This window comes from Corythoichthys intestinalis, chromosome 7 (genome assembly GCF_030265065.1).
Source record: "Corythoichthys intestinalis isolate RoL2023-P3 chromosome 7, ASM3026506v1, whole genome shotgun sequence".
NCBI classification, from domain to species: Eukaryota; Metazoa; Chordata; class Actinopteri; order Syngnathiformes; family Syngnathidae; genus Corythoichthys; species Corythoichthys intestinalis.
The window spans coordinates 43,952,989-44,233,636 of NC_080401.1; the positions used below are offsets into that span (position 1 = coordinate 43,952,989).

A 280,648-nucleotide genomic window follows, 5' to 3' on the forward strand; every position below is an offset into this window, starting at 1 on the left:
GCCCAAATATGCTAAAAAAGTTGACTTTTGAGAAAAGTCCATTTTTGACTTTTTCGTAAGGGGGGGTGCTTAGGCATTTTTTCAAAATTTCAAAAATGGTCGAAAAACACTTTTGGGCCTCGGAACACCTGGAAACCTTCCAAAGACATGTCAGGACTCTCAGCAGAGCCCAAATATGCTAAAAAAGTTGACTTTTGAGAAAAGTCCATTTTTGACTTTTTCGTAAGGGAGGGGGTGCTTACGCATTTTTTCAAAATTTCAAAAACGGTCAAAAAACACTTTTGGTTCTAGGAACGCCTGGAAACGTTCCAAAAACATGTCAAGACTCTCAGCAGAGCCCAAATATGCCAAAAAAGTTGACTTTTGAGAAAAGTCCATTTTTGACTTTTTCGTAAGGCATAGGCTTAGGCATTTTTTCAAAATTTCAAAAATGGTCGAAAAACACTTTTGGAACATGGAGTGCCTGGAAACGTTCCAAAAACATGTCAGGACTCTCGGCAGAGCCCAAATATGCTAAACAAGTTGACTTTTGAGAAAACTCAATTTTTGACTTTTTCGTAAGGGGGGTGCTTACGCATTTTTTCAAAATTTCAAAAACGGTCAAAAAACACTTTTGGAATAAAGAGTGCCTGGGAACGTTCCAAAAACATGTCAGGACTCTCGGCAGAGCCCAAATATGCCAAAAAAGTTGACTTTTGAGAAAAGTCCATTTTTGACTTTTTCGTAAGGGGGGGTGCTTACGCATTTTTTCAAAATTTCAAAAACGGTCAAAAAACACTTTTGGAACATGGAGCGCCTGGAAACGTTCCAAAAACAAGTCAGGACTCTCGGCAGAGCCCAAATATGCTTAAAAAGTTGACTTTTAAGAAAAGTCAATTTTTGACTTTTTCGTAAGAGGGGGTGCTTACGCATTTTTTCAAAATTTCAAAAACGGTCAAAAAACACTTTTGGGCCTAGGAACACCTGGAAACCTTCCAAAATCATGTCAGGACTCTCGGCAGAGCCCAAATATGCTAAAAAAGTTGACTTTTAAGAAAAGTCAATTTTTGACTTTTTCGTAAGAGGGGGTGCTTACGCATTTTTTCAAAATTTCAAAAACGGTCAAAAAACACTTTTGGGCCTAGGAACACCTGGAAACCTTCCAAAATCATGTCAGGACTCTCGGCAGAGCCCAAATATGCTAAAAAAGTTGACTTTTGAGAAAAGTCTATTTTTGACTTTTTCGTAAGGGGGGGTGCTTACGCATTTTTTCAAAATTTCAAAAACGGTCAAAAAACACTTTTGGAACATGGAGCGCCTGGAAACGTTCCAAAAACAAGTCAGGACTCTCGGCAGAGCCCAAATATGCTAAAAAAGTTGACTTTTAAGAAAAGTCAATTTTTGACTTTTTCGTAAGAGGGGGTGCTTACGCATTTTTTCAAAATTTCAAAAACGGTCAAAAAACACTTTTGGGCCTAGGAACACCTGGAAACCTTCCAAAATCATGTCAGGACTCTCGGCAGAGCCCAAATATGCTAAAAAAGTTGACTTTTAAGAAAAGTCAATTTTTGACTTTTTCGTAAGAGGGGGTGCTTACGCATTTTTTCAAAATTTCAAAAACGGTCAAAAAATACTTTTGGGCCTAGGAACACCTGGAAACCTTCCAAAATCATGTCAGGACTCTCGGCAGAGCCCAAATATGCTAAAAAAGTTGACTTTTGAGAAAAGTCAATTTTTGACTTTTTCGTAAGGGGGGGTGCTTACGCATTTTTTCAAAATTTCAAAAACGGTCAAAAAACACTTTTGGAACATGGTGCGCCTGGAAACGTTCCAAAAACATGTCAGGACTCTCGGCAGAGCCCAAATATGCTAAAAAAGTTGACTTTTAAGAAAAGTCCATTTTTGACTTTTTCGTAAGGGGGGTTGCTTAGGCATTTTTTCAAAATTTTAAAAACGGTCAAAAAACACTTTGGGAACAAGGAGCGCCTGAGAAAAGTCAATTTTTGACTTTTTCGTAAGGGGGGGTGCTTACGCATTTTTTCAAAATTTCAAAAACGGTCAAAAAACACTTTTGGAACATGGTGCGCCTGGAAACGTTCCAAAAACATGTCAGGACTCTCGGCAGAGCCCAAATATGCTAAAAAAGTTGACTTTTAAGAAAAGTCCATTTTTGACTTTTTCGTAAGAGGGGGTGCTTACGCATTTTTTCAAAATTTTAAAAACGGTCAAAAAACACTTTGGGAACAAGGAGCGCCTGGAAATGTTCCAAAAACATGTCAGGACTCTCGGAAGAGCCCAAATATGCTAAAAAAGTTGACTTTTGAGAAAAGTCAATTTTGGACTTTTTCGTAAGGGGGGGGTGCTTACGCATTTTTTCAAAATTTCAAAAACGGTCAAAAAACACTTTTGGGCCTCGGAACACCTGGAAACCTTCCAAAAACATGTCAGGACTCTCGGCAGAGCCCAAATATGCTAAAAAAGTTGACTTTTAAGAAAAGTCAATTTTTGACTTTTTCGTAAGGGGGGGTGCTTACGCATTTTTTCAAAATTTTAAAAACGGTCAAAAAACACTTTGGGAACAAGGAGCGCCTGGAAACGTTCCAAAAACATGTCAGGACTCTCTGCAGAGCCCAAACATGCCCAAAAAGTTGACTTTTCAGAAAAGTCAGTTTTTGACTTTTCGTAAGGGGGGGATGCTTACGCATTTTTTCAAAATTTCAAAAACGGTCAAAAAACACTTTTGGGCCTCGGAACACCTGGAAACCTTCCAAAAACATGTCAGGACTCTCGGCAGAGCCCAAATATGCTAAAAAAGTTGACTTTTAAGAAAAGTCCATTTTTGACTTTTTCGTAAGGGGGGGTGCTTACGCATTTTTCCAAAATTTCAAAAACGGTCAAAAAACACTTTTGGAACAAGGAGCGCCTGGAAACGTTCCAAAAACATGTCAGGACTCTCGGCAGAGCCCAAATATGCTAAACAAGTTGACTTTTGAGAAAAGTCAATTTTTGACTTTTTCGTAAGGGGGGGGTGCTTACGCATTTTTTCAAAATTTCAAAAACGGTCAAAAAACACTTTTGGAACAAGGAGCGCCCGGAAACGTTCCAAAAACATGTCAGGACTCTCGGAGGACCCCAAATATGCTAAAAAAATTCACTTTTGAGAAAAGTCATTTTTTGACTTTTTCGTAAGGGGGGGTGCTTACGCATTTTTCCAAAATTTCAAAAACGGTCAAAAAACACTTTTGGAACAAGGAGCGCCTGGAAACGTTCCAAAAACATGTCAGGACTCTCGGCAGAGCCCAAATATGCCAAAAAAGTTGACTTTTGAGAAAAGTCCATTTTTGACGTTTCGTAAGGGGGGATGCTTATGCATTTTTTCAAAATTTCAAAAACGGTCAAAAAACACTTTTGGGCCTCGGAACACCTGGAAACCTTCCAAAAACATGTCAGGACTCTCGGCAGAGCCCAAATATGCTAAACAAGTTGACTTTTGAGAAAAGTCCATTTTTGACTTTTTCGTAAGGGGGGGTGCTTACGCATTTTTCCAAAATTTCAAAAACGGTCAAAAAACACTTTTGGAACAAGGAGCGCCTGGAAACGTTCCAAAAACATGTCAGGACTCTCGGCAGAGCCCAAATATGCCAAAAAAGTTGACTTTTGAGAAAAGTCCATTTTTGACGTTTCGTAAGGGGGGATGCTTATGCATTTTTTCAAAATTTCAAAAACGGTCAAAAAACACTTTTGGGCCTCGGAACACCTGGAAACCTTCCAAAAACATGTCAGGACTCTCGGCAGAGCCCAAATATGCTAAACAAGTTGACTTTTGAGAAAAGTCCATTTTTGACTTTTTCGTAAGGGGGGGTGCTTACGCATTTTTTCAAAATTTCAAAAACGGTCAAAAAACACTTTTGGAACAAGGAGCGCCTGGAAACGTTCCAAAAACATGTCAGGACTCTCGGAGGAGCCCAAATATGCTAAAAAATTTGACTTTTGAGAAAAGTCAATTTTTGACTTTTTCGTAAGGAGGGGTGCTTACCAGGCCCGGATATAGGTTTACCCACCGGAGTGGGCACTAAGAAAACTTGAGGGGGCACCCCCAATGCAGGCTTTTTTTACCCTTTGCATTTCTCCGGGCTTGGGACCGGCGCAAGTAGGACACTGGTTCAAGTAGGACCTAATTTTTTCGGGGGTTGTTTGTTTTTTTTATTCATCTATCTTCTTTTTCTCACAGTCGGCCTGATGTGACGATGACGTCATCTCGCATAGCAACGAGTCGTCATTTTGAGATGGGGGCACACACAGGTAAACATCCGTAGACAAACCTTGTCTGAAATTCATATATTTCAGCTGTGTTTGGCGTCTTTTTTTCATAAAAACGTGTTAAACATGACTTATTATTATCACGTGTCACTGCTGACAGACGCGAGGAGGCGATAAAACTTAAAATTAGCGTGTATTGGCCTGCAAATCTGCCCATACAAAGTCGCAGCTGATAGCTGGATAAACAATCCAAAAGGAATTGCCTGCAGTGGAGTTCGGAAACATCTACAACTACGTCATAGTCACCCAGTAAGTTGACCTTAATCAGTTACGTGGAATATGTACTGTTTGGAACTAAGAACACTGGTAGTATGTACGGAGTGACTATTTCTGCCGTAACCGGTAATTCGCCTCCAAGCGTTATTTAGCCGTGAACACGTCACGGCAAAATAAACAATTCCCACCAGGCCAATCATATACTGATTGACCGATCAGAGCAGTTCATGCAAAAGAAAAATAACGCTTTGCGAGTTGTCGGTTACGGTAATAATAACCACTGCCTAGTCTATTGAATCCTAGCAGCTAATTGGGGCAAAAAAAATTGATTAAAGTTTACTCACCAGTAATAAAATGTCGGCTGCAAACATAAATGTGCCTGGATTTAGGTTCCCACTGGCGAGAATGGTCCACGGAAGTCTTCTTTTACTGTTCCTCGATTGATTGCTTTCAGCCATTTGCTTGTCCTTTTCTTCTCACGAGGAAGAATGAAGAACTTCAAATGCGGCTCCGAACTCTTCCTTGTGTTACAACCCGCAACACGGCAACTTTTAGTCATTCCGACGGAAAAAAAGACCGCAAATAAGACAAAAGTTCAACGCGTTTGTACTACAATGCACGACAGAGCAACTGCTTGTGACTCGTGTTTTGCCCCCATTTCAATATGGCGACGCTTTGTTGTGGCTGGTGACCTCATTAATGCCCGGATGTCCGACTGCGACAATGTGTCTGGACGAGAGGGAGGAAGCGCGCGAATAACAAGTTAGGTTGGAAAAACAGCTTGTTTTGGTTATTGCTTGTTCGGCGTGGTTGTGGCCAACAGTAACCGTTAATTCTGCAATTAAAAAGTAGGTGAGATCAACTCTCCGTGCGTTCTCTATATCCAGTGCGACGCTACAATAGATATTCCCGACTGTGCCGTCACGATAGTCGTGGCTATGACACCTTTCTCGTATCAAGGACTCTGCAGACGTGGCTTTGTCTAAGCTAGGGTGACCAAACGTCCTCTTTTGCCCGGACAAGTCCTACTTTCACATAGTATCCTCGTCGTCCGGGAGGGTTTTATAAATTCATAAAAATGTCCGTTTTTTATGATTTTTCACGGGACCAATTTGAAGAGAATCCCTCCGGCCGCTGGGTGGCAGCAGTGGACATGGCTCTTACTAGAAGGGAGGGAAGGAGTAGTTCTTGTTTTTGTTGGCAGTTTACCCCAATCATGAGGCATTACCGCCATCTACTGGGTAGTCGATTTGGCCACAACGCCTGCCCAGTTGTTAAGTTTTTTTTACGATAAATACGTATATAATGGCAACTGTTGACTTCTGTCGGAGCTTTGACTGTAAAATCCCGTTTGGTGTCGCATCGTTACGCTGCCGATGATTGTAAACCTTTATAGCAAAGTTTGATTTTTGCCTCAGGTAACTATTAGTAATCAAAACCACGCTAGGCATTATGGGAAACGTAGTTTTGAACTGCTGCGTTTGGAAACATGCTCAGTGTTTCCCACAGGATTTTAGGAGACTGTGGTGGGAGGGTCTCTGACCCTCGGGGTAGGGTGTGTGTGTACATTTTCAAGCCTGGTGTATCTCTTTAGGGCATTTTGAGACCACTGAATGTAATATAAATTGCTGAATGCGGTGTCGCCGGATCGCGCCAAATGCAGCAGAATGCAGCAGACAGTAGTCCCGTAGCCTGGTACACCAGACTAAGCGGCAATTTGTTCCAATCCGCGGTAAATTCGATTTTACATGACCAAAAACACAGTCGCTAAAACCAACAGTCTGTCTCGCGCTAGCCATGTTGAATATGTTGAAATGTCTCTTGCTAGTTTCTTGTCACTTAACCGACGTCACGTCAGCCCGTCGCTGATTGGCCCGCTCCGCTGTCTATTTGCTGTGGCTGGCTCCGCCCTGGAAATTTTTTTCTGCTTAATGGTGGTCAGACTCATACTCTCATAGCCAGGCATGAAAATGGGTCAGGGGTTAAAAAGGTGAGAAGGGTGTGGAGGAAATATGTTCCAGTACACTGTACACCCCAACAAAATATTGAGCTCTGTCGACCCACACTGTGTTTCAGCAGGGCCGTGCAGAGACCGGTGGAGGGGCGGGTGCTCGTAGATCAAAAGGGGCACATGAAAAAGTATTTAATACACCTTAAAACAACATAACTTCAATTTTAACCAGCTTTAGATAATAATTGGCTGCGACTGTGACATACTTTAATTGGGAGGGGGCAACAGTGAATAGAAATCAAAACTGTCATCAACACTTTCTGGCTGTGACTCAGTCAGTCTGCCTATTTTCTTAATTCAACCTCTGCATCAAAACTTCCTTCCTCAATTTGTTCATCTGAGAACAAACCACATAAGATGGTCACTGAGCCACCAACAGCAGTTTTCTTAAAACTATTATTTCATTATTATCCATACTTAACAACTCTAGCACCTAATGATTAATAAAGCAATGACATAAAATCTTATACAAAAATAACATTGTAATTGTGTTTATAATTGTATTTAATACCCGATTATCCTTGCAAACTTGTTCTTACCAGGTCTGCTATTCACCCAGCTGATGAGGTATCCCCTTTAGCAGCCTCATCTAACTCCTTTTTTTATCCCTCAATCTCCTTTCCCTACGAGGCATGTCTATGTAATGAAATATAAATATAAAAAAAAACAAAAAAACAGACTCCCCGGTGGCTTTTAGTTTTAGAGCTTTCTTAATTTCTTTCTCTCTCAATAACGATGGAGGTAGATTTGTGTTTTTATTATTCAATCAAAAAACAAAGTTACTTCTATCAAAAACAAAGTTGCTTAAATCAAAATACATTATATACTTTTAATCCCCAAAAAGTCACTTCAATAAAAAAAAATTGTTTTTGATTGCAAAAATAAATTTGAGACAAGAAAAGCATTTGAAAACTATTTTTCTTGATTGAAACAAATTTTTCCATTGAAGTAATGTTGTTTTGCGTTTCGGCCACATTTTGGCTAGGACATTTGTGTCTTTATTATTCAATCAAATAAGTTGCTTCAAACAAAAAATATATATATAAAAAGAAAAACTTTGCACATGTGTCAATCATCGTTTACCAAAGCCTGAGAGGGTTTGAGTAGACTCACTATGAAGCATTTAATAAAGCCAAGCATTTTCTTACTACTTTATTCTTGTTTAAAAATAATTCGGTGGGGCAGTAACATGTTTAAAACTTATCATAGGTAATTCTTACATTTTGAAGTGCTTGAAAACCATTTATAAATGATACTTTGGTGAAAAAAGTGAAAAAAACATGTCTTATATATGTATCTTTTTTCCAATGTAAAATCTGAATAAATGCATTGAACACGCACAAAAAAATGGGGGGGGGGGGGGGGCGCTACTTCGCGGTTTTCACTTATTGCGGCGGGTTCTGGTCCCCATTAACAGCGAAAAACGAGGGATCCCTGTATTTCTGAAAAGCTTTAAGAGGCAGGACTCATTCCCACCACTCATCAGCTCAAGTCTCAGCTGAAAATAACGCGTCTCAGGCGGACGACGGGAGCGATGCGAGGCGCCCCCTCCATCCGAGAGCATGCCGCTTAATTTGACTCAACAGTGTGTTTCTTCGTTTATATTACCGCTAAATACACAAGCTTGACGCCAATTTAACGGGAGCTATTTTTTTTTCATGGGGGATTTGGCTAGCTCTGGCAGTGTTCAACGCAAGCTGCAACGAATGGCAGTAACTTTTTTATATCGCAAAATGTGAAAACGATTGAAACCATTACTCACCAAATTCAATCTGCTGGCAAATACAGGCAAGTGTGTATGCTGCGCTCTGGTCTGCCCCGGTGTGGATAAGGCCTGCTTTTTGTTTTCGCAGCTTTGCAATGCAACCAAAGGCTCTCCGCGCACTCCATGTTCACGTATGGAGTGCGCGCGTTTGGAATAATGGAACGCAGCTTGGGCCGATGATTGGTTCTCGTCAGCGAAGCATCTAGAAGGATTTGCTGACTGTCCAAGTGTCATTTTTTCAAATAACCGATTTCTTAAGTGCTCAGTTTACGTACTAAGTTAATCACATGATGATAATAATAATGTAACGTTGATAATAGTCAAGCGTTGAATCAGATTGCAATTTTTTATTTGTGGAAACTTATTGAACAACACGACTGCTGTCTGCCGCAGCCAACGCACATATCTACCCCGCCAGAACAAACGTAAAAGCACGTCCCTCGCTCTCCCGCACCTCCCTCACCTCTCTACGCCATGCGGTGCATTCAGGAACACATGCTAACACCCCCGCCACATTATAACTCTATTCGTTACAATAGTAATAATTAAATAAAACCTCCCGACCCCCCCCCTCCTCCCAAAAAGAATTTCTCCTCGTATCTACGCAATTCACGTAGGTCACCCTTTTTGACTTCAAAACGGCGAATTTCGCCAAAAGGTGAGAGATTTTCATGCCTGCATAGCACAGCTATGAGTCTGGTGTACCAGGCTAGTAGTCCCGTCTGTGAGCGCGACCTGTTGGCGCGTGTGTCTGTGTGTGTGCTCGCACGCAAACGCGAGCGAGAGTAGTAGAGTGGAGTGGGCTACAGCTGTGTAATCGGCTGACTGACGCATCTGATTTTTTTTTTTTTTCGGCGGGGGGCAAACGAGACTGTGGCGGGCCCAAACTAGACTGTGGCGGGTCGCCACAGTCTCGTTCATTGGTGGGAAACACTGCATGCTGGTTGAATAGTTTGTCAGTTTTTTTCGGTTATTGTTGGTGTGCAATGTAGAACATTGAATGATATGATCAATTGAATGGGAATAACAATTTTTCAAGCACAATCGTCGCTATAGTAATTTATAAAAATGTTTAGTTGGCACATAGCCTACTGTGTCTAAGTGTATTGACTGGACTACATTTCCATGGGTCTGCATTACATATACACATATACACATATATATATATATATATATATATATGTCATTATTATTATTTTTTCAATCCAGAGTGAGGGGGCACACTTTAAATATATTAAAGTCATATAGGCATCTTTGAGTGAACTTCGAGTAATATTCAAGTATCTTGAGGCCGGGCTGAGTGTCCTCTTTTTTGGAAATCAAAATACAGTGATACCTCGGCTCACGAACGCTTAAGCTCACGAACTTTTCGCCTCAAGAACATTAAATTCGCGAGCATATAGTCTCTGCTGGCGAACTAGTTTTCGGCGGACGAACCAAGCCACGCGGTCGGACAGCGCCACGAGAAGCTGACGCACGCTCACGGCGTCCCAGTTCGTCCCCTCCCTTTCGTTGAGTGCGGACGTGGTTTGTGTTTGATAGACATTTTGGACCATATTGAGTGTACTTTTGCTATTATGGGACCGAAAAAGAGTTACATACAGTCCTTATGGAAGGTGACTCGTGTTACCAATTCGCCCTCGACTGGTAATTGGCGGTGCTTTCAGCTTCCCACCGTCGTGAGAAGTGGACCGGCGAGTCACGTTGGCTCGTTGTCGTCGGTTGTCTTCGGTGCGCCCGATGGCGGCTTGCATACAAACACCCAGAGGTGTCGGATGGCTTTTTGTGGGCACTTTTATTAACAACCAAAAGCATGCGGGGGGCACAGCAGTGGAGTCTACGCTAACTGCGCACTTTGCCGGTAACACTCTCCTTCCAAACAGTAACTCCCTCCCTCCTCCTCCCACTCCTCCCACTCCCATACCATCGCAAAGGTAAATAAAACAACTTTATTATACAGTACAGTTTATTTCTTTAATTATAATACAATAGCACACTTATTATACATAAAATAAGGTATATTTTTGTGTAGTTTTAAGGCTTATTTAGTAGAAAATTATGTTTTATGGGGACCTGGGAACGGATTATTCTCATTTTAATGGTTTCTTATGGGAAATAAATGTTCGGAAGACGAACTTTTCGCCTCACGCACACTTTCTGGGAACCAATTATGTTCGTGAGCTGAGGTATCACTGTATGGTCACCCTACTCTAAGCAGGTTTATTAACACTCAAAAGGGTGAAACCAAAGAAAACAGACAAAACAACACAATCAAAATATGCACAATATATGAAATTGCATACGTACTGCCCTATCTGTAGCAGCTGCATATGAAAATATGAATAAACAATCAGCAGAGCGCCCTAGACGCCATTTTGCCAACCCTGTAACTCGTGGGTAATTAGCATATCACAAGTTTCATGCTAAGTGAATCTGTCTCACTTTTTTGCACTGACGTACACACAGTTCACAAATTTACGTTTTTAAACACATTTAAACGATACAAAAGTGGTCACAGAGACGGCGCGAACTGACTGCGGCCGTCGTCGGGTGATTCTCTACTGAAGAATGTCACTTCCGTGTTGCAGTTTCTTTCAAATAAAGTGCGCATGAGATGCAGTAAATTAAGGCGTCCACTAGGTGATGCTAATAAGACGTAAAAGCAATGAAAGGTATTCAATCACAAACCCATCAATCTTTTATGCATAACAGAACACCGTCATTTTGATTGGGGGGGCACGACTCACGTCTGGGTGGGCCGTGCCCACCTCGGCCCCCCCATACATCCGGCCCCGGTTAGACTCGTCATGTGTCGATATACTCGAGAGTGTCCTTTCTATATTATCCATATGTGACGGCCGTCAATCTTCCCCCTGTGTTATATTTAGGGCTGTCAAACGATTAAAATTTTTAATCGAGTTAATTACAGCTTAAAAATTAATTAATCGTAATTAATCGCAATTAATCGCAATTCAAACCATCTATAAAATATGCCATATTTTTCGGTAAATTATTGTTGGAATGGAAAGATAAGACAAGATGGATATATACATTCAACATACGGTACATAAGGACTGTATTTGTTTATTATAACAATAAATCAACAAGATGGCATTAACATTATTAACATTCTGTTAAAGTGATCCATGGATAGAAAGGCTTGTAGTTCTTAAAAGATGAATATTAGTACAAGTTGACAAGAATTACAAGAAATGTTATATTAAAACGCCTCAATGTTTTCGTTTTAATAAAATTTGTAAAATTTTCAATCAAAAAATAAACTAGTAGCCCTATTCTGTCCTCAATGTGTGTGAGTACACAAATTGACAGATAGCGAACATAAGTTCCAAAAAGAAATCAGACGGTGTGGCAAAGTTGCATGGGCTTTACTGACGTCATCTCTTTTTGACAGGAGCACGTTTCTTGTATTTTTGTAAAACTGAAAATAACAAGGCAATGTGTCAATAACTTGCATAAATCACAAAATAACAAAATGTACACACAAGTGTCCATTTGAGCAGTAGCACTAGCCAATTAGCTCACAAGCATCTAACAATGTAACTGCATTTCACCATATATGTGAACAAATTCAAATACACATCATCAATAACTATCTAATGCTCATGAATATAAACAAAGGAGGAATATAACTCACAAGCGATGCATGTATTAGACACAAACAGTGTGATGGGGCTATGAGAACTGCCACTGAATACTGGATGCGGACGTTAGCTGGTCTAAATAGCACTGTCTATTAGTATGAGTTCGCGTCGATATATAATCACGTCAGAAAAGCGCGCCGAAACCCAAAATCAGCTGCACTGAATCGCCAGCAGAGGGCGACATTACGCCACATAACATATGCAAGTCACACCCAAGCGCCAGCAGAGGGCGGAAAAACTCCATAAAACACAATTAACAAGTTGGCCTTTCACTGTACTGACATTTAAATCTGTCTGAGCGGGCCTAGTGCGTTAATTGCGTCAAATATTTTAACGTGATTAATTTAAAAAATTAATTAACACCCGTTAACGCGATAATTTTGACAGCCCTACTATATTACAACACATTGTTGACAATAGCAAGGTGGCTAATGTCTAAAAATCCAAGCAGTTCTTGAACGCGACCCGAGCAGCACAGCGCCATGGTGCCAAGCAAGTTTAAACGTCATCTCCAAACGAAACATCCGTCCCTTCAAAACAAGTCGATGGACTATTTTGTTCGCCTTCGTGAAAACACAGAGAAACAGGCAACTTTTTTTGTAATATAAAACCTACGAAGGAAAATGAGAAAGCCCTAAAAGCCAGTTTCCTTGTTGCTAAATCCAAAAAGTCAGACACCGTGACAGAGACATTATTACTACCTGCCTACAAAGCCATTGTCAGCGAGATGCTCGGCCCTGATGTGGTTAAAGACATTGCTCAAGTCCCCCTGTCTGATCATTCTGTGCTTTTTCAAGCCTAACTGCTATTTAAAAAAAATAAATACATAAATAAAAACAAAGACTGAGAGCTGTTGAAGAATAAGGATATCGACTTTGTATTCATCTAAACAGGCTCAAGTTTCACACCGAGTAAGTATACATACTGTGAAATTATTTTATAATTGAATATACTGTACAGAAAATAATTTTGGAACATTTTTGGTTTGTGGTGTGCCGCGAGATTTTTTCCAATGTAAAAACGTGCCGTGAGTCAAAAAAGGTTGAAAAACACTGCCCTAAAAGGTCGTCAGCTAGTCCAGAACACAGCAGCAAGACTTTTAACAGGAACTAATAGAAGAGAGCACATCACCCCTGTGCTCCAAGTCCTTCACTGGCTTCCAGTCGAGTTTAGAATTAAATTTAAAATCCTCCTTCTTACATTTAAGACTTATCTTATCTTACAGATGCTCTGCTTCCATACCACCCCAACAGAACACTTCGTTCTCAGAATGCAGGTCTACTGGTAGTTCTCTGGGTCTCTAAAAGTACAGTAGGAGCTAGATCCTTTAGTTATCAAGCTCCTGTCTTATGGAATCAGCTAATATTAAAGACGCCTACACAGTCTGCACATTTAAGATTAGACTAAAAACTGACTATTTGACAGAGCTTATGGTCAGGCTAGTTAAAAACAGACTGGACTCACAGTTCAGTCTAAGCTGCCCTAGGAGCTATAATGCTGGGGGAAGTACAGCCACTGAGTCCTATCCCCTGTTTTTCACTCTCTGTGCCACTTGTCTTTACTTTGTTTCTCTTTTCTAATTCTAATATCTAGTTGACTAGTGTCTTCATCACTAGTCACCCGGTGTCCCCTTTCCCCCCTTTTTCAGCCGCAGCCGCAGGACTATCCTGACCCCTGGCTGGATGGACGTCCTCGTTGACCCCCCCGTCTCATCTTGCTAGATGGACCCGCTCATGTTCCCAAACCCCATTGCATCTCTACAAGCTGGAACTCCTTCTGATTATACCCATCATCAGTCCTGGTGCATCTATAGCCTGCCGTCCTGGGAGTGGATCTCTCCTGACTGTGGTTCCCCCCAAGGTTTCTCTTTTCCCACTGGGTTTTTGGAGTTCTTACTTGCCGCCATGGAGGGTCTAAGGATGGGGGATGCCAAGGACATGAACTCATCTCACTCACCTACTCCATCTGACTGTGTATCAAATTGACTCTGTAAAGCCCTCGGAGACACCCTTGTTGTGATGTAGGGCAATACCAGGGGTCTCCAACCCGGTCCTCGAGGGCCGCTGTGGGTCCTGGTTTTTGTTCATACCAATCAAGCACAGACCTTTTAACCAATGTGGTTTGTACTAAAACAAGCAACACCTGACTGCAATCAACTGATTACACTTATAAAACACCAGACTGGTGAAAGGTTGTGGTCTTGTTTTGTTGGAGTGAAATCCTGCACCCACTATGGCCCTATGTGGAATAGTTTGGAGACCACTGGGCTATACAAATAAAATTTAATTGAACTGATTTGCTTGATTATATTGTCAGAATGTAGCTTGCTGTGTCCTATAATATCACTTCCCATACTGGAAATTAATAAATTAAGTACTGTGCACGTGCAATGTTTTCATCTGGGTAAACCCCGGCTTTACTTAGGAAGATGTGAAATACGAACATGAACGTATTACTAATCGTGCTTTTTGACCCTTTTGAGCCACCGTACCTCTCACACAAATGGAGTAATGTGTAAATGAGTTGTAACAAGTCTGTGGTTCCAAAAATCGGTCCATTTATGATATGCTGCATGTTGTACACATTAATTATAACCACTAATACTTATAAAATACTATACTACTACTGTACTTTATTCCTACGGAGATTGTGACCCGTTTTTTCGATCACACACGGCTAAAAATGTTTGGATACAGCAACATGTATAATAAGTAGGGCTGTCAAACGATTAAAATTTTTAATCGAGTTAATTACAGTTTAAAAATTAATTAGTCGTAATTAATCGCAATTAATCACAATTCAAACCATCTATATAATATGCCATATTTTTCTGTAAATTATATATATACTGTATTGGCGTTTTAGCAAACTCAAAATCAAGCCAATACTGAGTACACCTTCGGAACCTGAATGTACGCATAGGCTATACCGGCAATTAACTGCCCACATGGATGGTTTTGGTTTGGTGATTTATTCCAGTCATTCAGCAAACAGTCCACTTTCCAATGCAGCTAATGCTACAGCGTGCTATGGTCCTATGGTAAAAACCGTGTGTCCACCAGGTGCACTAATTAACAGTGGCTCTCTAGGCGCACCTTTATAGTAAAATACCTGATGGTGGTGCCCCCTGGTGGCAAAAACAATAACAGTTTCAAAATAAACGCATTGATGCACTGAATTGTGACAGTGAATATGGCTTCTACACTCCGGCCCCTAATTGTGCGTTACACTCCACAATTACCCGAAATTTTTAAAGAAGCCATTTAAACTCAAAATAATATATTCAATGAAACCTAACACCCCTATTTTTTTTCTTTTAATTTTTTTTTTCTTTTAGCTAAATTGAGTTTTCTTAATTTTTGATCAACTCCTCTGCTCTTGCATTCTTAATCAATCCTTTTCATCTGTTGCCTCTTGACGTTGATTGGACCAAAGTAGTCCACCCCCTCGTTGGTGAATGGCGCTACGACTCTTTCCTTTGGCAGATCAGCCATTTTTTGGTCACAGATCTTTCCTCGTTGACGTTTGCATGTGACACACTCAGAAATGACCTTCCTTATTGCAAAATTGGCGTTTGTGATCCAGTATTTCTTCCTAAGGTGGCTCAACACATGATTCCTCCCTCCATGTGCCAATTGCTGATGGATGTGGCGAAGAATGAGTGTAGATACATAAAGATCTTTGGTCAGGATAACCGGGTGCTTGGTTTCCTCCGGCATTGAGGATCTCTTAACACGGCCACCAACTCGCAGGAGTCCATCGTCGAGCACAGGATCCAACTCGTAAAGCTGGGTGTCCTTCTTGACAGTGATACCGCTCTTCAGGGTGGCAATTTCCCTCTCAAATTTCAGTCCTTGTACAAAGCACAATATTGCCTTTTCTGCCTTGGCGAGGTCTTCAGGGCGCAGGTATTGCCCACCGAGTGTCCTCTTGAAGACTTGAATTCTCTTTGTGACTTCTTCTGTTTGTTTTTGAAGATCCTTTTCAACTTCACAGACAGTAGCATTGATTCCAGTCCTCTTCAGGCTCATGAGGCGCTGTTCTGCAATGCTGCGATTGTTTGGCATGATGGGGTTTGCCTTTCTGAAAGGTAGGTCCAAGTGGTAGTGACCATTCTTAAACACTGAGGAGCTGTGCATTATGTCCATGAACTTTGTGTCTTCTCTAGACATTTCAGGTTGTTCCCATAAAGTCTCATTAAAATCATGGTTATACTGCTGAATCATCATTTCCCCAAATATGTACCAGGGATATTCGATTTGCAGTAATTGTGGAATTAACATGGCTCCTCCTGCTGTCGTTGCCAGCTCGAAGTGGGCCATTGAGCACCCATCCAACTTTGGTCCTTACAGCATAGGGACCATCTCCTTGACTGTTTATGATTTCCCATGGTTCCATTACTTTTGATGCATTAGTACCGATGAGAAGGTCGATATTTGAATCAATTTGTTGGAGCTTGACATCGCTGAGATATGGCCATTTATCCACATCATCTTGCCTGGGAATATTGTGGTGGGACACAGGCACACGTGTCTGGGTAACAACATCAGGCAAGTCAATTAAATCATTGTCGTCCAATCCTGACACCTCCAGGCCGGATACGACATGACTGGCAATTATTTTTTCCTGTCCCAAGGTACGCAGCAACAAATTAGTTCTTCGTTTCCTCATGTTCAACCGCTGAATGAGGCTTTCTGTACAAAATGTTCCTGAACTACCAGGATCCAAAAAGGCATATGTTTGTAGCACAACATCACTCTTTTTGGCTTTAACTTGGACTGGTACAATAGAAAAGATGCAATCATCCTCAAAACCGGCCCCAATATGACCACATGTCTGAGATGCAACAGTTTCAACGGTGATTGCTGGTTCCTTGGGGTCATCCTGTTGTGGCTGCGTGTCTTTTACTTGTTGAGCTGTTCTTTTAACTTGCTGCTTGATGTGCAGAACTCCAGGATGCTTTTGACGGCACACATCACACTCCAATCGATTATTGCAGTCTTTGCTAACATGTCCCACCTTGAGGCAGCCAAAACAGATCGCTTTCTCCTTGATGAAGCTGATCTTGTCACTGTGCAATTTTCCTTTAAAATGAGTGCACTTGTCCAATGAGTGACCACTCTTTTTACAAAACATGCAGCATTGTAAAGTACGAGGGGAGGTTTGTGATGCAGACAAATTTGTGGCGAAACTGCTTTGTTTGCGCTCATTCAAATTCTTTATCTGATTTGGAGTTGAGCTTTTACTCATGGCAGCAGTGTGGGTATCCTGGATGTTGCCAAAAAGTGGATCTGTGGCTGTCCTAACTTGCTTTTCAATAAATGCCACCAAATCACTGAACATAGCCCTTCGCCCAGAGTGCTCCATCAGTTCACACGCAGCGTTTCTCCACCTTTCCCGCATATTGTAGGGCAACTTCAGCACTATGGTCCTCATATTTGACGGCATATCCAAGTCTTTCATGTGCTGGACCTGCTCCGTCACATTACAACACCCACGAAGAAATAAGGCAAAAGCCTGTAGAGCCTTGATATCCTCCCGTTTGATAGGTGTCCAGCTGAAAGCTTTGTTCATGTAGGCAGAGCTGATTTTATACTCATTGCCAAAGTGCTCCATAAGAAGATTTTTTGCCCTTTGGTACCCCTGGTCAGGAGGTAAATGCTGGCAACTTTGCACAATTTCCCTCGGCAAGCCTCTTGTGTATTGCTCGAGAAAATGTAAACAGTCACTGTAATTGTTGGACTTGTACGCGACTCCATTCTCAAATGCTCGCATGAACGCATGATATTGAAGGGGGTCTCCATCAAAAATGGGAATTTGTCGTGGTGGGAGAGCAGAAGCTAGACTTTGTTGTATCATTAAGGTAGTAATGTCATTTTGCCTTTGCATAATGTTGAAAATGTCATTTTGATTGACAGCTTGAGGAGAAGAAGATTGATTAAAGGTTCCCTGTGATTGGGTATGAACCATGTGCTTCAGCTGAGTGTCATGCCCCATAGAATTACAACTTGCATGTGTTTGAACTGTGGGCATTTTCTGCCTGTGCCCCCCTGACTGGGCTGGAAATGCAGGTAGACCAATCAGCTGTGAGGCATTTCCCATATTGTATACATTATGCGGCTTTTGATCAATGAATGGCCCATTATAATTTGGTTGTGAGAGCTCGATCTGGTCATTTATGCTGACAGCCAATGGGGGCGCTGCAGCACAATCATCAATCATGGCTGTCCTCCTTTCCTTTGGACGAACGACCAACAGGGACGTTACAGCGCTATCATCAGGCACAACTGTTCTCTTTTCCTTTGGACGAACTACCAACGGGGGCGCTGCTGCGCAATCAATAACTGACTTCCTTTCCTTTGGACAAAATTCAGCCGCGCCGGGATTTAAAATGTTTGCGTTGGCGTGGGCCTTCAGAACTTAGGAGCTCCTTCCATACGAACTTCGGGAGCTCAGTGATGCGTTCTCCTCAAAAACATTGATTTTAGCATTAAATGCTGCCAATTCAGTCTCCAGTGCCAATTGTTCCTTTTGTCTCCTCAAATTTTGTTCCTCCACTTCCAATTGATGCATCCTCTTCAAAGCAGCAACACGTTCAATGAGAGCTGCCTTCTCAGCTTCAACTTTGATGCGCTCCTTTTGTGAAGATGTTGTGGATGAAGATTTGGACTTTTGACTTTGTTTTGAAGATGTAATTGAAGCCTTTTGTGAAGATGTTGTGGATGAAGATTTGGAATTTTGACTTTGGTTTGAAGATAGTACTGAAGCACTCTCCTAGCTTGAGAGAATCTTGGACTCTGGCTCCTTCCTCTTGATCTGTAATTCCGCCATCTTTAATTGGGTCGTTATGAAATACTTCCTCACGTGGTTGCCCAACGTCGCAAATCCAAGCTTTCACTTTTTCTATGAATCCAAAATAAAGTGTTCTTTTTTTCTCAAACCATTGATTTTGTAAAGCAGCTTGATCAGGAGGAATATTTAATTTCAGTAGTGAGTCATGGTTTTCCTGAGCATCTTTTAAGCACTTCATCATAATGTCCAACTGCGTTTGAACTTCAGAAACATTCTCAACTGCGTCCATTAGCACTTTGAGATTTTCCATTGAAGCAGTTGCCTTTTTGCATTGTGACTGCCTTTCTACCTGACATTTTTCAATAAAATTAATAAGAGCCTTTTCTGTCATTTTAGGAACCCATTTTTCATGCTGTGGAGCGTGTTCATTTTGTGTTTTAGAGCCCTCAGACATTTTGTGCACTTTCCCTTTAACACACAATCATGCATGAAAATGTACCATCAATAAATATTGGATGACATTTCCTATAAACCACATAGCAAATGCAATGAAAAATGGTACAGCGAATGAACAAAACCACACTTAAATGCATTAAATAATCGCCCAGCACTAACACGCATTAATTAATGACTCAACAATCAATATGAATGAACACCGGAACAACTCCGTTAGCTGTCATTAAAACGCTCATTTCGCGATCTGCGCCTAAATGTCCAGCTATTGTCCTTGTGAGCAGCCCGCGCGATGATATTAACGCGGAAGGAAGGCCATCCTAGACGAGCGGAATGTCAACGCCAAAAAAGTTCGAAGCAACACAAAGCACCGTAGAATGTCAATCAAACGGGCGCATCGCCACACGTCAAAGTCAACTCCAATAGTTGTAAGCCGTTTTCCAATACAGCCGTATTTAATCTCGGTGTACTTTACCCCGTCTTGGCACTTTGTTGCCAGTGTTGCGCTGATAGTTGGTGGGTTCGATGTCCGCGAATCCTCCTTCAAACAATTGTGACGTCAGCAACGCGAATCCCCTTCGAAGACTTGATTTCCGGGATTCCCTCCGTCACAATGTATGGCGATCAAAAGCGATCTTTGTGCACAATGAAGTTTCTTGCTTCTCTCCTCAATCTTAGAGGTTCGCAGGACGTGGGTTTACTTATTTCCTTAATCTTGGATGTTCACAGGACACGGTTTTTACTTAATGTATTGGCGTTTTAGCAAACTCAAAATCAAGCCAATACTGAGTACACCTTCGGAACCTGAATGTACGCATAGGCTATACCGGCAATGAACTGCCCACATTAATGGTTTGGTTTGGTGATTTATTCCAGTCATTCAGCAAACAGTCCACTTTCCAATGCAGCTCATGCTACGGCGTGCTATGGTCCTATGGTCCTATGGTAAAAACCGTGTGTCCACCAGGTGCACTAATTAACAGTGGCTCTCTAGGCGCACCTTTATAGTAAAATACCTAATGACATTGGTGGTGCCCCCTGGGGGCAAAAACAATAACACAGTTTCAAAATAAACGCATTGATGCACTGAATTGTGACAGTGAATATGGCTTCTACATATACTCTGTAAAATAAATTGTTGAAATGGAAAGATAAGACCCAAGATGGATATATATACATTCAACATACGGTACATAAGGACTGTAGTGGGCATTTCACTCTACTGTCATTTAAATCTGTCTATGCTGTCCTCACTCCGAAGCAGGGGTCGCGTTAACAGAATATTTTCCGTCGTTGACCGATTTTTTAAAACGGTGAGGGAAAAAACTGAAGTCCATCCGTCATTTTGACCGGTTGCAATTCACACCCCAGACCACAGGGTGGCAAGTGAGCATATTAATTAGCTATTGTCTCTCTTGATGCATGACATCGTTGGCCTTACTCGGAAAAATGTCAAGGCAACTGAGTGTCCGAAATTTCTTCAAAAAGCCCCAAAACGACGATGGTGTTGATAAAAGAGGTGAAAAAACAGGGACTGCACAAGCGGGCACACAATTCAAGTCCATGCGCACCAGGAGGAAAGTGTGAGACTACGTTCAAGCCACAGCAGGTGAACTGTTAATTTCATTGTTCCATATGCTACATATGGTAGGCTACCTACCTACCGGTGTTCTAGAACACACCGGGGCCACAGTCAGCTGTTTTTGTCACTGTGGAGAAAAAGTTACCTATTCAATTGCTTGATGTGTGATGGCACGGTGTGGATTCTCTGTTAAGCTTGTTCGGATGGAATATTAATTCAAAATGAATGAAAACTAAATACTATGAATGTGTTGAAGTGGTATGCAATGTTAGGAGTCTTGTTAGCTGTAGGCGCACTATCCTATTCCCCTCACTATCCACTCGCGGGGGCCTGCGCTTGTCAGTGACGTTCCTTATTCTCGCTATATGATTATACAACTTTAACATTTGTTAATAATACGCTCTGTGTGTAGTATCATTCATCGCTTTTCCTTTTTAAATGGGCACTTATAAGCGAACGCAAGAAGTAACAACGGGAGCATTTTTAAACAGGCATTTCACGGGAGAGCATTTTGACTCTTCGGCCAATCATATAGCGACAGCGAGTGGATAGTGAGGGGACCGGGCGCGGCTCTTAAAGGCTCAAACACACTAGAAACGTCAACGTCGCGTCAACTATCCCGCCGCGATAACGCACCAGTGACGCTCGGCGTCAATTTCCATAGGACGCGTTTCACGAGCAGCGCGTCTGTGGAGCGGCTCGATCGGTTCAACGAGGATTGCAAGATCACGCGAGAATAGCGGGTATTAAAAGGTAATAAAACAACAACACTTTGCCTTTCAGACCCCGTGTATTGGCCAGCTTTCTTTTTGAAAGAAAGAAGAAAAAAGAAGTCATGTGCTACAGCAAAAAGCAATCCCAATGACAAAGATTTTAACATTTTTTTTCTTATGAACATTTTTGTAAGCTTTATTGATGTTTTTTTCTCAAGTTAAAGCACCACGCAAGAATTAATTTAATTGTGCAGCAGGATTTGTGTATTATTCGTATTAATTGCAGGTGTTTTAGCTCATTTCAGTTTATTTTATTTATGTGGTAAATTACGATTGCATATTATTTTGACAATCGACCGGATCCACCGTATTTTTACACGAGTGACTTCCGGCTTGCCCGATCCTACCTAGTAGTATTGACGCAGTGGGGCCGCGTCTCGCGTCAAAAAACAAACTCTGCTGTTCTTTTCGCGTGCGTCGCGTTTAGCGCTTCTGGGACGCGTCTAACACGCGGACGCACTGCGACTCGTGTGCATTAGCTAATTGACTTTAACGGCCGCGTTTCGAAGCGTAATCGCGGCGAGATCGTTGACGCGACGTTCATGTTGCTGGTGTGTTTGAGCCTTAAGTGTCTGTCACGTGACTGTCGTAGCCGGTAACGCGCTCGGCCAAATGGACACACAAGTACGGAAGGTGAATTATGCCAAACAAAGGGTCACCACAATGTCATTATCATCATTTCAAAAATTTAAGTGACGGGTAAAAATAGATAATGACCGGATTTTTATGACCCTATCAGTCAAAATGACAGACAACGAAAAAGTCTAGCGCAACCTCTGCTCCGAAGCGTCTACTTTTTCCAAAGCTAGACAGCTAGTGAACGACGCCTTAATAATTAGACTTCTTCCTTTTTCATCTGATTTATTAATAAAATGGCCTCAAACCATCGTCCTCTTTAGACCGCCGTAAAACTACAAAAAAAAAGTACACAAGCATTGCATTAGCAACGTTAGCTTAGCACGCTATACAGGTTCACTAAACATAAACAAAAAGCGTCTCATACAAAAAATATAACATTTCGCTTACTAACATTATATGTACATTCTTTACAACAACCATACTTACGGACAAATCTTGTCCAAGGATCATATAAGCACAACATTATCAGCCCGAGACGTCGTGCAGCCATAATGAACTGGCAAGAAAACGATAAACCATGTCGCAAAGCGACCACATGAGTTCGCTGTTGGACAGCACAAAAAGCCTTGCTTTAAAACTTACCAAAAGGCAGAATACTTTCTGAGCGGGACATGTGCGTTAATTGCGTCAAATATTTTAACGTGATTAATTAAAAAAAATCAATTACCGCGCGTTAACGCGACAATTTTGACAGCCCTAATAATAAGTAATATAATAATTAACTTTTACCTGTTGGCTCCCGTCACCAAAACAACCTTATTCATCCTTTCACCACTTCGCCAACTAAACTAAATGAATAAATACATTTAGCCCGAGTATTTCTCTCGGGCAAGAAAATTCCGGGCTTTTGAACTCACCATGGAGTCATACATGACCCACCCTCGCCATGATGTGATTGGATGAAGCAGTCCAACCCCAGCCAATAGGTTCAGCAGAAAAAAATCACATCAGGAGTAAGCTCCGCCTATTTACCAGAGCCCCGTTAATAATGCAAGAAACTGTCCAGGATAGATTTCCCCGTTTTATATTGGGATTTCATTTGTACGACATTTGTTTACACATACAATATAAAACATTTTTACTTACAATGATGTACAAAAACACTGCGTGTTTGATTCAGGGACATAGATTTGCACCCACTCAACCCATTTTACACACATGCTTGACCCTTTTGAGCACCTTGAACCACACCTGTTTTCATGACAACTTGTTCATGTTAACAGCTACTTCCTAACACATCTTGCATCCATCTGTACACAAACCGTTATCTTAATTACTAATCCAATTATCACTTTAATGCACGAATCATGAATTAAAAAACAACAAAAAGAAAACACTTGTTGAATTCCCGCGCTAGAAAGGGTTAATGGTCTTAAGTGCCAACTTTTGAATAACTGTCCACTGTAGTAGCCATTGTCCCTGAAAGGATTAAATACTTCAAATATGAAGAGAAGGCGCCTTTTTCTACAAACAGAAACATTCAAATATCAAAATGTATAAATATGAGGACAAATTACAGGTAATTGAAACATATAAACACAGTCATTTACACGGGAAAGAACAACATAACAGAGTTGACGTTTCCTTCTTATTCAACAATGAGACTGAGATGAAACACTTGAAATCTGCTGCACTAAATCCCCGCTACATTCAAGCAGTCTTCGGAACAATGACACAAGCAAAAATAGAGTCCTTGGTCATCTTAAAATGTGACCGCTCGGGATATTTCAACTTCATATTTCAACGTACAACATGAAAAGTGCAGAATGTCACTTGCTACAGTTAAACTGGAATAACACAACCATACACTGTGTTGTGTTTTGTTGTAAATATATTTGGAAGCTTCTGTGGTCGGTTCGTCGCATTGACATCCGCCACGCAGTGTTTTCCAAATGCGAACACAGGTGACACAAAAGTAGCTTAAGCCTGGATTGTGTCAGACAAACAGTTTTTAACTCCCTAAATCGCAATGGACCTAAAGTTGTATTTCCAGGAGGGCTCGGTGTATTTCCTGGAAGGAAGGCCTTTCCTTGGTGTTTCTCCTCCAACAGCCCAGCATGACTTTGTAGAGTGTGTCCGGGCACAGTACAGGTTGTGGCAGGTAGATCTGCAAGAAAATGAGGTATTAGAAAAATGTCTTGCTATTGTTTCCATCGGTGGTCACCTGTCGTTTCTGATCTCTGAAGAACTCCCCCGTGTTTTCGATGACTTGCTCATCCGTGAGCTGCGAGTAGGGCTGCTCTTTGCAGAAGTTCAGTATCTCCCACAGGGTGACGGCGAAAGCCCACACGTCACTCGCTGTGGTGAATTTACCCTGTGTGAGGAAAACACGTTTTTATTGTTGTTATAACAACTGAAATGTTGCAAACAAATTCTCCTGGAAGTTATGCAGACAAAAATCGTAATGTTCCTAATTCAATACTTCTTTGATAGTTAAGGGGATTGTGTTCTATTCTTAACGTGACTGTTGATAAAAGCATTTTAAAATGATATTGGATAATATCAACTAGGGCTGCAGCTATCGAATATTTTAGTAATCGAGTAATCGACTGAAAATTCTATCGATTAATCGAGTAATCGGATAAAACAAATATATTTTTAGGTGAAGAGCAATTATAAATATACATGAGAAAACAAGACATTTCATCTAATCTTGAACCATTTTCAGTCAATCAATGTCTTTATTTTCGATGTATATTGTAGCTAGAATTAAAAAAAAAAAGACTAATTCACTGCTTTCACTCAAAAAACTTTTAGATCTTATTTAAAAAAAAATATATATATATATATATAACCTAAAAATGCCGTTACGCTTGATAACACACATCACTTAAAAGTTAGGATTTTTTTCCCACGTGTTTCAATTGAATTTCTCTTTGTGTCAAGCCATTTTTAAGTTCTAGTTAAGTTTTAAGTTAGTCTAAACTGTAAGTCCTGATAGGATTTTGAGTTTTTGCAGTGTTCAAAATAAATGTATGATACAGGCTGTACTGGAGCACATTAGGGACCAGTGCTACTTGGTGTTTTATCCAGCAATGACTACTGAGCTAAAATTGATAGTTAGCATGATTAAGTTTTTATTTTACACTCTCATCACTCCACAATGCTATGTTATGTTAAAGCCTGTATGTAAGACACGTTAGCCACGCAACGACAGTGGTCATAATTAATTGAAACCTAGTCCTCCGCATGGCTAACTTTACGTGAGCTAGTAGCGAAAGGAACGTTAATCTTATTTATTAGCGCTTAGCGCTCTTTATTAGCGCTTAGCGCTGTACTGCTTTAAGATGGCGGCTGTTTAATAACGCTGCCCAGACGCGGTCGAGTCTGTCATTGCGCATCTAGTTCAACATACATGTGATCTTTATGAGACGCATCAGACGCTAGCTGTTACCAACGTAGCATCGTGCGGGCTAGTATTTGGCAACGTCGGCGTCGTTTGTGGCGGCCGTCAGCTGCAGTAAGTTCCCCCCCCCCCCCCCCTTCTTCCTCTCCGCACGTGACAGCGCGTTGTCCCGCATTAAAAGTAGTCTGAGCAAAACGTGATGCTTAGCGCTGTCAAAATAAACGATTACTCGAGGTGAATAAAATTACTCGGATCAGTTTTTAAACTCGAGTTACTCGAGTTGCTCGAGTACTCGTTTCAGCTCTAATATCAACATCAGTTTTTCATTATCGGGTTTGGGCCAATAAGCATTTTGCCTTCAAAGTTAATGTAGAAACTCGGGGTGTGACAAAATATCGAAATGGTGATCAATCGTGATACTTTGTATCCCAAAAGGTTATCGATATGCTCCTGCCAAGAATCGAGATATCGTTTTAAAAAGGTGTCAATGTCTTAAAAAAAAAAAAAAAAATCTTCCGCCATAATAGTGTCTCAGTAACTCGAAGGCTGCATTTACAATGCATGACGCCCAATCCATTTTGACTGGGAATGGTCGTTCATTCGAAACCAGAGCGTTCACAGTCATTCTGTCCGATTTTCAGGGCATTTACAGGTCACTTGCAGTCCATTTTAGGGCATATGCAAGTCATTTCCTGTTGAGTTTGAGTCACTGCCTATTCGTTTGGGTGATTCCCAGATCACTTCCTGTTCTGTAACTCAAAATAAACACGAAGTGACCCATAAAATACCTCAAAATCAACAGGAAGTAACTGAACATCAACAGGTAAATGACCTTAAATGGCCCAAAATTACCTCATTGCCTGGCAATGGCTGCCACTGAAGGCCAAAGACATTCAAATGGATTGGATGTCTACTAGTGATAAACTCATTCCAATTCACAGCAGAAGCTTGTTTTTCTGTTTATTAGTTGTTTGTAGAATATCCTAGAATGATTTCCTGACCAATGTATCAATATTCGTTGTATCGCCATATCGTCAGATCATCGTTAACGTGAGCTTTGTATCGCAAATCGTATTGCATCGTGAGTTACCAAGAGGTTCCCACTCCTAGTAGAAACCTTTGCCTTTTTACAAGGGCTAGTCACATTTTAGTACAGCAGTTATGCTTATTGACCATTAGATGTCTCGAAAGCGAGATGCTTGGGATTAAAATCCAAGCATTTTCAAGGATTTCAAGGACCTGTACAAACCCTGTGCATATACAAAATTGCATTGGTGCTGTAAAACTGCAGATTTGCGTGATCGAGGGCATGCACTACTTTTTTTTTTTTTTTTACCGGTCCTGTTCAGCTGATTGACAAGCAGAATGGAAATCTGAGTGTCCGATTGGTCTGAACATTTTTAATGTATCACATGGGGGTATGGATACTCCCATTTTGATCGTTCAACGTGCCTCGTTCATTAGGAGAAAGAAGCGAACAGGAAGGAGTTCTTGGGGGAATGAAGAAAAGAAGAAAAGAGACAAGGACAGAAAGACAGAAGAAGCACAAACAACAACAAGAAATACATTGAACGCCTACACTAACTATGAATATGATAGTGTTATCGTTAGCTAGTTGTATTTCCAGTTGACACCATGTGAGGGGCCTGATGACCAAATAGAAAGGGGGGGGGGGGGTTCAGAAAGATAAGTGATAGGGAGGGGTGGAGTGTACACAAATCAGCCATGTGGGGTGTGAATCCCTTGTGAGTGAGCATGTTGGTATCCTATTCTATGCAGGTGATCGCTAATCCTGACATTGAGTTTTTCTGCTTTAGTGTGTTTAATTGCACCTAGTCATGTGTGAATCCAATCAGACATTTAATAGTCCTGCAGACGAGTGGAAATACCGCGCGGGAGCCACTACAGGGACGCGGCCCTCTCCAGCCAATCGGGTTGTTGGGGCCAGGGCAGCCCATCCCTCCTCCCGCAGCAAGGGGGCCGCTGTCATCCCCCAGGATCCAGGGTGGTCCCCCGGGCCATCCACACCCCAATCAACCGGCCTTCAGGGATGGGATGAGGGTACGCGTCATCACCCCAGCTGCCCACCCAGCCCACAAGCCACCACCGCAGCCCCCCAACTGACACGGAACACCGTGGGACCCCCACAGCCCACAAAGCCTAGGACAGGATCCCCACCCAGAGCAAGCGATACCCAGGCGACCCACTGGCACCCAGCCAGTGACCTGCGCCCGGGCACAAGGAGGATACCCAGGCAGAAATGAGAGGGGAAGGCGGAAGTAGGAGTGCGCTGTGAAGCCACAGCGGGGCAGCTTAGGATCGGAGCATCCGACTCCCCCAGCCCCCGCGGTTGGCATCCCAGGCAGAGAGGAAAACCATGCCCGAGGAGCCACGCCATAGAGAAAAAGTGTGGGACCCACCTACCGCCCCATTACTCTGGCTGCCAGGTCCCTGCAGTGGGACAGCAACTTAGGGCCAGTGGCGCCTCCAGAAATTTTTCATCGGGGTGGCCAGATGGGGCCACTTAAAATCTTGGTGTGGCACACCAAAATTAAGGTGCCGTTTACATGGTGACTCTCCGAGAATACGAAAAATTTCAAAATCGCATTTGCGTCTCCATTTGAACAATGTCGCAATTCCGCATGAAAACGATGTAGTACTCATGTCAGACCCTAGGGGGCAGTGCAGATTTACAGGGCGACAGAGAATGATGCACTTTGACCCCACCAAGCTCCCTCAGCCCGGAAAAAAATATGCCCGCCCACTCGAAGCAATGTCATTTTTCTTTTGTTCAAAAAGGCAAAAAAATTGAAACGTTCAACATATTTAATTTAAGAATATTATTAAAACAGTAAATTAAAGCCGACATTCCGCCATATTTGCTGTTTTTAATGTTTAGTAGCACCACTGCGCATGCCCAATGTGACGTGTACGAGTGCTGACGTTACGGCGCGGTGTCGCGCCGCAAGAGCCTTTGATATGCATGCCGAGGAAGCCCCCCACAACCGGATTCTTCCACTTTGGAGGCGGGATTCAGAATTTTTCGTCTTCGCCTTCCATCTTCGCCGACACCATATGCACGCGAGGCGAGTCCGCTACTCAGTCATTGCGTCTTTGTGTCGCAGAGTCGCCATGTAAACTCCTTCTAAAACCCATAATTTCAGGTTTTCATTATATTATTGCAGTAAAAAGGTCAGGGGAAAACTATCAGAAAGACTTAAGGACACGGCTACTGATATACTTTGGTGTATTGTGTAATATTTGATATTACTAATGATTTAATGTGCATAGTCCATAACTGTCCAGTCAACATTTTGAGTTCTACAACAATTCTGTTTTATTGTGTTATGTATATATTAGGCATAAGGTGTACATTTAACAAAACAAAATAATTACTGGGGAAAAGCAGATGCTGGCAGATTTGCATTTTGGATGAAATGCATAACTGATGCTACAACAATCTATATTGGCAAGCGGGGTGGCCAGTGGGGTGGCCAACAAATGTATAGGGGTGGCCTCGGCCACCCCTGGCCACCCCCTGGGGGCGCCATTGCTTAGGGCAGTGGGACCGCCGCATGGAAGTTCTTCCCAGCCACCCGTCCCACCGCCCCTGCTGTGGAGTATGATGTATGTGGTGCGTTACAAAAGTTAAAAGAATGGCGGGGCCTGCCGTGAGGTTCCATCCCACAACCTTGGTGTGCGATGCATCAAAATCAAAATCATGGGGAGCCGGCTGTACGGCCCGTTCCGACTCTACCCGGAGGCATGCATGAGTATGTAGGTACCAAGATGAAAGATATTTACAGTGCAAAGTGTAAAGTGTGTGAGTTAAGAGACAGGCTTCCGCAGCCTGCGGCCGGTGGTCCTACAGTTTTATAAGAAAGACAATTCCTTCTATTTTTCTTGCACCCCTTTTATAAAACAGTGATGAATACGTTTTCCGGCCACAGGGTGCACTAGGCTCACTTATATGACCGCAGTTACATTCGTTCATTCGTCGTCTTCCATTCAAAATGGATTGTATGTCTAGCACCGTCAATGGCGGCCACTATGTTAACAAGGAAGTGACTAAAACCAACAGGACATAGCCCGGAAATGCCCAAAAGAGCAATAGTAACTGATCCAAAATTTACAGAAAATGTGCATGTAAGTATCTTAAAATGATATAGAAGTGACCCAACATTAACTCATAGCCTACCATTGATAACAATAGACGTCCAATTCACTTATATTGGAAGGACTGGCTGTGAACTCGCCCCTCCCAGTCAAAAAGGGTTGGATGTTGAGCACCATCAATGGCAGCCAGTGAGTTTAGTTATTTAACCAAAAATGAAGTAGTCCAGCCCACATCAGATCTAATTGCCATAAATGTGGCCCGCAAACCAAAATGAGTTTGACATCCCTGATCTACATTGTGCAAAGTGCAATCGTCATAATGAAGGTATTGCTAGGTGGTTAACACATCAGTTGAGGAAGTAATTGGATTGCTCCTCACCAGAAGGATGCTCTCCCAGGACATCCAACGGATGGGCAGCACCGCTCGGCCTTGGATGCGGTAGTAGTCGCTGCTGTATAGATTCCTGCTCATGCCGAAGTCGGCTATCTTGATGGTGAAGCTCTTGCCCACCAGGCAGTTACGTGTGGCCAAGTCTCGGTGTACAAAATTAAGTGAGGAGAGGTACTTCATGCCTGACGCTATCTGGGCAGCCATGTAGCACAGGTTACTAAAACTAAAAATGAGAATATGAGTAGAATGTGAAGTTAAAAAAAAAAATCAAGTCACTCATCAGAATTTAGATACAGCGTGAGTACTTTAGCTCGCTCTGCGCTTACCTGACAGTAGGCGCATTGCTGAGCACTGCCAGCTGTCCCTCTGGCTCGTGGCGGGACAAAAACTGGTTGAGGTCCCCGTTTTCCATGTACTCTGTGATCATGCACAAGGGGTCGCTGTAGATGCACACGGCCAGCAGGCGAACAATGTTGGGGTCCTTCAGGCGAGACATGATCTTGATCTCTTTTAGGAAGTCATTCCTAAGGATGCCCAGAAACATACAGTGTAAGTGAAGTTTCATGGTGGTCGTGTCACTAATGTTAGAGAACCACTGGAGTAGTGTTTTTCTATGCAACGGCAAACATTTGAACTCCATACCTTGCATTTTTGCTCGCATCTGCCCGCAGCATCTTCACCGCCACTAAAACCATTGCTTCTTCTGGCACGTCAAATAAAAACTCTTTATTCATAAACTCCTGCATTCCTTCTGCCTCACAAAGATGCACCTAAAAATAAGAAAAGAAAAGCATATGATACGGTCTGACCATTCTCTACTCTCAAATTCAAGGTGTAGCATGCCAACCTCTCCGAACTGGCCCTCTCCTAGCTTCTCTTTAAATGTGAGGAGCTTCCTTGGAAACTCCTCGACCGCCACGTCTTTTCCGGAGAGAAGGTCCATGGCGAGCGCAGGGATGGCGTACGTGTTGCCTCCGGTCACTCCCTGCAGGGTTACAATGTCCGCTTCGGCATAGTGTGGGACACCATCCTGGGTTGACGTACTGCTGGAGGCTGGAGAATAGTGATACGAAGGGAATAGTATCATTTTCCATCTATACTGTACTATGTTTTAGTCTAACCTAGTGCTGCAACGATTAATCGATTAACTCGAGTATTCCATTAGAAAAAAAGATTCAAATTAAATTTTGCTGCCTCGAGTATTCTTTTAATTAAAGCGGGGTTGTAATGGTTTATTTTGAAAGTGTTTGCAGTGAGTTTTATTGATTTGGGTGGCTACACTGCCCTCTAGTCTCATTTCACATGGCTGAATCCAGCTGGTCCATGTTAAGACCAACATAAGCTAAGTTTTTGTTTGAGCTAATGTTTTCTAATGCATTCGTAATTTAGTTTACAGGTATATTTAGCCATTTTCTGTAGGATTATGTGTCCAAACCATTTGTTAAGAGCATTGTTGGAAAAAAAAAAAAAAGTTTGCGTTTTATAGCATTTAAGCTTGCAGACTTTTGCTGTGTAAGTTAGCCAATTGTTCTTTTGTTGTACATAAATCCTTATTATAATTTTTTTTTTAATAACGTTTGAGGCTCAGCTCGGTTATTTTAATTTTTCATGTTCCTTATCCGATTACTCGGTTATTCGAATAACTAGTTCATAGATTCATCGACTACTAAAATAATCGATAGCTGCAGCCCTACTCTAACCCATACAATATAAAATAAATAACAATTAAATTGAGGTTTAAAAAAACAAGTAGAAAATATTTGAAGTATGAGTAGTTGGACATGGAGTGATTGGACTTTGTAGTGCCAAGACAACAGGCAGATAAGGGCAATAACAACTACAGGATGCCCGCTGACTACAGAAGCCGAAGGCGCATATCATGCAGCTGAGTGAGCAAGATTGATGTTGACGGAGCGAGAAAAGCAGGTGATAGCCAAGACATCTAACAGCCCATATCTGGACCACCAAATCCCACCATCAACTCTTCTGGAAACCAACAATGGACAGTCCTGAACAATGATAGGACATCCTCTTTTCCTACAAGGAGCATCTGATAACAGAGGAACCCGCGACAGAGGAGTTGACACTCAGCACTCATTTGGCGCTGAGGCTGGCAAAATCCTCAACTCTCGCTGCCCTGACAACAGTAACGCCCGAACCCTCCTACCCAATCCACAACAGACAATAATCCTACACAACGCCCAAACACACCCTTCTTTCGGCCCACAGCCTGCCCCACAAAAGCCTTCAAAAGACTGAATTCTTTAGCTAGAGCTGTCTTTTATCAGAAATCTTTTGTTGGCCTGTAATATGGTGACCCTTAATCCAGTCTTCCTCTTCATGTGGGTCTGTTTGCCATTTTTGCCTTGCTGTCTGATTGTTGTCGACTTAATAATAAATTGTCAAAATGTGTTTCAAAGCCTTCTTCCAGATTTTAAAATGGAGTCAGTACAAAGGGTTAAAACTAAGGTGAACACGTGGAGTTTGGCCTTTCGACCGGGTTGTTGGGGGATGTGCCGCCCAAGGTTGTTGGAATTGTGCTAGCGCAGTTCCAGCGGTTTGGCTGCCGTTATTCCGGCATTCTGACTAAAAGGTCAAATTCTAATAAATGTACCGGTATATAAAAAATATAGATAATAAAAATGCTCTTGTCAGGGATTGTGACATTAACAGCGATTCTACAGGTATCATCAGATCTCATGTAAAGCTCTTTAATGCCACTAATGCAGGTAGTCGACTTTACAAATCCGGAATCTCGACCACCATTTTGTCTCCAGTCATTTTTTTTTGTCACGTAACAGTGTACAGTGTGTGTTTGAGGTCCGTATTTTTCTCAGTCTAACAGCTGTCAAGTTCCCCTGCAAATATTGGTTTCTCCAATAAGGGGGAGCTGTTGTCTCACAAAGGCCATGTTTACACCTAGCAGGGATTTTTAAAACAAAGATCCTGCCCTCGTACGTCCTGAAAAAATATAAATATGTCTGCAACAGCATGCTTGTAGAAAAAAAAGCTTCCACAGCCAACCGCATTGTTTTGCTTTCAAGTACATTCATAACTATGCACGAGAAGTAATTGTCCATAATACCCCCATCCTTCACTTTGTTCTTCAATATGAAGCACTGCAAGAGTTTGTAAATACATAGAAGCAAAAAGCACCTGTCTAATAATGAGATCTAAACACAAACGATGTAAAAATTGGTCTCAAGTGTGACGTAGGAAGTTTGAGAAGTTTGTCACAGTCAGTGACGTTTCCACCGTTAAATCTTCAGTTATCAGTGTCCACATGATGGCGCCACAGATGCAGAATCTGCACATCTTCACTTTGGACGGAGTTTAAAAAAAACAACAACAAAAAAACTTGTTTTCAATGCCCAAAATCTGCATGTGCGTGTGGATGATAGGCCAAACTGTAGAAAAAGTTCTTCTTTTATGTAGATATGTTGATATTATTTTAAAATGCTTTAATTGGCTGATATTATTGGCTGATTTATTGATATTTTTTTAACTCCAAAAAATTTTTGTAATTTTTTTTTTTTTTTAATCCATCAAACCTATATAATTTTTAATGCCTAGAACATTTAGTTTAGTGCTTTTTAAGGCCTGGATTTCGACAAAATCTATTTAATGACTTTTAATGCTTTTTAATGACCTGCATAAACCCTGCTTAAAATAAGTGTTTCAGCATACCAGGTTCCTCTGAGCTCTGTGCGAACTCGGGAAGCTTGCTTATAAGCCGCGATGGCTCCTGGTAGTCCGGACCCAGCGGGAAGATGCGTTCGTAAGTGGAGCTGGATTCTTGTTCACTGGTGGTGCTGCTTGGCTGGTTGTGACTGTAGGCGAAGGTCTCGCTCTGTTAATAAAGGGAATCAGCGTTATTTGACATGCGTTTGAAGGCTGTGTCCTTTGAGATCCAGCAGTTGGTAGCAGAAGACTTTCTAATAATTATTGTAAAAGTTTTACTTTAAACTAGTTTGTTTCTATATTTAGTTCTGCCTCTTGATTATTTTAATGGTAATTCCACTGTCGAACACTAGATGGAAGCACACTGATTGTGTTTTATACTAAACTTGACTAACTGAAAACTATGGAGTCACAGGAGTGCCAAAATTAAAAAATAAATAAATGAATGAATAAATAAATAACTGAATGAATAAATATAAAGAGAAATAAATATATAAATGAATAGGTAAATAAATGAACGAATAAATAAATATAAAGAGAAATAAATATATAAATAAATAAATGAATATGTAAATAAATGAACGAATAAATAAATATAAAGAGAAATAAATATATAAATAAATAAAAATATAACGGTATATTTTGTCATTGACATATAACATAGGGGAAACTATGTAAAATTTGGTCTGGAACATAACCGCCGCGATGAAAATTTTACATGAAGTAGCATATGAAAATAATTAACTCCTCACCGTACGACCATGGATAACATGACAATAAAGTACTGTGGTAGTTCTGCAAATGTATCGAATTTATAAGTTAAACACATTTGCAGGTCAAAGTACCATTGTATTAACACTATCAGGTGTCGTCAAGTTTTGTGGGGAATCAAAATTTTAAAAGTATGAATTAGAGCTGTCCCGACTAGTCGACGTTGTCGACGTCATCGATGACGTAAATGCGTCGACGGGCAAAACATACCGTCGACGGGTAATGACGGGTTAAAAAAAAATTACATGGGGATAAAATTTAGAATGGGGGGCGCTCGCGATACAAGCGGTTGTTACTGGCACCCCCAAGGGGGCCGCTGTTATTTCAATGTGACCGGCGTTGTCAGATTGAGCAAAGAGCAAGAAAGTGGGCGAGCGAGAGAGAGGGAGCGAGATCGGTGAGTTGGAAAAGTGCACGGGTAGCGCCGAATTGAGTGGCTGCATCCCCCACGTTTTTTTTTTTTTTGGTCAATAAAAGTATCCATAAAGAGCCATCCGACGCCTCTTGGGGGTTTTATGCACACCGGCGCCTTCCTTAGGAGGAAATCGGACGAACCCAGACGAACCGACGACAACGAGCTAAGAGAATCGCCGGTTCACTCCTCACTACGGCAAGGAGTTGAAAACATTGCCAATTTCCAAAAAGGGCAGAATTGGTAACACGTGAAAGCGACATAAAGCCAAAAAAGCGGACCAGAATAGCCAGAGCCTGGAATTATTTCAAGGAAAATATGGAAGGGGCCACTTTGTGTACTCTTTGCTAAGCTGAGCTCGCATACCACGGTAGCACGTTGGCTATTAACAAACACTTGAAGCGCCGTCACCCAAGTGTAATTTTCGAAGACAACAAGAAACAACAAGCTAGCGGATTGTAAGTTTTTACAACTTTCTAACGATTTTCTAAATGGAAGTTGCCTTTATGTGCGTCGTATCAACGTGCATTTTTATTTAATAAAATAATTAATATAATTTTTTTTTTTTTAATTATTATTAGATTTATTAGGATCATGGAAGCTCCCACTTGGGGAAAATATATACATATATCCTTTATATACATAATATAATAAACATATATATGGAAACAGCACTGGCCTGCTTAATGTAATCCATGACTGCACTAATGTTAGTTACTTAATATTATAAAGTATTACATATAGTAGTATACTATAAAATTAATACTATATATTTAATTTTTGTTACTGTGGGTATGTGTGCCTTTCATTCAAAATAATTGTGGTAATATTTCAGTGTGCCCTCTACTTTATCTATTTTCAAGTTAAAACAAACAAAAGTTGAACAGTTTTTCCCATCCCCCAAAAATGCGGAATGCACACCAGAAAAAGCATCTGAACTCACACAAAGTATTCTGAAAATGGTTGTCCGGGACATTGCAATTCATTTTAACATTTAGAAATATATAGACCAGGGGTCCCCAAACTTTTTCCTATGAGGGCCACATAACTCTTCCCTTCTCTGATGAGGGGCCGGGGTCAGTTTGTAACAGAAAAAGTGTGACGATTGCAGGAGTGCCTAAATGTAAAAAATTTGTTGTTTTTCAGAAAGCTACAATCAAATAACCCTTTCTGAATTCTTCACAGAACAAAAGTAAATAAAATAAATATAATATAATATAATATAATAACACTATTAATTCAATAGATAATAACCAAATAACCCTTTCTTGGTTCTTTACAGAAAAAGCCAGGAAATAAATAACACAAGTAAAAAAAGAAATTGTTCAGGGGGCCGGACCAAATGTGGAGGCGGGCCGTATCCGGACCGCGGGCCGTAGTTTGGGACCCCTGATATAGACAATGAAATACCACAAAAAGAGTAAGAATTGTTTTGACTCCTGTTAAAGAGGTGAAGTCACAGTGTTTCCGTTTACATTTTTTTGCACTAGTTAATGCCAGCAGCGTTTGACCTCACTGTTTGTGATTTATTATTGGTATTTATGTTATTTATTTATACGTTAATAAAGAATTTCGGTGTTCCAAAATGTTTTTTGTGAATTAATAAACTTGAACAAAAATTTCATCATTAAAGTAGTAAAAAAAATAAAATAAAAAAATATATATTAGATTAGTCGACTAATCATAAAAATAGTCGACTGACTTATCGGGAGGAAATGAGTCGTTTGGGACAGCCCTAGTATGAATATTATATATTGTCAAGCCCGCCGCCTCTGTAAAAGCCGAGTTCAAGCTAGGTGCTAACGCAAATGCACAGCTACATCACTGCTGTCTTGCCTGCCGCTTTTGCTCTTTGCTGACGTAATTGCTGCATGAATTCCAATTTGGGAGACTTGACAGTTCAGACCGCCGCCACATTCTGGAAAAATGTGGCCCAGATCGGATTTAAACCACATACAAAAGTGACTCAGATCGGATTTGAAATGGTCCACTTCTATGCGAATTGTCACGTTCAGACCGTCAAATTAATGCCTCATTCAAGTCGGAAAAACATGAAAAAATCGTATTCGTGCATTAAGATCTGTTGGTACGAACCAACCCTTGGTTAAGTTAGATGACTCACCTTCTCTAGCATCTTCTGCCACACCTGCCTCCACAGGATGATGACAATGATGGCCACCAGGATGAAGATGATGGCCACCAGACAGCCAATCAGAATGCGGGTAGTGCTGTCATCCACTTTGTGGGTGGGGTCATCCTCTGAAAACAGAAAAGTGTTTAAAGTATTGTAATAATGAACAATAACAAGCAGGCCTGCTTTTTTGGCTCCATGTGTATGCTCGTTAATAAAAGAATTGTTTGTTCAGTGCCAAAAACACAAACAGCCTGTTTGGAAAATGTTTAAAGTGGATTTCTTCACTTCCTCATTCGATTGGAATCTCTTGGGAAATGAAGCGTTGTTTGTTTGCGTGAAAAGAGTGTGAGGCGTCATATTAAATGTGAGGAAATAAATCCCGGCTTTAAGACATGCTGTTAAAAACGATTAACGACGCCAGTGGTTGCCCACAGCTGGCTATGTGAGACCTTAATGGATCACATATGTGCGCACACATATGCATAAAAAGAAAATGTGATTTTCGCTGACCTGGCTGGATGACAGGCGGAAGTCCTGTTTTGGGAGGAGACAGTGTTGTGTTATACATGGCTGTATCTGAAAATGAATATTGATACATTTATCAGTCTTTCTTTCGGAACAAGAAGTGTTTTACATAATATGGGTACCGTTTGAGGAGATATGGCATTGTAATGTCGTTTTACCTGACTGGAAGGTTATCTCGCTGAACAATAGCCAGACGTCTGCAAAGTAGAACTGGCATTTAATGGCGCTGGCCATGTGATTGGCCAGCGGGACGGCGACAAAACGTGCACCGGGGTCCTCGTCGTCTATCTCGGGGGTGAAGACGAGGGGCGTGGGTTCCCAATCCAACTCTGAGCGAAAGTAGCAGACCACCTGTTGGAAGGTCTTCACGTTGTGCGTGAACATGTTGTTGCAGTGAACCTGGAATGGGAAGACGACAAATGTGACATTGTCCAGGAGGTGTTACCATTGGTCGAGGGGGCTCACCATCATTGTGGTGAAGTTTCTTATGCGATCAAACTCAAACATGATTTCTACGTAGCGTTCAGGGAAGCTGTGATTGTTCCAGCCCACGTAGTCATAGCCGGGCCACACGTTGTACACGTGGCTGTCTGCGAAATCGTCCAATCCGCACACGCCGTCCGTCAGCTGGCCTAAGCCCTCGGTCATACTGTGACAGAGACAACACGTGGAAAATGGAGTCATTAGGCAGTAGGGGTGTAATGGTACACAAAACTCTCGGTTCGGTACGTACCTCGGTTTTGAGGTCACGGTTCGGTTCATTATCGGTACAGCAATAAAACAAAATGCAAAATATAAATGTGCTAGTTGTTTATTACACACTTTTGTGCTTTCAACAATAGGAACATTAGCCTATACAAAGCTAGAATTCTGCTCAAAAAGTAGCTGGTATTTAAAGATAATAATCCAACAACAATTTGCCTTTCAGACCCCGCATATTGGTCAGCTTTCTTTCAGGAAGAAAGAAGAAAAAAGAAGTCCTGTGCTAAAGAGAAAAGCAATCCCAATGACAAAAGATTTTAACATGTATTTTACAAATGAAATGCCTCAATGATTATTTTTTTGTTATGAACGGTTTTCAAAAGCTTTATTGGTGGAATTTCTGAAGTTAAAGCGCCACACAGAAATTAATAAATTTAATTGTGTAAGCAGGATCTGTCTATTATTATTTATTATTATTTAATTACAGGTGTTTTAGCTCATTTCAATTTTTTTTTATTTAAATGGGCTATTATTTATTTTATTATGTGTTTGTATTTTACAATTGGGATGTAGTATTCATTTATATTGTATATTTTATGTTGTATAACTTTAGTTCCTATGTGAATATTAGTTCCCACTTGTTTTGTTGTGGTAGGTGGGCTTTGTATTGAACACGGGGCCATGTTGGTTATTATTATAGCAGAGAAGACAACTGTAAATCAATGAAGACAAGTCAACTGTGCCCCGATCTACCACTCATGAAATCTGATGGACTCAAAAAGTAAGTTACGATTGCATACTAGTTTGAAAATCGACCGGATCCACCGTATTTTTACATGAGTGACTTCCGGTCTGCTAGCTAGTAGTATTGACGCAGGATGGTTGCGTCTCGCGTCAAATAATAAACTCTTTTCGCGTGCATCGCGTTGAGCCGCTTCTAGGACGCGTCTAACACGCGGCCGCACTGCGACTGGTGTGCATTGGCTGATTGACTTTAACGCCTGCGTTTGACTGCGTTCTCGCCGTTGACGTTTCTGAGTTATACTGTCCTACCGTGTTGGTCCTCATTATAGTAGAGAAGACGGAGTGTATATAATCTACACAAAGAAACTGTAACCCGATCGACTCGCAGCCTCGAAAAGTAAGAGTTAAATTATGTCAGAAACTTGTTCGGTACGCCTCCGTTCCGAACCGACCACCAAGTACTGAAACGGTTCAATACGAATACATGTACCATTACACCCTTAGTAGGCAGTGAAAAGGAACCCTTTTTTACCATAATAAACAATATTTAACCATTTGGTGTATGTACGTAAAGGGTACCGCGGATAGAAAGATGTACCGTAATTTTCGGACTATAAGCCGGACCTGAGTATAAACCGCCACCCACCAAATTTGACACGAAAATGGCATTTGTTCATAAATAAGCCACACTTGACGATAAGCCGCAGATGTCCTCGCTGTATAATGGGATATTTTCACCAAAAGGTATTAACCGGTAACACTTTATTTGACAGCGGCATTGTAAGACTGTCATAAGACCAAATGAACCACCATGAAGCTTTGAACCAATTGACTGCAAGGCTTCATTGCTTCAAGAAGCTTCATTTGGCCATCACTGCTCCACCTGCTGCCAACATTGTTCGCCTTCAACATGCCTCCGAGCATGCATTGCAGCGCTACAGATGTAAATAACAGGCAAAATTCCTGTTCATGTGCATTGGGCGGCCGTGGCGCAATTGGTAGCTCGAGGTGTCCTGGGACCGAAGGGTCAGCAGCAGTGACGCCTCCAGAAATTGCTCATCGGGGTGGCCAGACGGGCCACTTAAAATCTTGGGGTGGCACACCAAAACTAAAAGCCATAATTTCAGGTTTTTATTATGTTGTTGCAGTAGAAGGCCAGAAGAAAACTATCAGAAAGACTTAAGGACACACCTACTGATATACTTTGGTGTATTGTGCTATGTTTAAAGTTACTAATGATTTAATGTGCATAGTCCATCACAGTACAGTCAACATTTTGAGTTCCACTGCTACTACAATCTGACATTATACTGCAGCGGCGCTGGAAGTCACTCCCAGCTTTTTTAGTTTTTCCCATCCAAGAAGAGCCGTTTTGGTCCAAATTTGTCATGATTGCGCATTTTCTCCATACATGCTGGATAGTTTACGTACTACTACTAGGCTACTACAAAGGCAGCGTTCTATTACAGTGTGTGTTGGAGTTTTTGTATAGGAAATAAAAGCGCCCGTGTAGTAGGCCTGAACGATATTGGAAAAAACTATTGCTGCGATTTTGGGGGGGTTTGCGATATTAATTTTTTTTTTTTTTTTTTAAAGAAATGTTCACTAGATGACATGAATAGCTGTTTGGAAAGACTTTGGATGACTCACAATGACCAGTGTACAGTGTTCCCTCGTTTTTCGCGGTTAATGGGGACCAGAACCTGCGGCGATAAGTGAAAAACTGCGAAGTTGCGCACCCCACCCCCCAAATTTTTATTTTTTTGTGTGTGTGTTCAATGTATTTATTCAGATTTAGCATTGGAAAGAGATACATATAAGGCATGTTTTTTTCTCACCTTTTCCCCAAAGTATGATTTTAAAAAAAATATATATATATATATATATACATAATGTATCATATATTAATAAATGGTTTTAAGCACTTCAAATGTAATAATTATGATCCGTTTTAAACATAACTGTCCAACCAAATCATTTTTGAACAAGAATAAAGTACTGTAGTAGAAAAATGCTTGGGTTTATTAAATACTTCTGTTTATCTACCTTAGCTGTGACTCTTGGTGGACATGTAGAAATTACAAGCTAAACAATGATTGACAGCTGCTGCGCTCGGTAACAAAAAAATCTGACCAGCAGCAGAATGTTACAAAATCATGCCAGCCATTATACTAGCTTCGCTTGCTAGCTAGCACAGCTATTCTCCCACTCCAGCCCAACACCGTCATCATTCCCTATGTTAATTGCGCGCATAAAACATGGCACCCTCTGTAGGTCAAAACCTTTAATAAATATTTTAAATCAATGGAAATAATATATGTGTTTCTAATAACATATTTTAGTTAAAGAGAACAATTGTGGCTTATTAGAGCCTACGAGTCTTTAAGACAGAGGTTCCCTTTAACATATAGTGTTGCATGTAAATAGCAGCGTGACACAAATTTGCTTCTCTTCTGTTATTCATGGTCATATCACAATGAAATTTGCTGAGGGCTGATTAACTATATACAGTGCCTTGCAAAAGTATTCGGCCCCTTTGAATCTGTCAACCTTTCGCCACATTTCAGGCTTCAAACATAAAGATATGAAATTTAATGTTTTTTGTCAAGAATCAACAACAAGTGGGACACAATCGTGAAGTGGAACAACATTTATTGGATAATTTAAACTTTTTTAACAAATAAAAAACTGAAAAGTGGGGCATGCAATATTATTTGGCCCCTTTACTTTCAGTGCAGCAAACTCACTCCAGAAGTTCAGTGAGGATCTCTGAATGATCCAATGTTGTCCTAAATGACCGATGATGATAAATAGAATCCACCTGTGTGTAATCAAGTCTCCGTATAAATGCACCTGCTCTGTGATAGTCTCAGGGTTCGGTTTAAAGTGCAGAGAGCATTATGAAACCCAAGGAACACACCAGGCAGGTCCGAGATACTGTTGTGGAGAAGTTTAAAGCCGGATTTGGATACAAAAAGATTTCCCAAGCTTTAAACATCTCAAGGAGCACTGTGCAAGCCATCATATTGAAATGGAAGGAGCATCAGACCACTGCAAATCTACCAAGACCCGGCCGTCCTTCCAAACTTTCTTCTCAAACAAGGAGAAAACTGATCAGAGATGCAGCCAAGAGGCCCATGATCACTCTGGATGAACTGCAGAGATCTACAGCTGAGGTGGGAGAGTCTGTCCATAGGACAACAATCAGTCGTACACTGCACAAATCTGGCCTTTATGGAAGCGTGGCAAGAAGAAAGCCATTTCTCAAAGATATCCATAAAAAGTCTCGTTTAAAGTTTGCCAAAAGCCACCTGGGAGACACACCAAACATGTGGAAGAAGGTGCTCTGGTCAGATGAAACCAAAATTGAACTTTTTGGCCACAATGCAAAACGATATGTTTGGCGTAAAAGCAACACAGCTCATCACCCTGAACACACCATCCCCACTGTCAAACCTGGTGGTGGCAGCATCATGGTTTGGGCCTGCTTTTCTTCAGCAGGGACAGGGAAGATGGTTAAAATTGACGGGAAGATGGATGCAGCCAAATACAGGAACATTCTGGAACAAAACCTGTTGGTATCTGCACAAGACCTGAGACTGGGACGGAGATTTATCTTCCAACAGGACAATGATCCAAAACATAAAGCCAAATCTACAATGGAATGGTTCAAAAATAATCGTATCCAGGTGTTAGAATGGCCAAGTCAAAGTCCAGACCTGAATCCAATCGAGAATCTGTGGAAAGAGCTGAAGACTGCTGTTCAAAAACACTCTCAATCCAACCTCACTGAGCTCGAGCTGTTTTGCAAGGAAGAATGGGCAAGAATGTCAGTCTCTCGATGTGCAAAACCGATAGAAACATACCCCAAGCGACTTGCAGCTGTAATTGGAGCAAAAGGTGGTGCTACAAAGTATTAACGCAAGGGGGCCGAATAATATTGCACGCCCCACTTTTCAGTTTTTTATTTGTTAAAAAAGTTTAAATTATCCAATAAATTTTGTTCCACTTCACGATTGTGTCCCACTTGTTGTTGATTCTTGACAAAAAATTAAAATTTTATATCTTTATGTTTGAAGCCTGAAATGTGGCGAAAGGTTGCAAGGTTCAAGGGGGCCGAATACTTTTGCAAGGCACTGTAATTACTAGCAAACTTATTGTTGCCTGCAATTTTCGAGTTAGTCAGTAGAAGACATGTGCGCTCTTTGGTTGTACATTTAATTTCTGAGGGCTAAGGAGACGTTTAGGGACCTAGCCAGGCGGTCATAGTACATTTTGAACATGTTTAGTAGTTTGTTGTTAATTGTTAATAGCACATTAGATTGCAATTTTAGTTTTATACATTGACTATTAGCAGTTCCCTTGATGTTCTGTGTTGTGAAGTCTTACTTTTTGTAAATGCTGTATGTCCTTCGCAGAACTGAAATGGCTCCTAATTGAAGGTTATTTGAACAGAAGTGATAGCTAGCACCGCTAGATAGAGCCATTGGGCAAACAGTTGTATCAAGGCTCAACAATGTGAAACTTGACTCACTCAATGGACTCTGCCTATGTCATGGAGTACATTATTCATTCACAATGCCATCTTCCAAACACTAATATTGTCACTCCTACGTGGGCTGACTCAGTCATTCCCATGAGAAGGGTTTGCCACCTGGACACACTCACCACTGACTCTTTCCCGTCCCCATGGTGACAACAATAACATGAGGCTGACAAGGAAATCGGTGGAACACACACACACGTACTGACCTGTGGATGACGGCTCCGTCGTAGACCGAGTCGTTGAGGTAGACGGTGTGCTCGGGTAAGTTCATCTGCTGGCCCACCGGAGCGTTGTACGAAACCAGACCATCTGTCAATCACGTGATTAGGACCACCATTGTCTGTCAGTCAGAAGGCCAAATGTATATTTGGGTGTAATAACCTTCTTACCAAGCCATTCGCAGCCGTACAGCTCCACCCTCATGCAGACATTCATGGAGTGATCAGTGACGGGCATGAAGCGCACAAACCGAGCGATCACAGGCGGCTCCAGGTCTTTCAGCACGATGTCATAAGCATTCCTGTTGCCCTCGATCACCTACGTATGACAAAAAAAATTATGCTTTGGGTAATTGTCCATTTGGAAGACCCATTTGCACCTAAGGTTTGAATTCCTGACTGATGCTATTTAGCTGTTGCTTTAACACAGGGGTTCCCAACCTATTCCACTAAGGCACACTATGGGTGCAGGATTTCATTCTTACCAAACAAGATGACAACACTTTTTCCCCAATCTGGTGTTTTACAAGTGCAATCAGTTGATTGCAGTCAGGTGTGGCTTGTTTTAGCAGAAGCCTCATTGGTTCAACTGTCTCTGCTGGATCGGCTGGAACAAAAACCAGGACCCACAGTGTGCCTTGAGGACTGGGTTGAAAACCCCTGCAGAGTGATTGAAAAGTAACTCCGTATTTCATAATAGTTATAATTTATTCAAATGTTGTAATATTTTTCTCAATTTCTTTGTGTATATTCTAGGGCTGTCCCAAACGACTATTTTTACGATTAGTCAACTAATGTAATTTTTTTAATTTTTATTTATTTATTTATTTTTTTACTAATTTAGCTGTGAAATTTTTGTTGACGCTTTATAATTCACATAAACATTTTGGAAGACTTAAATTCTTTATTAAAGTACAAAAAAACACGTAAATAACAATAATAAACACAAATAAACAATGAGGTCAAATGTTGATAGCATTAACTAGTGCAAAAGAATGGAATGTAAACAGATTCAGAACACTTGACTTCGCCTTTCCAACATGATTCAATTCTTAAAAAAAAAAAAAATCTAGCATTAATATTATGGTATACTAATATATACAATAGTAATATAATAATTATTCATTGCCAATCAAATTTTTCATATAGGGTGTCATTTTAAAGCTATTCTTAGTGTAGAATCTGAATTCTGAAGTATGTGGGATTAACTCCAGAAATCGTTATTTACATGACATGCTTTTATTTTGAAATGTTCATCGGAAGTACGTTCGCTAAACCGCTAACCGTAAGCTTTACACTACGTAAAAAAAGCTATTTTCGTCATTGCATGTGGTGTCATTAATAGATTTTTTTTTTAGGGCTGTCAAAATTATTGCATTAAGGGGCGGTAATTAATTTCTTAAATGAATCACGTTAAAATATTTGACGCAATTAACGCACATGCCCCGCTCAAACAGATTAAAATGACAGCAGAGTGTAATGTCTGCTAGTTACTTGTTTTTTTGGTGTTTGGCGCCCTCTGCTGGCGCTTGGGTCCAACTGATTTTATGGCTTTCAGCACCATAAGTGAGCATGGTGTAATTATTGACATCAACAATGGTGAGCTATTAGTTTATTTTTTGATAGAAAATTTTACAAATTTTAATAAAACGAAAACATTAAGAGGGGTTTTAATATAAAATTTCTTTAACTTGTACTAACATTTATCTTTTCAGAACTACAAGTCTTTCTATCCATGGATCGCTAAAAGAGAATGTTAATAATTTTAATGCCATCTTGTTGATTTATTGTTATAATAAACTAATACAGTACTTATGTAGCGTATGTTGAATGTATATATCCGTCTTGTGTCTTATCTTTACATTCCAACAATAATTTACAGAAAAATATGGCATATTTTGTAGATGGTTCGAATTGCGATTAATTACGATTAATTAATTTTTAAGTTGTAATTATTTTTTTTATTTTATTTTTTTCGTTTGCAAATGCTGTTAACCAGCGATTTTTTTTAGTGTGTCACCTTTTGACCGCAAGACTGCCAATGTTTTATAGCAGGCTAAAGTAGGTTGTCTTTTTTCCCCATTAGCCTCAATGTAGCAATCCTAACGTTTACAGTGTTTAATATAGATGTGTTTCCTTATTTAGTACATCTGAACTTTAATTCTACGGTGTGTTGATGACCAATAAATATATGTGAAAGGAACTGGAGTCTCATATGCCATCAACACGCACGCACAAATGTGTGCACGCACGCAAGCCCTCATTTTTATTTACCGTGCGATAAATGGACTCATTGCATATCGCGACAGGCTTAGCAACTTCAATAAAACATGTAGTTAGTTAGTTAGATGGACTTACGATCTGCCAGCTTGTTGTCTCCTGTCGTCTTCCAAAATTACAACTGGGTGACAGCGCATTAGGTGTTCATTCACAGCCCACGTACAGCCTGGTAAGCAAGCTTGGCATTGAAGAGACAGGACACAACAATGTACCCTCCTTTGTATCGTTGAAATAAGTCAACGGTCTGGTGCGCTTTTTTGGCTTTGTGCCGCTCTCCCCGCTTGCATACCAAGCATCCGACATTCTCAACTTTGTACATATATATTTTTTTAACCCTTATTTAACCGTCAACGGGATGTTGTGCTCATCGACGCATTCACGCCATCAATAATGTCGACTACATTGACTAGTCACGACAGCTCTAGTATATCCTCAGATTTATGGCAATTAAATCTGTTAATTTGTTTGAGATTTCAGAGCCATACAGAAATGGCTGGAAGTAGTTTGGCGATCCATTCAAGTGAAAAGATGGTGGAGAACCTTTAAAAGAAGACATGCTTAGGTTGAGGCTAAAACAATAAGGACCTGTCATGAAAACTCATAACCACAGGATCTGTGGCGGATACCTGAAGAAGCAGCCACCCTTCAACTTCCAGACTTCCGAGGTTAGTGCAAGTTGTTTAAGAAATGTTTTTTTTTTTTTTTTAAAAAGTAATTTTGTTGAGCTCTGAAATCTTGAACAAATTAACAGATCTGGAAAGAAAATGAGAACATAGATTTATTCCTCTGGTGCACAATAGTCACTGCAGTGGACTGCAACTCAAACATACCTTTCTCTTTAATGCATTGGTTTCTATGGTTTAACTGCATAGCAACCACAATATTTGATGTCGATTGCCGTTAATAGAACCGAAAAATGAAAAATATCAAGCAACTCACCTGCTTGCCTTGCCGATTCCTCCACGAGATCCAACGGCTGCCGTCGCGGCTGTACTTGATCTTGTACATTTGGGCGAACTCGTTACCAATGCCGCCGGCGTGGCGACCCTGCGTCCCCACAAGGGTGATGAAGTGGAGTGAGCGCAAATCAATCTGCAGGAACTCCTTCAGGTGGTCCGGCTCCACCGTGATCTCTGGACACCAGGCGCCGTCACCCTCTTCAAAGTCCAACCTAAAAGGCGGATGCTGGGGTTAGACCTAACAAAGACTGAACAACCGTACATATTGCTAAGTGGAAGAAGGCCAGCGGTAATGGTGAGTATGATGGATTTCAAGGGTGAAACAAACGCTGATATTGTAAGCATTTTACCCCAATAAAATGTAATATTATTTAATGATTTAAAAAAATAAATTCATTAATTCTTACTAATTTTTGCAAAATTAACAATTTTGCATATCTCACAATGCATTTATTTAACTAAATTGATGCAGATATTAGAATTCACTTAATTACAAATAATAAGACAATAATATAAGACAAACAATGTATATTACTAAATTAAATATTGCACATATATTTAATATATTTTCTTATTTGACTAAATATTGGTTAATCACAAATAATAACAATAATAAGCCAGTCAAATTTATTAATGCCAAAATAAACGATTGAATTTATTTGATGACACATTTTAAATGACTGAATAACAATGCACAAAATTAAACTTGTATGCATGATAAATTATTTGATTTAATAATAGTTCAATTAATTTGAGTTAAAGTATGAATGAACGCATTACAACTAGGAAATTATTATGTGTACTATATTACTAAAATAATCATACACAAATTACTTTTATAAATAACTAAATACTAAATAAATAGCTATTTATTTAAACGCAAATGCAGAATTCATAACCATTTTATTGAAATCTTCGCATGATAGGCATGATAGTGTGAAATGTCTACACCCTATCATGCGAAGATTTGCGTCCTTTGGTTTACTGGGGACGGGATTAAATAAACCCAGCCTTCTCCTGTCAGCCCTTGTCTTTTCTTCGGGTTAATTAATCTTATCACAATGCTATCTTGTATCTGTCAATGATACCGATGATGATGACAATAAACAACAAATACATTAATCCCGCGTTTTTCGTTGTTAACGGGGACCAGAACCCGCCGCGATAAGTGAAAAACCGTGAAGTAGCGCCCCCCCATTGTGTGTTCAATGAATTTATTCAAGTTGAGCATTGGAAAGAGATAAGGAGATACATACTGTATAAGACATGTTTTTCACCTTTTTTCCCCAAAGTATAATTTAAAAAAAAAAACTTAAATCAACTGTTTTTTAATGAATGGTTTTTAAGCACTTCAAATCATGTTACTGTCCCACCAAATTATTTTTAAACAAGTATGAAGTATAAAAATGCCTGTCTTTATCAAATGTTTCATTGAGTGAGTCCACTCAAATCCACTCAAGCTGCTCACTTACACACAATGAGTTGCCACAGCAACTGTTTAACAAGTTAAATGATGATTGATGCATGCAGCGCTTTGAAGGTTAGGGTTCCAGGCATCCGTGGTAAGATGAAACATTAAACATCTGTCAATCATCGTTAACTTTAATGAGCAACTCCAGAGTACTGCCTGACCAACAAAGAGCAGGGAGAGTGAGTGAGTGAGTGAGTGAGTGAGTGAGTGAGTGAGTGAGTGAGTGAGTGAGTGAGTGAGTGAGTGAGTGAGTGAGTGAGTGAGTGAGTGAGTGAGTGAGTGAGTGAGTGAGTGAGTGAGTGAGTGAGTGAGTGAGTGAGTGAGTGAGTGAGTGAGTGAGTGGCTTGGGACAGCTCATCTGTATTTTATTTTTAATTGAAAAAAAATCTGCAATGGACTGAGAGCGCAAAGTTTGAAGAGCAAAGCAGCTAAGGATCAGCATAATATGAATCACTTTATTTGATGGCAGAAAAAAAATTGTGATTTTTTTTTTTTATGTTCATACATTAATAAAAAAATAATGCTACTAAAAAACTGTCCATATTTTGCACATAAATTTGAACTTTGAACATCACTTACTTGCCCTATATGTGTTTTACATCCAAACCTTAAAAATTGTTACGGATTAAGGAAAAAAAAAAAAAAAACACAAAATAAATATCATCATCCTGATAGTAACGAAAGACCCTCCTTGTTGTGTGGTAAATGCATACAAAACACACACACACCATCTTAACGGTGCAGCTGGTGAGCGGTTTCGATATGACCGTTTGCGGTTTCCTGTAAATAAACACGATAAACCGCGCACAAACCAACCCTTTATCTAGGTACACAAACCATCAAGGGGGGTTGCAAGAAAACCTACCTGCCGTATCGAGCAGCGGTGGATTCGGACCACTGGCTTGAGGCCGAGATGTCCTCATCCTGAATCTGCCCTCCGGACATTCCCAGGGGGTACCGACACACACCTAAAACACAACACACACGTGTTTAACTGAATACAGCTTACAGAAAGTTAATGAGAAATATAGAAATTGCCACTCATTGGCCCTGCTGTTTGCTTAGGCCTCATAATCACTCATCCGGTGTTTACACAAGGGGTTGCTGGGGTTGGGGAATCACCAGATATGAGTGTGGTTTTAAACTCAAATTTCCCCACTGGAAAATATTCCAAGGTTGCTCCCTGTTGCTGAAAGGTGGCAGCTGTGGCCTGAGGGCAACACATAGGCGGAGTTTGACTTTTGGGGCAGGGGGGGCACAACATGTTGATGACCCCGAAACGCAGTGTCAGCAAAAAAATTAACTTACAAGAATATTTATAATATTAAGTTGAAAAAGAGTGTTTTTTGTCCCCCATCATTCTTAAGGGGAATTCCAAATCAGGCTTCTTAGGCTATACTTTTCGCTAAGAATATGGAATATGGTACGGCCACCGGTGTCTTGCCAATGTAGTTACCCCAGTCAAAAATTGTATCCCCTGGCTATAGCCACTACGCTGCACCGATTTGCTCGATTTCCGTGTTTTGGTGATGTAGTTATCCATGAGGTTTGAAAACATGGGACATCCATTAAAAAAAAAAAAAAAAACTTTTTTTTAAAAAACTTTTTTTTTTTCTGTCGTATAACATAACATACGTGCTAAGGGTGTAACTGTACATGTATTTGTATTGAACCGTTTCGGTACGTGGTGCTCAGTTCGGAACGGAAGCGTACCGAATGTGTTTCCGACATAATGTAACCCTTACTTTTCGAGGCTGTGAGTCGATCGGGTTACAGTTTCTTTGTGTAGATTATATTTACTTCTCTACTGTAATGAGGACCAACACGGTAGGACAGTATAACCCAGAAACGTCAACGGCACGACAACGTGGCCGCCGCGAGAAACGCGGACGTTAAAGTCAATCAGCCAATCCACACCAGTCGCAGTGCGGCCACGTGTTAGACGCGTCCCAGAAGCACGCGAAAAGAACGGCATAGTTTATTATTTGACGCAAGACGCGACCCCCCTGCGTCAATACTACTACCGGTAGCTAGGATCGGGCAGACCGGAAGTCACTCGTGTAAAAATACGGTGGATCCGGTCGATTTTCAAACTAATATGTAATCGTAACCCACTTTTTGAGTCCATCAGATCTCTTGAGTGGTAGATCGGGGCACAGCTGACTTGTCTTTGTTGATTTACTGCTGTCTTCTCTGCTATAATAATAACCAACACGGCCCCGTGTTCAATACAAAACCCTCCTACCACAACAAAACAAGTAGGAACTAATATTCACATAGGAACTAAAATTATACAACATAAAATATACAATATAAATGAATACTACATCACATTTGTAAAATATAAACACATAATAAAATAAATAATAGCCCATTTAAATAAAATAAATTGAAATGAGCTAAAACACCTGTAATTTAATAATAAGAATAATACACAGATCCTGCTTACATAATTTATTAATTTCTGTGTGGCGCTTTAACTTGAGAAAATCACCAATAAAGCTTTTGAAAACCGTTCATAAGAAAAAATGATTCATTGAGGCATTTCATTTGTAAAATACATGTTAAAATATTTGTCATTGGGATTGCTTTTCTCTTTAGCACAGGACTTATTTTTTTCTTCTTTCTTTCAGAAAGAAAACTGACCAATACGTAGGGTCTGAAAGGCAAATTGTTCTTGGATTATCTTTAAATACCCGCTACTTTTTGAGCAGAATTCTAGCTTTGTATAGGCTAATGTTCCTATTGTTGAAAGCATAAATGTGTGTAACAAACAACTAGCACATTTATATTTTGCATTTTGTTTTCTTACTGTACCGAAAATGAACCGAACCGTGACCTCAAAACCGAGGTACGTACCGAACCGAGATTTTTGTGTACCGTTACACCCTTAATACGTACTGAATGTAAAAAAGGCAATGTTTCACTGTTTTACTCATAGGATGACCTATAACTGTTATTACTGTAATTCAAGTCCTGTATGGAGTTTCTCCAGTTTAATAAATGTCGATGTCCAAAATATATAACTGTGGTTCTTTTCTGCCTTCAATTCATTGTTTAAGTCGACATAACTCATAACTAATGTGTGTGTGTGTGCGCTCCCGCGGTCAGTGGACACAATTTTTGACAGGGGTAACTACATTGGCAAGACACCGGCGGTGGCTCTGTTGTACAACTAGCGTCTTTAGTGGGGCAAATTGAAATGACGCTCACTATTTTGACGGTGGTCTCTAGCATTTCATGATCCACTTTTTCAATCCTTGGTTCTTGCTCAGCAGTTGTTGTCGCTTTTGAAAGCTTAGGTTTGAAAAAAATTACGTATATCCATCTTGCCTCTTCGGTCCTCGGGTGGTTTTGGCTAGGCAAAGCAAATGACAGTCTAAGGTGATAGTCACATGATCTGTTCGAGAAATCATTTTGATTGTCGTTTGTTTTATTGCTTTACAACTTCTATGGACAATATTTTCCCGGAAAATTCTTAATTTTAAAATCATATACTGTATAGGAAAGTCAATTACATGCAATGACACTTTTCGGCCACCAGGGGGGGCCTAGCCCCCTGGCCCCCCTGAAAATCCGCTTATGGGGCAACGGTCAAGGGGTTGGAGTCCAAGGATGCTCAATCTACAACATGAACCAGTATATTTGCATTCCAACCACTGCCAACTTTATAAAACATGACTTTGTTGCAAGGTTGATACAGTAAACAAAAAACAAACAAACAAAAAAAAAAACAACAGTTGATTTCATATGGCTCTCAGATTGAGTTTATATTAATCTATTACCGTTTTATGACAGCTGTGCTGCAGGCAGTACGCAAGGAGGGTTGAGAATCGTATTACTCTGATTTACCATAATTTTCGGACTATAAGCAGCTACTTCCTCCTCATTTAGAATCCTGTGGCTTATAGTCCAGTGATGCTTATTTGTTGATTTATTTGGGTTAAAAGGTAACACTTTATTTGACAGCGGCGTCATAAGACTGCCATAAGACCGTCATAATTATGACATGACATTATCAAGGGCATTAATGAATGCTTATGACAGATGTCATTAAGTGTCATCCGGCGCAAAATGATGTCACTAACTCCATTTATGTCCAGCTCGTATCTTTTACATCCATTCAAAAGGGAGATAATTTGCTGGATGACACAAAATGACATCTGTCATAAGCATTCATTAATGCTCATGGCAGTGTCATGTCATAATTATGATGGTCTTATGACGGTCTGATGGTGCCACTGTCAGATAAAGTGTTACCAAAGCCATAACTAGCAATTAATGAAACAACCAGAACATTAACTGAAGGAATTATTAGCACATAACATGAAATTTGATTTGTTATTTACATCTGTAGCACTGCAATGCATGCTAGGAGGCATGTTGGATGACAGCCAAAAAAGTGCTAACAGTTATTTTTTTTTTCCCCCCATAATACAGTGAGGAAAGCTGTGGCTTATAGTCCAGTGCGGCTTATCTATGAACAAATGCCGTTTTCGTGTCAAATTTGGTGGGTGGCACCTTATAGTGGGAAAATTACGGTATTCTCTACATAAAGCTTTTTTTCTTGCTCACCAGAAACATCCTACGTTCAAAGAAAAAGTTTCAGTGTTGTATTTGGCAGCCCTTTTTAATTTTCATCTTGAACGTTTTGGACAAAAATACTTATCCATCTTAGTCATATTAGTCATTTCAAAATTTGTGTTCGTCTTTATCTAGTTTTAGGTGACAAGTTCTACAAATGTTTTCGTCTCTAAAATTCAAAAGTTTTAGTCTGAGAATAAATGAATCAAGGTTTCCAACAATTTCGAATGAACATTGACAGACGAGCATATATTGTAGCGTCTACATTACAAGGACAACGGCAACTTCGTGATGATAATACGCACTCTGCATGAAAACAGTACATTATTTTCAATTATTTAAATTTACCTGGACCCCATGAACCATACGTAAAGGAGAAAAAAAAAGGTGTCCGAGAATTTAAGACTAACTGGTGACGCGAATGCTATGCTAACGCTACGTGTTGCATTTAGTGTGTGACGATCACTCAGCACAGACCTTTAAAGGCTAAAGCAACAATGCATATTCTCTTGCCAAGATAAGAAAACAATTCTTACGGTTTTTAAAAAAAAAAAAAAAAAGCAAGTCAGGTGCGCAGTTTGAAGTGCAAGTATAACACCATAACACCATAACGTGCAATATATAAATGTCACACATATGACAGAAACTGTCACATTTTCATTTTGTTGTCGTCTCTTCAGACGTGAATTGGCATTTGTCTCGTTCTTTTATCATCCCAAGACATGTTTTTAGCTTTTCATCGTCACAAAAAATTCTTCGTTGACCAAACACTTTGGTTATCGTCATCGATGCCTAAAACAACATTGACGAAAACTAAAAAACAAATAAAATAGAGCCATTTGAAAAAAATTAACCCTACCATACATGCACTAAAAACTACCAATTAATAATTAAAATAAAAGGAAAAAAATAGACAACAAACATGAAAATTAAATGGAAAAATATAAAGAAAAAATCGAAGATTGTAAGTAACCGTGCATTGATGTGATAAGGTGCGTATTTTTAGACAATAAAATGGCAATCAAATGTTTAGACATTTATCGATAAAATCTTCTCATTACAATTTATTATTTATCATTGTTTCATTCATATATAGGTATCTTATCAAATAATTGCAGGTTTGTGCTAACCCCACATTAACTCCAATTGGCAGAAAACATGAAGACGTTTATTATTATTACCAATATTTTAAAATCAAATTCAGTTCTACAACCAATACGTCCCAAAACATCAATAGTGGAGAAAAAGTTTTTTTTTTATTTTTTTTTTTTTTTTTTAAATCTCCTTTTTATTCCACAAAAACTTAGCAGTTGAATAGGGGTGTGTGTACTTTTTATACAAGAAACCCTGTGTGAGAATACAAACTTGGAAGACATCATAAATCTCTACATGCAACTCTTGATACTGTTGAATGGAAGGCATTAGTGCCTTTTCTTCTCGTCCTCATCGAAATGCGTTATTGAAATAATAAGTTGGCTTCACCTTGCATGTGTATGCCAGTTCAAACAGGAATGACAGGATGGCGTGTGCATAGCTGCATGAGATCAAGCTGGCAGCTCGGAGCCCATTACGCCCCCATATTGTGGTCAGGTAAAAGCAATATGCTCTCGGTTTCCTGCACGCCCCCTCATCTATTCTTGTGTGGTCTCTTCTGGTAAAGCACCAACACTCTTAAGTACGGTACAATAAGGGTCCAATGGAGTGTTTCCTACTTTAAACAGTCACAATAAAAGTTGACGCCATTTCTTCTTGGAACTCGCACCGTCTTACAAGGTTAACGGTTGTGTTCAGTAACCATTGCTTTCATCTTGACACTTCTGCCCATAACCCTGACAGTATGTAAAGACAGGAGATCGCGGTCATATGACTAGAACTTTGAGGCAATTGTGCTAACCATAATTCCACAGTGCTGTCAGGACAGAAGTCACTTGATAGAACGTGAATGACAAACGATTTTCCCGCATGCCGCATAAACACTGGCTCCAGTCACCCTGGGACTTAACTGATTGATTTGTGGCCGGGGAACGTTTCCCCTCGGTGCTTGTTGACCGACGCCACACGACAGGATGTGACCGCCAGGTAACCTCAGTTGCGATATAATCTCTCTGTGTGTGTTTGTGTGGGCGTGTCTGCATTTACGTATGTGTGAATGTATGTGAGTGAGGTCACGTTTGTAATGAGAACAGTCTGTGTGATTTTGTATGCACCATGTCAATCAGTGAGTGACAGTGAGTAAATGTCCATGAGGTCAAAATTTGCAATTAAATTGTGAGTAAGTAAATAAGTGCGTGAGTAAGGTGCCGTTTTCATGGTGAGACTCAGAGAATACGACACATTTCATGTTTGCATTTACATGGTTCCGTCTCCATTCGAACGATGTCGTAATTCCGCGTGAAAACGGCGCAGTATTCGTGCAATGTCCTAGAGGGCAGTGCAGTTTTACAAGACGACAGCCAATGATGCACTTCCTTGACGACAACCTCCTCAACCCGGAAGGCAACATACCCGCCCACTCCAAGCAATAGCGTCCACACTGTTTTTTATTTCGCTTCAAAAGCCACCAAAACGCGGACACAAATATGACTAAAATAAAAAATATTATGAAAACAGTCATTTAAAGCCAACATTCCGCCATGTTTGCTGATGTTTAGTAGCAACGACTGCGCATGCCCAAAGTGACGTGCGCAAGTGCTGACATCATCAGAGCGAGAGCGTTCCATTCTTATGATTGTGGAGTAACCCCCGCAATCGAATCGTTTATACAGTATCTTTTACATCTATTCAAAAGTGTGATAATTTGCCGGATGATGAGACTGAATGAGTGAAGGAAAGTTTGCAATGAGTCTGTGTGTGTGAGTGTAAACGCGACTGACCGTAGGTGTCTGTGCGAGTGTGTGAATGAGTGAATGAGTTGGTGATTGGGTGATCTGTCACCTGTGTGCAATGACAGCAAGCAAGTGTGTGTGCATGTAGTAGTCTGCGCGACTAAGAAAATCTACGTGAGTAAGCGAGCATGTGCTTCATGAAATGAAACCGCCAGTGGGTCACGACCGGCTCCGGAACGTCAAGCGGAAGTTGTGTGGCGACTGCCAGTGCCAGCATGGAAGAAGTACTCCTTTGAGAAGACGCCAGCAACAGCAGAGCTCAAGGTCTCCTCTGTCTCACCGCGCTGATCTCATGATCTCATGCAAATATTTTCTCACCGAAGAAATTTGAGAGGTTTTTCGGAGCGGTCACCGATGAAGCGATAGTAGATGATAAACGCCTTTTCTACCCACAAAAGTCTTCGGTAACCCAATTTTTAGTGCATCGCTAACATATACTGTATATACAGAACAAAACCACTCCCAGATGTCTTTCATCTACTTGATAATCTTCATCCTGCATCCTTGTTTGCACCCTTCCCTTTGCCCCAACATTCTCTGGTTAGAAAACGCCCACATTACACCAAACCATTACACTCTTCTAAAATTCTCCTCCTATTAGTGGTCTGCAGGCTAAATAATTACAATTCACTGAAGGGTGTGGTAATCAAACAGTGCAAACAAAATCCTGCGGTGACAGAAAATACAGAGATGAACAACCAGTACGTTTTGGAAGGAAGACGTCTCAAACTAAGAGTTGTAACTTTTAGTCCCCTAAATAACGTTGTTAATGTAAGCAGGACATGTTAGCTGCGGATTATGGATTATAAGAATGTTTTATTCAGTAGTATTAATTATTTCATGCAATGAATTATGTTTATATCTGTAAATGTTATTACATTCATGAAGGTCATGGGTGTCAAACTTGTGGCTCAGGGTCCAATTGCGGCAATAACAAAATTTTTCGGCCCTCCATTTGACATGCAATTGTAGTATCGGTGTTACCTGTGCACTTTGCGATGGTTAATTCAAAATTTGTGTGTGTATGTATAATTAGAAATAAAATTTATGAATTAATTGAAGGATACTTTTTGGAAAACCAAACCAATTATTTAAATAGTAGTAAATATAAAAATGAACTTTAAAAAAAAAAAAAAAAAAAAAAAAAGTGCGATTTAAAATAAGTCATGAGTGATATAAATTATTCTAAATATAATAAAAGGATTTTTTATTTAAATAAATAAATAAATAAATAAAAATTGTAATAAATTGAAAAAAAAGACAAATAAAAACATACATTCAAATAAATGTGGCCTGTGGAATTACAGTGTATACATACATACATACATACATACATACATACATACATACACTTTATATACAGTATCTTAGAGCTGAAACGATTACTCGAATAATTCGAGTAGCTCAGTTTTAAAAATTGATCGAGGCATTTTCTCCGCCTCGAGGAATCATTTAATTTTGCCAGCTCTAAGCATGATGCTTTGCCCGGACTACTTTTAATGCGGTACAACGTGCTGACGTCACGTGCGTAGAGGAAGAGGCAATAATACCTGACTGCAGCCGACAGCCGCTACAAACTGCACTCACGTGAAGCTATGGTGGTCGCGTCTGACGCGTCTCATAGATATCACATGTATATAGAACGAGATTCGAAATGACAGACTCAGTGGCGTTAGCACATGTATATACAGTAGAACAACATTCGAAATGTTTGACTCGCTGGCGTTATTAAACAACCGCCAACTTAAAGCAGTAGACTTCTCAGCGCTAATAAATAAGATTACGTTACGGTACCTTGTTAACGTAACATTGGCCCTGCAGAGGGGCTAGGTTTCTATTAATTATGAGCACTGTCGATGCAGTAGTCATTGCTGGATAAAACACCAAGTAGCACTGGTGCTTAATGTGCTCCAATACAGTACGTATCATACATTTATTTTGAACACTGCAAAAACTCAAAATCCTATCAGGACATACAATTTAGACACAAATGGAAATTCAATTGAAACACGTGGAAAAACACCTAACTTTTATTTATCAAGCATAATGACAATTTTAGGTAAGAGTAAGAAATAAGATTTTTTAAAATTCATACATAAGACCTTAAGTTTTTTGAGTGAAAGCAGTGAATTTTTTGTTTTATTTTTCTAGTCACATCTGAGATGCAATTGTTGGCCGTTTTCAACAATTTACATCTAAAATAAAGACAATGGTTGTCTAAAAATGGTTAAATTTTAGGCGAATTGTCTTGTTCTCTCCTGTAATTTCCCGAATATAACGCACACTTTTTTTCCCCAAAATCAACTTGTAAAATCATGGTGCGCATTATAAACGGGTACATGGATGGAGACAGAAATATATATATACTACTAGAGGTGTGCAAAATTTCCGATTCTTAGATTATTCGCGATTCGGCCGTGGAAGATTCGAGAACGATTCACAAACATCCAAATTCCGATTATTGAAATATGCCAAGTAAAGCACAACACACTCAGCGCGCCGCGCGGTCTTCGGGACGGAACGGAGCGAGAGTAGCTAAACATCATGCTTCTCATTACCCGGCCCCTCAGGTAATGCCAATGCTCAACTCACGGCTCTAGCTCAACTCATGCCACGAGATAAAAAAACACAACAACATACCTGACTGCTGCCGAAAAGCTGCTACAAAGTACAGCCACATAATGTTACGGTAGATATCATTTATATAGGACTAGATGCATTATAGATTCAGTAGCGTAAGCAGCATATCTACAAAGAGCTAGATGCGGGCGTTAGTAAACGGCCGCCATCTTAAAGCAGTACACTTCCCTGCAAGGCTGTTGTAGCGAACCTTCCAAGCAAACCTAATTAACTTTTTATCTAAAATACTCCTAAATCGGTAAAATATTGACTTCAAGCTATCTTTAAAATAGTTTTAAAACTTTCACATGTCGAAAGTAGACAAAAGGGAAATTATGGAATAACGGGAGCAATTTTAACAACTTTAACGGTTGATTCACAACATTAAATTAATTGCAGGAATTTCTTCTTTGTTTACACATGGAGGCGTCTAATTTTTGTAACTGACTAGGCTCATAGATGGCTATATTTACACGAAATGAATGCTGCACGGTTTTTAAAAACAATTTTAACCAAGAATCAAGACTGTTTTACGTCCATCTCTATAAAGAATTCAGGGACTTAAGCGTTTATTCACAAGAAATTTCGCCAGAAAAGCTCTGCTAACGCCCGGCGCCCGCTAGCCTCATTCGCTAACAGAGTAGCATTGTACTTGAACAATATACGTAAAATAAACGCTAACTGCACGGTTTCTTTGCTTTTAACCAAGAAAGGAGACTGTTTTACGTCCATATCTATGAAGAATTCGGGGATTTAAGCATTTATTCACACAAATTTTTGCCGGAAAAGCTCTGTTTACGTCAGGGGGCCGCTAGCCTCATTCGCTAACAGAATATAGTCAATAATGATATAATTATTATAAGGGACAATTCTTTTCTATAATGAGTTGTGATTGTATGTGGAATTTTTGAAAAATCCATTTACATGTTATTTTTATTTGATTCTGCATGTTTTCCTCAAGTATTAAGTTTCTTATGTTAAATTGAGTGATTTGTTAGCTGTTGAAAACTTGCAGTTAATTGAAAAAATTAAGTTGTTATTTTGGTCAAAAACTTATATGTTAAATATTGCTATTGATCCTGAAAATATAGGTGATTATCTCTGCATTTGGTGATTTTTGTGCGTCTAGTGTAAAATCTGAGACTTTTATAGCCATTTTAAGTTGTGTTATACTATATAAAAAATAATTAATCGAGATTTTATAAGGGAACGACTTTGAATTTTTTTATGCCGCTGCTCATGGAGACTCATATATGGCTAAGGTAGGTGCCGGTTTTGGTTTTAGGTCGGTAGTGGCTTTGGTTTTGAAAATATTATAATTTGAAGTTTTTGAAAATAGGCCCCCTACGAATCGGCCCCCTTTCCCGTGTCATGTCAATAGGTTATGAAGTCTATGAATCGATTACTAAAATATTTGCAGTCCTACAGTATAATATATATTTGTTTTGTTACGTTATACATCTTAAAATCCAAGACATCCAAATTCAATCCATTTTAACTAGGAAGGCCTGGAATACATTTTATTTATAAAACACTTTATATCACAGACGGATCTCAAAGTGCTACAACATAATGGCACAAAAATTTTTTTTTAAATAGTTAAAACAGACAAACAAGCTCAACAAAGCATGAAAAGATACATAATTAAAATATACTGTAGTTTGAAGATAGAATTTCCCTGTTTTTCCAAAATACCACAACACATACAAGACAATTAGGTTGAAACATTAAAAAAGGAAATATTTCCCATGGCATTTAAGGGTGCATACTGTAGCTATGTTAAATCAACATTAGGATTATTCTCACAAAAATGTTTTGTTTGTGAACCCTTGGACCAGAGCCATAAGATTTTAAGAAACTTGGAAACGGCCAACAAAGAACAGAGTTGGATTTAATCTATGCTGTAGATTTGACTCAACTTCAAAGGCATGTGACATTATTTGGATGCATCCTAAAAGATTACAGATGTAACTTGGACAGGAGTTCAAAAGACTTGACAAGGAATCCAAGTTACAACACTCGTGACTTTGACGAAACCTTGAAGCCTCAGGGCTAGACTTGATCTTGTCCCGCTAACAGATTTGAGATGACACTTGTCTTGCACATCAATGATTTGAGGTGAAATCTGGTCTCTTTCCCTGGAAAATTTGAGAGTAGACTTGGTTTTGCCCCCAAAGACATTTGAAGATTAGACGTCTGATATAATAAACAGGCTTCGAATGGTTTTACTTTTAGAAGACTGAAACCAGAGATTTTAAAACAAACTTGATATGGGGGTGCTAAAGAATTTGAAGGTCTTGCTCCTTGAAATATGGAGACTAGTCTTGGTCCGTTTCCTCAGAAACTTTAGTCTTGCACTTGGAGGATTTAAGACGTATTGCCACGAGGGATGGGAACCTCTGGGTACCACACGATATGATGCGATACAAGGCTCACGATAACAACGATCTCACGATATGGCAATACAACATTTATCAGTACATGGGTCAAGAAATCATTCTCTGATAGTCTACAAAACAACTTATAAACCATCATCACGAGGAGACGTCCATTTGAAATGGGAGGGTGGCAGCGAATGAACGGATGTTCATTCGCTGCCACCCTCCCACTTCAAATGGTTTGGACATCTATGCTGTCAGTGTCAGTGCCAGGCAATGAGTTAACTTCCTGGTTTGGGGGCATTTACGGGTCACTTCCTGTTGATTTTAGGGCATTTTGCAGGTCCTGTTATTTTATGGATTACTGGAAAGTAAGTGACTCAAGAATAGGGTTGGGCTTCAAGCATCGATGGGATCTGGGACTAACACTCCGGTTCTCCCGGAACCATTCGAATTTTCAAATTTCGATTCCAAGTTTCGATGCTCTGACCGCCGACTGGAAAAAATAGTTGCCAAACACCACGAAGAAGAAGCCACATGAAGACTGGCACAGTTATGAGCAAATCATATGAAGTGGCTAATTTAGCTTCGTACTAAAACGTGTTGCTTCTTCCCGAATCAACAGAACGAGCGGCCGGGCCGCACGGCTGGGGCACCGGCTGAAGACGGACGTCCAGGATGCCAAGCAGCGGACGACCGAGCAGAACAACCGGGAGGACGCCCGGGATGCCAGGCGCTGGACGACCGAGCAGAACGACCGGGACCACCAGTGCAGCGGACAATGCCGTTGAGTTCGTACTGCTCACCGAGCAGAGCCGCGCCGCCGTGCTGGACCGCTCGCGTCCCGTCCAGTGTCCCGCGACTCAGCCAGAAACGCGCACGGCCAAACCAGTTCCCCCCAGGACCACAAGTTCCCCAGGCGAACTCCGCCACGAGGCAATGGTTACCACAAAAGAAAGACTAAAAAAAATTCATCTTGATGAGACAGACGGCGATGAGAGAAAAGTTTACCCCGGCTGTCGCGGCCATAACAGATGTGTAAATAAATTGTTACTTTGCTATCAAAAGCTCTATTTGTCTTGTTGTTTGTTATTTTGTTGTTTGTTATTTTGTAGAAGGAAAACATTATTCAGATGTTTGGGATGTCACAAAAGCTAAAAATAGCTGTGTTAAAGTCAAAGTTATGTTTGAAATGTATGTTTTTACAAAAAGCTCCGTTTCTCTGTTTTTTCATCAGAAATTGGAAAATTGCTCAAACTAAGCTATTTTCTAATGCTGACATCTAAAGAATGGAAAAAATATGAACTTACTTTTTTTCCTGCTGAAAGAAGAGTCTAATCTTTTGGTGGGTTTATATAGCAATAGAACAGAATTTTCTGTGGGCCTTGCAAAATCAGTCAAAATCCAGTAAAACATCCGGGAGCGAAGGGGTTGCTCCGGTGAAAATGGCTGGGAGTGAATTAGTTAACGGCAGAGATCTTAAATATTGAGAAACATAATTCTATTTTCCCTTGACATACATCAAATGTGTTTGCTACAACTACTGGTGCACGATCATTATCGGTCCGATAATAGGAATTATGACGTCATCCCGATAAATTCAATAACATTATCAATAGGACTGATAATATATACTGCGCTGGCTTTACAGTTTACACACTAGTATGGGAAATCAGTTGACCATTTGCAGGGCATTGCTGCCATCTGCTGGTCAGAATAATTCACTGCATCTATTTTTTGTTCCAGTAGTTTGGTTCATTCACTTACACATTGCGGTGTCTAGCGGTAGCATTGACAATCGTGAATGTTTTCTGTTATGTTTCCGCCTCGGAAATATATGTCTGTAAGTATTTTATGTTTACTATAACATATTTATGTGCAATATAAGTTTACTTCTGTGGTGAAGGGTCATATGTACAGAACTTCATAAGTTGTTGTGTTATAGAAGCCAGCCAATGCTTTAGTAGCTCAAGCTAATGTGCTATGCTGTACATGTAATGGTTGTGTAAATAAGTGTATTGTGCAGTTTGTTGTATATTGAGTATTGAATATGTGTATTTTTCTGTTGTACTTTCACAATATTAAGACGAATGTCTTCCCATAAAAGCAAGAAGTTGTGGTTTATGGAAGTGCATTCATTTTTAGCTGGCTGTCAGGCAGTGCAGAAGTGAAACGCACTGTTTTGTTCATGTCATTATGAAAAATCCGGTGAGATCAAAGGCAAATCTATGTTGAATCCACCACTATTTTTTAAAATTTTATTTTTAAACCTCCAGGTGTTCAAAAACTCAGGTTATACATTTAAAAAATCATATATTTGTTATCGGTTATCAGTATCGGCTTTGAGGAGCAGGAAGTTATCCATAACGGTATCGGTTTCAAAAAATGGATATCGTGCACCCCTAGCTACAACATTTGAGAAAAACCGTGACTAGACTTGGTTTTGCCTTGAGGGGTTTGGTCTTGTGCCTGCAAGATTGGAGGTAAGACTTAGTTTTGACTGAGATTAGTCTGTCAAGTCTGAAGGTCGTTTGGCACATGCAAGATACAGAGGGAGACATTTGAGAATGTTAACGGATGTCAAGACGGCCCATCCAAATGTTGGTTTTTGCAGTGTTTATTTATCTATCCGACCCACTCAGAGGTGACCCCTGAGGTGAGCAGCGTGGCCAGTCATTTACATGCTTACGCACATCAAACCCCCCACCCTAAACTCACATACTACCCATCAGGTTTCACGTTAAGGCCACAGCATCTAAAAATATCAGGCCAGAAGGTGGAAAAACACCAGCTTTGTGTTACAGAGCCCAAGAGAGCAAACTTTCTCCTCATCATTTGGTTTTCTGAAAGGCAGACTTGTTCACTGACTTTACCGTTTAAATTATTGTGCCAAATAAATTCAGAAAAAACCACAACATGTCTGCAAAATATAAGTATACACTAGGAGTTGGAACCTCTTGGTACCTCACGATACGATACGATTTGCGATACAAAGCTCACGATAACGATGATCTGACGATATGGCGGTATTACGATGATCGATACATTTGTAGAATATCCTAGAATGATTTTCTGACCATCAACTAATAAGCAAACAACCTTCTGCTGTGAATTGGAATGAGTTCATCACTAGTAGACGTCCAATCCATTTGAACTGGGAGGGTGGCAGCGTTCGTTCATGCGCTGCCATCCCTCCCACTTCAAACGGATTGAACGTCTATGGACGTCAGTGGCAGCCAATGCCAGGCAATGGGGTAATTTTGGGCCATTTAAGGTCATTTACCTTTTGATTTTCAGTTACTTGCTGTTGATTTTGGGGTATTTTTTGGGTCACTTCCTGTTTATTTTGAGTTACAGAACAGGAAGTGACCTGGGAATCACCCAAATGAATAGGCAGTGACTCAAACTTGACAGGAAATGACCTGTAAATGCCCTAAAATGAAGAGCAACTGATCTGTAAATGCCCCAAAAATCGGACCGAAAGATTGTGAAAGCTCTGGTTTTGAATGAACGAACCTTCCCAGTCTAAATGATTGGGCTTCGAGCAGCGTCAATGGCAGCCTTAGAGTTAACTGAGACACTATTATGGTGGAATATTTTGGTAGCCAGTTGTCAATTCCTTTTTAAAAAAAAAATGTTTAAACATTGACACCTTTTTAAAACGATATCTAAACGAAAATCTTTTGGGCTACAAACTATCACGATATATCACCATTTCGATATTTTGTCACACACCTAATATACACTGTATGAATTTTCAATTTAATGCGTAATACATGGGGTTGCGTTCAGAAAAATCGAAGGATACTAGAGCCAACTTGAAAATTTTCCACAAACATGACATGATACAGTATCTGTTGTTTTCGTCAATAATGACCATAACGAAAATATTTGGTAGACAAATCATTTTTTCATGACGATGACAAGCTAAAAATATGGCTTGAGAGACTAGAACATAACGTTGCGAATGCCAGTTTTCATCTGACGAGACAACTACAAGATGAAAATACGACATTGTTTCTGTATGTTATATATGTTCACAATGCGTGACATTTTCCTATTGGACGTGGAGTACATCCACTTGCATCGTTGCAGTGTCACTCGTGAGATGCACTGCGCCTTTCCCTCCTCATGGGAGTTTAGGATGTGTCTCAAGCTAGGCTGCGCTCCATCTTGCTTGTTTGGAAACACGGTAAGATTTGTTTTCTCATATTGGCAAGAGAGAGTATGCAAATTTGCTTGAGCCTTTAAAGCTCTTTGCTTAGTGATTACAAGACGGCAAATGTAAATCCTAGAGTTAGCGTTGCATTCACGTTAGCGTTAGCATTTGCATTAACTTCCGAATGGCGAGCGTCCTCTTAAAACCCTGACCAGTCACCAGCTCGTCTGTCTAAGTTCATTTGAAATTGTTGCAAACCTTGATTTATTTCTTATCTCTATATCAATTTTACAGACGAAAACATTTTGAGTAACTGTCGACTAAAACTAGACGAAATTTGTATAAGATTTCTTCGACTAAAACTAGACGATGACAAAAACATTTTGAAATGACTAAAATATGACCAAAACTAGTAAGTATTTTCGTCCAAAAGACTAAGACAAAAATTAAAAGGGCTGCTAAAAACAAAGTATATCGTCATAGTCGTACAGCCGTAATATGTATGTCTATGTACGGTATATACAGATATACCGTAATTTTCGCACTATAAGGCGCACCTGACTATAAACTGCCACCCCACAAATTTGGCACGAAGACGGCATTTGTTTATATATAAGCCACACTGGACTATAAGCAACAGCTGTCCTCACTGTATTATGGGATATTTGCACCAAAATATTTTAACCGGTAACACTTTATTTGAAGTGGCATCATATGACTGTCATAAAACCAAATGAACCACCATGAATCTTTGAACCAATTGGCTGCAAAGCTTCATTGCTTCAAGAAGCTTCATTTGGCCATTACTGCTCCCTTGGGGGAGACGGTCAACTTCTGCTGTCAACTGCTGTCAACACTGTTGTTGTCCCGCATGCCTCCTACCATGCATTGCAGTGCTACAGATGCAAATAACAATCAAAATTCATGTTCGGTTCCAACTATTTCTTCAGTTACTGTTCCAGTTGTTTCATTAATATGGTATTTGGTAACACTATTTGACAGTGGCGCCATAAAACTGTCATTAAACAATCATAATTATGACATGACACAGTCATGAACATTAATGAATGCTTATAACGGATGTGATTTAGTGTTATCTGGCAAATAATGTCGCTTTTGAATGGATATAAAAGATCCAAGCAGTACATAAATACAGTTAGTGACATAATTTGCCGAATGACACTTAATGACATCTGTCATAAGCATTCAGTAATGCCCATAATAGTGTCATGTCGGTCTTATGACAGTCTTATGATGCCGCTGTCAAATAAAGTGTCACCTATTAACCCAAATAAATCAACAAATAAGCCGCACTGGACTACAAGCCGCAGGATTCATAATGAAGGAAAAAAGTATAGGCTTATCGTCCGAAAATTACGGTACACAAACACACTTATATACATATACACACATACATATATATGTATATGTATATATATATATATATATATATATATTAGGGCTGTCAAAACGCGTTAACGGGCGTTAATTAATTTTTTTAATTAATCACGTTAAAATATTTGACGCAATTAACGCAGATGTCCCGCTCAGACAGATTTAAATGACAGTACAGTGAAACGCTCCCTTGTTGTTATGGAGTTTTGCCGCCCTCTGCTGGCGCTTGGGTAAATGACCATCTCCCATATTGCCTCAAAAAGATTACAATGAGGCCGTTTATGGACATTAAGAGTGAAGAGAATGCCACCGGCCGCTTGGGGGCAGCGCCGTTCCATACTCATGTTATTTCTTCTCAACGTGGGAGAATAAGTAGTTGTGAGACGTTTATGCTGTATTCACGATGCAATGCAAATTGCTATTTGTGCTCCACACATATTTCGGTAAGTTTTCTTTCTTTTAGTGGCAATTATGTGTCTCTTGTTGTATTTTGGGTAAGATATGTACAGATATATGGTATACAGTAAAGGCGAGTGGACACAGGCGTTCTTTGGACCGCGCCGTTTATTGGCAACTCCTTCACAACAAACATACAGTGGGGAGAACAAGTATTTGATACACTGCCAATGGGAAAACCCATTGGCAGTGTATCAAATACTTGTTCTCCTCACTGTAAGTATCGTTTAGTGAAAGCACAACAAAAATAATATTCCTATTTCTCCCCCCAAAAAAATAATGTTCACAAAAAGAGAAGCACTTCAGTCAATAGTAATGAGGCCCTATTCTGACATAGTTTAACAACAACGCAAAATGAACTGGCATTCCATATCAAAATAGCTATGCAAAATACACGTAAAACTTAGACTTTGGTCACTCTATTTTTATTATTGTTATTTTTATTCTTCTTATTATTATATTAACTCTACTTTTGATTGAAAATTTTACAAATTTTATTAAAACGAAAACATGAAGAGGGGTTTTAATTTAAAATTACTATAACTTGCAACTGTAACATTTATCGTTTAAGAACTACAAGTCTTTCTATCCGTGGATCACTTTAACAGAAAGAATGTTAATGCCATTTGTGGATTTATTGTTACAATAAACAAATACAGTACTTATGTACAGTATGTTGTATGTATATATCCGTCGTGTGTCTTTCCATTCCAACAATAATTTACAGAAAAATATGGCATATTTTAGAGATGGTTTGAATTGCGATTAATTACGATTAATTAATTTTTAAGCTGTAATTAACTCGATTAAAAATTTTAATCGTTTGACAGCCCTAATATAGATATACACATATACATATATATGTATGTATGTATGTATGTATGTATGTATATATATGTGTGTGTATATACATATATATGTATATATATACATATACATATATGTATATATACACATATACATATACACACATATATATACACACACACATATATATATATATATATATATATATATATTTTTTTTTTTTTTTTTTTTTTTTTTTAACGTGATCAGGAACCGGGCCCGGTCATGTCATTTTTACAAAATAAAATAACAAAATAAAATTCCTGAGTGTTTTTTTGCACTTTCATTTCATTTTACAAGCGCAATAAATGCATTAAAAACCACAATACCTGAGCTTAGTCTCAAACGGTATCAAAAAAATAATAAATGAGGATCGAAGTAAAACAAAAGAACAGTTGGCTAACTTACATAGCAAAAATTTGCTAGCTTAAATGCTATAAAATGCTAAGGGTTTTTTTTTTATTTTTACAATGCTTTTAACAATTTCTTCGAACACATATTCCTACAAAAACTGCTAAATATATATCTAATCTAAATTACGAATTCATAAACAATCATATTAGCTCAAACAAAAACTTACAATCTTATGTAGTCTTAACAGGGAGCATCTGGATCCAGCCATGTTATATGAGTTATGTCATTTTCACTCTTACCACCAGAGAGCAGTGAATCCACCCAATTCAATAAAACTAAATGCAAACACTTTCAAAACAAACCATTGCAACGCCACATTAATAAAATCCAAATCCTCATCTTTCATGGTCAACGACAGTGAATGAGTAAAATACTCTGTCTACAAAGTGAAACACGGTGCCATACGTTTACGTACTAAAAGTGATCCCAGTTATGATACTGTACTACCTCAATTTCTCTATTTAGTACCTCCGTAAAACTGCCTCCTTGCCCCAAAAGTCATTCCCCGAACTTTGCTTCTTTCACAAAAGTCAAATAACGCTTGCCCACTCAGGCTAAGGATGGAAAAGACACTCATGGCATAAACTCCATTGCTAGGGAATTTAAACAGAGGAAAGTTGGCTTTGCCCGCCATCTTGGCTGGATTAAATTCAACCGTAACTATTTCCTCGCTGTGGGAAAAAAAAAAAACTCTTCAAGGTGGAAACAGCCTGCTTCCATACATTAGCGCAGGTTGAGAGGCTACTTGTAACAGTGCACACACACATGCTGGAGAGAAATCCTCAGGGTCGGAAATGCTCTTATTATTTTTTTCATGAATTGTGGACTTGCTGAACTTTGACCACAATCTGATGCGCAAACAGTCCTTTCCATACACACACACATGCTCGCATGGAGGAAGACTATTTGAATGGACTTTCCTGCTGTCAGAATGTCTGGTATGCATTAGCCACAGACTCCAATAGAATAACTAGATCCAAAGCGAGGGTGTTTTCAGGCAGATATTTGCATGAGAGCCTGTACACACACACACACACAGAATAACAGCAATGCACAGTGAAATAGACACACCCTTTACCCGCGAAATGGCTCGGAATAACCAATTTGGTCGATTGATTAGTATCATGTGTGAGGAGGTACAACACACGCGAGTCATTTCAGAATACAGATAGTTCCTGGGTTATGACGTACCAAGTAAAAGCACATGTACACACACAGAAGAACGTTTTTGCACACACAAAGAAGAGCGAATTTGCCCCCTGCGCACACATACAGTAGGGAGAACAAGTATTTGATACACTGCCAATGGGTTTTCCCATTGACTGTGTATCAAATACTTGTTCTCCCCATTGTATGTTGCGTGTTAACCATCCTCAGAGGTAACACCTATATATGGCGGAAAAGACTCAGGTGACTTGAAGTTCTGCTCTGAGATCCCCAATTTGGCCAAATTTCAAAATTGTCCTATATGCATGTATGATACAGCATTGGAAAGCTTAAAATCTCAATTTTCTGGGGGAAGAAAAAATTTTAAACAGGAGGGCATTTAAAAAAAAATTTTTTTTTTTAATTAAACAGCAAAATCCTATTTGGAGGTGAGAGCGCGCGAGAGCAGAATTACAGACGCCATGACTTTAAGGAGACATTATCGTATACTTACCTTGTTTCGATCCAAAAACTCAATTTAGCATGTATCACTGAGCGTCAAGACACAGCTGTGAATGGCCACAGCTGGATTTTTGGGGGGATTTTATGGGTGAAACATGTTAATATAACACGGGTCGCGATGCAAAAATCGCAGACATCAAGGAGTGGTCAAGATTTATTTTTTCATATATTTACCCTTTTAAACTTTTTTTTTCTATTTTTTTTTTGTTTGGATTGATTATTTCTCATCTAAAATATTGGGGAAAATACGACAGGAACGAAAAAAATGCAATTAAGCGATAGTTATGAGGTAGATATACGTGACTTTTTTACAGACGCCATTTTTTCATTGTGACGTAATTTGCTTAAAAGTTTCAAATATGAGAGTGAATAATTTTTCAAAGTAGTTTTTTTTTTTTTTTTTTAAAACTAAATGAGACACCAATGAATGATTCTAAGCTAAAAACGACAGCCATTTTGAATATTACAGTAACTATAATTAATTACCTTCGTTTTATGGCTGTGTTGAAACAACGCGACGGGGGTTTTCAGGGTAAAACGGACAAATTAAAAATAGTTTGGGGGCTTAATGCGCCATGAATCTGCTATGGCAGCATATAGACATATAGTTCCATCAAAAACAACAGTTGTTTTGTCTTAAAATACAGCAGTTTGTTTTAAAGAGCAGAAACTGCTTTTTCAGTCTTGACTGTGTTTTCCGCCATATACAGTTTTGGCCAAAAGTATTGGCATCCCGCAATTCTGTCAGATAATGCTCAATTTCTCCCAGAAAATGACTGCAATTGCAAATGCTTTGGTAGTAATATCTTCATTGACGTTGCTTGCAATGAAAAAAGAACACAAAAGAGAATAGGGGGGAAAAAATATTATCATTATACACAAAACTCGACAAATGGGCCAGACAATAGTATCGGCACCCTTTGAAAAATCATGTGATTCTTCTCAAATTATCTAATTTGTGTAATTAACAGCCCGTTACATACCTGTGGCATATAACAGGTGCATGCAATAGCTAAATCACACTTGCAACCAGTTAAAATGGATTAAAGTTAACTCAACCTCCGTTACGTGTCCTTGTGTGTACCACATTGAGCATGGAGAAAAGAAAGAAGACCAAAGAACTGTCTGAGGACCTGAGAAGCAAAATTGTGTGGAAGCATGGGCAATCTCAAGGCTACAAGCGCTGTATTTCTAGTAGTCCCGTACCGAGGTATGTACGGAACCGTGACTTGTGTGGACTGTTACACACCTACTGGATATGTGAGCTTTATCTGTTCTGGCCCCTTATTTTGTATTTATTTATTTATTTTAAACCTGTCCTGTTCAGCTGTTTGACAAGGAGAATGGAAGTCTAAGTGCCCGGTGGGCTGAACAGTTTTAATGTTTCACATTGAGAGTATGACATACTCCCATTGTGATCATTCAACATACCTCATTTATTATGACAAAGCAGCGAACAGGACGGGGTTATGGGGGAACAGAAGAAAAGGAACACAAGAGAAGAAAGAAAAGAAACACAAACAACAACAAGAAATACATTGAATGTCTACACTAACTACTAATATGTTGGTGCTATCGTCAGCTAGATGTATTTCCTGTTGACACCATGTGGGGGGGCCTGTTGACCAGGGAATGAGGGGGACGGGGGTGGGGGAGTCTATAAGCTAAGTGATTGAAAGGCGTAGAGCAGGGGTGTCCAAACTTTTTGCAAAGGGGGCCAGATTTGGTGTGGTAAAAATGTGGGGGGCCGACCTTGGCTGACGTCCTTTACGTAGAACAATATATTTAAGCAAATTTTAGCAAGCCATTCTGTGTGTCACATTTGCTTTATTAATTAATTTTTTTAATTAATAATTTTAACAATCTCGCAACTAGTCTTTGTGGCGTTCTCTTTCGACTTTCGGGATCTTGCGAAATACTGCTGCTGTGAAATTAAACTAGCTTCAAGTTGCTTCAATTTCTCGCTGCGTATCGTCCCTGTAATCTTGTCGTACATGTCAGCGTGTCTTGTTTGGTAATATCGACTCACATTGAACTCTTTGAAAACAGTGGCTGTCTCTTTGCAAATGAGGCAGACACAGTTGTTGCGTATTTTAGTGAAGAAATAGTCCAATTTCTACCTATCCTTGAAGCGTCGGCCGTCGCAGTCAACTTTGTTTTTTGTTGTTGATTGTTGCCATTTTAGAAAATTGGAAGTCAAGGGTCACACGGGGTAATGTTGCTTAGAGGGCTGCTGCCTTTTAGTGGGTAAATGAGGAGAAGCATTTAATGTGTAAGCAGTACTGCTGACCAATTTTATAAATCTGTGTGCGGGCCAGACATTATTGATCTTATGACAGAGGCTGGGGGCCGGATGAAATTTGACCAGGGGCCGCATTTGGCCCCCGAGCCGCACTTTGGACATGCCTGGCGTAGAGGGTACACAAATCAGCTCTGTGATCTAGAACCCAGTAATCGTGTGAATCCCTTGTGAGTGTAAGCCCGTTGGCGACCGACCCTACGCCGCCCCATCGCTAATCCTGGCACCGGGTCCCCCCACCCGAGCGCGCCCTATCACATCCAGTGCACGCGAGCCCCACCAAGCGCGTGACAGCCATGCAAATGAGCGGGGACATGAGACCGGAGCCCCAACCTCCCCCCACTCCCGTGGCCGGCAGCCCAGGCAGAGGGGAGGCCACACCCCGGGAGCCACGCCATAGAGAAAAAGTGTGGGACCCACCTACAACTCTATTACTGTGGCTACCAGGTTCCCGACTGGCGGCCATTTCCCAGCACCGTGATTGGATTGTGAGGGGAGGGTAGTGCAATGTATGCATTAAAATAGGAGAGCTTGGCTTGGCTTATTTTGTATTTATGAAAATGTCGACACCAAGACAGCACTCATTCATCCATCTTCCGCTTACCCTCCCGAGGTTCATGGGGGTGCTAGAGCCTACCCAGGTGACTATGGGCAATGAATGTCAAAACCCTGAAAAAACAGACGCAAAAGCTTAGGCGCGGTGCGCCTGCTTGATCAAAAACAGCGATATTGGCGTTGTTGTTGTCAAAATTGGACTTTCGTAACACACTGGCTATTTTGCCAAAGTGTGGAAGAAGGGGAGTTACAAAGCAGGATGTGGAAGGGATCAGGCATTTTTAGCTTTTTTTTCTCCAAACTGAGTTCACTGTGACCTTCTGACACAATTGTAATGAATTGCTACGAAGTTTTCGGAATACGTCCAACCCTTTAAAACGAAACAGGTTTGTACTGGCTCGTGCTACCTTTCTAGAGTTTCATCCGTGACCCTGAATCTTCCCTTTGGATCCTTTTACCTCTGCCCACTAAACAAATGCCTTCCTTGTGAAAGGAAACAAAATATTGCTTTTATTTCATGACATCACAAAAACCACCCGGGCAGCAGAGAACGCCGGGGCGAGGCGGCATCAAAGAAGCCAAAAGAAAGAGAGAGTGAACCACATGCTTCCCGCTAAAGACAACTTAGCCCAAATCTTGGGAGTTTCTGCCCCAAAAGCCAAAACTAACAAAAGTTCCTGATTTTGAGTATTCAAGAAAGACGGTGCAGCACTTAAGCAAGAACGAACCTGGGTTGACTTGTGAGCTGACGGATGCGAGAGATGACACGAGTAGCAGCAGCCACAAGTGGACATCGCGCGGGCGCTTCATCACAAACACCTGGATGGAATAGATCCTGACCTGGATGGGAAAAAAAAAAAGAAATGTGAATAGATGCATCGTTTTTGTTGTTGTTGTGGTGGTGGTGGGAATGTTTTGAACACACATACCGTATTGGCACGAATATAAGACGTTTTTTTTTTTTTTTTTTGCATTTTTTTGCGTCTTATTTTCGCGATCTAGACATTATACGCATTTATGACGCTAGATGGCGCCAGATATCATTGAAGCCATGTTCTGTCATGACAGACCTCAGCTACTCTTTTTAGTTTAACCAGGTTTCATTATTTTATTGCAATGTTTTTCCTTATATTCAGATTTGTTTCAAGACGACAGTTACAGTTAGACTTCAATTTGATGTTTAATGCAGTTATTGCAATTTTGTTGTTTAATCACAATAGATTGGTTTATTTACATTTCAAAAACCAGAAGCCTTTCATTTACGAATGTGAATGCACTTTAGTTTACATATTTAAATGTTCAGATATTAAGATTTGAATAAGGCAAAATAACATGCTTTTTCTCTCAAATATATTGTCAAAATCATTTGTTTCGGATGTACTGTAATTATTTTCTGTATAAAAATTAATTTGGTGTTCAAAAAGTCTTTTTTCAAAGTTGAGTCTTGAAAAAGAGGGGGTCGTCTTAGAATCAGGGCTGTCTTATATTCGAGCGAATACGATAATATTCGGATTTTTGTTCCGTCCACTTTTTCCACACACTTTAACCATACGCAGAGATGGGGGAGGAAGCCGGGGCTTCCTGTAAGCCCAAAACCTACAGGAAGTGATAAAGGAATAGGAAGTAACCTAGAAATGCCCTAAAATCAATGCAAACCTCACCTCGCGAAACCACGAAAGTACTTTAAAAAAAAAAAAAAAAAAACACACACACACAAAATATACGAATAAAAGGTTTTTTAAAAATCCTTCAAAAAATACAAACTGCAAAAACTGAGGGGGGAAAATTGCAACACCACGAAAAACTGCAAAAAAAAAAAAAAAAAACTGCCAAAACTACAAAAAAACATGAAAAAAAATGAAAAACAATGCAAAACTTTTAGTTTTAGTCTTTATACGGCTTTATAAATTGGGATTTGTAAACCTGTTATCTGCAACACCGTGACTGCGATTATGACAAATACTGTATATAAAAAAACAAAACAGTTAAATAAAAAAGCTACGCTAATCCAGCCTTTGATAATCTATTACCTACAACTAACGGGTCCGATCACGTCATTTTCAAAGTATCGGAATTGGCAAAAAAATATCGGACATGCCTTTTTAAAATATATATATATTTATTATTTAAATCGTTTTCTAATTGTATTTAACGTTACAGACAAAATGTCTTACACTCATCCAGTCTGGCCACCATTAAGCGGATAAAATTTCCAGGGCGGAGCAAGCCGCAGCAAACAGACAGGCGGGACGAGGGGCTTGCACGCGGAAGTAAACATACGAGAAGAGCGGAGTTTATTCAACATGGCTAGCGCGAGACAGACTGTTGTCAATAACTTGTGTCGATGTGTTTTTGGTCATTTAAAACTGATTTTACCGTGGATTGGAACATATTCTTGGCTCTCCTGTTCGCCATCTGTGTTGTTGTGGAGACTACTTCCGACGCGGAAGAGTGACGTTGCTCGTTAAGAACACGTCACGCAAATAAACGAATCTGATTTGTCGATTGATTTTGTACTTGCTCGAGAGGCCGTTAATGGGCTGGGTCCCAGACTATTCTCTCAGTGTTTGAAAAACACAGGGCGAACAGTCTGGCCGTGCTAGGCAAGCTTAAAGTAGGGCTATCAAATTTATTGCGTTACCGGCGGTGATTATTTTTTTTTAATTAATCACATTAAATAATTAACACATGCGCTGCACGACCCACTCACGCATTGTCGCGTTCAATCTATAAAGACGCCGTTTTACCTATAGATACAGCTCAAAGGTAGCGTATAATGAGTAGAGAGAATTTTGACAGCCTTTGGAGCCATTTTTTATGTGGCTAAAGCCTTACAATACCTTTCTCAGCAATTAAAAATAACGTGGGAGGCAATGTGGGGAAGAAAGGTAGCAGTTGATCATTTTCTTAACACCCTATGTTCTTTCCCAACGCAGGGAAGATATATCAATTGGTGCCCCTACGCACAGTCATGGTTGTACTTCCCATCATGCATTTGGGCAGAAGTTAAATGGCTGCAGTATCATTTACTGAAAGCTCAACAAATACACTACATGGCAATATTTAGTCACAATATACAAAGTCACATTTATCCTTTAAGAATTACAAGTCTTTCTATCCGTGGATCCCTCTCACAGAAAGAATGTTAATAATGTAAATGCCATCTTGAGGATTTATTGTCATAATAAACAAATACAGTACTTATGTACTGTATGTTGAATGTACTATATAGTCGTCCGAGTTTCATTCATTTTTTTCTTAATGCATTGCCAAAATGTATATGATCGGGAAAAATTATCGGGAATGATTGGAATTAAATCGGGAGCAAAAAAACAGCAATCGGATCGGGAAATATTGGGATTGGCAGATACTCAAACTAAAACGATCGGATCGGGAGAAAAAAAACATGATCGGAACAACCCTACCTACAACTGTCATTGAAAATTAGAAAAGTGAAGGATTGCTTTTCAATAACTACAAGCCAAAGCGTCATTCAATTCTGCAATGACTCAGAGACAAATTTTGGGCTCACTTAAAGGTCAATAGTTTTGAAGGGGGAAAAAAAGTCCGGTTTTTCAGCAAAGCCCATGAATGCATCAAAGAAGTCCCTTAAACAGATCATGTGCAAGCAGTGTTGACGAAGACTTTAGCCACTGACTGACCGGCTTGTGTCACTTCAGCCCAACGTTTTTCTTCGCTAATCCATCCAGGCGGCTGTTAAGGTTAAGGCCACTTCCTCTCGTCCAGGCTAAACTTGCCTTCCTCTCCGAGCTAATGAAAACCAAACACCTGACGGATTGCGTGAATTTGGACGTCCACGGGGGAAAAAAAAAAAAAAAAAAAGATATATGCTTTTCTGTTAAAGCCCCAGTGTACGTTGGCCAAGAGAACTGTGGTTAAGTTCTACTTGAAGATGACTTGTTTTGATAGTATGTGTCTGACGCATGAGAGTTTTGCCACATCATGTCACATTGTGTGGATTTATAACCTTATTACATGAAATTTGTCATGTTAAACTGTGAAATTTGTCGCCTTCAAATTCTAAATTTATCAGCTCATAAGGTGGAATTTATACCATCAAAAGATGATACAGAGCTTGTTTTATAGCGTATTATTAATTTAACATAACACAGGTTTTAGGAGGAAAATTTTATTGTCATCAAAGTATAACTTTACTTTTCCTCTCTAAATATGTACAAAACTTTATTCCATCTGTATATTTTTTTCCCTCAATAATAACCTACTTTTGAAATCCTGTAGGATTTAGTTATCAAATTTCACGGTAGTTACAGTGGGACAAATAAGTATTTAGTCAACCACCAATTTTGCAAGTTCTCCTACTTGAAAAGATTAGAGAGACCTGTAATTGTCAACATGGGTAAACCTCAACCATGACAGAATGACAGAATGTGGGGAAAAAAAACAGAAAATCACATCGTTTGATTTTTAAAGGGTTATTTCCAAATTACAGTGGAAAATAAGTATTTGGTCACCTACAAACGAGCAAGATTTCTGGCTGTCAAAGAGGTCCAACTTCTTCTAAAGAGGTCTAACGAGGCTCCAATCGTTACCTGTATTAATGGCACCTGTTTTAACTCATTATCGGTATAAAAGACACCTGTCCACAAGCTCAGTCAGTCACACTCCAAACTCCACTATGGCCAAGACCAAGGAGCTGTCGATGGGACACCAGAGACAAAATTGTAGACCTGCACCAGGCTGGGAAGACTGAATCTGCAATAGGTAAAACGCTTGGTGTAAAGAAATCAACTGTGGGAGCAATTATTAGAAAATGGAAGACATACAAGACCACTGATAATCTCCCTCGATCTGGAGCTCCATGCAAGATCTCTCCCTTGGCGTCAAAATGATAACAAGAACGGTGAGCAAAAATCCCAGAACCACAGGACCTACTGAATGACCTACAGAGAGCAGGGACCACAGTAAAAAAAGGCTTCTATCAGTAACACCATGCGCCGCCATGGACTCAAATCCTGCACTGCCAGACGTGTCCCCCTGCTGAAGAAAGTACACGTCCAGGCCCGTCTGCGGTTCGCTAGAGAGCATTTGGATGATCCAGAAGAGGACTGGGAGAATGTGTTATGGTCAGATGAAACCAAAATAGAACTTTTTGGTAGAAACACAGGTTCTCGTGTTTGGAGGAGAAAGAATACTGAATTGCATCCGAAGAACACCATACCGACTGTGAAGCATGGGGGTGCAAACATTATGCTTTGGGCTGTTTTTCTGCAAAGGGACCAGGACGACTGATCTGTGTAAAGGAAAGAATGAATGGATGAATGGAGATTTTACGCGAAAATCTCCTTCCATCAGCAAGGGCATTAAAGATGAGACGTGGCTGGGTCTTTCAACATGACAATGATCCCAAACACACAGCCAGGGCAACAAAGGAGTGGCAGTAAGAAGCATTTCAAGGTCCTGGAGTGGGCTAGCCAGTCTCCAGATCTCAACCCCATAGAAAATCAGTGGAGGGAGTTGAAAGTCCGTGTTGCCCAACGACAGCTCCAAAACATCACTGCTCTAGAGGAGATCTGCATGGAGGAATGGGCCGAAATACCAGCAACAGTGTGTGAAAAGCTTGTAAGAGTTACAGAAAACGTTTGGCCTCCATTATTGCCAAGAAACGATACATAACAAAGTATTGAGATGAACTTTTGGTATTGACCAAATACTTATTTTCCAACATGATTTGCAAATAAATCCTTTAAAAATCAAACAATGTGAGTTTCTGTTTTTTTTCCCCACATTCTGTCTCTCATGGTTGAGGTTTACCCATGTTGACAGTTACAAGCCTCTTTAATGTTTTCAATTGGGAGAAATTGCACAATTAGTGGTTGACTAAATACTTATTTGCCCCACTGTATGTTGAATTGGTGCTAGAATTATGAAGATGACCAAGAAAAATACACAAAATCTCCTTTGACGCAAGCTGTTTAATGCTGATCGGGTGGAAAATTTGACAGCACACCGGGAACATGAAGAGGGCAACAAGCCGAGTATAGTGCTCTCCCGGCAAGGGGATGTGCGACAAGCCGCCGGTGTTATCGGCCGAGTCGACAAGGAGCATGTAAGCCACAAAATGCAAGCCACCTACGTATTAAAATGATCCCAGTATTTGACATAATACAAAACACGATGATTACTTCCTTCCTCGTAAGTCCAATGGTACCACAGTAGTAGGGCTTGTTTTGGCCAATACCGACCAGTGAAAGGGAGCCTTTTGAAACCCCAAAAAAGCTCACACGCCTCTACCTGGTGCAGAAAAAGTTTTCTGCAACCGTTTGGCTGGCGTGATGAGAAAAATAAACGAATTAATCCGCAAAATCAGCTGAATCCTTAGTCCTTCTCATTCAACAATACGGCTGGACAGTGAAATGGACTCCTTCTACCGTACACGTCACAGCGCCCTCTTTCTCAACTCGAGACTGTAGCCACTCATAGTGTAGTGACTTTAGTCACTCATTTTCATAGCGCGAGATTCAAAAAACGGAATAAATATAGCGATCGCTTCCACACACATCCAAGCGGTCCATTTCATTCAGGAGCATAAAATACCGTGGAAAACATGAAGAAACATGTTTTTTGCTGTCATAGGCACTTTAACTTAAAGGGTATGACAACACCTGGGGAAATGCTAATATTCCATCATTTATCCATAAACGCATGCCTTTTGGATTCATATCATGCCACTTCGTGTAATTACACACATCTTAACACCAAGAAAATGATACAAGTTTGGATCGACTGTCAAGCTAAAAGGACCCGCCCACAAGATCCCGGAAATCTAGCATATTGTGTGCGTGACGTCACTACAAGGAAACAACCGGCTCACTGCTTAGTACTGAATGGCGGCGATGATAGCGGACAATTTTGTTTCTAGTTGCAGCAACGAATCCAACGTAACGAACATTCTTCTAATGGTGACGAGGCGAGTTATGAACCTTTCTTTGGTGTTTTGGGTTATCAATTTGAGCCCAAACGAAAGCCAATGCAGCCTAATGAAAGGATAATTGAGAGGAGCAATCACACTGATGAAACACCGGCAACATCGTGTGGGAAACACCGAATGGTTTGTTTTGCATTTCTTTTTGTGAAGCTGATACACCGTGACCGCAAAATAATGTAATGTATAGAATAATTATCATTTATAGTGCTATCATAGGTTTTCGCTCTGCCAACAGACACAAATATGAATGGGATTCGAGGATTTGTTCTATATATTTTACGAGCGATAATTTATACATGTGTCCAGTCCTATATCCAATGCGTGATATGCTTTTATTATAAAAGAGTACTCACTCTGGCCATTTCGAGCTTGGCTGCTCCGCTCCTTTGGTTAGCCTGGGGTGGTCTCATCAGAGCCAGTCGTCCTCTTTCTTGATATCGCGGGACATTTAGGTGGCTGCGCGTGTATGGTGGCTGCTTTCATCAGCAATTTCTTAGCAAAACCTGATTTCATTTGTCCATAGTTCGAATAGCTTTCAGGTGTAAAATGCGCACCACACAAAACCGTGCCGGAGGCTGGGTCTGCAAAATTAGCCCTCTTAGCACGGACGAACTTTACTCATTGTCTGCGTAGTCCAGCTATTTTTCTCGCGTTCAGGAACTCATGGGTACTACATTGCGACAAATGGCTATTTGTAGACCACATAGCATGACAGGTTTGAACCATTCTAGCGATTTTTTGATAAAACACGAACGCAACTCTCTCGTCGATAAACAACGATTGCACCTGCATCTTTCGTTTCCTTGTTATGACGTCTCCGCCCCATTCGGCTGTTTCCGGAATACTTTCGGAATTGTTCGTAATTTTCAATCTATTTTCGATAATTGCTCATGAATGCGATTTATATTTTTGTTAACTTTATTAATATTTGTTATCTTGCCACATAACGGTTCTATTGATATCTCACAGCCCCTTAGTGTTTTAATACCCTTTAACATTATAGTTATATGTTCCAATTTGCCTATATGTTTTGAAAAATAAAAATCCCATTCAATGGAAAAAAAGTTTTTCTTCAACCCAGATATCTCAAAGTAACAAATTTAAGAGCTGTAATTGCAATACCGTGATATTTTGGTTTAAGGTTATCATACCGTCAGAATATCATACCGGTACATGCCTACTAAGGGTGCAGCATCACGTGATGCCCAATAATATATAAATACACAAACGCGTATATTCTTTAACCTCTGTGGGGGGGAAGAAAAAACTAAATTCACAGGTTATCATCACACTTTCTTTTGTTCCCTCTTTTCGTTATTTGGAAAAACAATGAAGTGCTCTGTGACCTGGATTAAGAAACTTGCCTTGGAAACATTTAGAATGTTCAAATTTTTTAGTTGTTTACGCCACAAAGATCCAATTTTTCAAGTGAACTTGCGTTCCGGCTCCACAACCACACATGAACAAGAACTGGAAAGGACCGGGGCTTCGTTTTCAGGGCCAGCCTCACAAATCTAACGGGGGGATTTTACAATCTCATGACTTTTGGGAGGGTGGAGCCAAGTTCAAACAACTAGGGCCAGAACAAACCAGTTCATCATTTGCCTTTCACATGCTCGGCAATAACAATAACAATTTATGACACATTACATAACCAATGAGGAGCAGTAAGGCCATTCAGAAATTAGAAAAAAAAAGACAACTGCTAGAAGTTATTATTTTTATTCAGGGGATGTAATATTACCATATGCACTTTATTTCTCTGTCTGTAGAAGGATACAGTGTGTATCAATGTTCTTACTTCTTGATTAATATCCACTAGGGCTGTCAAATTTATCGATTTAACAGGTGGTAATTAATTTGTTTTTATTAATCACTTTAAAATATTTGACGCAATTAACACATGAACGGAATGATCCGTTCATGCGTTGCCTCAAACGGTTTACAATGACACCGTTTAAGCACATTGAGACCGAAAAGGCAGAGAAATGCGAATAGACGCAGGTTCATTGGACCGAGCCTTTTATTGGCTTAAGCAGCCACTACTAACAGTCATGGTTGCCCAACTTCCCATCATGCATTTGGGCGGAGCAGGAGACGATCTTTTTCCTAACACGTTTAATTAAACACAACGCAGAACATACTGTATACCATTTGCAGCTACCACTGATAGTCATGGTTGCCCAACTTCCCATTATGCATTTGGGAGGAGCAGGAGATTTTCTTTTTCTTAACATGCATTACTGAACACAACGCAGAACATACTGTATACCAGGGTTCACTGAATCCGGACCTCGGTGCCACTTTTCCTGTCGTGTTTTCCATGTCTCCCTCCTCCAACACAACTGAATCAAAAGGATCATTATCAGGCTGCTGGAGAGGTTGCTGATGACATAATCATTTGATTCAGGTGTGTTAGGGGAGAGAGACGTGGAAAACACGACAGGAAAAGTGGCACCGAGGTCCGGATTTAGTAAACCCTGCTGTATACCATTTGCAGCCACCACTGACAGTCATGGTTGCCAAACTTCCCATCATGCATTTGGGCCGAACAGTTAAATTGCTATAGTATAATTTAGTGAAAGCATAACAAAAATAATATTCCTATCGCTCAAGAAAATAATGGTCAAAAAAAGAAAAGCGCTCAATGCAAAGAGAGCTGGCATTCCCAATCAAATAGCTATGCAAAATACATATAAATGTTAATAAAGTTAATGTCATCTTGTAGATTTATTGTTATAATAAACAAATACAGTACTTATGTACAGTATGTTGAATGTTTATGTCCGTCTTGTGTCTTAACTTTCCATTCAAACAATAATTTTCAGAAAAATATGGCATATTTTAGAAATGGTTTGAATTGCGATTAATTAATTTTTAAGCTGTGATTAACTCGATTAAAAATTTTAATCGTTTGACAGCCCTAAAATCGACAATTCTAGTTCATTTACTTGCATTGCTGGAGAGATCTCTTTGGGGGGAATGATGAATGTTATGTCTGAATTATTGCCATTCCGTGTATAAAGTTTTTTCGAAAACTCCCTGTTCAAAAAAGTCAAACGTTGAAAGCTCATTAAAGTACATAGTGATGCCAGATTCTTGTGTTTTTTTAGTTGTTGCAAGCATTTATTATGCTCTTTTCAACAGTACAAATCTATATTTAGTCCATGTTTATTGCATCAGAATTTACTTAAATATTTTACTGGGGCGAAAACGAACACGATCCCATATAAACAAATGTCAACCAGCCAGTACAGGATGTGGAAGAGCACACACACACACACACTCACAGATCAGACAGATGAATCAGCTGCAAAAAAGCACACACGCTGGTGACTTTCCGATAAACTGACCACATGTCATTACATAAGTTACTGCAGCTAGAGGTGACTCAACACTTCGAAGTACAGCGAGTATACAGGAGCGCACCCAATTCACTCAACAAATTGTGCTGATGTTATAGTAAATGTTTAACCCATTATAAACCTTCTGCGGGGCGGTACAAGTTCATACTGGTGCAGGTCATGACGATGATATTTGGAAAGTAAAGTACACTGTGTATATATAGTATATACACTCACCGGCCACTTTATTAGGTACACCATGCTAGTAACGGGTTGGACCCCCTTTTGCCTTCAGAACTGCCTCAATTCTTCGTGGCATAGATTCAACAAGGTGCTTGAAGTTTGGTCCATATTGACATGATGGCATCACACAGTTGGTGCAGATTTGTCGGCTGCACATCCATGATGCGAATCTCCCGTTCCACCACATCCCAAAGATGCTCTATTGGATTGAGATCTGGTGACTGTGGAGGCCATTTGAGTACAGTGAACTCATTGTCATGTTCAAGAAACCAGTCTGAGATGATTCCAGCTTTATGACATGGCGCATTATCCTGCTGAAAGTAGCCATCAGAAGTTGGGTACATTGTGGTCATAAAGGGATGGACATGGTCAGCAACAATACTCAGGTAGGCTGTGGCGTACCAACAATGCTCAATTGGTACCAAGGGGCCCAAAGAGTGCCAAAATGAGTTTGGAGCAGGGGTCACGTTAACCGAATATTTTCCGTCGTTGACCGGTTTTTTACAACGGTGACGGAAAAAACTGAAGTCCATCTGTCATTTTGACAGGTTGCAATCAACACCCCAGACCACAGGGTGGTGAGTAAGCATATTAATTAGCTATTGTCTCTCTTGATGTATGACGTCGTTGGCTTTACTCGGAAAAATGTCAAGGCAACTGAGTGTCCAAAGTTTCTTCAAAAAGCCCCAAAACGACGATGGTGTTGATAAAAGAGGTGAAAAAAGAGGGACTGATGCAGTGAAGGATGACAACGAATCAAGTGAATCGCCGGTTCACTCCTCACTGCGGCGAGCAGTTGAAAACGCCGCCAATCACCAAGAAGGGCAGAATTGGTAACATGGTGAAAGCGGCATAAAGCCAAAAAAGCGGACCAGACTAGGCAGAGCCCGAAATTATTTCAAGGAAAATATGGAGGGTGCCACCACTGTGTGTACTCTTTTTGCTGAGCTGAGCTCGCATACCACGGTAGCACGTCGGCTATGAACGAACACTTGACGCGCCGTCACCCAGGTGTATTTCGGAAAACAACAGGAAACAACAAACTAGCGGATTGTAAGTCCATACAACTTTCTAACGATGTTTTAAAAAATTGGAAGTTGCCTTTATGTGCGTTGTATCGACGTGCATTTTTATTTAATTATAATAATAATAAATTAAAATATATATATATATATATATATATATATATATATATTAGGGCTGTCAAAATTATCGCGTTAACCCGCAGTAATTAATTTTTTTAAATTAATCACATTAAAATACTTGACGCAATTAACGCACATGTCCCGCTCAGAAAGTATTCTGCCTTTTGGTAAGTTTTATAGCAAGGCTTTTTATGCTATCCAACAGCGAACTCTTGTGGTCGCTTTGCGACATAGTTTTTTGTTTTCTTACCAGTTCATTATGGCTGCACGACGTCTCGGGCTGATAATGTTGTGCTTATATGATCCTTGGACAAGATTTGTCCGTAAGTATGGTTGTTGTAAAGCAGTATTTCTCAAATAGTGGGGCGCGCCCCCCTGGGGGGGCACAGAACGATGCCAGGGGGGGGCGCATGTGACCTCGGGGAACATGCTTTTTTTTTTTTTTTTTTTTTTTTGCCGTACTGAAATAAAGTGTACTTGCACATCCACTCAGTGGGTGGCAGTGGCGCTCTCATTTTCAGAGTGCGCGCAGTATTTTTGAACTAAGGAAGAGCACTCAGCACAAAACCAATATGAGGAGCAGTGGGCCGCAGCCGTTTACGAAAGCCGTTTTCCAACCGAACTCACTCACGCAGCGACCCACTGTCTTCTCCGATTCTCATGTCTCCGCCCGAGAAGTGCCATTTTCGGCTTGGGATCGTCACGACGACCGCCCTCACCTACTCAGCCGCCAAGAATGCGCTTTTTTTCGGGCCGTTTGCCTTTTAATATAGTGGGAAATGAGGAACGACCACTGTTTACTGAGTCTAAAAATTATTATAGCGGAGAGTCTGAAGCCAAATCAATTAAGACGCCACTTAAAGACCTCAGTCTCATTGATAAGCCGCTTGATTGTTTTTCAGCGAAAGCGTGCCGAATATTGCCAATTGCCACAATCGTTCCGCTTTGTCAGTGTTATATCAGTAAACCAGTGAGCACTGTGGTGAATCGCCACATTATCACCACTGTGAGCAGCGAAAATAAAAACGTTCCTTCTGTCCAAAGACACTTTTTTTCTTCTTCTATTCAGTTTTGTTTTTTTTGTCACATTTTTTGGCATATTGTCCTCATGAGTGAATGTTTCTAATCAATTTGAATTTGTTATTATTGACTGATTTTATTTAATTTTATTTTTCTGTATCAAATGGTCAAAATGTACCTTGAGTGTATTTTTATAGTTCTGATGTGACTTTTTTTTTTTTAAATTCAGGCAAATTGATGCGCGTCAAGTCTTCTCTGTTACAAACAAAACAATGTTAATAAAGTTATACTTTATTAAACGTTGATCTATGTTACTTTTTTTCTTTATTAGAAAAAAAGGACACAATGTTAGGCAGATGCGTATTTATATTAGTAATTTTATAGACAAATGATACTATTTACAGTGGCGGCAGAGAGTTTTGGGGGGGCGCGAAACATTTACTTCCTTGGGGGGGCGCAACAGAAAATAATTGAGAAGCACTGTTGTAAAGAATGTACATATTATATTAGTAAGCGAAATGTTATATTTTTTGTATGAGACACTTTTTGTTTATGTTTAGTGAACCTGTATAGCGTGCTAAGCTAACGTTGTTGCTAATGCAATGCTTGTGTACTTTTATTTTGTAGTTTTACGATGGTCTAAAGAGGACAATGGTTTGAGGCCATTTTATTAATAAATCAGATGAAAAAGGAAGAAGAATTATTAAGGCGTCGTTCACTAGCTGTCTAGCTTTGGAAAAAGTAGACGCTTCGGAGTGAGGACAGCATAGACAGATTTAAATGACAGTGGAGTGAAATGCCCACTACAGTCCTTATGTACCGTATGTTGAATGTATATATCCATCTTGTGTCTTATCTTTCCATTCCAACAATTTATTTTACAGAATATATTTATAATTTACAGAAAAATATGGCATATTTTATAGACGGTTTGAATTGCGATTAATTACGATTAATTAATTTTTAAGCAGTAATTAACTCGATTAAAAATTTTAATCATTTGACAGCCCTAATATATATATATATATATATATATATATATATATATATATATATATATATATATATATTTTTTATATTTTTTTATTTATTTATTTATTATTATTAAATGTATTAGGATCATGCAAGGTCCCCATGGAATTATATAATATTTTATTATTATTAAATGTATTAGGATCATGGAAGGTCCCACTTGGGGGAAGAAAAAAAAAATATATATATATATATATCCTGTATATACATAATATAATAAAAATATATATGGAAACACAGCACTGGCCTGCTTACTGTAATCCATGACTGCACTAATGTTAGTTACTTTATATTATAAAGTATTATTGTATTATTGTTTATATACATATAGTGACTGCATCAAGATATAGTCATTTTAAAAATTTAAGTGACGGGTAAAAATAGATTATGACCGGATTTTTATGACCCTGTCAGTCAAAATGACAGACAACGAAAAAGTCTAGCGCGACCTCTGGTTTGGAGTGAACCTTACGGGATCCGAAGCGGTGACAGCACAACTGTGGGGCTGGAAAAACAGGAGCTGAGGCCAAAAAATGAATATAAGAGAGCCATCCTTAAGACACACGTACATACGCACACATAGAGGCAATACAATTAATGAAAAATCAAATGTGCGCAAGTGAATGGAAGAAACAAATCAACAAAGGAAGGAAATGTAGGTCAGATAGAAAAAGATGACACGGGCCTCAAAAAGAGGTCAACCTATCAAGTACACACCACATGCAAACACCTGCATGTGACACCTACTTGACACTCACGCAACAGTGACGGACAGGATGACCACTGCCATAATACCAAACGTCTACTTTGGATTCTGGTTTGTGCTTGCACTTGAATTAGTGATTACATGTGCAGGTTTGGAACAAAAATGCATCTGAACGCACAATGGAATCTTACCCACTTATGCCTTTCTAGGGCAATCATTTAACTCATTGGATGCCATTGACGGTTGAATGGATTGGATGCGTAGCACCATCAATGGCACTAAAATTTGAGCATTCATAGTCAGTCCTCCCAGTTCAAATGAATTGGATGTCTATCATTGTCAATGGCAAGTAGTGAGTTAAATACTATGAAATCTCAAATAATTAAAAGTTGTCCGATAATGAGTTTTTAACCGATAACACATATCCCAATACTGTCCAACTCCAAAAATACGATACCGATGTCAAACCAATATTGATATATGCAGTCGTGGACTTAACATATTACGGCTAATTACTGTATTTTTAGGACTATAAGTCGCACCAGAGTATAAGTCGCACCAGCTCAAAAATGCGCAATGAAGAGGAAAAAAAAACATGTAAGTCGCACCGGAGTATAAGTCCCATTTTGGGGGGAAATTTAATTGATAAAATCCAACACATAGAACAGATATGGCTTTTTGAAAGGCAATTTTTAAAAAATTACAAAAGAGAACAACATGCTGAATAAGTGTACAGTATGATAATGTTGGTTGGTTGGTTGGTGTTACACTTATATAGCGCTTTTCCACCTTTCAAGGCGCTCAAAGTTACATGATGCATGAACAACTAAATGCGAACGTGGCGGGTATGTTAACGTAACATAGCTATTAAGAGTTATTCAGATAACAATAGCATAAAGAACATGCTAACAAGTTTACAAAACCATCAGTGTCACTCCAAAACACCAAAATAACATGTGAAATGATGTAATAATGTGTTAATAATTTCAAATCTAAGTTATTTTTGACCAAATCGCATCATTTACATGGAAAAAATTCCAGGACGGTAAGGGGCATAAAAGTTTTATGCAGGATTTGGCAAAACTACAGTTCATCCAGGATTTGCCCAAAACTGTCCCATTCATTTCTAAAGGGATGCCATTGACAGCCTGTACGTCCAAATTTTCCATTCTTTTTAAATGGCAGGAAAATATAGGTCATTGTGATTTTGTTACCATTTACCATGACAGCCCATTGACAAGAAACTGACGCCAAAGTAAGTGGATGCCATTGACACCAATGTACGTCCAAATTTCCCATTCATTTTCAATGTCAGAAAAACCTTTGTGGTTGTGATTTTGGACCGTAAACTTACCATTAAAGCCCACTGACATTCAACTGGTGCCTAAGTAAGTCGATGGCAATGACAGCCATGCAACAGGACATGTCCCCGAAATGTCCCCAAATCAAAAGCAAGTGACCTGATATTAGATCTGTATCTACCACAGCAAATCATAATTTCTCCAGAAATTGCCGTTTCTAGTTGTATTGTGATGCCCCACAAGATGCTTTAATAATGATAACGCTCACATAACAAATCCCACACATTTTATTTTGGCGATATCTAATGGTCTAGATGTGACCAGCCCTTGTACAAAGGCAAAATGGTTCTGCATTTACTTTAAAGGCAATATGCATATTGGCCCAAAACCGATAATGAAAAACTGATGTCGAAATTATCCGAGATAATTTTAAAATTCCTTTATCGGCCGATATTATCAGCAACCGATACTATCTGTATAGTAATATTTAAATCAACATTTAAATGTTATTGGAGGACAGAACCAGTTTGTACACGTTTCATTAATTGTAATTCAATTAATTTAGTTTTCATGACTTTATAACTTTATTTAGTAATAAAATTAAAAAAAAAAAAAAAAAGGATGTCGAACCCTAATTGTGGCCTACAATGACCCAAAATGTGATGGAAATGTGGACACCAGGCCATCATTGTTGTTTTTCTAATTACCAAAAATAGACACTTGCCTTATAAAGTGTTTTAAGGTAGAAAAATTGAAGAAAACAAGGAGGATGCAACAGAGTGTTGGATGAAGGAGAGATAAAGAGGTGGAAAGGAATAAAAATAAACTGAAGAAGAAAGAAAAAAGGGAAGATGGAGAGATTAAAACAGAAAAATAATTAAAGTAATGAAGGTAGGAAGGAATGCTGAAAGAATAATTGGAGGGTGGAATGAATAAAGGGAGGGATGATGGAAATGAAGAATGAGCATATTTAGGATCTCCTGCACCAGGTCAAAAACGACTTTGAAACTCATATTTTAACCCAAACTATGGTTTGAAACAGTTTTGAATTTGAAAACTACATCTTAAAGTCTTTAACAAAGGTAACTGTAACTAAATGTAATAAAAATAATGACAAATAAAAGCGCATACCTTCATTTTAATCACTCTGTACTGAACCGTCCTCTTCCAAGCACGTCTATTTGGAAAGCAGTGTGCTATATTTTTCTATGATACTACAAGCCCCAGAATGCACTGTAATAATAATAATAACCGGCAAGATTTTCATGACGCCTCAACCTTCCCCTTGTTATCCGCTTTCGAATTACTCATTCAAAACAAATTTTAAAAGTCCTTTAAAGAAAAAAAAAAAGTGGTTTAATACACAATTAGTGGTTTAATAGAGATTTTCGGCCTTGCTAAACAGCTAAAAGTTAGCATGCTAGTTAGCATGCTCCGTACTACGGCGGGCTTTAAGGGTCAAAAGTGTCGTAAAATGTGTCAATTGCATTATACAGTATATTTATAAATAATGGAGGTTATAAAACACTTCCTTATAAATAATGGAGGTTATAAAACACTTCCTTAATTACGCGCAGGCGTCCATATAACTCAATGTATGAATAAAGATTTTTTTTTTTTTTTTTTTTGTTAAAGTTTAAATGAGGTGATAAAGCTGCCAGTTGCTAAGACAGCAGTTTTGGTAAAGGAGCATGTTCTGTATTTATGGAACTGATAACAGCAATAAGTTTTTTATATTTTAAAAGGTCCAACTTCACTTAATATTCTCATGTCACACTTGCTTTTTCCAATTATGCACTGATTGGTAAAGTTTCAGTCTTATCTAATATGGTTTAATGCATCTTCAGTCAGTCAAAATAGCAGTACTTTTATTTTTAGTTGATAATATATTGTAAGATGCTGTATAAATAATGTTCCTAATTGGGGGGCGGAGAGATTTCTAGCACCCCTTCACCTCCAATATTCCCTCCTATGTGCAACCTGGGTGATGGACTGGAAATTAGCAGTATTTGTAAAATAGTATTTACACTTCCAGTTTATTTTTGTTGTTTGAACTGAATGCAGTATCTGAAGCACGCCGATCAAAAATGTTCACTTCAGTAAATCAAGCCTTCTTTTGAAGTTTGTTTCTGTATTCAATCCCTGCAAAAGCAACTACTTGACCTCAAAAACTAATATGATCAGCTCAATTCTTCATAGCAACAACCTGAATTAACTAAACAAATTAGAACAAGTTTGACTTACCTTTATCCTTTCAGACCATTTGTCCAAAAGAAGAGTATTCCAGTGAGGGGATCAGGCTTGCGTGAATGTCTCGCTGGCTCAGTTCAGCGGCGCCTTCGCTGGGCTGATGTAAGACAACCCCGCACACATAGGAGGAGGGATAAGAGGGGGGGAAATAGAGGGAGAAAGAGGCAGAAAGAAGGGGGAAAAAATCCCTTGCATTCTGTGGATTCTTGGGAGCAGGCCAAAGTCCCAGAATTCCACATGCCACACATAAGGTTTCAATTTAGGCCTGATCCAAATGGCTCCATCAGAAAGCTTTCTTTCCGGCTCTGAAAAGAGTCTTTCTTTTTGACAGCTGCTGGAGCTTCAAGGTAACGCTTGTGCTGCTGTACGAGATGTTCAAAACAAGCATCTAAGCATTTTCGAGTTGATTTTAAGAAGCTCTAGCAGTTTATTTTTCAGTAGTATGACTCATAATTCAATTTTTTAGAATGGTCCAAGCAGATGCACAAAGGAGAGTCATATTACAGCACCATCATAAAAAACATAAATTGGTTTTCACCAATATTTCTTGGCGAGTGTTGTTATGCATGTTAGCTTCCCTGACTGGGTTCATTCAAGACTCTAAAAGAGCCGCAGGTGTAAAATGAAGGTGACTGCTTCTTTGTCCGCATTCGCTCAGCGATTGGTTCGAGAACAATCCAAGGTCATAGACTTCATAATACATTGTCAGGACACGGGGCTGATTAATAGGGGGCCTATCTCCGTCAAAGCTGACCGAGTGGAAACAAAGACAAAGAGCTTTTTATGTTGAAAATTCTTGTGAATAAATGCTTAAATCCTTGAATTCTTTATAGATATGGACATAAAACAGTCTCGATTCTTGTTTAAAAGCAAAAAAACAGGCAGTTAGGAATTTTTTACGTAAATATGTCACATGTGCTGCTAGTCTTTAAGCCGCTGTGGCGCCGCCTTATTACCACAGAGTTTTTTACGTTGAAAATTCTTGTGAATAAATGCTTAAATCCCTGAATTCTTTATAGATATGGGTGTGAAACAGTCTCTATTCTTGGTTAAAAGCAAAGAAACCAGGCAGTTAGCATTTATTTTACGTAAATATGTCAAATGTGCTGCTCGTCTTTTAGCCACTGTGGCGCCGGCTTATCACCACAAAGAGCTTTTTACGTTGAAAATTCTTGTGAATAAATGCTTAAATCCCTGAATTCTTTATACATATGGATGTGAAACAGTCTTGATTCTTGGTTAAAAGCAAAAAAACAAAAAAACAGGCAGTTAGCATTTATTTTACGTAAATATGTCGAATGTGCTGCTAGCCTTTAAGCCACTGGGGCGCCGCCTTATTACCACAAAGAGCTTTTTTATGTTGAAAATTCTTGTGAATAAATGCTTAAATCCCTGAATTCTTTATAGATATGGACATAAAACAGTCTCAATTCTTGTTTAAAAGCAAAAAAAAACGGGCAGTTAGGAATTTTTTACGTAAATATGTCAAATGTGCTGCTAGTCTTTAAGCCGCTGTGGCGCCGCCTTATTACCACAGAGTTTTTTACGTTGAAAATTCTTGTGAATAAATGCTTAAATCCGAATTCTTTATAGATATGGGTGTGAAACAGTCTCTATTCTTGGTTAAAAGCAAAGAAACCAGGCAGTTAGCATTTATTTTACGTAAATATGTCAAATGTGCTGCTCGTCTTTTAGCCACTGTGGCACCGGCTTATCACCACAAAGAGCTTTTTACGTTGAAAATTCTTGTGAATAAATGCTTAAATCCCTGAATTCTTTATACATATGGATGTGAAACAGTCTTGATTCTTGGTTAAAAGCAAAAAAACAAAAAAACAGGCAGTTAGCATTTATTTTACGTAAATATGTCGAATGTGCTGCTAGCCTTTAAGCCACTGGGGCGCCGCCTTATTACCACAAAGAGCTTTTTTATGTTGAAAATTCTTGTGAATAAATGCTTAAATCCCTGAATTCTTTATAGATATGGACATAAAACAGTCTCAATTCTTGTTTAAAAGCAAAAAAAAAACGGGCAGTTAGGAATTTTTTACGTAAATATGTCAAATGTGCTGCTAGTCTTTAAGCCGCTGTGGCGCCGCCTTATTACCACAGAGTTTTTTACGTTGAAAATTCTTGTGAATAAATGCTTAAATCCGAATTCTTTATAGATATGGGTGTGAAACAGTCTCTATTCTTGGTTAAAAGCAAAGAAACCAGGCAGTTAGCATTTATTTTACGTAAATATGTCAAATGTGCTGCTCGTCTTTTAGCCACTGTGGCGCCGGCTATCACCACAAAGAGCTTTTTACGTTGAAAATTCTTGTGAATAAATGCTTAAATCCCTGAATTCTTTATACATATGGATGTGAAACAGTCTTGATTCTTGGTTAAAAGCAAAAAAACAAAAAAACAGGCAGTTAGCATTTATTTTACGTAAATATGTCGAATGTGCTGCTAGCCTTTAAGCCACTGGGGCGCCGCCTTATTACCACAAAGAGCTTTTTTATGTTGAAAATTCTTGTGAATAAATGCTTAAATCCCTGAATTCTTTATAGATATGGACATAAAACAGTCTCAATTCTTGTTTAAAAGCAAAAAAAAAACGGGCAGTTAGGAATTTTTTACGTAAATATGTCAAATGTGCTGCTAGTCTTTAAGCCGCTGTGGCGCCGCCTTATTACCACAGAGTTTTTTACGTTGAAAATTCTTGTGAATAAATGCTTAAATCCGAATTCTTTATAGATATGGGTGTGAAACAGTCTCTATTCTTGGTTAAAAGCAAAGAAACCAGGCAGTTAGCATTTATTTTACGTAAATATGTCAAATGTGCTGCTCGTCTTTTAGCCACTGTGGCGCCGGCTATCACCACAAAGAGCTTTTTACGTTGAAAATTCTTGTGAATAAATGCTTAAATCCCTGAATTCTTTATACATATGGATGTGAAACAGTCTCGATTCTTGGTTAAAAGCACACACAAAAAAACTAGGCAGTTAGCATTTATTTTACGTAAATATGTCAAATGTGCTGCTAGTCTTTAAGCCACTGGGGCGCCCCCTTATTACCACAAAGAGCTTTTTTATGTTGAAAATTCTTGTGAATTAATGCTTAAATCCCTGAATTCTTTATAGGTATGGACATAAAACAGTCTCAATTCTTGTTTAAAAGCAAAAAAAAAAAGGGCAGTTAGCATTTTTTTACGTAAATATGTCGAATGTGCTGCTAGTCTTTAAGCCGCTGTGGCGCCGCCTTATTACCACAAAGAGCTTTTTACGTTGAAAATTCTTGTGAATAAATGCTTAAATCCCTGAATTCTTTATAGATATGGTGGAAAACACTCAGGTGACTTGAAGTTCCGCTCTGAGACCTCCAATTTGGCCAAATTTCAAAATTGTCCTATATGCATGTGTGATACATCATTGGAAAGCTTAAAATCTTAATTTTCTGGGGGGAGAAAAATTTTGAACAGGAGGGCAATTTAAAAAAAATAAATACATTTTTAAACAGCAAAACCCTAACTGGAAGTGAGAGCACGCGAGAGCGTAATTAAAGACGCCATGATTTTAACGAGATATCGCGTACTTACATCTTTTCGAGCCAAAAACTCCGTGTAGCATGTACCACAGAGTGTCGAAACACAGCTGTGAATGGGCACAGCCAGATTTTGGAGGTAGTTTAAGGGTGAAACATGGTATAACAAAGGTCACGATGCAGAAATCGCAGACATCAAGGAGTGGTCGAGATTTTCATTTTCATATATGTACCCTTTTAAACGTTTTTTTTTTCTCCAATTTTTGTTTGGATCGATTATTTATCATCTAAAATATTGGGGAAAATGAGACTGTAACGAAAAAAATACAATTAAGCGATAGTTATGAGGTACATATCCGTGATTTCTTTGACAGACGCCAATTTTTTCAGTGTGAAGTAATTTGTTTAAAAGTTTAAAATATGCGAGTGAATAATTTTTTAAAGTCGTTCTTTTTTTTTTTTTAAACGAAATTAGACATCAATTAATAATTCTAAGCTAAAAAGGACATACATTTCGAATAATAAATATGCTTACCTTCTTTTGATGGCAAGGTTGAAACAAAAGTGGTTGTGCGACATCTGTAAATGGGGGTTTCCAGGGTAAAACGGACAAATTAAAAATAGTTCGGAGACTTAATGTGCCATGAATCTGCTATGGCAGCATATAGACATATTGTTCTATCAAACACAACAGTTCTTTTGCTTAAAATACAGCAGTTTATTTTAAAGAGGGGTGCAAGAGCAGAAACTGCTTTTTCAGTCTTGTCTGTGTTTTCCGCCTTATGGCTGTAAAACAGTCTCGATTCTTGGTTAAAAGCAAAAAAAAAGTTTATTCAAGAGTTTATTTTACGTAAATATTGCGAATTATGACGCCATTACCGTAGCGGTTAATTTATCCCATTGATTTTTTTTTCACGTTTCAAAATGCATGCATGGGACGAAAAATATAATAATTACCTTGAATCCTCGAACAAATCACTCCTGAGACAATCCTTCCTGTATGCGGTACAGCTTTCGTACTTTTTCAACCTAAATCCGGCGTTGTGTTGGTTTTAAGAATTACTGCGTCCGACTGCGAAGCATTACTTGAGCTTAACTGAAGCCAAGTGTGGGCAGGCCCCCTACTGTAGGCGTGGCACAGGGTCTGGCGGAAGTGTCACGTCAATATATAATGAAGTCTATGCCAAGGTGTATACTACTATTGCCCAAACTCAGCTGGCAAGTATAAGCACTACACAAAATGGATGGATGGATGGATGACTTGATTCCAGTTTGTCAGAAGCAAATGGTTAAAACAGATGTACAAAATTGAGTCGTCTCACAATGCCGTCATACAAGGACATTAATTATGCATTATAAAATCATCAAAATTGACTCATCCAAACAGTCCAGGGTGTATTCTTCATCTTGGCCAAAGACAGCTTGGATAAACTCTTGCACAATATAATATGGATGCATGAATATGGACAGTCGGCGGTCCGTCCGGTTGTTATAATGTTATTAACAGAGCAAGAGGCCATGCCAAGAGCAACAGAGCAGCAGCGTAGGGTTGCTTTGTCTCATCCTAAACATAACCCACGTGCTGGAAACTCTGATTCTCGGGACACAGTAATGCAAAAAACACAGCGTGTATTAGTCAGAAATAAAGTGAAGGTTCCAAAACACAATGCAACACACGGTAGCTGGTACTTAAGTGGAAACTAGAAAGGGGACCACCTCAAAAGTGGTACAATTTGGGGTGTGGATGGTCCGGGGGATCGCCCTGGGCTGCGGTGCGATGGCCCCTTTGCTGGAGCTGCGGGAGGAGAGGTAGGCCGTGCTCGCTCCCCTGGGCCCTGGAGCAGCCCCCGCGCAGCATTTCCACTTTTCTATAGTACTATCACATGTTAGGAGTGGGTTCACACATGACTGGGTGCAATTAGACAAACTCAGGTAGAGAGATTGTCAGTGCCAGGATTAGCAATCAGGTAACACAGAATAGGATGTCAAAATATTCACACTTGTGATTTACACAATACATAATACTGGATTCCCCACCTCACATTGCTGAATTGTGTACGCTTCACCCTGCCTAATCACGTCTCCTTTTGACTCACCTCCCCTCCTCTTTCTCCACGGTGATCAGGCCCCCTACATGGTGTCCATGGGTAAATACAATTGGCTAACGATAGCACCACTATATTCATAGATAGTATAGGCATGTACAGTGGGGAAAATAAGTATTTAGTCAACCACCAGTTGTGCAAGTTCTCCTACTTGAAAAGATTAGAGAGGCCTGTAATTGTCAACATGGGTAAACCTCAACCATGAGAGATAGAATGTGGAAAAAAAAACAGAAAATCACATTGTTTGATTTTTAAAGAATTTATTTCCAAATTAGAGTGGAAAATAAGTATTTGGACACCTACAAACAAGCAAGATTTCTGGCTGTCAAATAGTTCTAACTTCTTCTAACGAGGTCTAACGAGGCTCCACTCGTTACCTGTATTAATGGCACCTGTTTTAACTCATTATTGGTATAAAAGACACCTGTCCACAATCTCAGTCAGTCACACTCCAAACTCCACTATGGCCAAGACCAAAAAGCTGTCGAAGGACATCAGAGACAAAATTGTAGAACTGCACCAGGCTGGGAAGACTGAATCTGCAAGGTAGGTAAAACGCTTGGTGTAAAGAAATCAACTGTGGGAGCAATTATTAGAAAATGGAAGACATACAAGACCACTGATAATTTCCCTCGATCTGGGGCTCCATGCAAGATCTCACCCCGTGGCGTCAAAATGATAAAAAGAACGGTGAGCAAAAATCCCAGAACCACACAGGGGACCAAGTGAATGACCTACAGAGAGCTGGGACCACAGTAACAAAGGCTACTATCAGTAACACAATGCGCCGCCAGGGACTCAAATCCTGCACTGCCAGACGTGTCCCCCTGCTGAAGAAAGTACACGTCCAGGCCCGTCTGCAGTTCGCTTGAGAGCATTTGAATGATCCAGAAGAGGACAGGGAGAAGAACTTTTTGGTAGGAACACAGGTTCTCGTGTTTGGAGGCGAAAGAATACTGAATTGCATCCGAAGAACACCATACCCACTGTGAAGCATGGGGGTGAAAACATCATGCTGGGGGCTGTTTTTCTGCCAAGGGACCAGGCCGACTGATCTGTGCAAAGGAAAGAATGAACGGGGCCATGTATTGAGAGATTTTGAGTTAAAATCTCCTTCCATCTGCAAAGGCATTGAAGATGAGACGTGGCTGGGTCTTTCAGCATGACAATGATCCCAAACACACAGCCAGGGCAACAAAGGAGTGGCTTTGTAAGAAGCATTTCAAGGTCCTGGAGTGGCCTTGCCACTCTCCAGATCTCAACCCCATAGAAAATCTGTGGAGGGAGTTGAAAGTCCGTGTTGTCCAACGACAGCCCCAAAACATCACTGCTCTAGAGATCTGCATGGAGGAATGGGCCAAAATACCAGCAACAGTGTGTGAAAAGCTTGTGAAGCGTTACAGAAAATGTTTGGCCTCGTTATTGCCAACAAAGGGTACATAACAAAGTATTGAGATTAACTTTTGGTATTGACCAAATACTTATTTTCCACCATGATTTGCAAATAAATTCTTTAAAAATCAAACAATGTGATTTTGTTTTTGTTTTTTTCCACGTTCTGTCTCTCATGGTTGAGGTTTACCCATGTTGACAATTACAGGCCTCTGTAATATTTTCAAGTGGGAGAACTTGCACAATTACTGGTTGACTAAATACTTATTTGCCCCACTATAAAAATATATTTCTTGTTGCCATTTGTTCTTCTCTTTTTACTGCTTCCTTCCTTTGTGTCCCCTCATAAGCCATTCCTGTTTGCTTTCTCTTAAGAAATAAAACACTGATATACTCCCATTGTGGTTGTTCAAACTCCTATGTGATACCATAGACATCATAATTATTGACGGGTCAGCTCGGCCATGCACTGCCCAACTCCTTCAAGCAGGGGGCCGCCTACATCAAGAAGAGCTATTCACAAACACAAACACGCAGCAAACTAACGGTGGATTTCGGTTCAAAAAGTACGAAAGTTGTACCACATACAAACAGGAACGATTGTCTCAGGAGTGATTTGTTCGAGGATTCAAGGTAATTATTATATTTTTCGTACCATGCATGAATTTTGAAACGTTGTGAATAAAAATTAAGAAATTAGCTTTGGCATCAAAGTTCGCAATATTTACGTAAAAAAAATACTACCTGCACGTTTTTTTGCTTTTAAACAAGAATCGAGACTGTTTAACGTTCATATCTATAAAGAATTCAGGGATTTAAGCATTTGTTCACAAGAATTTCAACGTAAAAAGCTCTTTGTTGTGGTAAGACGGCGCCACAGTGAATTTAAAGACGAGCCGCACATTCAACATATTTACGTAAAATAAATGCTACCTGCACTTTTTTTTTTTGCTTTCTACCAAGAATCGAGACTGTTTTACGTCCATATCTATAAAGAATTCAGCTTCAGGGGTTTAGATATTAATGGCTATATTTTGAGTTATTTTGAGGGGAAAATAAGTTTAACTCTATTATATGAGATGCACACAGACTACTTTTCAATGTGTCAAAGTGTCATTTTGTCAGTGTTGTCCCATGAAAAGATATACTTAAATATTTGCAGAAATGCGAGGGGTGTACTCACTTTTGTGATACACTGTAAGTCAATCTCCATCAATGGCAGCCAACAAGTAAATATTGTGAAAAGCAAACTCCAAAACAGTGTTAAAAGTTTTTTCCCTCCTCCTTCTTTAATAGGCATCATTTGAACTGAGTAATGTTCCATCATCAACTAATAGAAGAAAGCTCCCACATCCTGTTGTCTACATGATTCATTATCCGGATCATTCCAATGTGCTATAAAAATCACTATGCCAACTTGAGCGAATGAGGATTCTCATGTCAGTGTACATAATAGATATAAAAAAATAAGTCTCATCAGCAAAATAAATAGATGCACCAGACCCGCAAGCTCTCTTCCTGTCTTCACACATACAAAGAGAGCTCACTTCATCTCGCTTGTTGGTTCATTCAGTCGCTTTGACACCGTTATTGCACATGGATGACATCACAGCTTCGACCCGAGGGACGAAGGGGTTGGTGTTTTTTGGATTGGTCGTCTAAACGCCGTTCTTGACCAGCTCGTGAACGCCGCTCTCGTCGATGATTAGAGTCGGGTGGAAGTCTCGATCCTTCACCAGTGCTTCCAGACCCTAGCAATTGCAACCAGTTAGTTAATATTATCCTAAAAGGTCATCTGTACTAACTTAAGTTTAATAAACAAGCCCTATAAACATCAATATAATTGCTAAAAATGTTTTCTTTCATGTGTCTTTTGATGAAAATTATCGTTCCAGTATACTCTGATGTGGTTATTTCCCAAAGTCGTGCACGCTAATGTTGACACAACTCATTCATTCCACCCAGCCCAGTCCAAATAAAGGCCTCGCCCATCTGTGGTTCAGTAAATAAACCGTCTTAATCATTAAAATCGCAATAAAATATTTTGTCGTTCCATTGCACTCTGAAGTGGTCGCTCAAGAAAATATTTATTAGTTTTGCAAATGGGTCAATTTTACGTCCTATTTTACGCCATATTTTAAATAATCCAACCAGAAATTTAAGGTCCTGAGACCAAAAAAAAAAAAAAAAACCTAGGACAAAAACATGCTTGAAAATACCATAGACTTCACTATCAGTTGACGAGACAGCTCCTGCAGACATTGCGCCATAGCTTCCGATAGGGGACCGGGCAAGGCAGAGTGTCGTGGCGGCTTTCACTGCGATAAACTCAAACACACGCTGCGTTCTAACACCGGATTTAGGTGGAAAAAGAAACAGGACGAAGGTTTTAGTGCATACAAGCAGGCAGGAGTGTCTCAAGAGTGATTTGGTTCAGGATTCAAAGTAATCATTATATAAAATAGCCCCATGCATGAACTTTGAAACGTGAAAACAATGAAATGAATGGAAAAAATTGGCGTAACTTTAGCTTGAAATATTTACGTATAATGAATGATAACTGCCCTGTTTTTGCTTTTGACCAAGAATATAGACTGTTTTACATTAATCTCTATAGAAATTCAGGGATTTACGCATTTATTTAGAAGAGTTTTCAACTTAAAAATTTGTTTTATGATTGTCGCCATGTTGGATTTTGTATCCATACACAATAGCGTAACTGTACATTCAAATAATCAGGTAATATTCGGCCAACTGCCCGTTTTTGGCAAGAAACCAGTAATTTAGACATTTCTGCTTCCATACAAAAAATCAGCTTTTACATGTTTAATTTTATGTAACATTTCAATCTAAAAATGATGAGGGCCAGACGGCAAGACGTGCTGAGATAATAGTGACATCGGAATTCAACTTAAATAAGTTGAAATGCTAAATTTGCTTTTGTTTAGGAAAATTAAGATTATTCTGCATGCTTTCCTCAAGTATCAAGTTCTGATGTGGAAAATTGAGTGATTTATTAGCTGTTGAAAATTTATGTCAAAATTGCACTAAGTTAAAAAAAAAAAAAAAGTCGCTATTTCGGGCAAAAACTTATATGATGATAAATATTTCTATTGATCCTGAAAATATGATGATTATCTCTGCATTTTGTAATTTTTTTTGCATCTAGCGTAAAATCCATGAATTTTATGGCCATTTTAAGTTTTGGTATACTTATATAACAAAATAACTAATCGGGATTTTATTAGGGAATGACTTTGAATTTTTTGACGCCGCTGCTCATGGAGACTCATATTTGCCTAAGGGTGCCTGTTTTGGTTTTAGGTCGCTAGCAGCTTTGGTTTTGAAAATATTTGAATTTTTTTTTTTTTTTTTTTTAAATAGGCCCCCCTACGGAGCTGCTCCGTGCCCAGTTTCCCGTCAACTGATAGTGAAGTCTATGAAAACACTTTTAAAATAACCAAATAAGTCTAGAGTACCCATTACAATTATTATTTTGTTTTGCTGTTGCTGTTGAATGACCAAATGCAATCTCAAATACAAAGTTAAAATTCAAAAGTCATTTTTGGGATATTAGTTGTTTCAATTGCTGTCTCGTATAAGTGTGGGAACTTTATTATTTTAATAGACATTAACTATAATTTCTGGAATGGGTGTCCCACAACATGTACGCAACCCTGTTACAATAACTTTATCATGGTGGAAGAAGAAAGCAGTGAATTACATGATACGCTAGATTAGGGTTACAGATATTAGTATTGGATGGGGCCATGATAAGGCATTAAATTGTAGGCATCGGTATTGGCTAGTACTAAGTAATACTCTTCGTACTCTTCGATATTTTGTTTCCAACTGCTAGAAGAAGAGGAAAAATAATGTGGTTTTTTTTTAGCCGAGGAGAAATGTTTATTCTGGTAAGTGTTGCTGAATGTGCTCATGTAGCAGTCATATTTTTAATATATCTCCCTATACTTTAAATGGTGGATAATGCACATGTTAAACGGTAATACTAGGCAGGATTTTAAGTTTTATGAACAGTGACAATAACTTGAGCTCTATAAAGATGTTAGCTTTGTTAGAAAGAGGATAAACTGAAGAAAGTATGCTAGGGAAGTTGTCCTCTGCTAGTAAAAGTGTTAGCATATAAGGTAACCTATTGTGGTATAATATTAGACTTAATACAAGTATCTGGACTAATACCGAATTAAATATTAAAAAAAAAAAAAAAAAAAAACATTTTGGCCGTTTGGCCGAGCATTTTAAGTCTCAAGTTTTTTAGGTCTTAATTCATTTTTTGTCACCCATACCAGGTTTTACATTCAAGTGACTATACAATATTTTAGTGTTAAAATGAAAAATTATTTTGTATACGTTTTCAACAACCATGTAGTACTAGCATTGCCCGATACCACACAGCCAGGGAGCGGAACTGCTTGCCCAAAAATGGAATTGGTGCAACACTACATTTGACATCATCAGACAGTTTTGAAAAAGAATGGTTAAAGCAATTTTATGTCCACGCTTCTATTTTTCATATTTTCATGAAATAATTAACCTCGATTAAATGTCTCTTGGTCAACAGTCACAGACAGCTAAACAGCTAGCTTCTACTCCTGAGAAAAAGCCAAGACTAGTATGGATTTGCAACCCCGTTACTGTGACTATGTATTATATATATATATATGATATACACTCACCGGCCACTTTATTAGGTACACCATGCTAGTAACTGGTTGGACCCCCTTTTGCCTTCAGAACTGCCTCAATTCTTCGTGGCATAGATTCAACAAGGTGCTGGAGGCATTCCTCAGAGAGTTTGGTCCATATTGACAAGATGGCATCACACAGTTGGTGCAGATTTGTCGGCTGCACATCCATGATGCGAATCTCCCGTTCCACCACATCCCAAAGATGCTCTATTGGATTGAGATCTGGTGACTGTGGAGGCCATTTGAGTACAGAGAACTCATTGTCATGTTCAAGAAACCAGTCTGAGATGATTCCAGCTTTATGACATGGCGCATTATCCTGCTGAAAGTAGCCATCAGAAGTTGGGTACATTGTGGTCATAAAGGGATGGACATGGTCAGCAACAATACTCAGGTAGACTGTGGCGTTCCACCGATGCTCAATTGGTACCAAGGGGCCCAAAGAGTGCCAAGAAAATATTTCCCACACCATTACACCACCACCAGTCTGAACCGTTGATACAAGGCAGGATGGATCCATGCTTTCATGTTGATGACGCCAAATTCTGACCCTACCATCCGAATGTCGCAGCAGAAATCGAGACTCATCAGACCTGGCAACGTTTTTCCAATCTTCTATTGTCCAATTTCGATGAGCTTGTGCAAATTGTAGCCTCAGTTTCCTGTTCTTAGCTGAAAGGAGTGGCACCCGGCGTGGTCTTCCTCTGCTGTAGCCCATCTGCCTCAAAGTTTGACGTACTGTGCGTTCAGAGATGCTCTTCCGCCTACCTTGGTTGTAACGGGTGGTTATTTAGTCATTTGCCACGTTTACATGGAGCCAAATATTCCAATTACAATCGGAATATTTGTTCAAACCGAATAAATGTGTTCCATATAAACACCTCATTTGGAATGAACAGGCCCAAACCGAATGGAATTTCATTCCGATTCACAGGGGTGGAATATTCCTTTTCCCAAACCGATTAGAAGTAAAATTATATCATGTAAACAGGGAAGCGGAATGGTGTCTGGTTGCGTTCTTTCTGCACATGCTCCGTACTGACGTGGTGACGTCACTTGGTGACGTAAGTAACGTCACTTGCAACATGGCTTCCAAGCACAGCGCACCTAATTGGAGTCCGGCGGAAAGATTGTATTTAATTCAAACTTTAAAAGAATTGAATATAATTGCTCGCTTAGACGGGCGTAAAACGAGGAACAGTGAACTATTTAAAAAAGTTCACGAGAGGTTACACAAAGCCGGAATAGACCGGAGCGTTGACCAGATTAGAAACCGGTGGAAAACCGGCTACTACAAGGCAAAAGAGCAAAACAGCAGAAGCGGATACGACCCCACAAACACAACAAGTGGGTTAAAGTTAAAACAGCAGCACTCCGGCGATCTATCTCCATGTTTTGCAACGTGACGCTTTGTTTTGATTAATCTGCGCATGTCAGACGGCAGTTGTCAAACGTCCTTTCGGAATAAAGGCAGTCACATGTAAACTCTGGATCGGAATAGATGAAGTGACATGTAAACAGCTGATCTGAAATTTCCATTCGGAATGATTTGAATCGGTATGAATAAAAGTCAGCATGTAAACGTGGCTACTGTTGCCTTTCTATCAGCTCGAACCAGTCTGGCCGTTCTCCTCTGACCTCTAGCATCAACAAGGCATTTCCGCCCACAGATCTGCCGCTCACTGGATATTTTTTCTTTTTCGGACCATTCTCTGTAAACCCTAGAGATGGTTGTGCATGAAAATCCCAGAAGATCAGCAGTTTCTGAAATACTCAGACCAGCCCTTCTGGCACCAACAACCATGCCACGTTCAAAGTCACTCAAATCACCTTTCTTCCCCATACTGATGCTCGATTTGAACTGCAGGAGATTGTCTTAAACCATGTCTACATGCCTAAATGCACAGAGTTGCTGCCATGTGATTGGCTGATTAGAAATTAAGTGTTAATGAGGAGTTGGACAGGTGTACCTAATAAAGTGGCCGGTGCGTGTATATATATGTCCAGTCCCTGACAAAAGATAATGTAAGTGGCAGCTAAGATTTGTTGATAGTTCACCCTGCAGATCTCTCAAGGTGCACACAGTCGCCAAAAAATATTGCAGGAGACCTACTGGAGCCTGCATGGATCAGAGATTCACTCAGAAAACAGTGAAGTTTGGTGGTTACATCATTACCAAAATCATGGTCTGGGGTTACATCCAGTATGGGGGTGTGCGAGAGATGCAGGGTGGAAGGCAACATAAATAGTCTGAAATATCAACAAATATTTACAAATTAGCTGCCTCTTACATTCCTAACCATAAAAAGGGACAAATTCTGCAGCAGGATGGTGCTCCATCGCATACTTCAATCTCTACCTCAAAGTTCCTCGAGGCAAAGAAGATCAAGATCCTCCAGGACTGGCCGGCCCAGTCACAAGACATGAACATCATTGAGCATGTCTGGGGTAGGATGAAAGAGGAAGCATGGAAGACGAAACCCAAGAATGTTGATGAACTCTGGGAGGCATGCAAGAATGCTTTTTTGATGTTCCTGATGACTTCATCAATAAAATGTATGAATCCTTGCCGAAGCCCATGGAAGTTATACAAAATATTAAATTTGGATCTCACAGCACCACTACTTAATTCGCTTATGTTATGTAACATATTTTTGTATTTGAAGTACATATTTTGTTCAATTCTCACACTACTTTCGGTAGACGACAAAAGTTTTGTCTTGCCAAAATTGGACCTTTAAGTCTTCATTAAATGATCAATCTTTTTTCAGTGAAACAAATATATTTTTGTACATTCAACATAATTTGGGAGGGTCTTAGCTTTCATATGAGCCATTTCTGAAACCAATTGAATTATTAAAAGTCAGGTTATTAGCAATTGAGTATAAAAAAAAATGGATAAGCGACAAGACTTTTGTCAGGGACTGTATATATGTGATTATTATTGTAAATATCAACCAAATCATGTAATCGACAGCTAATCAAGCCGTTGATAGTTTACTTCCTATTATTGAAGATTAAGTCGCATAAAATGAGAAACGTGAAAAATTCTGAAGCCAAAATTACCCATTTGTTTTCAATCAACAGGTCTTACCTCTCCTCCGTAGGACACCAACGGGGAAATCTCACATTTGATCGGCAGGTCCGTTCCGTCCTTTAGACTGGATCAAGAGGAAGGAATGAAAAGAAATTAAACAGGAGCATGACAGAATTGTACGCAAGAGGCTGGAAATCCTCAGCGGTCCTTTGTGTTTGTCTTTTTTGAGAGTTCATTTCCAAAAGGGAGGAAGTTGAAATGATTACAGACATTGAGAGACGAATGACAGCTCACGCACTCGCATGTTACCATCTGTGTGAGTGGGCATGCGGCTGTCATTCAATTTGTTGGAATAGGAGATAGATGACAAGGGGGAAGAAATAGTATCAGTCTGGAGCATTAAAGAGAGCAAAAAGACATTTCAGAAGGACGTTGGCGAAGATTTTCACTGTAGAAAAATTCAAATTAGGCTCATTCAAGTCGACACGAGTTGAGATTAGCATGCACTACATGCCAATATCATGCTCCGATGACACTGATTTGGAGGTCATTTCCTTGATTTCAAAAGCGGCAATAAGCAAAAGGTTGGAAGTAATGTCAAAATAGTTAACTCTTTCAGTGCCATTGCCGATGACGGACATCGGTTCTTTTCATCCTTCTGTAAATTTAGTTTGTCACCAGTAAAAGTCAATAGCAGTCAATGAGTTAACCTGATAGAGTACAAAGTTTCCACTAGACGGTACAGTTCAGTTCACTTTTGTGTTCTCCTTTGCTTTTTTAGTTTTACGTTTTACAAATACTCTCAGTATTTTTTTTTCTCCATTTAATGTACAGGTTTTACATCACATGAATTGAGGGCGAAAAAAATGTACCGCAATTTTGGACTATAGACCCTACCCACCGACGTCACAAAATCACGTGTCGCTGTATCCGGCCGCCATATTGTCCGTATTTTTTAGACCTATTCTCATTGTTTTCAATTAGTCGTGCAAGTTATAGAGCAATTCATGGAAGCCCCGGTGTTATCTGACGCTGTAAACTCATTGGATGCGTTGCATAAAAGGCGTTATGTGGAAAAGCTTCAGTTTATCCATTCGCATGATCCATATTTGATGCCTAAATCGATGTTTTTCCACCCGCTGTCTTCGCCATCTTTGCCTGACATCTGCTACCCTGAGATTTACAACTATCTTGTCCACACAAAATCAGCCTATTCTCACGAAAGTTTGAAAAACTTTAAGAGCTTGGAGGCTTATAAATACTTCGTTGCTGGTTGAGTGAAACAGGTCCTCATCCACGAAAATTCGGCAGGAATCTATCTTGTGCTTGGAAAGGTGAGTTACGAAATTTTCAAATCAAAATCTTTTGTTATTGCTAACATCCACTGTCAAGTCTAATGTATTTCATGTCATTTGTCAATGGAGCTAGGGCTTTTAATGTTTATATGGTTTAGCGATAGCACTCTCACTACATACATACGTGTATGTTGTCGGCGATTAGCCTAGCAATGATCTTAGTTGTGGTTGTCAGCCCAAAACCCTCTAAATATATATTAAATGCATCTTACCAGATATAAAATGACTACTACATAATCTGTGGTAATCGTTTGGAGCCCAGTTTTCTCGTCGAATTGCAGCAGCACATCTCGCTCTCTCCTCTCCGGGTCTTTCGGAATCCGGTAGAACTTCAAGTCTCTCCGTCTATCTTCTCTGTTATTGCAACCGACCGCCACACACGCCTTCACCATTTTGATTATTAATGTTAACGAGCAGAAAAACACGCCGTAAATAGGAGGAATGTACGTAGCCGTAACAGGTAAACACGATGTGTTGACGGACAATTGGGCGGTACCAGTCAGGAGGACGGAGTTGTGACGTCACGTGGGTAGGGTCTATAAGACGCACCTGAATATAAACCGCACCCACTAAATTTGACACGAAAACAGCATTTGCTCATAGTTAAGTCGCAGCTGTCCCCACTGTATTATGGGATATTTACACCAAAAGATATTAACCTATAACACTTTATTTGACGGCGGTGTCATAAGACTGTCATGAAACCGTCATAATTTTGACATGACCTGGACATTTCTAAAAACGACGTTCAACATCATTTGGGAGGGTCTTAGCTTTCATATGAGCCATTTCTGAAACCAATTGAATAATTAAAAGTCAGGTTATTAGCAATTGTTTCTACAAAATGAATAAGCGACGAGACTTTTGTCAGGGACTGTAGATTAGACATCTATCACCATCAGTGGTACAGATACTGTACATGAGCACTCACTGCCAGCTCCCCGGAATTTAATGGATTTTTATTACCAGTTACTAAGATTGTACGCATTTTTTCAGTACTTTCTTATTCACGTAATTATTTGGTGTACTACTTCTCACTCTTAAAAATTCTGATTACTTTATCTACTGGGCGTCTGGTTCCTCAGAATTGCCCATGCTTGCCCAAGTGAAGAGAACTGTACGTACTTGGAGGAAAGAAAACCCAAAACATCTGCATGCACTCAAAACTGCCGGGGGGCCAGGGGGTGGGGCAAATAATTACTTTCTGTTGCCATCATCTGTGACACGGCCTTCTTCTCCAGCTCTGGAAACATTTGTCAGGGAGGTGTGGGGATGGAACATGGGGAGCAAGACCAAGCATGAGCAAATGGCACAGCAAGGATGTGATGGTAAACACACAAAAAAAACACAAAAATCCAGGAACAAGCGATACATACAAGTGGGTGTCTCACGTACTCACCTGGGTATGGCGGGCACACGCGCGCCACTCTCATCGATGAAGTGACCGCCGGCGTTCAGCACCCAGCGGTGATGGAGGGACATGAGGGCGTGTCTCGCGGTGGTGGGGGTGTCCTTCCCATCTTGGCGGTCAGCGTTCTTTAGAGGAGAGAACTCATCCTCCCTCAGCACCTCGTACACTACAAACGTCCTGTCAGGAGACATAGAGAAACATAAGTGGTTGTATTATGTTAACTGCCACCATACTGTGAGAGAATTTTATTCATGCTTAAAACACAACCATTATACATGATATTTTGTATGCTTTTGTTATGCTTGCATGAGAACATTGTAGCATAAAGCATCATTGTTATATCAACCTGTTTGAGTGTGCCTTCCCATAGACTGTATCACAATATACCCAAATATGGGCTGTTATGTTCCTGTTTTCCAATATGCCCTGAATGAATACAATGTGGCAACTGTCGCTTATCAGACTTCGTTCTAGCCACAGCCGGTGTTCAAGGTCTCAGCTCAAATATGTTTTTGTATGGAAAAATACCCAGGTTTGTGAGATGATGAGTTTCGTTTCTGAGTAAGTTTCGTTTCACGGTAGGCTTCGGCACCGCCATTTGAACAGTATAAATGTCCAGCCGCTATTGTAGTTCTTTGTACTTTCTGGGTGATCACAGCTCCTGGCTGGGTGACATCTGTTTGTACCCGAGAGCTCTTGTTCATAAAGCCTTCGATGAAAAGCAATCCATGGTTGGGGTCATATTCATTTCTCTAATCGAGCTATCGAGTTCAAAGTTGAATTTCCCTGACACATACAACACTCATATCTTAACAAATTTTTAAAATCTTTAAAATCCTCCTTCTTACATTTAAGACCATTAATGGGTTGGGGCCATCTTATCTCTCCGATTCTCTGGTTCCATAAAGCCCCAACAGAATACTCCGCTCTCAGAATGCAGGTCTACTGGTAGTTCCCAGGGTTTCTAAAAGTACTGTAGGAGCTAGAGCCTTTGGCCACCAAGCCCCTATTTTATGGAATCGGCTTCCAGCTAATATAAAAGAAGCCGAGACAGTCTGCACATTTAAGATTAGATTGAAAACGTTCCTATTCAACAAAGCTTATGGTCAGGCTAGTTGAAGTCTGAGTAGACTCAAAGTTTAGTCTAAGCTGCACTAGAAGCTATAAAGCTGGGGGAAGTACAGCCACTGAGTTCTATCTCCTTTTTCTCACTCTACCTACCACTTATCTTACTTGATTTCTGTTTTCCAATGTTAATATCTAGTTGTCTAGTCTCTTCATCACTAGTCACCCGGTGTCCCCTTTCCCCCCTCCCCACTGGGGAGGGGCTATTTTTCAGCTGCAGCCTCCTGACTTTCCGGACCCCACGCTGGATGGACGTCCTCGTTGCTACCCCCGTCTCATTTGGCTAGATGGACCGCTTCTTGTTCCTTTACTCCACTGCATCTTTACAGACTGTAACTTAACCTGCTAATTCCTATTAGCGGTACTGGGGCTTCCTGTCTATCCGTCCTGGGAGTGGATCTCTCCTGACTGTGGTACTCCCCAAGGTTTCTCATTTTTCTCCCGAAGATTCTGGAGTTTTTGGAGTTTTTCCTTGCGGACATGGAGGGTCTAAAGATGGGGGAAACCCAGGACTTGAATTTATTTATTCATCTTTGTTGCTTCATTTGCTGTTTCTGATTGTGTATTATATTGCCTCTGCAAAGCCCTTTGAGACATTGTTGTTGTGATCTAGGGCTATACAAATAAAATTGAATTGAATTGAATTAACGGGACATACCAACACTGTTGTTAATCTTACTTTTCAATAAGTACGCATAAGGCGCACCTGACTACAAGCCGCCACCCACCAAATGTGACAAGAAAACGGCATTTGTTCATAGATAAGCTGCACTGGACTATAAGCCGCAGCTGTTCTCACTGTATTATGGGATACTGACACCAAAAGATATTAAACGGTAACACTTCATTAAACAGCGGCATCATATGACGGTCAGAAGACCAAATAAACCACTATGAAGCTTTTAACCAATTGGCTGCAAAGCTTCATTGCATCAAGAAGCTTCATTTGGCCATCACTGCTCCCTTGGGGGAGACAGTCAACCTTTTATGCCACCTGCTGTCAACACTGTTGTTGTCCAACATGCCTCCTAGCATGCATTGCAGCTCAACAGATGTATATAACAATCAAAATTCATGTTTTGTGCTAATTCTTTATTCAGTTACTGTTCCTGTTGTTTAATTAATTGCTAGTTACGGTATTTGGTAACACTTTATTTGACAGTGGTGCCATAAGACTGTCATTAAACAATTAGACATAATTATGACATAACACTGTCATGAGCATTAACGAATGCTTTTAACAGTTATCATTCAGTTTTATTCGGCATATGATGTCCCTTTTGAATGGATGTAAAAGATCCGAGCTGGACATAAGTTGGTAACATAATTTGCTGGATGACACTTAATGACATCTGTCATAAGCATTCAGTAATGCCCATGATAGTGTCATGTCATAATTATGATGGTCTTATGACAGTCTTATGACGCCGCTGTCAAATAAAGTGTTACCAAATACCATAACAAGCAATTAATGAAAGAACTGGAACAGTAAATGAATAAATAATTAGCACAGAACATGTTTATTGTTACTTACAACTGTAGTGCTGCAATGCATGCTGAATTTTGATTGTTACTTACATCTGTAGTGCTGCAATGCATGCTAAGAGGCATGTGTTGCTATTAACACAAATAAATCAACAAATAAGCCGCACTGGACTATAAGCCGCAGGATTCAAAATGAACGAAAAAAGTAGCGGCTTATGGTCCGGAAATTATGGTAATTAGTTACCGTTACAAAGTACTTCTCCCAAAAAGTAATTGAGTTAGTAACCCGGTTACCTCATTGTAAGAATAATTAGTTACTCCGCAAAGAGTAACTGATGTTACTTTTCATGTTCTACATGTTGTTACATTATACATTTTATAACAATCTTTCACATAAAAGATGTTTATGTTCACTGATTGAACTAAGCTGATTTTTTTTTTCATTCCAAAAAAAAAAAAAAAAAAAAAAACATAGGTGTTTTTGTTTTTCCTGTTGTGCTGAACCCGCACCTAACCGTGACCACCTTGTGCATCGTCACACCTCTAATAAATATATAGATATATTTTTCAATAAGCAGGTGAGGGTCTGAATCTCCTGCCTTTGCTCTAGTTTTGATTTTAAAAAAAAACATCACAAAAGGTTCAAGGATATGTCATTCAAGAAAAGTTGCGTGCAAGTGACTATTTTTGGTAATTTAAAGAATACATGTTATTATATTGTAGCGTATACAAGTAAAATGCCAATTTGGTGGTGATAATGCACACTCAGTAGGAAAACAGTACAATATTTTCAATGAATTTATGAATGAATATGAATAATGAGAATGCGAATGTTATGCTAACACTCAAAGCCACCTAGCCAAACAACATTACGTTTGCAACGGCGTCCCCACCACCATTCCTGCTCCCCCCTCCCGCTCTGCACTTCCCACTGTAGGCAGCCGGTGAGACAAAATCAGACAACTTGCGCTTCATTCAACCAAATTGTTGTAACGCACTCATGCGCCCCTTCACATTCTCAGTAACAGTAACGACGTTGCAAAGATGGGAAAAGTTATTAATTAGATTACTCTCTACTGAAAAAAATAACGGCATTATTAACAACACTGCATAACACACATACACTGTAAAAAAACAAAACAAAAAACGTCATATTAGTCATGCTACCTTAAGATTTTACGTACACATAACTCAAACTCTAATATGTCATTTGTTATTTAGAGTAATGCCAACTCATTTTGTTGACATTGTTTAAAAAAAAATTACAGTTCACAAGCATGTACAGTAATTTTCGGACTACAAGCCGCTACTTTTTTCCCCTCACTTTGAAACCTGCGGCTTATAGTCCAGTGCGGCTTATTTGTTGATTTATTTGGGTTAATAGGTAGCACTTTATTTGACAGAGGCATCATAAGATTGCCATAAGACCGTCATAATTGTGACATGACACTGTCATGAGCATTAATGAACGCTTATGACAGATATCATTACGTATCATCCGGCATATTATGTCACAAACTCCATTTATGTCCAGCTCGGATCTTTTACATCTATTCAAAAGTGAGATAATTTTCCGGATGACACAAAATGGCATCTGTCATGAGTATTCATTAATGCTTATAGCAGTGTCATGTCATAAATATGATGGTATTATGACAGCTTTATGGCGCCACTGTCAGACAGAGCTGGTGATTAATGAAACAACTGGATGAGTAACTGAAGAAATAATTAGCACAGAACATGAATTTTGATTGCTATTTACGTCTACAGAGCTGCAATGCATGCTAGGAGGCATGTTGGATGACAACAGCGTTGACAGCAGGTGGCAGCAGAGAGTGACCGTCTCCTCCAAGGGAGCAGTGACGGTCAAATGAAGCTTCTTGAAGAATTGAAGCTTTGCAGCCATTTGGTTCAAAGCTTCATGGTGGTTCATTTGGTCTTAAGACAGTCGTATGATGCCACTGTCAAATAAAGTGTTACCAGTTAATATCTTTTGGTGTAAATATCCATAATACAGTGCGGACAGCTGCGGCTTTTAGTCCAATGCAGCTTATCTATGAACAAATACCGTTTTTGTGTCAAATTTGGCGGGTGGCGGCTTATAGTTAGGTGTGCCCTGTAGTCAAAAAATTATGGTAGTCATTTCGTGACGTCAGTTACACTCATACACAAACACACAATCAAGGATGCTCGCATTTGATTGGCTAAAATATTATCTAAAAAATATAAAATCTCTGCCCCATGTCAGACGGCTACTTCCTAGAAATACTGGCTTACATTTTTCTCTGCTCGTACATCAGAAAACTAAATACTTGACTATTTCACTGGCTTGCATGACGGTGTTGTCCATCCTTTTTAAGTCCATCATCGTCATGACGCCTCGTGTCTTAAAAGAATTGTAATTTAAATCACTCACATATTAAACTCTATACTTTGAGATGTTTTTGTTTAATGGCATACCATTAAATTCCTAATGGAAAACGTGCTTTGGCTTGATAAAAAGGGGTGTCATTAGATTGTGCAGGTGTACACGTGAGGTTAACAGCATTCTCTCAGGCCAAGAAAAGAAAACACAAGCACTATTGGCTGCAGAGTGAAGAACGGGGGGGACGCCCATATGGAGTCTGCTAAAGCCACCAGTCTTGGTATAGCTGTCAAGATTCCAAGTCAAAGCAAATAGAATTTCCCAGCCCCTTTACTTTGAATGCAGCAAATCATCCTCAAAAGGGAACTGGACACGTTCCCTCATATATCATTACTGGAAATGTAAAGCTCTATTAGTAGTGGCGTGGCTGTGGGCTTATGTCATGCACCATTAGTGGAGGGTTGAGTCTTCCTACTCCTGTGTGCTGACTGGGTTTTGGGAAGACGGCATGGCTAAAGGATTAGTGTTTTTTGTGCACCATGCATTTTTTGTGCACCATGCATCAAGTGACAATTTGGACATAGTTTATTAAATCAGTTTAAAAAAGGACATCTATCGGCAGATTGGTAATGGCGAGTGAGACAATGTATACACGTTTGTGTCATGTGTCTGGCCCTTCTCCACTAATTGTCAGCATATTCCATCACACTAATGCATCGCAAAGACAGTGTGCTCCTTAATCTGTCACAAAGAACAACTGAGAACACAAACATGTCACAAAGAACAACCGAGAACAAGAACATGACAGTTCCCAGCTGCGTATACAAGACATGGACTCATAGCATTCAGTCAGCACACTCCTGCATGTCGACTGTCTATTACCGCTTGACCCACTATGCCTATAACTAATTATAATTGTGTAATAATTATTATAATCGTGGCAAAAAATGATCATGATTATGAGTATTTTCACAATATTGCAAAGTCAAAAATGTATGTACACTTGCATTATCCATGGTTTCAATCATTTTCGACAAATTATTTCAAATGTTATGGTGTACTAGTATTATTAAAAGTCTTAATTTGATCTGATTATGAACAAGATTTTAAAAATTTGATGCAAAAAAACTACTGCAGAGGGGATTTGAATAAATGTAACATTTTGTTATTAGTAATTATTAGTATTAAAAGTAGTACTCATAAAAGTGGCAAAAGTATTAGTAATTTTGTCATTAGTAATGTTCCTTAATTTTTTTTAGTACCACCACCATGACCAATATAAAAGTACCGTATTGGCCCGAATCTAAGACTGCCCTGATTATAAGACGACCCCCTCTTTTTCAAGACTCAAATTTGAAAAAAGACTCTTTGGACACCAAATTAATTTTTATACAGAAAATAATTACAGTACATCCGAAACAAATGATTATAACAACACATTTGAGGGGAAAAAGCATGTTATTTTGCCTCATTCAAATCTTAATATCCTAACATTTAAATATGTAAACTAAAGTGCAATCACATTGGTAAATGAATGGCTTCTGGTTTTTGAAATGTAAATAAACCTATGTATTGTGATAAAACAACAAAATTGCAATAACTGAATTAACCATCAAAGGGAAGTCTAACTGTAACTGCAGTCTTGAAACAAATCTGAATAAGGAAAAACATTGCAATAAAATAATGCAAACTGGTTAAACTTGAGAGTAGCTGAGATCTGTCATGACAGAACATCGCTTCAATGATATCTGGCTCCATCTAGCGTCGTGAATGGGCATAATGTCTATACCGCGAATATAAGACGACCCCCCCCTTTTTCAGTCTTATTGCAATGCAAAAAACACCGTCTTATATTCGGGCCAATACGGTAATACAGCATAATTAGTATATTTAATATCATTGTAAACCACTAACAATATGCACACTATGCACTATGTTAATTGACAATGTTTTAACTTAACACGATATGCTTCTGTCAAAAATTGATATATCGTTTTAAAAAGGAGTCTCTGTATAAAAACAAAACACAAGTTGCTACTAAATTTTGACTGCCATTGACTGCACTAGACGCCCAACCAATTTGGACTGGGACGGGGGAAAGTTCATTCATTCAAAACCAGAGCATTCGCAGCCTGGCTTTCCGATTTTTGGGGCATTTACAGGTCGCTTTATGATCATTTTATGGCATTTACAGGTCACTTCCAGATGAGTTTAAGTCACTGCCCTTTCATTTGGGGAGATTTGCAGATGACTTACTGTTTTGTAACCAAAAAACAACAGGAAGTGACTGAAAATCAACGATAAATGAAATCAAATGCCCAAAATTAAACATATTGGTTGCCATAGACGTCCAATCCGTTTGAAGTGGGAGGGATGGCAGCGGATGGACGAATGTTCATCTGCTGCCACTCTCCCAGTTCAAATGAGTTGCACGTCTACTAGTGATAAACTCAATTCAATTCACAGCAGAAGACTAAAAAGAGCTTGTTTTTGTTTATTCTATTGTAAAATATTGTTGAATTATTTCCTGACCCATGAAACGATAAACGTTATATCGCCATATTGTGAGATCCTCATTATTGTAAGCCTAATTTTGCAACAGTATCGCATCACGAGATACTCAGAGGTTCCCACCCCTATTGTACATATATCTGAATTGTCATTCTGTATCGATTCTTTGCATACCACAAGAGAGAGCCCATGATAAGAGGAAAAGCAAATGGATGTAAACGGAGATCCCAATTTGGTACACAAAATCCACCCTTGGATTCCAGTAAAAATCATTTCATAGCATAATTCAAAAGGAACTTACTTGGCAAACTGGAAAATGTCAAAAACAAATTTTTCCATCTTAATCCCATTGGGTTTGTCCGGAGAGATGAGTTGACCCTGGGCATCCACATATGGGATCTTCTTCCGAGCTACATGGTGCTCAAGCTTTGGTTCGTACTTCCTGATGAGAGAGAGCAACAATTAGACTTCACCACCACCACAAGTGTATAAAGATTGAAGAGTTCCTTTATGGGCTTACTCCACTATATCTTTGAGGAATGAGAAGCTAAAGAAGTGATTGGCCACGTTGCCTGCATTGAACATGAGGCGGCCGTCAGGGCTGCGCTTCTCAGCCGTCGCCAGGGTGATCTCACTGTACTCCACTACCTGGTATAGACCGTCTACCTTGCACACCACGCCGACGGCCTCTGTGGGGTTGCTTTTCTCCACCACCTGAAAAGAGGATGAGAACCTTTATTGTCAACAGCATACAATTGCCTCCAACGGCAGTGATTGAGTTAAAAACTGCATTTTATATTTACTCGGGTTATCGTTGTAATGTCTGTTTGATGCCTATAGCTGTCAGTGACAGCAAATTAAATGTGTAAATTTAGAATATGAAGCAGTCATAATTAGTGCTGCAACGATTAATCAATTAATTCGAGTAATAGCATACCGCACGAATGCTATTTTTAGACCGTGACGTCGCCATCAAAACGCGGAAGTGGGTCATTATAGACACGCCTTCACTTACAATCCATGTTGTTTCTGCTTGCTTTCCCCGGTAATCTTTCGAAAAAGAACATGCCGATCGAACACTGCTGGTATGGAACTTGTAGAAACGACTGTAGACATTATGACATATGAAGGATGTTTTCTTCTTACGTTTTCCAAAACCAAAAACTCGGAGGAAAAAATGTGAAGAATGGATCAACTTGCGCGGACGTCCAACAGACCAGTTTAACGCCAGCAAGGTGAAGCCATTCACATTTCATATGCAGTAAATATTTTGTTGGGGGTCATGGTCCTACAGAGGACGAAAAGGTAAGCCATTTTGATATTTTTATTAGGGCTGTCAAAACTATCGTGTTAACGGGCGTTAATTAATTTTTTTAATTAATCACGTTAAAATATTTGACGCAATTAACGCAGATGCCCCGCTCAGACAGATTTAAATGACAGTACAGTGAAACGCTCACTTGTTGTGTTTTATGGAGTTTTGCCGCCCTCTGCTGCCGCTTGGGTGCGACTGATTTTATAGGCTTCAGCACCCATGAGCATTGTGTAAGTAATTACTGACATCAACAATGGCAGGCTACTAGTTTAATTTTTATTGAAAATTTTACAAATTTTATTTAAACGAAAACATTAAGAGGGGTTTTAATATACAATTTCTATAACTTGTACTAACATTTTTCTTTTAAGAACTACAAGTCTTTCTATCCATGGATCGCTTTAACAGAATGTTAATAATGTTAATGCCATCTTGTTGATTTATTGTTATAATACACAAATACAGTCCTTATGTACCGTATGTTGAATGTATATATCCATCTTGTGTCTTATCTTTCCATTCCAACAGTAATTTACAGAAAAATATGGCCTATTTTATAATGGTTTAAATTGCGATTAATTGCGATTACGATTAATTAATCTTTAAGCTGTAATTAACTCGATTAAAAATTTTAATCGTTTGACAGCCCTAATTTTTATTTATTTTTTAGAGTGGCGTTTTGCCGTGCTGCTTGTCTGACAATGAATGACCTGAAAAAAATTAAAATGGTATTTGACTGCCACTGTTACCTTTTCTGTTGTAAAAAAAAAAAAAAAAAACACTTTAGTAATGGGGAAGTGTAAATAAATTACAGACTTAAGATATGTTATTAACAGGGGTGCACATAATTTTTTTGCCCAGGTTCTCAGAGGAGGACCTGGAGATGTGACTTGGTCCTCATTGAGCTTGAGAGCCAACCCGCCTGATGCGATAAATTTATGACAAGCTTTACTTAGAGCCAATTAACTTTAATTAATTATATTAACAATTAATGCTTGATTAACATCAACTGGCACAACAAAATTGCCATTACTTTGAAATGTAAAGAAATAAAAAGCACCAATTCAAAATAAAGGGCATTATGCGGCTCCCACATTAACTCCAACCCTTTTTAAAAGTGGGATGTCCTCCTCATAAGACCTTATTGAACGTGCATGTTTAGCTTTGTAAAATGCTAGCAAAAACACGTTTGTCAGTGCATGTCGCTGTTCATTACCTTTATTCCGCCACTTGTCTATAGGGCGAGCGTGGTCCTGTTTGACATCGATAGTTTGCTTAATTGCCACATGCTCTCTGTTTTTTTCGTGCTTTTCAAAGTCTGGATGGCTGAAATTCTTTGACCCTACATAAAATGCGCTGCTCTTATCGGCGACATTGGGATTCTCACAGCACATTTTGTACCGCATTTCCGTGCGAGCATCATTTGCTTCTAGCCATGGTACCTCCTACTTTTCAGCAAAAGTCCATTTTTTCGGTAGCTCCGGTGACGTCTCTGTCGTCTGTCTGTCTTTTGACGGGGGTGGGGGAACACGGAAGTAATTACTCAATGTGGCCTGCCTCTTTGACATTTTGAGAAGTTATTTTCTCGTGTCCGCCGCAAATACGGTGGTCAGCCATCGGTACGCAAAAGCGTATGGAAGTCGTTGAGGGCCAGCGCGTTTGTCTACGTCCGGTACGCATGCGCGCATGCGGACCACTTATGTGCACCCCTGGTTATTAATGAAAAAAATTTAAAGTGTTCGTTGGCTGTCACTTAGTAGCATTTGCGATCGCTACACAAAAATAGCAAAGTACATTGCACCCAAGAACGGTCAGAGACGTAAGACAACCAGAGGATATATTATATAAGAAAGACAGGGCATATGGTGGTAAAGGATAGATTGTTGAAACAGGAGAATGTCATTGTCAGTGGCGTAAGGCAATGCACACAAGAAAAAGGTGTAGATAAAAAAGCTAACTCTGGATCAGGTCGGCGCTTTTTCCCCATCTTTTTCAGCCCTTGGCACTCAAGCCATCTCTTTAACTGAACATTTGTATCTTCTTAGGTTTAGCTCAGTAAACGTCTCGTTCGTACACTAGTTCCATGCATTTACTATTAGGAACAAACAAGAGGTTGACCTGCCTAGCAACAACTGCTAACGTCATGAATATTAATGAGCAAAAGTGATGTGTTGCTTGCAGTACGCCATTTAATGAGAAAAAAAGCTTCGAATCAAATTTTGATGCTTCGAGTAATCGTTTAATTAGAGTGGCGTTGTAATGGTTTGTTTTCAAAGTATTTACATTTAGTTTTATTCATTTGGGTGGATACACTGCCCTCTTGTGGCTACAGTGAATACATTTAACATGGCTGAATCTAGCTGCTCCCTGTTAGGACCAAATAAGGTAAGTTTTTTTTGAGGTAGTGTTTTTTTGTGCATTTGTAATTTAGTTTATAGGTATATTTAGCCGTTTTTTTTGTGGGAATACGTGTTTGAATAATTTGTTAGGAGCATTGTAAAAAAAAAAAAAAAAGTTTGCGTTTTATAGTATTTAAGCTAGCTGTTCTTTCATACCATTTGAAGCTCAGATATTTTAATTTATTTTGAAATGAAAGTGCAATTCTGCATACTGTAGTTTGAAGAAAAAATTTTTAGAAAGAATTTTGTTTTGTACTCGCATTTAATGCTTTTGAAAGTGCAATCTTAGCAAGCCTTTGTTTTACATCTCCTAAAATTTATTCTGCAACGCATTACATGTTCCTAATCCGATAACTCAATTATTGAAACTAAATAGTTGATAGAATAATCGACTACTAAAATAATCCATAGCTGCAGTCCTAGTCATAATGTAAAGAAAATGAAGCACTATACCGTACACTGAAAAATCTGATTACGTTATACAAAAGATACAGTAGTTCTTAGTGTTACTGAAGGTTATTATGAGTGCAAAAATTCAGATCTCTTCCAATTATAACTAAACGGTCCATTTTTTGTGACAGGCAAAGTATAAAGATTATGACTCCACGATAAGGCTATGACATTGAAAAATATTAAAACCACTTAAGAGACCGAGAAGTGGCCGAAAACATCTTCTATATGAAGTTAAAATCGCCACAGAAAGATCATATTTCCACTCTGTGTGAGAAGAGAGAGAGAGAGAGAGAAAAAAAAAACTTCACTGATGTATAATGACAGAGTACAGATGAGGGGGTTTGTGAGCGGGCTTGGTCAACGCTCGCTGGGAAGCCACATGAACTGCCGAGGAAACTTAATAGAGGAGCAGTGTACTGATCTCAAAACCTCCAAGCTGCAGCTGCACGTGCATCATTTTCATGATATGCAATATTACATTTTGTACTACGTGTACATTAAGAAAGTGTGGTAGCAGCTTGTGAAGAAATGGGATGAGGGGAAAAATCAATAGAATCATGGTCATGTGTTGATAAACTGTCATATCAATCACACATGACGGGTGTCCAAGTATAAAAAAAATAAAGCCAGTGTGAATTCAGGAAAATTACACTGTGTCTTTAGCTGGAAAAAAAGTATTTGGAATCCCCCTGGCCTGGAAAATTATTTTGTCGTTAGGCACTTGCATAACAAATATTTATTTGTGCGTGCGTGTAGATCCCCAAAGTCTCTGGCGCATACATCATCATGTCTGTGTGGTGTTGTGAGCCAAAACAGTCCTAAATGATTATGAAAAGAAGGTCTCGCCGTCATTGTTAGGCAACGATGACTCACAATGGATCGGACGATATCCAGAGTAGACATGATTTTCTACCCTTAAATTATGAATCATTGTAGGCTGAACTACAATGTGGCAAAAACATCCCTCCATCCAAATGTACTGAAAATGAGTTAAAGTACAAATCATGGAAACACTTCAAAGATTTGCTTTTATAGGGAAACAGGAGAATTTGCATTTATTGCCATCTGCTGCCAGGATTGGGAAGGTGCAGTTCTTCCCTATTTGAAATAAAGGTCATGAATTTGGGATCTGGTTACAAACTCAAAGTGCTTCCTAAATTGCATATGCAATGTCTTACGACTTCAAAATTCTTGAATGTCATAGAAATGTGTTAACTACAGTATAAAGATTGACGGATAAAGTACTATAAAGCACAGTAAAAGGGCTGATCTGTCAAAGGGAACGACAACACTGTTATAATGTGAATCCCAGTGGAAAGAATCTTGTCTAATACTTAGAAAAAAAGAAAAAAAAACAGAATTCAATTTTCCTGATGTGTAATAGTGGCGAAAACCATGAACAAAACTCCAGGAAGCGGCTTTAAGCGACTTATTATCAACTAAATGGAAACCAATGGGATGGAGGTTTCAGCAGAGGTGGGTAGAGTAGCCAAAAATTTTACTCAAGTAAGAGTAGCATTACTTCAAAATAATATTACTCAAGTAAAAGTAGTCATCCCAAAAATGTACTCAAGGAAAAAAGTATTTGGTGAAAAGTATACGAAAGTAATTAGTAACATTGTGAGTAACTTCTCACGATGTTAAATTTATTTTTTTCTTTTTATACAGTGGTATTTTTTTCCAGCAGTTATCTGTATGAACTGATATTAATATACAGTAGTATAACCTATTACATAACCACATTTAGCACACAAAAAAAAATAAATACAAAAAATTGTTTTGCATTCCAATAGAAAAAAAATCTACAGAAATGAAGCATCATTCGTCCAAAGAGCATGATTGCCCTCTAGTGGAGATTTTCTGTTTTTTTGTATTAGATTCCGTCCCTCACAGTTGAAGAGAACTTATGATACAAATTAAAGACCTCTACATGCTTTGCAAGTGGGAAAACCAGCAAAATCGGCAGTGTATCAAATACTTGTTCTCCCCACTGTAGCTCAAAGTAGTGGAGTAAGAGTAGTGTTTGTTCTTCACAAATCTACTCAAGTAAAAGTAAAAGATATGGCTTACTAAAACTATTCTTAGAAGTACATGTTTTCTCAAAAAGTTACTCAAGTACATGTAACGGAGTAAATATTACGCGTTACTACCCATCTCTGTGTTGAAGATGTCAAAAGAGCACTTATAATTGGTCAACATGTCTCAAATCCTCCAAAGTACAAATCTATTTTGAAATATTTTTAGTCACAAATTTGGTTAAAAAATCCTGTGTGTCCAAATTCTACGACTACATAGTCAAAGTCAAAAATATTTACAGCCCTTAATCATCAAAATCAACATAAAGAAAAACAGCACTGAGCTTCACAAATAAATACTGTACCTATTAGCGAATAGTAACCATGAAAACAAAATAAAATGTAAAAATAAATTAGGGAAAAATAAGAAACGAAGAAAAGAGTACAAATGTATTTTCTACACCTACAAGTTACCTTTTTACTGAATTTAACTCTATTAAGTAATTCTTATTTGTTTGGGCTTACCAGAAGCCCACGATAAAGGGTTCTAGGTTGACATTAGCATGTCACCTGTAATTATGAGACGCAGAATTATTCAGCTCAAAATGAGTAGCAAGATGCTTCATAGAATTCAACAGCCAATCAATGAGTTTACCGCAACCTGGAAAGCTAAACCGCAATGTAGTGTGTATATACTGGATGTGTGCCCTACGATTGCTGTTGACACCTCAAGACAGCTGAGATAGCCTCCACCTCGGTCGTGATCCAAATAGGAAAAGGCACATTTTGATTGCACTCCAAATTGTACTTTGACCCTCTGAGCAGCCAGGACAGTGGAAATATATGCGATATACACAGTAAAAGCAACTAATGACTAAGGGTTCAGGAAAAGAAGTCCCTATTTTAAAAACAACAGGAAGTAGCAGCGTGTGCGAAACTGACCTTAGCCCCACAGTCTGCATCCTTCTCCACACAGAAACCGACAAATGCTGGGTCAGCTACTTTGACAAGGATGTTATCCACACAGTAGACATGTATGAACTCAATCCCCCTCCGTTGCATGTCGTCCAGGATGCCCTGGTTACCCAAGGCTCTGTATAGACCCCCATTTCCATCTGAAACACAGGCAAGACACCTTTGAATTTTTTCGCTCAAGATGTACAAGCGCAGACTCTTAAACGAGACGCGTGCAAATTACCAGGAGCCATGGACAGCTTGCATTTACTCTCAAGGACGATCTTGCCATCATAGTCCATGGCTGGAAGCATGCCCTGCTGGAAGAAGATTATATTCTTCTTATCCAAGCCGAAGTAGTTAAACCGTGAGAAGAAGTCCTTGGTGGATTCCATTGTCCTGCCGCTGGTCATTATGTACCTGAAGGCAAACAACACCAAGACCAGAAAAAAATGCTCATCATTTGTGCGTACTGGCAGATACTTTTGCCATTGTAGTTATCAAATCCAGTGATTCCGAAACTGTGATACGAGCACCAGCAATGTTACGTGAGAGATTGACTGGATTAAATGTTAAAAGAACATTTTTTTGAATCCACTACGGTGTATTTGTGAAGTAAAGATCAGTTGTATTCAACGAAAATACAAAAGATTCAAATTGTTGTTTTGCAGTGGTATGAAAAAGTGTCTGAACCTTTTGGAATGTCTCACATTTCTGCATAAAATCACCTTTATATGTGATCTGATCTTTGTCAAAATCCCACAGATGTAAAAACAGTGTCTGCTTTAACTAAAACCACCTAAACATTCATAGGTTTTCATGTTTTAATGCAAACAATGACAGAAGGGGGAAAAATAAGTGAGTGAACCCTCTGCCTAAGAAGACTTAAAGGGCAGTTGAAACCAATTTTTACCAAACCATTTAAATCAGGTGTGTGCCCAATCACTGATGAGTAGTTTAATGCTGCCCTGCCCACTATAAAACACACACTTGGTAAGAATTGTCTTGATGAGAAGCATTGTCTGATGTGCATCATAGCTCGGTCAAAAGAGCAGTCTGAGGACCTGCATTCAAGGATTGTTGATTTGTAAAAAGCTGGGAAAGGATACAAAACCATCTCTAAAAGTCTGGATGTTCGTCAATCGACAGTCAGAGAAGTTGTCTACAAATGGAGGGAGTTTGGCACTGTTGCTTCGCTCCAAAGGAGTGGCCGTCCACCAAAGATGACACCAAGAGTTTAGCGCAGAATACTCAGAGAGGTAAAAAAAAAGAACCCGAGAGTGTCTGCTAAAAACTTACAGAAATCACTGGCACAGTCCATATCTCTGTGCACACATCAAATATATGTAAAACTATGACCAAGAATTGTGTTCATGGGAGGACCCCACAGAGGAAGCCACTGCTGTCTTAAAAAAACATTGTTGCTCGTTTAATGTTCGCAAAAAGCCCCTTGGACAAAAAATATTTTGTGGACGGAAGGAACCAAAGTTGAATTGTTTGGGAGTAACACACAACGTCATGTGTGGAGGAAAAATGGAACAGCTCACCAACATCAACACCTCATCCCCACTGTGAAGCATGGTGGAGGGAGCATCATGATTTGGGGCTGTTTTGCTGCCTCAGGGCCTAGACAACTTGCAATCATTAATGGAAGAATGAATTCAAAAGTTTTTCCGGATGTTTTGCAGGAATATCTGAGGCTGTCTATCAGACAGTTGAAGCTAAAAAGAGGATGGATGCTGCAACAAGACAATGATCCAAAACACAGAGCTAAATCAACTTCAGAATGGTTTCAGTAGAACAAAATGCACACTCTGGAGTGGCCAAGTGAAATTCCAGACTTGAACCCCACTGAGATGCTGTGTCATGACCTAAAGACATCAATTCATGCCAAACATCCAAGGAATCTGACTGAACTACAGTAGTTTTGTAGAGAAGAATAAGCCAAGATTAGTCCTGATCGATGTGCCAGACTGATCTGCAGCTACAAGAAGCGTCTGGTTGAAGTTATTGGAGCCAAAGCCGTAGCCAGAAAATATTAAATGTGATGGTTCACTTACTTATTTTTTCCCCCTTCTGTAATTGTTTGCATACTATCCTCATTAAGATATGATAACCTATAAATGTGTGTGGGGTTGTAGTTAAAGAAGACACAGTTTTTTCATCTCTGTGATTTTGACAAAGATCAGATCACATTTGATGGGGACTTTATGCAGAAATGTGAGAAATTCCAAAAGGTTCAGATACGTTTTCATACCACTGCAGAACAGTTATTTTTCAAATATTTAGGAATTTCTTGAGGTAATACCATTTAACTAAATCCTAAACTGCAAACATTTGGGCCTACTACTCTACTGTATTTGAATATTGGACATGATGGCGGTGGTACTCAAAGAGCTAAGTACATTTTGATGTTGTACTTGCTGTATAATGTTCAAGAACCACTGATCTAAACCAAATCTCCATGTGACACGCTGGTTCTAAAGTATTAGAATTTCTTCAAACAGCGGCAACGACTCAAAAACGGGAGGAAAAACAGGTAGCTATGATTACCTTGACTATGACATCAAGGGTGTAGAGTCCACTTGAAAAAAATAAATAAATATCACACACGAGGAAGTGTGGGTATTCTCTATGACTGGCAGTCATAACTCTTTATTGCATCCGTGGCATTGTCCTTCACTCCACAATAAACTTGCTTGATGTCAATTACGATATTGGCATGAGCCATTAAAAAGGAAGCTAAAGCAAATGGTTAGTCTTCCAGTTAAATCAAACCACTGAACTTCAGTCTTACCAAGGAATGATGCACTTGCTTTTGTTTTTCTCCTCGACCAGATGCTGAAGCTTCAAAATGCGCTCGGCCTGGATTTGAAAGAGGGTCTTATGGGATGGTAGCCCCACGTCGTACATGCCTTTGGGGTAGGAGACCCCCAGTCTGGTTCCCTGACCGCCAGCCAGAAGCAGCACCGCCACTTTACTCTGGGAGATACATTCCAGACCTGAAACAATGGAGGACTTTTTAGGCCTGCACAATTATCGTTTGAATATCGCCATCGCAATGTTCGCATACGCAATAATCCTATCGCAGGATGTTCAATTATTATTTTTTATTTTTTTGAACACGTAAACTTTTGGTTTGCTTCATAAAAGCAGCAAGTTTACCGAGACATGGCGTCTTGTATCCCTTTAATACTCAGCAGTCTTCATCATTCACAGATAAACCCCCTTAGTTGGAAGGCCGGTGGGGGAATACGGTACAAAATCAAATGTTTCTTATTTTTCAACATCGTCATATGCTATTGTTTAGCCACAGCTGGATTCATTACCTCATTACTATTCATCCTTCACATAGCCGCTGGCAACAGAAATATCGTTCAATCCATCTGTAGGCGACTGGGAGATTAGGATTTTAGGACACTGTGCGCTGGTCCTCATGGGAAACTCAGTCTACCTTAAGGCAAAACACTACCGCTTTTTTCCACCTGAGTCGCTAAAATTGACCAAAACTGAAAGGTTACCTAGTGATGCTTTAAATGTATAATGCAACAATAAAAGAATTACAGAAAGTGAGATGCCATTTTTATATTGTAGAATATGATAAATTGTTTAAAGAATATAAAATAAAGAAATTAAGAATACAAGGATAAATCAGAAAAACAAGGGGGAAACCCAGGAAAAACAATATAATAAAATACTGAATGCAATACACTAATAGAAAAACATGGTGAGTCAATCAAAGTCTTCCAAAACAGCAACTCGAGTCATCTGGTGAAAATTCTTCTAGTTTTAATATTGCCATATATATATATCGCAAATCCCCAAAAAGTTGCAATGTAAGTTTTTTTCAATATCATTCAGCCCGAGGACTTTTAAAACTTCTACATTAAGATTAGATTGTTAATCAAGTCTATCTAAATTGACAAGTTTATGTTTACAAAGCACAACATCTAATCGGTAAGAATGGTCATAGTGCATTCATATTACCTTCATTAATAATTACAATCAGAACAATAAATCCCGCACTATTCATGAGAATGAGTTTGATTTTAAATGGGAGTTTATCGATAAGGTTGGAATACACTACACCTATTTCCTGTTAAATGGCGTTTTTATTATAAATGTTCATCTTATCAAAGTAACTACCACAACACATAACTTTTAACTACTATACATAAACCTGGCCTGGCAATTAATTACTTTAAAAGCTGTTCATCTTGTCAGTTTCTTTCCAGAAAATCCAAATTCAACTCATTGACTTTTACTACGTGCATCATAGTCAAAATGAGTCAAACCAGTTGGGTGGGGGTCACCAAATAAGAATGAAGTTATTTTTTATGGCGCCTGAATGCTTTATGGATTCATAAAGTTTATGACTGTTCTGCTTTATCGTACCTAAACGGCTGCTATGTGACCCGATTAGCAATGCTACTTTGTCTTAAAGTGAAAAACAGTAACCTGGGCGGACCCGCTAGACTTTGACTAGCCACCTAAACATAAAACACAACTTTTTTTCTTATGCGATTTGCTCCTGACAAAGCCCAGTGACTTCATCACCAGGGGAATGAGAGACACACAGTCTACATCAGAGAGGTCAAATCAAAACCAGATGATTACCACAACAGCCTTACTCGCCCCCTTTGCTGTCATTTTTCTGCCGGGAGGAAAACCATAACAGACCTCCACAGGCGGGATTGCGCAAAGTAAATTATTCTTGCCACATTGTATGGGACGGGAAAAAGGATTTTCCTTCAACATTATGATTTTTTTTTTCTCGGAAAAATGAAAATAAGCATTCATTTTGGAGCAATCTTTAAATAATGACTCGACCCCAAACGCCCACTTTTCATCAGGAAAATCGTCACACCCTTCTGACTTGTGGTCTAGTGGTGTGATGTCAGCACAGTAACGTGAGACAATTTCTACATCAGAAGTTTTGGATTTTGGACATTAGGCTTAATATTCAAGTTCGTAGGGGTTTAATTAGTTGGTGGAGTCGATTTCAAAAAATTCTGTGCAGTTTGTAAGTTATTTGATAGTTTCAGGGCTACGGAGTGGCTAAGCTAGCGCAAGTCGATGGCACCTTTCTAGCATGCCAACAAAAAAATGATGCAGATCTACAAACAGATCCAACATAGTCAAATAAATTCAAAATGCAGATCATTGTTCCAAAACACCCATGCGGCCAAAACAATGTGACAAAAAAAATAAAAATAAAAAAATAAAAAATGTAATTCATTTCATTCTGCAGCACTATTTTTTTTAGATGCGTAATAAGACCACAATAGAGAGGAGTACTTCAGCCACTCGTGCTCACGCCGCATTCGAGGAAGGTTGGAAGTCCGACTTATTCCGCTCGCAGGGTACAAGTTGCGACCTCAAAGCGTTCCAAGCTAATGTAAACAGCCAAGATGGCCGATCGCGACAAGTTGTTTGAACTTTATTTATTCATCTTTGTTGCTTCATTTGCTGTTTCTGATTGTGTATCATATTGCCTCTGCAAAGCCCTTTGAGACAACCTTGTTGTGATTTAGGGCTATACAAATAAAATTGAATTGAATTGTTTTTTTATTTTGGCCATCAAAAGACATTTTGACCTCCAGCGAACCTGCTTTCTCATAAGCGATCAAATAGTGGAGGTATTCCAATGATATTTTCCCCACATCGGGGTTGGAAACTCTGACTTCCCACCTTCCTCGAATGCACATCAGTCTGCTGAGTTTACTGACGGCCGGCAACATGGTGACATGTTCATTTAGAGGCTGTGGAAACAGAAGAAATGGGCAAAGGAAAGCTTCCAAAATTCTCTATGAAGAACGAGGAATGATATAAAATGGTTACTTGCTGTTGGCTACAACATAAAAAATCAGCGGTGAAAAACACTGATGTGTTATCTCTCCGCCCTGCTCCTTCGCAGAGCTTCTAGATTACAAATATTGCTGTTCATACTGCAAATATTGGCATGCAATGGTAAGTTTTAATATATCTTGAAAACATAACCAACACTATTAATTGCATGGGTCATTGATCATTTTCATGTGTGCATATGTGCATGCTAAGTCGGACTAATTGACACGCACTAGCTTAGCCACTCTGGAGCCCCGAAACTAACAAATAACTAACAAACTACACGGAATTCGTTGGACTCAACTTCGCCGACTAATTAAACCCTCTCTAACTCGAAGATTAAGCCTGATGTCCAAAATTCTGAACTTCCCCTTAAAGTCGATTAAAATGTGTGAGAACTGCGATTGATAGCCACCAAAATCTTATGTGCAGTCCTTTACTAATGAAAAATTCCAACCTTGGAAAATATCTAAAAAATAAGCCTCTTCATGCATTGCTTATAATAGTTTTAGAATAGATGAAGCTCTAATGGCAGCTGGCCATCACTTCTAATGTCCTAAATCTCTGAAAAAACCCATCATATCTCTACTTTATACACAATTCAACCTTCAATGCGGAGATATTTTTTTGGGGTGTCGTCATTAGGCTAATGTGTCAAAAAAGCAATAACTGCCCAGAAAATGGGGAAAATCCCAGAATTTGCTGAATGCTCTCACAAAACCTCACTTAAATCACAACTGTGTAGCAATCGACGTCTTCATTGATGGACACTTGATCTTTTTAAGCTTTTCTAAAAATTTCTGTAATACCAACACTTAGAGTAATAATATTATCACTTTTGTTTGGGTGCATGTTGGGAAGAGTACTTCGCATGTCAATCATTTACTACCTGATGGGTGGGAGGGGGGAACGTACAATGTCCTGTAACTACATAAGACGGGCGTTCACGTACTGTAGTGTAGGTCTATCGTCGACAGATAGTAAAGATTTTAGATTTTAACCTTGTTAAAGAGTCGCATTTCAAACACTGGATGACTGCAACAAACCCCACCAAAAAAATGACTCATAGATTTCACACTTTTGTTAACTTTGCCGTTGCTACCCACACTGATGTTGCATTGTCACTTTTGACACGTATTTCACCTTCCAGTTTTCTTAGCAACACAGCTATTGCTGTAAAATTGAAAAGTTATATATATCCAGAAAAAAATATGACTCACAATTCAAACAGTCTTGAGCAACTACAGTGTAGTGAGTATCAGTACGAATATCTGAGTGTAAGTGTAAGCATAATTATGCTTGATCAAAAAGTGTAGTGCTGAAACCCTGGTTGTTTTATTAATGAATATGGTGTTTTTCCTATTACCAGAGTGTGTGTAAAATGTACTGCAGCAATCAATTGATTTTATTGATTAGTTTACGTATATTTGGATTTTTTAAATTCTTTTTGGGTTTAAGTGGCTTTAATTCTTAAACAATGCAAAACACTAACAACAAAACTACAGCGTAGAGCTAAATTAATATCGCTGTCAGTGTCAACATATTAGTGACTGTGCCGCTTGATATAACAACTTATCTGACTTCTCTAGTGACTGTATTTTCAAAACACACTAGTACAAAGAAACTGGCGATATCATCGAATTTCTAGAATGTAGCATAAGTTGTTTTGAGCTGTTTTTTCATAAGACAAGGGGAGGAAAGTAATATTTCCATGCCATATAAACAAGTTTAAATAATGAAATCTTCCATACAGACAACTTGATCACCTTTTTGCTCCCAACGTTTGAGACTTCCCTTATCCCTCGTCACACTGCCCAGTACGTCCTGGGGTACCGGCTCCATGCGGGCGTCCATTTTTTCATTCTTAGTGCAGCTGAATGACTTCATGGCCCGCTTGAAGAAGCCATTGATTTCCTGGAAGTCTATCAGTTGTAGCTCCTGGTTTAAAGACGCGCGTTCATCAGGACTCAGCTTGTCCCAGAAGCCCAGGAGGTGAGCCTGACCGGCCTCAGTCAACCTTTGAAGGAGTCCGCTGGTTTTCGGGTCCATGGTCAGTGATGGGTCTGGTAACAGAGAATTGTAGTAAAAAATTAACAATGAAAACCCATTGAAACACCTCAACAGAAGGCTGCGGAACAAATTAAAAACCCAAACAAAAAATCTTTCAAGCGCATATACTAACCACTCAACCACCACACCCTTAAAGACCCTGTTAAGTAAAACCTTAAATTTGTTTACGATACAATTTTAAAAGTAATTGCTGACAAGAGGCTTGTTTAGTACTAAAAATGCAGTGTTAAACAATTCCAAAAATGCTCATTTTTACGTCCGCGAGTAGGTGAAGCCGAAAGAAGGCTGAGGTTATGTATTTGGTTCCGTCTGTATGCGTGCGTTCAAGTTCGAGATCAACTCAAGAACGAATAAAGTGATTATTATCAAACTTGCAGGCTAACATTATAAGAAGCAGTACAGTCCCTGACAAAAGTCTTGTCACTTATCCATTTTGTAGAAACAATTGCTAATAACCTGACTTTTAATTATTCAATTGGTTTCAGAAATGGCTCATATGAAAGCTAAGACCCTCCCAAATGATGTTGAATGTACAAAAAAATATTTGTTTCACTGAAAAAAGATTTATCATTTAATGAAGACATAAAGGTCAAATTTTGGCAAGACAAAAGTTTTGTCGCCTACAGGAAGTAGTGTGAAAATTCAACAAAAAATGTACTTCAAATACAAAAATATGTTACATAACATAAGCAATTTAAATAGTGGGGTGCTGTGAGATCCGAATTTAATATTTTGTATGACTTCCATGGGCTTGAAGGACTGCATCCATGTGGTTCGGCAAGGATTCATACAAGTCATCACGAACATCAAAAAAAGCAGTCTTGCATGCCTCCCAGAGTTCATCAACATTCTTGGGTTTCGTCTTCCATGCTTCCTCTTTCATCCTGTTCATGTTTGGTGACTGGGCTGGCCAGTTCTGGAGGATCTTGATCTTCTTTGCCTTGAGGAACTTTGAAGTAGAGATTGAAGTATGCGATGGAGCTCCATCCTGCTGCAGAATTTGTCCCTTTTTATGGTTAGGAAGGTAAGAGGCAGCTATTTTTAAATTTTAAAGGGAACCTTGGACTTTAAAACTTATAGGCTCTAATAAGCCACAATTGTTCTCTTTAACTAAAATATGTTTTTAGAAACACGGAAAACATTGGCATTGATTTAAAAACCTATAATATTTAGTAGGGCTGTCAAAATTATCGCGTTAACGAGTGGTAATTAATTTTTTTTAAATTAATCATGTTAAAATATTTGACGCAATTAACGCACATGCCCGGCTCAAACAGATTAAAATGACAGCAGTGTCATGTCTACTTGTTACTTGTGTTTTTGTGTTTTGTCACCCTCTGCTGGCGCTTGGGTGCGAATGATTTTATGGGTTTCAGCACAATGAGAATTGTGTAATTATTGACATCATCAATGGCGAGCTACTAGTCTATTTTTTAATTGAAATTTTACAAATTTTATTAAAACGAAAACATTAAGAGGGGTATAAAATATGATATAAAATTTCTTTAACTTGTACTAACATTTAGTTTTTAAGAACTACAGGTCTTTCTATCCATGGATCACTTTAACAGAATGTTAATGTTAATGCCATCTTGCTGATTTATTGTTATAATAAACAAATACAGTACTCATGTACAGTATGTTGAATGTATATATCCGTCTTGTGTCTTATCTTTCCATTCCAACAATAATTTACAGAAAAATATGGCTTATTTTATAGATGGTTTGAATTGCGATTAATTACGATTAATTAATTTTTAAACTGTGATTAACTCGATTAAACATTTTAATCGTTTGACAGCCCTAATATTTAGTACATGTTTTGACCTACGGAGGGCGCCATGTTTTATGCGCGCAATGGCGGCTCGGGGTGATAACGTAGATTGTCACTGTCACTAGACGAACACTACCGGGTTACTGCAATTCCTTTTACGCAGCTAAACGTCCAGTACATGCGCTCATTGGTTAAAAGCGGCGAGTACTTACTATTTGTGTTTTTATTGAGTCTTTTATTGCATTTTCCTTGCCTCAAAATACTTTTTGCATGAGATTACCGCTCATTTTTTTAAGCATTGTGTTTTCTTGTGGTAGCTTTATAGCAGATTGTTGATCTGTTGACCACATTAGTCTTGTAGCATATTTAAACCAACCTTGTTTGACATGACTAATTTTATATATGATTATTTCACTATGTTTAAGTATTTTCTTATTTTTCATATATGATTATTCCACTATGTTTGAGTATTTTCTTAAGGTATATTTAGTATGTTGTGTCTGTATGCATCTAAATAAAACAAGCTGAAAGCGCACGGTAGTACTCTGGGTGTCAAATTCGCCTATTGTAGGACGTTTTGCCGGTACAGCACATTTTGGCAGAACAGTGTTTTTTAATTTTTTCCTAATCGCGTCCCATCTCATCCAGTCTTTCCTGTTTATTTTGCTTTTGCTGCTCGTTTTGTGAAATATCGACAGTGCTGTCATGCTCATTAATGTTCCTCTCGGGTTCAATTTGAAAGGGTTGAACAGATTACATGTTTATGTCACTAAAGCACAGGTGTCAAACCGGTCCTCAAAGGGCCGCAGTGGGTACTGGATTTCAGTCCAACCAAACGAGATGACTACCTTTCCACCAATCTGGTGTCTTACAAGTGTAATCAGTTGATTGCAGTCAGGTGCTGCTTATTTTAGCAAAAACCTCATTGGTTGAACGGTTTGTGCTGGATCCGTTGGAACAAAAACCAGGACCAACTGCGGCCCTTTGTGGAATCGGTTTGACACCCCTGCACTAAAGTCATACTCTGAAAGCCCGGCAACCCCATGTGACGTCACCGCCCTGCAATGTCAACAACAATGGCGACCTACTAATTGAACTAATTTTACAAATTGTATAAAAACGAAAAAATCAAGGGGGGTTTCAATACCAAATTATTTTAACTCATACTAACGTTTATCTTTTAAGAACCACAATTCTTTCTATCTGTGGATCCCTTTAAAGCAGGGGTTCTTAACCTTGTTGGAGCTACTGAACCCCACTAGTTTCATATGCGCATCTACCGAACCAAACTTTAGTGTAAATTAATATGATTTTTTTTTTTTTTTTCAAATTCAAGACATAGCTTTTCTATGGGTGCACAAAATAAACCGTGCAGAACAAAGCTAACATTCTATTCCGAGTATAAGATTCGCCATCCTTATTGTAGCTGGTTTTACAAGTGTTTCACCAATGGTGTGTGGCTTGCCCTGCTTTACGATCAGGTACGCAACTTCATATGATGCTGTGATGATCAGTTTGTTATTGGGTAAAAATCAAAGAGCAGGCAGAGTGGCCTTATCATCGTATCTGACTCCACCTTGAATTCAGCAAGTGTTGTGCTCTTATATTCCACATCTCCATGTAGTTTCAAGAAGTGTTGCTTTAATTTTGCCAGTGCGAGACTAGAATTGCTCAACTTGGCATTGCAAATCATGCAGCTAGGACGTTGACTCCCATCCCGTTCCATTATACATGAGAATCCATATTGAACAATAATCGCCCGACCACTTTCTTTTTTCGCGCGACATAGTTAGTACGAATTAAAATATGAAGAAAGTAAGTGCACGATGTACTTCGATGATATTCACACTTTGGATCACTTCTGAGTGCACTAAATTCCTTGCAGCACTGATTGGCCAAGCAGTGTCACGTGATCATCTGCAGCCAGTGATGGCCAAGCGGGGCATGCCATCGCGTATAGACTAGATGAGTCGGTGTGCCTTGACCTCAGGAGCAGAAGCTCCACCGAACCCGAGACCGACTCACTGAACCCTTAGGGTTCGATCGAACCCAGGTTAAGAACCACTGCTTTAAGGTAATGAGGTCAAAAGTCACAGAGGTGAGACAATAAGTTCCATTAAGACATGATATTGTATTAGCCTGTTCAACGCAAATTTGCAGGGAATGTGATTAGGCCTGTCGCGATAACAAATTTTAGTGGGCGATAAATTATCTCATAAATTATTGCGATATGCGATATTATTGCGCCCCCCGCACCCCCCAAATTTTTTTTTGAGCTTTTATTTATTTATTGTCATCATCATCTGTATCATTGACAGTTGTAAGATGTGATATGAGCAACCCGAAAAAACCGAAGAAAAGACTAGGGCTGACGAGATAAGCATATGCTTATCAAGTCCCGTCCCCTTTTAACCGCTTTACAATAACACAGTGAGAATACAGTATATATTAATAGATCAAGTACACCCATTTAAACGCAATTAATGTTTACTTTTAAATTAAAAAATACCTTGTAGGAAATCACAACTAAAAACGATAGACCATGCCTCTTTCAAGTAAAAGACTACAATATTAATACCGCACAGAAACACATAATAAATGTCTTTTTTCAAGAAAAAATAAAATTGCACTTAATAACTGAAGCATTTAGGCACATAGGTATAAAGTTGCAGTAACAGTAATTGCACTTCAACAACAACAGAGAAAAATAGACTAATTAAGTAGCAGTAAGAAAAATTTGGCTCCCAAAGGTATCAAATATCATTTAACAGAGGCAAAACGGTCTCATTCCTTTAACAATGTAGCGGACTTCACTTTTCGTGAGGGAACGCTATTTTGCGCGGTGTCGTCTGTATTTCTCACATCAAGCGAATACCTCTAATTGTCAATTAACGTGACGAGGAGGCTCCGCTTGTTGCGATGCAGTTTTCTTACTAAGCAGTGAAAACTGGAGAGGATGACAGTGTTTCAAATGAGCATGTAGATTTATTCTGTTGGCCATCTTTGTTGAAACAACCTCCAGAAACATTTTGCAGACTGGTTCGTCCTCTTCCTCATTCCACTCGCTCATTGCTGTGCGCCGACAGTGGACTCGGCCCTGCCTCCATCCATTAAATGACAGTCACTCAAACTCAAATGTATAAAACGAGCATACCCAGAAGTCAATAAAACAGAGTGGCACAAGGAAGCTGAACTTTAAACAGCGCTGCTGAGCACGTCTGCCACACATCTGCCGCAAGCGCGTTCGTCACGCACGCACGTGACAAACGCACGCGCGCGCACGTGCACGCGAGGCGATAAATCGCAGCAGGAAAATTACCGTCTTCATTTTTATATACCGCGCGATAAATGGAATTATTGCATATTGCGACAGGCTTAAATGTGATACAAGGTCAAGGGGTCAGAAATATGGCAATGCTTTGAATTTGGCTGCTTAGGCAGTGACCTGCTCTCAGTGTACTCCTCTAGCGTTCATATTTTTGTAGCTCAATAATTTAGAGCTGCATAAGCATAAGAAACATTCTAGATGAAGTAGCAGACACACCCACACCGTAACGGAATGTATACAAGTGCTTGATTTTTCACAAATTTGAAGCCTAAATTTTACTGATTTTGTCATCGTTTTATATTAAAATGTGGAGGTTTGACATTGGTCGCTTTTTAGTCTTTTTTTTATATATAATGCTTAGACTAGAGGTAACTCTTAAGAGTGCAGTCAGCAATTTGGAGGAAATTTGAGCAAGGATCTCTTATCAGGGCACAAGAAATTAAAATATTGTAGCAGATCATAAATACAACTGAGAATCTGTGCACGGATGACAGAGGGGAACTAATGGACATATGGGACGATGGTAAAAGTGACATTTGAATTGAAATAGTGAATATGTGGAGAAAAACCCACAACTGATCACGAGACCAAAGTACAGCAATGCAATGAAGAGGAAAAATCAGGTACGGACTGTTCATTATAAAGGATAGCTTGATTAAAGCCATGACCTCGAGTTTTTGTTTTGATTTTTAGAAAAATGAAGATAAACATAAAAATGCGGGGATTGGAACGTACTGTGCTTTGACCAGCACAGTAACATCTCTGATGTCTCAAGGTGTAGTATGGTTGGGTTAGTAGCTTGATTTATGAGTGGCTCACCCAACAAGTTCTTTTTGAACTTGAACTGAAAAGACGAAGTGAACCATTAAACCAGTTACAGCAACCTGCTGGTACATAAACCCTTAATACATCAGCAGTTTACAATGCAATTAACAGCACAATGATGCAATACCTGCTCGAAACATTTTAGCCACTAAAATAAACTTTTCTTCATTATATAAACACACAAGTATTTAAATTTGTAGAACTGTGTCAATTATCAGTGTTTACTGGAGCAGTCTGTCAGAATCAGGCATTAACATGATTAGCTGTTGAACAAATCACTAAAGGCACAGAATAGGCGACAATTCACATTAAAACGTACCTAGTGGGAATCTCACTCCTGTGTCAGACGACGTTTAACGACACAAATAAAGCTTTCTTTACTTGTCCGGGTTTGAACGCCTCACAACCCGGACACCACCTACTGCTACGTCATACTTGACGTGGCAGTGTGGCAGGCGGAGTCCAATGATGCCTTCAGGTGGTCCTCGTAAATCACAACAACCTCTATGTCCGTGCGCAATAAATATTAAAACGACGAATGGCCGTTAACATGGGCTGGGAGATAATTACGTTAAAGGTAGTGAGAGCTAAAGCGACCTTCGAGCCTCTATGATGAGACAGGAGTCCAAATGAAACTCAGCCGCAGAATGGCAGCACTCGCACCAACGTAAAGCGGAAGTAGTATAACGAATGTATTGTTAAAATTACCACAGAAGAAGAAACAGGTTTGTTGACATCCTCCTCTCAGCTGCCTACTATTTGTTCTCGCCCCTGGAAAAGAGATGAAGAAGCTTTTCGATGACATCAAGAAGGATATTAAATTTAAATCGGCGGGCCCTGGGAAGAAGCTAACGGAAGATACCAGGTAAATGGCGAACTTCTCTCAAAAAGTTGCATGTAGCGTGAGTTAGCTGAACGGGTTAGACCTGCAAGGGAGGGTCTGTATGCTTCAATTTAAAACTCAATCGATCAGCGTTTATTTGCACCTTTTGTCTCCGTTTCATACAAAATTTTAAACAGGCAGTTGTTATTGGTTGCACTGAGAGCAGCCGTCTAATTTCAGGCGGGCTAACGGTAAATCCCACACAATCTTATTAAGTCATGTGACTTTAACTCACTTCTGCTCCAAAATGAGATAGTAACTACAACGTTTTTGGAGAAATGTCATGTCTGTATTTACACTTCTTATTACACAACTGAATAATAAATCCCTGAAATTTTCTTAATGTATCATTTAACTCCTAGGATGCGAATGATCGCTGCCAGGAATCCCAGTCAAAATGGATGGGACGTCTAGCGCTGTCAATGGCACTGAAAAATTACCTTTGAATCGCAGGCAGTGATTTAATAAGAAAAACTGCAAAGTTAAAAAGAAACAAAAAAACGTTTGATTGTGTCCATGACCAGACTTGAATTCTGTTTTTATTCATTTGAATTTGATTAATTTGATATTATGTTAGTTTAATGATTCATTTAAAAAATAAGAATACAAGTTTAATATAGACCTGGCGTCCACATGTGTGGACATTTTGGGTCATACAGTGCTGGCCAAAAGTATTGGCACCCATGCAAATCTGTCAGATAATGCTCAATTTCTCCCAGAAAATGATTGCAATTACAATTGCTTTGGTAGTAACATCTTCATTGATTTTGCTTGCAATGAAAAAAACAAAAACAAAATGAGAATGAAAAAAAAAAAAATTAACTCAAAAAATGGGCTGGACGAAAGTATTGGCACCCTTTGAAAAATCATGTGATGCTTCTCTAATTTGTGTAATTAATAGCACCTGTTACTTACCTGTGGCACATAACAGGTGGTGGAAATTGCTAAATCACACTTCCAGCCATTTAAAATGGATTCAATTTGACTCAACCTCTGTCCTGTGCCTTTGCGTGTACCACATTGAGCATGGAGAAAAAGAAGACCAAAGAACTGTCTGAGGACTTGAGAAGCAAAATTGTGATGAAGCATGGGCAATCTCAAGGCTACAAGTCCATCTCCAAAGACCTGAATGTTCATGTGTCTACCGTGTGCAGTGTCATCAATAAGTGTAAAGCCCGTGGCACTGTGGCTAACCTCCCTAGATGTGGACGGGGAAAAAAATTGACGAGAGATTTCAACGAAAGATTGTGCAGGTGGTGGATAAAGAACCCCGACTAAAATCCAAACAAGTTCAAGCTGTCGTGCAGTCCAACAGAGTACAACAGTGTCAATCCGTATTATCCGTCAGCATCTGAATGAAAAGGGACTCTATGGTAGGATACCCTGGAAGATCCCACTTCTGACCCAGAGACATAAAAAAGCCAGGCTGGAGTTTGCCAAAACTTTCCTGAGAAAGCCAAAAATGTTTTTGAAGAATGTTCTCTGGTCAGATGAGACAAAAGTAGAGCTTTTTTGGAAAAGGCATCAACATAGTATGTACAGGAAAAAAAACGAGGACATGGTCCCCACAGTCAAACATGGCGGCGGTTCCCTGATGTTTTGGGGTTGCTTTGCTACCTCTGGCACTGGACTACTTAACCGTGTGCATGGCATTATGAAGTCTGAAGACTACCAATAAATTTAGCAGCATGATGTACAGGGTGACCCAAAAAAAAGTTTACACTCAGTTGACTGTTTGTTTAAAAGCCATTGAAACATATCTAAATAGGTTGTCATGCTTAAGTGATTCATTAAGGTCACTCAATGCAGCTGGTAATCTCTCGTCTCTACAATTCCTGTGCTTCTGCTGAAAATGAAGAAAACTTTAGCTGTACCTGAATTGCTGCGTGCCGGTCTGACACCTACTGAGATTGCAGCAAATCTGAGAATATCCAGATGTGCAGTCTACAAAGTTAAAAAGAAGCTGAAAGATACTGGAACAGCCTCACGAAAACCTGGGTCTGGAAGTGCCGATCTGTGCGGACCAAAAAGTTGATTGACAAGGTGATATGTGGCCACCCCAGAGTCCAGATCTCAATCCCCTGGATTATAGCATATGGGCAACTGTGGAGGACAGTGCCTGTAGGAAGCGCACAAACTTCTGTGGCAGCCTTGGAGAGGTCCATTGTTAGATCTTGGGAAAAGATGACAGCATCCTACATAGACCTGTCAAGCGTTCCGCAGGCGCCTGGAGGCTGTTGTGACACTTAAGGGAGGACACATTGAAAAATAGAGTGTACTGTACATGTTCTTTACAATAATGTGTAATTTGTGATTAAATTCTAATTCTAAACTGAATAAACATGGCATTTAAGTTGTATTATGGCAGTGTAAACTTTTTTTATGGGTCACCCTGTAGGGCCCAGTGTGAGAAAGCTGGATCTCCCTCAGAGATCATGGGTCTTTCAGCAAGACAATGACCCAAAACACTTCAAAAAGCACTGGAAAATGGTTTGAGAGAAAGCGCTGGAGACTTTTAAGGTGGCCAGCAATGAGTCCAGACCTGAAACCCATAGAAAAGCTGTGGAAAGATTTGAAAATGGCAGTTTGGAGAAAGCACCCTTCAAATTTCAGAGACCTGGAGCAGTTGACCAAAGAAAATTGGTCTAAAATTCCAGCAGAGCATTGTAAGAAACTCATTAATGGATACCGGAAGTGGTTTTTTGCAGTTATTTTGTCTAAAGGTTGTGCTACCAAGTATTAGGTTGAGGGTGCCAGTATTTTTGGAGTTTTGTGTAAAATGATAATGATTTGAAAAATGTTGCATTCTCTTTTGTGTTTTTTCATTGCAAGCAAAATAAAGGAAGATATTACTCCCAAAGTATTTGTAATCGCAATCATTTTCTGGGAGAAATTAAGCATTATCTGACAGAATTGCAGGGGTGCCAAATATTTTTGAGCAGCACTGTATAGGCAACACTAGTATACCAAATGTTAATATTGTGGGTGGCAAAATGTGATCACGTGTATGGACGCCACATCGTCATGTTTTTTTTCCCTTTTTTTAATTACCAAAAATTGTCACTTGCCATATAAAGGATTAATAGTTTATTATGCATTTTAGCAAAGAATTGAAAACAGCTCTTAGATGTCTTAACACATTTGCTGCCGTTGACGGCCATGGACTTCAAATCCATTTTTACTTAAAGCCTCTTATTTAGGCAATAGACGTCTCATCCATTTTGCCAGACCCTCCCAGTCAAAACTGATGGGAAGTCTACTGCCATCAATGGCAATAAAACATGATCATACATAGACAGCCCTCCAAATTACTGTTTTTAATATCATGAACATTTGTTCAAACACATCAAAGATTAGAGGCCGATATATCGGGCCTATATTTGAAAAATTGACGTGTATCGGTATCAGCCTTTTTTTAATCCGACCGGTCGATATGAAAAAGTCCATCTAAAATTAGGGATAGGAACTCAGGATCGCGCCATTTCTCAAAGGATTGGAATCAGATGAAAAGGATCGGGTTTTTAATTTAAAATTTAAAATATTTGTTTTTCTTCTTCATGCTTGTACCTCACTCTCCCTCCTGCTGCTTTTCTTGGTCAGCGACGGTCACTGCGAGTTTTGCTTGTTAAAGTAAACGATAATTGACAGGCGTTGAAGCTTTGATGTTTCCAGAGAAGCTTGGCAGCGCAACCTTCAAAGACGCCGAATGTGTCAATCATCATTTAGCTTATTAAACACCAGTGTGCTGTGGCAATTCATCGTGTGTGTGCGCGGCTGTTCTCAGTAGTGAGCGGATTTGACTGGACTCATTCAATGAAGGATTTAATAAAGACGAGCCTTTTTCTACGTTATTCATGTTTAAATATAAATCGCATTATGAAGGCAAAACGGTGGGGCAGTAACATGTTTTATTTAAATTTTGGGGAACAATACTTTTTTCCGGAGAGCTATTTATTTATTTGTTCATCTCTACCAAAGATCAAGAATTATCACACACCTAATACACTTATGTCCTCTGGCCTTGAAAGAGGTGCACCTGAGAGAGGGCAGAAGAGCTCTGGCAGCAAGCAGCATCAGCGCGAAGCTCCTAGCGAGGGTTCCCAACGGGCAGGTGCGGCAGCTCTGGCCAGAGTCGAACAGCAACAGAGGCCAAAGGCCCACACGTCCCAGGATGCCATCAGGAACCAGGGTGAGTTGTACGCAAATCTGCCCAACAGTGTAGATAAAGGTCAAACATAACTTGACTAACTTTATGGAGATCCTGCAAAATTGTGCCAAATGCCAGAGTGTGTATATGCTGACTTGCAGTAAAACGAGAATTGGAAGCTGAGGCTGCTGCGTTGGCCGGAAAAGAAAAGGCAGCGACGGCAGAGGTACATTTTAATCATTCTAGAGTCAAACAACACTGCATGCAATGTCAACTCCTCCCCCTAAACACTAGGGAACCAGCATCGCTGAGAAAGACCGTCTCTCAGTGTCCGGTGTGTATTTCACCTGCCCGCTAACGGGAGCCACTCTAACCAAGAGCGAGCGGGATGTCCACATCAAGGAGGCTATTTTGATGGTACATCTGAAAAAAACTTTTCCACAATTTAAACGAGCGGTAGCCTACGTAACAGCTCTTTATTGTGTGTGTGCAGCGGTTTGAGGAAGATAGTTTAGAGGCATCCGTCATGATGATTCACACATTTAACAAAGATAAAGAGAAGGTGAAGGCGGCTGTGGACATCATAAGCAAGTAAGATGGACTTAATCTGAAGCAGGGTACACTGTTAAAAAAAAAAAAAAAAAAAAAAAGACAACTTGTAATTTCAAGTCTACCTATTTCACCTGAGTTTTCAAGTTTTGATCGTAACATTAAAATGTCAAGTTAACGCCTTAAACTTCAAATTTTAAACTTTAGATTTTAAGTAAACTTGGTTTGAGAATAAGTACTTATACAATAAATTACCGTGGGGTGGCAGCAGAGTGATCAGACAACTGAGCTAAACAGCCTGTCTGACTGATGGTTGGAAAAGATGTTATTCCTAAATAGCATTAATTGAACTCATTTTTATCAAGTTAATGATGTAAAGTTATTTAAATGAGCTGGGAATACAGTGGTACCTCTACTTACGAATGTCTCTACATAAGGAATTTTCAGTTTAAGACACGCCTCAACAGGAAAATATTGCCTCTTGTTATGAACGAAATTTCAGGATAGGAAACCAAAAATACAATATGGGGTTGCTACTAGGCATGTGCCGGTATGAGATTTTGACGGTACGATAACCGTGAGCAAAAATACCGCGGTTTCACGGTATCACGGTATTGCAATTATAGCTCCCAAAAATTTTGAGATGTATGGGTTAAAAAAAAAAAAAAACTTTTTTCCATTGAACAGTATTTTTTTTTCAGACCATAGTTGCAAATTGGAACATGAATATATTGTTAAAATAAATAAATTATCAATAAAAAAATATTTGAAATAAAATTAAAATAAACTTATAGACTATACTCACAGCCACAGCTCAAGTTGCACAAGATTACAGCAAGAACAAAATAATTTCTATAAAGTAAAAACACTTCTGAATAAAATTTTTAAAAATTTATACTGCATGACTTTTTTTTGAGGGTGGAAAAGCTTAAGTGAAGTTTCGCCATTTTCAGCCACTGTGTCACCTCTAGTCTACATGATGTCATGCCTTTGTGTTAAAAAGAACATAAGGAATTCATAAGTTAGGTAAAAATGTATAAGTTAGTTAAAATGTCAATATTATTGTGGAAAGGTTTCATCTTTCATCTAAAAAAATAATAAAAAAATAAAAAAAATTTTTTAAAAAACATTGGGAGTGAGACCTCATCTTGATCCAGCGAACGTGGATTTATGCTTAGGGCAAGATCATTGTTCGCAATTAGCGATCTTTGATATTATTACTTTTCCCCCTTCATTCAAGCGAATCAAGCTTGTCTTCTCACTCTGCGGCTGTAACACTCAACGAAGTTGCTCTCCCAGCTGAGCCTAGGCTAACATTCATCTTTGTAAGCTTTTACTTTGTTTGTATATTGAATTTGAAAGGAAAATGTGTGTTTTGTTTTTGGCGATCTTTTTCAATGGTGCTAATCTGTGGAAGCTACTCACACGGAAAAATCTAATTTTACAACATTTTAAATGTATTCATTTTGTATATTAAACTTACCACGATTTGAGAGCTCAATAAATTGAAGAACAGTACGCCTCATGTTTGGAGTAATTGTTTTTGGGTTAGCTGGCTGTGTAGCCGATAGCATCACTCTCACACACAGCAACAAACGGGAGGGGGTGAGCGCTGCTGCGCCAAGCCGCTTCTGGCTGCATTTTTGACACAAGAAAAATAGCGAATACCGTCCTACGGTCTGACGGAAAATTTTAGTGGTTTTGAAACCGCGACATTTTCACACCACGGTAAACCGTGAAACCGGTAACAGGCACATGCCTAGTTGCTACTTGTAGCTTATAGCTGCTCTGCCATTGGCTATTGCCTAGAATCTTCCTGGCACCCAATTGGTTAAGAGGGACCTCTACTGTATGTGTGTATCCCAGCATCCTCTTCATTCATTCTTCGTGTTCCGACAGCTTTACCTGAGTATATAAACTTTTATTCTTTATGCATTGTTTGTTTACCTGATTAACAACTCTCATTTTATTTTTATTGTGCAATAATCTAATTGTAACATGTATTTGTTACATGTTTTGATCATAGTTTGACTTTTGTGGTGGCGGGGGCAAATCGTGTTGATGACCCCAAAACGCAGTGTTAGCAATAAAATTAATTTACAAGATACTGTATATGCTCGGTTAGTAGCTTAGCCCATGCATGTGGAGAAGTAGACGCAGATTTTCGCGTTCCGCGTGGATATTAGGCCTGCACAATATATTGTTTGAATATCGCCGTGTGCAATAGTCTTATCGCAGGATATGCGATTGTTATTATAATTTTTTTGAACATGTTAACTTTTGGTTTGCTTCATAAAAGCAGAAAGTGTGCTGAGACGTGGCTTCCTGTGTCCCTTCTATGTACAGCACTCTTCATTATTCACAGATAAACCCCTTTACCCTGGATTAAACGGTATTATGTTAAAACAATAATATATCGTGGTGTTGCAAAACGTCGTCCATTGATTATAGTACGTCCAGTGGCGGTTCTGTTGTACAATTAGCATCTTTAGTAGGGGAAACAGAAACTCTGTTTACCATTTTGCCGGTGCTCTCCTGCGTTTCATGGTCCACATCTTCAATACTTGGCTCTCACTCAGTACTTGTTGTTGCCTCTGAAAGCTTAGGGTTCAAAAAGTTACGTCATTATCTTGCCTCTTCTGTCATCAGGTAGTTTTGGCTAAGCAAAGCAAATGACCGTCTCTAAGGTGCTTTTCACGTGATCTGTACGAAAAAAAATTTGGACCCATTATAAAAAACTTTTATAGACAACATTTTACCAGCAAAGTCTTATTTTTAAATTCATAGACACTGTATAGTAAAGTCAATTACATGCAATGACATTTTTCGGCCACCATGGTGGCTAAGGCCCCCCTTAATCCCTGCGTATGGTTTTGATGCATTTTTACGCTTTATGAAAGATTTATGTCTAAATTTTGCGGGGGTTTGGAACAGATTAGGGCTTTTACATGGAAAACACGTCTATTTATGGAATTTTCAGTTTACGAAACTACTTCCAGAACCAATTAATTTAGTAAGTAGAGGTACGACTGTTTTCAAAATACCAAGTTACTTAGGAGAACATAATAATTTGAGTTGTCTACTATATAAATTGGCATAAAAATAGGAACTTTTTTTTTTTTTACAGTGTACACACATGCATGTGTGAAGTTTTTTGATGATTTACTATACTTTATATTTACAAATTTTCTCCCTATTTTCCACAGATATGTTGAAAATATTTGTAAGAATCCTTCAGAGGAAAAATACAGGAAGCTTAAAATCAGTAACAAGGTCTTTCAGGTTTGTTTTGCGTTTCTGAATGACTGTGTGTTACTGCCACCTAGCGGTTGGGCAGCTGCTTTAAGAGCGTTCTCAGAATTGACATGCCGGTTGTGTGGTTTGTAGGAAAAAGTGCGTTGTGTGGAGGGAAGTCGAGAGTTCTTAGAGGCCCTAGGCTTCATTAGCACAATGCTTCCTGTCGATGGTCAAGGTAAATCCAAGAGTTTGTCTAGATAAACCAAAATGTAAACACTGCTACTTTTTCACATTCAAATTCTGCTGAAGAAAACTGTACTTGGTTTTGTAAATATTTAAATACCTTTTCCTTTTTGGGAGACTAGAGGAGGAAGAAGAGTTTCTGGTGTTGCCCGAGCAAAGTCCCGACGCCCTGGAGCTGATGAAGGAGCGGAGGGACCGGCTGCAGCGCGGTGAGCCTGTCCGAGCGCAACTGGACCGGCAGGCTCAAGCCTTCAGGGCGTCGGACAACGCCACTCGCTTCGAGCTGCCGCCAGAGTTCTACAACCTGAGCGCAGAGGAACTCAAGAGGGAACAACAGCAGAAGTAAAAATGTGATATTAAATATTTTTGTGAGGGTGATAAAGTAATGGAGTCGTGTGTTTGTCAGGAGTGACTTGGTGGAAAAGAACTCGATGCTTCGTACCAAAGCTATGAGGGAGCGAGATGAGCAAAGGGAGAGGAGAAAATACAACTACACTCTGCTCCGTGTTCGGCTTCCTGATGGAAACCTCCTCCAGGGTACGTACAACACAATACATAAAAATCAGTTAAGCCATTTTGGTGAATACTTTTCCCACGTGTAACCGACCGCAGGGACCTTCTACGCCTGGGACCGACTTCCCGTGCTGTTCAGCTTTGTGAGAGACTCACTGGTGGACGGCTGGCAGCCATTTGAGCTCATTGCACCTGGTGGTCAAAAGCTGCAGGAGACCGAGGATGTGGCTTTAGCTGAGTGTAACCTGGTAAGTGACACCACGTGAAGAAATGAGATGGAAGAAGCCACCGATAAATAGGGAGACTACTTCCACAATACCAAAAAGGAGGATGCTTTTTGACTTTTGGTGAGGAAAGAGAATTCACAACTCAAGCGTACTCCCCACAATACAATTTTCTACATGATAACATTCATTTTCCATACCACATGCCCTATCAAGGGTTGCGGGGATGCTATACCAGCTGAATTTGGGCGACACTCTGAATTCGTCACCAATCACATACATGATAACAATGGTATCATAATGCACTGATTCTAAGACACGTACTTCATCACGAGATGATTTAGCTATACCGCATCATGATTTAAGCCTACAGCTTAACACAGTGGTTCTTAACCTGGGTTCGACGAACCCCAGGGGTTGGCTGAGTTGATTTACTTTAATTGGGCAAAGACACACAGGGCCCTATTTTCATATGATGACTTAGGGTTTTGGACTGGTTTGCCACCAATTTACAATCTTTGTTCCATTTTTTCAAATGTTCACTTCGATATTAGCTTGCCAGCTTAGCTATATCGGTTTTGAATTTTAAGAAGAAAAAAAATTGCTGTATTACTAATATTCTGAAGGGTTCGGTGAATGTGCATGTGAAACTTAGGGTTAAGGTTAAGAACCAATGGTCTAACAGATTAGGAAAACTATTTGTAGAAATTTTATTTGATGACCGTTGACAGTATTTTTATTTTGTCAATGCCTCCCTCTTGCTAAGTACAGTGCCAAATGCACAATATCCATCCATCATCTTCCCCTTGCTCCGGGATCGGGTCGCAAGGGCAGCAGCTTTATAAGGGAAGCCCAGACTTCCCTCTCCCCAACCACTTCAACCAGCTCCTCCGGCGGGATCCCAAGGCGTTCCCAGGCCAGCCGAGAGACATAGTCTCTCCAGCGTGTCTTGGGTCGTCCCCGGGGCCTCCCGCCGATGGGACATGCCCGGAACCTCTCCAGGGAGGCGTCCAGGAGGCATCTGAACCAGATGCCTGAGCTACCTCAGCTGGCTCCTCTCAACGCGGAGGAGTAGCGACTCAACATAGAGTCCCTTTCGGATGACTGAGCTTCTCACCCTATCTCTAAGGGAGAGCCTGGACACCCTGCAGAGGAAGCCCATTTCAGCCGCTTGTATCTGGGATCTGGTTCTTTCGGTCACGACCCACAGCTCGTGACCATAGGTGAGGGTAGGAACGTAGATCGACCGGTAAATCGAGAGCTTCGCCTTTTTGGCTAACCTCCTTCTTCACCACTACCACAACTGGTGCAGAGTCCGCATTACTTCAGACGCTGCACCGATCCGCCTCTTGATCTCCCGCTCCCTCCTACCCTCACCCATGAACAAGAACCCAAGATACTTGAACTCCTCCACTTGGGGCAGAACCTCATCCCTGACCCGGAGAGGGCACTCCCACCCTTTTCCGACTGAGGACCATGGTCTTGGATTTGGAGGCGCTGATCTTCATACCAACCGCTTCACACTCGACTGCGAATCCTAGGAGCTATGTTGTCAGGGGCTTTAAGCCCCTGGCAGGGTCACCCATGGCAAACAGGTCCTAGGTGAGGGACCAGATAAAGCATGGCTCAACATGACCCCTTATGATGAAAAACATAATGGACTCAAGTTTCCCTTGCCCAGACGCGGGTTAACGGTGCCCCCCGCTGGAGCCAAGTCTGGAGGTGGGGCTTGAAGGAGAGCGTCTGGTGGCCGGGCCTGTCCCCATAGGGCCCGATCGGGCACAGCCCGAAAAGGCAACGTGGGTTCTCCTTCCCATTGACTCACCACCTGTGGGATGGGCTAAAGGGGTCGAGTGCATAGGGAGTTGGGCGGCAGCCTTGGTGGTCCAACCCCCAGCAACAGAAGCTAACTTTTGGGACATGAAATGCACAATATTTACGGTTTTAAATGTGCAAACTAAATTTGTATAAACTTAAATGCAGAAATACAAATCCCCTTAATTTTTATGTGAACAGTTAGCTTAGCAGTTAGTTGAAAACATATCGGATGTTAATGTAAAATAGCACTTTCCCAAGTGCTTAACATTGCTTACCAGTAACTGCTCTTAATGCAGCAAGCACTCATGAACACACTGGAGTGTGTTGTGTTCAAAAACAAGTGTCCTTCTTGAGGCGGCGCTGGATGTAGAACGAGGCATTTAAATGATCTGCATATTCCAGAACGTTGCACCGCCTGACCATTAGAGCATTGGATCATATTATTTTAGTAGACGTTGCAATTTGTAATGACAACAACTGTTAACTGTTTTTTTTTTTTTTGTTTTAATGTTAAAAAAGGGAAAATGTTGTCACCCCAATAACTCACGTGACCAATAAACAGTTTACAAAAAAATATATATATATATACTCATATATTTGCTGTTACAGTAAAAATACAAATTCTTATAACATTTTTTGGTCGTAGTTTTGCAATAACTCAGAGAACCGCGTTTACTCCAGAATAGTTTTGCCCCACATTCAAGAAATTTTGGGTTCAAATCTCGTTTGTCCTTCTTGACGTTTTCTTCCTCTCAAAAGTCCACAAATCCAAAGAAAAGTCCAAAAAAGACTTTTTTTTATTTACAAGTTCAAATTAAATACAAAATTAGCATTTTTCATTCCATTGAATTAAATGAAATTACACACCTTGTAAATATCTACGAACATTTCAACGTTTGTAATTTTTTTTTTTCTCCCCTCCCTTTAGGTCCCCGCAGCTCTTCTCTCATTCGCCTGGGATGCCGCCGTGCAGGCTGACATTGCTGCAGCGGGCAGTAAAAGCTCAACTCTGCTCAAACCAGAGCTGCTAGAGACTATTCGCAATCTGAACTGAAAGTTGAGCAGGCACACGCTGTACATGCCAACTCCCCTTCCTGGTGCCGCCGGAGGTGAAATAGTCCCTCACCAACTGACCAGTCATGTTTGTATTTATTACTGTCACCGCTAATCGTCTAACACATGCCAACATTTGCTTACGACACCTGACTGATGAACCAAGACAAGCGAGTCGTGACATGTAAATGTAGAAAAGCGCTGTATCCGTTGCTTCTTTCACTCTAAGATCCTCCAGAAGATCCAGAACTGCAACATGTGTGTATTAGCAGCATAAAGAAAAGACCGGGCATAAAATGTTTACCTGGTAGCGATGATAACTCTAACCTCATTTTAAAACATTAGTATAAAGAACAAATGGCTTCCCGATGAAGGGTAGAAGCAAAAAAACATTAATAGGTGAATAGTGAGATTGTAGTACCTGTTAAAATGAAACACTAATACCAAACCTTTGTTGTTAAAAAGGTAAAGGGTGATCAATCCTAGGTCTTCTGTTGCTGTGCTCATCCACCAATTTTGCGACATCTGTGTGAAAAAAGTTTTGGATACTACCTCTGAAGGAAGGAAAATTGACAGGTTGGATGTTATTTTCCTTTTCAAGCACGATTTAAATCTTTCCACTGAGCTGCATGTGTCGGAACTGTAGTTTAAAAAAAAAAAAAAAGGAAAGGAAAAAAAAGGTCAGAGTTGTATTTGTTTGTATCAAACATCTACTGAAGATGTCGTGAAAAATCAGGGAACGGCAATTAAATCATCCCCGTCAGTGACGCTTCAGTATTTATTTTCCTGCTGAGACATAATGCCTTTATTTTACTAATCTCTTATTGTAAATGAACCCCTAAACACTCCAGGTAGGACTTAATGCACCTTGCTAGTTTGGCTTGTGTTTTCTCTTAAACCTTGTAGTGGAAAAAAGGTGACAACAAACTACCTCGCATTTCTCTTCTATCAAATACGGACGTAGATCTAGTCATGGGGCCATGTAGTTATTGTCACCGAAAAGCTAATTCCACTGTGTTTTCCCAGCATTTCTCCCTAATTTCCAGGTGTTCTACGGTTTTCAAAATGAGCAGTTTGTCAACCTGTTTTGTCTGTAATAAAGATTGCTTGCATTGCATCTAGATACTTTTGTGACCAAGATTGCTTGTGAACTTATGAAATGTAAATCGGGCTGATTGTACCAATTTTCAGAGGACTGGAATCGGTGAAAAGGATCAGGTTTTTGATTTTGAAAAAATATTACACTACCATTCAAAAGTTTGGGGTCACTTAGAAATTTCCTCCTTTTAGAAGTTTTTTTCAATGGAAATAACATTAAACTAATCAGAAAAACTATACATTATTAATGCGGTTAATGACTATTTTAGCTGGAAACGTCCGGTTTTATTGCAATATCTACGTAGTTTTGTAAAAGGCCCATTTACAGCAAACATCACTCCAGCGTTCTAATTGTACATTGTGCTTGCTAGTTGCTTTAGAAGGATAAAAGATGATTAGAAAACCCTGTGCAATTATGTTGGCACTGCTCAAAACGGTCAGTGGTGTCCAAACCAAGGGCGTAGGTTTGTTCTCAATATTGATAGGGACGATAGAACAGCATAACCTGCATGTACCCTTTTTGCTGGGGACGGGACATTAATAAGACCAAAAAGATTGAGTGAACGGCGGTCAGGGCTACATTTCTCACCAATATGAACCTAATTAATTGATAGTCTAAACGATTAATGCAAAATAAATCTATTGATTTATACTTACTTTCACAATGCAAATTCATAGTATAACATCTTAATCTGATAACTTTTCTTAAATCTAGTCAAATAATTTTCTCCATCTTGTTTTGAGTGTTAAAGGCTAGTTAACAGATTATTGCGTCAAGATTCTTCCTAGTAAATATTGCTACAGTATTTGTTCTTACTAAGCCCTTACATCTAAAAGTCGGTCATTTTTTACCTAAATCAAAAGAACATTTCTGACAAGTTTTTTATAAGATTAAATATGCAAACTTTTTGCTCAAGTCTGTTAAGCTTATTTTTAGCTAGCTATTTTTCGTATTACAAGAAATCTGAATAAAATTTACTTGAAGCAGTGGTAATTTTACTTATTTGTAGTAAATTTACACTGAAATCAAGGGAATTTAAGGTTGTTTTTTTCCCTCTTTTCTCCCAGTTTTAGGGAGGTGGGTTTTTGCAGTTCAAATGTATTGGTTCAGGTGATACACCGTTCGATTCAAACCTTTGTTTTCAAAAACTACTAAAGAAACATTTTGAAAACTTCCAGAATAAATGTCTGGATTTTTAAATCAAATTTAAATCGCAATATTTGAACACAAATTATATTAACCTACACAAGAAATATAAACTTGTTAGTCATCTCTTAAGTATCCAGGAATGCAAAAAAATAAATATTTGTCTTAATACCACTCAAAATTGTCTGTCTAAATAATTATAATAAACTTCTGAGACAGTGAATTACAAAAATACAAACGGAGCCTTCCTTCAGGTAAAACACTACTGTCATCAGCCAATCAAACGAGCGTTTGAGTGGGGAAAAATGGACTGGCACATTCAGCAAGTGAAAAGGGGTCAATGTAAGTCCGAACATAATTAAAGTACTGTAATTACATTAATGGTAGGGGCAATTCTATCCTTTCAACATATGGGAAGACAATTTAAATTGCCTATATAACTGAAGTCATTATACAATGCAAATAAGGTTGCTTAAAAGTTGGTGGGGACAATTTGAGCATCTTGGAAAGTTGATAGTGTTATGTCCCTACCGTCCCTATGCAAACCTACGCCCTTGGTCCAAACTATTCCACATAGGGCCACAGTGGGTGCTGGATTTCATTCCTACCAATCTGGTGTCTCACAAGTGTAATCAGTTGATTTCAGTCAGGTGCTGCTTGTTTTAGCACAAACTTCATTGGTTAAACTGTCTGTGCTCGATTGGTAGGAACAAAAACCAGGACCCACAGCGGCCCTTGAGGACAGGTTTGGACACCCATGGTTTAGGTCAGGGGTCAGCAACCCTGGTCCTCGAGTGCCACTATCCAGCTTGTTTTCCATGTCTCCCTCCTTTAACACACCTGAATCAAATAATCATGATCATTATCAGGCTCCTGCAGAGCTTGCTGACGAGCTGATCATTTGCTTCAGGTGTGTCTAAGGAGGGAGACATGGAAAACAAGCTGGATAGTGGCACTCGAGGACCAGGGTTGCTGACCCCTGGTTTAGGTGGTTAGAAAAGCTATAAAACTGATCTTCCTTTGAGCTAGTTGGGTATCTGGAGCATCACCTTGTGGGTTTGATTAAACTCTCAAAATGGCCAGAAAAAAAACTTTACCATTTGGACAACGCTTGATTGGAGTCAGTTTCATCCTACAGCATCCCAGTGACCCAACGCACACCTCCAAATTATGCAAGATCTATTTATGAAAGAAGCAGGCAGCTGGTATTCTGTCTGTAATGGAGTGGCCGGCACAGTCAACAGATGTCAAACCGATTGAGCTGTTGTGGGAGCAGCTTGACCATATGGTATGCAAGAAGTGCCCATCAACTCAATCCAACTTGTGGGAGGTGCTTCTGGAAGCGTGAAGTTTCTCCAGATTACCTCAACAAATTAACAGCTAGTACACCATAGCTCTGCAAAGCTGTAATTGTTGCAAAATGAGCATTCTTTTGATAAAGGCAAAGTTTGAAGGTGAAAGTTATTATATAAAATAAAAATCCTTATTTCCAACCTTGCCAATGTATTGACTATATTTTCTATTCATTTTGAAACTCATTTCAAAAAGAAAGGTGTGTTGAAATAATACACAAAACTTTCTGGGTGACCCTAAACCTTTGAACGGTAGTGTATATTTTATAAGGGCTAAAAAGTAACAAAATACTGTAGTCCAGAAATAAAGTGGCGTCATAAGAAACATACTGGTCTTTCTAAAAAAAATTAGCATATTGTGATAAAGTTCATTATTTTCTGTAATGTACTGATAAACATTAGACTTTCATATATTTTAGATTCATTACACACAACTGACGTAGTTCAAGCCTTTTAAAGTTGAGAGACGCCAGACTCAACACAGTGGATGAGCTTAAGGCTGCTATCGAAGCATCCTGGGCCTCCATAACACCTCAGCAGTGCCACAGGCTGATTGCCTCCATGCCACGCCACATTGAAGCAGTCATTTCTGCAAAAGGATTCCCGACCAAGTATTGAGTACATAGCTGATATAATTCATTGAAGGTTGACTTTTTTTGTATTAGTCAGATGAAATATGCTAATTTTTTAAGATAGGGATTTTTGGTTTTTCTTGACTTTTATGCCAAAATCATCAATATTAAAACAAAAGACTTAAACTACTTCAGTTGTGTTTAATGAATCTAAAATAAATGAAAGTCTAATGTTTATCAGTACATTACAGAAAATAATGAACTTCATCACAATATGCAAAATTTCTTTAGAAGGACTAGTATGTTTTATACTCTGCAACACTCCCGGAAAGAATGGAAGAGGAAGCACTGTAAACGGCACAGTTCTGTAACATGTTTGAAACTTTTGCTCATTAAAAAAAAAAAAAAAAAAAAAAAAGCCCAGTACCATATCAGGACTATCGGCAGATTCTCAAAATCCGGTGCCTCGGGTGCAAAAATTTGCAATCGGTACATCCCTAGTATCTACAGTATATAAAACATCTTTTCACTGATCTAACTGCACAAGTACAGAACTAACAAATACACCAGTGAACATTTATGTTCAGAGGTGTAGGTGTCAGAGTTGCGTAATAACCTGAGTAAATGGCATCACAGGAAACAAATGGAGGAACCTTTAATCTGATTTTAACTCCTGGCAGACAATATACAATTACAACATTAGAATGAGGTTTCTAAAAATGTAAATAATGCTGTTTTTCAAACAATTTCTTACAGTCAGGAACTTGAAAACACTAGACATGCCTGAGACCTTTCAAGGCAATTTCCTGCCACTTGGCGGCGGGGCGATGCCAGCGTGAGCAGACTGCGTCACTTCCTCTCCTTTTCCAGACTCTCCGGGGGAGGAAATTTATGAGGACAAAGAAGGTCAGGGCTAGGATGTCGAGAAGCTGCTCCTACTCAGGCTGTGGCGAGGTTTTGAGCAGCAGTTGCCACTGGGAGAGCAGCTGTGTCAGACGGGGTGACTTCCAACTCATCATTTCCCTCGGAGGAATTCTTTCTGGATGGGCCTACGCAGTACAATAAACGAGTTTCATGAGCAAAGTTGTACTTTGTGATTGGACAATGTATGAAATCAGATTTGTACCAAAGATTCTAACAAAACTTGCAACCAAAAAAATAAGACTAAGCCAAAAAATGTAACTCAAGCAAACAGACATCTGAAAAGTAGGCAGGTGACCTCACTGGGTTCAATTAGCCAATGCCTTGTGGCTGTTGATAGGCTAATTTTTGTGGCAAACAAGCACTCAAATGCGCCTTGAACGGTGCCCAGCGCAGTTTTTTTTTTTTTTTTTTTTTTTTTTAAATAACCCTCTGTCAATGGATCTATTGCTAAACCACGCCCCAAATTCTGAAAACTTGGACACCAACTAACGAGTGTACTGTGAGGTCTTGACTTCCATCTTTTTTCTAACTTTAAAATTGTTGGTAATTCCAACACCAGGTAACCTGAAAGATTGGGGGAGGAGGAATTTTATTGTGCTTTTTTCAAAGCCTAAAAGAAAGGCCACCAAACAGAAGCATTGGATAAGGCTCTGTCGTCGACCACATAAACAACTAAATGCCAAGACAATCACCAAGGACACTTATGTTTGCTCAAAGGTAAGTTCTGCGATCTGGATTACACCTTGATGATTTATTCAAGGCTTCAGAGGACAGGTTGGAATGCCCGGATTTGGAACTTATTCCGTGCGTGCACGGTTCAGTCCGGGGAGGGTTGGAGACGTGAGGAAACCATCGGGCTCCAACTGGCGGAACTGTTGAGGCTGACCGTGAATGTTGGGAGAGACTTGCGAGAATTGAGGTCTGCCCTTCGCCCTGATGAGCGCGAGTGACTGAGGACAACTGCATTTTTTAGACATAAATTCCTGATTCGACTTAATATCTTCCCTACCTAACCCCCCTTTTGCCGCCGCCCCACTCCTCCAGGGAGAGGCGCACTGATGGTCCTTATCTGACGTCCTTGATCTCTCCTCCCAAGACCAGTCGCAGAGTCCTGCGACCCTTATTCTGTCCACATACACACACTGATACAACCCCTTGTCAAGAGTCAAGAATCTGTATTTGGCAAGGTGTCAAGAGTAGAATACGCATTGGAAAAGGTGATGATACTGGAACTTTTGTTTGGTGCTGTTCCAGTGAGATTTACAAAGATGACTGCCTGAAGAAAACATCAAAATTCCCTCAGTCCTTGATGATATGGGGCTCCATGTCAGGCAACGGCACTAGGGAGATGGCTGTGGTTAAATCTTCAATAAATGCACAAGTTTAAATTGAAATTTTAGACACCCTTCTTAATTCTTCAATTTAAAATATATTTGTCATTTTCCAAGATGACAATGCATCACGCCACAGAGCTAAAACTGTTAAAGCATTCCTTGGAGAAAGACTCATCCAGTCAATGTCATGGCCTGCAAATAGCCCATATCTAAACCCTATTGAAAACCTGTGGTGGAAATTGAAAAAAATAAATGGTCCACAGCAAGGCTCCCGACCTGCAAAGATGATCTGGCAACTGCAATCAAAGAGAGTTAGCACCAAATTGATGAAGAATAGTCATCAAGTCCATGCCTCAGAGACTGCAAGCTGTCATAAAAGCCGGAGGTGGTGCTACTAAATATTAAAGATGTGTTTTGATTGTTATTTCTTTGTTTAGTTCTCATGATTCCATATTTTTTTCCTCAGAATGGAGTGATTCCATATACGTATATTTCCCTGCACTTGCTCTATAAAAGTAACATTTACTGATCACCACAATATTTTTTATTCATTTCTTTTAGTGTTTCTAAAATGCTAAAGAGTTGCACTTTTGAACTAATTATTTTTTTTCAAGCTTTTAATCTGAGTTTGTTCTACATGATAAAATGTCTGAGTGAGTGCTCGTCCGAGACTGGTGATTCCATACGTTTTGCTAGGGGTTGTATACATGCACAAACACACTACTGCTGCAACGATTAATCAAGTAACTCGAGTATTCGATTAGAAAAAAAAAAAAAGATTCAAATTAAATGTTGCTGCTTCGAGTATTTGTTTAATTATTGTGGCGTTGTAATGGTTTATTTTGAAAGTGTTTGCATTCAGTTGTATTGATTTGAGTGGATACACTGCCCTCTAGTCTGCCTCATTTCACATGGCTGAATCCAGCTGCTCCATGTTAAAACCAACATAGGCTAAGTGTTTGTTTGAGCTAATTTTCTTTATTAATGCTTTCGTAATTTAGTTTATGGGTATATCATATTATATATTGTATATTTAGCCGTTTTTTTGTGGAAATATCTGTCTGAACCATTTGTTAAGAGCATTGTGAAAAAAAAAGTTAGCGTTTTATAGCATTTAAACTAGTGGAGTTTTGCGATGTAAATTAGCCAATTGTTCTTTTGTTGTACATAGATCCTTATTTTTATTTTTTTTATACCGTTTGAGGCTCAGTTCAGGTATTTTAATTTTTCATGTTCCTTATCCGATTACTCGATTATTCGACAAACTAGTTCATCGATTAATTGACTACTAAAATAATCGATAGCTGCAGCCCTAAAGCACACCATCAAACGCAATTGCGTTGTCATCTGTACTTGTGCTGTATGTCAATGACCATAATAGTTTTCCATTCTATTCCAATTAATAACATTTTTGTAAAAAAAAAAATATATATATATTTGATAGCATGTAGTAGAAACGTAAACTTTTTACATTACCGGTAGTTTGCTAACATTTGGCTGCCTACTTATTCACAAACACACCATCAAACGCAATTGCGTTGTCATCTGTACTTGTACTGTATGTCAATGACCATAAAAGTTTTCCATTCCCATTCCATTCCATTTAATGACCAATTTGTAAAAAAATATATATATATTTGATAGCATGCATTAGAAACGTAAATTATTTACATTAGGGCTGCAGCTATCGAATATTTTAGTAATCGAGTAATCGACTGAAAATTCTATCGATTAATCAGTAATCTGATAAAACTTTTCTTTTCTTTTTTTTTTTTTTTTAGGTAAAGAGCAATTATACATATACATGAGAAAAAAAAGACATTTAATCCAATATTGAACCATTTTCAGTCAGTCAATGTCTTTATTTTCGATGTACATTGTTGAAAACAGCCAACAATTGCATCTAAGATGTGACTACAAAAAAAAAATTCACTGCTTTCACTCAAAAAACGTCTAGACCTTATATATATATATATATATATATATATAAACATATTTCTTACCTAAAAATGTAATTACGCTTGATAACACACATCACTTGAAAGCTACGTGTTTTTCCCACGAGTTTCAATTTAGTTTCCATTTCTGTCAAGCTATTTTTAAGTTAAGTTTTAAGTTAGTCTAAACTGTAAGTACTGGTAGGATTTTGAGTTTTTGCAGTGTTCAAAATAAATGTATGATACCTGCTGTGTTGGAGCACATTTATTCAGCAATGACTACTGAGCTAAAACTGAGAGTTAGCTTTAATGTGACAGTAACGTTCTATTTATTGGCGATGAGAAGTCTACTGCTTAAAGACGGCGGCTGTTTACTAACGCTGCCCAGACCCGGCCGAGTCTGTCATTTCGCATCCAGTCCTAAATGCATGCGATATCTATGAGACGCATCGGACACTACCTGCTACCAAACTAGCGTCATGCGGGCGTAGTTTTTAGCAACATCGGCGTAGTTTGTAGCGGCTTTCGGCTGCGATAAGTTTTTCTTTTTTTTTTTATTGCTTCTTCCTCCCGCATTAAAAGTAGTATGGGCAAAACGGGATGCTTAGAGCTGGCAAAATTAAACGATTCCTCGAGGAGAATAAAATTACTCGGATCAGTTTTTAAACTCGAGTTACTCGAGTTGCTTGAGTATTCGTTTCAGCTCTAATTTACATTACCAGTAGTTTGCTAACATTTGGGTGCCTACATATTTACAAGCATGGCACTACACAAATAGAATAAAATATAATTTGAGCTGTCAAGACTCTAGCACTGAAATTCCAAAGTACATACCCCAAACCTTCAATAAAGAAAGGAATATGTATTTACATCTGGTCAAGATGGCACACAAGGAAAGTTCTTCTCACACACATCCTAGCATGTGGCTGTGGTCAACTCGACTGCACGCAGCTCTCACCATTAACATGTTAAGCCTTTATTTACACCATATTCATGTTGCATTTGTATGTTTATGATGCGAGTTGCTTATTTAGCACCTCTGTGTAATCTTGAGAATCCAACTGAGTGTAAAAGACTGCTTATTCATTGCCACAAAAGCATCGGGAGCAAAATCTGACAGAACACATGAAATAACGTTACTAAGAAGTTAAGGTTATAGCTAGAAAAGAAATTCGGCCTGTGGAGTTTCTCGTTTTTAAGTTGCGAGTGGCTGCATTTCGGTTGGTTAATAATAATGGTCTCCTCTCAGTAAAGTTTAATACCATGTACAGATAGCTCCATTGCATACTGTGACCCTCTCTGTCTGCTTCTACACCATAGACTTCATAATAATATTGACGGGTCGGATTCGACCTTCACTGCGCCACGCCTTCAAGTAGGGGGCCATCCCACAATCCGCTTCATTATTCACAGTCGGTCACAGCGACACATGCAGCGATCCAACGCCAGATTTATGTAGAAAACGTACCAAAGCTGTACTGCATCCAAAAAGGATTGTCTCAGGCGTGATTTGTTCGAGGATTCAAGGTAATTATTCTATTTTTCGTTTTTTTTTTTCACAATAATTTTCAACATAAAAAGTTCTTTGTTGTAAGGCTGCCGCCACATTGTCTACCAGACTAGCATCATTCTTCGACATATTTACGTAAAATAAATGCTGACTGCATTTTTTTTTTTTTTGCTTTTAACCTAGAATCAAGACTGTTTTGCATCCATATCAATAAAGAATTCAGGGATTTAAGCATTTATTCACAGGAATTGTCACCGGAAAAGCTCTGTTTACATATGGCGGCCGCCACATTGACTGACAGACTAGCATCGTACTTCGACATATTTACATAAAATACATGCTACTGCACTTTTTTTTTTTTTTTGCTTTTAACCAAGAATCGAGACTGTTTTGCATCCAAATCTATAAAGAATTCAGGGATTTGAGCATTTATTCGCAGGAATTTTCAACGAAAAAAGCTCTTTGTGATTCCACTCTGTCAGCTTTGACGGCCACGCCAACAATGCAGGCCCCCTATTAATCGGCCCCGAGCCCCGTGTCCCGTCAATATCATTATGAAGTCTATGTCTAGACAAAATTCATTAAGAAGAAAAAAAAATACAAACATGGCTATTGCCAGCTGAGGTAGCCCAAGTTAAACTCCCGCCATCATCCATAAATCATTAGTTTACTCAGTCACTGAAAGAATTTGACCGAGGGATAGGTCCATTGGCCAGGCAGCCAGCGCAAATAAAAAACACCGGAATTACGGCACTATGCCTACATTTTTTAAAAGCAGCAACAGGCTCACCACTTTGCATGGAGACAATGATGCAGTCTTCATCATCGTCCTCTGTGTCTGCTTGAAAACCGTCAACCTCCATTTCTTCCGCCTGACCGAGACGAGATCAAATGAGCCAAAAGGGTTTTAATTTCATATATTTATTACAATTGTTTACCTGTTCTGGGTCGCTAAATCGTTTCATGAATTTGGTGATGGACATGCTGCCAGTGCTCTTTCTTTTGGAGGCCGCCGAAGTGGCGGAGGGAGTCTGCGGCGTGGTGGGGGAATTGCCCTGAGAGCCTGTGGCTGCCTCCTCGCGGGACTCCTCCCGGGCACCACTGGTCAAGTAAGACCACTGGCCAGGCACCGGGAGGGCCTCAAGGCCAAAGCGTGACAGGACGCCCTCGTGTACGTACCAGCAGCTGCGTCGATAAGTGGCTCGCTTCTCATAAACTGCGTTGTTTTGGATAAGACGCTTCAGCTGTATTCTAAGATGAAAACAGGGACAATAAAGAACTAAATTAGACTTCACTCCAGGTAAACAAAATGTTTTTTAAAAATGCGTCTATATGCCATTCATTTCAAAGAGATTACGGCTTCACCGAGTGGGAATGTCCGCCGAGTTCTCTGGGCTGGACAGTAGAGGAGGTGAGGTGTTGGTTGTTTTTAGTCGACAGAATTCCTGAAACTCTGTGATGATCACCTTGCTGCTATTCAGATTACCGTGCAAGAGCGGCAGCAGCTGACCAAGCACTTGAGAGAAAACGGTCATCAAAAAGTAAGTAAAATATGTTTGTTTGTTTTGGGGGGGGGTTTCCCGATCTCACACTTACACTGCATTTCTCTGGCACACTTTTCAGTCTGTTCTTCTGGGCTGGCAGTAAGGTCAGCTTTGGGTAAAGCTTCTATCAGGCACGCAGCGTATGAATGCAGAAGGTCAGAGACCGGCCCGTCGCCCTCCCAGAGGCAACCTCGCACAATCGGTTGCAGCAGCTTCATCTTACTCTTAGTAGACATTAGCTCTTCCCACTCCCTGGCTTTTAGCCTCTGTTGCAGTTTCTGCTTTTCAAGGTCACCACCATCCTGCAGAATCATGCAACTGTAAGGACATCTCATCAAAAGAACCCCTTACGCCCCAAATTTCTGCTATTTAGTTCCATACCACTTCCTCTAATGCCCCCTCGTCATCTGAAAGATAACCATGCGGAACAAAGAAGCCATCGTTGTCGTCGTCATCCTCGCCTCCCTCCTCTTCATCCTCCTGAAAAGGATAACATTAAACAGTGATTACATTTTCAAGCTCTTTAAAATTTCAAATGGTTAGTATGCATTTTCTGTTCACTATTGAAAACCACTATATTTCCCAGAAGCCTCAAGGAGACAGACGACAGCTAGTACTCAAGTATGCAAATGTTGCTTGTAGTGCTGCAACGATTAATCGATTAAATCGGGTAATTCGATTAGAAAAAAAGATTCAAATGATCAAATCAAATTTTGCTGCTTCGAGTATTTGTTTAATTAAAGTGGCGTAATGGTTTGTTTTGAAAGTGTTTACACTTAGTTTTATTGATTTGGGTGGATACACTGCTCTCTAGAGGCGTGCGAAATTTCCGATTCTTAGATTATTCGCGATTTGGCCGTGGAAGATTCGAGAACAATTCCCAAACATCCAAATTCCGATTATTGAATTATACCAGGTAAAGCGGAAATAAAACACAGTCAACGCGGTCTTCAGGACGCAATGAGGAACGGACCGAGAGTAAATATCATGTTCAACTCATGCCGCTAGATATATAAAAAAAAAAAAAAACAATAATACCTGACTGCGGCCGTCAGCCGCTACAAACAGCGCCCAGTTGCTAGTTGCTACAAACATACGGCAACATACGGCTATGGTAGATATCACATATATCTAGAACTAGATGTGAAATGACAGACGACGGCAGTGTTAGATCATATACCAAAAACTAGATGCGAAATGACAGACTTTCCCGCGCTAGTAAACAAGCGCCATCTTAAAGCAGTAGACTTTTCTAAAAGGCTCTGTTGTAGCGAACCTAATTACTATTTATCTTACAAAAAAAAAAAAAAATCGGCAAAATCTTGACTTGAATCTATCTTTAAATGATGAAACCGTTTTAAAACTTTCACGCCGAAAGTAGACAGAAGGGAAATTGTGGAATAATGGGAGCAATTTTAACAACTTTAACGGTTGATTCACAACATTAAATTAATTGAATGTAGTCTAAAGCTACCGATAAACAATGGGGACTTGAGTATTTTATTTACCATTTTTAACGGTTAACTTGATACTGAAATAGTAGTTTGTTTAGCCTGAAAGGATTTTTGAACAATTTTGGAACTAGTGTACAAAAAATAAAAAATAAAAAAAAAATAAAAATAAAATAAAAAGGGGGGGGGGTGTTTGTGTTGTATCAATAATCGATTTATATTCGAATCGGAGCCTCTGAATCGTAATTGAATCGTTAGGTGCCCAAAGATTCCCACCTCTACTGCTCTCTAGTGGCAACAGTGAATATGAATTAACGCATTTCACATGGCTGAATCCAGCTGCTCCCTGTTAAGACCAATATAAGCAAATTTTTTGTTTGAGCTTATTTTTTTTATGCATTCACAATTTAGTTTATAGGTATATTTAGCCGCTTTTGTAGGACTATGTGTATGAACCATTTGTTAAAACGACTTAAAAAAAAAAATTTTGCATTTCATAGCTAAGGTATTTTAATTTTTTTATGTTCCTTATCCGATTACTTGATTATTCGAACTAACTAGTTCATTGATTAATCAACTACTAAAATAATCGATAGCTGCAGCCCTAGTTGCTTCTCTTTAGACCTAATAATGAAGAAAATCATGTTTAACGGAACGCTCCGTGGAAGTCAATATTAAAAGTAATAAATTGATTGTGTCATCGGAAAAACTGAACAGTTGTACACCGCTGGCCATTTGTCTCACCATGATAGAAACTCAAACAATATAAAACACATATACATGCAAGAGATTATGTTTGTGAAGAATCCATCCATCTATTTTCTCCCGCTTATCTGAGGTCGGGTCATGGGGAAAGCAGAGTCCGAAGGGAAGCCCAGACTTCTCTCTCCCCAGCCACTTCAGCCAGCTCTTCTTGGGGGATCCCAAGGTATTCCCAAGCCAACCGGGAGACAGTCTCCACAGCGTGTCCTTGGTCGGCCTTGTGGCCTTCTGCCCGTAGGATGTGCCCAAACCACCTCACCAGGGAGGCCCCCTGGAGACATCCTAATCAGAGGCCTGAGCCACCTCATCTGGATCCTCTCTATGCAGCGGAACAGCGGCTCTACTCAGAGACCCTCCCAGATGACTGAGCTTCTCACCTTATCTCTATGTGAGAGCCCAAACACCCAATGGAGGAAACTCATTTTGGCCGCTTGACCATAGGTGAGAGTAGGAACGTAGATCGACCGGTAAATAGAGAGCTTCGCTTTTCGGCTCAGCTCCCTCTTCACCACGACGGACCAATGCAGAGTCCGCAATCACTGCAGACGCAGCACCGATCTGCCTGTTCACCGGTGAACAAGACCCCGAGATACTTGAACTTCTCCACTTTTGACATTTGACCTTTTCCTGACTGAGGACCAAGGTCTCGGATTTGGAGGTGCGAATTGTCATTCCAACCACTTCACTCTCAGCTGCAAACCGTTTCAGTGAGAGTTGGAGGTCACGGCTTGATGAAGCCAACAACACTACATCATCCGGAAAAAGCGATGCAATACTGAGGCCACTAAACCGGACCCCTTCAGCGCCTCGGCTGAGCCCACATATTCAGTCCATAAAGGTGGTGAACAGAACCGATGACATAGGGCAGCCCTGGCGGAGTCCAACTCTCACTGGAAACAGATCCGACTTACCACATACTCCCGGAGCACCCTCCACAGGTCTCACTGGGAAACTCGGTCGCACGCCTTCTCCAAGTCCTCAAAACACAAGTAGACTGGTTGTGAGAACTCCCATTACCCTACGAAAACCCTGCTGAGAGTAGCGCTGATCCAATGTTCCGCGACCAAGACAAAAACCACAATGCTCCTCGTGAATAAGAGATTCGACTTCCCGATGGACCCTCCTCTCCAGTACCCCTGAGTGGACCTTCCCAGGGAAACTGAGGAGTGTGATCCCCCTATATTTGGAACACACCCTCCAGTCCACCTTTTTAAAAACACAGGGACCACCACCCCGGTCTGCCAATCCAGAGGTCCTGTTCCCGATGTCCACACAATGTTGCAGAGGCGTGTCAACCAAGACCACAACATCCACAGCCTTTGGAAACTCTGGGCGGATCTCATCCACCAGCTTTGACACCGAGGAGATTTTTAACTACCTTGGTGACTTCAACCCCAGAGATAGGATGACCCGCCTCGGAGTCCCCAGGCTCGGCTTCCTCATGGTAATGCGTGTCGGTGGAGTTGAGGAGGTCTTCAAAGTATTCGGCCCACTGACTCACAACATCCCAGGTCGAGGTCAGCAGCGCCCTATCCACACTATACATCTCTGCTTGTGCTATTAACAAGGACCGCAATTTAGCTATTGAGACAGACCGCTAGATTACGAGAATCTTCATGAGCTAAGAAACAGCCTCATTCCAGCCTTGACACACTTTATCAATTTCTATATGTCCAAACTCACCCCTTCACTGTGCGAGAGGGACTCCCCAGGTTCCTCTTCCTCCCATTCTTCATCACTGTCCACCTCGTAGTCCAACAAGTCCTGCCATTAAAAGAGGCAAGAACAGGTAATACGATTAAAACCACACACAAAAAACTGCTGTATTGACAGGAGAATGTGTTATTACAGTGTCTTTCCTAAGGGGACAGCGCGGTGAAATGTGCAAACTTTTCTTTCTCCAAGTGCCCCAGTAAGCCGGGCGGTGATTTTCACGAAACAGGAGCAGCTTCATAGGCCCGTACAGTTTGCGGTCGGGCACACCCTCTGGGTTGGGCCCAGTCATGGCTATACAATCACTGCAAAAAAGCCAAAAAATTGTTGGTAAATGTGCCCGGAGTTGAAAAATAGCGTAGATAAAAATAATTTCAAGTATCTATAATGCATTCCACCTATCTGCGTTTTGCACCCTGGGTCTGGTAGCAACATAGGAACGTGGCTTCTGGCTGATCCAGTCCTTCAGTAAACGCGTACTTTCACTGGGTTGAGACAAACAGCGGTCCAATTCTTCCAGGGCAGACTCCTCGCACTGTACCCGGCACAACGGCGCCATGCACATGTTGTCTTTGATCTCGAAAGGCGCAAACTTCCCACAAGCCACTGCGAGTGTCTGACAAAGAAAGTGGATTCAAGCAGTTAAAGGCAAGCCTCAAACTGTCGTGGTTAGTGCCGTCGAAAGGAGCTCAACTCACCTTTGGGGCCTGCTGGATTTTGGGTTTCTGTAAAAACCTTGTGATCTCTGCTTTCTCTGCTTTGAGGCGCTAACAACAAAGAACAATGATTGACAATAAATCACTTAAAATTAGAAGCACACAACAGCTGTCTAGTAAAATACCACATCCTCTATTTGGGCTGGGCAATATGACCTAAAAATATTATAATCTGATTTTTTTTTTTTTTCACCAAGAGTTTAAGATTTTTTTTTAGGAAAACAACAAGAATGAAAGACTGAGAAAGCACCAAGAAGTTTTATAGGGCACTCATTGAACTCACAGGCTGCCAAATTTGGATTCTAATAATTCTACTATCACAGTATAGCAGGGGATTCCAAACCGGTCCTCAAGGGCCACTGTGGGTCCTGGTTTTTGTTTTTGTCCATTGAGCACGGACAGGTTAACCAACGAAGTTTCTATTAAAACAAGCAGCACCTGACAGCAATCAACTAATTACACTTGCAAGACACCAGATTGATGCAAAAGTGTCATCTTGTTTTGTAGAAATGAAATCCTGCACCCACTGTGGCCCTCTTTGGAATAGTTTGGAGACCACTGCAGTCACCTCCGTAAAGTTGGCCCCCCATCAGACGCAAATTTATATCGACACAATGTCAATCATTTGTGCTATCTTTGTGCTATAAAAAGTTTAGTTTGTACTGCTATTGTGTTTGAGATATTTACGATTATTTTATAGGTCAATCTGAGGTCAACCAGCTTTTAATTTGTAGTGATGACATCACACAGCCCCCCCATCTACTTGAGCCTTGAGATATTAATTTCGAGCGATGACGTCACTTGCATCTCCCATCTTGTAAAGAACTCAAAAACGATAGCAGCACAAACTTAGCACAAAGGATTGACATCATTTTTATATAAATCTGCGTCTGATAGGGGACACGAGTAACGGCCTTGACTGGTTCTCGTTGTAGGCGCACTATCCTATTCCCCTCACTATCCACTCGCGGGGGCCTGCGCTTATCAGTGACGTTCCTTATTCTCATTATATGATTATACAATTTTAGCATTTGTTAATAATACGCTCTGTGTGTAGTATCATCCATCGCTTTTCCTTTTTAAATGGGCACTTTTAAGCGAACGCAAGAAGTAACAACGGGAACATTTTTAAACAGGCATTTCACGGGAGAGCATTTCGACTCTTCGGCCAATCATATAGCGAGAGCGAGTGGATAGTGAGGGGAAGAGGATGGTGAACCTACACCGGTGAATTGTAGGACACGTCTAGGCAATTTAACACTTTCACACCTATGCAGAAATTAAAGATACACGATAATATCGGTCACCAATAATTATCGGCCGATAATGGCAATTATGACATCACACAGATAATCCAGATAATAAAAAAATTCAACAGATAATGCAATCCGATAATTATATACTTGATTTAGCCTCCAAATGGGCGCAACCGAAGAATTCAGCACGCCGCCTCCTCAACCCCTCCCCTCTATGAAGCCCCTGAGGGAGGAGGGGTTGAGGAGGCGGAGTTACACGACAAGAAGTAGTTGAATATTATGGCGGCTGTTACTAAAAAAACGACACTCTCGCCATCTGCGAAACATGTACCGTAGAAGTTCCACGAGGCAGAAAGAAAGCGTCCTCATTCAAAACCACTAACCCAGCAGCCATTTAAAACTGCATCACAAAGATTTTTGGAACGAATACGAGGCTGCTGCTAGCGGGAATGCTAAAGCTATTGTAAACACAAGCTAAACTACGGGGCTTGTGACATTACAGAGTCGGGTTGTATGGGAAAGCAGCCCAAGGGGGGTGGTAAACTCGAATCTAAGGCTAAACACCGGCACGACTGGAGACCGATAGTCGGCAAGTAGCCGTCTTCCGACGGAGCCCGCCGCTCTGGCCGGTCCGGCAGGCCGCCGCCGCCTCGCCATAGGCGGGGCGGGCCGAGCCCGGTTCCCCTGCCTCGGGACCTCCGGCGAACACCCCGGTTTCTCGAGCGTTCCCCCACGGCGTGCGAGCAGAGCCAGGACTCGAATACGCCACGGCGAACAGGTGTTGTGCCGAAAAATAGCCGCCCCGGGTGAAATGTCCCCCCTGACGGGAACGCTTATTTATAACGCTGGGTTATGTAGCCCAGTCCACGATTTGTTACTAAAATAAAGTACTAGTATTTTGTCTAATTTATTTATTTAAAACTGATTTTACAGTCCTAAATCCATTGCGTCCATGAAAACATTTGAGGTTTTCACCTCAATAAAGCGTTATAAATGAGCATTTCCGTCAGGGGGGACATTTCACGCGGGTCGGCTATTTTTCGGCACAACACCGGCCGGGGCGGGCGGATTATCCGGTACGAACGTAGCTGCCGCCGAGACGAGACACGTTTTTTTTTTTTTTTGTTTTTTTTTTTTACCTAAATGACCTGAGAACCAAAGCCCTGGATTAAAAAAAAAATGCAGTTTATACGACCACCGTTCTTCATGAAAAAGTGATGTCCAGTGGGCAAGCTTATCATGACGGCACAGTGGTTAGATGATAATTTAAACATGGAGAAAACAAAGTCAGCCAGTCAATAATGCATTCAGTATGTAAAATGACGAGCGGTCAGATGACTTTGTAACGCTGCCTTTATTTTCGGCTTAACAAAACTCAGGCACAAAACAACACGCACGCGGATGCGAGCTCCAACTCCGTCCAAATAGTACTGCCGTGTATCAGTTTAGCTGCTGTAAAGCAAATGTCGTGAAAGCCGCAAATGTAAACAAAGCGCTGCAGAATGGGTACATGACATCTCGCTCTTTTGAGTTAATCATTTTCACAGTGTGCAACAAAGCATATAACATTAGCAATCACTTTTCAAATTATTTAACTTATTTCTCTGATCAATTACAGTCACAGTAGATAATCAAATTCTTAAATCAATATTCTGTAGCCACAAATATTATTCAAAATCTTTCCTTCTTCCAAGTTTTTTTTTTTTATAGGATTAAGTATAATAATGTACTGCTTAAAACAAGGCTGTTAAGATTATTTTCAGCTAGCTATTTTTCTTCCAAGAAATCTGAGAGAAATACACTTGAAGCGATGGCAGATAATTTCACTTATTGCCAATAGATTTACACTTAAAACTGACTACTTTTAAGGAGGTGTGTTTTGCAGTGTATTAACGTTATATATGTTAGGAATGGCTTACTTTTAAAGGCATTTTGTGCAACTTAGGTATTTACTCTTTAAGTAATTGTTGCCAAAAGTTTACCATTACACAATGTCAGACAATCTGTCATTATTTAGATGTTTTGAATTGACGACTTGTTCATATTTTATGTTGAAAAAAAGAGCAATAAATTATATTTTTGCACAGTAATATTTTCTTTTGTGTATACTTTAAAATTTTACATAAATCTTTTAATAGAATTATCGGCTTGACATTATCGGTTTTCGGTTGGAATGAGGAGGAAATTATCGGCTATCGGTATCGGTTGAAAAATGTATTATCGTGCATCACTAGCAGAAATGAAACATTTCTACATGACTCACATCTTTCTCTTCTTTCACCCGCTTCTCTTCATCTTTCATCCGCTTTTCCTCTTCTTTCTTACGTTTCTCCTCAAGCTTGGCCCTAGAGAAGAAAGGTTTAATGACATTGAGTGGCCCTTAAAAACATGACACCTTAGTGGCTCTGCGACTTACTCCAGTCTCGATTTCCGCTGCTCCTCCTTTGCTTTTAGCTTCTCTGCCTTTTCCCGCTCCTCCTTTTCCTTTTTCTCACGCTTCTCTCTTTTGCCTTTTTCTTTTTTCTCCTGCTTTTCCCTTTCACGCTCCTCTTTTAATTTACGACTCTCTTCTCGCTTTTTCTCTTTGGCCACTTTGGCCTCTTCCTTTTGTCGCTCCTTTTCCTGGCGGAGCCGAAGTCTTTCTTCTTGCTCTTGGGGACTCTACAGTGTGGACCAAACAAAAGCTTTGTTTCTTTGTAAACTATAGAAGCGGAAGTTCAGAATATTTGAAATTAGTCTTAATCTTTGAGTTAGCAGGGGCTTAGTTGGTGGAGTTGATTTCAACAAATCCCGTGCCGTTTACAAGTTATTTGTTAGTTTCAGGGCTCCGGAGTGGCTAAGCTTGTGCGAGTCAATGGTACCTTCATAGCATGCCAATAAAGAACGATACATATCAACAAACAAATCCAATATAGTCAAATGAATTCAAAACATGCCAAACTCACACCAAACTGCCGTAATTCATTTCATTCTGCAAAACTATTTTTTGGAGATGTGTAATACGACCACAATAAAGTGAAGTGCTTCGGTCACTCGTGCTCACACTTCATTCGAGGAAGGTGGGAAGTTGGACTTCACTCGCTCTGAGGTTACCTGTTGCGACTTCAAAGCGTTCCAAACGAATATAAACAGCAAAGATGGGCGATCGCGACAAGTTGTTTTTCTATTTTGGCCATCAAAAGACATTACAACCTCCAGCAAACCTGCCTTCTCGTAAGCGATCAAATAGTGGAGGCGTTCCAATGTTATTTTCCAGATCGGAGGTTAGAAACTCTGACTTCCCACCTTCCTCGCATGCAGCATCAGTCTGCTGAGTTAACCGACGGCCGGCAACATGGTGAAATGAGCTTTTAGAGGCTGTGGCAACAGACAGAAGAAAAGGGCAAAGGAAAGTTTCCACAAATTCCCTATGAAGAACGAGGAACAATATTAACTGGTTACGACAAAAAATCAGCAGAGAAAAAACCCGATGTGATATCACTCCACCCTGCTCCTCTGCAGAGCTTCCGGATGACAAATGTTGCTGTTCATACTGAAATTATTGACAGGCAATGGTAAGTTTTAGTAACTTTATCCTGAAAACATAGACAACACTATTGATTGCATGGGTTATCGATGATTTTCATGTATGCATGTTTTTTATTGGCATGCTAAGATGGTCCAATTGACTCACGCAAGTTTAGCCACTCCGGAGCCCTGAAAATAACAAATAACTAACAAACTACACGGAATTTGTTGAAATCACCTCCATCGACTAATTAAACCCTCGCTAGCTTGAAGATTAAGCCTGATGTCAAAAATCCTGAACTTCCCCTTTACATCATCATATAAAGCTATGAATGTAAAATAATTTTGAGAAAAACTCACCTTTAATGAACGTCGTATCTTCTTTTTGTCTGCAGGTATCTTAGGAGTGGTTGTTGGCTCCTAGGACAGAAAAATCTAATTGATTTCATTTGACTGAAAGGCTCTATAGTCATTAATATGATAGAACCATTTTATTATCTGTTAACCGGCTATAAGTCATTACTGGAACTACAAAACAAATGATTTTGATGCAAAAAAAAAAAAAAACTGCATCAAATATTATTTTTTCCCTAAAAGCGGGGACCATTCGAATCTTCCATGTCCTAAGTAACATAACTCAATTTTAATATTTTCTGTTTGCAAAACGCTCAACATTATGCATTAGATTGTCCTCTCAAAGCTCATTTCAATTTTTACAAGGCGCCTTTCACATTCATTTTTTATGTATATTCCTTTACTTGGTCTTTAACTGTAGAACAGTTAAGGTTGTTTCCTCTGGAGGAGCATAAAGGGGCATCAAACAAACACAGTTTGCAATAGTAAAATTGCCTGAATTATGAGCTGTAGTGCATGTTAGGGCTGAGCGATTCTGCGATTTCAATTCACAATTTTCTTTACATCAAGCTTCAGTGCAAATTCAGTCATATTTACAAATAACATGGAATTACATACATCATGCCATCAAAACATTAGTAAAAGGTGCACTGATCGTTCAGGGCCGATATCTTAATTTTTTGAGGATCAGTAATCACAAAAAAATATATAATCGATCTTGTCAGCCGGTCGTGAGTTGGGTAGCTACTAGGGCTGCAGCTATTGATTATTTTACAGTGGGGCAAATAAGTATTTAGTCAGTCCTGTATTGAGTTTAGTAGTTCTTCTACTTGTAAAGATTAGAGAGGCCTGTAATTGTCAACATGGGTAAACCTGAACCATGAGAGACAGAATGTGGGGAAAAAAACAGAAATCACATTGTTTGATTTGTTAAAGAATTTATTTCCAAATTAGAGTGGAAAATAAGTATTTGGTCACCTACAAACAAGCAAGATTTCTGGCTGTCAAAGAGGTCTAACTTCTTCTAACGAGGTCAAACGAGGCTCCACTCATTACCTGTATTAATGGCACCTGTTTTAACTCATTATCGGTATAAAAGACACCTGTCCACAACCTCCGTCAGTCACACTCCAAACTCCACTATGGCCAAGACCAAAGAGCTGTCGAAGGACACCAGAGACAAAATTGTAGACCTGCACCAGGCTGGGAAGACTCAATCTGCAATAGGTAAAACGCTTGGTGTAAAGAAATCAACTGTGGGAGCAATTATTAGAAAATGGAAGACATACATACATACATGGAAGACCACTGATAATCTCCCTTGATCTAGGACTCCATGCAAGATCTCACCCCGTGGTGTCAAAATGAGAACAAGAACGGTGAGCAAAAATCCCAGAACCACACGGGGGAACCAAGTGAATGACCTATAGAGAGCTGGGACCACAGTAACAAAGGCTACTATCAGTAACACAATCCGCCGCCAGGGACTCAAATCCTGCACTGCCAGACGCGCCCCCCTGCTGAAGAAAGTACACGTCCATGCCCGTCTGCTGTTCGCTAGAGAGCATTTGGATGATCCAGAAGAGGACTGGGAGAATGTGTTATGGTGAGATGAAACCAAAATAGAACTTTTTGGTAGAAACACAGGTTCTCATGTTTGGAGGAGAAAAAATACTAAATTGCATCCAAAGAACACCATAGCCACTGTGAAGCATGGGGTGGAAACATCATGCTTTGGGGCTATTTTTCTGCAAAGGGACCAGGACGACTGATCTGTGCAAAGGAAAGAATGAATGGGGCCATGTATCACGAGATTTTGAGTGAAAATCTACTCCATCAGCAAGGGCATTAAAGATGAGACGTGGCTGGGTCTTTCAGCATGACAATGATCCCCAACAAACAGCCAGGGCAACAAAGGAGTGGCTTCGTAAGAAGCATGTCAAGGTCCTGGAGTGGCCGAGCCAGTCTCCAGGTCTCAACCCCATAGCAAATCTGTAAAGAGTTGAAAGTCCGTGTTGCCCAACGACAGCCCCAAAACATCACTACTCTAGAGGAGATCTGCATGGAGGAATGGGCCAAAATACCAGCAACAGTGTGTGAAAAGCTTGTGAAGAGCTACAGAAAACGTTTGGCCTCCGTTATTGCCAACAAAGGGTACATAACAAAGTATTGAGATGAACTTTTGGTATTGACCAAATACTTATTTTCCACCATGATTTGAAAATAAATTCTTTAAAAATCATACAATGTGATTTTCTGTTTTTTTTTCTTCTTCACATTCTGTCTCTCATGGTTGAGGTTTACCCATGTTGACAATTACAGGCCCCTCTAATATTTTCAAGTGGGAGAACTTCCACAATTAGTGGTTGACTAAATACTTATTTGCCGCACTGTAGTAGTCGATTAATGGCGTTTGCTTGTTAAAGTTAACAATGAGTGACAGCTTTTGGTAGCGCTATACTTGAAAGAGGCCGCATGTTTTACAAGATCAACTATGATTGACACATCGTTAAGCATAGTGGTAGTGTGAGTGAATATTCATTGTGTGTGTTCAAGTATTCCTAGCAGCGTAAGCGGATTTGAGTGGACTCACTCAATGCAGCATTTAATAAAGGAAAGTATTTTTCTACATTGTTCTTATTTAAAAATAAATTTGGTGGGACAGTAACACGTTTACATTTTTTTTTTGGCGGGGGGGAGGGGGCAACAATTTTTTTCGGTATTGGCAGATTCTCAAAATCATTTGACTCTTGAGTCAGGTGTAAAAATATAAGATCGGGATAGCCCGAAAATTTAGGATTGATGTTCCATAAACTTTCCTGTGGTAACTGTTTTGCGGCCGCGAGATGGTCAGGTTATTTCCTTTGACTGAATTCAGTCAGATTAACTGTTTGGTAAACGCTCACATTCGATGCCCATTCAAATTGTTGTAGCATTAAAAAAGAAAATTCATGTAATTTAGTAATTCTCTTCCTCAGAAAATTAATTGATCTATTTCCTTATGCTTTGTGGTTACTCTTAGAAAAGCGAAATACTGCTGCGTTTTAATTTTTGGTAAAGGAAATTATGATACAGTAGTTTGAAAAGTTTTTACTTTCCTAGGACTTTTGCATGAGCAGTCAAAAAATAATACTCATGCAGTCAAAAAATAATATTTTTTCCCACAGGTAATATTCAATTTTAAACAATAAAACAAGAATGACTAATGTTAAAGGTGCATGTTGTTGTTTCTGAAAAAAATTGGGATCGGCTGGTAAGGCTTTCAAAAATCTGCGATTGGCCAGAAAATACTGCTGATTAAAAAGAAAGCCAAATGTTATGCAGTCCTTTCAGGCATGTTATGCAGTTATTTTTTAATCGGTGACAAAAGTAGTGATGCATGCTATCATTAATATCTGAATATGTTAAACCATACAGTATGTAAAAATATTTTTCACCAAGCATATTGAACTTTTTCCATAATGTAGCTGTTTATCATACATACATTTTATGTAAATATATATTTTTGGGGCATTTGACCAGATGCATCAAGAGATTGAGGGCTGAGCGACATGGTATAAAATCAATTATATTAATATATTAATAATATCGCGGGATTAATTGAATCACTTCAAAGGAACGGTATATCTATTTTTATCATTTTTAAATTATGAATTTCTTTCTGAAGGTGTTATTGAAATGGGAATAGTAATTTTCCTATTAAAAGGCGCAGAAATTAGCGGCTTTATTAGTTAGCGCAACAGATCCTGGGTTCGTCAAGCGCACATGATTAAAACGGTGCCCATGGCGATTTGAAAATTAAGTCGTCCTAATTCACAATTTCAATGTAAAATCAATTTTTCAGCCCAAGCGCACATAAATGAATGATGGTTCTAGAACAAGGCGTCAGAGGCCAATAAACACGCAAGCACGTACTTTAGTAGGTGTGTTGGTAGGCTTTTGCTCGTCTTTTTTAGTCCTTTGTGGAGAGTTCTCGTTAGAGAAACAGCCTGACAAATTTGATGATGCTGACTTGTTCCCCAAGCTGGACACATTTGCTGAGGCGTTTTCCTCTTCGTGCTCGCTGCTGTCTGACTCCTGCGTTGTATCAAGTGGCAAGATCCCATCCTCCAGTTCATCTTCTGAAGCCGCCACCACCTCCGTCTCACACTCTTTATTAGCCAGGTTTTCTGTGCAGTCTGACGTGTGTTTGTCAGAATCACGATCAGCACGTCTAGAGTTCACGAGGGACATGTTCTTGTCCCCGCTTTGTCTCTCTTTTAATGTACGGCGGGGGGTGACGGACACATTTTGAAGCTTGACGGGAGATGGGCTGTCGTCGGTCAGATCTATTATGATCTCGCCTGAAGCAGAAGTGCTCCTTTTGCTGAGGAAGCAATCGAGGGGCCCACGGCCGTTCACCAAGGGGGGCCTGCTGGGTATGACGAGCGGAGAGGACTCATTGTCATTCTCCCTGTCAGAGACTCCTTGTTCAGGGCTAACGTGTGCACAGGGACGCTTCGGTGATGGTTTACGTTCTTTTGGCTCCGAGTTCATGCGCTTGAAAGGTAGACGAGCTGCGTAGAAAAAGACATGCCGATTAACATTGGCGTTAATGTTAAAGATGGAAAAATATGCTGAAAACAGTGAAGCTACCTTATGGAAACCTGACTTACAGTATATAGCGTTGTATTTTATATAAAATTCACTTTACACTACTTCATACAATATTGTCAACAGGTATTGTGTTCCTGGAGTGTTTTGCCAACTATCAAGTGCGTAATGAACTAACCAAGAGTCTCATTAGTGGTTATGCCTGAATTTTGCCAGTCTGCGGCCAACTTTTGGCCAGCGTGGTTTGCCTTTACAATTATTATAAAAACCAGTATTTTTTAAACTAGGTGGAAGAGATGGAGCCGACTCAGAAATTATGATTTTCGACACTAATTATGAATATTTGGAGGCTGCATCTAATAAAGCAAAGTCAAAATCTCTACAAGCAAGAGGCCTATTTACCTTGTATGAGTTTCTTCGCCTTATTTGGTGTACAATCCATTCCTAAAAACACAAAAAGTGCAGGGAATAAGTAATCAAACAACTGTCCTGTATTGAGTTTAATCGCAACTTTACATTTTTTTAAAGCAACTATTTCTCTGATTTTTTTTTAACAGGTAGTGCACATAATACTCAGAACGAGCATTTGAAGACAGACAAAATTGTCACACTAGATTGACGTGGACAATTTTTTTCAAATACTGTATGATCGCGTACAGTCGGAAATGTACTCGAACGTGCTCTGCATGTGACACTCTCGTATCTACTCCATTCAGAAAACGCTGAGCTATGTATAAATATGAACTAAAACATAAACCCAACAGAGAGGAGACTTTTGTGGTCTTGGTCCATGAAACAACTTAACCTGGCAATTATAGGACAGCAAGCCTATCAATAACCAAAAGATCTCTCAAGAACTTGTGAACATAACACTGTAAAATTCAAACATTTGCGAATTATTATAGTAGGGTTTATCGGTCAAAGATGGAAAAATACGACCTCTAGAACAGAAACAAAACTTTGCATACTGGCAAAACAGGAGTGAAAACAAACGCACACATCCAAGTCCACCGACCCCGTGCGAAAAATATTATCGGGCCTATTAACTAATTTGCTCCCAAAAACTTATAAATATGTTCTACTTTTAATTGTTTCAGTGTCCCAAAGATACGTCTTTTATGTTTTTTTTTTTTCACAAGAGACATCTCTGGGTTCTGATTCAACTTAGCTACAAAGCTGAACATCCATTTTAAAGCAATAAAACTGGCCATTGGAGGGCAGTAGCGCATTTGGTAAGACCCGCAACCCGATTCAACGGAAGGAACGGCCGGGGCGCCGGCGGAAGATGACCGAATGGACGTCTAGGATGCCATGCAGCGGACGACCGAGCAGAACAACCGGGAGGACGCACGGGATGCCAGGCGCTGGACGACTGAGCAGAACGACCGGGACCACCAGTGCAACGGACAATGCCGTTGAGTCCGTGCTGCTCGCCGAGCAGGGCCCACGCCGCCGTGCTCGGCTGCTCGCGTCCCCAGCACCCTCCAGTGTTCTGTACGGAAACGTGCACGGCCAAACCAGTTACCCCCCAGGAACACAAGTTCCCCAGGCGAACTCTGCCATGAGGTAGTGGTCACCACAAAAGAAAGACTAAAAAAAAAAAATCCATCTTTATGAGACAGGCGGCGATGAGGGAAAAAGTTTACCCCGGCTGTCGCTGCAACAACAGCGTCATCTCTCAGTTATGTGTTCTTTATGTTATTTTGTAAAAGTAAAACATTCAGATGTTTGGGATGTAACTAAAGCAAAAATAGCTGTGTTAAAGTCAAAGTTATGTTTGAAATGTAAGATTTTACAAAAAGCTCTGTTTCTGTTTTTTCATCAGAAATTGGAAAATTGCTCAAACTAAGCTATTTTCTAATGCTGAGTTCTAAAGAATGGAAAAAGAGATGAACTAACTTTTTTTTCCTGCTGAAAGAAGAGAGTCTAATCCTTCTTTTGGTGGGTTCCATGTTTATATGGCAATAGAACGGAATTTTCTGTGGGCCTTGCAAAATCCGTCAAAATCCAGTTAAATGGCCGGGAGCGAAAGGGGTTGCACCGGTGAAAATGGCTGGGAGTGAATGAGTTAATGTTATCGGGTTTATTGGGATGACGTCATAATTCAATGACCATATTATGGTCATTGAAAACCATTTGAGGCTGCACCTGAAATTGCACTGGCTCATTGAGCTCTGCGAATAGTCAGCACAAGACATTTCTCGTGAGTCGTGCCAAAATCTGTGGCAGGTGTTGCAATACACATAACGTTGATTTACATAGTAAAGCTGCCCATTCGGTTCCAAAATGGTTTGGTCTGTTCTCCCGCCACCGAGTGGAATAATACGAACTGCACACATTTGACGCGTAGAGGTAAGAGTAAACGGAGTGTAAAAAAAGAACATTACGAAACCTTTCAAGTCCCAAAAAGTTGTGGCCAAACAGTTTCGAGAGTCAGAGTATGTCAAGAGATTTGTCCTTTCACACAAAATAGGTCTTTGAAGCCATTCTGGATTTGAGTTTATTAGCTTAGCCAAGCTAGGCTAAAAAGGCCAATCAGTCAGCGGCGGTTCAAGCTGACCTCCCCGTTCTTTGAGCACCTCTAGACGGTGAGACAAGTGAGGGTTGGCCTGTCAGTGTTGGAAAGATTAAGAACTGGGCAGATAGTTTAACCAACGTCAACTAAATTGTGTTCAGTAGCGTTTCATGATGGGGAAACATCACCCTTTACATGACAGTCAGAGCATCAACTTTTATTAACCGCCTAGAAGCAACGAAAAGGTAGCATTTTCGCGAGGCCAACACAGAACAAGGCGAAAATGCATAACTCGTCAACACAACTCGGACTTAGACGTTCATTTTATGTATTCATAGAAGAGGAAATTATGCGGCTTCGACAACAAAATAGACATTTAAACATGTATATTGCGATAAAGATCGAAAAATAACACATTAGCATACCTCTTCTACGGGGTGTCGAAGCTGCCAAGTGCCCCTCCATTGACGGTGCCTCCGCCGCCAACATTCTTAAAACAAACCCTCTCCGGTGGATGAAGTTTCGATGGGAGGGAAAGAAACGGCCCCGGTCGAAGGGGGAACTATTTGTCGCTAAATAACCGACATGTAGTGCTAATGTGTTCCCCCCTAACTAGCACACAGTCGGGATTCTGCACTGTTCTTCAGCCGCTTCCCGAGTCCCGACTGCTTGTCTCGCGCTCCTTGTCGGAATTGGCGGGAGGATGCTGCCTGCGTCAGAAAGGGCAGCTGATTGGTCGAAGCCCAAATCGCGGCGTGCTCAATGATGCGCTTGTTTTGTCCAACTGTAATGTGAGGGTTGATTATATTTCACTTGTAGCGTGGAGTTTAAGAAAAAATATATGTTGTAAATATTATTATCTGTCAAATTTAATAAAAAGTAACCAGTTTGTGAATGTAAATCGTTGCATTTTTTTGTGGTATTAGTTACTAAAAGCTATTTCCGGCACGCTATGTACAATAAACCAAAGGGCACCAATTTTACGTCACTTGAACGGTTGCATTGGGCGTTCCAATTGGCCAACGTGTTTGGAGAGATGCGTTCAGGGTAACCCAGAAGTCGGAATTCGGAAGAGTATATCGTCAAACGGTGGCATTTTATGTCTTTTTCCATTCCAAACAAAAAAAAAGTGACCCAAAAACACTGGCTTTCAGGGATTATAAAAACGTATATGGCGGAAAACACTCAGGTGACTTGAAGTTCCGCTCTGAGACCCCCAAATTGGCCAAATTTCAAAATTGTCCTATATGCATGTGTGATACATCATTGGAAAGCTTAAAATCTCAATTTTCTGGGGGAAGAAAAATTTTGAACAGGAGGGCATTTAAAAAATAATAATAATAGCAAAACCCTATCTGGAGGTGAGAGCATGAGAGAGCATAATTAAAGACGCCATTATTTTAACAAGATATTATCGCGTACTTGCCTATTTTCGGTCCAAAAACTCCATGTAGCATGTATCACTGAGTGTCAAGACACAGCTGTGAATGGCCACAGCCGGATTTTTGGGGCATTTTATGGATGAAACATGGTAATATAACAAGGGTCGCGATGCAGAAATCACACGCATCAAGGAGTGGTCGGAATTTTCATATATTTACCCTTTTCAACGTTTTTTTTTTTTTTTTTTTTTTTAAATAAAATTTTTCTTTGTTTGGATCGTTTATTTATCATCTAAAACAGGGGTCCCAAAACTTTTTCCTGAGACGGCCTCATAACTTTTCCCTTCTCTGATGAGGGGCTGGGGTCAGTTTGTAACAGGAAAAAGTGTGACGATTGCAGGAGTGCCTAAATGTAAAAAAATATTGTTTTTCAGAAAGCCACAATCAAATAACCCCTTCTGGATTCTTCACGGAACAAAAGTAAATAAAAATAAAAATATAATATAATATAATATAATATAATAACACTATTAATTAAATAGATAATAACCACATTACCCTCTCTGAGTTCTTCACAGAAAAAGGTCAGGAAATAAATAACACTTTTGAGAGAAAAAAAAAAATTTTTTTAAATGCTCTCTGGTATTGTTCAGGGGGCCGGACCAAATGAGGTAGATATCCGTGAGTTTTTTACAGACACCATTTTTTTCATTGTGATGCAATTCGTTTAAAATTTTAAAGTATGCGACTGAATAATTTTTTTAAGTCGTTTTTTTTTTAAAAAACTAAATATTAGACATCAATTAATGATTCTAAGCTAAAAATGACAGACATTTCGAATAACAAATATAATTACTTACCTTCTTTTTATGGCTAGGTTGAAACAAAAGCGGTTGCGCAAAGTCTGTAAACGCGGGTCTCCAGGGTAAAACGGGCAAATTAAAAATAGTTCAGGGGCTTAATGCGCCATGAATCTGCTATGGCAGCATATAGACATATTGTTTTATCAAACACAAAAGTTCTTTTGGCTTAAAATACAGCAGTTAATTTTAAAGAGGTGTGCAAGAGCAGAAACTGCTTTTTCAGCCTTGTCTGTGTTTTCAGCCATATCTTTCTAAATTCTTTACATATTCCCATTAAACTTTCGGATAATTTTCTGATTGCAGCCACGATTTTTTATCTGTTTTTTAAGGAATATTTTTATTGGAGTTGTCTGTTTTTGCGATCAAATGACATCTAAGTTCTCAGAGGAAACCCCTTTAGATCTTTTTTTGCCCTCGATTCCGCCCCCTAATTGCTTAATGTATGTTACATCAGAATATACTAATGACTAGGAGTGGGAACCTCTTGGTACCTCACGATACGATACGATTTGCGATCCAAAGCTCACGATAACGATGATCTGACGATATGACAATACAACGATTATCGATACATTGGTCAGGAAATCGTTCCAGGATATTCTACAAACAACTAATAAACAGAAAAACAAGCCCTCATGCTGTAAATTGGAATGAGTTTATCACTAGTAGACGTCCAATCCATTTGAACTGGGAGAGGGTGGCAGCGAATGAACGATTCGGATTGAACGTCCATGGCCGTCAATGGCAGCCAATGCCAGGCAATGAGGTAATTTTGGGCCATTTAAGGTCATTTACCTTTTGATTTTCAGTTACTTGCTGTTGATTTTGGGGTATTTTATGGGTCACTTCCTGATTATTTTGAGTTACAAAATAGGATGTGACCTGGAAATCACCCAAATGAATAGGCAGTGACTCAAACTCAACAAGAAATGACCTGTAAATGCCATAAAATGAACAGCAAGTGACCTATAAATGCCCCAAAAAATCAGACAGAAAGACTGTGAATGCTCTGGTTATGAATGAACGAACCTTCCCACTCTAAATGGATTGGGCTTCAAGCACCTTCAATGGCAGCCTTAGAGTTAACTGAGACACTATAATGGTGGAAGATTTTGGTAGCGACTTGTTGGTTCCTTTTTTTTTTTTTTTTTTTTTTTTTTTTTTTTTAACATTGACTCCTTTTTAAAAATGATATCTCGATTTTTGGCAGGAGAGTATCGAAAATCTTTTGGGCTACAAAGTATCACGATATATCACCATTTCGATATTTTGTCACAGCCCTACTAATGACAAAATATTAGCTTCAACATGGAAATTACAAATTTCAATGGAAAAAATAAGAATTTTGTCCCTCCCAAATTGTCTTCTGCTTTTTTAAAAACTCTTTACTAAAAGTCAACTCAAGACACATAATATAGCCCAACAAAGTCTGAAAGCGTCATGGGTCCACGCCCTACTAAAAAAAAGTTTATGAATTGGTTTGCAGACAATTGGATTTCTCCATTTTTCCATAAAACACAGTGTTAATGTCACAAATAAGAACGAATCTTATGATTGCAGGATAGCCATCTTTAAATCTATTTTCAGTTTTACAGTTGTTGTTGTTGTTGTTTTTGTTTTTAACCACAGCATTTTAAAAAAATCCCACCTCCATGGAACGCAGCACAAACACGAACTAGCAATAGATTCTAACCATTGCCCACGTTTAACGGTACGTTATTCAACCTAATGGCATTTTTACTGTTTTGGTGGGTGGCTTTTATTAAATGTAATGTTTCAACTGCAAGACGTGACATACAGTCACGAACTACGAAGCCTTTTGAAGTTTCGAACATCATATTTAACGAGTGGGCGGCTTCGGAGTTGAAAATCACGCGCTTCCTGTTTACAAGATAGACTTGGTTTCCGGGAATTGTAGTTTTTAATGCCATCAAGCGCATTCAACTCAATCCTTTGGGAACTACAGTGGCGTCAGTGGCACGCAGTCGCAGTAGTGAGTTTAAAGGGCGGGTCGAGGAAACACAGCCGACTCTTGGATGATTTGCTGATCATCACCGGTGCCACCCCGCAAATGTCGACGCAAGAAGGTAAACTGCATATTTCACAATGTTTTACCGTAACTTTACGGTTGTTGTTTAATGTGTTCTTTGTCTCAAGCGCTTTGTGTTCTGGATGATATATTGTTGCATTCCAATTTTGCATTCCGTTCAGTGTACCTTTGCTTTGCAGATGCAAAATGATACATAAGCAATTATCTTTATATGGTGTACAACAGAACCTTTGAAGTAAAGGGCCCAACTTAAAGCCTGCAAAGTAGATAATTATGAGAATAGTTCACCCAATATGTTGCATGACTATTTTTTTATGTATATGTCTTTTCAGGTTGACAATCGATTACAACATGACTGGTGAGTCCTTGTACATCATTTTGTCAATTTTTCTATGACCCTCAAAAGATTGCCATAAGTGTTGCCATAGACACTGCTGGCCAAAAGTATTGGCACCCCTGCAATTATGTCAGATAATGCTCAATTTCTCCCAGAAAAAAAAGGATTTTCAAATGCTTTGGTAGTAACATCTGCATTTATTTTGCTTGCAATGAAAAAACACAGGAGAGAATGGGGAAAAAATTGAATCATTGTTATCTTACACAAAACTCCAAAAACGGGCCAGACAAAAGTATTGGCACCCTCAGCCTAATACTTGGTAGCACAACCTTTAGAAGAAATAACTGCAAACAACTGTTTACAGGAGGGGTCCCCAAACTACGGCCCGCGGGTCGGATACGGCCCGCCTCCACATTTGGTCCGGCATTTTGAATTTTTTTTTTTTTCTTAATAGTGTTATTTATTTCCTGGCCTTTTTCTGTGAAGAACTCAGAGAGGGTGTTGAGAGAAATGGGAGCGAGAAAAATTGCTGAAGATGGAGATCCTGACTTCGCGTTCAAGGTGAGAGATGAACAGCCTGACACCAGGCGGCAGGATACACACAGCATCCGGGAACGAGGCCTGATGGTGGACACGGGAGCGACATCTCATATCATCACTGACGTGACCAAGTTCAAAAGATTCCAGGAGACGTTCAAACCAGAGAACCACAGCGTCGAGTTGGCAGATGGTATCCGGTGCAGGGGAGTCGCACTCAAAAGAGGAGATGAGTAGTGCTACCTGATTGACAACGGATGACATGATAGCTGATATCATGACAAAACCTGTAACAAAGTTAAAACTGAAGAAGTTTGACAGTGTTATTTTTGGAATTTGAAATCTAAAAGTTCATTTGGTTGTTAAAAAGGCCATCAACATGAGAACAAGTGGGGGTGTTGAGAGAAATGGTGGAGGAAATGTTTTGTATTCATAAATGTGTCCTCAGTTGATGTTGAAATAATGTTCCTATTGCTTGTTAATATTGACATATTATTTTTTCGCCACAAGATGGCAGGATGGGACTTAATTGTCTAAAGTGCTACATTCATTACTTCTTTGTGTTTGACTTTGATAACTTTGATTTGTGGGATTGCCTGTGAAGACGGCAATGAGAGAGGATGTATCCGCATGTCAATGGAAATTAAATACGCCGAGTTTTGGCTAAAAGACAACTTATTCTCCGTCAATTCTTCCTACGAATGCAACGTTGAGCTGCAACCTCAACAGAGGGTTATTCAGTAATTTATTCTTTGTCTTTTATTCAGTAGTATGTTTAAGTGGTGTGTTATTTTACTGTCTTGTGTTTTATGGTACCACAGAGTAGCTTTCCAATTTCGTTGTTTGTTTGGCTTGCAATGACAATAAAGGAATTGAAATGAATTGAATTTTGTTCCATGAAGAATCCAGAAAGGGTTATTTGATTGTGGCTTTCTGAAAAACAATATTTTTTTTTACATTTAGGCACTCCTGCAATCGTCACACTCTTTCTGTTACAAACTGACCCCGGCCCCTCATCAGAGAAGGGGAAAGTTATGTGGCCCTCACAGGAAAATGTTTGGGGACCCCTGGTTTACGGTATCCATTAATGAGATTCTTACAATGCTCTGCTGGAATTTTAGACCATTCTTCTTTGGCCAACTGCTACGGGTCTCTGAGATTTGAAGGAGGTCTTCTCCAAACTGCCATTTTCAGATCTCTCCACAGGTGCTCTATGGGATTCAGGCTTTCTCTCAAAGCATTTTCTAGTGGTTTTTGAAGTGTGTTTTCTGTCATTGTCCTGCTAGAAGACCCATGACCTCTGGGGGAGACCCAGCTTTCTCACACTGGGCCTTACATTATGTTGCAAAATTGGTTGTTAGTCTTCAGACTTCATAATTACATACAAACGGTCAAGCAGTCCAGTGCCAGAGGCAGCAAATCAACCCAAAAACATCAGGGAACCTCTGCCATGTTTGACTGTGGGGACCGTGTTCTTTTCTTTGAAGACCTCTTATTTTTTTTCCTGTTAACTTTGTTGACGCCTTTTCCCAAAAAGCTCTACTTTTGTCTCATCTGACCAGAGAACATTCTTCCGAAACATTTTTGGCTTTCTCAGGTAAGTTTTGGCAAACTCCAGCCTGGCTTTTTTATGTGTGTCTTATGTCAGAAGTGGGGTCTTCCTGGGTGTCCGACCATAAAGTCACTTTTCATTCAGATGCCGACGTATGGGTTGACACTGATGTATCCTCGGACTGCAGGACAGCTTGAACTTGTTTGGATGTTAGTTGAGGTTCTTTATCCACTATCCGCACGATCTTTCGTTGAAATGTCTCGTCAATTTTTCTTTTCCGTCCACATCTAGGGAGGTCAGCCACATTGCCATGGGCTTTACACTTATTGATGACACTGCGCACGATAGACACGGGAACATTCAGGTCTTTGTAGATGGACTTTTAGCCTTGAGATTCCCATGCTTCCTCACAATTTTGCTTCTCAAGTCCTCAAACAGTTCTATGGTCTTCTTTATTTTCTCCATGCTCAATGTGGTACACACAAGGACACAGGACATAGGTTGAGTCAACTTTAATCCATTTTAACTGGCTGCAAGTGTGATTTCGTTATTTCCACTACCGGTTATGTGCCACAGGTAAGTAACAGGTGCTGTTAAGAAATTGAATATTATTAACTGACAGAATTGCTGGGGTGCTAATACTTTTGGCCAGCACTGTATATGATCATCTAAAATAGGTTGAATTATGTCATCAAATCAATCAAACTGCAAAACAGCAATCAAGATTTTCAAGTCTTTTAGATAAGCCGTTTCGTTTTCGTTCAAATGTCTAAAATGTTTCCGTATCAAAATTGTAAAAAGAAAAAAAAAAAAAAAAAGTTTAAATCAATAAATAAAATTCAATTTTACAAAAATCAAAATACGCTTTTTTTATTGCTTTTAAAGAACCTGATTCTGAAACTCTTCCGATCACATATTTTTGCACCCCAGTTCGATTCCAAGTCACCTGATTTTGACGATCTGCCGATCACGAGTACCGATCCAATACCTCTGCAATTTATTAATTCATTTATTAACGTATTACAAAACATACATTTTATGTGTCTTTTGACAATATCCTTGTCCATCTTGAATCTTAAATCTTAAAAGCACGATCTTTTGCCACCCGATTCCGATCTTCCAAAAATGTGTAGTGGAAAACATTTTTTTTTTTTTTCCTTTTGACAATATCTTTGTACATCTGATTTTGTTGCTTTGTAGCCCTTATACTTAAAAAAAAAATCTTACAAGCCCGATCTATTTCACCCGATTTCCGATTACGTGATCGGGAACATCCTTAATCGTAATAAGTTTGTATTATTTTGTTGCTTGTATCTCATTCACTGCCATTGACAGCGATACACGTTAAATTTATTTGAACTGGGAAGGCTGGCTTCTGGTGATCATGTTTCACTGCGATTTACGGTGATAGATATCCAATCTAATTTGATTGGGGAGCTAACAGCGATCAAACATTTAAATGATTGCTGCCACCCCTCAAAGTCGAAATGGATTGGACGTCTACCGCCATCAATGGCAGCCAACGAGTTAATACTTAAAAATCAATATAAATAAATACTGTTCAAAAACTCAATCTTTTTCACCTGATTCCGATCTTCTAAAAATTATCAGGCCCGATTTCTGATCAAGTGATCGGATCAGTGATATCCCGGATACAAACTTTATTTTTTTTCACCAAAGCAAGAGGCCAATTTCCGCTAGTAGAAATTCATTTTACGAGAGTCATTCAGGAAATAAGGTGAAGTTTTCAGTATAAGGACTTCTAATAGAGATAAAAGATTATTAATTTTTATTTTTTTTTACGCTACATACGCTTCGTCATATTTCCTCGTCTGAGCTCTTCATATCACGAATGCTCTTTTCTGTGTGCTCTTGTTTGGTTCAAAAATACTGTGCACACGCTGAAAATGAGAGCGCCACTGCCTCCCACTGAGTGGATGTGGAATTACACTTAATTTTAGCATGGTAAAAAAGTATGCTCTCCGAGGTCAGATGCGCCACTTCGCATCGCTCTGCGCCCCACTGAGAAGTACTGACTTAAAAGAACCAAACCATGACACTGAATCACCGTTTATCCGTCTCCACAATGGAAACTTTCTCTTCCAGGACAAGAAAACAACTTTCCTCCTCTGCCAAAATTCTTAAGAGTACGGCCATGCTTTTATCAGAATATCCAGGAGGAGATTCCGGGCCAACATCAGCAGCTAGTGCAGCGAATCTTCAGACTTTGGATGAGTGAGTTGTGTCGTTACACGTTGGAGAATGCCACTTCCTGTTCTCTTTCAAGTCAACTCTTTGTCTGCGGCAGTTTATTCAGCGACACTGTGCATGAACGTGATTGGCTGCATCGCCTGGTGGGCCGCGGGGGGTAACGGCTCCAATTTCGGCTATTCGTTGCTCTGGCTGATTCTCTTCAGCCCTTGCAGTTATGTCTGCTGGTTCAGACCTATCTACAAAGCTATCAGGTGTGTTGCCGTCTCTATATTAAATTTGTCTCCAAAGTTCACCACTATCTGTTCATTGATGCATAACACACACATATACTGTATAACACTACCTATTCAAGGTGAAGCAATGCAAAGTTTTATATTACACTATCTTTATTTGTCCACAATAATTCTAAAAGAAATGTAAACAATAATATGTCAGATAGATGCTGTACGGATTTTATGATACTGAGGGAAATTATATTTATTCAGGCTGACTTTTTGACAGTTTCCCAACTTATAAGGTGTTTTTTTTTTCATGAAAATTTAGCTCCAAGGTTTTAAGGACTTTGACCTCAAAGCAATCACTATATTGACAAGAAAGAAAATGATCCTCACCAATTGATGTTAGTTTCTGTTTGTCTTGTCAACAGAGCGGATAGCTCCTTCAACTTCATGGCCTTCTTTTTCATCTTCTTCCTTCAGCTAGTGCTGGCCATTATTCAATGTATAGGAGTCTACAACTGGGGTGTTTGGTGAGTTGCGGGAATTTTATTTTCATAAATGTTATACTGGGGAGACTAGTGGCGGAACAAACAGGAACAACGTGCGATGAGCATAAACGGGACCCCCGAGTGGACCGTCCACTTGGATTAAAGTTCTCGTGGGTGGAAATGCACAACATAATAAGGCTATGTCTACACTAGGACAGATAATGGCCTTACCCGTGTAATTAGTTCGACTATACAGCATGTCGGCTACACTAGTATGCTATTATCCGGATTAGTTGTTAGACGGATAATGTCAGCAAGTAATATTACACGCCGCTTAATATGGACTACTGTCTCGGATTCTAAGGAAGTGACGTCATGCCGTCGCCATTTTTAGTGCTGCATGACGGCATCGTAAACAATGGAGGCGGACGATCACGACGTGGCATTCCTGCCCCTATTTCCGCACATTTTTCTTGAACCTTCAAACAATGTCGCAATAATAAGCCTCAATTCAGTGCCCATTTGTTGTCCTCCCGTCGCGGATGACTCGGGGATGAGCGTTCTATACAGAGCTCCTTTCCCGTGTTTTCTCCGATCAGCCAGCTGCGGGGCTGGCCCCTCCCAACTCAATGCTGACCGAACATGAGTATATTAAAATGCGTAGACGAAAATTAAACCCCGAAAAAGGGACTTGTGTGGTAGTAACCCCAGTCAAAGGATGCACGATCAGTTTTTTTCCCATGACATTTCTGCCTGTCAAAACTATCAGCACTTCCATTATGCACAAGCACTCCTGTTTGTGGCTTCCAGGTAATATATGCAGCGCCACACCATATGCTTCTATTTGTTATTTTCCAAGTGGTGAGAGCGCAACTGAGCATTGATTGTAACATCCCAAGTAACGATGTCAGGCTTTCGTTGTTTTGTAAAGATTTATTTCAATCACAACTGCTCGTAAAAGCAGAGCGTGCTCTCCCTTCACTCTTGCTCCTGCGTGATGCGTTCATTTGAGATCACGAAAAAAACAGTGATCACAAAATGACAGTCTAGAAGGTGTAGTAATTTCGGAATTTGCCGCCGGCGGGTAATGAGTTTCTGGTGCAGAGGTAAACTGCGTCAGCGATGACGTAACATATGAGGCTGCTCCTTTCTGCGCATGCGTAGTTTGCGCAAATGCAGGCGTACATTGCAGAAGCGGGGGGAATTAAACACACCTTAATCGTAAGTGTGGACAGGTATAAAAATAGTCGGCAAAATACCCTGGAGAAAATTATCTATCCTAGTCTAGACGTAGCCTAAGGGTCCCGATGAATTATTTTGCAAACCAAACAATACTGATTGTTATAGTTATTGTTGAATCTTGTCTCATCATGTCTCTTATATATTAGAAGGTTTGTTGTTCTGTTATAACCCTTTGCTGGGTTTTAGCTTCAATTTCTCTGAATTAATCAGGCTCTATTATTATAAACCAACTAGGTTAAGCTATTCAATTCGAAAGAATCCAGTTTGCTAATGATCACTTCCCAGTTCTTAATTTTGTCATTGGCCTTTGAAATAGTGGCCGTTTACATGGTGACACTCAGAGAATACGAAAAAATTTCCTGTTTGCATTTATATGCTTCCGTCTCCATTCGAACAATGTCGCAATTCCGCGTGAAAACGATGTAGTATTGATGCCAGGCCCTAGGGTGCAGTGCAGATTTACAAGGCGACAGACTCTGCTAGATTGTGGCCACATTTCTAAATTCTTACTGGGCTAATTATTTTTACTCATTGCTTGTGGACAATTATTCGCGGGTGGCTCTACACTTTCGCAGGCCACTCAAGACGATCGTACAGTGTTTGACACTGTGTGTGTGGGAGGGGGCAACTGGAAATGTTTTTGCTGGCCCGTCCAGACAACTGGCCAAGCGGGTGACAGAGATATTTTAACACTTAACTATATTACAGCTCTGTGCATCATCTTACCTTTTGTTTTTGACCCTCCGCTCGTCCAACCCTGCTCACTTTATGGCCACAAACCGAGCCCCTTAGAGCAGGGGTCTGCAAGTCCAGTCCTCGAGAACCGCTGACCAACTTGTTTTCCATGTCTCACTCCTTTAACACACTTGAATCAAATAATCAGGATCGTTATCACATACCTATCAACCCGTTGGCAATCTTGCAAATAGTGACGTATCCCCTTACAAATTGGTGACTAATCTTACAACGTCATATATAGCGTGCATTACGAAACAAAAATAAAACTTAATTTTTAAAATAATATGAATTTATTGGTAATATTGTCACAAATAACATGGTGCAATTATAGAACAATCAATATCTTCAGCTAGATCATGATTACTAAAATTTAACAGGGACTTTTGTTATAATTGTATGTAGCACTTTTGGCAATTTCTATCACGTCTTTTGATGGCTGCACTTCAGCAGTTTGACTTGAAGGTAGTTCATTAGTGTGTCCAATTATAAATTAAAAAGGTCAATTGATGAAATTAACTTACCGATGCAATCTTTGAGTCAGGGAACATTTCTTTTGCTAATTCTGAGAAGTGATCAGCAATAGTTGCAGGCAAATTGTGTCCGGCAACAAATTGGCAGAATGAAATCTCCGCTTTCGTCACTTTTCATTCTGCAGACTGCATCTTTATGACCAGTGTTACTTTAAAAAAGTAATTAATTACAGTTATAAATTACTTCTCCTAAAAAGTAATTGAGTTAGTAACTTAGTTACCTGAATGTAAAAGTAATAGGTTTACTTGGCAAAGTAACTGGTGTTACCTTTCATGTTTTTCTTTTTCTTCATTCAAAACAAAACATAGTAACCTTTGCTATGTTTGGAAGTTATTTAATGTTGTGAATCAACTGTCAAAGTTTGCATGAGTTCCCTTCTGTCTACTTTCGACATGTGAAAGTTTTAAAACTGTTTTATCATTTAAAGATAGATTCAAGTCAAAATTTTTCCGATTTAGGAGTATTTTAGATAAAAAGTTACTTAGGTTCGCTAGGAAGGTTCACTACAACAGAGCCTTTCTGGGAAGTCTACTGCTTTAAGATGGCGGCTGTTTACTAAAGCCACCGAGTCTGTCATTTCGCATCTAGTTCTATATGCATTTGATATCTAGCGTAGCATCAAGTTGGCGTAGATTGTAGGCTGTCTGCTACAGTCAGGAAATATTGGAGCCACCGAGCCTACCATCGCGTTAGCAACAGCGTCACAACACTCTTCCTTCCCACTCCCACTCTTCTCTCTCTGTGTCTCTGACTTTTCTCGCGTCATTCAACCAACGTGGTAACGCATAGTAACGCACAGTCTCATTGCTGAAACGGTGACAAAATCCGAACAGAGAAAAAAAAAACCGTAATGCACGAAAAACATACAGATTTTGAACGTACGGCATACACATTTAAAAATCAGTGCTCACTTGTACAAATTACGCCGAAATCGTACAACTTGACAGTTATGTTATCAGGCTCCTGCAGAGATTATGAGTGAGCTGATCATTTGATTCAGGTGTGTTAAAGGAGAGAGACATGGAAAACAAGCTGGATAGTGGCTCTTGCGGACCAGACTTGCAGACCCCTGCCTTAGAGGCTCGGGTGCGGTCACACCCCCAGACCCCCCTAAGTTCCGCCCCTGACTGGGGGACAAAAACCTAAGAATTTCAAAAGTGGGTAAATATTTTTTAATGGCACTGTAGTCTCAACTTGCCCTTTTCACAATTGATTTGCATAAGATTTCTTTTTTGTCGACACCAAAGTATATGCTATCATATAGCACGATCACCAGAAGACGGTGTTGTGCAATATCAGTATTGATGTTATCAGAATTGCGCCCAAAAAAAAAACTACATCGTCTGTAATAGAAATGTCCAATAATGACTTTTTAAGCGGAGGCAGATATCCCGATATTGTCCAACTTGAAAAAATCCCATCTTGGACTCAACATATTATGGCTAATTGTATCGTGATGCCCCACTGGGTGCTTTAATAATAATATTTGCTCACAAAACGAATCCCAAGCATCTTAGTTTAGAGACATCTAATGGTCTATAAGCATAACTGCTGTACTAAGCTGTGACCAACACTTGTACAAAGGCAGTAGGCTTCTACATTCACTTTAAAGCCAATATGCATATTGGCCAAAAACCAATAATGAAAAGCCGATGTCGATATTATCCAATATCATTTCAAAATGCTTTTTCAGGTGGATATTATCGGCTTCCATATGATGTCGGACAACTCCAGTCTTTATTGTTGAATGTTGTACTTTGAGGTATGAGGCAATTATGTTTTAAGTTTCTAAGTTTTAAGGTCTTCGCTGTTTTTCATGATCTTTTACACAATAGATTTTGAGTTATCAAAGTATTACCATTAAAAAGTATGAGGATAAAAGCTAGAGCTGTCTTTCACATTCTCTAGCTTGCTAGTTGCTTGCTAGCTGTTAGTTTAACTTTTATAGAAAAACACTTAGGGGCTGCATTGAAAAAGTTTTTCCAGGAGCTCTCAGTTGTGTACACCTTGTAAGGTAAATATTAATAATGATAATATATATGTGCCTAATCTATTCCTAATTAATAAGATAATAAAAAAAACATTCTAAAGATCGTTAAGATTTTTAAAGAAATTCCCATTTTAATGACAATGGGAATAGCGATAACAAAGTGTCATTTGTTTCGTAATAAATGTATTTTTAAAAAAGTTAAAAAAAAAAAAAAAAAAGAAAATGTATAACTCAAGATATTAAGCTTCTCTGCAACAAATGAATGACTACAATAATACGTGTTTATCAGAAAAACAGCAAAAATTATGACAGCCAACTGTTATTCCGTATAGTACATTTTAATTACATGAGTTACATGTGTTTGTAGTAAGGAGAAGTTTAACGTCAGACAAAGATGAACACTTACACGACGCACATATTTTTCTTCACTCAATTATTTGCAGTGGATGGATCGCTACGGTGGTGATTTTCAAAACAAATACAGTCGCCGCCATATTCATGCTTCCCACAGCGCTGCTTTTAACGCTGGTGACCATTTTAATGTTGCTGGTCCTTGTCAAGGTGAGTGGTCACAAAAACCGTACCCATAAAGGACACTTCTCACCTTTCTTCTTCGACTGTCACAGGTGCATAGACTGTACCGGGGCATCGGGGGAAGTATGGGGAATGCTCGAGAAGAGTGGGGCACCGGTACGTGGAAGAGTGCGCCAGTGAAAAGGGGGGAGGTCAGCAACATCGACCCGAACACTCAAGGTCCAAGCTTGCCAGAGTACCCTGCATCAGTGCCTAGTTATGTGGACAACCGTGGCTGGTAATAGTCCGCCACCCTCAAGCAAGACAAGTGAAGCAATTGATGCAATCCAAATCCACCCAATGCATCTTTGATGGAAGACACTCAGGTGACTTGATGTTCCACTCTGAGACCCCCAATTTGGCCAAATTTCAAAATTGTCCTATATGCATGTGTGATACATCATTGGAAAGCTTAAGATCTCCATTTTCTGGGGGAAGAAAAACAGGAGGGCATTAAAAAAAAAATGACACCCCTAAATCGTAACTCGAGGTGAGAGCATGAGAGAGCATAATTAAAGACACCGTGATTTTAATGAGATATTATCGCGTACTTACCTTGTTTCGGTCGTAAAACTCAGTGTAGCATGTCTCTCCGATTGTCAAGGCACAGCTGTGAATGGCCACAGCCGGACTTTTGGGGGATTTTATGGGTAAAACACGGTAATATAACAAGGCTCGCAATGCAGAAATCGCAGACATCAAGGAGCTTTTGATTGTGTCAGTGTCATTTTGTCAGTGTTGTCCCATGAAAAGATATGCTTAAATATCTGCAAGAATTGCGAGGGGTGTACTCACTTTTGTGATACACTGTATAGAGTTGTCCGATAATGACTTTTTAACCAATATCCCGATACTGTCCAACTCTTAAAACTCAACAACTATATACAGTGCTGGCTAAAAGTATTGGCACCCCTGCATTTCTGTCAGATAATGCACAATTTCTTCCAGAAAATGATTGCAATTACAAATGCTTTGGTAGTATTATCTTCATTTCATCTATTATGCTTGCAATTAAAAAACACAAAAGAGAATGAAAAAAAAAAATCAATCATTATCATTTTACACAAAACTCCAAAAATGGGCCAGGCAAAAGTATTGGCACCCTCAACCTCCTTGGTAGCACAACCTTTTGACAAAATAACTCCGGACAACCGCTTCAGGTATCCATCAGTGAGTTTCTTAGAATGCTCTGCTGGAATTTTAGACCATTCTTCTTTGGCCAACTGCTTCAGGTCTCTGAGATTTGAAGGGTGCCTTTTCCAAACTGACAGGTGTTCTATGGGATTCAGGTCTGGACTCATCGCTGGCCACTTTAGAAGTCTCCAGTGCTTTCTCTCAAACCATTTTCTAGTGCTTTTTGAAGTGTGTTTTGGTTCAATGTCCAGCTGGAAGACCCATGACCTCTGAGGGAGACCCAGCTTTCTCACACTGAGCCCTACATTATGCTGCAAAATTTGTTGGTGGTCTTCAGACTTCATAATGCCATGCACACGGTCAAGCAGTCCAGTGCCAGAGGCAGCAAAGCAACCCCAAAACATCAGGGAACCTCTGCCAAGTTTGACTGTGGGGACAGTGTTTTTTTCTTTGAAGGCCTCGTTTTTTTTCCCTGTAAACTCTATGTTGATGCCTTTTCCCAAAAAGCTCTACTTTTGTCTCATCTGACCAAAAAGCATTCTTCGACAACGTTTTTGGCTTTCTCAGATAAGTTTTGGCAAATGCCAGCCTGGCTTTTTTATGTCTGTCTTATGTCAAAAGTACGGTCTTCCTTGGTATCCTACCATAGTCCCTTTTCATTCAGATGCTGACGGATAGTATGGGTTGACACTGTTGTACCCTCGGACTGCAGGACAGCTTGAACTTGTTTGGATGTTAGTGGAGGTTCTTTATCCACCATCCTCACAATCTTTCCCTGAAATCTCTCTTCGATTTTTCTTTTCTGTCCACATCTAGCGAGGTTAGCCACTGTGCCATGGGCTTTACTCGTTATTGATGACACTGCGCACAGTTGACACAGGAACATTCAGGTCTTTGGAGATGGACTTGTAGCCTTGAGATTGCTCATGCTTCCTCACAATTTTGCTTCTCAAGTCCTCTGACAGTTCTTTGGTCTTCTTTCTTTTCTCCATGCTCAATGTGGTACACACAAGGACACAGGGCAGGTTGCGTCAACTTTAATCCATTTTAACTGGCTGCAAGTGTGATTTAGTCATTGTCACCTGTTATGTGCCACTGGTAAGTAACAGGTGCTGTTAATGACACAAATTAGAGAAGCTTCACATGATTTTTCAAAGGGTGCCAATAATTTTGTCCGGACCATTTTTGGAGTTTTGTGTAAAGTGATAATGATTGATTTTTTTTTCCATTCTCCTTTGTGTTTTGTCATTGAAAGCAAAATCAATGAAGATATTACTACCAAAGCATTTGTAATTGCAATCATTTTGAGCATCAAATTGAGCAATATCTGACAGAATTGCAGGGGTGCCAATACAGTGTAATTGGATCAACCACCATTTAAAACAATGGAGTTTATTTTTTTAAATACCTTTCGTGAGAACCCCGCATCTGCTCCATTTTGTCAAAATGGGGTGCACTTTTGACAGTAAAGGGCTTGTGCCTTATTTCCTCCATGATCAAACTTCTGCAGACATCTGACTGGATGCTTTCTTTCTGATGATGAATCATATTTTGCATGTGATGGACTTTTACTTGGACTTGGTAGTGCTGCAGGATGCCTCGTGATTAATTTTGCTTGTTTTGCATGTCTGCAGCGTCCAGATGGTCTGAAAAATATTGGCTGGTGGGATTTTGTCACAAAGTGTACTCTGATATATTTTGAGTTTACATTTCAGGACAATATTTTATTCATTTTTTTAAAAATACATTTCAGTATATACTGTTGAAAATGTGCATTTTGGTCAAGATTATGAATGTTTAATCAAAGAAGCCTAAATAAACATTATATTGAATGCAAAAATAATGGTCGTACAGTGGTTTGCATGACACCTCACAATTCTGAGGTCTTGGGGTTTGTGTGTCCTTGTAAGGAGTTTTCATGTTGGATCATTGCTGGTTTTAAATTAGGGACTCTGGGGTCCTTGCATATTCTAAAAACATGTATGTTAGGTGTATTCCAGATACCTCACAATCACTCCAGCATGTACCGCACCACTTGCCCTGAGTCTGTTATAGTAATTGTAGCTGACTTAGGGCATCAAGCAAATTCATTAAAGGAAAGCGTGAAGAAAATGGCATGCATGACAAGATGGTCTTGTAAGCAAATGTGTGTCAAGAATGATTTTTTTTTTTTTTTTAAAGCACGGTACAAGTGAAAGACATATTACAAGATGATTACATTCTAAAATAGATAACTATATAATACTATACTACTATAGTATTCTATATACAGTGATCCCTTGTTTTTCGTTAATGCCCCCCCTCCGCGAAAATCGAAAATCTGCGAAGTAGAGGCCGAGATTATTTACATTAAAAATATATAGATTTATTTATTAATTTTGATGTGTTCAATCTATTTATTCACATTTAACGGCATGTTTTCCCTTTTCCCCATAGTATAATTTAAAAAAAAAAAAAACAACCACAACAAAAAAACCTTATGTATTTTTATTAGGGCTGTCAAATGATTAAAATTTTTAATCGAGTTAATCACAGCTTTAAAATTAATTAATCGTAATTAATCGCAATTCAAACCATCTATAAAATACGGCATATTTTTCTGTAAATTATTGTTGGAATGGAAAGATGAGACACAAGACGGATATATACATTCAACATACTGTATTTGTTTATTATAACAATAAATCAACAAGATTGCATTAACATTCTGTTAAAGCGATCCATGGATAGAAAGACTTTTAGTTCAAAAAAAGATCAATGTTAGCACAAGTTAAAGAAATTTTATATTAAAACCCCTCTTAATGTTTTCGTTTTAATAAAATTTGGAAAATTTTCAATCAAAAAAATAAACTAGTAGCTCGCCATTGTTGATGTCAATAACTACAAAATTCTCATCGTGCTGAAACCCATAAAATAAGTCGCACCCAAGCGCCAGCAGAGGGGCACAAAACACCCAAAAATACAAGTAACAAGTGGACAAGACACTGCTGTCATTTTAATCTGTTTGAGCGGGGCATGTGTGTTAATTGCGTCAAATATTTTAACGTGATTAATTTACAAAATTAATTACCGCTCGTTAACACGATAATTTTGACAGCCCTAATTTTTATAAATGGGTTTTTAAGCACTACAAATGTAATAATTATGAAATTAGATATACAGTGGTATGAAAAAGTGTTTGAACCTTTTGGAATTTCTCACATTTCTGCATAAAATCCCCATCAAATGTGATCTGATCTTTGTTAAAATCACACAGATCTAAACAGTTTCTGCTTTAACTAAAACCACCCAAACATTTTTAGGTTATATTTTAATGAGCATAGCATGCAAACAATGACAGAAGGGGGGGAAAAGTTGGTGAACACTCTGCCTAAGGAGACTTAAAGAGCAATTGAAACCAGTTTTTACCAAACAATTTAAGTCAGGTGTGTGCCCAATCACTGATGAGTGGTTTAAAGCTGCCCTGCCCACTATAAAATACACAACTGGTAGGAATTGTCTCGATGAGAAGCACTGTCTGATGTGCATCCTGGCTCGGTCAAAAGAGCTGTCTGAAAACCTGCAATCAAGGACTGTTGATTTGTGTAAAGCTGGGAAAGTGTTAGGTCCTCTTCCCCTTCCTTTTGAGACATGCCCACCTCCAGCAGGTGTGCATGTTTTTACTTGATTACAGGTCAGACGAGTGGAGCGGCCACACCTGAGGGCAATTAACATCAGCCAGCCTTAAAAGCCAAGCAGACGCTCCACCTCGTCGCCCGATCAACTCGTCTGGTTCCACCGTCAGTTGTTTCTCGCATTGCTTAGATACGTTCCTCTGATCACCGGCTCACGACTTGTTTTTTTTCTCTCGCTCCAGGACCTGTTCTCTGCGCGCCCCTTGTCGGATTCCACGCCTGTCTCCCTCCGAGCTCCCTTGCCTCACGCCAGCTCAACTACCCCGAGCCAAGTCACCAGCCCTCGCCACACTTTTGTGATCACTAATAAAAAGAGCACGCATCTCACCCCTGTGTGTCTGCTCCGGGATCCTCTCTTGCTCACGCAACCCTAACAGTTTGATCGGGCCATAATGGATCTCGCAGACAACCTCGCCAGCTCGCCTACATCACTCATTGACCACCACCAGGCCATAGAATCGCTCTTCCATAAGGTAACGGACATCACTCATTCACTCCAAGCCATACAAAAGCAGCTCACACCACTGCCTCAAGCCCGCTTAGCCGAGCCAGCACCACGTTACGCCGCTACTCCTCCGTTCCACATACCCACAAATAACCCGGCGTCATCGTTGACTTTCCGAGAGCCTCACGTGCCCGCACCGGCGCCTTACGACGGCAATCTCGGCACTTGTCGCGCCTTTTTGGTGCAATGTAGCTTAGTTTTTGAGCAACAGCCGTCCACATACCACGAAGACAGAGCAAAAATCGCCTACCTCATTGGCTGTTTGCGGGGCACCGCGTTGGATTGGGCGTGCTCAGTGTGGCAGAGTGGTTCGCCGGTATGTGCCACGTATCCTCGTTTCACGGAGGAAATGAGGAAAATATTCGATCATCCAGTCCGTGGAAAAGAAGCCGCCAAGCGGCTCTTGTCTGCTCACCAGGGGACTCGGAGCGTCGCCGAGTTCGCCGTTGAGTTCCGGACATTAGCGGCTGAAAGCCGCTTTAATGACGAGGCGCTGCAGGAGGTGTTCGTCCGCGGTCTTAATGAACGCCTCAAAGATGAATTGGCCGCCCGTGATGCACAATCTTCCTTGGACGCTGTCATAAAACTTTCCATCAATATTGACAATCGTTTACGCGAACGTCAGAGAGAGCATAGCACACAGTTAACCACCATGCCTCCCCCCTCCACTGTCTTCCGTCGGCCAGCTCCACGTCAACTTCCTCTCCAGGCCACAGGCGCTGCACCCGCGATATCGCCCCCTGCTGTAGACGCCGAGCAACTGCAACTGGGGCGCATCAGGCTGTCTCGGGAGGAGCGCATGCGTAGGTTTGACGCACGCTTGTGTATTTACTGTGGGAAAAGTGGTCATTTTCTGCGTAGCTGCCCAGTGCGTCCAGGTTCACCAGTAGAGACGCTACTTGTAAGCCACATGTCACACAACTCCTCGGGTCGGTTGCAGCTCACAGCTACCCTCTCTTTGCGGGGCCAGTCACGCTCGGTAGATGCCCTAGTTGATTGCGGTTCAGACGAGAACTTTATTGATCAAGAGCTCGTGGCACAATTAGGGCTGATTACGCACCCGCTCCCCGTGCCATTGAGGACCACTGCACTCGACGGGCAGCTCCTCTTCAGTGTGGATCAGAAAACTGAGGCCATCAAGCTGCTCCTGTCAGGCAACCACCAAGAGGTGAGCACTTTCCTAGTCTTTGTGAGTCCCCGCACACCCTTGGTCCTTGGGTTACCTTGGCTCAAGAAACATAATCCCACCATAGACTGGTCCCTTCCCAAGGTAACCGCTTGGAGTCCGTTCTGCCACATTAACTGTCTCAAATCTGCTCTAGTGCCATCCTGTCCCGCTCAGAAGCTGGAGCAACCAGACCTCTCAACTGTCCCGGAATGCTACCACGAGCTCTGGCAGGTTTTTAGTAAGGATCGTGCGATGTCGCTCCCTCCGCATCGTCCGTACGACTGCGCCATCGACCTCCTTCCTGGTGCTGCTCTGCCCAAGGGTCGGCTATTCAACATCTCACAACCGGAGAGGGAGGCGATGGAGAAGTACATCTCCGAATCCCTGGCCACTGGCACCATCCGTCCCTCCTCCTCCCCGGTCGGCGCAGGCTTCTTTTTCATAGGCAAGAAGGATGGTGGCCTGCGGCCCTGCATCGACTACCGAGCCCTAAACGACATCACCATCAAGAATAGGTACCCTCTTCCACTCATGGACTCCGCTTTCACCCCCCTCCATAGTGCTACGATTTTCACAAAGCTCGACCTGCGCAGCGCTTATCACCTCGTCCGCATCAGAGAGGGGGACGAGTGGAAAACTGCATTTAATACGCCCCTGGGGCATTATGAATATTTGGTCATGCCTTTTGGCCTCACTAACGCCCCTGCAGTTTTTCAGAACTTGGTTAATGACGTCCTCCGAGACTTCATCAACAGATTTGTGGTGGTCTACCTTGATGACATCCTGATATTCTCACGCACCCCCTCTGAACACAAAGATCATGTCCATAAAGTTCTCCAACGTCTTCTCGAGAACAGACTCTTTGTAAAGGCTGAGAAATGTGAGTTTCATGTCAACGAGACCACATTTCTTGGCTACATCGTTGGCAAGGGCCAATTGCGAATGGACCCAGCGAAAGTTAAGGCAGTCCTGGAATGGCCACGCCCCTCTGACAGAAAGCAGCTCCAGCGCTTTCTCGGCTTCGCCAATTATTACAGAAGGTTCATCCGAAATTACAGCAGGATTGCAGCTCCCCTCACAGCCCTCACCTCTACCGCCACACAATTCCATTGGTCTGATCCTGCCGGCTCCGCTTTCAGTGACCTCAAGGCCCGTTTCACTTCGGCACCTATATTGGCCCCTCCTAACCCATCGCTTCAGTTCATTGTAGAGGTTGACGCTTCAGAGACGGGCGTGGGGGCAGTGCTGTCACAACGGAGGCCTGCCGATGGTAAGGTTCACCCATGCGCCTTCTTCTCCCGCAAACTGTCTCCTGCAGAGCGCAATTACACCATCGGAGACAGAGAACTCCTGGCAGTCAAGTTGGCCTTGGAGGAATGGCGCCACCATCTGGAGGGAACATCGCAACCCTTCCTTGTGTTAACTGATCACAAGAACCTCGAATACCTGAAGTCAGCCAAGCGACTAAATCCACGACAGGCGAGGTGGGCCATGTTTTTCTCCCGTTTCTACTTTACTCTGTCTTACATCCCAGGTTCAAAAAACACTAAGCCAGATGCCCTTTCACGTCAGTTCCAGGCCAGCGAACCAAGGGAAGAGCCCGCACCCATCCTCCCACAGACCTGTTTCCTTGCTTCGATGGAGTGGGAGATCGAGGGAATGGTGAAGGAAGCCCACGGTGAGCACCCGGACCCCCGAGAGGGCCCTCAGTCTGATCTCTTTGTTCCCGAGTCCCTACGTTCCCAGGTGCTGGAGTGGGCACACTCGTCCCGCCTCTTCTGCCACCCCGGCATCAGACGGACACTCGCCGTGCTGCGCCAGCGGTTTTGGTGGCCATCCATGTCGGAAGACACAAGGTCATTTGTCCTCGCCTGTACAGTTTGCGCCCGCAGCAAAACTTCCACCAAGCCCAGCTCTGGACTCCTCCGCCCCTTACCAATTCCAAGCCGCCCTTGGTCACACATCGCTCTGGATTTTGTCACCGGTCTCCCCCCTTCCAGAGGTAACACAGTCATTCTCACCGTGGTAGACAGATTCTCCAAGGCAGCCCATTTCATCCCCCTTCGCAAGCTTCCCTCGGCCAAGGAAACTTCAGACTTGCTCACTCACCATGTATTCCGCTTACACGGCATCCCAGCAGACATTGTCTCCGACCGAGGACCGCAATTCACATCTCAGGTCTGGAGAGCATTTTGCACTGCACTGGGTATCGGGGTGAGTCTGTCGTCGGGGTACCACCCTCAAACAAACGGGCAATGCGAGCGCACGAACCAGCAGCTCGAAGCGGCCCTCCGCTGTACCACACAGGCCCGTCCTAACACCTGGAGCGACCAGCTTCCGTGGATAGAATATGCGCACAACTCTCTGCCAAACGCCTCCTCCGGTATGTCCCCATTCCTCTGCTCCTTGGGCTACCAACCTCCATTGTTTCCCACGCAGGAACAAGACATTGCGGTTCCGTCGGTCCAGACGCATATCAATCGTTGCTCCAGGGTTTGGGAACAGGCACGCTCCGCGCTCCTACGGGCCTCCGAGAAGTCATGCGCCCAATCTGACCGCCGCCGCACACCTGCGCCGGCCTATACGGTTGGTCAAAAGGTGTGGCTCTCTTCGAAGTCCTTGCCGCTGAAGACTGAGTCGGCGAAGCTCGCCCCCCGGTTCGTAGGCCCCTTTGAGGTCATCAAGGTGGTAAACCCCAACGCAGTGCGTCTTCGGCTCCCTGCTCATTACCGGGTGCACCCCACGTTCCACGTCTCCCACGTCAAGCCGGTTTCCACAAGTCCGTTGGCCCCCCCTGTTCCGCCCCCTCCACCGCCTCTGTCGGTCGACGGGCATCCGGCCTACAGGGTGGAGCGGCTTCTGGATGTTCGCCGCCGTGGCCGGGGGCTCCAGTACCTGGTTGACTGGGAGGGCTATGGCCCGGAGGAGCGGTCCTGGATCCCGGCCCGGTGGGTGTTGTCCCGCGTGCTCATCCGGGATTTCCACCGTGCCCATCCCGGGGCTCTTCGTCGTGCGCCAGGTGGCGCCCGTAGGGGGGGGGGTCCTGTTAGGTCCTCTTCCCCTTCCTTTTGAGACATGCCCACCTCCAGCAGGTGTGCATGTTTTTACTTGATTACAGGTCAGACGAGTGGAGCGGCCACACCTGAGGGCAATTAACATCAGCCAGCCTTAAAAGCCAAGCAGACGCTCCACCTCGTCGCCCGATCAACTCGTCTGGTTCCACCGTCAGTTGTTTCTCGCATTGCTTAGATACGTTCCTCTGATCACCGGCTCACGACTTGTTTTTTTTCTCTCGCTCCAGGACCTGTTCTCTGCGCGCCCCTTGTCGGATTCCACGCCTGTCTCCCTCCGAGCTCCCTTGCCTCACGCCAGCTCAACTACCCCGAGCCAAGTCACCAGCCCTCGCCACACTTTTGTGATCACTAATAAAAAGAGCACGCATCTCACCCCTGTGTGTCTGCTCCGGGATCCTCTCTTGCTCACGCAACCCTAACAGGAAAGGATACAAAACTATCTCTAAAAGTCTGGATGTTCATCAATCGACAGTCAGAGAAGTTGTCTACAAATGGAGAGACTTTGGCACTGTTGCTTCTCTCCCAAGGAGTGGCCGTCCACCAAAGATGACGCCAAAAGTTTAGCGCAGAATACTCAGAGGTAAAAAGAAACCCTAAAGTGTCTGCTAATGACTTACAGAAATCACTGGCATAGTCCAATATCTCTGTGCACACATCAACTATATGTAAAACTATGGCCTAAAATGGTGTTCATGGGAGAACTCCACGGAGGAAGCCACTGCTGTCTAAATTAAAAAAAAAACATTGTTGCCCGTTTAATGCTCGCAAAAAAGGCACTTGGACACTCCACAGAAGTTTTGGCAAAATATTTTGTGGACTGATGAAAAGGAAGTTGAATTGTTTGGGAGTGACACACAATGTCATGTTTGGAGGAGAAATGGAACAGCTCACTAACTTCAACACCTCATCCCCCACGTGAAGGATGGTGGAGGGAGCATCATGATTTGGGGCTGTTTTCTACCTCAGAGCCTGGACAACTTGCAATCATTAATGGAAGAATGAATTCAAAGTTTGTCACTAACATCGACACCTCATCCCCACCGTGAAGCAAAATATTTTGTGGACTGATGAAAAGGAAGTTGAATTGTTTGGGAGTGACACACAATGTCATGTTTGGAGGAGAAATGGAACAGCTCACTAACTTCAACACCTCATCCCCACCGTGAAGGATGGTGGAGGGAGCATCATGATTTGGGGCTGTTTTGCTGCCTCAGAGCCTGGACAACTTGCAATCATTAATGGAAGAATGCATTCAAAGTTTATCAGGATGTTATGCAGGAAAGCCTGAGGCCATTTGTCAGACATTTGAAGCTAAAAAGATGGATGCTGCAAAAGACAATGATCAAAAACAAAGAAGTAAATCAACTTCAGAAATATTTCAGAAGAACAAAATACACCTTCTAGAGTGGCTAAGCCAAAGTCCAGACTTGAACCCCATGGAGATGCTTTGGCATGACCTAAAGACAGCGATTCATGCCAGACATCCCAAGAATCTGACTGACTATCGCAGTTTTGTAGAGAATAATGAGCCAAGATTAGTCCTGATCGATGTGCCAGACTGATCTGCAGCTACAGGAAGCATCTGGTTGAAGTTATTACTGCCAAAGGATGGCCGCAAAATATTAAATGTGAGGGTTCACTTACTTATTTCCCCCCCTTCTGTCATTGTTTGCATGCTATCCTCATTAAAATATGAAAAGTTATAAATGTTTTGGTGTTGTTGTTGTTTTTTTGTTTTTTTTTTTGGCAGACACTTTTTTCATCTGTGTGATTTTGACTAAGATAAGCTCACATTTGATGGTGACTTTTTCATACCTCTGTATATTAAAGAAAACAATGACAAACAATTTGTACATGTATACATGCATATATCTTAGCATTTATAAATACTGTATTTTTATTTTCTTTTAATTGAAAAAAATCAGCGATGGACTGATGGCGAGAAGTTTGAAGTGCGAAGTTGCACTGTATATACTATAATACTACGTAATTGCGTTGTAACATTTAGAAAAAGTGAACGGCAACATTTATGGCCAATAGATGGTGCTACAGGATGCAGCACCACTGCTGTTCATCACCATTACTTTTCACAAAAAAATTTTACTAAAAATATAAATCCTAAAACAATTACAAAAAAAACTGTTCGTCTTGATTTATACGTATTCTTTTTCAGATGGGAATAACACTATAGTTGATATAAATTACATATTGGGATTTTTTTTAGCTCTTATCTTCGCTGCTGTCGAGGCCTCTGTTTGCTGCCGCAGTGGTTTTCCCTGGTAGGACTTGGGGTGCGTGACTTCTGGGAGCTGGGGGGCACCTTGAGGTGGGCGCCCAAAGTTGGTGGTTGTGGGGGATTATGTGTGTTCACATAGATTGCACAACGTGATTCTAAAAGAACACGAAAAAGAAAACCGTTATGAACTCACCAATGGAATCGTACATAAACAAAAGCCTTAAGGTGTGCAAGACAAATCAGTTTTCAAGAAATATTTTTCAAGTTACGTTGGTACTGTTTTACCTTATTGCTCTCAGTAAGCATTGCATGGTAACATCAACAGAACATTACTCTAAAATTAGTTAAATCGGTAATTTATCGAGCTAAAAAAAATCTCCTTTTAGCTGTTGTCTATGTCAGTCATCCAAATCAAAGTCTGCACTTATACCCACGAGCAGACAAAATTCCTTCAATAATCACAAAGCAATTGACTTTTTTTTTTAAAGCGGGTGAAAAAAATTACAGGCCTCTCTAATATTTTCAAGTGGGAGAATTTGCACAATTAGTGTTTGACTAAATACTTATTTGCCCCACTGTATGATTTTGACATTTTTTGGAACGTCTCCCATATGAAATTTGAATGTGTGGGCTTTTAGCGAGACAAGTACAGATATTGAGGTGGGGGGAGTCCAGCTCACTTCCATATGACAAAAAAACAGGGTGTTAAAACTGTATGTTTCTTGATGATGCACTGTCACAGACTCCTGGGAATTCTTTTGAATTACATGTTTCCTTTATCAGTTTTATTTGCGTGACATCATACTGAGAACTACTTCTACTGGTATTCTCCACTTTATGAGAAGTGAGCAGTGTGGTTAGTGAAAGGAAACAAACACTCTGTGTAGTCCAGTGTTTAAAGAATTTGCATGTAATTGAGGCCACGCAGAACGGAATACATGGCTTTTTTTTTTTTTTTTTTTAAGTAACCTATGCTCGTCTTTGTCTGCCTTGTTCAACCACAAAAACCTGCAGAGCTCTCATTTTGTGGCTTGTCATGTTGCAGAAGAAGGTATGATCTTCAAAAAACTTAAAAGGTTAAATTTAAATGTTAGGTTACCTTTGCGTTTATGTCGTCGGATCAGGTGCACACAAAGCACCAGCAAGGACAGCATGATTAGGCCTAACATCCCAATAGTGATCCACAGCCACAACATGTCCAGCACGGGGTCATCTGTGTGGAGCACAGAAACACCGTCTGCAAAAAATACATGGCGGTTTTGGCACCTGCATTTGACTCAAATGCCAATTGACTTACGGATTGTTGTTTAGTAACAGTTACTAAACACTGACAATTTGAAATTGAAATGGATATTAGAATATACATATTAGGATAGAAATGCAAATTACTGGCTCAACTCTTTTTTGAACACTCAGTTAAACACTGTTAAAAAAATCCACTTTAACTTTGGGGGACATGACCAGTTAAAATTTTTATTACCGTATTGGCCCGAATATAAGACGGCCCTGATTATAAGACGACCCCCTCTTTTTCAAGACTCAAGTTTGAAAAAAGACTTTTTGAACACCAAATTATTTTTTATACAGAACATAATTACAGTACATCTGAAACAAATGATTATAACAATATATTTGAGAGAAAAATCATGTTATTTTGCCTCATTCAAATCCTAATATCTGAACATTTAAACATGTAAACTAAAGTGCAATCACATTTGTAAATGAATGTCTTTTTTGAAATGTAAATAAACCAATCTATTGTGATAAAACAAAAAAAAATTGCAATAACTGCATTAACCATCAAAGTGAAATCTAACTAACTGTAGTCTTGAAACAAATCTGAATAAGGAAATCCACTGCAATAAAATAATGCAAACTGGTTAAACTTGAGAGTAGCTGAGATCTGTCATTACAGAACATCGCTTCAATGATATCTGGTGCCATCTAGCGTCGTGAATGGGTATAACATCTAGACCGCGAATGTAAGACGACCCCCACTTTTTCAGTCTGATTTCAATGCAAAAAACACCGTCTTATATTCGGGCCAATACTCTAATCAGGTGGTGCTTTGCAAGGCAAAAGCCCAGACAAAATAAAGTAAAATTCCTTTTTTTTCTGAATGGAGTTTCTTCGGCTTGCTGCACAGCCCAAACCGTTTGACCGACCGTCACTGTTCAAATAGCAAATTGACCGGAATTTTTGCAAGACGCAGGGAATTTTTCAAATGACCAATCCAAAATTTTCTGTTCACCCATAAACACGTTTATTTTATTTTTTTTACTTAATTATTTTTCAAAATGTGTCTAGTCCTACAATTTTTGACTAAATCGCATAATTTACACATATAAAATTCCAGGATGGTCAGGGGCATTAAGATTGTATACAGAATTTGCCTAAAACTTACGGTTCCCCCAAAATTTGCCAAAAACTGTCCCATTAATTTCTAATGGGATGCTATTGACAGCTATGTATGTCCCATTTTGCCATCCATTTTCAATGGCAGGAAAACACAGTCCTTTTGATTTTTGACCATTTACCATGACATCCCATTGACATTCTACTGGCGCCCAAGTAAGTCGATGCCATTGACAGCCATGCTCGTCTATGCCATTGACGGCCATGTACGTCCAAATTTCCCATTCATTTTCAATGGCAGGCAAACCTGTGTGGTTGTGATTTTTGAACCAAAACTTACAATTACAGCCTACTGACATTCAACTGGTGGCCAATTAAGTTGTTGCCATTAAAAGCCGTGCTACAGGACGTGTCCCCGAAATGTCCCCAAATCAAAAGGAAGTAACGCGATATCAATATGACGTGTGCCCGAAATGTCCCCAAATCAACGGAAAGTGACCTGATATCAACCGGAAGTGTCACCGAAACGTCCCCAAAATCAACTGGGTGGCTCTTATATCCGCATTCACCACAGCAAAGCCCAATCGTAATTTCTCCAGAATTTGCAGTTTCTAGTTCTAATATTAATGTTGTTTGTATTGCCATTTGATTAATTTAGAAACATCTGAAAATAACCAAAGTATAAGGTGATTCAAAAAGAATGTGCCAAAATCATCAAGTAATATGTCAACAATGAAAAATATTACAAAACACTACTTTAGACATATATGCAGGGGTGAAAGTGGGCCAGAACGGTCAGGAACGCAGTTCCGATATAAGATTCAGGGTTGGAACGCAGTTGCGGTATAAGATTCAGGGCTGGAACGCTGTTCTAGTATACGGCGCCTTGATTCCGAAAATATGAAAGCAACTGTCAAAACGCTATATATAAAAAAAAAAAAAAATCTCCAAGAAGAAAACAATCTACCAACATCAGATTTACATACACAAGTGTTAACAACAAGCACAATAAAGGGCTTGTGTAGCGTAATCTGTTTCCACCGATATTTATTGTTTATTTTATTCCACGGACGGCATGGAGGTTTCCCCAGCTGCTGCAGTTATCTGAGTCTGACGATGAGGAGTCACGTAAATGTGCAAATGCATGCAGCAAAGCAAAACGCCTGGACTCATTTATCTGTTCAATTGGCTGACATACTGACATGTGATCACCAGAGATAGCTCTGATTGGTTCAAATGTGCATGTTTTTTGAAACGGCAAAAAAAAAAAAAAGTTTGTTGAATTGATGCGACAAAAAAGGGCAATGCAACATAAAATGGATCAAATCTTTAAAAGCAAGGAAAGAGTTGAGGAGGCTTATTTATCATATTTAGTTTTATTTGCTCTGGGAGGTTCAGAACATCTTAGCTATCAATGTGCACTTTGGACTTATATTTGTTCATTTATGTTAGGCTACTTATTCATTTCATTATGATTTAAAAAGTCAATGTTTGCACGATCTTCAAAATATATTCCATTTCACTCTGCATACTTTAAGTCATTTGTACTTATTTTTCTGAATGTATGTAACTTTATAATTTAAAAAAAAAAAAAAAGCAAAAGTAAATGTTTACGTTAACTTCAATTTTAATATACTGTACATCCTATGTTATTAGGTAGGGTAGTTAAAATTGAGATTTGGCATGTAATATGTGAGGAAATGAGGGAAAATAAAAATTAGGAGATTATCGGAATCGGCAAAAAAATATCGGCCATGCCTTTTTTAATTTTTTTGTTTTTTTTAATTGTTTTCTAAATGTATTTAACGTTACAGACATAATATATTACACTCAGCCAGAGTCTTTAGTTTAGGCTTAAGGTACCAATAACCGCGGTAATTAATTTTTTAAAAATGTATCACGTTAAATATTTAACGCAATTAATGCATGCGTTGCATGACCCACTCACGCATTGTCGTGCTCAATCTGTACCGGCGCCGTTTTACCCATTTAGAGAGATTAAAAGCAGCGTAAAATGAGTAGAGTGAATTATGGCAGACTTTGGAACCTTTATAATAGGCTAAAGCCTTACAATCCCTCTCCCTACGATCAGAAATATCATGGGAAGCAATGTGAGGAAGCAAGGTAGCAATTGATCTTTTTCTTAACCTCTTATGTTATTTCCCAATGCAGAGAAGATATATGAATTGGTAGTACTACGGACAGTCATGGGTCCACTTTCCATCATGCATTTGGGTAGAATGGCTGCAGTATCATTTACTGAAAGCTCAACAAATACACTAGATAGCAATATTTAGTCACAATATACAAAGTCACAAGTCTTCTCATGGATCCCTCTCACAGAAAGAATGTTAATAATGTAAATGCCATCTTGAGGATTTATTGTCATAATGAACAAATACAGTACTTATGTACTGTATGTTGAATGTATATATTCATCCGAGTTATATTCATTTATTTCTTAATGCATTGCCAAAATGTATATGATCGGGAAAATTTATCGGGAATGATTGGAATTGAATCGGGAGCAAAAAAAAGCAATCGGATCGGGAAATATCGGGATCGGCAGATATTCAAACTAAAACGATCGGGATCGGATCGGGAGCAAAAAAACCTGATCGGAACAACCCTAGTTATTGCTGTTTTTGTTAACTTTTATTTTGCAAATCATTGAAAAAACACATTTTGAACGAAAATCAGTTTTTGTATGTGTTATAGATATAAATTTGCCAAAACAGTTGTCTTTGCATTTCAGCAGTTTTAGGAGGTTTGCCCCCCCCCCCCCTCAAAAAAAAATAAAATAAAATAAATAAATATACAAAATTTCTGGCTCCGTGGCGACCTTCACTTCGGGGAGTTCTGGGAAGAAATCCTAGCCACTTTCACACCTGCATATATGTCTAACATACTGTAACTTCAAGTTTGATTTCATTTTTTACTAGTACAGCACTAAAAACGTGGCCAACCACCAGCAGCACGGACAACATTAAGCTTATTTGAGAATCACCATGGTGGACTGCAACATGCCAAGGCGTGTTATGCAGCAATTCAATGTAAAATATGAAGTTATGTTCAACACGTGTCCAAGAGTTTTGTTATGCTTTTCGTTTATGACATATCGCATGATGATCTTGGGACATTCTTTTTGAATTGCCCTGGATATGAAAATACATTATAGATCAACAACATCAAAATAAACATTGTAATAATATCAAATGTAATATTAATATTATTGAAGTTATTTTTTTAAATCACCAAAAATAGTCATTTGTCTGAAAAAGTCAAAGTGACAGCTTTCCACAAACATCAATAGAAGAAGCAAGTACTTACCAACGTGCACATGAGTTCGACCACATTGGATTGTTGTCAGATTCGGTATATCCACATGGATGACGCAAAAGTACCATCCGCTGTGCTGCTTTGTAACGTTAAATAGAGTATAGTTCAGCAATTTGTCTTCTGTTCCGTTTGACATATTGGAACAAAATAGTTTCTTAGACTGGTCCAAAGGAAGTCCAGATGGGGTAAAATGCCAGCATATCTTGAACCTCCTTGACGTCCAGGTCAATCGTTGGCACAGACAGAGGGAGGAACCCACGGAAAGGTCAACCTTGGCATGGGTTTCATTTAAAATGGCAGAACACTGAGTTGCTGCGGCAATACATACTGTGAAGGGATAACAGAAAAAAAGATTCATTTTTTATTTTGCTGATCTTTTCTGTGACTAAACAAGGATTCATAATCACATTCACACTTGCCTATCACGTGTGTTTTTCCCAAAGTATAATTTACAAAAAAACGTATCTATATACAGTGCCTTGCAAAAGTATTCGGCCCCCTTGAATCTTGCAACCTTTCGCCACATTTCAGGCTTCAAACATAAAGATATGAAATTAATTTTTTTTGTCAAGAATCAACAACAAGTGGGACACAATCGTGAAGTGGAACAACATTTATTGGATAATTTAAACTTTTTTAACAAATAAAAAACTGAAAAGTGGGGCGTGCAATATTATTCGGCCCCGTTGCGTTAATACTTTGTAGCGCCACCTTTTGCTCCAATTACAGCTGCAAGTCGCTTGGGGTATGTTTCTATCAGTTTTGCACATCGAGAGACTGACATTCTTGCCCATTCTTCCTTGCAAAACAGCTCGAGCTCAGTGAGGTTGGATGGAGAGTGTTTGTGAACAGCAGTCTTCAGCTCTTTCCACAGATTCTCGATTGGATTTAGGTCTGGACTTTGACTTGGCCATTCTAACACCTGGATACGTTTATTTTTGAACCATTCCATTGTAGATTTGGCTTTATGTTTTGGATCATTGTCCTGTTGGAAGATAAATCTCCGTCCCAGTCTCAGGTCTTGTGCAGATACCAACAGGTTTTCTTCCAGAATGTTCCTGTATTTAGCTGCATCCATCTTCCCATCAATTTTAACCATCTTCCCTGTCTCTGCTGAAGAAAAGCAGGCCCAAACCATGATGCTGCCACCACCATGTTTGACAGTGGGGATGGTGTGTTCAGGGTGATGAGCTGTGTTGCTTTTACGCCAAACATATCGTTTTGCATTGTGGCCAAAAAGTTCAATTTTGGTTTCATCTGACCAGAGCACCTTCTTCCACATGTTTGGTGTGTCTCCCAGGTGGCTTGTGGCAAACTTTAAACGAGACTTTTTATGGATATCTTTGAGAAATGGCTTTCTTCTTGCCACTCTTCCATAAAGGCCAGATTTGTGCAGTGTACGACTGATTGTTGTCCTATGGACAGACTCTCCCACCTCAGCTGTAGATCTCTGCAGTTCATCCAGAGTGATCATGGGCCTCTTGGCTGCATCTCTGATCAGTTTTCTCCTTGTTTGAGAAGAAAGTTTGGAAGGACGGCCGGGTCTTGGTAGATTTGCAGTGGACTGATGCTCCTTCCATTTCAATATGATGGCTTGCACAGTGCTCCTTGAGATGTTTAAAGCTTGGGAAATCTTTTTGTATCCAAATCCGGCTTTAAACTTCTCCACAACAGTATCTCAGACCTGCCTGGTGTGTTCCTTGGTTTTCATAATGCTCTCTGCACTTTAAACAGAACCCTGAGACTATCACAGAGCAGGTGCATTTATACGGAGACTTGATTACACACAAGTGGATTCTATTTATCATCATCGGTCATTTAGGACAACATTGGATCATTCAGAGATCCTCACTGAACTTCTGGAGTGAGTTTGCTGCACTGAAAGTAAAGGGGCCGAATAATATTGCACGCCCCACTTTTCAGTTTTTTATTTGTTAAAAAAGTTTAAATTATCCAATAAATGTTGTTCCACTTCACGATTGTGTCCCACTTGTTGTTGATTCTTGACAAAAAAAATTAAATTTCATATCTTTATGTTTGAAGCCTGAAATGTGGCGAAAGGTTGCAAGATTCAAGGGGGCTGAATACTTTTGCAAGGCACTGTATATCGCAACAATTCCCTCTTTTGAATTCAAATAAAAAATTGAATTCAACAGTTACAGCAGGGAATTTATCCACTAACCCCTCAATCGCAGATTGTCTCGAGCTACCAACTGCACCATAGCCACTCATTGTTATACTGAATTATGTGCTACATAGTTGAGCTATCTACATCAGTTAATGTATAGTGTATATGAAATGGTTGTACTATGTCCACCATTATGCAAAATAAGACTTACATATCAAGTTATTTTAATTGTACTGTGCTTCCTGGTTTTGTACATTTCAATATTAGTAAAAAGGTGGGGTGTTTGTTTTTATATCAAATTCTGGATTGGCATTTATGCTCAAATGTTTTTAGTCTACTTTTACTTTAGCCAGTATTTTTTTTAACACAAGTATACTTTTAAGTGCACCTTTAAAAGGCACGCAATCAAGCATTCTGACAACTCTTCAGTAACTCTAATTCACTGCATATCGTATTAACAAAATGGTCACAAGAAAATTTATGAAACATTGGAAGGTTAGACAACTAGAAGAAATTCATTCATAGAAAACAAATGGCACAGGAAATATTTGTACACCAGCCTTCATAACTGGCAGACAGGATAACACCAGGCACAGGTGTTAACCACATGACAATTTAAAAAAAAAATCAATAAAATACGTTTCTGCTTACCATTGAGTAACACCAGAGCTGGCTGCTTCAGTGACATTTTCATAGTCTCATCCTGTTCAGGTTTGACACAAACTGAGGTATGAGTGGGTGGAAATGCCCCCCCACAAAGAACTGAGCAATGTCAGACTTTGGCTGAGGTAGCTGCGGTATGTAAGACACAGGTACCCTTTATGCAATGCTGTTGAACAGATCAGCATCAAGAATAGCATGAATGTGAAGCTAAAAACCATTGTCAAGTTCAAACACAAATCCTTAATAGGACATATATTACTCAAAATGAGAGAAGGCACTCAACATGTTGAATAGCTTGCAAGGAGAGTGGAGGGGAACTAAACAATTCAATTCTAGAATACATGGGTTGGATAAAATAATGGAAACACCTTAAAAAAATTTTTTTTTTTTTAAATCAAAGATTTAGTATGGTTGTAGGCCCGCCTTTTGCGGCAATTACAGCCTCAATTCTCCTACAACATGTGAATTGTTTCCAAAGGAATTTTCAGCCATTCTTCAGTTAGAATACCCATCTTTTAGAGACAATGGCGGTGGAAATCCGACGTCTCAATTGAATCTCTAAAACTGACCATAAATGCTCAATAATGTTGAGATCTGGGGGATTGTACCGGCCATACGAGATGCTCAACTTCATTAGAATGTTCCTCATGCCAATCTACAGGGTGTCCGTAAAGTCTCTTTACCATTTAAAAAAATATTAAAAATGCAATTGATTAAATATTTTATTCAGATTTGTTCAATGGTATTCAGTGTTTATTAAAGTTTTTTATTACATTGCATTTGTGTGTTTCAGGGATCCTGTTTGGTTTAGTGATGAGGCAACCTTTCATGTTTCAGGGAAACTGAACAAACACAATATAAGAATCTGGGGATCAGAACACCCCACTGGACTAGAGAAATTGAGCATTATAGTCCAAAGGTGAATTTGTGGTGTGGTGTGGCATCTGCAGGTTCCATTAGAAAAAAAAATCTGGATTTAGCTAAAAGACTGGACAAATAATTACTGAGAGGAGCCGGATCAGCCCGTCCAAGTTGAAGTATTTAGTTTTAATGCAAATTTAAAATAAATCAAGGAGTAGCTTATGTTTGTTTTGTTCGCTGCTGCTGTTGCAGTTACTACTATTTTTGTTATGATGCAACATGTTTGTTGATGTTTTTGTTGCTTGTTTATTGTTTGGAGCCTTTTTAATGTTCAATAAAATAAGTAAAAAAAAACCTTTGCTTGATAATTGTTGCTATTTGCAGTCAGTAGAGTGCAATATTTAGTTCACCAAGTCATTTATCAAAATATATGCTAAATTTGTCAAAAATATTTAAAAGAAAAGCTAAAGTTAAAAGCCGTTTGAGAGCCAAAAAGAGCCGGCTCTTTTCACTGAGCTGATCCAAATGACCCGGATCACCGAAAAGAGCCGAAAATCCCATCACTAGTACATTTCTCAACCATCTGCATTCAAGAAGAAACTGGTTTGAGCCAGTTTCATGAAGAAGTTGTGAGTTAAAGCATCTTATTAATTCAACACGCAAAGTATACACTGAGGAGCAGAAGTATTTGCACCACTTGTGATTTTGCACGTTCACCCACTTAGAAAATAGGTAAAGGTCTGAAATTTCAATCATGGATGCATTTCAACTTATAGAGACAATTTGAAAACAAATCCAGAAAACACATTGTATGATTTATTTTTAGTTGTCAGCCTACCTTAAAGTCCACCTTTACCCCATGAGTAACCACCCACCCACCACCCATTTGAGATCACTGTTACCTGTGCACCCCACAGTTAGTCATAATCCAGCTGCCAGCATGGGCAAGACCAGAGAGCTTTCGAAAGACCTGAGAAAAAACGAGGTCCACAAAGCTGGAATACGCTATGGGACAATAGGAAAGCAGCCTGGTAATAAATCAACAGTTGCGGCAATTGTTAGAAAATTGAAAAGGCTAAACATGACTGATAATCTACCGCGGACTGGGGCTCCATGTAAAATATTTCCTCGTGGGGCATCACTCATGAGAAAAGTGAGGGCTCAGCCTAGAACTACATAGCAGCTGGTCAATGACCTGAAGAGAACTGGATGCAGTTTCAAAGGCTACTCTCAGAACACTATGGTGCAATGGTTTAAAATCATGCATTGCGCAGAAAGTTCCCTTGAAGCCAATATATATGAAGGCCTATCTGAAATCTGCCAGGGACCATCTGCATGATGCAGCGGGGTCATGGGAGAAATTCATATGGTCAGATAAGACAAAAGTAGAACTTTGTGGTGCAAACTTTACTGTGGAGGATGAGTGCAACCCCAAGAACACCATCCCCACTATGAAGTATAGGGGTGGAAACCATGCTTTTCAGCTATGGGGACATGACTGTACTGTATAAAGCAGAGGATGGATGGTGAAATTTGTCAGATTTTGAGCCACAACCTCCTTCCTTCAGTCAGACTTGAGTTGTGGCTGGATCTTCCAACATGACAATGACCTGAAGCACACAGCCAAGGTGACCAAGGAGTGGCTGCTTAAAAAGCATATTAAGGTTCTGGAGTGGCCTAGCCAGTCTCCAGACCCCAATCCAATAGAAAATCTTTGGAGCTGAAACTAAGATTCTCAACAGCCCTGAAACCTGACAGGTCTACAAGATTTGTGTGGAATAATGGGTCAAAATCAGAGTTTCCCTATGTAAAATCTGGTGAAGAACTACAAAAAGCGTCTGACCTGTAATTGCAAACCAAGGCTTCTCCACTAAATATTAGTACAGATTTTCTCAGGGGTACAAAAACTTATGAACTCCAGTAAATTACAAATGAAAGAAAAAAAATCCAGAAATGACATTGTATGATTTTTTAAAAAGTGAATATGCATCCATGATTCAAATTTCAGACCTTTACCTATTTTCCAAGTAGGTAAACTTGCAAAATCACAAGAGGTGCAAATACTTCTGCTCCTCACTGTATATTTCTAATGGAGCAGTCAATAACTTGAGCAAATGTATAATAAACCCCAAAGTTTCAGCACCCTTTTTTTCATTTTTTAATTAGAAAAACTAGTGTTCATTGTCTACAAACATGAAGCAAAGTATTCTTCTATTGAGTTGACATCGTTTTGATCGGGAATGGACAAATGTGGTGGATGGCAGGCACAGGTCTGTTCAGCTGTGCCTTGCAAACACAAGCCTCTGGACTTTGGTGGAACAACGGCCTGCACACAGGTTCTGGCACACCAGTCGGGTAGGAGGTTGGATTCTATGGAAACAGAAATGACAATCAGGCACTCTGCACGTACGAGTAAATGCAACGCTTTTGTTTCTGCTTGCCTTTGGTGGATATAATTCACAGTCAATTTCTCCCAGTTGTCCGTAGGAGTTATAATAGGTGGTTTGGCAAAATAAATGATTCTGAAAAAAACAGTCAAGTTAAATAAACTTGTTTGGGAAAGTCACGTCGGACTACGCATTAGCATAAACACCAACTCACAGCTCTGTCAGCACAGCGAGGAGTGCAGGGCACAAAAGTATTCCTAGCACCTCGAGGACACGAGGTCTCAACCAGGGCGAACTTGATCCAGGTGACTGTACCAATAGATTCGAAGTACTGGAACAGGGAGAACAAGGCTGCATTAGAATGGCCATTCAGCACATTACTCGGTAAACCGGCTCAAAACCATCACCCCCGTTGTGACGTGAGCCACTTCCATCAGGGTGAAGTAATTTGGGTTTTTGTTCTCCCGGTTGAACTTGACCACGGCATAGTGTACAGCCTCCACGGCGGTCGGGTCGTCCAGCGACACCAACACAGGGCAGCGGGGGCAAATGGTCGCCATCTCCTCATTGGAAAGTTCTACAGGAGGTGGCATGTTAGCATAAATCGAGTTGTCACGTTTCATTTTAAGGACTTTTGGTGGGGAGTGTATTGTTCAAATAATTATACATTTGCTGAAGTTATCACCGCTGCATTTCCTGTATACTTTAGCTCACAATAATTCACTTTTCCATGAAACCATACATGACATTAAGGGGTGGGGACATAGCCCGCCTGGTGGCCGAAAATTTCATTGCATGTAATCGACTTTCCAATATATGAATTTAAAATTAAGACTTTGCTGGTAATATGCTTTCTATAAAAATTGTGAAGCAATAAAAACAAACCCCAAAATTTTTTTTATAGCAGTCAAAATTATTTTTCAAACAGATCACGTGACTAGCACCTTAGCCTCATTTGCTTTGCAGAAAAAATCTGAGGACAAAAACAAGATGGGTATACGTGATTTTCTTCAAACCTAAGCTTTCAAAAGCGACAACTACTGAGCGGGAACCAAGGATTGAAGATTTGGACCATGAAACGCCAGAGAGCACCGCTAAAATTAGAATAGAACTTTAATGTCATTTTCAGCAAGAATGTTGTCAACAATTAAATTTTGATGTGGCACTCCAGTATAAAAAAAATAGAATAGGAAAATAGATACTCTCGGGCTATAAGTGAGTAGGTCTGCAGCTATCGATTATTTGATGAACTAGTTCTAATAATCGAGAAATCGGATAAGGAACATCAAAAATTAAAATACCTGAGCCTCAAACTGTATAAAAAAAATAAAATAAAATAAAAAAATTAAAAAAAATCTATGTACAACAAAACAACATTTAGCTAACTTGCATAGCAAAAGGCCGCCATCTTAAATGCTATAAAAAAAATTATACAATGTTCTTAATAGTTCAGACATATTCCCACAAAAAAACTGCTAAATATACACATAAACTTAACGAATGCATTAAAAAAAAAAAAAAAAAAAAAAAAACATTAGCTCAAACAAAAACTGCTTATGTTGGTGTTAACAAGGAGAAGCTGGATTCAGTCATGTTAAATGAGGCAGACTAGAGGGCAGTGTATCCACCCAAATTAATAACTAAATGCAAACACTTTCAAAACAAACCATTACAATGCCACTTTTATTAAATGAATACTCGAAGCAACAAAATTTAATTCGAATATTTTTATCTAATCGAAGACTCGAGTTCATTGATTAATCATTCCAGCACTATAAGCGAATAACTATAGCTTGCTTGAACTGAATACTGTATGTGCAACACAGGAGTGGAATGTTAGTTTGTCCCACTAAAGACCCTAATTGCACAACAGAGCCACAACCGGGCATACCATATTCAATGGATGACGATCTTGGCCAAAAGCATAGCTGTCCTAAGCAGCCCGATTCAGAATTCCCCTAAAAAAAAAAAAAAAAATGATGGGAAACTGCCTGGAATATTCAGTCAAAAAGTATGCAGTCTCCCATTTTGCCTGCCGCCATTTTCAAACTCACCACGGTGAGGATTCATTTCGCGAGGGTGTGAGTGACTGGAAAAACTTTGCATTGAATTGGATTCTCCGTGTAACTCAAAAATCTGCGTCTATTTCAGAGAAAAATGTGGGTGCTCACGCACGCACACCCACATAGCTGGGATTCCCGATTTACGAGCATGGGCTAAGCTACTAACCGAACATATATCTTCTAATTTTATTGCCGACACTACGTTTCAGGGTCATCATGTTTGCGCCCCCCCCCCACCCCAGCTACAAAAGTCAAGCTCCGCCTATGCATGAAACTGGTACCAACCAGTTTCATCCTGGATGCAGAAATATGTTACTAAAATAATGATTTGTTCTTATACGCATGTACCAATTCCACTTACATGCACACAAGCTTCTCCAAATTCGTTGAAGAACCTTGTTGCTCTGGCCATCCCAAATAAAAAGTTAACGGAAGGTTTAGAATGATTTGAGAGACTTGTGTAGTCTAGTATTGCATCAAATGGTCCTCTTGCAAGTTTCTCAAAATGTTGAGTGCCTTTTTTTGTGCAGTATTCATGAATTTCTACCCAAGGATTTGTATTTGAACTTGACAGGTAATTAAAAAAAAAAAAAAAAAAGCTCAGTAGCCAGAATTGGGTGGGACTCATGTCCAGTTTTGTCACATTGGATAAAAATATATACCAACACAAACTCAAAAGCATTGGCAGGGTTTGACTTTTGTGGCAGGGGGGGAGGGGCTAAACATGTTGACCCCAAAACGCAGTGCCTGTGTAACAGCCCACGCTCATACATGCTGACATCTCAGCTGTGTGTAGAAGTGCGTGTGCTTTTCTGTCTTACCTAGTGTAGAAGTAGACTGTGCATCCTTTTTGACTGAATATTCTAGTCAGAATCAGTCCTCCGGTGGTTTTTGCCAAGCAAAGCAAATTGCCGTCTCTAAGGTGGTAGTCACATGATGTGTTTAAAAAAAAAAAAAAAAAAAAAAAAAAAAAAAAAACCTTCATTCATTTTGTTGTTTTATTCCTTTACAACTTTTATAGACAACATTTTACCAGCAAATTCTTAATTTTAAATTTATAGCAATGTCAATGACATGCAATAACATATGCCCCCTCTTAAATCTTCACATATGGTTAAAAGAATAGAAATGTTAAAAAAAAAAAAAAGTCATTCAAATGAGACCTTGAATTGCTACCTATAAATGAAAATTAGCGACTTTTCTAAACTAGCAGGAAGTTACCTGGTATGGTGGTGCATTCGCGTTTGGTCACTTTGGCCATGCCCCACATGACCCAAAACTCAATACTGCAGGTTGCCACTGCACCCTTAAAAAAAAAAAAAAAAAAAAACGCCATGACACCTAGCTATATTGTTCTAGAAAGAAATGAACACTTACTCGTTCCTCTCGTAGCCAAACTTCACACTGGTCGGCAGGTTTGGGGTTTGTGAAGTGACATTTGGTCTGCACTAGCTTCACATTGACAGTAACATGGCAACCACCTGATACCTGGACAGATGGCAAACCCATTACCCAAATGTTACCCATTCTTAACACCTCTCAAATAATCCAGTCAACTAGTTCAAGTACTAACCAGATAATACTTGCTGCTCTGGACCTCCTCCAGCTTGAACCTAAATCCATGTTTGTGCTTTGCATTGACGTGTTTGACACCAAGGCTTGCCAATGCCGCATCACTGTCCTTGCTACAGTTTAACGCCGGCAAAGAAGCCACCGCAAGGAGTCCAGGAAGAGATGCAGCAAACCAGAGGAGAACCATACATATGTGCGTCGCCATGATGAGAACAAAAACCAGGGACAGCACACGTCAAACCAGCAGGTATGACGATAGGAAAGGTAAAGCGGTGCTAGCAGAGTTTAGCCAGGCTGAAGAGCTCTGATGACCAATCACAGTTGGAGGATAAAAGCCTGACATCTGTGTCTAATTAGTAGAGGGCGTGATTTCAATCAGACAGTTGGTTATGGCTCATTTACTTCAGCTAAGCATTAACAGAGCTTTTTCCTTGTATTTTTTTTTTTTTTTTTTTGAGTAAAATTTATTTAACATTAATTCCTGGTGCTAAGGGTTCCATTCACATTTCAAAAATATTCATATAAAATAATTAGAAAGTAGAATATAAAAGAGGGCGCAAAAGTAAAAAAAAAAAAAAAAATCTATCATGTGATTTCTGATTTAAAGTGCATGTGACATGAAAAAGCATGTTTATTTCATAATACACGCGGTATTTTATGCTCCTGAATGATATGGATAGCTTGGATGTGTGTGGAAGCGATGGCTATATTTATTTAGTTTTTTGAATCCCGCGCCATGAAAATGAGTGACTTCCGGCTTTGGTCTTGCATTGAGGAGTAGGGCGCTGTGACGTGTACGGGAGAAGGAGTCCTATCCACTCAGGGGTCGCGTTAACTGAATATTTTCCGTCGTTGACCGGTTTTTTAAAACGGTGACGGAAAAAACTGAAGTCTGTCCGTCATTTTGACAGGTTGCAATTCACACCCCAGACCACAGGGTGGCGAGGGATCATATTAATGGCGTACCGCACGCAGGCTATTTTTAGACCGTGACGTCGCATCGTAAAGCGGAAGTAAAGCCGAAGTAGGACATTATAGACTCGCCCTCGCATAGACCCAACGTAAAAAGTGCTACTTTTCGCCGGTAAACTTTCAAAAACGAAAATGCCGATCACGCATTGCTTTTTTGGAACTTGTAGAAACGACTCTAGACATTACAACCATGAAGGATGTTTTCTTCATACGTTCCCGGAAACCAAAAACTCGGGAGGTAAAAATGTGAAAACCGAATCAACTTGCGCGGACTTTAACACCAGCTCGGCGAATCCATTCATGTTTCATATGCAGTAAACATTATGTTGGGTTGGCATGGTCTTTCAGAGGACAAAGAGGTAAGCCATTTTTATATTTTTACTTAATTTTTTTAGCATAACGTTGTGCCGTACTGCTTCTGTCTGACAATGAATGACCTGAAAAAAAGTACAATGGTATCTGAATGCCACTGTTACCGTTTCTGTTTTATATATAAATATATATAAAAACAACTTTAGTAAGGGGGAAGTGTCAATAAATTATAGGACTAAGATGTGTTATCAATGAAAAAATTAAAAGTGTTCGTTGGCTATCACTGAGTAGCATTTGCGATAGCTACACAAAGCTAACTAAATTACCCCCAAGAACGGTAAGAGACGTAGGACAACCAGAGGATATATAAGAAAGACAGGGCTGATGGTAAAGGATAGCTTGTTGAAACCGGAGAATGTCATTGTCAGTCGCGTTGATAAAAAAAAAGCTAAAGCTATGCTTTGGTTGGCTCGTTTTTTTCGTCTTTTTCAGCCTTGGACACTAAAGCCATCTCTTTAACTGAACATTTTAATGTTCTTCCACATCTATGCCAGTCAATTTGGCACCAGGCACATCATTTTCGGAGAGAATTGGTAGGTTTAGCGCTGTAAACATCTCCTTCGTAAACGATTTCCATTCATTTCCTATTAGGGACAAATGGTGGCTTGTCCTAGCTTTGTCCCAGCCTAGCAACAGTAGCTAATGCCATGAAAGGTTCCCATTCACCGTGGATATTGGCCAAAACAAGCCCTACCACTGTACGACCATTGGACTTACGAGGAAGTGAGTAAACATCTTGTTTTGTATTATGGCAAATACGAATACAGCGATTACATAGTAAACACTACAAACTTTCTTTAAATAAAGGACTAGTTACGTTTGATCATTGATAGGCATGTAAAAAGCTCTCTTCGTGCACATTAGCTGCACGTTAGCTGCACAACAACTGCAGCCGCCCTCCTCCGGGGAATGAATTGTAAATTGCTTTCCATCGGGCGGTTTGCCGATCCGCGAAGACAATCGACAACCCAGTCGTCATGTCAAATAATCCGGGCTAGTTATGTGTGATTTTCCGCTTCGAAGACTTTGAAACATCTCTCGGTTCGGGTTAGCATGTCGGCTAGCAGTCACGCCTCTTGGTTTGTTTACATTCTCCGAAGCCGGGGAAGGGAAATGACATATGTCCTATTTAGGTGTCATAAAATATCGTTCGGGAGGTGCGACAGTAAAGGTGAAGTCGACAGTTTTGACCATTATGGAGTAGTTTTGCCATGTCGTCCTGAATAAATGCATTTTTATTATTTCATATTCAATTTAGCACAAGACTGTTATTTGTCAAGACCATGCCATTTATTTAACAATTGGGGAAAATACTTGGATAAAAAGAATATCCTGTAAAAATATTGAAGTAAAGAGACAGAAACAATGACATTTTGCAGCTCTCTTAGTCGCGTTTTCCTCGTTGTGAATAGTTCCCCCTCGATGGGCTGACTGGTCCTTCTCAAGCCATTTATTTAGCTATTTGGGAAAAATACTTGGATAAAAAGAATATCCTGTAAAAATATTGGAGTAGAGAGACTGAAACAATGACATTTTGCGGCTCTCTTCGTCGCGTTTCCTAGTTCTGAATAATTCCCCCTCAATGGGTTGAATAATAAAACCGATTAGCCCAGTCTCCCACTGACGTCATCCACCTGTTGGGGACGCTAGAGCCCTATAATGGTAGGCGTGGCTAACCGGCAGATTAAAAGGCTAATTTCTCGTCATCTGCGCTTTGCTAAATTGTTGTATATAGTCGAATCGTCTCAAAATATGATTCTAATTCACATAATAATGCTATTTAACACTTTTTTTCTCCTGTCGTATGCTCTTTAACTACTGTACACCTACTTTTTGGACCCCCTATTTATAGTACATGTATAATGTATTGATATTTAATTTCTTTTTAATTATCAGCACATTTGGTATTGGAGTAATCCAAAAGTACAGGAAGAAAGGGAATACATTTTCTAGCATTAGTATAGGATTAGTTGTTGTTTTATTTTTTTTTTGTATTAACGTAAGCCTCCCAACAGTTTTTTTCTTTTTTCTTTTAATGTTCAATAAAATTGAGATTTTTTTTTTTTTTTTCATGCTAATGAGCTTATTGTCTCTTGATGTTAACATCTCATAGTACAATTTGGACACCGAGCCTTCTACTCCAGTGCGGCTTATACAGTATATGAACAAATACTTGTCAAGTTTAGAGGGTATACGGCTTATTGTTGGGTGCGCTTCATAGTCCAACAATTGCGGTCAGTTCTTAGTTGTTTCTTGATTGATTTATTTTTTTAAAAAGACTTTTTATTTCTAAGAATATAATTTGGAATATTTCTATTTAAATTATACCAAATTATTTTAGATTAGATATTGGGAGAATGGATTGGGGGTGGAGCCAGTTTTTTATGTTTTCCACATTTCTTTAAAAAAACAAAAAATAAAAAATAAAAAAGGGAAAAAAATATTGCAATTTAGAGGCTATTTAATTTTAAATAATTGATTGTGGCTGACTGCCATAGTTATTTATTTTATTTTTTTTATGTTAAATACTGTTGGGGAGTAATTGAATTTACATATACCTGTTTCATATTTTTGTCTGTTTGACATTAATTGTGACTTAAAAATTAAAACATCAAAGATTTGCAGTTACTCAAGTGTTTCAGTATTTTTTCCCCAAACCAAATACTCATTTACTTCTTACACAATTACTTATTTGATGCAATATTTATTAGATTTTAAAAAAAAATAATTTATTCATCTTGAGTATAATTTGTGGATGCAGTACTCTGCTGACCACGTTTTCCATAAGGTCCCTAAAGGTATCATTATGAATGAAAGATAGCACAGATGAGGCTAGATTTCTAAATGTGGAGTCGGTGGGGTAAGTAACTGGCGGCCATTTTGCGTCGGAGAGCTTCTAAACCAAAGTGAATGATTATCTCTGCTAAAATTAGGGGTGGGACCCTCTAGGTACCTTGCGATACGATAGGATTTGCGATACAAAGCTCACGGTAACGATGGTCTCACGATATGGCGATATAATGATCATCAATACATTGCTCAGGAAATCATTCTAGGATGTACTACAAAAAACTAATTAACAGAAAAACAATCTATCTTCACCCTTCTGCTGTGAGTTTATCACTTGTAGATGTCCAATCCATTTGAACTGGGAGGGTGACAGTGAATAAACCCCTCCCTCTTCAAATGAGCTCCTCCCCCTTCTATGGTCGTCAGTGCCACGCAATGAGGTAATTTTGGGTCATTACAGGTCATTATCTGTTGATTTGCAGTCACTTCCTACTGATTTTGTAGCATTTTATGGGTCGCTTCCTGTTGATTTTGGGTTACAGAACAGGAAGTGACCTGGGAATGAAATGGCAACGATTTCAAACGCAACAGGAAGTGACCTGTAAATGCCCTAAAATGAACAGAAAGTGACCTGAAAATGCCCCGAAAATTGGAAAGAGTGACTGTGCATGCTCTGGTTTCGAATTAATTCATTTGCCCATCCCAGTCTTAACGGATTGGGCGTTGAGCGCTGTCAATGGCAGCCATAGAGTTAACTCAGACGCTATCATGGTGGAAGATTTTGGTAGCAACTTGTTGGTTCGTTATTTATTTATTTTTTAAACATTGACACTTTTTTAAAAACGATATCTCGATTCTTGGCATGAGTGTATCGATGACCTGTTGGGATGCAAAGTATCACGATATATTACCATTTGGATAATATATCCAAATAAATTTTTCTCACACCCGTTACTAAAATATTCTCAACTTGCTGTACTCTTGACGGATTTATAAATGGTTTTGTTTATAACAAACTGTAATAACGCTGTTATGGTTAAGGGCAGGACTGAAAGTGGGCCAGAATGGTCAGGAACGCAGTTCCGGTATAAGATTCAGGGCCGGAACACAGTTCCGGTATAAGATTCAGGGCCGGACTGCTTTTCCGGTGCACAGTGCTTTGATTCCAAAAATATGACGGCAAATGTCCCAAAAAAATGCTAAACTGCCACACATGCATTTCATCTCCAAGAAGAAAACAATCTACCAACCTCAGATTTACATACACAAGTGTTTACAACAAGCATAATAAAGTACTTGTGTAGCGTAATCCGTTTCCACCGATTATTTATTATTTATTTTATTCCACGGACGGCATGGAGGTTTCCCTATCTTCTGCAGTTATCTGAGTCCGACGATGATGAGTCACGTCAATGTGCGAATGCACGCAGCAAAGCAAAACACCTGGACTCATTCATCCGTTCAATTAGCTGACATACTGACATTGACAGTGACACTGATCAGCAGAGATAGTTAGCTCTGATTGGTTCAAATGTGCATGTTTTCTGGAATAGCAACAACAACAACAAAAAAGGTTGTTGAATTGATGTGACAAAAAAAGGGCAATGCAACAGAAAATGGATCAAATCTTTAAGAGCAAGGAAAGAGTTGAGGAGGCTTATTTATCATATTTAGTTTTATTTGCTCTGATGGGGAGGTTTAGAACATCTTAGTGTCAATCAGAGGTTGCGCTAGACTTTTTCATTGGCGGTCATTTTGACTGACAGTGTCATAAAAATCCGGTCATAATCTATTTTTACCCGTCACTTACATTTTTAAAATGATAATAAAGACATATTCAATAGTATTTAGTTTTCATTCATTTTTAATTAATATTCTGTCCGAACAAGCTTAACAAGAGGCAAACAGACAGCAGAGTGCACCAATCAGCGACGGGCAGACGTGCCGTTAGCAAAGCGACGAGGGCAGGACGAGGGACTTGCACGCGGAAGTAAACATACGAGGAGAACGGAGTTTATTCAACATGGCTAGCGCGAGACAGACTGTTGTCAATGTCTCGTGTCGATGTGTTTTAGCTAATTTAAAACTGAATTTACCGCGGATTGGAACATATTCTCGGCTCTCCCGCCATCCGTGTTGTTGGAGAGACGACTTTCGGCGCGCAAGAGTGACGTTGCTCGTGAAGAACACGTCACGCAAATAAACAAATCTGATTTGTCGATTGATTTTGTACCTACTCGAGAGGCTGTGTCCCAGACTTTTCTCTCAGTGTTTGAAAAATACAGGGAGAACAGTCTGGTCGTGCCAGGCAAACACTCAGTTGCCTTGACATTTTTCCGAGTGAGGCCAACGACGTCATGCATCAAGAGAGACAATAGCTAATTAATATGCTCACTCTCCACCCTGTGGTCTGGGGTGTGAATTGCAACCTGTCAAAATGACGGATGGACTTCCGTTTTTTCCGTCACCGTTTTAAAAAACCGGTCAACGACGGAAAATATTCGGTTAACGCGACCCCTGGTGTCAATGTGCATTTTGGACTTTAATTTGTTCATTTATGTTAGGCTACTTATTCATTTCCTTATGATTTAAAAAAGTCAATGTTTGCGAGATCTTCAAAATATATTCAATTTCACTCTGCATAATGTAAGTCATTTGTAGTAATTTTTCTTAATGTAAGTTACTTATATCTTTATTATTTAAAAAAAAAAAAGTAAATCTTTACATTAATTTAATTTTTAATATATATCCTATGTTCTTAAGTAGTTAAAATTGAGATTTGGCATTTAGTATCTGAGGAAATGAGGGAAAATAAAAATTAGGTGATGGAGGTCGGGGTTATTGCTGTTTTTGTTGACTTTTATTTTGCAAATCACTGAAAAAATAAAATTTTTGAATAAAAATTTGTTTTTGTATGTTATAGGGATAACTGTGCCAAAACCATTGTCTTTGCATTACAGTAGTTTTAGGAGGTTTGACCCCCCCCCCCCACCCCCACCACCCAAAAAAAAAAAAAATAAAAATAAAATAAAATAATAAATAAATAAATAAGTAATTGCAATTTCTGGCTCCGTGGAGACTTTCACGTCGGGGAGTTCCGGCTAGAAATTCTAGCCACTTTCACCCCTGGTTAAGGGTGTATGTTGAAAAACGAATAATTATTTATTAATTATTTTTAAGTTTGCAGTTCATTTACTGCATCTTTGACGTTGAAAAACCAAGCCGTTTGAAAATCTGTTGAAAATTGAGCAACCTTTAGTTATTTTCATGTACATGATCCGTTGACTACAACGTTATACTTAGCGAACGTCTCCGAAGCAAAATGGCCGACAAAAGACAACGTTTATTTCTGTTGGCTCACAATGCCCAATAGACATCTAGTTTTATATATGATGTTTATAATTGGACAAGCCGCAGTGAGAGACAGGAGTGGACTACCCACAATGCACCCTTAACGCATGCGCGTTAGGTCTCACGGCCCTAAAGGCGTTGGTGCTTGCTCTGCGTCCGTTCGAAGGATGCGTTGCACCCCGCCAGCATCAGTACCGACTCCGCCGTGCTAATTCCCGGAGCGCGGGGCCGGACCAGAGGAGACACCGGCAGTGGTGTTTTGCTGCTCCACGGGAGCCGTAGCCCGAGACGCCGAAATGGGAGACCAGAAGGTAAGCCCGAGCCGGAGGAACAGGTGTTTCCGATTGGGGGAGGACATTTGAGGGCGTAGCGTGCAAACTACAAAGAAGGCGAGAAGGTGGACTTTGTTGGCGGCGGTATTCTTAAACGACTAAAAGCAATCCTGCTTAAAATTATTGTTTTGACCACTGACTATTATGTTCTTGTTAAATTGACGTCGCTGTCACGAACGGGCGGCCTCCCCTGGCTGTGTTACAACATGGACTAATCGTCTTCCTGCTATTTAGATGCTAATTGGCAGGGAACACGTCATAATTGTTTCTCCTTTTTGTATGTGTATTTTTTAAGTGTGTCGTTGAATGCGGTTGCTCCATTCAATGGCTGCTCAGCTGCATGATTAAATTATGAATGCGCAAATTGCGCATCCTTCCGGCCGTGAAGTGGCCTACTCTGAGCTTAGGTCAAGAGGCTCCAGCCAATCGGTTATAAGATAATCCCTCACGTGATCGTGCCTCCAAGGAAACGTGACTCACCTAAACGCATCGGTTGGACGCATGAAGGCAACAAAGGCATTCATTAGGTCCTAACCTGACTAAAATTTACCAAAACCTGGGAAATGCTCACTTACATTTGAAAGGAATTCATTTCACGTATTGGCTGCCATTGACGGCGGTAGACGTCCAATGCATTCTGTTTGGGGAGGGGGTGGCTTCTTGTTGAATGAATGGAATGTCTAGGTAAGGCAGTTATAGGAAATGAAAAAAAAATCAACTTTCTAATATTATTAGGATATTAACAATTAAAAAAAAAATATATAGCAACTTTATTAATGTTTTATTACGTGTTATTAATTTATAATTGTATATATTCATTACAAAAATAGAAATCACATTTTATAATAACAATAACAATAATATAATGATAGATCCATCTCAAATAATCTTGGGCCGTGTGATAGGGCACACGTCTATACCAAATGTAATATTGTGGCCTCCATGACCCAAAATGTAATGTCCATGTATGTGGATGTCAGGTCTTTATGGTGTTATTATTATTTTTTTAATTGCCAAACAAAAGTCACTTGCATTACAAAGGGTTAAACAGTGAAAATGTGGACTACTGTATTCTGAAGTGGCCATCTGGAGAAATCACGAGACAACTGCAAAAGTTTGCGCATGAGCCTACGCGGAGTTTAAGGGGAGGCGGTGGGGGGAGAAAAGTGTCATTGCATGGAATTAACTTTTCTATATATGATTTTAGCATTAAGAGTTTTCCGGTAAAGGCCGGTTGATGGGTGCACAGGTGGCCTGGGGGGACCACCCTGGATCCCTGGTTGACGATGGCTCCTTTGATGGGCTGCGGGAGGACCGATGGGCTGCGTGGCCCTGGGTTGGTGCCCACGCGGTGGGGGGGGTCCAAGTGCCGGGATTTGCGGTGGGGCGGCGTAGGGTGGGTTGCCAACGGGCTTACACTTACAAGGGAATCACACGATTACTGGTTTCTAGATCACAGTGCTGATTTGTGTACACTCTAACCCTCCCAATCACTTAGCTTATTGTCTCCCCCACCCGCCCTCCCCTTCTTTCCCCGGTCAACAGCCCCCCACACATGGTGTCAACTGGAAATACATCTAGCTGACGATAGCACCGACATATTATTAGTTAGTGTACTCGTTCAATGTATTTCCTGTTGTTGCTTTTCTTTTTCTCACAGTTGTAATTTTTGAACATCGACATTTATTAAACTGGACAAACTCCATGCAGGACTTGAATTACAGTAATAACAGCTGTAGGTCATCCTGAGTAAAACAGCAAAACATTGCCTTTTATTACGTTCAGTACGTATGTTACGTTATACGACAGGAAAAAAAAGTTTTTTGTTTTTTTTTGATGGCTGGGCTGTGTTTTAAAACCTCGTAGACAACTACATCACCAAAACATGGAAATCAAGCAAATCAGTGCAGCGCAGTCTCCACCCAGGGGATAGAATATTTAATGGATGACGATCTTAGCGAAAAGTATTGCTGTCCTAAGCAGCTTGATTTAAAATTCCCTCAAGAATGATGGGAAGCAAAAAATGCTCATTTTCAACTTATTGTTATAAATACTCTTGTAAGTTGATTTTATTGCTCACACTGCGTTTCAGGGCCATCAACCTGTTGTGCCCCTGCTCCCCCAAAAGTCAAAATTCGCCTATGCTCATGAGCTCTACAACAAAATTTTTATTGACAGGTGCAACAGTCTCATTGACAGTTAAAGATTGCTTAATTACAGTTATTGCTTCAAAAGCTTGTCGTACAAAGTATTCCATCTGATTTTGTTCAGGCAAATTTAGAAAATGGTTTTGTTCAACCAGAATTCAATAACTGTTTAATCGTCTAACAAATAATTTTTATCCAGTTTTTGTGTGTATTTCAAAGTCACGATAGACTGAGACACATAACAGGGGGGAAAAGACATTGATTTTGATCTCCTGCGATTTGTGTCGTGTGGTTGTGTCACATCAGTTTTTGTACTCTGATGGTGAGTGCTACGTTGGCTTGTTATGCTAGGCACAGACTGTTTACCTGCCACATTCAATACATGTCATTAGTGCTGCGCAATATAGAAAAAAAGCTTCTATCACAATATGGGCCTTTTTATTTGATGACAAGCCACAATGTTGTTTATATTTTATTGTTAAATACGATAAAAGGGCACGAAGACAGACAAAAAGTTTCTTTGTGGCAGATTCTTTTTCAATGTAATGGTGCGCTCACCACCTCAGAAGTATTTAATTTTTTTTTTGCCTGCCGTTGACGGTGATAAGGGACAATTCATTTGGACTTTTTGAAAAACATATATATATTTTAAACTAAGAAAAAAATAACTGTAAAACATCTCACATTTTGAACTTACAAAAAAACTGTAAAACATCTCATATGTGTTAGATTTTTTTCTGCCCAGTTATATATATAGTAGGGCTTCAGCTATCGAATATTTTAGTAATCGAGTAATCGACTGAAAATTCTATCGATTAATCGAGTAATCGGATAAAACAAATATATTTTTAGGTGAAGAGCAATTATAAATATACATGAGAAAACAAGACATTTCATCTAATCTTGAACCATTTTCAGTCAATCAATGTCTTTATTTTTGATGTATATTGTTGAAAACAGCCAACAATTGCATCTCAGATGTAACTAGAATATTGGAAAAAAGACTAATTCACTGCTTTCACTCAAAAAACTTAAATAAGGGCTGTCAAAATTATCGCGTTAACAGGCGTTAATTATTTTTTTTAAATTAATCACGTTAAAATATTTGACGCAATTAGCGCATGCAATGAATGACCCGCTGGCATATTGCCTCAAACATTACAATGAGGCCGTTTATGGACATTAAGAGTGAAGAGAATGCCACCGGCCGCTTGGGGGTGGCGCCGTTCCTTACTCATGTCTTCTAAACGTGGGAGAATTAGTAGTTGTGAGACGTTTATGCTGTATACACAATGCAATGCTAATTGCTATTTGTGCTCCACACATATTTCGGTAAGTTTTCTTTCTTTTAGTAGCAATTATGTGTCTCTTGTTGTATTTTGGGTAAGATATGTACAGATACACTGGGAAAACCCATTGGCAGTGTATCAAATACTTGTTCTCCCCACTGTATATGTTATACAGTAAAGGCGAGTGGAAACAGGCGTTCTTTGGACCGCGCCGTTTATTGGCATAAGCTTCTCCTTCACAACAAACATAAGTATCGTTTAGTGAAAGCACAACAAAAATAATATTCCTATCTCTCAAAAAAAAAAAAAAATAATGTTCACAAAAAGAAAAGCACTTCAGTCTATAGTAATGAGGCCCTATTCTGACACACAGTTAAACAACAATGCAAAATGAACTGGCATTCCATATCAAAATAGCTATACAAAATACACGTAAAACTTTTCACTCTATTTTTATTATTGTTATTTTTATTCTTATTATTATTATATTAACTCTACTTTTGATTGAAAATTTCACAAATTTTATTAAAACGAAAAAATGAAGAGGGGTTTTAATATAAAATTACTATAACTTGTAACTATAACATTTATCGTTTAAGAACCACAAGTCATTCTATCTGTGGATCACTTTAACAGAAAGAATGTTAATAATGCCATTTGTGGATTTATTGTTACAATAAACAAATACAGTACTGATGTACAGTATGTTGTATGTATATATTCGTCGTGAGTCTTATCTTTCCATTCCAACAATAATTTACATAAAAATATAGCATATTTTAGAGATGGTTTGAATTGCGATTAATTGCGATTAATTACGATTAATTAATTTTTAAGCTGTAATTAACTCGATTAAAAATTTTAATCGTTTGACAGCCCTAATATATATATATATATTAGGGCTGCAGCTATCGAATATTTTAGTAATCGAGTAATCGACTGAAAATTCTATCGACTAATCGAGTAATCGGATAAAACAAATATATTTTTAGGTGAAGAGCAACTATAAATATACATGAGAAAACAAGACATTTCATCTAATCTTGATTGTTGAAAACAGCCAACAATTGCATCTCAGATGTAACTAGAATTTAAAAAATATATATATATATATATATATCTTACCTAAAAATGTCGTTACGCTTGATAACACACATCACTTAAAAGTTAGGATTTTTTTCCCACGTGTTTCAATTGAATTTCTTTTTGTGTCAAGCCATTTTTAAGTTCTAGTTAAGTTTTAAGTTAATCTAAACTGTAAGTCCTGATAGGATTTTGAGTTTTTGCAGTGCTCAAAATAAATGTATGATACAGGCTGTATTGGAGCACATTAGGGACCAGTGCCACTTGGTGTTTTATCAAGAAATGACTACTGAGCTAAAATTGATAGTTAGCATGATTAAGTTTTTATTTTACACCCTCATCACTCCACAGTGCTATGTTATGTTAAAGCCTGTATGTAAGACACGTTAGCCACGCATCGACAGTGGTCATAATTAATTGAAACCTAGCCCTCCGCAGGGCTAACGTTACATGAGCTAGTAGCGACAGTAACGTTAATCTTATTTATTAGCGCTTAGCGCTCTTTATTAGCACTTAGCGCTCTACTGCTTTAAGATGGCGGCTGTTTACTAACGCTGCCCAGACGCGGCCGAGTCTGTCATTTCGCATCTAGTTCAACATACATGTGATCTCTATTGGACGCATCAGACGCTACCTGTACCAACGTAGCATCGTGCGGGCTATTATTTAGCAACGTCGGCGTCGTTTGTGGCGGCTGTCGACTGCAGTAAGTTTTTTTTTTTTTTTCCTTCTTCCTCTCCGCACGTGACAGCGCGTTGTCCCGCATTAAAAGTAGTCCGAGCAAAACGTGATGCTTAGAGCTGTCAAAATAAACGATTACTCGAGGTGAATAAAATTACTCGGATCAGTTTTTAAACTCGAGTTACTCGAGTTGCTCGAGTACTCGTTTCAGCTCTAATATATATATGTGTGTATATATATATATATATATATATATATATATATATATATACACACACACCTAAAAATGCCTTTACGCTTGATAACACACATCACTTAAAAGTTAGGATTTTTTCCCACGTGTTTCAATTGAATTTCTATTTGTGTCAAGCCATTTTAAGTTCTAGTTAAGTTAGTCTGAACTGTAAGTCCTGATAGAATTTTGAGTTTTTGCAGTGTTCAAAATAAATGTATGATACAGGCTGTATTGGGACCTTACTGACATTAGGGACATGTGCCACTTGATGTTTTATCCAGCAATGACTACTGAGCTAAAATTGATAGTTAGCATTATCAAGTTTTTATTTTACACCCTCATCACTCCACAACGCTATGTTATGTTAAGGCCTGTATGTAAGACACGTTAGCCACGCATCGACAGTGGTCATAATTAATAGAAACCTAGCCCTCCGCAGGGCTAACGTTACGTGAGCTAGTAACAGTAACGTTAATCTTATTTATTAGCGCTTAACGCTCTTTATTAGTGCTTGGCGCTCTACTGCTTTAAGATGGCGGCTGTTTCTAACGCCGCTGATTCTGTCATTTCAAATCTAGTTCAACATACATGTGATCTCTATGAGACGCATCAGACGCTACCTGCTACCAACATAGCATCGTGCGGGCTAGTATTTAGCAACGTCGACATCGTTTGTAGCGGCTGTCGGCTACAGTAAGTTTTTTTGTTTGTTTGTTTGTTTGTTTTTTTGCTTCTTCCTCTACGCATGTGACATCAGCGCGTTGTCCCGCATTAAAAATAGTCCGAGCAAAACGTGATGCTTAGAGCTGTCAAAATAAACGATTACTCGAGGTGAATAAAATTACTCGGATCAGTTTTTAAACTCGAGTTACTCGAGTTGCTCGGGTATTCGTTTCAGCTCTAGTATTTAATGTCTACTTCTACCTTAAAATGTTTAATTAAAACAAAATTAAGGTACAAGTGCTTCCCACAGGAGTCTCTGCGCAAGATCACCCACACACTTGCCACCAAGAATGAAGAGATCTCAAATTTTGTCTGCACTCTCAAACAGAGCCTCGACAACCTGGAAGTGAGTTCAAGTATAAGCGTTGGATGAATTAGCACTGCAATAAAGGTGGGCTGTCTTAACCTGTCATCCTTCATTTTCCACCACCACCAGGCCAACTCCACCCGAGTCCAGGAGGACCTGGAGTCCGAGTTCAACTCCCTCCACTCGGTTCTGGATGAGATGAAGGAGAACATGTTAACGCGCATTAAACAGGAACGAGCCAGCCGCACGTATGAGCTGCAGGTAAGTCTGTAAAACCTAATGAAAAAATGTAGACTGCTATGTTACAACCCATACCTCCGAGCAGTCCCTGAAACTCCCCAATGGATCAAATTTAACTTGATGTCCTTTCTTCAATGTTGTGTCACAGTGTCAGCTGAGTGCTTGTTCCATAACTTGATGTCCTTTCTTCAATGTTGTGTCACAGAGTCAGCTGAGTGCTTGTTCCAAAGCACTGGAGAGTTCAGAAGAGCTGCTTGAGCTAGCCAATCATACGCTTTGCTCCTCTGGGACAGACGGGTTCACGCAGGTAAGTCATCCAAATGCTGGCCTTTAATGAACTGATGCAAAATGAAAAACACCTATCCTGTCTGTGGCATCACCAAGCTGCTCGCAACATATTTTGATCTAAATGTGACCTCAAAAAATCACTGGCACAAAACTCAGTTGTCTCTTCGCTTCGTATCTTTTCTCTCCTCCCCTTCCTCTCCAGGCAGCCAAAGACATTAAGGATAGGTATTGTACACACACAGCCATCCATTGCCTCCATTTTTTATTTTTCATTATTATTTTTTTGCCCTTGTATAACCAGACATCTCGTATGATAGCGTGCATGCGTTCCAAACGTGTAGTCACTCCTTTCTTAGACAATAAGCACTGTGGTAACTTTCCATTCAAGAGCCTTTTTGTTGTGGTGTTGTACCGTCCTGTGTCAACTGGTCCTACCCCTCCGTACCCACCGCCTCCCTGAATGAATGCTCCCCCTTCTAGCGCCGACTTGTCTTCCAGCACCCATCAGGATGATGAGCTCAGTGGTAGTCCAGCCTAATATCCAAGCATCTTCTGTGTTTTTGACTCTCCTCTCTTATCGGCAGCGTGACGATGGCTCCTGCCTTCCGCCTCTCATTGAAGGCCAAGGCCAGCGACAACATGAGCCACTTGATGGTGGACTTCAGCCAGGAGAAAGTCCTGCTGCAGGGTCTTAAGTTTCTTCCAGGTCTGTTCTGCTATTTGTTGGGTTTGACCCCTGATACTATAAAGTGCTGGTAGGATAAGGAATGAGCCATGCTGCAGACAGTGGAGAAAAAAAATTGATGCTAGGGGTGTGACAAAATATTACTGGTGCACGATAATTATTGGTCCGATAATAGGAATTATGTCCTCCCGATAAATCCAATAACATTATTAATAGGACCGATAATATGTATTATGCTGGCTTTACAGTTTACAGTGACTGCACACTTGTATAGGAAAGCAGTTGACCATTTGCAGGGCATTGCTCCCACCTGCTGGTCAGAATAATTTTTTGCATCTATTTTTTGTCACAGTTTTGTTCACATTACAAGCTCATTCACATACACACTGCGGTGTCTAGCGGTCGCATTGACAATCGTGAATGCTATCTGTTACGTTTCCGGCTCGGAAGTACAGTATGTCTGTAAGTATTTTATGTTTATTATAACATATGGATATTCACCATGTTTACTTCTGTGGTGAAGGGTCATATATACAGAACTTAATAAGTTGTGTTATAGAAGCCAGCCAATGCTTTAGTAGCTCAAGCTAAATAGTTGTGTATATAAGTGTATTTTGCAGTTTGTTGTATATTGAGTATTGAATATGTGCATTTTTCTGTTGTACTTTCATATTATTAAGACGAATGTCTTCCCATAAAAGCAAGAAAAGACCAAGCCTTGTGGTTTATGGAAGTGCATTCAATTTTAGCTGGCTGTCGGTCAGTGCAGAAGCTAAACGCACTGTTGCACTGTTTCGTTCATGTCATTATGAAAAAACTGGTGAGATTAAAGGCAAATCTATGTTGAATCCACCACTTTTTTTTTTTTTTTTTTTTTTAAGAAACCTCCAGGTGTTCAAAAACTCAGGTTATACATTTAAAAAAAATACATATTTACTATCGGTTATCAATATCTGTATCGGCTTTGAGGAGCAGGAAGTTATCGATATCTGTATCGGTTTCAAAAAATGGATATCGTGCACCCTTACAAAATATCAAAATGGTGATATATCGTGTATCCCAAAACGTTATCGAATTGCTCCTGCCAAAAATTGATAATAATTTTAAAAAGGTGTCGCTGTTTAAGAAATGTAACCAACAAGTCGCTACCAAAATCTTTTACTATAATACTGTCTCTGTTAATTCAATAGCTGCCATTGACTGTGCTAGACGCCCAATCCATATAGTCTGGAAGGGGTGAATAAATGTTCGTTCATCCGAAACCAGAGCTTACGCAGCCAGTCTTTCTGATTTTCAGGGCATTTACAAGTCAATTCCTGTTCGTTTTGGAGCATTTACATGTCACTCCCTGTTGAATTTGAGTTACTGCCTATTCATTTGGGAAGATTCCTGCGTCACTTCCTGTTTTGTAACACAAAATCAACAGGAGGTTTCCCAGAAATGTCCCAAAATCAGCAGGATGTGACCTGAAATACCCCAAATTTAAACTCATTGATTGCCACTGATCGACGTAGACGTCCAATCCGTTTGAAGTGGGAGGGATTGCTAGCTGGCAGTGATCATTTGAATCGTTTATCAGAGTCATCGAAGGGCGCTTTCACACTAGAACTGTTTGGTCTGTTTTAAACAGACCAGAGTTTGTTTTCTCAGATAGTTCGCTTCGTTTTGTAAAGTTGAATGTGCATCCGAACTCTAGTTTGGACCAAACAAACGAACTCTGGTCCACTCAAAAATCGTGGGTCTCGGTCCGCTTGAAGCGCACCCTGCTTTGCTTGTGAATGTAACTGGAGCAGGGTCCGCTTTTGCTACTTTATGTGCAGCATCACAGCACTGAGTTGTGATGCTCCAGGCTGTGATGGTACATGCAGGGCATCATTGGAAGCGGAAGTATAGCGAGCACGCTATTTAAAATCAACAATGGCAAGAGGACAGACGAACTGGCCGAATGTTGTGCTGCGCTAAGTGGCAGTTATGTTTTGCATGCTGTTGCTGAACGTACTGTGTGAGAGTGACAGTGGCATAGACAAGTGGAGCCTCTCAGGGCAGCCGTTTCATGGGTCTCGCTCTCCTGGAAGTGGCGACAATTTGGCAGTCCAAAAAGTCACGAAAGTGAGAGTGATTGGGTGACTTGGGGTACCACGCGGTTCCCTTTCGTGGTTTAATTTTCCCCTATGCAATTTTATATACTCCAGTTCACTCAGCATTAAGCTGGGAAGGGGCGACCCCGCCGCTGGCTATGCTATGCTATGCTATGCTATGCTACATGCTATGTCACATTGTGGTCATTATGCAAGTAACTTCCCACTTTGTGCTTCCTACTGGCCAAAAATGTCATTGTAAAAAAACTGGCCCACCAAAAATCTCACTCACCAACGGGCAATCAGAGCAAAGAGCTTAAAAGTTTGGAGTTTAAATATTTAAATTGGATGCTTTGAGACACAAAGAAGAAAGCAAACATGATTAACTAAAATTGCTGTAAGGAGTACTTTCTTCACATTTAATCACAAATTGCCCCTTAAATCTGATGCAATGCCATAAAGGTTTATGAAAACATAACTTTAAATCAAGGTCACCCTTAAAGGGATCCACGGTTAGAAAAACTTGTAGTTCTTAAAAGATAAACATTATTATGAGTTAAAATAATTTTAAATTGAAACATCTCTTGATGTTTTCGTTTATATACAATTTGTAAAATTAGTTTAACTAGTACGTCGCCATTGTTGTTGACTTCGCAGGGCGGTGACGTCACATGGTTAAGCTGCCCGGCTTCCAGAGTATGACTCTAGCGACATAAACATGTCATGTGTTCAACCTTTTCAATTTGAACCTGAGAGGAACATTAATGACCATGACAGCGGTGTCGTTATTTCACAAAACGAGCAGCAAAAGCAAAATGAACATGAAAGACGGGATGAGATGTGACTCGAGTAGAAAAGTGTTTTGCCAAGATGTGTTACACCGGTGAAACCTCCTACAAAGGTAATTTCTGCACCCAAAGTACTACCGTATACTTTCAGCTAGTTTTGTCTAGATGCATCCAGACAGAACATACTAAAGACGCCCTAAGAAAATATTTAAACTTAGTAATATCAAAAAAAGGGTGGTTTAGATATGATACGTGACTAATGTGGTCAACAGATCAACAGTCTGCTTTAAAGGTACCACAAGAAAACACTATGCTTAAAAGTATGAGAAGGAAACAAGCAAAAAATATTTTGAGGCAATGAAAGGTAATATAAGACTCAATAAAAACATAAATAGTAAGTACTCACCGCTTTTAACCGATGAGCGCATGTGTTGGACGTCTCACCGTGTAGAAAGAATTGGAGCAACCCAGTAGTATTCTTCAAGTGACAGTGACAATTAGGAGTGGGAACCTCTTGTTACCTCACGATACGATTTGATTTGAGATACAAAGCTCACAATAACGATGATCTGACGATATGGCGATGAAACGATTATCAATACATTGGTCAGGAAATCATTCTAGGATATTCTACAAACAGCTAATTAACAGAAAAACAAGCTTCTGCTGTGAATTGGAATGAGTTTATCACTAGTAGACGTCCAATTCATTTGAAATGGGAGGGTGGCAGCGAATGAACAAATGTTCATTCGCTGCCACCCTCCCATTTCATTCGGATTGAATGTCTATGGCCATCAGTGACAGCCCACACCAGGCAATGAGGTAATTTTGGGTCATTTAAGGTCATTTACCTGTTGATTTTCAGTTACTTCCTGTTGATTTTGGGGTATTTCATGGGTCACTTCCTGTTTATTTTGAGTTACAGAACAGGAAGGGACTTGGGAATCACCCAAAACAAATAGGCTGTGACTCAAACTCAACAGAAAATGACCTGTAAATGCCCTAAAATGAACAGCAAGTGAGCTGTAATTGCCCTGAAAATGACTGTTAATGCTCTGGTTTCGAATGAACAAACATTCCCAGTAAAAATTGGATTGGGCGTCGAGCACTGTCAATGCATTCTTAGAGTTAATTGAGACACTATTTTGGTGGAAGATTTTGGTAGCAACTTGTTGGTTCCTTTTTTTTTTATTTTTTTTTTTTAACTTTGACACCTTTTTAAAATGATATCTCGATTCTTGGCAGGAGCATATCGATAACCTTTTGGGATACAAAGTATTACGATACATCACCATTTAGATATTTTGTCACACCCCTAGTGACAATCTACGTCATCACCCCGAGCGTCCATTGCTTGCTTAAAACATGGCGCCCTCCATAGGTCAAAACATGTACTAAATATTATAGATTTTTAAATCAATGGCAATATTTCATGTGTTTCTAATAACATATTTTAGTCAAAGGAACAGTTGTGGCTTATTAGAGCCTATAAGTCTTTAAATCCGAGGTTCCCCTTAAGGATACAATTTTTTATGCTTTTCCGAATCATTAAAAACATAATCACCCAATCACCATTTTTTCAAGTGTGTTCGTCCTCCTAAAAATGTGTATTTGGTCACGGTTGACGGCGTGACTGCTAAGAATTGGTTCCTTTGTGTAGTTTCATTTGACCACATGAAATTAGTCGACAACAGAATCATCTCGAGCTGAATTGCCTGAAAAAAACTTTAAACCTTCCATTGCGGATTGAACCCTCATTGGGTCATTTCCATGGATTCTTCAAAAACAACCTCATCATAGAGTTTTTCCATATTTGAGTTTGGACAAAACATCGCATCATAAAACGCAAACCTTGGATCAATATTTTTTATGGGTGCCAAAATGTTGGTGAAAAAGACCACCAAAGTGCAAGGATTAAGGATTAACCCAACAAGTTCTAATGGAACTAAATAAATTACCAAGATTTGTCAAACAGAAGCTAGCATAAATTGCGCTCAACTTAAAGCTAATTTTCATGTTACAAAGGTTTTGCTTGAGTGCTCATGTAATCATTTTGTTGTCACAGTTCCAGCCACGCCAGAAATCCAGCTGTCTGAGTGCCAAGTGTGCGACAACACAGTAACTGTCGTCTGGTCACTAGCGGAGCCCGATAGCAAAATTGACCACTATATCCTGGAGCATCGGCGTACCAACCACGAGGGTCCACCACGCGTCAGAGAGGACTACCCTTGGATGGTTGTGGAGGGCATACGCGACCTGGAGTACACACTAACAGGTCTGCGTTGGATCAATGAGAGTACAAATGGGAATTGGAGTGAAATATACTGTACTTTGGTTGTGTTCTTCTTTTCAGGTCTGCGCTTTGACACACGCTTCATGACATTCAGGGTGAGGGCATGTAACAAAGCAGTGGCAGGAGATTTCTCCGAGCCCGTCACACTGGAAACCCATGGTGAGTGCGTGAACAACGGTACATTAAGAAAAACTACATGTTGCGATAATTGGCTAGCTTCCCCTTTCTTTGTCCACCAGCATTCACTTTTAAACTGGACTCAGCATCAGCCCACCAGAACCTGAAGATAGAGGACCTGAACGTGGAGTGGGATGGCAGTGGAGGAAAAGTCCAGGACATTCGCAAAGAAAAGACCCGTACCAGCTCCCCCATGCAGTCTCCAGCCAGGTCTGCGTGAGTGAGCGTAAAATGGTCGCTGAAAAGCTCTTGATATGATTTTGTGATGAATAATTGCCGGTTACAGACACCTAACAACTACAACCCCTAGCAAAAAGTATGGAATCACCAGTCTCGGACAAGCATTTTGTCATGTAGAACAAACTCGGATAAAAAGCTTGAAAAAATAATGAATTAGTTCAAAAGTACAACTCTTTAGCATTCAGAAACACTAAAAGAAATGAATAAAAAACATTGTGATGGTCACTAATGTTACTTTTATAGAGCAAGTGCAGGTAAGTATAAATGGAATCACTCCATTCGGAGGGGAAAAAAAATGGAATCATGAGAAACAAACAAGTAACAATCAAAACACATCTCTAGTATTTAGTAGGGGTGTAACGGTACACAAAAATCTCGGTTCGGTACGTACCTCGGTTTTGAGGTCACGGTTCGGTTCATTTTCGGTACAGTAAAAAAACAAAATGCAAAATATAAATGTGTTAGTTGTTTATTACACACTTTTGTGCTTTCATCAATAGGAACATTAGCTTACACAAAGCTAGAATTCTGCTCAAAAAGTAGCGGGTATTTAAAGATAATCCAACAACAATTTGCCTTTCAGACCCCGTGTATTGGTCAGCTTTCTTTCTGAAAGAAAGAAGAAAAAAGAAGTCCTGTGCCAAAGAGAAAAGCAATCCCAATGACAAAGATTTTATTTAACATGTATTTTACAAATGAAATGCCTCAATGAAACATTTTTTTTCTTATGAACGGTTTTCAAAAGCTTTATTGGTGAATTTTCTCAAGTTAAAGCGCCACACAGAAATTGATAAATTTAATTGTGTAAGCAGGATGTGTGTATTATTCTTATTATTTAATTACAGATGTTTTAGGTCATTTAAATTTATTTTATTTAAATGGGCTATTATTTATTTTTTTATGTGTTTATATTTTAAAAACGTGATGTAGTATTCATTTATATTGTATATCTTATGTTGTATAACTTTAGTTCCTATGTGAATATTAGTTCCTACTTGTTTTGTTGTGGTAGGAGTGTTTTGTATTGAACACGGGGCCGTGTTGGTTATTATTATAGCAGAGAAGACAGCAGTAAATCAACAAAGACAAGTCAACTGTGCCCCCGATCTACCACTCAAGAGATCTGATGGACTCAAAAAGTAGGTTACGATTGCATATTAGTTTGAAAATCGACCGGATCCACCGTATTATCACACAAGTGACTTCCGGCCCGATCCTAGTTAGTAGTATTGACACAGGATGGCCGCGTCTCGCGTCAAATAATAAACTCTGCCGTTCTTTTCGCGTGCATCGCGTTGAGCCGCTTCTGGGACGCGTCTAACACGCGGCCGTGCTGCGACTGGTGTGCATTGGCTGATTGACTCTAACGCCCACGTTTCACTGCGTTCTCGCAGCGGCCACGTTGTCGCGCCGTTGACGTTTCTGGACTGTCCTGCCGTGTTGGTCCTCATCATAGTAGAGAAGATGGAGTAAATATAATCTACACAAAGAAACTGTAACCCGATCGACTCACAGCCTCGAAAAGTAAGGGTTATATTACTTAAGAAACTCGTTCAGTACGCGTCCGTTCCGAACCGACTGCCACGTACTGAAACGGTTCAATACTATTACATGTACCGATACACCCTTAGTATTTAGTAGCACCACCTCCGACTGATGACAGCTGGAATGTCTCTGAGGCATGGACTCGATGAGTATTCTTCATCAATTTGGTGCCAACTCTCTTTGATTGCAGTTGCCAGATCATCCTTGCAGCTCGGAGCCTTGCTGAGGACCATTTTTTTCAGTTTCCACCTCAGGTTTTCAATCTGGGCTATTTGCAGGCCATGACATTCCAGCATCATCACCTTGTCAAGAGTCAAGAATCTGCATTGTACATGGTGTCAAGAGTCAAGAATCTGCATTGGACAAGGTGATGATGCTGGAACTTTGGTTTGGTGCTGTTCCAGTGAGATTTACAAGGATGACTGCCTGAAGAAAACATCAAAATTCTCTGTCCTTGATGATATGGGGCTGCATGTCAGGCAAAGGCACTGGGGAGATGGCTGTGGTTGAATATTCAATAAATGCACAAGTTTTCATTGAAATTTTAGACAGCTTTCTTATCCTATCAATTGAAAATATGTTTGTCATTTGCTAAGATGACAATGCATCATGCCACAGAGCTAAAACTGTTAAAGCATTCCTTGGAGAAAGACTCATCCAGTCAATGTCATGGCCTGCAAATAGCCCAGATCTCAACCCTAATGAAAACCTGTGGTGGAAATTGGAAAAAAATGGTCCACAGCAAGGCTCCGACCTGCAAGGATGATCTGGCAACTGCAATCAAAGAGAGTTGGCACAAATTGATTAAGAATAATCATCAAGTCCATGCCTCAGAGACTGCAAGCTTTAATAAAAGCCAGAGGTGGTGCTACTAAATACTACAGATTTGTTTTGATTGTTATTTCTTTCTTTGTTATTTCCCGATTAGTCAGCCGACTATTTTTACGATTAGTCGACTAATCTAATAATTAAAAAAAAATTTTTGGGGGGGTTTTTGTTTACTAATTTAGCAATGAAATTTTTGTTGACGCTTATCAATTCACAAAAAACATATTGGAACACTTAAATTATTTATTAAAGTACAAATAAAGACGTAAATAACAATAATAAATCACAAATAAACAATGAGTTCAAATGCTGATAGAATTAACTAGTGTAGCATCCCGATTGAAAAGGTGGTCTCTTAAACTGATGGTTTACAACTTTTATTCCATCCTTGATGTAATCACACTGTAAGAGCTGCGGTGCACACAAATAAAACAACACAATTAGAAATTAACATAAACTTTTCACCTTCTTCCTTTTAAACCTTATTTATATATCAATGAATTGCCTTTACCTTAATTTATTACCTTATCATTGACAATCTCTCCCTTGAGTGCAATCACTGTATATACTCTATATATTTATGACCTTTTAACCTTATATAATTTTCTATACCATAAAATAAACCATAACATGAAATAAACCTTTCAGTTAGCATTAAGGACTATACTAATAGCACTTATAGGCCCATTGTCAATGAAACATTATTATTCAGTTCGGCGACAGCACCCTCTGGTGTCCAAAAAAAAAAATTTTTTTTTAAATTACAAACTGGGTGACTGCATTTGAGGTGTTTATTCATGGCCGACGTGCAGCCAAGCTTGGCATTGAAGAGACAGGACAGAAGAGTATACCCTCCATTGTTTCTTTGAAATAAGTCAATGTTTTGGACACTCTGGTGCGCTTTTTTTTGGCTTTGTGCCGCTTTCCCCGCTTGCATACAGAGCATCCGACATTCTGAACTTTCCACGCATATATTTTTTTTAACCCTTCATTAACCGTCGACGGGATGTTGTGCTCGTCGACGGATTTACGTCATCGATGACGTCGACTATGTCGACTAGTCGGGACAGCTCTACATGATTCCATATTTTTTTCCTCAGAATGGAGTGATTCCATATATATTTCCCTGCACTTGTTCGATAAAAGTACTGTAACATTTACTGACCACCACAATGTTTTTCATTTCTTTTAGTGTGTCTGAATGCTAAAGAGTTGTACTTTTGAACTAATTCATTATTTTATCAAGCTTTTTATCTGAGTTTGTTCTACATGATAAAATGTCTGAGTGAGTGCTCGTCCAAGACTGGTGATTCCATACTTTTTGCTCGGGGTTGTATGACAAAGGTGCCAAAACACATCAAACAACCTCGCTCACTTGCCCTAGGCACTTGCCCTCTGGGGAATCCCCGCCACCATCTTAAGGGTCGTTCCATTTCTCTAACAGCTGAAGTGAACGTGCGATCGACCCTTTGAGGGCTTAGTGATCGAGTCAACAACGATGGTCACTTCAGAGCTCCCTATAGACCCTACCCACGTGACGTTACAACTCCGCTCTCCTGAATGGTACCGCCCAATTGTCCGTCAAAACATAGTGTTAACCTGTTACGGCTACGTACATTCCTCCTATTTACGGCGTGTTTTTCTGCTCCTTAACATTAATAATCAAAATGGTGAAGGCGTGTGTGGCTGTTGGTTGCACTAACAGAGAAGATGGAAGGAGAGACTTGAAGTTTTACCGTATTCCGAGGGATCCAAAGAGGAGAGCGAAATGGACGGCTGCAATTCGACGTGAAAACTGGGCACCAAAAAATCACCACAGACTATGTAGTAGTCATTTTATATCCGGTAAGATGCATTTTTTTGGGCTGACAAGTAACCACGATTAAGATCATTGCTAGGCTAATCGACAACATACACGTATGTATGTAGTGAGAGTGCTATCGCTAAACCATATAAACATTAAAAGCCCTAGCTCCATTGACAAACGACATGAAATACATTAGACTTGACAGTGGATGTTAGCAATAACAAAAGATTTTGAATTGAAAATTTCGTAACTCACCTTTCCAAGCACAAGATAGATTCCTGCCGAATTTTCGTGGACGAGGACCTGTTTCACCCAACCAGCAACGAAGTATTTATAAGCCTCCAAGCTCTTGAAGTTTTTCAAATTTTCGTGAGAATAGGCTGATTTTGTGTGGACAAGATAATTGTAAATATCAGCGTAGCAGATGTCAGGCAGACAGGGCGAAGACAGTGGGTCGAAAAACATCGATTTGGGCATCAAATATGGATCTGGCGACTGTATAGAACGAAGCTTTTCCACATAACGCCTTTTATGCAACACATCCAGTGAGTTTACGGCATCAGAAAGCACCGTGTCTTCCATGAAATGCATTTTAAATTCCTCGATCAATTGAAACCAATGCTAATACAGAGACAAAATGACGGACAAGTGGGCGGAACCATACAGCGAGCACGTGGTTTTGTGACGTCGGTGGGTAGGGTCTATTTCCCACAATGCATTGCAGTGGTGCACGGAAAATATGTCCATGAGGTGGTGTTAATGAAGCTCAAACACCGTTGGCTGCTGTCTATTTACCACCAAAAAAACAAAAAATGAATTAAGGCGCCAGCACGGTGTTTAAATGTTATACCAAACTGCCTTTCGAATTGTGAAATTCATTATTGTTGTTAAAAATAAATACATTTGACTGTCTGTGGCAGTCATGGCAGAACATATGGAATCACAGAAGCGCCCCCCCAAATAAAAATTTCTATTTTGCTTTTAACGATATGAATGGTCTGTCGATCAAATGGTGTTGGGAGGGACTGAAGCTAAAACTAATTTCAACTAAACTTGAAGTAGGTACAAATCTGTCTACAAATTATAAGGTATAGACGAATAAATAAATAAATAATGAATTGCCCAAATAAAATTTGATACAAAACTAATCCCGTATTGACCCGAATATAAGACGGTGTTTTTTGCATTGAAATAAGACTGAAAAAGTGGGGGTCGTCTTATATTCCCGGTCTATACATTATACCCATTCATGACGCTAGATGGCGCCAGATATCATTGAACCAAATGCTGAACTTGAGTAACTTGAGTTCTGTCATGATAGATCTTAGCTACTCTCAAGTTTAACCAGTTTGCATTATTTTATTGCAATGTTTTTCCTTATTCAGTTTTGTTTTAAGACTACAGTTACAGTTAGACCTCACTTTTATGGTTATTGCAGTTATTGCAATTTTGTTGTTTTATCACAATAGATTGGTTTATTTACATTTCAAAAACCAGAAGACATTCATTTACGAATGTGATTGCACTTTAGTTTACATATTTAAAGGTTCAGATATTAAGATTTGAATGAGGCAGAATAACATGCTTTTTCTCTCAAATATATTGTTGTATTCATTTGTTTCAGATGTACTGTAATTATTTTCTGTATAAAAATTAATTTGGTGTTCAAAGTCTTCTTTTCAAACTTGAGTCTTGAAAAAGAGGGGGTTGTCGTATAATCAGGGCTGTCTTATATTCAGGCCAATACGGTAATTGTGATAATTCCCAGCTACCCACATACTGCCGTCAAGCGCGGAATACGTCTCAGTCCTAATAACATGAGTCTCCGTATACAGTGCCTTGCAAAAGTAATCGGCCCCCTTGAATCTTGCAACCTTTCGCCACATTTCAGGCTTCAAACATAAAGATATGAAATTTAATTTTTTTGTCAAGAATCAACAACAAGTGGGACACAATCGTGAAGTGGAACAACATTTATTGGATAATTTAAACTTTTTTAACAAATAAAAAACTGAAAAGTGGGGCGTGCAATATTATTCGGCCCCTTTACTTTCAGTGCAGCAAACTCACTCCAGAAGTTCAGTGAGGATCTCTGAATGATCCAATGTTGTCCTACATGACCGATGATGATAAATAGAATCATCCACCTGTGTGTAATCAAGTCTCCGTATAAATGCACCTGCTCTGTGATAGTCTCAGGGTTCTGTTTAAAGTGCAGAGAGCATTATGAAAACCAAGGAACACACCAGGCAGGTCCGAGATACTGTTGTGGAGAAGTTTAAAGCCGGATTTGGATACAAAAAGATTTCCCAAGCTTTAAACATCTCAAGGAGCACTGTGCAAGCCATCATTTTGAAATGGAAGGAGCATCAGACCACTGCAGATCTACCAAGACCCGGCCGTCCTTCCAAACTTTCTTCTCAAACAAGGAGAAAACTGATCAGAGATGAAGCAAGAGGCCCATGATCACTCTGGATGAACTGCAGAGATCTACAGCTGAGGTGGGAGAGTCTGTCCATAGGACAACAATCAGTCGTACACTGCACAAATCTGGCCTTTATGGAAGAGTGGCAAGAAGAAAGCCATTTCTCAAAGATATCCATAAAAAGTCTCGTTTAAAGTTTGCCACAAGCCACCTGGGAGACACACCAAACATGTGGAAGAAGGCGCTCTGGTCAGATGAAATCAAAATTCAACTTTTTGGCCACAATGCAAAACGATGTTTGGCGTAAAAGCAACACAGCTCATCACCCTGAACACACCATCCCCACTGTCAAACATGGTGGTGGCAGCATCATGGTTTGGGCCTGCTTTTCTTCAGCAGGGACAGGGAAGATGGTTAAAATTGACGGGAAGATGGATGCAGCCAAACACAGGAACATTCTGGAAGAAAACCTGTTGGTATCTGCACAAGACCTGAGACTGGGACGGAGATTTATCTTCCAACAGGACAATGATCCAAAACATAAAGCCAAATCTACAATGGAATGGTTCAAAAATAAACGTATCCAGGTGTTAGAATGGCCAAGTCAAAGTCCAGACCTGAATCCAATCGAGAATCTGTGGAAAGAGCTGAAGACTGCTGTTCACAAACACTCTCCATCCAACCTCACTGAGCTCGAGCTGTTTTGCAAGGAAGAATGTCAGTCTCTCGATGTGCAAAACTGATAGAAACATACCCCAAGCGACTTGCAGCTGTAATTGGAGCAGAAGGTGGCGCTACAAAGTATTAACGCAAGGGGGCCGAATAATATTGCACGCCCCACTTTTCAGTTTTTTATTTGTTAAAAAAGTTTAAATTATCCAATAAATTTTGTTCCACTTCACGATTGTGTCCCACTTGTTGTTGATTCTTGACAAAAAATTAAAATTTTATATCTTTATGTTTGAAGCCTGAAATGTGGCGAAAGGTTGCAAGGTTCAAGGGGGCCGAATACTTTTGCAAGGCACTGTACATGCAATCAAGCTTCTCGAACACACAGCTACATAAAAATTGAAAAGATTATAGTAAAGAAAATATATATATAACATTGAAAAAAAGTTTTAAAAATATTGACAAGTAGTTCAGTTCAATTCAAAATTTGCAGGCATGCGACCTAATAAAGTTTTTTTTTGCGCACTCAATAATGCTTGAACAGGTCACGGAGCTGCGTCACACACAACGTCACGCAGCCTACTCTTTCGCCGTTTGCGCGCTGCCGTCACTTCTATTCGCCCAGACGCCGACTCATGCAAAGAAAAAGACGACAGATACGGCTCATCTTCCTCCTTGAGTTAATGAAATAATGCATAAGCTTGAACTAAATGTTGTTTTATATTCATTCTGCACGTTTCAAAGTCGCTCGCTCAAAACAACCGGCCGTTGCTTGCGTCGCATGCCTCCCTTGACATCAGAACGGCTCTTAGGATATGTAGTCTTTTGTGCTGCTTTCGGTTTTGAAAAAGGACAAGAAATGATGGAAATATGGAGATAGATACATGGTCCATGCAGCGTTTGAATGCATATTTATGAGTGCAATAAAACTATAAAACTTTCTTGGTCGATTGACTTCCAATAAAAACTGGTGTGGACATCAACTTCCGCACTTTCAAATGAGACCAACCAGCGTCATGTGGGTGACGTAATTACAGCGTGACGAAGCTTCAAAGACGATATGCGTAAGCGCATCGCTGCCGACACGTTCGGTGTTAAAGGGTTAATTCACTAAGAAACATTTTGGAACACCTGAATTCTTTATTAACGTATGAATAAATAACATAAATATCAATAATAAATCACAAACAATGAAGAACAAGCAGATATACTTAAATATCTGCAGAAATGCAAGGGGTGTACTCACTTTTGTGATACACTGTAACTCATTTGGCTGCTATTGACATCAAAGTGGATCTCATATCTAGCGTCGTCAATGGCAGGTAAACCAGGGATGCTGTGATTAATTAGCTAATCGTTTAGCAAATTAATCATCCATTTTGATAATAAACCGTTTGGAGACATTTTTAAATTAAAAAAAAAAAGTGTGAAAGAGTAAAAAAAAATTATTATGGAAAAAAGGGGAAAAATTTGTATATAATTTATTGATTTATAGTGTTGATAATTTGAGTTAAAACTGATATTAGAAAAAAAACTTATGTAACATTCTGGTCAACAGGAATTGAAACTTTTGGAATTTTTTTGTTTTTGTTTTTTTGTTTTTAACTTGTACTTACGAGAGGCTGGTTGTGTCGACTTAGTCTGGCAGACATCATAGTTACAAGCCTTTCCTGACATGCAAGACATTTTAAAGCCAGGTAGTTTTGTCAAAATACCTAATAAGAACAACCTTTGTATTTTTTTTAAACAGGAATTGCAGGTTTCTTTATTTTTGTTTGTTATTAATCAATACATATTAAGGGTGTCACTGTTAACAGATGTTGCGGTTTCAATTTCATGTAAATTCGCATAGCAGGTATTGTTAAGTCAGACATTTTCAACTACCACTTACATAACCAATCATTTATGCATGTTTTGGTTTACAGTTATGACATTGATCATTTGTAAATGAGATGTGTGCACGGTTAACGTCATTGTCACCAGTTCAAAGGTGTTGATATGCAAGGCATTTTTAAAGCAGATACTTAGTTATATAATAAAAGCATTCTTAACGAATGAATTACATATAAACAAGAGGCCCGACGGTTTTGAGCAAGTCTGGCAGACATCGTTACCATTATACGTAAGTAGGTGTTGATTGTTAAAACTGAGACAGTGATAATCAACTTGTGTAACATTTTGTTTTACAAGAATTGCAACATTTTTCATTAATGGAAACTTGTACATATGTGAGCTTTTAATGTTGTCGTGCCAGGCTGGCATGTTTTGACGTAAGTCTGTTTTGATATGTGAGGCCTTTTTTTCCACATTTAAGATTGACTCAATTATTCATTCAAAGTATTTTAGTTAAAAAATTTTTAATTAATACTATGACAAAGCCAGCACTTTTAGCAGCTACTGTATCATTGTTGCAGTTGCATTAATATCTTGATATAACAGGTATTCTCAAGGCAAACATTTTTTGTGAAACTGGTATTGATTCCTGTTAACTTATATATTTTTACCATTACAGTAATTGAATTTTTCATTAATATATATTTACAATTGTAGGGGTGGCACTGAGATTATAGTGTGACCATTAGGTTGATTGAGACATTAAATTGTCTTTCAGTGTTCGTGTAAATAGCCTCTGCTTGTTGTTGTTTTTTTTTATTTTTTATTTTTTATATATATATAAGTCGCCTATGGTTATCTATTGACTAGTCCAAATTAGCTCGGATCAACTCCAACTCTCTCCCTTGGACTGCACGTAAATTAATGAATGAAATATTTATTGTCATCGTCATCATCAGTATCATTGACAATCATTGACAATTACAAAATGTGATATGATTTGCCCGAAGGAAGGAAGAAAGAACCGAAGAAAAAAGACAAAGGCAGACGGGAGGAAGCATAAGCTTAAATATTTATATTTATATTAGGGCTGTCAAAATTATCGCGTTAACGGGCGGTAATTAATTTTTTTTCATTAATCACGTTAAAATATTTGACGCAATTAACGCACAAATGCCCCGTTCAAACAGATTAAAATGACAGCACAGTGAAAGGTGTACTTGTTGTGTTTTTCGGAGTTTTGCCGCCCTCTGCTGGCGCTTGGGTGCGACTGATTTTATAGGTTTCAGCACCCATGAGCATTGTCTAAGTAATTATTGACATCAACAATGGTGGGCTACTAGTTTTTTTTTTTTGATTGAAAAATTTTACAGATTTGATTAAAACGAAAACATGAAGAGGGGTTTTAATATAAAATTTCTATAACTTGTACTAACATTTATCTTTTAAGAACTACAAGTCTTTCTATCCATGGATCGCTTTAACAGAATGTTAATAATGGTAATGCCATCTTGTTGATTTATTGTTATAATAAAGAAATACAGTACTTATTTACCGAATGTTGAATGTATATATCCATCTTGTCTTATCTTTCCATTCCAACAATAATTTACAGAAAAATATGGCATATTTTATAGATGGTTTGAATTGCGATTAATTACGATTAATTTTTAAGCTGTAATTAACTCGATTAAAAATTTTTATCGTTTGACACCCCTAATTTATATATATTATTAAATATTTGCATTTAATTAATTTAAAATTTCCCTGAGTAAATTTTAATGTTGTATTCAAATTTATAGCTATATGCCTTTATATTTATTACATGCTGTTAAAAAAACGGACAAAATTTCCAATTTATTTGTTGACTCGTTTAGTGCTGTTTTAATAAGTTCCACCTTAAAACAGTAGGGGGAGCTCTTGAATAACGTTTTCTTGACTGCATCATCAGTGTGGCTGGAAGATGCAAAACGGTCATTAAAATGGTGCTGCATTTTATGGGTGGAATTGATCATTTAGACCAAATGTGAGCAACCTATGAGTAGTGAGAGCATTTGCTGAACACCACCATTTTGTCTCCTGTGTCCTCAGGTCGGCGCTGATGTCGCCAAAACGAGTACCAACAGCCCGTCCCAACAGAGACCGCTTCACAGCTGAGTCCTACACAGTGCTCGGTAAGGACAAAAAATGAGTGGAACAAATCTAGATGATTGACTGTGACGATGGAATCCTCCTCCTTGTAGCCGACACGGCTATTGATGCCGGCCAGCAGTACTGGGAGGTGCGCTTTGACAAGGAGAGCAAGGCCTTCGCCGTGGGCGTGGCGGTGCGCACCCTCGGCCGCTTTGACCAGCTAGGGAAGAGCAGCGCTTCCTGGTGCATCCATCTGAACAACTGGCTCCAACAGAGTCTCACCGCCAAGCACAACAACAAGGCCCGGACGCTGGACTGTCCCATCCCAAGCAGTATAGGAGTCTACTGTAACTATGATGAAGGTATTTTAATGTGGCATGTCCTCATTCTTGCGTGCTGAGGAATGGTGGTTTTAAATGACAGCCTTCAAAGTTTCCTCAGATTTCCCCAGGAAAATTAGGTCAATTACAATTGAGTTGGAATGATTCCTTCCAGAGTAGAACAAAAATGTAATTCTAAAACCTTTAACCTCATTCTTTTTAACATTGTTGATACATAACATACAGTCATGTGAAAAATTAGGACACCCCATTAAATATTCAGTTTTTTATTAAGAATTGTTCACATATCATTGTCTGAACTTGTTTTTCTTCATCTCTGGAAAAGTGATTTAATTGCAGGTAAACAACAAAAATTAACATTGTTTTACTCATTAAATCAATTATATATATATTTTTTAAAAATGCATATTCTAGCTGAGGAAAAAGTTAGGACGCCCTACCTCTTAATAGCTAGTGTTACCCCCTTTGGCTGAAATAACTTCAGTGAGACGCTTTTTGTAGCAATCTACCAGTCTTTGACATCGGTCTGAAGAAACTTTGCCCCATTCCTCAACGCAGAAAACTTTAAGCTGTGAGATGTTTGAGGGGTTTCTTGCGTGGACAGCCCATTTCAAGTCACCCTACAGCATCTCAATGGGATCAAGATCTGGGCTTTGACTCGGCCATTCCAGGACTCTCCATTTCTTACTTTTCAGCCAGTCCTTGGTAGATTTATTGGTATGTTTTGGGTCATTGTCATGTTGCAGGGTCCAGTTTCGCTTCAGCTTAAATTTTTTCACAGAAGATCTCACATGATCCTCAAGCACCCACTGATACACGATAGAATTCATGGTGGATTCTACGATGGTGAGCTGGCCAGGTCCTGCTGAAGCAAAGCATGCCCAAACCATGACACTTCCACCTCCATGCTACACAGTTGGTATGAGGTTCTTTTCCTGGAATGCTGTATTGGGTTTACGCCAAATGTGTCCTCTCTTCTGGTGTCCAAATAACAATTTTTAGATTCATCTGTCCAAAGAACATTATTCCAGAAGTCCTAGTCTTTGTCTACATTCACTCTGGCAAACCTCAGTCTGGCCTTCATGTTCTTCTTGGAGAGGAAATGATTTCTCCTTGCACACTTCCCATGAAGGTTAAACTTGTGAAGTCTATCTGATTATAGAGGCATGCACTTTCACATCAACAATATCAAAAGCCTACTGTAGGTCCCGTGATGACATTTTTGGGTTTTTGGTGACTTTTAGCATCTTGCAGTCTGCTATCGGGGTGAACTTGCTTGGACGGCCAGACCAGGGCATTATGGCAGTTGATTTGAATGTCCTCCACTTGTAGACTATTTTCCGGACAGTGGAATGGCTGATTTCATATTCTTTTTGAGATATTTTGAAATCCCTTACCAGACTAATAAGTGTCTACAATCTTCTTTCTGAAGGCCTCAGGCAGCTCCTTTGATCTCACCATGGTGTTTTCTCTCACTTCAACAGTCAGGGGCACACCAAACTTAATGTGAGGTTTAAATAAGGCAAGCCTCCTTCAAAACACTGGGTAATGATGTTCTACTTATGTGCACCTGATGTGATACACCTATGAGATTTTTGTCATTTCACGTGGGATTGAAAATGGGGATGTCCTAATTTATACCTCAACAGAAATTGCATTTATTTAAAATGACATTTTACAGAAAGTTAAAAAAAAATCTTTTTTTCAGTTTTAATGTTTTAGTTCTATTATTTGGATCCCTCAAGAATGTTAAAATTGATATTAAATATCCATATGACTAAATATTTTAGAAAACACACAGGCACACACGCAGGCATTTCTGCATTTATTTTTCGTAAGAATATGCGATGGTGGCGCAGGTGGTACAGCTTGTCGTCCACTGATTGAAGGATCGGGGGGGTCAATTCCAGCTGCCACCTGTGCCCATTGTAGTTGTATCCCTGGGCAAGATACTTCACCCTACTTGCCTGTGTTAGAACGAATGCTCGGAAGGGCCGATGGCGTGGATTGGCTGCCTCGCTTCTGTTGGACTGCCCTAGGGCAGTAGTGGCCTACCACAATCGAGCGTGGAGTAAATGAGTAATGCAATGTAAAGCATATATGCGTGTTCAAAAATAGTGCTATATAAATTATTATTAACATTATTATTATTGTCAGTTACAGTGGTGCAAATAAGTATTTAGTCAACCACTAATTGTGCAAGTTCTCCCACTTGAAAATATTAGAGTGGCCTGCAATTAGAGAGGCCTGCAATTGTCAACATGGGTCAACCTCAACCATGAGAGACAGAATGTGGGGGAAAAAAACCCAGAAAATCACATTGTTTGATTTTTAAAGAAATTATTTGCAAATCATGGTGGAAAATAAGTATTTGGTCGATACCAAAAGTTCATCTCAATACTTTGTTATGTACCCTTGGTTGGCAATAACAGAGGCCAAACGTTTTCTGTGACTCTTCACAAGCTTTTCACACACTGTTGCTGGTATTTTGGCCCATTCCTCCATGCAGATCTCCTCTAGAGCAGTGATGTTTTGGGGCTGTCGTTGGGCAACACGGACTTTCAACTCCCTCCTCACCCCGTGGTGTCGAAATCATAACAAGAACGGGGAGTAAAAATCCCAGAACCACACGGGGGGACCTAGTGAATGACCTACAGAGAGCTGGGACCACAGTAACAAAGGCTACCATCAGTAACACAATGCGCCGCCAGGGACTCAAATCCTGCACTGCCAGATGTGTCCCCCTGCTGAAGAAAGTATACGTCCAGGCCCGTCTGCGGTTCGCTAGAGAGCATTTGGATGATCCAGAAGAGGACTGAGAAAATGTGTTATGGTCAGATGAAACCAAAATATAACTTTTGGTAGAAACACAGGTTCTCTTGCTTGGAGGAAAAAGAATACTGAATTGCACCATACCCACTGTGAAGCATGGGGGTTGAAACATCATGCTTTGGGTCTGTTTTTCTGCAAAGGGACCAGGACGACTGATCTATGTAAAGGAAAGAATGAATGGGGCTATGTAGCGAGAGATTTTGAGTGAAAATCCCCTTCCATCAGCAAGGCCATTGAAGATGAGACGTGACTTGGTCTTTCAGCATGACAATGATCCCAAACACACAGCCAGGGCAACAGAGGAGTGGCTTCGTAAAAAGCATTTCAAGGTCATGGAGTGGCCTAGCCAGTCTCCAGGTCTCAACCCCATGGAAAATCTGCGGAGGGAGTTGAAAGTTCGTGTTGCCCAACGACAGCCCCAAAACATCACTGCTCTAGAGATCTGCATGGAGGAATGGGCCAAAATACCAGCAACAGTGTGTGAAAAGCTTGTGAAGAGTTATAGAAAACATTTGGCCTCCGTTATTGCCAACAAAGGGTACATAACAAAGAATTGAGATGAACTTTTGGTATTGACCAAATACTTATTTTCCACCATGATTTGCAAATAAATTATTTAAAAATCAAACAGTGTGATTTTCTTTTTTTTTTCTCCACATTCTGTCTCTCATGGTTGAGGTTTAACCATGTTGACAATTACAGGCTTCGCATCTTTTCAAGTGGGAGAACTTGCACAATTAGTGGTTGACTAAATACTTATTTGCCCCACTGTAAATATCAAAAATCCAACCCATTGTGATTACTCTGAAAAGAACTAGTAATCTCTTGAACTAAGGAAGTCAACAATAGTTTTAAAACATAACCGTTCAGTTGTTCCTACAACTAAAACACAAGATGAACACTGTCAGGGATAAGCCTGCAGGGAGAACAAAGTTTTTGAGTGCAATTATATCTGTCACTTTAGACAGACATTCATAAGAGGCACACATCCAACACACCCTCGGCCGTGTAACATTATCCTTGTTACCACCCACTTGTAGTTTTTCATTTTCATCTGTTTTGGTAGTGTTCTGTTGCTACAGATTATGTGTGCACTTGGCAGAGTCACCAGTAGGTACTTTTTTATTAGATGCCTTGCATTTTTCCAGGACAGTTCTGTGCAGATTGACGAATGGCTTGGCAAGCTCTGCACTAGTGTAAATTCTCAAGCATAATACTCTCGTCACATTTGTCACCCTTCAAAATCTGTTTTTCCCTTGACACTATATAGCGTTGATTGAAATAAACCTATTTGTGCGGTTCTTAGATTCTTAGTGGTTGATGAGCGCATTATTGTAGGGTTGGGTGACTTTGAGTTGGAGATGGAAGATCGAAAAAATTTAGAGGGAGTATAATTATGCAAACTAGGGAGTTCCCTAAAAAAAGAATCAAATGTTGGTTTTCAGGGGTTTATTACAGTTCATTGTGAGGTAAACTGTAAAACTAAGCACAAAGAAAATTACACACATAGTGCACTAAAATACACAATATTTTATATTTTGAATGTCTGCTAGTGTAATGCTAATATACAGTGTTAGACACTATAATTGTTCGATAATAACATTTTGACTGATATCCCGATATTGTCGAACTCCAAAAATCCGATACTAATATCAAACAGATGCCGATATATGCTGTCGTGGAGTTAACATATTATGGCTAATTGTATTTTGATGCCCCACTGGATGCTTTAAGAATAATAATCAAAATAATGCTCACATAACAAATCACAAGCATCTTCGTCTGGAGACATCTAATGTTCAATAAGCATAACGGCTGTGGTAAGCTGTGACCAGCCTTTGTACAAAGGCAGAAAGCTTCTAGATTCACTTTGAAGGCAACATGCATATTGGCCCAAAACCGATGTTGAGATTATCAGATATCATTTTAAAAGGATTTTATCGGCCGATAAATCTGACAGCTCTGTAAAGTAAAAATGAAAACATGTTTAAATAGTCATAAAAATTAGGGTTTTAGTTTTAGTTTGAGTATCTGCCAATCCCGATATTTCCCGATCCGATTTCTTTTTTTTTTTTGCTCTCGATTCAATTCCAATCATTCCCGATAATTTTTCCCGATCATATACATGTTGGCAATGCATTAAGAAAAAAATGAATAAAACTCGGACGAATATTTACATTCAACATATAGTACATAAGTACTGTATTTGTTTATTATGACAATAAATCCTCAAGATGGCATTTACATTATTAAGTCTTTCTGTGAGAGGGATCCACGGATAGAAAGACTTGTAATTCTTAAAGGATAAATGTGGCTTTGTATATTGTGACTAAATATTGCCATCTAGTGTATTTGAGCTTTCAGTAAATAATACTGTAGCCATTTAACTATTCTGCCCAAATGCATGATGGGAAGTGCAACCATAACTGTGCGTAGTGGCACCAATTGATATATCTTCTCTGCGTTGGGAAAAAAGAAAAAGACCAATTACTACCTTTCTTCCCCACATTGTGTCCCACGATATTTCTAATTGTTGAGAGAGGGATTGTAAGGCTTTAGCCATTTGAAAAAAGGCTCCAAGACTGCCAAAATTCACTCTACTCATTTTACACTGCCTTTTAGCTCTATATATAGGTAAAACGGCGCCATTATAGATTGAACGCGACAGTGCGTGAGTGGGTCGTGCAGCGCATGCGATAATTGCGTTAAATATTTTAACGTAATTAATTTTTTAAAAATTAATTACCGGCGTTAACGCGATGAATTTGATAGCCCTACTTTAAGCTAAAACTAAAGACTCTGGATGAGTGTAAGACAATTTGTCTGTAACGTTAAATACAATTAGAAAATGATTTAATAAAAAAAAAAAATATATATATATATATATTTAAAAAGTCATGTCTGATATTTTTTTGCCGATTCCGATTCTTTGAAAATGATGTGATCGGACCGATCGGGATGCCGATCGATCGGGACATCTTTAATAAAAATAATTGAGATTAAAGCATATTTGGAAGAAAGAATAATTTTGTGGGTGGGAAGATTGTCCAGCCCTAATATGTCAACATAAATTCTATTTACGATTGGTCGCCTAATTTGCATATTACGCCACAAGCTCAGTGTTGATCCCACAGGAAACTGTTCATCCATCAGATGAAATTATCGGGTCGATCGTATTCCCTTTTTTCAAAAATGACATTAATTGAAATGGAAAGATTCGAACGTAGCCTCACTCCACTTCCAATGTCTGACCACAGCCACACTGCTCACTTCTGCGCAGAAGCAAAATTCTCTAACATGCCCAATTGTTTTGATATGCTATGATGAAAGCATGTACCTTGTTCAATTTTTAAAATTGGTATTCACTAACTGAATAGGCGCCTGTCAATCCAATGTGAACAGAGATAAAGTAAAATCTGTGACATGGCTTGACAGAAACAACACTTCAAACTGCTAGCCGTCACATAAGCATGAATTATCATGTTTCTCGAACTATAAGTCGTTTGTTTTTTTTTTCTCATACTTTGGGCCGTGTGTGCGACTCTGGCCATGTTTACACATAGCAGGTTATTTGGCAAAAAGAAGAACGTTTTCTACGGTTTGGCCTCTCATCCACACGCTCATTTTAAACAAGGGTTATAAAACTCCATCCAAAGTGAAGATGTGCGAATTCTGCGTTTGTACCACCATCATGTGAACACTGATAACCGATGATTTAACTGTGGATACGTCACTGACTGCGACAAACTTTGTCCCTACGTCACACATGAGACCAATATTTACATTTGGAGTAAATTTTTTGTTTCCATTTACTTACAAAATCTTGCAGTGCGTCATATTGAAGAACACATGTGAAGGATGGGGGTATTATGGACAATTATTGTTCGCGTATTGTTCTGAATGTACTTTAAAATGAATGAATGCGGTTGGCTTTGGAGCTTGGAGCTTTTTTTTTTCTACAAATGTGCTGGTGTAGATGTAATTATTTTTCCGGACGTATTAGGGCAGGAACCTCAATTTAAAATATACTTGGAGCGACTTATGTGTCATATTACTAACACATTATCATATCATTTCACATAGATCTGATTACTTTGTTTCCGTAACGAGCAATCTAACGCGTTCATTTTTCCAAACCAGTGATCTGATTAAAGTTAGTTTCCTTAGGGGTTGTGCGTTACTATTTTGTTATTGCCTCATAATGTATGTAGAATGAAAAAGATTGTAGTCAAGAATATAAAATGTTTGTTTATATGGTAACCGCTCATAGTTACTTCCTTTTATGGTCTTGAGTCACTTGCGCTAAGTGTTTTGAAATGTGCGAGGGGATGTTGGGTATTGATATTTTTCCCTCATTCTGTAGGGTTCTAACGATAGGTTGGAGCCGCAATGTTGCCGGCCGTTTCGTAACATTGCCAATGCAACAACGGGTAGTGGTCGCTCCCGCTCGTCCTCGCGAAGTCTGCAAGAATTGTTTATTTATTATTTTATTTTATTTATTTATTCATTTATTTATTGTCATCATCATCATCGGTGTCGTTGCAGTTACAAGCTTTGTGATATGATTAACCTGAAGAAACAAAACCGAAGAAAAAAAGACAAGGGCTGACGGGAGAAGCATATGCTTATCAAGTGCTGTCCCCTTTAACCAACCAAGAACGCACAGTCAATACATGGTAGCATTATACATTGCGATACATGAACAGCTTTTTGTTTTTGTTTTTTTGTCTTCACATGAATTTTCTTCCCAAGAGTCATTGATTGGACGTAACACTTAGGTGAAGTTGTCGATCAATTGTGAGTTCATCGATTAGTGTGATTGTCAGATTTGTGAATCCAGACGTGAAGGAGTTGGCCGGACATGGGCGTCGGCTCGATGAGGTCGCATTGTTGAAATTACAAAAAAAAAAAAAAAATTTGTCCAGAGAACTCGGCGACCAGTTCAATAACTCCATTGTACACAATTGTTACAGTTCAAATCAAGTGAATAGCATGCAAGTCAGCAGTTAATGTTCTGCATTTACTACGGGGCTTATTTTTAGGGCGTGCTATGTTGTGACTACTTTATCTTTGCCCCTGACATTCCTATCATTTATTTGTTGTGGGCACACTATGTTGTGTCTGTGTGTGTGGCGGTAGTTTTATAGTATCAAGGTCAATCATGGTAGCGACTCAGAATACTGTCCTTGTATATCCTTTTAAAGGCAGCCAGTGACCCTATGCTGGTCAGTGCTGGGCCAATAGCATTCCAGAGGCGAGCGCCAATGTTAGTAACCAAAAATGATTTTAAGGTAGTTCTCACTTTGCGATAAGTAAACAACCTGCTCCGTCTCAAGTCACAAGTTTCATTTAGCATTTTGGGATGTGTTGTATGTCCAATTGAGTGTAAAGTGCTTTGTTGACCGTCGCCATTTTGTCTAACCACAAATTATGAATAGTCATAACTTGGTACAGTTGTGGTCAAAAGTTTACATACACTTGTGAAGAACATACTGTCATGGCTCTCTTGAGTTTCCAGTTATTTCTACAACTCTGATTTTTCTCTGATAGTGACTGGAACAGATACTTCTTTGTCACAAAAAACATTCATGAAGTTTGGTTCTTTTATGACTTTATTATGGGTGAACTGAAAAAAGTGATCAAATCTGCTGGGTCAAAAATATGCATACAGCAGCGCTAATATTTGGTAACATGTCCCTTGGCCATTTTCACTTCAATTAGGCGCTTTTGGTAGCCATCCACAAGCTTCTGGCAAGCTTCTGGTTGAATCTTTGACCACTCCTCTTGACAGAATTGGTGCAGTTCAGTTAAATTTGATGGCTTTCTGACATGGACTTGTTTCTTCAGCATTGTCCACAAGTTCTCAATGGGGTTTAAGTCAGGACTTTGGGAAGGCCATTCGAAAACCTTAACTCTAGCCTGATTTAGCCATTCCATTACCACTTTTGATGTGTGTTTGGGGTCATTGTCCTGTTGGAACACCCAACTGCGCCCAAGACCCAATCTTCGGGCTGATGACGTTAGGTTATCTTGAAGAATTTGAAGGGAATCCTCCTTCTTCATTATCCCATTTACTCTCTGTAAAGCACCAGTTCCATTGGCAGCAAAACAGCCCCACAGCATAATACTACCACCACCATGCTTGACGGTAGGCATGGTGTACTTGGGGTTAAAGGCCTCACCTTTTCTCCTCCAAACATATTGCTGGGATTTTTCAAAAAGGCCTCTCCTATTAGGTTTTTTTTTTTCAACGTAGAGCGATGAAATTTGGGGAGTCGATACCTCGTCTAAAAGGTATTTTCAAGCTAAACTACAAAAAAGCGCTCAAGGCCTGTTTTTCAGCATTGGTGATAACTTATAAAAACAACTGAGAAGAGCTGAACAAAATGGCACCGAAAAGAAAATCATATCTGCAGATTCCGAGCTGCAAATAGTGAAATATGCAGCCGAAAACAGTAATCGAGCAGCAGTGTAACGTTAGCATACCGTACACTTATTTAGCCTGATCTCTCTTTTTATTTTAAATTGCCTTTTAAGATGACATGTCTGTTCTCTCTGTTGGAATTTATCAAATTTATCCCCAAAAAATGCGACTTATACTCTGGTACGACTTATGTTTTTTTTTTTTTTTTTTTTTTTTTTTTTTTCCATCTTCATTGCACATTTTTTGGCTGTTGCGACTTATAGTCTGAAAAATACAGTACTTATTTGCCTGACTAAACTACTTGGACTTCATTGGTCAGGTGTGCTCTCCTTCTTCAATGCCAAAAGCAAGCAGCTGATGCACACCTTCAGGACTAAGTTCCAGCAGCCGCTCATCCCGGCGTTCATGGTAAGTTAAAGTCATGCTGCTCCAATAGTCCCAGAGAGCCTCACCGATCAGTGCCTGCTTTGTATTCCAGGTTTGGAACGGTAGCTTCTCGGTGGTGACGGGCCTGCAGGTCCCCAGCGCGGTGCAAAGTGGCCAGAGGAAGAACAGCGGCACCAGCAGCTCCAATGCTAGCCTCACCTAGACCACTCTTATCACACCGCAGCGCCGCCCCTGCATGACTACATTCGCCGGCGATGTTATTCGGCCGTCCTTTAGCCCGCCACGGCACAATAGTTGGCGTTTTCTCTCGGCTCTTCTCGCGAGCCCGACTCCGTCCCACCACTTAGCGCTGGTCGCTGCCCTTCATCCCTAAAGCCCTCCTTCTCTCTCTCCCTGTGCCTTTCTTCTCATTTCAACATCGCCGCTGCGAGAGAGACGACCTCTCCAATTCATGTTCAGTCTCACACGTTAACATCTAGATCAGTGTTTTGTGTCGGTGTATTTAATTCGAATTAAAAAGCTCTTGTCTAAATAGATTATTAGCACTGAAATCTTCCTAATCACAAAAGCAAACCAACTCTCACTGAATCTTACTTGACAAAGCTCAGGCTAAATGTTCTTCTGTTTTCAAGCTCTTTTCAGTCTTAACAGTAATCGTTTAGGTTTTAAATTATGTCTGAGCTGACATCTTTTGTGAGTCAAAAGCCTCTTTTACACATTGAGATCCTGCAAAATTCGACCTGGCATTTATCCACCACCTCTTGACCTAAAAACAGCCAGCAATATTTCCGTAACTTTGTCGTCGACACACCCAATTTTTCCAATCTTACCATATCATATCATATTTTTGTTTTGTTTTGTTTTAGGACTTTCATCAATAGATTGTTCCGAGTGGCACGTAGTTGCAGAGCCTGCCAAACGGTTCACAGAAAAACGTTGTATTTGTCTGCTGTAGACTTACATAAAAGCCAGTGATTTGTTGCACCCGTCATCAACGAAAGGTAATTTTTCATTATTTTCAGGCTCGGTGAGTCACCTCTTTTATACAGAAAGCCTATGAAACCATTTAACAAAACATTGCATTTTGCATTTATCCACCCTTTGGAACCAAGCCAAAGCAAAAAAAAAACAAAGCATTCACATGTTACCAGCTTCTGATGTCTTCATTTATGAGTTTAATTTGCACCTTAAAACACATCTCATATTTTTTTCCATTTGAAATTAGTGGAAATTCTATTTATCTGCTCGAGCCCTCCCACTCCCTAAAATTATATACAGTGGGGAGAACAAGTATTTGATACACTGCCGATTTTGCTGGTTTTCCCACTTGCAAAGCATATAGAGGGCTGTAATTTGTTATCATAAGTTCTCTTCAACTGTGAGGGACAGAATCTAATACAAAAAAACAGAAAATCACGTTGTATGATTTTAAAATAATAAATTTGCATTTAATTGCATCAAATAAGTATTTGATACATCACAAAAATCGAACTTAATATTTGGTACAGAAACCTTTGTTTGCTATTACAGATGCCAAACGTTTCCTGTAGTCCTTGACAAGGGTTGCACACATTGCAGCAGGGATTTTGGCCCACTCCTCCTTGCAGATCTTCTCCAGAGCCTTCAGGTTTCGGGGCTGCTGCCGGGCAACACAGACTTTCAGCTCCCTCCATAGATTTTCTTTTGGGTTCAGATCTGGTGACTGGCTAGGCCACTCCAGGACCTTAAGATGCTTCTTACGGAGCCACTCTTTAGTTGCCTTGGCTGTGTGCTTTGGGTCGTTGTCTTGCTGGAAGACTTAGCCACGACCCATCTTCAGGCCTCTCACTGAAGGAAGGAGGTTGTCAGCCAAGATCTGGCGATACATAGCCCCATCCATCCTCCCCTCAATACGGTGTAGTCGTCCTGTACCCTTGGCAGAGAAGCAGCCCCAAAAAATGTTTCCTCCTCCATGTTTCACGGTTGGGATGGTGTTCTTGGGGTTGTGCTCATCCTTCTTTTTCCTCGAAACACGACGAGCCGAGTTTAGACCAAAAAGTTCCATTTTGGTCTCATCCGACTACATGACCTTCTCCCATTGCTCCTCTGGATCATCCAGATGGTCAGTGGCAAACTTCAAACGTGTCTGGACATGCACTGGCTTCAGCAGCGGGACCTTACGTGCGCTGTAGGATTTTAATCCATGACGGCGTAATGTGTTTCCGATGGTTTTCTTCGAGACTGTGGTTCCAGCTCTCTTCAGGTCATTGACCAGGTCCTGCCGTGCAGTTCTGGACTGATCCCTCACCTTCCTCATGATCAGTGATGCCCCACGAGGTGAGATCTTGCATGGAGCCCCAGAACGAGGCAGATTGACCGTCAACTTGAACTTCTTCCATTTTCTAATAATCGCTCCAACAGTTGTTACCTTCTCACCAAGCTGCTTGCTTATTTTCCTGTAGCCCATCCCAGTTTTGTGCAGGTCTATTATTTCATCCCTGATGTCCTTACACAGCTCTTCGGTCTTGGCCATTGTGGAGAGGTTGGAGTTTGTTTGAGCATGTGAACAGGTGTCTTTTATACAGGTAACAAGTTCAAACAGGTGCAGTTACTTCCGGTAATGAGTGGAGAACAGGAGTGGTTCTTAAAAAAGAACTAAGAACTGAAACATATACTAGTTGGTAATGTATCAAATACTTATTTCATGCAGTTAAATACAAATTTATTATTTAAAAATTATACAATGTGATTTTCTGGATTTTTGTATTAGATTCCGTCCCTCACAGTTGAAGAGAACTTATGATACAAATTACAGACCTCTACATGCTTTGCAAGTGGGAAAACCAGCAAAATCGGCAGTGTATCAAATACTTGTTCTCCCCACTGTATTGTAATGTTTGAAAGACAGCACTTCATAATAGAGGAGTTCCAAAAAATGAATTATTATGTGCATCACGATTCGACATGTGACGAGTCGATTACGATTCATAAAGGTTCAAAAACGATGTTTTTCCCTCATAACTTTATGGCAGCCGCTCTTAGCAGAACGAAATTCAAGACACGTCTGCCGCCGGGCACTGTTAAAAGGCGTGCGCACGTTATGATGGATGCTGCTGGTTACTGAGAGAGATTTACTCCTTTTTGAAAAGACTGGAAAAATAAATTTGTGTATGAGAGGCAGGTACAGAAGCCCAACCTGGTGGTCGCGCTTTTGTGCGCAAGTTATTTTTTTTAGAGCAAGAGGGGAAGAGAGATAGTTCGTTGCTCCTTGTCATTTAGTTGTCCAGCAGTAGTTTTAAGGCATTTGAATTGAAAAATGTCCTGAGTGTGTTGCTAAGACCCGTGTGCATCTAAAAGAGGTGAGTACACGAACCCTCTTGTACTGTTTAGCCTTTATTGTTGTTGTTTTTGAGATGTTAATAGTTAGCGCCGAGTGCTTAGCTGATTCGCTAACGTGTATAGAGGAAGTCGGCGTGATGTCACGATGACATCACCTCGCTTAGCAACGTGTCGCCATTTTGAGAAGGGGGCACGCACAGCTAAACATTCCGTAGCCAAACATCTGAAATACATATATTTCAGGTGTGTTTTGAGCCTTTTTTTTTTTTTATTTTTTAATTTTTTTTATAAAAACGTCTTAAACATGGCTTACTATTATCACGAGTCACTGCCGACAGACACAAGGAAGCGATAAAATTTAAAATTACCATGTATTGGCTAGCAAATCTGCCCATACAAAGTCGCAGCTGATAGCTGGATGAAAAATCCAAAGGAATGGCCTGCAGTGGAGTTCAGAAACATCTACAACTACCTCATAAAGTCAGACAGTAAGTTGACCTTTATCAATTACGTGGAATATGTATTGTGTGGAACTAAGAAAACTGGTAGTATATACGGAGCGATTATTTCTGCCGTAGCCGGTAATTCGTCTCTAAGCGTTATTTAGCCGTGAACACGTCACGGCAAAATAACCAATTCCCACCAGGCCAATAATATACCGATTGACTAATCAGAGCAGTTCACGGCTAAAGAAAAATAACGCTTTGCGAGTTGCCGGTTACGGTAGTAATAACCACTGCCTTGTCTATTGAATCCTAGCCGCTAATTGGGGCAAAAAAAAAATGATTAAAGTTTACTCACCAGTAATAAAATGTCAGTTGCAAACGTAAATGTGCTTGGATTTAGGTTCCCACAGGCGAGAATAGTCCACGGAACAGTCTTCTTTTACTATTCCTCGATTAATTGCTTTCAGCCATTTGTTTCTCCTTTTCTTCTCACGAGAAAGAATGAAGAATTAAAATGCGACTCCGAACTATTTCTTGTGTGACAACCTGCAACACAGCAACGTTTAGTCATTCCGACAGAAAAAAGACCGCAAATAAGACGAAAGTTCAGCGCGTTTGTATTACAATGCACGACAGATAACTGCTTGTGACTCGTCTTTTGCCCCTATTTCAGTATGGCGACGCTTTGTTGTGGCTGGTGATGTCATCAATGCCCGGATGTCCGACTGCGAGGATTTCATATGCAGAACGTGTAAAACCACGATTACAGCGGTAACACTACAAACATGCGAAATAGTACAGAAATCTGTGAAAACAAAGTATATTGGTTAAAAGAAGGCATATTTCTAAAGACACTTTGTTTCCAGAAAATGTGGAATTCATTCCACCTGTGTAAATTTTATTGTATTGTTGAGAGAAATAAGAACTCCCTTTAAAGTGGTTAATTTTTTTGCACATTCTTGTAAAAAATAAAGAAATAAAAAAGCAGCTTAAGGGCATCTTTTTGTTGTATGGGCATGTTTCCATCGTTCCTGTTGAGTCATAAGGATATTTTAAATAAATAAGGGACATAAATTTGTTTGGCTACTGTATTAAGCAGTAATGTACGATAGGGATGTCCCGATCCAGGTTTTTGCACTTCCGATCCGATACCGATATTGTTTTGCACTTCCGATCCGATACCAATACCGGCCTATCTGAGCATGTGTTAAAGTTTCAAGTTATTTAGCCTCCTTACTTAGTTGTCAGACTCATGTTGAAAAGGGTTTTAATACTCTCGATAACAACTAGCCAGCTGAATCAGGTGAGTTTGAATAACACACAACGGTTGGTAACAAGAAATTGACCTGTTTATTAAGTGACAAACACAAAACATTATAAATAACAAACAGAAATGGCATAGTCAGTCAGTAAAACGTGCAAATAATATTGTAAACTGTCTTAAAAAAGCAAAACACACAAACAACCTCAGTGGAAAATCCCACAAACTACCCCAGCTATTAGATGCTTTTAATGTTTCGTGCATTAGTTACAAAAATTGTATGAAAAGCCTCTCAGGTTTAAATAAATTACTATTTCAGTATCAAGCTAACATTTTAAAACAGTAAATAAAATACTCAAGTCCCCATTCTGTATCAGCAGCTTTAAACTACATTCAATTCATTTAATTTTGCGAATCAACTGTTCAAGTTGTTAAAATTGCTCCCGTTATTCCATAATTTCCCTTCTGTCTACTTTCGACATGTGAAAGTTTTAAACTGTTTTGAAGATAGATTCAAGTCACGATTTTGCCGATTTAGGAGTATTTTAGATAAAAAGTTAATTAGGTCCGCTTGGAAGGTTCACAACAGCCTACTAGGGAAGTCTGCTTTAAGATGGCGGCTGTTTACTAACTCAACTAGTTTTCAATACTTCAATGTTGCTAACGCCGTCGAGTCTGTCATCTTGCATCTAGTTCTATATACATATGATATCTATTATCTACAGTAAAACGATGTTGACGTAGTTTGTAGCGGCTGTCACTCAGGTATTCTTGTGTTTTTTGTCCAGCGGCATGAGTTGAGCTAAAGCAGTGAGTTGAGCATTGGCATTACCCGGGTCTATGACAAGCATGATGTTTACTCTCGGGACGCAATGAGAAACGGACTGCATTGTGTCCCGAAGACCGCGTTGTGTATTAGTTCCGCTTTACTTGACATATTTCAATAATCGGAATTTGGATGTTTGTGAATCGTTCTCGAATCTTCCACGGCCGAATCGCTCAAGGATGTAATGACGACTGGGCATGTTGTACCATGGTTCTAAGGGTTGGATGGTGCCTCTTTACTCACGAGAGTTAATGGCTCGTCATCCAGAATGAATTCTTCGGCAATGACTCTTGTTATTCCCTGGGCTTTGGGACTGTCGAGTGCCAGTTTGTCACGCATAGCAAAAGTTTCTGCCAGTGTTAGTTGCGTCGGACCTTTCTTTTTGTCTCTGGTTTTCTTAACATACGTTTTATATTGTTTGTGGTGGTATTTCGCTAAATGATTGATTAGGTTGGTTGTATTAAAACTTCTTACAGCTTTACCACCACGCTTGACTTTATTGTGGCATATGTTGCACTCTGCCTCTTCGTCTTTGTCGTCCTTTAAGGTGAAATGATCCCACACAGCTGACATTTTTACCGATAAAGTCCCTCGGTAAATTGGAAGACGGTAATGTAAATGTAGTGTGTTGAAGGTGTGCTGTAAAATGAGGACCGGATTTTAGGGAAACCGAAGCAAAAACTGGAATGGATTATGTAAATCGGTGCGCTGGAAAACCCGGACTTAAAAAAAAAAAAAAAAAAAACTGGATCGGAAGTCTGAATCAGAATGTTTCCGTGTTGGCCGATCCGATACCGATGCGCATTTTTTTGCCCATATCTGTGTCCGATCCGATCCAAAATTCGGATCTCTAATGTACGATGCGTCGTGATAATCGCGATCATCGTCAATACCGTGATCATTGTTTAATCATCGGATCGTAGCAACCTGAATCATAATCGAATCGAATCGTGGGGTGCCTAAGATATTATGAAGTTCATAATATAAAACATGCATATATATAACACTTATTTTAAATTATATTTAATAAAACGTAAACACACTTAAATACAAATAAAAATGTTTTGTTTCTCTGCATCTGTTGTGCTGTTATTCATTGACTCCAACTCTTAACTCATCATTGCAACATTATTAGTCATTCTACACAAAGTCATTTATTGTCTGTCTACATGCGTTGCTGCACTGTTTGTGTTCAGTCCAATGCTTAAGGGCTATTTAGCGTTTAGTAAATTTTAAATACCAAGTGTGTAACTGCTTTTGTTTTGTTTAGTTAAACATCTTAATACTTTTTGACAATTTTTTTTCAAAGTGCTGCTCGCTAGGAAGTAAGTGGTTGGTTGACACCAAACAGCACGTTGTCACGGTGACCCGCATCTCGAAAAACCTGAAACTCAAACCCATGCATAACTGGAACTAACTCAAGGTGGAAAAAATGTCGTGTCCAGGCAGTGTAAGAGTGGCTTTAGACGATAGTAATCAATCTTGTTTCTTATCATGCTCACCATTGTTTCCTTGTAGAATCAGGGTTCATATGAGGACTTAAGACATTGTATGTTTTGCCAAGAAGGGACGCCTGAAAAAACACCAGTAATCTCACCAAACCTCATTCCTGCCAAGCACTTGTTTTTTAGTATTCTGGCAAAGGATCTGTCCGCATGTGTGTGTAAAAGTGACGCATCAGCAAATCATGAAACAAGCCATTCGGTGTGCAAAAGCTGAATAGAGTCATTTACCGTTCATGTATGTGTGCAAGTGTGTTTGCACCTATTGACCTCTGCTTTGCTTCTTCGTTGATGCTCTGCTTTGTTATGTCTGGGCCTGGAAAAAAATGTACACGTAGATGCTTTAAAGAAGCACCCCACGGGGATTATTTGAGTTTTATATTGTTCACACGCTAACCAAATTCCACACCACATGCTGTAAATAGTTCTTACTTAGTATTAACCTGAAACCAACCAGGGAGGTAATAAAGGAGTAAGCGCACTTGTCTCCTGTCTACTGTCATTAGTGTCTCGACAAAGAAAGAAATACGAAATGGAAATTATAGCTGCACTTATACATTCAAAGCATACTCTGCATATCACCTTGTTACGTCTGAGAGGAAAGACAGTTGATGGAAAATGTGCATTTAATGCTGCATGGTGCCGCATTTTTTTTTTTTTTTTTGTAACCCATTTAGGTTTTAATCATTGGCTGCCTTTGAAAGGTGAGCATTCGCAGCCAAACCTTCTCGTTTAAATGAAATGGATGTCTGGTGCCGTCAATGGCCTGCATTGGGTTACCGTAATTTTCGCACTAGAAGGCGCACCTGACCAAAGCCGCCGCCCACTAAATTTGACACGAAAACAACATTTGGTCATAGATAAGCCGTAGCTGTCCTCAATGTTTTATGGGATATTTACACAAAAATATATTAACCGGTAACACCATTTGACAGCGGCATCATACGACTGCCATAAGACCAAATGAACTACCATGAAGCTTTGCAGCCAATCAGTTCAAAGAAGCTTCTTTAGGCCATCACTGCTCCCATGGGGGAAAGAGTCAACCTCTGCTGCCACCTGCTGTCAAAACTTGCTGTCCAAAATGCCTCCTAGTATGCATTGCAGCGCTACAGATGTACCGTATTGGCCCGAATATAAGACGGTGTTTTTTGCATTGAAATAAGACTGAAAAGGTGGGCGTCGGCTTACATTCGCGGTCTAGACGTTATACCCATTCACGACGCTAGATGGCACCAGATATCATTGAAGCGATGTTCTGTCATGACAGTTCTCAGCTACTCTCAAGTTTAACCAGTTTTCATTATTGTATTGCAATGTTTTTCCTTATTCAGATTTGTTTTAAGACTACAGTTAGACTTCACTTTTGTTGCTTTATCACAATAGATTGATTTATTTACTTTTCAAAAACCAGAAGTCATTCATTTACGAATGTGATTGCACCTTAGTTTACATATATACATGTTCAGATGTTAAGATTTGAATGAGGCAAAATAATATGCTTTTTCTCTCAAATATATTGTCATCATTTGTTTCAGATGTACTGCAATTATTTTCTGTATAAAAATTACTTTGGTGTTCAAAAAGTCTTTTTTTCAAGCTTGAGTCTTGGAAAAACGGCATCTTATAATTAGGGCTGTCTTATATTTGGGGCGATACAGTAAATAACAATCAAAATTCATGTTCTATGCTAATTATTTCTTCAGCTACTTTTCCAGTTTCATTAATTGCTAGTTACGATATTTTGTAACACTTTATTTGACAGTGGCACTATAAGACAATAATAGTTATGATCATTAGATGTCATTTAGTGTTATCCGGCAAATTATCTCACTTTTGAATGGATGTAAAAGATCCGAGCTTGACATGAACAGAATTACTGACATAATTTGCCGGATGACAATGACATCTGTCATAAGTGTTCATTAATGCCCATTATAGTGTTATGTCATAATTATGACACCGCTTTCAAATATAGTGTTACATATTAAATAAATCAACAAATAAGCCTCACTGGAAGCCGCAGGATTCAAAATGAAGGAAAAACGTAGCCTCTTGTCGTCCAAAAATTACAATAAATAGGAAACTATGAAAGATTGTTACTTGGGTCCATAAACAGAGTGTATTTCTGTTTTTATTCATTTTTATTTCATTAGTTTTAATCAATATCGTACTAATATATAAAGACAATATTAAAAGGGAAAAAAAACTCGTTAATAATTAAAGTATAAACAATAATGATTACGTATAGTCACTTGATCTATAAAATCTCTAGTGAACCCTCCTTGAAAGAGTTAATTCTAAATATTATAATTTGATTAATTGATAGTGGTAATGATAACTTTTGCTAACATTTTTCCTGTTGCATGAGTTTTTTTTTTTTTTTATTCTATTAACAAAAGAAATTGTCTATGTTTTCAAAACTTCCATCAGTTTTTATGCTTTTAGATTTCACCTAATTGAGATACAGATTCATAATATATTTTCACCCACTACCAGTTTAACTTTTCAGTCCTGTTGTTTACATTTTTTCGAAGCGTTGTCAACACTAGCTTGTCACAGTTGACTGGGTCAACTTGACTTTTCACATTTTGAAGCACCTTGACAGCAATGGAGTCCAACAGATGTCACATTGTCCCTATTGTTGGGCTCCTGTTTTACCAGTTGTCTAAAACATTGCAAAACAGGTTATGTTGTCCTACATGTTCTTACTTTTGGGCTATTTTTTTCCAAATTAAAAAAAAAAAAAAAATCTTTCCTCGCCGTTCATATCCTTAGAAAATCATGTCAAAGTTAAACACATCGCTTTGTAATGATTTTGTTTCGTACATGAAATTTACTTGCAAATAAACCCTCACATTTACAGAAAAAATTCATTATACAGTTGTGCAATGAAATTTTAGAGCATCTCCCTATACAGTGCTGGATAAGTTAAAATCTCAAAGTGACTTGCAAGTATAAAAGTATAAAATCTAAATAAATATCAATTATAAAATGTGTATGAGATAGTCTTATGTTAGGCAGTGCAAATAATCGAAGTAGCAGCAGTTTGATAGTGCAGGCATTGAATATTGCACGTTGATATTGCACGTAAGTATGATACAGTACAATTGCAATTTAAATTTGCTCATAAAATCTTGAATTTTTTTTCTGGAAGTTTTCAAATAGCTTCTTTTGTAATTTTTGAAAACAAAGGTTTGAATTGAACGGTGTTGGCTGAACTACTACACATAAAAGTTAGTATAAGTCAATACAGATTTATTTTGCATCAATCATTAAGAGTGTCCCGTCCCCAGCAAAAGTGTACATGCAGGTTATGCCATATCGTCCCTACCAATGCTGAGACCAAACCCTTGGATGAATCGAGCAGCACGACGATACCAAACATTTTAGTGGTTATTATTACTTAACATTTTGTCAAGGATGGCGGGCGTGGACGTGCTTTTTAAAGGAGGCAATGGTTCAAGTCTGCGTGGTTAAAGACAGGCCTTACTGAAAAAAAAGTCAACAACTTACTGGTTTTTGAGAAATGGAATAACCAGTCTATTTCTGATTTTGGATTCTAAAACAGGTATGGTTACACAGATAAACTGATAAATGTTTTTGGAACAAGGTGATTCAAATGAAAAGCATGAAAATGCCCCTCCCATCTGCAGAGCTTTGTGGAATTACAGTGGAGAAAATAAGTATTTAGTCAACCACTAATTGTGAAAGTCATTACATTACATTGTTTGATTTTTAAAGAATTTATTTTCAAATCATTGTGGAAAATAAGTATTTGGTCAATACCAAAAATTCATCTCAATACTTTGTTGGCAATAACGGAGGCCAAACGTTTTTATGTAACTCTTCACAAGCTTTTCACACACTGTTGCTGGTATTTTGGCCCATTCCTCGATGCAGCTCTCCTCTAGAGCAGTGATGTTTCGGGGCTGTCGTTGGGCAACAGACTTTCAACTCCCTCTGCAGATTTTATATGGGGTTGAGATCTGGAGACTGGCTAGGCCACTCCAGGACCTTGAAATGCTTCTTACGAAGCCACTCCTTTGTTGCCCTGGCTGTGTGTTTGGGGTCATTGTCATGCTGAAAGATCCAGCCACGTATCATCTTCAATGCCCTTGCTGATGCAAGGAGATTTTCACTCAAATTATCTCGATACATGGCCCCATTCATTCTTTCCTTTACACAGATCAGTCGTCCTGGTCCCTTTGCAGAAAAAGAGCCCCAAAACATGACGTTTGTGGGTATGGTGTTCTTCGGATGCAATTTAGTATTCTTTCTCCTCCAAACACGAGAACCTGTGTTTGTACCAAAAAGTTCTATTTTGGTTTCATCTGACCATAACACATTCTCCCAGTCCTCTTTTGGCTCATCCAAATGTTCTCTAGCGAACCACAGACGGGCCTAGACGTGTAATTTCTTCAGCAGGGGGACACATCTGGCATTGCAGGATTTGAGTCCCTGACGGCGCATTGTGTTACTGATAGTAGCCTTTGTTACTGTGATCCCAGCTTTCTGGAGGTCATTCACTAGGTCCTCCCATGTGGTTCTGGGATTTTTGCTCACTGTTCTTGTTATCATTTTGATGTCACGGGGTGAGATCTTCAATGGAGCCCCAGATCGAGGGAGATTATCAGTGGTCTTGTATGTCTTCCATTTTCTAATAATTGCTCTCACAGTTGATTTCTTTACACCAAGTGTTTTACTTGTTGCCGATTCAGTCTTCCCAGCCTGGTGCTGGTCTACAATTTTGTCCTTCGACAGCTCTTTGGTCTTGGCCATAGTGGAGTTTGGAGTGTGACTGACTGAGGTTGTAGACAGGTGTCTTTTATACCGATAATGAGTTAAAACAGGTACCATTAATACAGGTAACAAGTGGAGCCTCGTTAGACCTCGTTAGAAGAAGTTAGACCTCTTTGACAGCCTGAAATCTTGCTTGTTTGTAGGTGACCAAATACTTATTTTCCACTGTAATTTGGAAATAAATTCTTTGAAAATCAAACAATGTGATTTTCTGTTTTTTTTTTTTTCCACATTCTGTCTCTCATGGTTGAGGTTTACCCATGTTGACAATTACAGGCCTCTCTAATCTTTTCAAGTTGGAGAACTTGCACAATTGGTGGTTGACTAAATACTTATATTTTCCCCACTGTAAAAGTTAGTATGAGTCAATACAGATTTATTTTGCATCAATCAATCCCGTCCCCAGCAAAAATTGTACATGCAGGTTATGCCATATCGTCCCTACCAATGTTGAGACCAAACCTACGCCCTTGGGTGAATCGAGCAGCACGATGATACCAAGCATTTTAGTGGTTATTATTACTTTTTGGATTCTAAAACAGATATGGTTACATAGATATACTGATAAATGTTTCTGGAACAATGTGATTCAAATGAAAATCATTAAAATGCCCCTTCCATCTGGAGAGCTTTGTGGAATTATGTTGTTGTGTGGCTCTAATTACCTTTAACTTCATATTTTTCCCCCCAACGTAATATTCCAAAACTGGGCAATTGATCTGGGAAATAACGCAAGTTTTTTTGGCTTCACCTAAACTAGTTTGGAATGTTATGTAATCAGGCAAAGCTAATTTGAAGTTTTATCATACCTCTAAACTGCTTGTTAAATACGTAAGGTGAAATCCAAAGATGCCACAAATAATTTTTACCTCTACAAAGGAAGAATTGTTTCGGAAAAAATGTTGCTACTGTGAAGTCAGCAGATTATACAACCTGCGGAAAATACAAAGTGCTACCTTGTAGCCTTGCTTTTGACTCAGTGACATGCAGATGCACTCATTTTGAAATGCATGCAAGTGCTTAAAACAAAGGTCTGTTATTTTAAATTTGGGTAAGCTTTTAGAACACACCAAGTACCTTGGTGTGTTTAGACGACCATGGGCGATGGGCACTGATGTCAAAGATTTGTTCTGTGCAATTGTTTAGTGTTCTTAACCTGGGTTTGATTGAATGCAAGGGTTCAGTAAGTAACTCTCAGGGGTTCAGCGAAGTTTAAGACCTGCAGTGTTCTATTTTTTTGTACGCTGACTAAATCTATGCAAAGTGGTGTTTCAGATCTTTTTTGAGTGGTTTTGGTCCCAATTTAAAGGCTTTATTCCATTTCTTTCAACTGCTAGTCCTCAATCTGAAGGGAGGATGAACTGGTTTGCTCAGTGGAAGGTTGACTCGGACTAGGTATGAGAAAGCGTAACAGACTGATGGGCAGCGTGGACTCAAATTTTGACCTGTTGAAAAACATGCTGTCAAAATGAGGAAAAATTTGAACAGGGATTTGTTTAGATATTAGCTTTTTTAACTTTGTTGTCTAATTCCAAAGAGTTCCGTGAAATAGGCATTTATTTTAGACCTATCCAAAGCATTTGACACCATTAAGACCGATATGCTAATTGAAAAATGACAACATTATGGGATTAGAGGCCTCACGCTAGAGTGGTTCCTAACCCTAACCTCTACCTGGAAGACATCAGTATGTCAACATTAATAATTCAGAATCATCATAAAAACTTATCAATCATGGAGTCCCCCAGGGCTCCATCTTAGGGCCGTTCCTCTTCATCATGCACATTAATGACTTTGTTAATTCCTCATCCGTTTTCCATAAAGTACTATTTGCTGATGACACAAATGTATTTTTTTCCTATAAAAATCCCTCTGCACTTAAACAAATCATGAATAGTGAACTAAAGAAAGTAGACACATGGTTCAAATGTAATATACTCTCTCTAAATATTAATAAAACAAATTACATTGTGTTTCGTTCCTATAAAAAAACAGCCTATCAAACAAATCTGCTTAAACATTAATGGAGAAACCATTGAAAGAGTCTGCTCTACAAAATTTCTGGGTGTCCATGTTGATGAGTACCTTCATTTTGAAAAAAACATATTGATGAGCTCACAAATAAACTGTCGAAATATGCTGTTTTTAAAACTGTGACGTAATATCCCACTCTCCGCACTTCTCACTCTATATAAATCTTTATTTGAACCACATTTACAATATTGTAATATCATAAGGTGCAACACATTTCCAACCTATATAAAAAAGCTTGAAACACTACAGAAAAAAGTTATACGTGCCCTAACATGGTCCGAGTTCAATGCTCCAACCAAATTAATATTTGACCACCACCACCTTCTGAAGCTAAAAGAACACAACTACTTTCAAAATGCTTGCATAATTCATCAGGTCATCCATAAACTAAACCATAAATGTAGTGATCTTATCCCAATCTGTACTCCTCAGCACACATATACAGTCCCTGACAAAAGTCTTGTCGCTTATCCATTTTGTAGAAACAATTGCTAATAACCTGACTTTTAATTATTCAATTGGTTTCAGAAATGGCTCATATGAAAGGTAAGACCCTCCCAAATGATGTTGAATGTACAAAAATATATTTGTTTCACTGAAAAAAGGTTTATCATTTAATGAAGACGGAAAGGTCAAATTTTGGCAAGACAAAAGTTTTGTCGCCTACAGAAAGTAGTGTAAAAATTAAATACAAAAATATGGTACATAACATACAGTGGGGCAAATAAGTATTTAGTCAACTACCAATTGTGCAAGTTCTCCTACTTGAAAAGATTAGAGAGGCCTGTAATTGTCAACATGGGTAAACCTCAACCATGAGAGACAGAATGTGGGGAAAACCCCCCAGAAAATCACATTGTTGGATTTTTAAAGAATTTATTTCCAAATTAGAGTTGAAAATAAGTATTTGGTCACCTACAAACAAACATGATTTCTGGCTGTCAAAGAGGTCTAACTTCTTCTAATGAGGTCTAACGAGGCTCCACTCGTTACCTGTAATAATGGCACCTGTTTTAACTCATTATCAGTATAAAAGACAACTATCTACAATCTCAGTCAGTCACACACCAAACTCCACTATGGCCAAGACCAAAGAGCTGTCGAAGGAAACCAGAGACAAAATTGTAGACCTGCACCAGGCTGGGAAGACTGAATCTGCAATAGGAAAAACGCTTGGTGTAAAGAAATCAACTGTGGGAACAATTATTAGAAAATAGAAGACATACAAGACCCCTGATAATCTCCCTCGATCTGGGGCTTCATGCAAGATCTCACCCCGTGGCGTCAAAATGATAACAAGAATGGTGAGCAAAAATCCCAGAACCACACGGGGGGACCTTGTGAGTGACCTACGGAGAGCTGGGACCAAAGTAACAAAGGCTACTATCAGTAACACAATGCGCCGCCAGGGACTAAAATCCTGCACTGCCAGACGTGTCCCCCTGCTGAAGAAAATACACGTCCTGTCTGCGGTTCTCTAGAGCAGGGGTCCCCAACCTTTTTTGCACCACGGACCGGTGTTATTTGGGTCTTTTTTTCACGGACCGGTGTTCTGACAAATTTTGCAACACATCAAAAATTGCAACAATGCGGTTCTGCGCATGTGCGTAATGTTAAACATAGCCGCAAAATGCGCAAATGCAGCGGTTCCAAAGTAAACACTACAAACTTTCTTGAAAGAAAGGAATATTAACTTACGTTTGATCATGGAAGGACTTGTAGAAAAGTTCTCCTCAGATACATCCTGCCATGTAAGCTGCACACAACTGCACACTGCTCTTACCATTAACGACTTCGCCTTGTCTTTAAACAGAAGCCCACTTCACAAAGATACGATGTTGGAAATTGTAGCAAGGTTTTCAATGCTCATGTAGCCATGTCAGGATATTCCAGAATGACTTTAATCCAGACCCTCGGTAGAGTTGTTGTCTCAAATGTACGTTTAATAATTTCGCCGTCATTTGCGATCTCTACAAGTTGATCTTCCTGTTGCACAGACATGCTCGAATCACTCGGTTTATTCACAAACGGGTCATGAATCCACTCCATCGCAGTTCGTGGGTCTTCGAGGTTGTAGGCTCGTCAGGTGCCCTTTTCGCCGTAAAAATATCTCCAAAGACGTCTGTTTTTCAGTCATCTTCGCTCGTGTGGGGGCTAATTATTTCCGTGAACAAATGTGCTGCGCCCGCGGCCTAGCAATACGTTATTATCGAGGGCAAGCGCACATAGATACATTATATACACAAACAAGATGTACTGCTAGCAGTCCAATCAATGGATTTATATGACGACATTCTAATCTATCCTGTAGTATTATATGTAGAGTTGACAGGGATATTGGTGTGTTAAGCAGGGGCACAGGGTTAATTTGGCCAGAATGCGGTCGTTATTACATTATTATTTCTGTGCGGCCCGGTAGCAAATGCGCCACGGACCGGTACCGGTCCGCGGCCCGGTAGATGGAGACCCCTGCTCTAGAGAGCATTTGGATGATCCAGAAGAGGACGGGGAGAGTGGTCAGATGAAATCAAATAGAACTTTTTGGTAGAAACACAGGTTCTCGTGTTTGGAGGAGAAAGAATACTGAATTGCATCCGAAAAACACCATACCCACTGTGAAGCATAGGGGTGGAAACATCATGCTTTGGGGCCGTTTTTCTGCAAAGGGACCAGGACGACTGATCTGTGTAAAGGAAAGAATGAATAGGACTATGTATCGAGACATTTTGAGTGAACAGCAAAGGCATTGAAGATGAGACGTGGCTGGATCTTTCAGCATGACAATTATCCCAAACACACAGCCAGGGCAACAAAGGAGTGGCTTTGTAAGAGGCATTTCAAGGTCCTGGAGTGGCCTAGCCAGTCTCCAGATCTCAACCCCATAGAAAATCTGTGGAGGGAGTTGAAAGTCCATGTTGCCCAACAACAGCCCCAAAACATCACTGCTCTAGAGGAGATCTGCAATGAGGAATGGGCCAAAATACCAGCAACAGTGTGTGAAAAGCTTGTGAAGAGTTACAAAAAACGTTTGGCCTCTGTTATTGCCAACAAAGAGTACATAACAAAGTAGTGAGATGAACTTTTGGATTGACCAAATACTTATTTTCCACCTTGATTTGCAAATTAATTATTTACAAATCAAACAATGTGATTTTCTGTTTTTTTTCCACATTCTGTCTCTCATGGTTGAGGTTTACCCATGTTGACATTTACAGGACTCTAATATTTTCAAGTGGGAGAACTTGCAAAATTAGTGGTTGACTAAATACTTATTTGCTCCACTGCCCCAAGTCATCAGGAACATCAAAAGAAAGCAGTCTTGCTTGCTTCCCAGAGTTCATCAACATTCTTGGGTTTTGTCTTCCATGCTTCCTCTTTAGTCCTGTTTATGTCTGGTGACTGGGCTGCCCAGTCCTGGAGGATCTTGATCTTCTTTGCCTTGATGAACTTTGAGGTAGAGATTGAAGTATGCGATGGAGCACCATCCTGCTGCAGAATTTGTTCCTTTTTATGGTTAGGAATGTAAGAGGCAGCTAAGATTTGTTGATATTTCAGACTATTTATGTTGCCTTCCACCCTGCAGATCTCTCGCAAACCCCAATACTGAATGTAACCCCAGACCATGATTTTGCCACCACCAAACTTCACTGTTTTCTGAGTGAATCTCTCACCCATGCTGGCTCCAGTAGGTCTCCTGCAATATTTGCGGCGACTGTGGTGTAATTCAATGGAAGATTCATCTGAAAAATCCACCTTTTGCCACAAAACAGTGAAGTTTGGCGGTGGCAAAATCATGGTCTGGGGTTACATCCAGTATGGAACATCCAATTTTTCATCAAATCTTTTTTGCCTGTATCTACAGTGGGGCAAATAAGTATTATATTAAGTATTATAAGTATAAATAAGTATAACCACTAATTGTGCGGCGCATTGTGTGACTGATAGTAGCCTTTGTTACTGTGGTCCCAGCTCTCTGTAGGTCATTCACTAGGTCCCCCCGTGTGGTTCTGGGATTTTCGCCCCACGTTCTTGTTATCATTTTGACGGCACGGGGTGAGATCTTACATGGAGCCCCAGATCGAGGGAGATTATCAGTGGTCTTTTATGTCTTCCATTTTCTAATAATTGCTCCCACATTTGATTTCTTTACACCAAGGGTTTTACCTATTGCAGATTCAGTCTTTCCAGCCTGGTGCAGGTCTACAATTTTGTCTCTGGTGTCCTTCGACAGCTCTTTGGTCTTGGCCATAGTGGAGTTTAGAGTGTGACTGACTGATGTTGTGGACAGGTGTGTTTTTTACTGATAATGAGTTAAAACAGGTGCCATTAATACAGGTAACGAGTGGATCCTCGTTTGACCTCGTTAGAAGAAGTTAGACCTCTTTGACAGCCAGAAATCTTGCTTGTTTGTAGGTGACCAAAATACTTTTTTTTTTTTCACTCTAATTTGGAAATAAATTCTTTAAAAATCAAAGAATGTGATTTTCTGTTTTTTTCCCCACATTCTGTCTCTCATGGTTCAGGTTTACCCATGTTGACAATTACAGGCCTCTCTAATCTTTTCAAGTAGGAGAACTTGC

At 39.7% G+C, this 280,648-nt stretch overlaps 7 protein-coding genes across 16 annotated transcripts; 3 read left to right on the forward strand and 4 right to left on the reverse strand.

The window, feature by feature from the left end:
* Positions 1-23,019: 23,019 nt before the first annotated feature.
* Positions 23,020-96,544, reverse strand: LOC130919330 (discoidin domain-containing receptor 2-like). 4 transcript variants are annotated; one of them, XM_057841928.1, is made up of 18 exons: positions 94,818-96,544; positions 90,749-90,851; positions 73,475-73,586; positions 49,354-49,456; positions 46,998-47,229; positions 43,950-44,097; positions 43,767-43,869; positions 38,034-38,217; positions 37,727-37,967; positions 37,554-37,619; positions 37,032-37,168; positions 33,733-33,895; positions 30,893-31,098; positions 30,688-30,815; positions 30,372-30,569; positions 30,034-30,268; positions 24,357-24,506; positions 23,022-24,299 (listed from the first exon to the last, which is right to left on the reverse strand). In XM_057841928.1, the coding sequence occupies exons 3-18, from the start codon at positions 73,554-73,556 to the stop codon at positions 24,168-24,170; spliced, it is 2,508 nt and encodes an 835-aa protein (XP_057697911.1). In that variant the 5' UTR covers positions 73,557-73,586; positions 90,749-90,851; positions 94,818-96,544; the 3' UTR covers positions 23,022-24,167. The 4 variants fall into 4 exon arrangements, with proteins under 4 accessions (XP_057697912.1, XP_057697909.1, XP_057697911.1 ...); XM_057841929.1 differs by lacking the exons at positions 90,749-90,851; positions 94,818-96,544 and adding an exon at positions 89,636-90,738 and having other exon boundaries at positions 23,020-24,299; positions 37,554-37,577; XM_057841926.1 differs by lacking the exons at positions 90,749-90,851; positions 94,818-96,544 and adding an exon at positions 89,636-90,738 and having other exon boundaries at positions 23,021-24,299.
* A 1,945-nt stretch (positions 96,545-98,489) lies between these two features.
* uap1 (UDP-N-acetylglucosamine pyrophosphorylase 1) lies at positions 98,490-137,424 on the reverse strand. Of its 2 annotated transcripts, XM_057841490.1 has the most exons (11): positions 137,077-137,424; positions 130,527-130,823; positions 125,711-125,915; positions 123,158-123,333; positions 122,902-123,074; positions 116,298-116,491; positions 116,079-116,219; positions 108,280-108,468; positions 108,082-108,123; positions 105,583-105,649; positions 98,490-99,530 (listed from the first exon to the last, which is right to left on the reverse strand). In XM_057841490.1, the coding sequence occupies exons 2-11, from the start codon at positions 130,807-130,809 to the stop codon at positions 99,438-99,440; spliced, it is 1,563 nt and encodes a 520-aa protein (XP_057697473.1). In that variant the 5' UTR covers positions 130,810-130,823; positions 137,077-137,424; the 3' UTR covers positions 98,490-99,437. The 2 variants fall into 2 exon arrangements, with proteins under 2 accessions (XP_057697473.1, XP_057697474.1); XM_057841491.1 differs by lacking the exon at positions 108,082-108,123 and having other exon boundaries at positions 98,685-99,530; positions 137,077-137,423.
* ubxn6 (UBX domain protein 6) lies at positions 137,269-150,547 on the forward strand. Its single transcript, XM_057841492.1, has 11 exons — positions 137,269-137,622; positions 141,669-141,829; positions 141,949-142,013; positions 142,082-142,204; positions 142,281-142,378; positions 145,543-145,618; positions 145,724-145,808; positions 145,939-146,158; positions 146,223-146,353; positions 146,429-146,577; positions 149,300-150,547. Exons 1-11 carry the CDS (start codon positions 137,540-137,542, stop codon positions 149,423-149,425), a joined length of 1,317 nt encoding a protein of 438 aa, XP_057697475.1. The 5' UTR covers positions 137,269-137,539; the 3' UTR covers positions 149,426-150,547.
* A 3,668-nt stretch (positions 150,548-154,215) lies between these two features.
* On the reverse strand, positions 154,216-178,408 carry chaf1a (chromatin assembly factor 1, subunit A (p150)). The gene is made up of 16 exons (XM_057840112.1): positions 178,135-178,408; positions 175,597-175,638; positions 174,517-175,157; positions 170,608-170,667; positions 169,157-169,401; positions 169,004-169,085; positions 165,467-165,535; positions 165,167-165,384; positions 164,905-165,073; positions 164,739-164,819; positions 161,224-161,322; positions 160,895-161,144; positions 160,664-160,814; positions 160,237-160,549; positions 160,089-160,170; positions 154,216-154,642 (listed from the first exon to the last, which is right to left on the reverse strand). The coding sequence occupies exons 1-16, from the start codon at positions 178,196-178,198 to the stop codon at positions 154,533-154,535; spliced, it is 2,676 nt and encodes an 891-aa protein (XP_057696095.1). The 5' UTR covers positions 178,199-178,408; the 3' UTR covers positions 154,216-154,532.
* A 3,530-nt stretch (positions 178,409-181,938) lies between these two features.
* Positions 181,939-196,239, forward strand: scamp4 (secretory carrier membrane protein 4). Of its 5 annotated transcripts, none has more exons than XM_057841691.1 (8): positions 181,940-182,041; positions 182,337-182,362; positions 182,706-183,618; positions 186,537-186,665; positions 186,739-186,895; positions 187,291-187,392; positions 192,295-192,412; positions 192,478-196,239. In XM_057841691.1, the coding sequence occupies exons 4-8, from the start codon at positions 186,662-186,664 to the stop codon at positions 192,664-192,666; spliced, it is 570 nt and encodes a 189-aa protein (XP_057697674.1). In that variant the 5' UTR covers positions 181,940-182,041; positions 182,337-182,362; positions 182,706-183,618; positions 186,537-186,661; the 3' UTR covers positions 192,667-196,239. The 5 variants fall into 5 exon arrangements, with proteins under 5 accessions (XP_057697672.1, XP_057697674.1, XP_057697675.1 ...); XM_057841692.1 differs by having other exon boundaries at positions 181,942-182,041; positions 182,796-183,618; XM_057841690.1 differs by having other exon boundaries at positions 181,945-182,041; positions 182,828-183,618.
* Positions 196,240-215,704: 19,465 nt separating this feature from the next.
* On the reverse strand, positions 215,705-219,872 carry LOC130919243 (antihemorrhagic factor cHLP-A-like). The gene is made up of 7 exons (XM_057841791.1): positions 219,585-219,872; positions 219,389-219,499; positions 219,233-219,317; positions 216,356-216,525; positions 216,163-216,279; positions 216,003-216,083; positions 215,705-215,931 (listed from the first exon to the last, which is right to left on the reverse strand). The coding sequence occupies exons 1-7, from the start codon at positions 219,786-219,788 to the stop codon at positions 215,773-215,775; spliced, it is 927 nt and encodes a 308-aa protein (XP_057697774.1). The 5' UTR covers positions 219,789-219,872; the 3' UTR covers positions 215,705-215,772.
* Positions 219,873-227,133: 7,261 nt separating this feature from the next.
* fsd1 (fibronectin type III and SPRY domain containing 1) lies at positions 227,134-264,643 on the forward strand. 2 transcript variants are annotated; one of them, XM_057842210.1, is made up of 13 exons: positions 227,134-227,379; positions 233,809-233,904; positions 233,995-234,126; positions 234,311-234,412; positions 234,596-234,618; positions 234,978-235,099; positions 240,010-240,219; positions 240,298-240,396; positions 240,477-240,630; positions 251,853-251,935; positions 252,005-252,256; positions 261,811-261,899; positions 261,970-264,643. In XM_057842210.1, exons 1-13 carry the CDS (start codon positions 227,365-227,367, stop codon positions 262,078-262,080), a joined length of 1,488 nt encoding a protein of 495 aa, XP_057698193.1. In that variant the 5' UTR covers positions 227,134-227,364; the 3' UTR covers positions 262,081-264,643. The 2 variants fall into 2 exon arrangements, with proteins under 2 accessions (XP_057698193.1, XP_057698194.1); XM_057842211.1 differs by having other exon boundaries at positions 227,135-227,379; positions 240,477-240,624.
* The last annotated feature ends 16,005 nt before the right edge of the window (positions 264,644-280,648 follow it).

Excerpts from the sequence above, each read along its gene's own strand:
- fsd1 (XM_057842210.1), top strand. Across the intron at positions 234,619-234,977 it reads GCCAAAGACATTAAGGATAG|CGTGACGATGGCTCCTGCCT; the intron begins GTATTGTACACA and ends TCTTATCGGCAG. Across the intron at positions 251,936-252,004 it reads TGAGTCCTACACAGTGCTCG|CCGACACGGCTATTGATGCC; the intron begins GTAAGGACAAAA and ends TCCTCCTTGTAG.
- LOC130919330 (XM_057841926.1), bottom strand. Across the intron at positions 49,457-73,474 it reads CAGCTCACAAGTCAACCCAG|GTGTGTGTCGGTACCCCCTG; the intron begins GTTCGTTCTTGC and ends GTTGTGTTTTAG. Across the intron at positions 30,816-30,892 it reads GAGAGGGCCAGTTCGGAGAG|GTGCATCTTTGTGAGGCAGA; the intron begins GTTGGCATGCTA and ends TCTTATTTTTAG.
- ubxn6 (XM_057841492.1), top strand. The coding sequence starts at position 137,540 with ATGAAGAAGCTTTTCGATGACATCAAGAAGGATATTAAATTTAAATCG. Across the intron at positions 142,379-145,542 it reads GCTGTGGACATCATAAGCAA|ATATGTTGAAAATATTTGTA; the intron begins GTAAGATGGACT and ends TATTTTCCACAG. Across the intron at positions 146,578-149,299 it reads CTTTAGCTGAGTGTAACCTG|GTCCCCGCAGCTCTTCTCTC; the intron begins GTAAGTGACACC and ends CCCTCCCTTTAG.
- scamp4 (XM_057841687.1), top strand. Across the intron at positions 187,393-192,294 it reads GTCTACAACTGGGGTGTTTG|TGGATGGATCGCTACGGTGG; the intron begins GTGAGTTGCGGG and ends AATTATTTGCAG. Across the intron at positions 192,413-192,477 it reads TGTTGCTGGTCCTTGTCAAG|GTGCATAGACTGTACCGGGG; the intron begins GTGAGTGGTCAC and ends CGACTGTCACAG.
- uap1 (XM_057841490.1), bottom strand. The coding sequence starts at position 130,809 with ATGGACCCGAAAACCAGCGGACTCCTTCAAAGGTTGACTGAGGCCGGT. Across the intron at positions 123,334-125,710 it reads AGCAAGTGCATCATTCCTTG|GTACATAATGACCAGCGGCA; the intron begins GTAAGACTGAAG and ends GTTTGCCTTCAG. Across the intron at positions 99,531-105,582 it reads TGGTGTCCTACGGAGGAGAG|GGTCTGGAAGCACTGGTGAA; the intron begins GTAAGACCTGTT and ends TGCAATTGCTAG.
- chaf1a (XM_057840112.1), bottom strand. The coding sequence starts at position 178,198 with ATGTTGGCGGCGGAGGCACCGTCAATGGAGGGGCACTTGGCAGCTTCG. Across the intron at positions 160,171-160,236 it reads GATTTAGCGACCCAGAACAG|GCGGAAGAAATGGAGGTTGA; the intron begins GTAAACAATTGT and ends CGTCTCGGTCAG. Across the intron at positions 154,643-160,088 it reads CATTGTCTCCATGCAAAGTG|GCCCATCCAGAAAGAATTCC; the intron begins GTGAGCCTGTTG and ends TGTACTGCGTAG.
- LOC130919243 (XM_057841791.1), bottom strand. The coding sequence starts at position 219,788 with ATGGCGACGCACATATGTATGGTTCTCCTCTGGTTTGCTGCATCTCTT. Across the intron at positions 216,526-219,232 it reads CGAATGCACCACCATACCAG|AACTTTCCAATGAGGAGATG; the intron begins GTAACTTCCTGC and ends CACCTCCTGTAG. Across the intron at positions 216,084-216,162 it reads CTCGCTGTGCTGACAGAGCT|AATCATTTATTTTGCCAAAC; the intron begins GTGAGTTGGTGT and ends TGTTTTTTTCAG.